The sequence below is a fragment of the Saccopteryx bilineata genome, chromosome 3, assembly GCF_036850765.1.
Source record: "Saccopteryx bilineata isolate mSacBil1 chromosome 3, mSacBil1_pri_phased_curated, whole genome shotgun sequence".
NCBI classification, from domain to species: domain Eukaryota; kingdom Metazoa; phylum Chordata; class Mammalia; order Chiroptera; family Emballonuridae; genus Saccopteryx; species Saccopteryx bilineata.
In genome coordinates this window covers 266,196,598-266,449,893 of record NC_089492.1, presented here as the reverse complement: position 1 = coordinate 266,449,893, position 253,296 = coordinate 266,196,598, and the positions used below count along the sequence as shown (strand labels likewise).

Below are 253,296 nucleotides of genomic sequence, written 5' to 3'. Positions count from 1 at the left end.
CTATGAGGATTTTACTTATTAGTGCCGACAATAACTGCCACCGGAGCAAAGACACAACCGACACACGTTATTTGCAATAATCACATAGGCAATTTATTTGCAAGAATCACATAGGAAATTTATTACTTATAAATAATTTTGGCGTGTCTGGGTACAGCTTAAGGGGGCCCCATCAGCGTGCTCCTCTCCGTTGTCTTTAGTCAGAGCTCAGATCCGCGTGGAGACAGTCCACGTTCACGTTAGAGTCTGGGCGACTGCCGCAGCAGGGGGAAGGCCTCAGGTTTAGTACCTTTTCTGGCCTACGCCTTCTAACAGGTTTCAATTTACAGGATTATCACCTCAAACCACTTTTTTGGGGAGTTCCTCACAGGGAGCCCTTTTTATGTTAATTTACTGAAACGTTACATCAAGCTACTTTTAAGATGTTCCTAGGGAAGCTTCTTGTTTATGTTAACTTACAGAGTTATGACATCAAGCTATTTCTTATTTATGTATAACTTCACACACACACTAACTGGGCCCTGCTCGAAAGTTACAGTCTATCACACCTGCATACATTATATTAATTCCTATCCAGACAACATAATTTTATTTAATTTCCTTAATTTTAATATTATATTTTAATTACTTTTATATATCTTCCATATATTTTATATTTCTATATATTTAATTACTATAACATTATATTACTACAATAATTTGGAACCTCATTGGAGTTCAGGTTTGTCTAGCACAGGGGTCCCCAAACTACGGCCCACGGGCCACATGCGGCCCCCTGAGGCCATTTATCCAGCCCCCGCCGCACTTCTGGAAGGGGCACCTCTTTCATTGGTGGTCAGTGAGAGGAGCATAGTTCCCATTGAAATACTGGTCAGTTTGTTGATTTAAATTTACTTGTTCTTTATTTTAAATATTGTATTTGTTCCTGTTTTGTTTTTTTTTTACTTTAAAATAAGATATGTGCAGTGTGCATAGGGATTTGTTCATAGTTTTTTTTATAGTCTGGCCCTCCAATGGTCTGAGGGACAGTGAACTGGCCCCCTGTGTAAAAAGTTTGGGGACCCCTGGTCTAGCAGATGTTTTTGTTGTTGTTGTTGTTTTGTATTTTTGCAAAGTCAGAATGGAGGAGGCAGTCAGGCTCCGGCATGCACCCCACCAGGATCCACCGGGCATGCCCACCAGGGGGCAATGCTTGGCCCATCTGGGGCGTTGCTTCCGTTGCAGCTGGAGCCATTCTAGCATCTGAGGGGAAGCCATGGAGCATGGTCCTCAGCGCCCAGGCCAACTTTGCTCTAATAGAGCCTTGGCTGTGAGAGGGGAAGAGAGAGATAGAGAGGAAGGAGATGGGGAAGGGAAGAGAAGCAGATGGGCACTTCTTCTGTGTGCCCTGACCAGGAATTAAACCTGGGACTTCCACACGCTGGGCCAACGCTCTACTGCTGAGCCAACCAGCCAGGACTGTCTAGCAATTTATACTGTCTTCGTAGTAGGCTTAAGTGAGTGCACTCTTTGTTCACAAAAAGAGTCCTTGATTTTGTGTGTGTGTGGCCTATGATGGTTTTCTTAATCCACTACCACTCAACACTTTATGGACAGATAAAGATACTTTAAAAATTGATACGTTAAAATGTCTATATGGAATCAACCAATGGGCAGTATTCTCTTTAAAGTCTTTAACATCCCTGAAGTACACTAGTCATATTTCTTTTTTTTTATAAATAAATTTTTATTTTAATGGGGTGACATCAATAAATCAGGGTACATATATTCAAAGAAAACATTTCCAGGTTATCTTGTCATTTAGTTCTGTTGCATACCCATTACCCAAAGAGAGATCGTCCTCCATCACCCTCTATCCAGTTTTCTTTGTACCCTTCCCCCTCCCCCTCCCCCTCTCCCTCCCCCCCCCCCCCCCCCGTAATCACCACACTCCATGTCTCTTAGTCTCGCTTTTATGTCCCGCCAATGTATGGAATTCTGCAGTTCTTGTTTTTTTCTGATTCGCTTATTTCACTCTGCATAATGTTATCAAGATTCCACCATTCTGCTGTAAGTGATCCGATGTCATCATTTCTTCTAGCTGAATAGTATACCATGGTGTATAAGTGCCCCATCTTCTTTATCCAGTCTTCTATTTTTTTTACAGTGATTAAAAGCCTTTAAGCAAACTCTTGGCCAATACAGCAAGAATCCATAAAAGAGTAGTGTCCTTAACATGTTCACCAAGTCCAAGTTGGCCCCATCACCATGCCAAATCCCTGAAAAATGCAACCTAACCACAGTTCAGTCTGTTAGGAGCTGTCACAGGGAGCAGGAGTCCAGGAAAAGTCCACATCCAGGAAAAGTCCGCATGGCACTGGAATTGTTGTCACCATTCTATACTTTGCAGCTCATGTCCAAGTCCCAGTGACCCCTGCTTCTAGCTAGTAATGATTCAGGTAGACTGGAAAAGCCATTTGCAGCATGCGTGGATATGGAGCTTCTGTTCTCCTCTGCCTGGAGAGATGAGAGCAGGTTGCTTTTCCCTGGAGCTCTGTGACTGTGGCATGGTAAAGAGAACCTTGGGATACACTAAGCAGTCTCGGTGTGGCTTCTTCAGTTTTCCTTGGTTGAAGAGTCCTCTTAGTTTAGTCTTTTTTTATTTTTTTTTTTATTTTATTTTTTATTTTTTCTTTTAGGAGAGAGAGAGGGATAGACAGGGACAGACAGACAGGAACGGAGAGAGACGAGAAGCATCAATCATTAGTTCTTCATTGATTGCCTTCTCACACGTGCCTTGACTGTGGGCCTTCAGCAGGCCGAATAACCCCTTGCTGGAGCCAGCAACCTTGGGTTCAAGCTGGTGGGCTTTTTTTTTTTTTTGCTCAAACCAGATGAGCCCGCGCTCAAACTGGCGACCTCGGGGTCTTGAACCTAGGTCCTCTACATCCCAGTCCAACGCTCTATCCACTGCGCCACCGCCTGGTCAGGTTTTTTTTTTATTTTTTAAAGCCATATTTCTTGCCTGACCTGTGGTGGCACAGTGGATAAAGCGTCGACCTGGAAATGCTGAGGTCGCCGGTTCAAAACCCTGGGCTTGCCTGGTCAAGGCACATATGGGAGTTGATGCTTCCAGCTCCTCCCCACCTTCTCTCTCTCTGTCTCTCTCTCTCTCTCCCTCTCTGTCTCTCTCTCTCCTCTCTAAAATGAATAAATAAAATTAAAAAAAAAAGAAATAAAAGAAATCATATTTCTTAATACCCTTCCTAGTTACTGTCATTTATTGACCTTTTGGTGGGTCATTCCTCCCTCAATACTAGCTCCTGGCTTATTGGTCTTCCTTTCCACCTCTATTTCTGTTTACCATCCAACATTTATGTGGATGACCACCCAATACTCTGTCAATTATTTACCTTCTCACCTCCAACAATCTTTCCTGCCAACCTGTATCAGCTGCTCCATCCCCAGGACTGCTTCACAGGTCATCCCTCTATTTGTTATTGCCAGTAAGTACTCCACCCCTAAAAATCTCTATTTCAAATATCCCAACTGTCTGATCAAAATAACTGGGGTTTTTTTTTAATTGATTTCAGTGAGAGAGGTAGGGAGAGAGAAACAGAGAGACAGGAACATCAGGTTGTTCTTGTACATGCCCTGATTGGAAATTGAACCAGCAACCTTTACACTTCCAGATGATGCTCCAACCAACCAAGCTATCTGGCCAGGGAAATACCTGATTCTTAGATTTCATCAAAACCTCCAAACCATTAAATGTATATGAAGCAATAAAATGTCCCCTAATTTCTGTGAGCAGTATATTACTTTTTCACTATCTCTCACATTCTTTTTTATTTTATTTTTTACAGAGACAGAGAGTGAGTCAGAGAGAGGGATAGACAGAGACAGACAGGAACGGAGAGAGATGAGAAGCATCAATCAGAAGCATCAATCATCAATCATTAGTTTTTCATTGTGCGTTGCAACACCTTAGTTGTTCATTGATTACTTTCTCATATGTGTCTTGACCGTGGGCCTTCAGCAGACCGAGTAACCCCTTGCTCAAGCCAGTGACCTTGAGTCCAAGCTGGTGAGCTTTGCTCAAAGCAGATGAGCCCGCGCTCAAGCTGGTGACCTCAGGGTCCCGAACCTGGGTCCTCTGCATCCCAGTCCAACGCTCTATCCACTGCGCCACCGCCCGATCAGGCTATCTCTCACATTCTTATACTCATAACTTGTGTCATGCTGTTTAAATGTTAAGATTGCCTACAAACACATACATCTCTTGTTTTCCTCCTCCATTATCCTTACCTGGTAAAACCCCATTCTAGTTGGACTCAACAATTTACCTTTGTTTACCAAGTGCTGAAACTTTCACTTTAAATTCTTGACCACACGCTTCAAAAGGGCATTTGACTTTTACTGGCAATTTTACTGAATTTCCCTAGTAAGTTCACTTTACCACTTCTAGAGATAGTGTGTATTTCATGCCTTCCCTGTTTAAACTCCTACACATTCTTCTCTTACTTCAACATAATTAAGGACTTCTCATATTTGAGAAAATAAAAATCATCAGAGAGGAACATTCTCATCCAATTAGAAAACCACAAGCCTACTTGATTTATACTGAGGGTGCAAAAAATAACGTTCTTCCCACCTTCTAAATTATTCTAGCTGAGCTAATAATCCAATTAACAGACAGATTAACAGAAGGAAATGTTCAAAATTTATTACAGTTGTACATTTTGGGGTGCCATAAGATATGAGACCCGAGGACGCATTGGGCAGTTGAGGTTTATATGCTATTTTGGACAAAGGAAAGGGGGCAGGCATCTGGGGTTTCAAAGTAAAAGTAGGTAGGTAGTTCACGGGTAGATAGGAAGATCAAACATGTAAAATTCACCCAGAAACAATGGGACACAAAAGGAAGTTCAACAAACAGGCTTTGCTAGACTTTTCCATGTCTGCCACATTTAGTTTATATTATGATGCTAAGATAATGCTTCCTTGCTTTAATCAGATTTTTTTATCTGAATTCCTTTAGGCAGGGCCGTGTCCTAAGGTCCTTCCCATTTCTGACACACTACCTGAGGAATACACACTCCTTAGGGAAGTCATAATGTGTGAAGTGTTTAATACTAAGTGCTCAATAAATACTAGTTATTGTTATGAAAAAATCGGAGACCTAAAGGCACTTGAGTGTTAGAGCCCAGAAAGACAAGGGGAGTTGAGTAACAAAAGTTTAGTTCGTAGGAAGATTATAATGCATTTTAGAAGAAAATCTATCCTTGAATTTAATAGATTTAAAAAATGATCCACTACAATGAAGTACATTTTTGGGTGTTTTTTTTTAATGAATACTGGGATATCTATAATAGTGAAGTTATTTACAATATTAGAAGAGAAGTATTAAACTAATACATCCCATCAATAAGCCAAATAAGGAAAAGCATATGGAAACTCAAAAGTCGTTTGATAAAATTCAACACTCATTGAGTTTAAATTTTTTTTAAAGTTTGGGACGCTCCCTAACTGGGTAGCTCAGTTGGTTAGAGCATCCTCCTGATGCACTAGTGGTGTGGGTTCTTTCTCTTTAAAATCAATATGTAGGTCCTGGCCAGTTGGCTCAGTGATAGAGCATCGGCCCGGTGTATGGCCATCAGGGTTCGATTCCCCGTCAAGGCACACAAGAGAAGCAACCATCTACTTCTCTCTCCCTTTACTCCCTCTCCCTCTCCCGCAGCCAGTGGCTCAATTGGTTCCAGCTGTAGGACCCAGTGCAGAAAATAGCTCAGTTGGTTGAATATCAGCCTCAGGTGCTTAAAAAATTAGCTCAGATTTGAGTATCAGCCCTAGATGGGTGTTGCCAGGTGGATCCCAGTAGGGACGCGTGTGAGAGTCTGTCTCACTATCTCCCCTCCTTTCACTTGAAAAAGAAAAAAAAAATCAATATATAGCCCTAGTCGGTTAGCTCAGTTGATTAGAGCGTCATCACAAAACACCAAAGTTGTGGGTTCAATCCCCAGTCAGGGCACATACAGGAAGCAACGAATGAGTGTACCACTAAGCGAAACAACAAATGAATGCTTCTCTTTCTCTCCTTCTCCCATTCTCTCTTAGTTTCTCTAAAATCAATCAATCAAAAAAACTTTAAAAATCAATCAATAAAAAAATTTTAATAAAAAGAAAATTTGGCCTGACCAGGCAGTAACGCAGTGGATAGAGCATTAGCCTGGGATGCTGAGGACCCAGGGTAGAATCCCTGACCAATTGGTGGCGAGTGGATAGAGTGTTGGACTGGGACATGGAGGACCCAGGTTGGAAACCCTGAGGTTGCCAGTTTAAACGTGGGTTCATCCGGCTTGAGTGTGGGCTCACCAGCTTGAGCGTGAGGTTGCCAACTTGAGCATGGGATCATAGACATGACCCCATAGTCACTGGCTTGAGCCCAAAGGTCACTGGCTTGAGCCCAAGGTCACTGGCTTGAGCAAGGGGTTACCCTGCTGGAGGCCCCTGGTCAAGGCACATAAGAGAAAGCAATCAATGAACAACCCAGGTGCCACAACTATGAGTTAATGCTTTTCATCTCTCTGTCTGTCTGTCTCTCTCGTTAAAAAAATAAAATAAAAAATAAAGTTCGGAACAGGAAGATAATTCTTCTAAAAAATTTTTATTATTTCGCTGGTTGAAAAAAATGTTCAGATAATACCAACCACATCTGGACATGGAAAATTGCTAATTTCTTTCATTCTACATAATGGGAACAACTGCCACTTAGTGACCATTTAGTACTTTGAAGTAGACATTCCATTACCTCAACTAATCATCACAACAAGGCTATGAACTGGATACTATGATTACTTCCATTTTACAGATGTGAAAACTGGCTTACAGAAGCTAATTAACTTTTCTAGTGTTATATAGTTAATGAATGATAGAGCTGGGATTTGAATCCAGATCTATCTTACTCTGAATTTAAACATCCTGCTATACCTTCCCTTTCATTCTAGATGTTAATGCATAGGTTCAGTTATAGGCTTAATTACTAATTTTTAAAAAATTACATGACTAGTACAGCCTGACCAATTGGTGGCGAGTGGATAGAGTGTTGGACTGGGACGTGGAGGACCCAGGTTGGAAATCCTGAGGTTGCCAGTGGGTTCATCCGGAGCATGGGGTGGCTGGCTTGAGCATGGGATCATAGACATGACCCCATGGTTGCTGGCTTGAGCTCAAAGGTTGCTGGCTTGAAGCCCAAAGTCACTGCCTTGAGCCCAGTTTCACTGGTTTGAGCAAGGGGTCACTACTCGGCTGGAGCCCCCTTGTTTAGGCACATATGAGAAAGTCAGTGAACAACTAAGGTGCCTCAATGAAGAATTGATACTTCTCATCTCTCCCTTCCTGTCTGTCTGCCCCTATCTGTCCCTCTTTCTGTCTGTCTGTCTGTCTCTCTCTCTGTCACACACACACACACACAAATAAATAAATAAATAAATAAATAAATAAATGATAAGAACTCCTTTAAAATAAATTACATGAGCCCTGGCCGGTTGGCTCAGTGGTAGAGCATCGGCCTGGCGTTCAGGAGTCCCGGGTTCAATTCCCGGCCAGGGCACACAGGAGAAGCACCCATCTGCTTCTCCACCCCTCCCCCTCTCCTTCCTCTCTGTCTCTCTCTTCCCCTCCCGCAGCCAAGGCTCCATTATAGCAAAGTTTGCCTGGGCGCTGAGGATGGCTCTGTGGCCTCTGCCTCAGGCGCTAGAATGGCTCTGATTGCGGCAGAGTGACGCCCCAGATGGGCAGAGCATCGCCCCCTGGTGGGCATGCTGGGTGGATCCCGGTCGGGCACATGCGGGAGTCTGTCTGACTGCCTCCCCGTTTCCAACTTCAGAAAAGTAAAAAATAAATAAATAAATAAATTATATGAGTAGTATACTGCATACCTGTTAACTATAAGAGTCAAGTAATGAATAAGTTTGTAGAGTTAAACCCAAGTCTCATTCATTCACTCCCACCCTATTATTAAAAGTTTGATACAAGTACCAAAAGGAAAGTCCTTTAATACAATAATAGCTGCCTCAAACAATAGTAAATATCATAACAATAGCCAAAGTTAATTGGTTGTTTACTATGTGCTCTATCATTACTATATGCTATAGTAAGTACTTTATATTGAATTCTCATTGCAACTCTGATATTGATATTTTTTTCTCCATTTTATAGATTAAAAAACTAGCACCATTGTAATCCAACCAACCTAACAAGGCAACATAATTTCTCATCTATACCTTTGCAAAAGCTTCCAAAATAGTGTCATAATTGCTCTCCTACTTTTTATTTTCTAAGCAGCAACCAAAATTATCTATTTTCTTTCTTTTTCTTCCCTCCTCCCTCCCTCCCTCCCTCCCTCCCTCGCTCCTTCCTTCCTTCCTTCCTTCCTTCCTTCCTTCCTTCCTTCCTTCCTTCCTTCCTTCTTTGAGTGAGAGAGAATCAAGGTGTTCCACTTACTTGTGCACCTACTGATTGCTTCCCATATGTGCCAGTCATCAGGGTGCAAACCGAGGACCTTGAAGTTGAGCCAGTACCCTCAGGATCTAGCTGATGACCGCAGGATCAAGTCAGCAAACCCCAGGATCAAACTGGCAACCTTAGTGCTCTGGGATGACACTTTACCCACCGTACCATTGGCCAGAGCCAAAATTATCCTTTTGTAGAGCAAATCTTTCTTTCTTCTTTCTTTCTTTCTTTCTTTCTTTCTTTCTTTCTTTCTTTCTTTCTTTCTTTCTTTCTTTCTTTCTTTCATTTATTTATTGTATCTTTCTGAAGCTGAAAACGGGGAGGCAGTCAGACAGACTCCTGCATGTGCCCGACCGGGATCCACCCGGCATGCCCACCAGGGGGCGATGCTCTGCCCATCTGGGGCGTTGTTCTGTTGTGACCAGAGCCACTCCAGCGCCTGGGGCAGAGGCCACAGAGCCATCCCCAGCGCCCGGGCCATCTTTGCTCCAATGGAGCCTTGGCTGCGGGAGGAGAAGAGAGAGACAGAGAGGAAGGAGAGGGGGAGGGGTGGAGAAGCAGATGGGCGCTTCTCCTGTGTGCCCTGGCCGGGAATCGAACCCAGGACTTCCACACGCCAGGCCGACGCTCTACCACTGAGCCAACCAGCCAGGGCTTAATCTCTTCTTTAAAACTGGTTATTGTCTTTACATTGCTCTTAGGAGAAAAATACAAAGATGGCCCTCCATTCACTGGCCATCACTTTACTCTCTAGTCATCTCTCCCTCTTGCATTCTTTGCTGCAAACACACTGACTGCCCCCCCCTTTTTTATTTATTTTACCCACACCTGAAATCATCTCTCACTGGCCACCCTCTTTCCTCTTTCCACTTTCTGCTTAGGTCCTATCCATCTTTCAGGACTTTACTTATTTATGCCTGCCATTCTCTGAAGGCCTTCCGTGATTCCCCCGAAGATCAAGTTGCTTCATTTGTTTGGCACCCTGTACTTTAATAATACTCATCTGACTCTATCAGAGAGACTTTCTAAATTGTACCCTCTAGACTGGAAGCTCATGAGGGCAATGACTGAAATTCTCTCTTTTTAAAATGTATTTATTTAATTCTATTTTAAATGTTTATTTTATTGATTTTAGAGAGAGGAAGGGCAATAGAGGGAAAGACAGTAACATCAATCTGTTTTTGTATGTTTTCTGACCAGAGATTGAACTGTGTTTCAGGACAATGCTCTAACTAACCGAGCTATCCAGCCAGGGCATATTTATTGATTTTTTTTAAATTTTTTATTTTATTTATTCATTTTAGAGAGGAGACAGAGAGGGACAGAGAGAGACAGAGAGAGAGGAGCTGGAAGCATCAACTCCCATATGTGCCTTGACCAGGCAAGCCCAGGGTTTCAAACCAGCGACCTCAGCATTTCCAGGTCGATGCTTTATCCACTGTGCTACCACAGGTCAGGCTATTTATCGATTTTAAAGAGAGAGAGAAACATTGATTTGTTTCATTTATGCATTTATTGTTCTTTAAAAGAATTTTTTTTCCTTCTTTTCCAAGCGAGAGGAAGGAAGATAGAGAGACAGACTCTTACATGTGCCCCAACCGGGATCCACCCAGCAACCCTTGTCTGGAGCCAATGTTCTGCCCATTTAGGGCCACACTTGCAACTGAGCTATTTTTAGTGCCTGAGGTAGAGGATCCATGGAGCCATCCTCAGCGCCTGGGCTGATGTACTTGAACCAATCAAGCCATGGCTGTGGGAGGGGAAGAAAGAGAGAGAGGAGAGGGAAGGGTAGAGAAGCACATGGTTGCTTCTCCATGTGCCCTGACTGGGAATTGAACCCAGGATATCCACACACCAGGCTGACACTCTACCACTGAGCCAACTGGCCACTTTCTAAAAATATTTTTTTAAATTTATTTTAGAGAGGAAGGGAGGGAGAGAGACAGAGGGAAACATCAATCCTCCCACTCATGCATTCATTAACTAATTCCTGTATCTAGGTCCGGGACCGAACTTGCAATCCTTGCATATGGGGACAATGTAATCAACTGAGCTATCTGGCCAGGGCCATTATTTGATTCTTGTATGTGTCCTGACTGGGGTTTGAACCTGCAACCTTGGCATATGGGATGATGCTCTAACCAACTGAGCTACCTGGCCAGGGTGAGATTCTCTCTCTCTCTCTCTCTCTCTCTCTCTTTTTAGCGAGAGATAGAGAGACAGACAGGAAGGGAGAGAGATGAGAAGCATTAATTTATAGTTGTGGCACCTTAGTTGTTCATTGATTGCTTTCTCATATGTGCCTTGACTGGGGATGGGGAAGCTCAAGCCGAACCAGTGATTTTAGGCTCAAGCCTAAAATCCAAAAAACCATGGACTCATGTCTAAGATCCCATGCTCAAGCTGTTGAGCCCACAGCTCAAGCCAGATGAGCCTGCGCTTAAGCTGGCTACCCCATGGTTTCAAACTTGGGTGCTCAGTATTCCAGATCGATGCTCTATCCACTGTGCCACCACCTGGTCAGGTGAAATTCTCTTTTAATCATCAAATCCTCAGAGCCTGGTGCTGGGATACTCAATATATATTTGAACAAATGAATAAATGAGTGAATGAATGAACCATTATCTTTCTTTTTCTGAACCACTGAAGAATGTATCTAGTCATTAATGACTAATTTCAGATATTAAACAACTCTATAGTTCAAATGAGTGGTAAATTATACTGGATGGTATGTAGAACAATCTTTACCTTGAATACTCTGAATGTGGATGAACTTATGATTTAAAGCTATAATTACAGTAAATAAAAAGTATAATTACCCTCTGGTTTGACTTTTTATGAGACCTAGAAAGGTAAAGAATGGAGGTAATATGCTTAATGAAACACATTGCTACTCCTCAATGACTATTAATTTTTTTATTAACTGTAATGAGTTTTTTTTGGTTTTTTGTTTTGTTTTTAGTGAGAGAGAGTGACAGACAGGTAAAGACCGGAAGGGAGAGAGATGAGAAGCATCAGTTCTTTGTTGCAACATCTTAGTTGTTCATTGATTTCTTTCTCATACGTGCCTTGAATGGGAGGCTCCAGTTGAACCAGTGACCCTTGCTCAAGTCAGCGACCTTGGGCTCAAGCTAGCAACCTTGGACTTTAAGCCAGTGACCTTTGGGCTCAAGCCAGCAACCTTGGACTTCAAGTCAGTGACCTTGGGCTCAAGCCAGCAAACTTGGACTTCAAGCCAGTGACCTTGGGCTCAAGCCAGCAAACTTAGACTTCAAGCCAGTGACATTGGGCTCAAGCCAGTGACCTTTAGGCTCAAGCCAGCAACCATGGGGTCATGTCTATGATCCCATGCTCAAACCAGTGGCTGGATGAGCCCATGCTCAAGCCTGCAACCTTGGGGTTTTGCACCTTGGTCCTTAGCATCCCAGGCTGATGCTCTATTCACTGTGCCACCACCTGGCCAGGCAGCTTTTGGGGTTTTATTGTGGGATTTTTTCTTTGTTTTGTTTTTTTTTTAAAAAAAGAGAGAGAAAGAAATAGGGATGAAGAGTGTGAAACATCAACTTGTAGTTACTTTCTTTAATGTGCATTGATTGTTTCTCAAACGTGCCTTGATCAGGGGTTGGACAGGCCGACCTTGAACTCAAATCATGCCATTGAACCCTTGCTCAAGCCTGTGACATTGGGCTCAAGCCAGCAACCTTGGGATCAGTTAGATCAGGGATCGGGAACCTATGGCTTGTGAGCCAGATGTGGCTCTTTTGATGGCTGCATCTGGCTCACAGACAAATCTTTAATAAAAAAAATAATGTTAAAAATATAAAACTTTCTTATGTATTACAATCCATTCATTTTCTACTGCTCATGTTCATGGTTGCGGGTGGCTGGAGCCAATCACAGCTGTCCTCTGGGACAACACCAAATTTTTATTGGATGAGTAACATACACGGGTCATTGTATGGCTCTCTGGAATTACATTTTAAAATATGTGGCGTTCATGGCTCTCTCAGCCAAAAAGGTTCCTGACCCCTGATGTAGATGCTCCTGTGCTCAAGCCTGAGAGCCTGTGCTCAAGCTCTTAAACTTGCACTCAAACAAGCAACCATGGTTTTGAACTGGTGACCTCATTGATCCTGGTTGGCACTCTATCCTCTGCCCCATCACTGGTCAGACGACTATTAATTGAATTGACTGAATTTACATCTTCAAGTGTATCCCGGGGCCTGCGAAACCATGTTGGTTCATTTAATTTGTGTTAATTTAGCTTCATAGTTCAACTTTGCAGAGGCTATTCAGTTTCCAGGTCTATCAGCACTCGTGTCTACAGCTTCATGCACACAATAGAGACCTCAGAGTATTTTGTTCTGGAGCAGAAAAGAGTGTACCTAAGTTCCCAACATGCACACTTGCCTGTAATAAGTGGTTCCTAGACCCACCCAACAGGCAAACTCTAATTGTGCAGTAAAGATCCATACCACTAGGTGTCTCAGTGGCCTTGCCACTTCCTCCATCTCCTTGGAAAACGGCTAGCTGCAAACACTCCATTACTCCATTGTTACTGAGCCTTCAAGCAGATAACCTTCACGAAGGGTGGATTTCAAAATTTCCATCAGATCTAATCAACAGCTAGATTGCCTCTCAATAACAGAAACATGGATTAACTTTAGTCTCTCTGTTATTGTTTCCTTTGTTTCCAGATAACATGTTGTGTTTGTAGTGCATTTATTTATTTAATGATTTCTATTTATTTATAGGAGAGGGGAGGAGTCTTAGCCTGACATGATTATGATGTTCTGCCTGATCTCGATCCCCTCTCATCCCCACAGTGAACTAAATGTCCTTCCAGGCTTTCTCCAAACAGGCACTATAATCTTTAAGGCATTTATCACCGTTTGCAGCTAAATTAACCACTTGGGCTTATTTTAAAAGGTCAGAAAGCTAGCCCTGGCCAGATGGCTCAGTTGTTAGAGCATCATCTGGAAGCACAGAGGTTGCGGGTTTGATTCCTGGTCAGGGCACATACAAAAGCACATCGATATGCCTGTCTCTCTCTCTTCCTCAAGTCAATAAATTTAAAAAAAAAGGGGGGGGGTGTCAAAAAGTTAGAACCTAAAGAATCACCAAATGGAAATCCTGGCCAGATAGCCCTGTTGGTTAGAGCTTCACAGTGAAGCATAGAGGTTGCTAGTTCAATCTCTGGTCAGGGCACATACAGGAACAGATCAATGTTCCTGTCTCTTTCTCTTTCTCTTTCTTCCTCTTTCTCTCTAAAATAAAAATTAAAAAAAATTTTTTTTTTAAGATTTTATTTTTAAAGAGAGAGAATCACCAAATAGAGAAAGACAGCTTCCATATATTTGAATTTTACCATGAGGGGACATTAGAAATCAATGAGATAGGAAACAAATAATCAACAAATGGTATAAGCATAACTAATTTACCAAAAAAAAATATCAAAGTAATTCCAGGAGGATTAAAAAGGTAAATATATTTAAGAATCAAATCCTGAAAGAACAAGAAAAAAAGAGTAAATATCAGATCTTTGTCAGAAAGAAATTTCTAAGATTTAACAAGATAAGTTACAAAACAAAATATCAATAAATTTTCCTGAATGAAGATTAGAAATGACCATGTGAAAAAAGACAATAAAAAGTTAAAAGACAAACAAAAAATAATTACAAAGAAAAATTATGAGTGGTTTATACCTTTAATATATAAAGAATTTTTTTTTTTTTAGCAAGAGACAGACTGGAAGGAAGAGAGGTGAGAAGCATCAACTTGTTTTTTTTTTGTTTTTTTTTTAAGATTTTTTTTAATTTTAATTTTATTTTATTTATTCATTTTAGAGAGGAGAGAGAGGGGGAGAGACAGAGAGAGAGGAGAGAGAGACAGGGGGGAGGAGCTGGAAGCATCAACTCCCATATGTGCCTTGACCAGGCAAGCCCAGGGTTTCAAACCGGCGACCTCAGCATTTCTAGGTCGAAGCTTTATCCACTGCGCCACCACAGGTCAGGCGAGAAGCATCAACTTGTAATTGCAACACTTTAGTTGTTCATTGTTGCTTCTCATTTATGCCTTGATTGGGAGGGGGGGTTTTTCCTGCCAAGCCAGTGACCCCTTGCTCAAGCCAGCGACATTTGGGCTCAAGCCCACAACCATGGGATCAAGTTGATGATCCCACGCTCAAGCTGGCAACCCCACACTCAGACTGACACTCAAACTGGTGAGCCTGCACTCAAGCTAGATGAGCCTGGCAACCTTGGAGTTTCAAACGTGGGACCTCAGTGTCCCAAGGTGACTCTCTATCCACTGTGCTAACACTGGTCAGGCAAGAATTTATACAATTAAAAAAAAAAACAAAAAAAAAAAACAGGCCCTGGCCGGTTGGCTCAATGGTAGAGCATTGGCCTGGCGTGCAGAAGTCCCGGGTTCGATTCCCAGCCAGGGCGCACAGGAGAGGCGCCCATCTGCTTCTCCACCCCTCCCCCTCTCCTTCCTCTCTGTCTCTCTCTTCCCCTCCCGCAGCAAGGCTCCATTGGAGCAAAGATGGCCCGGGCGCTGGGGATGGCTCTGTGGCCTCTGCCTCAGGCGCTAGAGTGGCTCTGGTCGCGACAGAGCGACGCCCCAGAGAGGCAGAGCATCGCCCCCTGGTGGGCAGAGCGTCGCCCCCTGGTGGGCGTGCCGGGTGGATCCCGGTCGGGCGCATGCGGGAGTCTGTCTGTCTCTCCCCGTTTCCAGCTTCAGAAAAATACAAAGAAAACCAAAACAAAAACAAAAAAAACCCAACAGCCAAAATAAATGAACATATGGAAAGGATTTGTCTTCATTGATAATTTCAGAAATGCAATATAAAATAAAATAGCCATTTTTCATCTAAGTTAACCCAAATTGAAACAACCACTACTGATATAACCCTTTTGGAAAATAATTTAGCATACCCTTTAGGAAATATATTTTCTCACTCTCTCCTCTCCCTCCTCAGTCACCCTCTCCCTTCAGTTTCCTCCCCCCATCTCTTTCATTCATTCATTTTTATTCAACAAATAGTCTCTGTGTACCTGCTAGATGCTGGAATCTAGCCTAAATTCTAAACACAAGAAAAAACTTTATGTACAAATTTGTTCATCTCAACATGATCAGTAATAGCCTCAAATTGAAACCCTCCTACTTTGCTATCCATAGACAATGTGACCAAATATCCTATTTGGCTCAAGACCATCATGGTTTATGCCTGATGTCCTAGTGCAGTGGTCCTCAACCTTTTTTGGGCCACGGACTGGTTTAATGTCAGAAAATATTTTCACGGACCGGCCTTTAAGGTGGGACGGATAAATGTATCATATGACCGAAACAAGCGTCAAGAGTGAGTCTTAGACGGATGTAACGGAATCTGGTCATTTTTTTTTTTTTTGGTCATTTTTAAAAAATAAAACATCATTCAGACTTAAATATAAATAAAACGAAAATAATGTAAGTTATTTATTCTTTCTCTGCGGACCAGTACCAAATGGCCCACAGACCGGTACCGGTCCACGGCCCAGGGGTTGGGGACCACTGTCCCAGTGTATTTATTAAAAGATGTCGGCCTGACCTGTGGTGGCGCAGTGGATAAAGCGTCGACCTGGAAATGCTGAGGTCGCCGGTTCAAAACCCTGGGCTTGCCTGGTCAAGGCACATATGGGAGTTGATGCTTCCAACTCCTCCCCCCTGTCTCTCTTCTCTCTCTCTCTGTCTCTCTCTCTCTCTCTCTCCCTCTCTCTCCTCTCTAAAATGAATAAATAAAAATAAAAATAAAAAAAAAAGGCCTGACCTGTGGTGGCGCAGTGGATAAAGCGTTGACCTGGAATGCTGAGGTCACCGGTTTGGAGCCCAGGGCTTGCCTGGTCAAGGCACATACGAGAAGCAATTACTATGAGTTGATGCTTCCTGCTTCTTTCTCCTTTCTCTCTCTCTCTCTCAAATCAATAAATAAAATCTAAAAAAAAAAAAAAAAAAAAAAAAAAAGATGTCCCTGTCTGACCAGGTGGTGGTGCTGTGGATAGAGCATCAGACTGGGACACAGAGGACTCAGGTTCGAAACCCCGATGTCACTGGCTTGAGCGCAGGCTTATCAGCTTGAGTGCGGGGACGCTGGCTTTAGCGTGGGATCATAGACATGATCCCATGGTCCCTGGCTTGAGACCAAAGATAACTGGCTGGAAGCCCAAGGTCGCTGGCTTGAGCAAAAGGTCACTAGCTCTGCTGCAGCCCCTGGTCAACACACATATGAGAAAGAAAGCAATCAATGAACAACTAAGGTGCCACAGCAATGACTTGATGTTTCTCATCTCTCTCCCTTCCTGTCTGTCTGTCCCTATCTGTCCCTCTCTCTGTTTCTTTCTCTCTGTCTCTGTCACAAAAATAAATAAATAAATCAACCAATTAAATAAAATGTGCTTCCATTAAGACAACATTCTGGCTGGTAGTAGTCAAGTGTCTTGAGGGAGGGCCAGGTTTTTCTTTTTTTTTTTTTAGGTGAGAGGATAGGAGATAGTGAGGCAGACCCCATCTATGGCTGATGCTTGAGTACCAAGCTAATTTTAGTGCCTGAGGCTGACATGCTCAGACCAATCCAGCTATCTTCAGTACCCACACTCAAACCAATGGAGCCACTAGCTGCTGGAGGGGAAAAGGGAGAGAGGAGGGAGTGGGAAGGGGAGAAAAACAGATGGTCACTTCTCAAGTGTGCCATGACAGGATCAAAACTGGGACATCCATATGCTGGGCTAACACTCCATTAAACCACTGGCTAGGGCCAGCTTTTCTAATTTGTACAAAAGCACCATTGGGATTAGCTACTGCCCATGGAGTTATTGAGGTTGGGTGATTTCTGGTTTTGTCTCTATTTTTTTATAATTTCCAGATTTTCTAAAATGGACTTTGTATGCATATGTGCTTTACATGGATTAACTAATTTAATTTTCATAACCCTATATTTATTTCTTTTCTTTTTTTTTTTTTTTTTTAAAGCAAGTGTATTTTTAATTTTTTTTTTTTTTCCATTTTTCTGAAGCTGGAAACAGGGAGAGACAGTCAGACAGACTCCCGCATGCGCCCGACCGGGATCCACCCGGCACGCCCACCATGGGGCGACGCTCTGCCCACCAGGGGGCAATGCTCTGCCCATCCTGGGCGTCGCCATGTTGCGACCAGAGCCACTCTAGCGCCTGAGGCAGAGGCCACAGAGCCATCCCCAGCGCCCGGGCCATCTTTGCTCCAATGGAGCCTCGGCTGCGGGAGGGGAAGAGAGAGACAGAGAGGAAGGTGCGGCGGAGGGGTGGAGAAGCAAATGGGCGCTTCTCCTGTGTGCCCTGGCCGGGAATCGAACCCGGGTCCTCCGCACGCTAGGCCGATGCTCTACCGCTGAGCCAACCGGCCAGGGCCTATATTTATTTCTTTTTTTTCCTTATTTTACTGTTTTGTAAAGATAAGGAAATCAAAGTACTGCTAGATTAGTTACCTAAAATCTACAGTTATTAAGTGATGGAACCAAGATTTATACCTAGGCAATCTATCTCCAGACCCTTAAATACTAAGATAGCTTCCCCATAGGGATTATAACCAATTGGGCTTGTTATTCATTTATGGTGAATAAATATACCTATGCTCATGAGTGTTATTTGAAAAGTGCTTACAAATAATAGCCGCAAAAGATTTTACTTTATTTTTTTATTATTATTATTATTTTCATTTTTCTGAAGCTGGAAACAGGGAGAGACAGTCAGACAGACTCCCGCATGCGCCCGACCGGGATCCACCCAGCACGCCCACCATGGGGTGACGCTCTGCCCACCAGGGGGCGATGCTCTGCCCATCCTGGGTGTCGCCATGTTGCGACCAGAGCCACTCTAGGCCTGAGGCAGAGGCCACAGAGCCATCCCCAGCGCCCGGGCCATCTTTGCTCCAATGGAGCCTCAGCTGCAGGAGGGGAAGAGAGAGACAGAGAGGAAAGCGCGGCGGAGGGGTGGAGAAGCAAATGGGTGCTTCTCCTGTGTGCCCTGGCCAGGAATCGAACCCGGGTCCTCCGCACGCTAGGCCGACGCTCTACCGCTGAGCCAACAGGCCAGGGCCTTTATTTTTTTATTTGTTAGTTTGTTTTAAGATTTTTATTTATTGAGTTTTAGAGGCAAGAGAAAGGGGACAGGGGAGGAGCCAGAAGCATCAACTCATAGTAGTAGTTGCTTCTCATATGTGCCATGACCGGGCAAGCCTAGGCATTTGAACCAGCAATCTCAGCATTCTAGGTCCATGCTTTATCCACTGTGCCACCACAGGTCAGGCTTTATTTCTTAAAAATAAAATCCTTTTTTTTTTTTTGTATTTTTCTTAAGTTGGAAACGGGGAGGCAGTCCAACAGACTCCCGCATGCGCCCGACTGGGATCCACCCGGCATGCCCACCAGGGGGCGATGCTCTGCCCACCTAGGGCGTCAATCTGCCACAATCAGAGCCATTCTACCACCTGAGGCAGAGGCCACAGAGCCATCCTCAGCGCCCGAGCAAACTTTGCTCCAATGGAGCCTTGGCTGCGGGAGGGGAAGAGAGAGACAGAGAGGAAGGAGAGGGGGAGGAGTGGAGAAGCAGATGGGCGCTTCTCCTGTGTGCCCTGGCCGGGAATTGAACCTGGGACTCCCGGACGCCAGGCCGACGCTCTACCACTGAGCCAACCGTCCAGCGCCAAAATCCAGGGCCAAAATCGTTTCTTATTTTTCCGAAGCTGGAAACGGGGAGAGACAGTCAGACAGAGTCCCGCATGTGCCCGACCGGGATCCACCCGGCACGCCCACCAGGGGCAACGCTCTGCCCACCAGGGGGCGATGATCTGCCGCAACCAGAGCCACTCTAGCGCCTGGGGCAGAGGCCAAGGAGCCATCCCCAGCGCCCAGGGCCATCTTTGCTCCAATGGAGCCTCGGCTGCGGGAGGGGAAGAGAGAGACAGAGAGGAAGGAGGGGGTGGGGGTGGAGAAGCAAATGGGCGCTTCTCCTGTGTGCCCTGGCCGGGAATTGAACCCAGGTCCCCGGCACGCCAGGCCGACGCTCTACCGCTGAGCCAACCGGCCAGGGCCCAAAATCCTTTCTTTTAAGTCCACTATTTAGAAACACATTAAAAATATAAATAATTGATTTTTTTTAAAACATAGATGCAAAAATTATAAACACATAAGTAAAAATCTTAGACATCAAGTAATAAATGTCCCTTCTTTTTTTTAGTGAGAGGAGGGGAGGCAGAAATGGACTCCCACATGTGCCCCTGACCAGGATCCACCAGGCAAGCCCACTAGAGGGCTATGCTCTGCCCAGCTGAGGCCCTAGCTTCCTTACTACCAGAGCCATTTTGGCCCTGGCCGGTTGGCTCAGTGGTAGAACGTCGGCCTGGTGTGCAGAAGTCCCGGGTTCGATTCCGGTCCAGGGCACACAGGAGAAGCACCTATCTGCTTCTCCACCCCTCCCCCTCTCCTTCCTCTCTGTCTCTCTCTTCCCCTCCTGCAGCCGAGGCTCCATTGGAGCAAAAGATGGCCCGGGCGTTGGGGATGGCTCTGTGGCCTCTGCCCCAGGCGCTAGAGTGGCTTTGGTCGCAACAGAGCGACACCCCAGAGGGGCAGAGCATCGCCCCCTGGTGGGCGTGCCGGGTGGATCCCAGTCGGGTGCATGCGGGAGTCTGTCTGACTGTCTCTCCCGTTTCTAGCTTCAGAAAAATTAAAAATTAAAAAAAATAATAATAACTTACAGAGCCATTTTTAGCACCTGAGGTGGAGGCCATGCAGCCATCCTCAGCACCCAGGGTCAACTGGCTCTAATTGAGCCTTGGCTACAGCAGGGGAAAAGAGAAAGAGAGAAGCAAGAGGGGGAGGGATGGAGAAGCAAATGTACACTTCTTTGTGTGCCCAGACTGGGAATCGAACACAGGACATTGTCACAAACCAGTGTGGCTAGTAATTCCAGGTCCTGAGTGGGAACGGCACAGAATTAAGAAAATACGCTTAAAGAAATAAAAGGATGGGTTCAGGAGGGGTCTGCAAAGCTTCTTGCCAGAACAGAGCATGCTCAAAAAGCCTCCTCCTCCTTTATTTATAAGGCAAAGTGGGCCATTAGTAAATCAATGAGATCTCTGATCATGTTTCCAAGGCAACCCAAGAATTTTACCAAGTGCAGAAAACCCCCACCATACATAACATCTTAACTTCACACAAAACAAAGTATAGAAGAAACTTGCCTCCAGTCTTTCCGGAGGACATGGGGGGTAGGATGAATATAAACAATTGAGCACCACATCTTTACAGCCTTTAGTAACTTCACAGAACAAGTGAGGCGGGGGTTGGGCAGACCGTCAGCTTACAGCCAGTTCCCCACACCTCTGTCCCCCAAAAATCTAAACTGCAAAAACCCTGTTGGCTTTTCGGTCCCCAACAAGACATCTACACACCAGGACTCTACCACCGAGCCAACTGGCCAGTGCCATAAATGTCCCTTTTTGATAGATGGTTATATTTCTATTTAAATTTCAATGTATATTAAATACACAATAAAAAATATCTTTTTTAAATGTGTTGGTGAACAAGTAATATTTTTACATGATTAATTGAAAGTAAGTTAGACAATATATATTACTATTTAAATGAGAGAACTAAAAACTTATGTATACTTTATAAGTGTTGTTAGATTTATAGAAAAAACTATAATGCTACCTTTAATTATGTTAATCTAAAATAAATTAACTTAAAATCACTTTTTTTTTTAGCGAGAGAGACAGAGACAGAGAGACAGATAGAGACAGACAGACAGGAAGGGAGAGAGATGAGAAGCATCAATTCTTAGTTGCGGCACCTTAGCTGTTATTGATTGCTTTCTCATATGTGCCTTGATGGTGGGGGAACTCTAACTGAGTCTGTGACACCTTGCTCTAGCCAGCAACCTTGGACTCAAGCCATCAATCTTGGGCTTCAAGCCAGCAATTTTTTGGGCTCAAGCCAGTGACCATAGAGTGTTGTCTATGATCCCACACTTAAGCCAGTGACCCCGTGCTCAAGCTGGCTCTCATTATCATCACATACCATGCCTAGAGGCTCCTAGAACAGAGTACCACAGGAATAAGGCACAACACAGGAGGCAGCATACCTTGAAATCCCCTTGCCATCTTTCTTTATTTGGTGACAGAGACAGAGAGAGGAAAAGACAGACAGGAAGGGAGAGAGATGAGAAGCATCAGTTCTTTGTTGTGGCACCTTAGTTGTTCATTGATTGCTTTCTCATATGTGCGTTGATAGGGTGTGTGTGGGGGGACTACAGCAGAGCAAGCGACCCCTTGCTCAAGCCAGTGACCTTTTTTTAAAAAAATTATTTTTATTTATTCATTTTAGAGAAGAGAGAGAGAGATAGAGAGAGAGAAAGAGAGAGAGAAGAGGGGAAGAGCAGGAAGCATCAACTCCCATATGTGCCTTGACCGGGCAAGCCCAGGGTTTTGAACCAGTGACCTCAGTGTTCCAAGTCGATGCTCTATCCACTGCACCACTACAGGTCAGGCAAGCCAGCGACCTTGAGCTCAAGCTAGCCACCTTGGGCTTCAAGCCAGTGACCATGGGGTCATGTCTAGTATCCTATGCTCAAGCCAGCGACCCCAGGTTTCAAGGTCACTCCAATGCTCCTCTGCGTCCCAGTTCAATGCTCTATCCACTGTGCTACTGCATGATCAGGTCCTTTGCCATCTTTCAAAGTTCAACTACAGATCAAGGCTATAAGAATTAAATCAGTTATACATATTTAATACATGGCCCACCACAAAATATCGGCTGTTACTCCCCTGTACCTCAATGTTTCACATAACCTAGAACGCAGTAAGCATCAGTTGATTAAAGGTTGTCTTCCCCAGGCTTTCTTAGGCAGGGCCTGTCATTTACTCCTTTGAGATCCTATTTCCCTGTGCTTGGTCTGCCATTGTACTTATCACAATGCTTTACGTTTCTACTGTCTGCTGACTTGCATGTTTCCTCCACAAGGCTGTGAGTTCTTTGAAGACAGAGAGCACACATCCTTTGTCTGAATTCATATCTTAGGTGCTAAATGAATGTTTCATGACTGTTAAATAAAGCAAAGCACATTTTAAAAAGTATGCATTTTGGAATCTTTATAGACCTGGATTTGAATCCCAAACTCAGCATGGAAGCTGTGTGTCCCGGTAAGTTACTTCACTGAAAACAGGGATGACAATGCCCTGGCTGGTTGGCTCAGTGGTAGAGTGTCGGCCTGGCGTGCAGGAGTCCCGAGTTCTATTCCCCGCCAGGGCTCACAGGAGAAGCGCCCATCTGCTTCTCCACCCCTCCCCCTCTCCTTCCTCTCTGTCTCTCTCTTCCCCTCCCACAGCCAAGGCTCCACTGGAGCAAAGTTTGCCCGGGTACTGAGGATGGCTCTGTGGCCTCTGCCTCAGGAGAGTGGCTCTGATTGCGGCAGAGCGATGCCCCAAGATGGGCAGAGCATCACCCCCTGGTGGGCGTGCCGGGTGGATCCCGTTCTGTCGGGCGCATGCGGGAGTCTGTCTGACTGCCTCCCCGTTTCCAACTTCAGAAAAATACAAAAAAAAAAAAAAAACCCCAAACCAAGGATGACAATAATTCCCTCCTAACATTTGTGAGGATTAAGTAGAGTAGTGTAGGAAAAGATGTAGCTCCTGGACTTTGCCAATTTGTTGCTTAATAAAAGAGTTCCCTACACCCTCAAGAAATTTATATCAATAATACAAGTCTCTTGGACTTTGAGTTTCTTTCATTTGTAAAATTCTCATGGAGTGAGAATACATGAGATAAATATAAAGTACGATGGTGTCATTGGCTATACAATGACTATGTTAGCTGAAGAAAAGTATAATGTGTTATTACCCAGCTTAATTAAGTCTTCTTTGATATTCTTCCCTACTGGAAGAAAATACATTTTCCTTGGGGTTAATTCAAGGAACACTACTCACAAGAGGGAAAGTCTGGGGCAGGGGTCATCAGGGAGGCCTCTGTCCACTCCCCCACTTCAAGCAGCAGCATTTCTTCCCAGCCCTCTCACAGATGCTAATAGATCCTGCTCTGTGCAGCCTCCTCCTCCCCTGGGGCTCCTTTGTGAAGCACCCTAAGCAGACCAAGGCTAGAAACAGGACTCGGATGCATCAGGCCTGGTGGATGGCTGACAGCAGGAACTGAGTCTGACAGAGAGGGTTGGATTTTAAATAAACACAAATCCGGCTAGACAGAGGGTAACAGAAGAGAAGAGGAGGTAAACCAAAAGGGTAAATGAAGAGATTTTCCTACCAATACCCATGTAAACCAGATTCCGAGGTTGTGTGGTAGCTCCTCCCACAAATCCTGATCACCCACCTCCATCCCTCCCCCACTGTCTTTTCAGTGCGTGCTGAATTTAGACCAGGAACCACGTGCCTGCTGCCGAGTCTACGGAGTCCTCCTGGGAATGAGAATCTGATGCCTCTGAAGCAGCCTGGTGACCCACCGCACTCAGTCAGGCGGCCCGCTCCTTCTGTGTTCCATCGCTGGCCTCAATTATTTGGGAGGAAAAGACGTAGTCACACAAGACATGACTCCAGGAGCCAATGGCCTAAAATTCTGAACAGCATATTCGTAGAACTGGATTAAATCCATCACACACACACACACCCCAGCCCATTTAAGTCATTTCAGCAGTCATCCACCACTGTCCACTGCCTCCTTTCCCCTTCCCTGAGCCTTCCAGCTGTGGCCCTTTCAGTGAAGAATGGCATCTTCTGCCCCCACTGTCTCCCCGGAGTTAAAACAATTTCCCCCCAAAAAAACTACTTCAGCTTCACAAGGCTGAAACCATGATTTTGAAAAAGCTCAAAATCCTTAATTCTAAAGCATTTAGCACCTCCAACCTCTTGTAACATTTTATCCAACTCCATATTAAATTCCTTTATGCTATGTTTCTCATCCTGTTAAACTTCTTAAGAAATTACCTATGTACAGCTAGATGTCTGAAATCAGTTTATTATTATTATTTTTTATTGAATTTATTGGGATGACTGGTTAATTAAATTATACAGATTTTAGGTTCATAATTCTAAAATACATCATCTATATATTGCATTGTGTTTAGCACCCCAAGTCAAGTCTCCCTCCATCACCATCTCTCCCCAATCAGTTTCTTTTTTATAAAAGAAAAGCAGTAACCATAAAATCAAAAATAGCGACCAACTCACTCTTGAAAGGCAATAAGTGTAGCTTTTAGTAGGGGCATAGACTCTAGAGCCAGAATGTCTGGTTTTGAATCCTGGGTCTACCACTTACTACTTATAAGGCTTTGTCTACTTCCTTATCCTCTCTGGATCCTGAGAAAGGTTTCTTCATTTGTAATTATGGAAATGATAATAACAGTACTTACTTTTAGCATTAATATATATTTTTATTTTTTTTTTTATTTATTCATTTTAGAGAGGAGAGGGAGACACAGAGAGAGAGAGAGAGAGAGAGAGAGAGAGAGACAGGGAGAAGGGGGGAGGAGCTGGAAGCATCAACTCCCATATGTGCCTTGACCAGGCAAGCCCAGGGTTTTGAACCGGCGACCTCAGCATTTCCAGGTCGACGCTTTATCCACTGCACCACCACAGGTCAGGCTCTTTTAGCATTAGAAAGATTAAATGAGTACTTAAAGCACATAGAACAGCACCTCTCACATGAGACATGCTATGAAACATATGCTAGAATGTAGATTTAAAATTTAATATAGAGATTGTAATTGGAACTATGTCCTAAGTCTTTAATTTAATTTTTTATTTTTTATTTATTCATTTTTTAGAGAGGAGAGGGAGAGAGAGAGAGAGAGAGAGAGAGAGAGAGAGAGAGAAGAGACAGAGAGAGAGAAGGGGGGGAGGAGCTGGAAGCATCAACTCCCATATGTGCAAGCCCAGGGTTTCGAACTGGCAACCTCAGCATTTCCAGGTTGACGCTTTGTCCACTGTGCCACCACAGGTCAGGCTATGTCCTAAGTCTTTAACAGCTCAGCCACCCTGGTACATTCTTTTTTTTTTTTTTTTTTTTAAAGATTTATTGACTTTATTTTATTTTTTAGTGGGAGTAGAGAGAGAGAGAGTGAGAGAGAGAGAAAGAGAAAGAGAGAGAGAAGTGGTGGCAAGGAGAGGGAAGCATCAACTCATAGTAGTTGCTTCTCATATGTGCCTTGACCAGGGAAGCATGGGTTTTGAACTGGCGACCTCAGCGTTCCAGGTCGACGCTTTATCCATTGCGCCACCACAGGTCAGGCCCTGGTACATTCTGACAAGCCATCATGCCTAGTCCATTCAAACTGCATTTCAACCTTATACTTTTCTCCCACTTGGCCTTTGACTGCTTAGTCTTACAGGAATAAAGTAGAGAAATGAACCCATCTAGTCAGAAATTCTGCTTTGATGGAACTACAGTGACTCAATTTCTAGGTCGAAGAGATTTCCAGTCATGGAAATGAGATTGTTTACAGAGTTGAATAGAGGGAGAGCAGCTCTTAAAAAGGACATCCAGGACTGACCTGTGAGTTAGAAGGGTCAGTATAGTCCATAATCATCAACAACAAAAGACCAGTTTCAATGTCTTGAAATTTAACTCCCGTCACAATCACACAACTGTAGTTGTACTTTGAAAGGTCACTGATGTCCCCTTTGAGCCAGTCCAGGCTTTATTCATCCCTCATTCCTCTGGAAACGTAATTTCTCCTTGGCTCTGTACCAAGGCCTTCTAGCTCCGTAAAGGAATATTCAGGGGACAGTGCAAGGGTACAGTCAGAAGGTTACAAGGAGACCCTTGCCAGCAGGCCCGGCCTGTGGAAGTCCTGGGTTGGATTCCCTGCCACGCACACAGGAGAAGCGCTCATCTGCTCCACCCTTCCCCCTCTCCTTTCCCTCTATCTCTCTCTTCCCCTCCCGCAGCCAAGGCTCTATTGGAGCAAAGTTGGCCTGGGCACTGAGGATGGCTCCATGGCCTCTGCCTCAGGTGCTAGAATGGCTCCGATTGCAATGGATCAACGCCCCAGATGGGCAGAGCATTGCCCCCTGGTGGGCATGCCAGGTGGATCCTGGTCAAGCGCATGTGGGAGTCTGTCTGTCTGCCTCCCCTCTTCTCACTTCAGAAAAATGCAAAAAAAAAAAAAAAAAAAGCAAAGAAAAAGGGTTAAAAGGAGCTGCCACTAAAAAACAGAACAGTGGAGAGAATACATAGAATACATAGGCTAGAAAAGATGGAGGAAAAGGAATACAACCATACCAAAAGCTGCTAGGACAGAGTTACTGCCTTCTTCCCTTTTCTCTTTTCTATTTGCTTTCCTAAGGCTAAGTATAAACTACATCACAATGAGGAGAGACCTTTCTTGGGAAGAGGTAACAGATTATAGCTATGTAGAAAAGTTAATAATGTTTTTGTTTCTTTCATGGCATTTATCTAATTTATTACTTTATTAATTGGTTTCTTGGCTTTTGTCTGTTACCGTACTATTCTATAAGCTCCAGGAGGGCGAGGAACAGATCCTCGGTCTTGCTTATCCTTGTATTCCTAGCAACCAATACAATGCCTGGCATATTGTTATAGATTTTAACACAGAAAACAAGCTATAGAAATACTAGAAAGATGGCCCTGACTGGTTAGCTCAGTCGGTAAAGAGCACCATATGAAACAACAAGGTTGCGAATTTGATCCCTGATCAGAGCACACACAAGAAGAAACCAATACATGCCCAACTGAGCCGAACAACAAATGAATGCTTCCACTCTCCCTCACTCCATTCCTCTCTCTGTCTCCCTAAAAATCAATCAATCAATAAAAAATTAAGCCCTGGCTATCTCGTTGGTTGGAGCATCATCTCACATAGAGGAGGTTGCTGGTTTGATTCCTGGTCAGAAAATCAAACATTTAGTGGCTATTAATCATTACCTTCATTACATTACCACCAAATATTTCAATGTGAACACCATATAGGAGCAGCTCAATGTTCCTGTCTCTTTGCCTCTCTCTCTAAAAAAATAAAACAAACAAAAAAACAAAAAACAAAAAAACTAGAAGGAGATACTTGAAAACGTTATTTTTATATTATTGGGATCCATAAAACCTTCCTGAACATGAGAGAAAATTAAGAAGTCGTGAAGGAAAAACAAAATGAAACTAGATCTGACCACATAAAAAAAATAATAAAACTTTCTGCCTGGGAAAAAAATAACCAGCATTTATTTGTCATTTTCTATGCGCCAGTTTCTGTTCTAAGCATTTTACATGTCTTAACTCATTTAACCATCGTAATAACGATTATGATGCAGGTACTGTTATTATCATCTCCTTTTTACAGATAAGGAAGCTGAGGCACAACAAGATTAAATACTTTACTCAAGTTCAAACAGTTATCAAGTGGTAGATTCTGGAATTGAATTAATGTAGTCTAGTTCTACATATCAATAAGAAACATAAGGCCTGACCTGTGGTGGTGCAGTGGATAAAGCATTGACCTGGAATGCCAAGGTTGCTGGTTTGAAGCCATGGGCTTGCCTGGTCAAGGCACATAGGAGAAGAAGCTGCTACGGGTTGATGCTTTGTACTCCTCCCCCTTTTCTCTCTCTCTCTTTTCTCTTAAAAAAAAATTAATAAAGAAACATAAGCCTGACTGGGTGGTGGCGCAGTGGATAGAGCGTCGCACTGGGATGCAGAGGACCCAGGTTCAAGACCCCGAGGTCGCCAGCTTGAGCATGGGCTCATCTGACTTGAGCAAGAGTCCACCAGCTTGAACCCAAGGTCACTGGCTCCAGCAAGGGGTTACTTGGTCTGCTGAAGGCCCGCGGTCAAGGCACATATGAGAAAGCAATCAATGAACAACTAATGTGTTGCAACGCGCAATGAAAAACTAATGATTGATGCTTCTCATCTCTCTCCATTCCTGTTCAAGCAATCAATGAACAACTAATGTGTTGCAACGCGCAATGAAAAACTAATGATTGATGCTTCTCATCTCTCTCCATTCCTGTCTGTCTGTCCCTGTCTATCCCTCTCTCTGACTCACTCTCTGTCTCTATAAAAAAATAATAATAAAAAAAGAAACATAAGACAGTAAGTTAAAATATTGGCAAAAACTATGAACCAAAAATTCACTGAAAAAATAGACACATAGTGTTAATAAACATCTCTTACAAGTAAGTAGTAATCTCTAAAACTATAACAATAATGAGCTACTACCTTTTACCCCTTAGGTTGGCAGAAAATGAAATAGTGCTAATATCCAGTGACGGCAAGGGTATGAGGAAATATGGTAAACCAGTAAAACCACTTTCTTGTTTTATTCAAGGAGTTATTTTATATTACTCTTACTAATAATTGACTAATATATGAATGTTGATTCTCAAATTGTCCCAGATATAACTAATGGGAGTCCCTTTAAGCTGGCTCATGTATCCTTTTGGCATGTCCCATCATTATTTAAGTACTACTTACTTTCTGGCACAAAAATGTGTTTATTTACAGGCTCATTCTGTCCCATCAGTCATTTCTCTAAGGGGCCCTGGTTCCTTGTGAAACCAAATATATTTAATGGTATCATATTGTCATTGCTTTTAGGTCTTCTTGAAAGGCTAGAAAATGAGTGTATGTAAAAATGCTTAATGATAAATGATAAGTAAAATAACCCAGGCAGAAAACTGTATAGTCCTGGCTGGATAGCTTGGTTGGTTGGAGTGTCGTCCTGATGTGCAGGTGTTGCAGGTTCGGTTCCTGGTGAGGGTACATGCAGGAACAGGTCAATGTTTCTGTCTCTCCCTCTCTCCCTTCCTTTCTCTCTAAAAAAAAATCAGTAAATAAATTCTTTAAAAAAGAAAATTGTGTATGCAGTATGGTAGTTTTTAGTAAATACATGCCATACACACAAACAGACAAAGCGGAGGGCTGAATTAGGGTGCTTGTGGTGATTTTTAACATTTCAATTTGTATTCTAAATTTTCTGAAATGAGGCATAATATTTTTATTTTTATTACTTTTTCAGTATTTTATTTTAGAGTAGATTTATTTATTTATTTATTCAGGCTGTTTGCAACTTTTTTGTAACTAAATCTACTGTAAGCTTGACCAGGTGGTAGTGCAGTGGATAGTGTCCACCTGGGATGCTGAGGACCCAGGTTCGAAACCCCAAGGTTGCTGGCTTGAACCCAAAGGTCGCTGGCTTGAGCAAGGGAACACTGGCTTAGCTGGAGCCCTCTGATCAAGGCACATATGAGAAAGCAATCAATGAACAACTAAGGTGCCACAACAACAAAATTGATGCTTCTAATCTCTCTTCCTTCCTGTCTGTCTGTTCCTGTCTGCCCCTCTCTCTCTCTCACTGAAAAAAAAAAAGTTATAAACATAGATCACAGAGATCTTTTCTACCTCCCAGTGTTTACCCCATTATTGACACCTTTCATCACAATTAATAAACAAATATTTTATACCCCCTACACAGTTTCCTTTATTATTAATGTCTTTTGTCATGATTTGTGGACCAATATTAAGATCCTGTATTATTATGAATGAAAGTCCATACTTTATTCAGATTTCTTTAGTTTTTGACTAATGTCTTTTTTTCTGTTCCAGGATCCCACCAATCTACCACAGACATTTGGTTATTATGTCTTTTTAGGCTCCTTTTATTTTATTTTATTTTTAATTAATTAATTTTTTTATAGAGGCAGAGAGTGAGTCAGAGAGAGGGATAGACAGGGACAGACAGACAGGAATGGAGAGAGATGAGAAGCATCAATCATTAGTTTTTCATTGCGCATTGCAATACCTTAGTTGTTCATTGATTGCTTTCTCATATGTGCCTTGACCATGGGCCTTCAGCAGACCAAGTAACCCCTTGCTCAAGCCAGCGGCCCTGGGCTCAAGCTGGTGGAATTTTTGCTCAAACCAGATGAGTCTGCACTCAAGCTGGTGACCTCGGGGTCTCGAATGTGGGTCCTTTGCATCCCAGTCCGACGCTCTATCCACTGCGCCACCGCCTGGTCAGGCTAGGCTCCTTTTTGTTGTGAGAGTTTCTCAGACTTTCTTTGTTTTTGATGAACTTGATAGTTTTGGGGAGCACTGGTCAAGTATTTTGTAGGATGCCCCTCAATTGAGATTTGTCAGATGTTTTTCTCATGATTGGCTGGGAATTACAGGTTTGTGGGAGGAAGACTAAAGCAGTAAAGTAACATTCTCATCACATCATTTCAAGGGGACTTACACCACTTGTTGGTATGTTAGTTTAATAATGAAAAATAAATGTGCTTTTTTTTTAAAAAAATGTGCTTTTTTAAAGTTCTGCTTAAGAATATACCTAATGCATTTTGCATTTTCTTATATGTTAATTTAAGATGTAAGTTTTATTGCTATACTAAAAAGAAACAAAATATTAAGATATGCTAGAAGTTCATTTCTTTTTCTTTTTTTTTATATTTTATTTATTGAATTTTAGAAAGAGAGGAGTAAGAGAGAAAGAGAGAGACAGAGAGAGAGAGAGACAGAGAGAGAGAAGGGGGAGGAGCAGGAAGCATCAACTCCCATATGTCCCTTGACCAGGCAAGTTCAAAGTTTCGAACTGACAACCTCAGTGTTCCAGGTCGATGCTTTATCCCACTGCGCCACCACAGGTCAGGACTCATTTCTTTTTCTTAAAAAGGTCTTCTAGACCGGTGTTTCCCAATGTGGGGCCCACGCCCCACAGGGGGGCAATTTGATAGTTAAGGGGGGCAATTTGAAAATGGACTCAACACGACTTTAACTCTTTCGCTCCGGGCCATTTAAATGCAATGCTAGATATCGGTGCCAAATTTAACAAAAAATGCAATTCTTAAATAATTGCGGTAAATAATTATTAAGTATAATTTCGTTTGACGTACCAAAATATCAACTGGGTGATTGGCATCGTCAAGTAAACTTTGTCCTGGGTTCACCGCGGAGCGTGCCGTTTACCACGGGGAACCCCGGACGTTTTAAAAACTCGCTAAACAACGCAGTTATTCTCACCTAATTGGCCCATTGCAACTTCTGTAGTGTTTCACATCATTCAGTTGGTGTTAATTTGAAATAAGTGTCAGTCAAAACTGTTGTAAAAGCTCATTGATTTAATAAATATACATATATATATTGTATAGATATAATTGGTAAGTATTTGATTTTATTTTTATCAATATTAAACTCTTTATTAAGTACTTCTTGCATCAGGGCTAGAAAGCAATAATATTTTATAAATATTATTGGGGCTATAATAGTGCCTGCACGACAGTTTTAATTTTAGAAGCATAACTTTCCAGAAAATTTTGTCAAGTGGAAAAAATATAGATACCTTTTGATTTGCAGTGGTAGTGTAGTAAATGTATTATATACATTTAAATAAAAATGAATTTTTAGTATATGTTTACTCTATGTCACATTGAATATATTTTAACACATATTTTAATATTAGTTTTTAATTGATCTTATTTTTATTTCTTATAGCCCATAGTAAAATGAGTGGTGCAAGCAAGAAAAAAACTCGTCAATATTTGGAGGAATATTTAAAATTTGGGTTCATACCCGCTGTTCACGATGAGCGGATTCCTTTTTGTCTTTTATGCCAGCAATGCTTGACCAACGAATCAATGAAACGAGGTCGTCTTGAGGTGCATTTGAAGGCGAAACATAGTGCTCATATTAATTCAGATTTGAGTTACTTTAAAACTTTAAAGAAAAATTTTGAAAAAAGAACAACATTAAAGTCTCTATTTACTGCTCATACTTCAACTAATAATCGTGTTCTTGAGGCTAGTTATCAAATTTCTTTATTCATCGCTAAAACTGGAGAAAATCACACTATAGGAGAGAATTTAATAAAACTGTCAATATCAGCATTTCTTAAAACGGTTCTTGAAAAAGATGACAAAGATGTAAAAGCTATGCCACTCAGTGACAATTCTGTTAGCAAAAGAATAGACGAAATGAGTGAGGATATTGAAAAACAACTTATTGAAAAGCTGAAAACAAGAAAATTCTCCTTGCAAATGGATGAATCAACTTTGAGAGACAGTGAGGCAGTATTGATAACTTACGTAAGATATATTGATAAAGGACATTTTGCTGAAGAAATGTTGTTCTGTAAAAGATTAGAAAGCACCACTACCTCCAAAGATATATATAATAAGCTAAAAAACTACTTACATGTCAATGATATACCAATGAAAAATATAACATTTTGTGCTGCAGGATGGTGCTCCCAATATGATGGGCAAGAAAAATGGCTGCTTAAAATTGATGAAAGATGCGAATCCAGAAATGATTCTTGTGCATTGTGTTATTCATAGGGAAAACTTGGTAGCTAAAAACATCTCGCCTGTTCTGAATGAAGTATTACATACAGTAATAAAGTGTGTTAATGCTATTAAAGCTAGTGCCAAATGTGAGCGTCTTTTCAAGCTATTTTGTGAAGAACAAAATGAAGACCATGTGAGACTTTTACTTCATACTGAAGTAAGATGGCTATCTAAAGGAAACTGTTTGAAAAGATTTATGGAACTGTTTGATACTCTTAGTGATTTTTTAAGCGACAAACCTGAAATGAAGTATCTGTTAACAATAGATGGTAAAGCATTTGTGAGTTATTTAGCCCATATCTTTGAAAAACTAAATATATTAAATAAGCAACTTCAAGGAACAAATAAAACTCTTGTCAATGCAAAAGCAAAGATATTTGGTTTCATTACCAATATTGAGTTATGTCAGAAACATATTAACAACAAAAACTTTAAACAGTTTCATTGGCTCCAAAAATGTGAAGTAACTGATACCGCTTTACTTGTTATTGTCAATCATTTGAATATTCTATCGGCTGATTTAAAAGAAAGATTTTCTGATTTAAAACAAATTGATTTCCCAACATGGATGATGCAGCCAATGTTAGTGGATTTGTCTGATATGTCAAATATGCAGTATCAAGAAGAACTCGCAGAATTGCAAAATGATGAATCAGTTAAAGCTTTATTTAATATCAAAGGAGCGATGGCATGGCTTTGTGAGGAAACAGAAATCAAATACCCAAATTCAACCAAATGTGCAAGAAAACTATTGCTACCATTTCCATCTTCATTTTTAGCTGAATGTGGATTTAGTGCTGTAAATGATTTACTGGTTAAAAAAAAGAAATCGGCTGGATATAATACAACGTGGAGACTTGAGACTAAAGCTAACCAAATTGGAACCTAATATAAAATCTCTGTGCAGCAAGCATCAAGCACAAGAATCACACTAAATTAAAATAATAAATTAATATAGAAAAATCTGTATTAAAATTATTTGGAATTTAAATTTCTGTTTTTCATTATATGTTTTGAAATTTTACTTACTGTGTTTTGTTAGCAATTTCATAGTGATTTCTTCCTAGAATCTATCATTTATGTTTATTAAGTGAACAAATCAATTTTTTAATGTTAAAAATTATGTATGTTACATAGAGGGGGATATAAAAATTTTAGAAAGGTTAAGGTGGGGCATGGCACAAAAAAGGTTGGGAAACACTGATCTAGACAAAGCAGTCCAGAGCTGGAGGGCAATGTGCTTCACAAAGTTGGTAAAAGACCCAGGTTCCTTCTGTCTTTCCTAACAAGTAGCTTTTTTGTGTGTGAGTGTGACAGAGACAGAGTTAGAGAGAGAGAGACAGACAGATAGGGACAGACAGACAGGAAGGGAGAGAGATGAGAAGCACCAATTCTTCATTGTGGCACCTTAGTTGTTCATTGATTGCTTTCTCATATGTGCCTTGACTAGGGGGCTACAGCAGACAGAGTGACCCTTTGCTTGAGCCAGCGACTTTGGGCTCAAACTGGTGAGCCTTGCTCATACCAGATGAGCCCATGCTCAAGCTGGTGACCTCGGCGTTTCAACCTTGGGTCCTCCGTGTCCCAGTCCGACGCTCTATCCACTGCGCCACCGCCTGGTCAGGCCCTAACAAGTAGCTTGATGGCTACAACAAAAGCTTCCATGGTTGCATGGCTAAGAATGGTACACTAGAGTCCACCACTGACTCTACATCCAGTGGAAAAGAGACAATATACTCTTTCCTTTGAAAGACACGCAGGAATGTTGTACATTTTATTCATTCTGCTCTTATTCCATTGGCCAGAAACTAGTCACATGGCCACACCTAGCTGCAAGGTAGGCTGGGAAGTGTAGGCAGCTCAGTGCTCAGCTAAAATTTCAATAAGAATTAAAAAAGAGGAGGCTGGAATTTAGAGAGACAATCAGCAATTTCTTCCAAAGCTGGAATGTTAGCTTCCTAGGGTGAAAGACACATATGGAAAATCCAGGGAAAGGGCATGGGGGGGGGGTTTAAAAAAGAAAATCAAACATTTAGTGGCTATTAATCATTACCTTCATTACATTACCACCAAATATTTGAATGTGGACACCATGTGTTTTTTAAAAAATTTCCCATTGATTTGAAAAAGGAAGGGGAGAGTGGGAGAAGAAATAGCTTGTTGTTCCATTTGGTTGTTCTGTTTAGCTGTGCACCGACCAGGAATCGAACAGTGACCTTGGGGCACTGAGACAGCACTCCATCCATTGAGCCACTCAGCTAGGGCATTTTTAATGAGAGAGAGAGAGAAAGAGAGAGAGAGAGAGAGAGAGAGAGAGAAATAGACAGGGAGAGAGATGGGAAACATCAACTCATAGTTGCATCACTTTAATTGTTCATTGATTGTTTCTCCTATATGCCTTGACTGTGGGTGGGGTTGAGGGTGGGGGTGGGAGAGCTCCAGCCGAGCCAGTGACTCCTTGTTCAAGCCAGTGATCTTGGGTTCAAGCTAGTGACCTTGGACTTCAAGCCAGCAACCTTTGGGCTCAAGCCAGTGACCATGGGGTCATGTCTATGATCCCACGCTCAAGCTGGTGACCCCCACTCAAACTGGCGAGCCTGCACTCAAGCCAGCGACCTCTGGGTTTTACACCTGAGTCCTCAGTGTCCCAGGCTGGCACTCTATCCACTGCACCACTGCCTGGTCAGGCTGGGGCCATACTTTTTATTCTGATGTCACTTGGCTACCCCATTACTAAAGGATTTACACCAACCACTTTCCTTCCACATAGTCCCCAAATGCATGCCATTCCACCTTTGTCTTATCACATTCTCCCTTCCTGTCCCTCTCAGGAGCAAAACCAACCTCCTCAATTCACTTGCAGTGGTTATTCAAGCCATAGTTATGCCCCTAGTGTTTTACCTTCTACTTAAGGATGACTATCAAGATAGTCTCCCAAAGCCTGACCTGTGCTGGTGCAGTGGATGAGCGTTGACCTGGAAATGCTGAGGTTGCTGGTTCGGGGTCCTGGGCTTGCCTGGTCAGGGCACATGTGGGAGTTGATGCTTCCTGCTCCCCCTGCCTTCTCTCTCTCTCTCTCTCTCTCTCTCTCTCTCTCTCCTTGTCTCCCTCCTCTCTAAAATGAAGAATTAAAAACAAATAAAAAACTTTAAAAAAATAAAAATAATTAAAAGAAAATTCTTTAAAAAAAAAAAGATAGTCTCCCAAAGACATATTTCCTTAAAAATTTTGTTAAAATGTTCAGCACTTTATTTTATTTTTTTGCATTTTTCCGAAGTTGGAAACGGCGTGGCAGTCAGACAGACTCCCGCATGCGCCTGACCAGGATCCACCGGCACGCCCACCAGGGGGCGATGCTCTGCCTATCCAGGCATCCCTCTGTTGCGACCAGAGCCACTCTAGCGCCTGAGGCAGAGGCCATCTGGATCCATCCCCAGCGCCCGGGCCATCTTTGCTCCAATGGAGCCTTGGCTGTGTGAGGGGAAGAGAGAGACAGAGAGGAAGGAGAGGGGGAGGGGTGGAGAAGCAAATGGGCACCTCTCCTGTGTGCCCTGGCCGGGAATCGAACTGGGGACTTCCGCACGCCAGGCCGATGCTCTACCACTGAGCCAACCGGCCAGGGCTGTTCAGCACTTTTTACACTAAGTACAACCTTCCCACCAACAGAGAAGTTAAAATTTTCTTGTGTCTGGCACTCCTCAAATATTTCTTTACATGAGAACCAGGAATATAAGCTGAAAACCATTGTTTTTTATTTTTATTTTTTATTGATTTTAGAAAGAGAGAGACGGGAAGGGAAAGAGTGAAGGAGGAAGAGATAAGAAGCATCACCTTGTAGTTGCTTCACTTTTCAGTTGCTCATTGATTGCTTCTCATATTTGCCCTGACTGGGGATCTCAAGCTGAGCCAGTGACACCTTGTTCAGGCCAGCAGCCCTGGGCTTCAAGCCAGCGACCTTGGGATCATGTCGATGATCTCACACTCAAGCCAATATGATGACTCTGCGTTCAAGCTGGCAAGCCCACGCTCAAGCTGGCGACCTCAAGGCTTTGAACCGGGACCTCAGAGTTCCGGATCGACATCCTATCCACTGTGCTACCACCAGTCAGGCTGAAAACCAGTGTTTACATCTGTCTCCTTGGACCCATGTAAGACAGTAACACTGGAAAAGTTTGTTCTCGGGGGTGCTTTTGGTTTTTCCCTACACTCTTCCTCTCTTCCTCAGCCTCTCTTCTTCTTCCTCTTCCTTCACTGGCACTCCTAAGCCATCCTCCTGCCTCTGCTTTCTCTAAATAATTCATGAACCACATTTGACTAAGGCATGAATAACAGTGGGACATCTAGACATCTTAACAGGTACTCAATGCTGAAAGTCCAAGAGGTGAATATCTAAATGGGAGAATTTCAGGTATCTCATCCTTCTCTGGGGAAACTTTTTATCTTCCATGCATTGTATACAACTCTTTCACATAAGTCAGTGTATGGAATCCTCACATTGATTAGAAGTGGCATTATAATCCTTATTTTATGATTATAATTATACTTTTTTAAAATTTTATTTATTCATTTTTAGAGAGGAGAGAGAGAGAGAAACAGAGAGAGAGAAGGGGGAGGAGCAGGAAGCATCAACTCCCATATGTGCCTTGACCAGGCAAGCCCAGGGTTTCAAACCGGCGACCTCAGCATTTCCAGGTCGACGCTTTATCCACTGCGCCACCACAGGTCAGGCCCTTATTTTATGATTAAATTAAGCTCAGAGAGATGTAACAGTTTGAATCCAGATCTGACTGGTTTCCCAAATCTGTACTGTTTCTACAATAGCAGCTGTGAATATTTGCCTGAAGAAAATAAATAAATAAATAAGAATTATCTCAATGGGACCAAATCTTCTCTGGAATTACCCCCAGACAGATCTTGGATGAGAATCAGCAACATAGGAAGTGGTTGCAAGAGAGGGGTAAATTCTGTACCCAGCCACTTTACAGTATTTCTCAAGAAGTGGTCTGTAGTTAAAATGATCAAAGGCCTCAATCAAAATGTGGTCTCCTGAATTCCTTCCCGAACTACTGATTGCAATCTCCAGGAACACAGTCCTGGACTCTGCATTTTAAACAAGACTCTCCAAAGCATACCAAGTTTGTAAATCACAGCTTTAATGAATAAACAGGAAAGAAAGAGCTGTCATCCTTTCTACAACTGCCCATATTGTTGTAATTTTATAGCTAGTTAGTGTTAATGTAGGTAGGTAGCTAAATATTAATAAGGAAGGAGAGTAAAGAGAATCAGACATTAAATTTAATAAAACCGGAAAACCTGTTGTTAGCAGTCTTGTCAATGGCTGGGAACCAGAAGGGCCAGGATTCGGTCTTCTTATTCATTTAACAATTATTTATTGCATGCTTTCAAATGTGCCAGGCATAGGAAAGCAAACACATCACTTTTGAAATGTGATAAAAGAGAGGGCAAAAAACTGGAGGCAGGGGGGTAGATTTGAAAGCAATGGTCAAGAAGAAATTGAGAATGTAATCTGAATGGCCAATCACTCACATAGACTCTCAGTGTCTTCAGAGAAGTAGCTGCAATAATCTGGGTCTGCACAGGAGTTGCTGGTTTACCTGTGTGCTCTCATGTTACAGAATTGCATCATGCATACCCAGATATGCTGGTCAAAGATGGAGAAGAGCAAGAACCATTTCTCCTCTGTTTCCAGGGGAGAAGGCAGATCTTGAGATTTTATCTTGCTAGGGAGTGCTCTATGTCTATATACTTAGCAAATCCAGGTTTTGTAAGACCTGGGCTCTTACTAAAAATTCTGGAGGCTCTCTCCAAGAAAAAGAATACAGAATTTTAAATACAGTATTAAGTATGAAAAATGGATATTTGTTTAGAAAGAGAAAAGAAATCAAGACAAATTATTGAAGACTCAGAGATTCAGATCTCTCTTTTCTAAGATCTTGAGACAGTTCTCTAGAAACGCTTACACAGAAATAGTTAATTGAAAACTGCTTCTCCTCATCTCCCAGACTACAACTCCCAGCAATTCCCATTTCTCACAGGGCCCCCTGCAAGTGAGGAGGCCCTGAAACATAAGCCTCATTAACTTCACAATAAATCCATACTTCTGCCCTGGCCAAATAGCTCAGTTGCTTAGAGCAGTGGTCCCCAACCCCCAGGCCGCAGACCGGTACTGGTCCTTTCTCTGCAGAGAAAGAATAAATAACTTACATTATTTCCGTTTTATTTATATTTAAGTCTGAATGATGTTTTATTTTTTAAAAATGACCAGATTCCCTCTGTTATATCCGTCTAAGACTCACTCTTGACGCTTGTCTCTTAAGTTCGACAATTATGTTTTAAAATACCACAGTTTTTATGCCAGTCGCATAATTTTATTTTGTGCGTTTATCCGTCCCACCCTAAAGGCTGGTCCGTGAAAATATTTTCTGACATTAAACCGGTCCGTGGCCCAAAAAAGGTTGGGGACCACTGGGTTAGAGCATCTTCCCAAAGTACACAGGTTGCTGGTTTGACCCCTGATCAGGACTCACACAGGAACAGATTGATGTTGCTGTCTCTCTCTCTCTTTTCCTCTTGCTAAAATCAATAAATAAAAAAAAATTTTAAATCCTTCCTTCCTTCTTTCCTCATAGCTCAAAGTACTAATCTTTGCTCCAGTGACCTTTGCTGTAACCTAGCTCCAGTAAATATGCACAAGTTCAGTTGTTAAACTGATCTAGCTGGGACACAGTCCTGACAGAATAATTTCTGATGATGGTCATGCCTAGGGGGAGAAAATGGATTTTGGGAGAGAGTTACCCCACCCCATTTGCCCTGGGGAATCTGGACACAGCAAGAGGCCTGGGAGGATTCCACTATAGCTCTCTATTTGCTTCAGCCTGGCAGTGCAAACTGGATAATAAACTTCTTTTGGCTTGAACTTATTAATTCAATTATTTTAAATTTTATTATCCTTAAAATGATCTCTCTCCTGCTATTCAGAAATTCTCACTGATTGTGACTTTGTGTAAGTAATACACATCAGGAAAGAGAATAAATAATTTCTTAGGAAATTCAATTTGTTTAGTAGATAAGCTGGTAGCCAAGGGAGGGGCCTTAGTAGTGAAAATGTTAAGACGTACTGGTCCGGTTCAAGCTTCTTACTTCACAGAGGCTAAACCTGAGGCCAGAGAAAGAGATGTGTTCAAAACCACATAGGCAGGCAGTAGCAGAGCCAAAATAGAACTTCTGGTTCAGGCTTTTTTTTTATCAAACAACCTTCCCATCTCCAAAATCTTGGTTTCTAATAGATGGCAGAGGAATGACTCAGGAAACAAACAACAATAACCTCTTGTAAAATTGGATTTGGAGCTGCTGCAACCTGGTGGGAAGATGATGAGCAAGGCTAGTTCTCTGCTGAGAAAAGTGAAAATCAGCCTACTACTGCTGGAGAGCTATTTAGCAGCCAGTATCAAAAACTTTGAATATATGTATACATCTGACCTTGAAATTTTACATTTTGGTATTTATTGTTAAGAATACTTAGAAATGATGCCTGACCAGGTGGTGGCGCAGTGGATAGAGCGTCGGACTGGGATGCGGAAGGACCCAGGTTCGAGACCCCGAGGTCGCCAGCTTGAGCGCGGGCTCATCTGGCTTGAGCAAAGAGCTCGCCAGCTTGGACCCAAGGTCGCTGGCTCCAGCAGGGGGTTACTTGGTCTGCTGAAGGCCCACGGTCAAGGCACATGTGAGAAAGCAATCAATGAACAACTAAGAAGTCGCAACGCGCACAACGAGAAACTGATGATTGATGCTTCTCATCTCTCTCCGTTCCTGTCTGTCTGTCCCTGTCTATCTCTGCCTCTGTAAAAAAAAAAAAAAAAAGAATACTTAGAAATGAGTACAAAGATATATTCATATATGTATAGATATGTGTATTCACAAACACACACATATTTATTGAGACATTATTTATTAACATAAAATTTTTATACATACAAGTAATTAAAAGGCCAGTATAGCAGGCTTATCATGAAACCTAGTGATCCTTTATCTACCAGTCCCCACCCACTAGTTTCACTCTCCAGATTGTCCTCTAAGTTACCTATATTTTTTTCTCATATCAAAAATCATATCTCAGCCCTGGCTGGTTGGCTCAGCAGTAGAGTGTCAGCCTGGCACGTGGAAGTCCCAGGTTTGATTCCCAGTCGGGGCACATAGGAGAAGTGACCATCTGCTTCTCCACCCCTCCCCTTTCTCTCTCTCTCACCTTCCTGCAGCCATGGCTCGAATGGTTTGAGCAAGTTGGCCCTGGGCACTGAAATAACTGGGTTGCTGTGCAAGAGAGCAGCAGCCCCAATAGGCAGAGCATAGCCCAGTAGGGGGCTTACTGTGTGGATTCTGGTTGGGATGCATGCAGGAGCCTGTCTGTCTGCCTCCCTGCCTCTCACTTAAAAAAAAAAAAAAGCATACCTCATTTTATTGTGCTTTCTTTATTGTGCTTTCCAGATGTTGCATTTTTTGAAAATTAAAGGTAAAACCCTCCAACAGCAAATAGATTACAACTTGCTTTATTGAGATACTTGCTTTATTGTGGTGATCTGAAACTGAACCCACAATATCTCCCAAGTATGCCTATATCTTCATGTGTCTTCTTTTTGGGTTTTTTGTTTGTTTGTTACAGGGACAGAGAGAGAGTCAGAGAGAAGGATAGATAGGGACAGACAGACAGGAACGGAGAGAGATGAGAAGCATCAATCATCAGTTTTTCGTTGCGACACCTTAGTTGTTCATTGATTGCTTCCTCATATGTGCCTTGACCATGGGCCTTCAGCAGACCAACTAACCCCTTGCTCGAGCCAGCAACCTTGAGCTCAAGCTGGTGAGCTGTTTTTTTGCTCAAGGCAGATGAGCCTGCGCTCAAACTGGCAACCTCGGGGTCTCGAACCTGGGTCCGCTGCAGCCCAGTCCAACGCTCTATCTACTGCGCCAATGCCTGGTCAAGCTCTTCATGTGTCTTAATCATATACTCATACTGCTATTTCTTGATTTTTTTTATATTCAGACATTATTCATTGATTTCCTATATGGTGAGGATTTAGATCCTTATACTCACTGTTTCCACTTCCTCTCTTCATTCTCCCAGTATTACAATCGTTTGTTAAATCAGTAATCTGTATTTGCATTATTATGATTTCATAAGCATTATTCACCTGTTACATGGTATATACTATGATTGCTTTGCTTTTGCATTTGCTTAATTTTCAATATTCATAAAATGAACTTACTTAGTGTGTTCCATGAGATATATTGAAAGACATCTATATGTCTTTCAATATTATTATTATTATTATTATTATTATTATTATTTTGTATTTTTTTCCTGAAGTTGGAAACGGGAGGCAGTCAGACAGACTCCCGCATGTGCCTGACCGGATCCACCCGGCATGCCCACCAGAGGGTGATGCTCTGCCCATCTGGGGTGCCGCTCTGTTGCAACCAGAGCCATTCCAGCACCTGGGGCAGAGGCCATAAAGCCATCCTCAGCGCCTGGGCCAACTTTGCTCCAATGGAGTCTTAGCTGTGGGAGGGGAAGAGAGAGACAGAGAGGAAGGAGAGGGGGAGGGGTGGAGAAGCAGATGGGCGCCTCTCCTGTGTGCCCTGGCTGGGAATAGAACCCGGGACTCCTGAACGCCAGGCCGACGCTCTACCACTGAGCCAACTGGCCAGGGCCTCAATATTATTTTTCAACTGGTCAAAGATATCAGATATTCAATCAATTTCATTTTTTCCCTTAGACCTTTCTGTTCCAGAACCTTCTGTTGCTCTGTTCTGGAGTAAGGGCTGGATTTCTAGATCTGACACAAGCTATTACCATAGAACATCTTTCTTTTTTTTTTAAACAAAGACAGCCATTTTCAATTTTTTTTATTTATTGCTTTTTTTATTTTTTGTTTTTAGTTAGAGAGAGAGAGAGAGGAAGACAGGACAGGAAGAGAGAGAGATGAGAAGTATCAATTCATTGAAGCATCGTAGTTGTTCATTGATTGCTTTCTCATATGTGCCTTGACCAGGGGGCTCCAGCTGAGCCAGTGATTCCTTGCTCAAGCCAGTGACCCCTTTCCTCAAGCTTGCAAATGTGGACTCAAGCCAGCAACTCCTTTCCTCAAGTTTGCGACTGTGGGCTCCAGCCAGCAAACTTGGGCTTCAAGTTAGCAACCATGGGGTCATGTCTATGATCCTGTACTCAAGGCTGTGAGCCTGTGCATAAACCGATGACTTCAGGGTTTTGAGCCTGGGTCGTCAGCATTCCAGGTCAATGCTCTATCTACTGCACCACCGCCTGTCAGGCTATTTATTGATTTTTTAGATAGAGGAACGAGGAGAGAGAGACATCGATTTGTTGTTCCATCCATTTATGCATTCATTGGTTGATTCTTGCATGTGCCCTGACCAGGGACAGAACCCACAACCTTGACATGTACAAATAACTCTGTAACCAACTGAGCTTCCCAGCCAGGGTGTCATAGGGCTTCTTTACATCATTTTTCTGTGTTGTGTCTTCTATTTCCTTTATCATATTTCATTCTCTTTCTAGATTTATTCCCTAATTTTACTGGAGCACAGGCTCCAGTAGTTTCTCTATTAAGAGGACATGTAAGATAAATCTACTAAGTCCTTCCAGATTGGAAATATCTTAATTTTATTCTAACACAATAATATGTCTGGGTGAAGAAAACTAGGTTGAAAACCCACTTTTTCCCCTCAGAATTTGGAAAGGCTCCATTGTCTTCTAGCTTCCAAAGTTACATTCCAATTTCAGGATGTCATTTGTTTTTCCCCCTCTCTGGAAACTTCCAGGAATTTCTTTTTATAGTTTGTAGTTTGAAATTTTAAGATGATGTGCCTTTGGGTGAACCTCCTTTCATTCATTGTGCTAGGAAATTTAGTAGGCTTTTCTAATCTGTAGAAAATTTCTCTTAACATAAAACATATATAAAATACCAGCTGTGAATGGATTCCTTCTTAACACAAAAATATTAATAATATAGTTTGATTCTCTTAAAATTTTCTCTATTAAATTATAAAACTTCCCAGAGTTACAAAATGTAGACCAGGAAGAGAAATATTTGATGAGATGATGAATAATCACAGAATATTGAACTTGTTTTAAATTACATCAATGACTCATTAACTTCAAGTAGAGTATAACACAGCCCATGTTAAATATACACATTTCTTAAATTTACTTTCTCACCTTCTACTCATGTTAATTAACTGATAAACTGAATTTCTTGGTTCTTGATATATGTTTATGTCATTTCTTCTTAGTTCTTTTTTTTTTAAGCAAGATAGAGAGAGAGAGGGAGGGAGGGATAGACAGGGACAGACAGACAGGAAGGGAGAGAGATGGGAAGCATCAATTCTTTCTTGTGGCGTATTAGCTGTTCATTGCTTGCTTTCTCATATGTGCCTTGACTGGGGGGCTCCAGCTGAGCCAGTGACTTCTTGCTTAAGCCAGTAACCTTGGGCTCAAGCCAGCAACCTTTGGGTTCATCCCATGCTCAAGCCAGCAAGCCCACGCTCAAGCCAGACAAATCCACACTCAAGCCGACAATCTCGGGGTTTTAAACCTGGGTTTTCTGCATCCCAGGTTGATGCCCTATCCACTGTGTCACCGCCTGGTCAAGCTTTAGTTCTTAAAACCATTGCATCTGATAGAATCCTAGGATATGTTAATAATGTCTCCCATTTAAAATTTTGAGTTTTAAAGACTTTAGAACTCGAAGAAATCTTAGAATCTTGCATTCTTATGTATTCCTAGAGCGAGGCAATTAATTTTTTGAATATTTTTAATGATATCTCATTTAATTTTGAATAATTCATAGATTTTGTCTGATTTGCAGCTATAGACTAAAAGATTACTCAATTCACTTTTGAGTGTCCAAGATTCTCTGGGAAAGCCTAAAAAGATTCGTGGGCCCAAACCTGCATGAGGAAAGTCAGAACACCATGGAAGAAGATTAGATTTCCCTTGGGACAAAGGATTTACTGTAGGTGTTCTAACAGTTAGGACATCATAATCCTAGTATTATTTATCAAAAACCATTACCAAGATCACAAATGTTTCTCTAAATTCCTTTGTTGTGGATTTTACTATACTTTCCTATTCAAATCTGTTGATTCATTTGTTAATTTAACACGCACTAAGGAAAGAAAGGGTCTTCCCAATTACTGAGGGCCTACACTGTGCCTAGCACTAGGCTAGCTATGCATAGACATGACCTTGTTGAATCTTCCCAGGAATTTGCAAGATGGGTGACATCATCCCTGTTTTACAGAAGTGGAAACTGAAGTTAGGACGGCAGCTTACGTGCCCAGATTCATCAAAGAAAGTACTATGCTAAGTATGCTGTGAAGAAAACATGCTCTTATTCTAGAAGTTTTACAATCTAATGGCAAGACAGATGCACAAATGACCATAATATGAACCAAATGAAATAAGTGGGGAGATAAAGGTATAAGCAAATTGTCTAGAGAGCACATATGAAGTGGAATTTTTGTTCTGACTTGGCAGGGTAGGTATTTGGGTTGAACCTTAAAACATGCATAGTATTTTAGCTCTGGCCGAATAGCTCAGTTGGTTACAGCATCATCCCGAAGCACCGAGATTGCTGGTTCAATATCTGGTCAGCTCACATACAGAACAGCTCAATGTTCCTGGCTCTCTTTCTTTCCCTTCCTCTCTCACTGAAATCAATAAATAAAAATTAAAAACAAAAGACATACATAGGATTTTAAATAGATTGAGAAGGGTCCCTAGAAAGTTGCTTGAGCTAAGACACAGAAGTATGAGAATGCATTTTGTGTTTGGGGAACATCAACTGTGTGTGTGATTGGATCACAAAAATGGTAGAGGCAGAACAGGAGAATGAAGCAAGATCGTAAATGGGTTTGAAGACCATACTGTGGAGCGTGTTCTCGGTTCTGAAGGCAATCAGAAGCCAACATATGGTTTATTGCAACAGTTCTCAAGTTTGTGGTCCATGAGAGTCCCTGAGACCTTTTCATCTTTTCAGAGGGCTTTTAAGGTCAAAAGTGTTGTTCTTATAATGATGATGATGATGATGATGATGATGATAAGTTATTTGTCTTTTAAAAATTGTGGTAAAATGCCCTACATGTGGTGGCACAGTGGATAAAGCATTGATCTGGAATGCTGAGGTCACCAGTTTGAAACCTTGGCTTCCCTGGTCAGGGCACATATGGGAGTTGATGCTTCCTCCTCCTCTCCCTTTCTCTCTCTCTCCTCTCTAAAATGAATAAATAAAATCTAAAAAAAAAGAAATTGTGGTAAAAATCACAACATAAAATCTACCCATCTTGGTAAGTTCAGTTGGTTAGAGCATCATTCCTGAAATATCAAGGTTACAGGTTTAATCCTGGGTCAGGGAACATACGAGAAGCAACCGACGAATCCACAACTAAGTGGAACAACAAATGAATGCTTCCCTCTCTCTTTCCCTTCCTCTCTCTGACTCTAAAATCAAATAATAAAAACATTTTTAATGTACCATCTTTACTATTTTAAAAGAACAATGTGAATTAATTTTTATTGATTGATTGATTTTTAGAGAAAGATCAATTTGCTGTCCTCCCAATTAAAAAAAAATTTATTGGTTGATTTTTAGAGACAGGAGAGAGAAAGAAAGAGGGTGGAGAAGAATAGGAAGCATCAATTCATAGTAGTTGTTTCCCATATGTGCCTTGACCAGGCAAGACTGGGGTTTCAAACCAGCAACCTCAGCGTTGCAGGTAGAATGTTTTACCCATTGTGTTACCATAGGTCAGGTACTGTCCCACCTATTTATACACTCATTGGTTGATTCCCATAGTACCCTGAGTGGGGATCAAAGCCACATCTTTGATACATTGAGATGTTGCTCCAACCAACTGAGCAACCTGGTCAGGCCTCATTTTAACTATTTTTAAGTGTGCAGTTTAATACTGTTAAGTAGTTCACATTGTTGTTCCACCATTGCTATTATCCAACTCCAGAACTTTTTCATCTTGCAAAGCTGAAACTCTATACCCATTAAAGAATAGTTCTCCATTTTCCCCTTCCACTAACTTCTAAAAACCATCCTTCTACATTCTGTTTCTGTGAATGGGATTTATTGATTGATTGATTGATAGAGTCAGAGAGAGGGACAGATAGGGACAGATAGACAGGAAGGGAGAGAGATGAGAAGCATCAATTCTTTATTGTGGCTCTTAAGTTGTTCAGTGATTGCTTTCTCATACATGCCTTGACCCAGGGTCTACAGCAGAGTGTGTAACCCCTTGTTCAAGCCAGCAACCTTGGGCTCAAGGCAGCGACCTTGGGCTTCAAGCCAGCAACCTTGGGGCTCAAGCTAGCAACCATAGGGTCATGTCTATGATCCCATGCTCAAGCTAGCTGCCCCGTGCTCAAGCTGGTGAGCCCGCTCTCAAGCTGACGACCTCAGGGTTTCAAACCTGGGTCCTCCACATCCCAGTCCAATATTCTATTCACTGTGCAACCACCTAGTCAGGCTGAACTGGATTTCTTTAGATATTTGTTATAAGTGGAATCATACAGTACTATATTTGTCATTTTGTTACTGGCCTATTTTACCTAGCGTAATTCTTTTTTTGTTTGTTTATTTTTATTGTTTTTAGAGAGAAAGGAAAGGAAAGAGAGAGAGACAGGAATGTTGATCTGTTCCTTTATGTGCACTGATCAAGGATCGAACCAGCAACCTCCGCACTTCGAGATGATGCTCCAACCAGCCAAGCTATTCGGCCAGGGCTAAAACAAATGTTCTTGATGAAGCAGTAAAATTTATTAATTTTATTTTTATTAAATCTTGACTGTTAAGTACATCTTTTTAATATTCAGTGTGAGGAAATGTGATGAAAGCGTAAAGCTTTTAAGCTGTGTATTTCCAACCATGAAGTTTGTTTCAAGGAACAGTAGTTATGAAATTGAGTTAAAAGCTGATCTAGTTGCCTTTTTCATAGAAGACCATTTTTACTTGAAAGAATGATTGACAGACAAACTATGGTTATACAGACTTGGGTATTTGTCAAATATCTTCTGAAAATGGAACAAAATGAGACTATTACTTCAAGGAAAAAATTGATAGTATTTCTTGTCAATAATAAAATTTAAGCTTTCATGCAAAATTAGAATTTTGGAAAACTTGTATCTGCCAATACAGTAGATCCCATTTATTTGTGGGGGATATGTTCCAAGACCCCCAGTGGATGCCTAAAATCTCAGATAGTTCCAAACCTTAGATATATTGTACTATGTTTTTTCATATATATATATGTGAGAAAGTTTAACTTATAAATTAGGCAGAGTAAGAGATTAGCAATAATAACTAATAATAAGATAGAACAGGCCTTAGCTGGTTGGCTCAGTGGTGAAGCATCAGCCCAGCATGTGGATGTCTTGGGTTTGATTCCCAGTCATGGCACATAAGAGAACCGATCATCTGCTTCTCCACCCCTCATCTTCTCCCTTCTTTCTCTCAATCTCTCTCTTCCCCTCCTGAAGCCATGGCTTGGTCAAAGCAAGTTGTCCCTGGGCACTAATGATGGTTCTATGGCTTTGCCTCAGGCACTAAAATAGCTCTGTTGCCAAGCAACAGAGCAATGCTCCAGATAGGCAGAGCATTACCAGGTAAGGGGCTTGCCTGGTGGATCCCGGTAGGGGTGCATGTGGGAGTCTGTCTTTCTGTCTGCCTGCTTCTCACTTAAGAAAATTTTTTGAAAAAAAGAAAGAAAAACTTTAACAATTTATAATAAAAGTTGTATGAATGTGGTCTCCATCTCTCACTCTAAATATATATATTCTTGTACTGTGCTCACCCTTCTTCCTGTGGTGATGTAATATATGATGCCTACATGATGAAGTGAAGTGAGCTGGACAAAGTGGCGAATCACATCTCAGGTGGGATAGTATAGAATTGCCTGAGATTTCATCACAATAGTCAGCATGACACATACTTTAAAACAGGGGTCTCCAAACTACAGCCCGCAGGCTGCATGCGGCCCCCTGAGGCCAATTATCCGGCCCCCACCAGATAAATCCAGTGGGCACCTCTTTTATTGGTGGTCAGTGAGAGGAGCATAGTTCCCATTGAAATAATGGTCAGTTTGTTGATTTAAATTTACTTGTTCTTTATTTTAAATATTGTATTTGTTCCCGTTTTGTTTTTTTACTTTAAAATAAGATATGTGTGGTGTGCATAGAGATTTGTTCTTTTTTTTTTTAATTTATTGATTTTTATTTTTTTACAGAGTCAGAGAGAGAGTCAGAGAGAGGGATAGATAGGGACAGCCAGACAGGAACGGAGAGAGATGAGAAGCATTAATTATTAGTTTTTCATTGCGACACCTTAGTTGTTCATTGATTGCTTTCTCATATGTGCCTTGACTGAGGGGCTACAGCAGACTGACTAACCCCTTGCTCAAGCCAGCGAACTTGGGTCCAAGCTGGTGAGCTTTACTCAAACCAGATGAGCCCGCGCTTAAGTTGGAGAGCTCAGGGTCTCGAACCTGGGTCCTCCACATCCCAGTCTGACACTCTATCCACTGCACAACAGCCTGGTCAGGCGGATTTGTTCATAGTTTTTTTTTATAGTCTGGCCCTCCAACAGTTTGAGAGACAGTGAACTGGCCCCCTGTGTAAAAAGTTTGGGGATGCTTGCTTTAAAACTTATGAATTGTATCAAACTAAAAAGCTTCTGCACAGCTAAAGACAATAAGAACAGAATAAAAAGACAAACTACACAATGGGAGAACATATTTGACGTTGCGTCTGATAAGGGGTTAATAACCAAAATTTATAAAGAACTTGTAAAACTTAATACCAGAAAGACAAACAATCCAATCCAAAAATGGGCAAAAGAAATGAATAGACACTTCTCTAAAGAGGACACACAGATGGCCAAAAGGCATATGAAAAAATGTTCAACATCACTAATGATTAGAGAAATGCAAATTAAAACCACAATGAGATACCATCTCACACCAGTCAGAATGGCGCTCATCAATAAAACAACACAGAATAAGTGCTGGCGAGGATGTGGAGAAAAGGGAACCCTCCTGCACTGCTGGTGGGAATGCAGACTGGTGCAGCCACTGTGGAAAACAGTATGGAGATTCCTCAAGAAATTAAAAATCGAACTGCCTTTTGACCCAGCTATACCGCTGTTAGGAATATACCCCAAGAACACCATAGCACTGTTTGAAAAGAAGAAATGCACCCCCATGTTTATGGCAGCATTGTTCACAATAGCAAAGATCTGGAAACAGCCCAAGTGTCCGTCAGAGGACGAGTGGATTAAAAAGCATTGGTATATATATATATACTATGGAATACTACTCAGCCATAAGAAATGATGACATAGGATCTTTTACAACAACATGGATGGGCCTTGATAACATTATACGGAGCGAAAGAAGTAAATCAGAAAAAACTAAGAACTATATGATTCCATACATAGGTGGGACATAAAGATGAGACTCAAGGACATGGACAACAGGGTTGGGGTTACAGGGTGCGGGGAGGAGAGGGAGAGGGTTGGGGGAGGGGAGGGGCACAAAGATCATGGCTTTTCAGCATTTGCCATATTCCCCCTTTAATCTATAGACAGACAGCAAATATTTACTTATGGTGTTTCCACTATAAAGATGTCTGTCTTAGGGACAAATGCTGATAAACTATTTCAGCAGTTCATCCTTCTCCAAAGACTTATATGTCAACATAGAGCTCCATGTTTCATAGGACATACTCAAGCTCACTCCATGCTCCCTGGAGCTTTAACACAAAGGAATGCCCTTTTTTTTTTTTACTCCTTTTTTTTTTGTTTTTTGTTGTATTTTTTCTTTTATTTATTTATTTTTTGTATTTTTCTGAAGATGGAAATGGGGTGGCGGTCGGACAGACTCCCGCATGCGCCTGACTGGGATCCACCTGGCATGCCTACCGGGGGGGAATGCTCTGCCCATCTGGGGTGTTGCTCTGTTGTGACCAGGGCCATTCTGGCAACTGAGGCAGAGGCCATGGGGCCATCCTTAGTGCCCGGGGTGGCTTTGCTCCGGTGGAGCCTTGGCTGTGGGAGGGGAGGAGAGAAGTGGAGAGGGGGGAGAGGTAGGTGGGCGCTTCTCCTGTGTGCTCTGGCCCAGGAATCCTGCACGCCAGGCCGATGCTCTGCCGCTGAGCCAACCGGCCAGGGCCTAGGAATGCCCTTGTTGATCAAGCTACCCAAAAGAAAATTATATGGAGCAACCATGACAGACTAAGCATGTCAGTCTCATATTATTCGTCACCAGAACGCTGCAGCCCAGTGTAAACAGTTTCAACTTTCTCGGGAAGCAGCACGGCAGATTGGGAAATCCTGACCAAAGGGTCCTATACTGCCCCCTCATTTGGAGTTAACCCTCAAGGACCCCTACCAGGACAACTTTGGCAGATGGATGTTACTCATATACCTTCATTTGGCAAACAGTCGTATGTCCACATTACAGTGGCTTCATATTCCAGATCTATAGTAACCTCTGTCAGAACAGGAGAGGCTGCTAAGCATGCTATAGCTCAGGGTCTGTATGCATTGTTCTATTATTGGATTTCCTAAACTGTCTTAACTGAAAATGCTCCTGCATATGGAGCAAAAGCATTTACTGTATTTTGTCATGCTTACAATCTTTAAAGTTAAGGTATTATTAAAGTGTACTCAGCAAACATTTTAAGGTCAATTAAAAAAAAACAATTTAAAAGGAGGTAGTCATATCCTGGAACTCCTATGGGTCTACCATATCATGCTTTTTACTTAAAAAAAAATTTTTTTTTTTTTTACATTTCTTTTGAAGGCTGATGAACAAGAGACACCAAATCTTTTTTTTTTTTAAACATTTTTTTTTAATTTTTTTTTTATTATTTATTTATTTTGGAGAGGAGAGGGAGAGACAGAGAGAGAGAGGAGAGACAGAGAGAGAGAGAGAAGGGGGGAGGAGCTAGAAGCATCAACTCCCATATGTGCCTTGACCAGGCAAGCCCAGGGTTTCGAACCGGCGACCTCAGCATTTCCAGGTCAACGCTTTATCCACTGCACCACCACAGGTCAGGCCGAGACACCAAATCTTTTTAGCCTGCAAACTACTACCTTCTTTATTAGATCCAGCTAATAACACTGTTTTGTCTTTTTCCAAATAGCTCCAGATATATGGAAAAGATTTATATAGGCGGATGGGGATCCTCAAACCCTTCAGCGAGATCTTCCGAGCATGGCTTTTAAGATACCTAGAGGCAGAAAAAGCCCAATAGAGATCAGGGGAACTACCAGCTTTTAGGATATGCCCTTAAAGGCTCCAACACCCCAAAGGGGTCTCCTAGGATGCCATCTGGGTCCTGCTTCAATAGTGGAAAGGAAGGTCATTGAGCTAAAGCCTGCCAGGCTTACATGCCTCTACTGTGAGGAAACAGGGATACTGGAAGGTAGGCTTCCCCCTCACTCCTCTAAGGGAGGGTTCAGTCTCTTCCAGCCCTGCTCCAGCCACCTATGACCTAACCTTGCCTAGAAAGCTGGGGTTTGCCACTGAAGGCTGAAGGTGCCCAGGGCCATCAGCCCCATCTACGACACTGTGGACGAGCCCAGGGTATTTCTTCCAAGAAGCAGGTAAACTGATCTCATTTGCACAAGGGCCACTTAACTATGTTTGGCCTGAATAGTCAGGTTTTTTATTCTTCCCTCAAAGATCTCTGTTGTGGGTGTTGATAGTCCTATCTTCTGCTGCTTTGCTTAATATATAGTGTTTCCTTTATCCCTCCTATCTCAATGCCCCACTCATATTTCAGGCTGAGACCTACTCCTAATTTAGAGCTCTCTTTCCCCCTTTTGCCAACTTCTATTATGAATCTACCTTTGCCACCCAGCTTAGTGTATCCCAAGGTTCTCTTTACCATGCCACAGTCGCAGAGCTCCAGGGAAAAGCTACCTGGTCTCATCTCTCTAGGCAGAGGAGAACAGAAGCTCCATATCCACGCATGCTGCAAATGGCTTCTCCAGTCTACCTGAATCATTACCAGCTAGAAGCAGCGGTCACTGGGACTTGGACATGAGCTGCAAAGTATAGAATGGTGACAACAATTCCAGTGCCATGCGGACTTTTCCTGGATGTGGACTTTTCCTGGACTCCTGCTCCCTGTGACAGATCCTACAGACTGAACTGTGGTTGGGTTGCATTTTTCAGGGATTTGACATGGTGATGGGCCAACTTGGACTTGGTGAACATGTTAAGGACACTACTCTTTTATGGATTCTTGCTGTATTGGCCAAGAGTTTGCTTAAAGGCTTTTAATCACTGTAAAAAAAAAAAATAAAGCACTGGATAAAGAAGATGGGGCACATATACACCATGGTATGCTAGTCAGCTAGAAGAAATGATGACATTGGATCACTTACAGCAGATTGGTGGAATCTTGATAACATTATGCGGAGCGAAATAAGCAAATCAGCAAAAAACAAGAACTGCAGGATTCCATACATTGGTGGGACATAAAAGTGAGACTAAGAGACATGGACAGGAGTGTGGTGGTTATGGGGGGTGGGGGGAGGGAAGGAGGGAGGGGGGGAGGGGTACAAGGAAAACCGGATAGAGGGTGACGGAGGACGATCTCTCTTTGGGTGATGGGTATGCAACAGAACTAAATGACAAAATAACCTGGAAATGTTTTCTTTGAATATATGTACCCTGATTTATTGATGTCACCCCATTTAAATAAAAATTTATTTATAAAAAAACCCCAACTTATGAATTGTTTATATCTGGTATTTTTTATTCAATATTTTCAGAACACAGTTGACCTCAGGTACCTGAAGACAAGGATAATAACTGTGATAATGGGGGAGACTACTGTACTTGAAGACTTTTATGATAAGATTAGTGGTTATATTAATACATGAGATTTTTGATATTTTATAATGAACCATGTCAGCATTTGGAAGATCAGCATAATGTAGTGAACCAATATTTTCCAAATGATCAATGCATGGTGCTATAAAATTAGTCAGAGAACATCCATTCAGGGTAGAAGACAGACAAATGTATTTTAATGTGACAGAATGCAGAATTCATTAAAATGGTTTCAGATTCATTGAAACTATCTTTTGTGAATGACTATTTGTTGCCTGGATCTGTGGTGGTCCAGTGGATAAAGTGTCAAACTGGAATGCTGAGGTGGTTGATTCGAAAACCCTGAGCTTGCCCATTCAAGGCATATATGAAAGGCATGTATGAGTCGATGCTTCACACTTATCCCCCCACCCTGCCTTTCTCTCTCTCTAAAATCAATAAATAAAAACCTTAAAAAATAAACTACTATGTGTTGATTATTAGTATAATACCAAAGAAAAATATTCATACCCAAAAGGCTTTCAAAATACTTTTTTTTCAATTATATAATCTGTATGAGGCCATGTTTTCTTCATAGACTTTGACCAAAGTAGCATATCACAATAGACTGAATGCAGAAGATACAAGAATCCAGTTGTTTTCTATTTAGCCCGACATAAAAAAGGTTCGCAAAAATGTAAAACATTCTACTTTTCTTGCAAATTTTTTTTTTACAGAGACAGAGAGAGGGATAGACAGTCAGGAATGGAGAGATGAGAAGCATCAGTCATTAGTTTTTCATTGCAAAGTGCAACACCTTAATTGTTCATTGATTGCTTTCTCATACGTGCCTTGACCGCGGACCGAGTAACCCCTTGCTCGAGCCAGCAACCTTGGGCTCAAGCTGGTGAGCTTTTGCTCAAACCAGATGAGCCCTCGCTCAAGCTGGCGACCTTGGGGTCTCAAACCTGGGTCTTCTGCATCCCAGTCCAACGCTTTATCCACTGCGCCACCGCCCAGTCAGACTTCTTGCTAAATTATTACTGGGCTTGCTTTAGCTTAGCAGTTTTTTTTTTTGGTCAAGTTTGCTTGCTTACTAAATATTTTGTTTTGGAATATATTTATTTATTATTATTTTCTTTAGTGACAGACAGAGAGAGGGACAGATAGGGTCAGACAGACAGAAAGGGAGAGAGATGAGAAGCATCAATTCTTCTTCATGGCACCTTAGTTATTCATTGATTGATTTTCATATGTGCCTTGACCAGGGGGCTACAGTAGAGTGAGTGACCCCTTGCTCAAGCCAGCGACCTTGGGCTCAAGCTGGTGAGCCTTGCTCAAACCAGATGAGACTGCTCTCAAGCCAGCGACCCTAGGATTTCAAACCTGGATCCTTTGCGTCCCTGTTTGATGCTGTATCCCTGTGATGGCGAATCTTTTTTTAAAAACCACCCACTTTTTCAGTGCTGGTCAACTTGGTCCCTCCCGTCCCACTAGTGGGCAGTCCAGCTTTCATGGTGGGCCAATGGTGGCACTGTTTGGTTGCTCTGCTACCGCCCACCATATATATATATATATATATAAAACACTGGGGAACAAAATTTTTGTTGCATCCACAAAAACACTTGTTCTTACCTAATTTGAGTGTGTTGATCTCAAATCTGACATTACTTTTTTCTCTGTAAGCTACAGTTTATCTGCAATTCAAGATTTTAGGTTTTCATCTTATTGTAAAATTTTCAACATTTAGTTTAACATAATGAAGTAGAATGTCTTCTTGGGCATCATCTTTGTGAAAATATAATAATTTATATAATGCAGTAAATACACTAACACACTAAAAGATATGATTGCATCAGAATTTGTCTACAATTTCAAAATAGAATATATTAAACACTTATTTTAATCATAAAATTTGTGCAAAACTTATTTAAATTCTATTCAGGCAAAAATTTGCGTTTGTAGCTCCTGCGTTTGTGTACTTGTTGAGGACAATCTCGTTTGATGCTCCAGCAGTAGTCTGCTCATTACTAACAGCTCCAAGATTTTCAGGAAACTTATCAAGGTGACTGTTCAGGAAGTGAATCTTAGTGCTCATGTTACATCCAATATCGCAGAAAGCCAACAGCATCCTTTGAACCAGAAGTTCATAGTTTTCTGCTTTTTTTGTTGCCAAGGAAATTCTTTGTAACTGACACAAAAGATTGCATTGCTGCTTTCTCCTCCTTATTCATCTTCCTGGCAAATTCTACGTCACATATGAGGGTTTGAATTTGAGGTCCATTGAATACACCTGCTTTTATCTTCTCAAAAGACAAGGCAGGAAAAGCAGAAATAATATGTTGAAAGCATTCACTTTCTTTATTCAAAGCCTGAACAAACTGCTTTATTAAGCCAAGTTTGATGTGAAGTGGGGGAAAAATGATCCTGTCTCGATTAACTACATGTTCATTCACAATATTTTGCATCCCTACTTCCAGAGCTTCACGTTTTAGCCACTCCTGTGTTCAGTGTTTCTCCTGAGCTTTGCTGTCCCACAAACACAGAAAGCAAGGATACTTCGTGAAGCCTCTCTGTTGTCCTAGCAGGAAATTTATCATTTTAAGATCCATACAAATGATTCAGGTATGCTCCTCATATTTCAGAAAGTCGAGGACAATTTTTATGTCATTATAATCTTCTCGCAGATGAGCTGAATAATCAATTGGTACCGCTGAAAATAGGTAATATATGCATATGTCACAAATGATGAAATATTGTGCATTTGACATTGAAGTGTATAAACAGCCACATATATAACAGAAGGTGTCAGGACTATTCTTATATTTATGCCTACTCAATGAAGCCATGATTTAATCTTAAAGCAAAATAAGAGGGTATTTTTATCAGTTAATAATTTTTTACATTTAAAAACAACTACAATTACGTAAAACTGATGTTTGTAAAACATTAATTGCCTTGTGGTTATGTTCAATCCAAGAGTCGTTGCCCTTTGACTCCAATTTAAAAACCAATGCATACCATTAACTGTAACAAAAAGAAATTAAAATTGCATAAAAACTAGAGCATGCACCAAAAAATGTATTTCAGATTTGGAATCAGTGATGCAGAAATATATAGAAATAGTTCTAAAACCTCATGCAAAAAAGAAAAAGAAAAAAAAATTGTTCCCCAGTGTAAAGCTCAATAACTTTTTTTTTTTTTTTTTTTTTTTAGAGAGGAGAGAGAGAGGGAGAGAGAGAAACAGAGAAAGAGAAGGGGGAGGAGCTGGAAGCATCAACTCCCATATGTGCCTTGACCAGGCAAGCCCAGGGTTTCAGGCCGGCGACCTCAGCATTTCCAGGTCGACACTTTATCCACTGCGCCACCACAGGACAGGCCAAAGCTCAATAACTTTTAAGATTGTAAAGGGGGTCCTGATGCAGAGAGCTTGAGAATTGGTGATTTAGAGACTGAGTGCAACACGATTAGAACTTTTGCTGTTGTTGTTTTGTTTAAGTGAGAGGAGGGGAGATAGTGAGACAGACTCCCACATGCACTCTGACTGGGATCCACCTGGCAACTTCCATCTGGGACTGATGCTTGAATCAATCGAGCTGTTTTTAGCACCTGAAGCTGATGCACTTGGACCAACTGTATCCTCAGCGCCAGAGACCAACACTTGAACCGACTGAGCCACTGGCTATAAGAAGAGAGGAGGGAAAGAAGTGGGAGAGGGAAGAAAGAGAAGCAGAAGATTGCTTCTTTTGTGTGCCCTGACTGGGAATTAAACTCAAGATGTCCATAGCTGGGCGGATGCTCTATCCATTTAGCAACAAACCAGGGCCTAGAACTGTTTTTAAGAATATAATGCTGAGGCCCTGGCCGATTGGCTCAGTGGTAGAGTGTTGGCCCAGCATGTGGATGTCCCGGGTATGATTCCCAGTCAGGGCACACAGGAGAAGCGCCCATCTGCTCTCTACCCCTTTCGCTTAATGTTCTCTCTCTTCTCCCTCCTGCAGCCAAGGCTCGGTTAGAGCGAGTTGGTCCCGGGTGCTGAGGGTGGCTCTATGGCCTCCTCCTTAGGTGCTAAAAAATGGTTCCGGTTGCAAACAAAGCATGGGCCCCAGATGGGCAGAGCATTGCCTCCTAGTGGGCTTGCCAAGTGGATCCCTATGAGGGCGCATGCGGAAGTCTGTCTCTGCCTTCCCTCCTCTCACTAAAAATTAAAAAAAAAAGGAATATAATGCTGATAGCTAGGTTGCTGAGCAATGGACTAGTGGCCCCAGATGGTCAGAGCATTGCCAGATAGGGGGCTTCTGGGGTGGATCCTGGTCAGGGTGCATGTAGGAGTCTATTTCTCTGCCTCCCTGCTACTCACTTAAGGAAAAAATAAAGATTTTATTTATTGATTTTTGAAAGAGAGAGAGAGGGCAGGAGGAGGAGCAGGAAATATTAACTTTCAGTAGTTGCTTCTCGTATGTGCCCTGACCGGGCAAACCTGGGGTTTCCAACCAGTAACCTCAGCATTCCAGGGTCAATACTTTATCCACTGAGCTACCACAGGTCAGGTATATTAGTGTTGTTTTAATCCTCTACATTTCTGGCAACTTGTTATGAAACAATAGAAAACTGGTACATATGTGTAAAAATTATTTATTGCCACAATAATTCTGTATAACAACTACCCCAAAACCCAGTGACTTAAAGGAACCACCATTTATTATTTTTTATGACTCTATGGATCACCTGGGCTGTTCTGGTGACCTGGGCTGGACTAGGTTAATCTCACTTGGACTTGTTCATGAATCCATAAACACCTGTTGGGTTGGCTAGTCTAGAGTGATCTCAGCTGGAATGACTTGGCTTCACTCCACTTGGTCTCTCATATTCCAGCAGCCTAGCCTGTGTTTATTCTTACGGTAGTGACAAGATTAGCAAGAGGAAGAGAAAACACATAAGGACTTTTTCATTTGCTTACATCAAGTTTGCTCTTGTTCTGTTGACGGAAGCAAGAAACGTGAGAAGGGAAATTAAAACATACCATAAAAAGACTTGTGAAAAAGTGTTTAGTTTTATTCATAAGAGCCGCCAACAGAAACAACCCAAATGTTCATGAGTAAGAGAAAAAAATCATCAAATTGTGGCATACTCACAAAATGGAATATTACTCAGCAATAAAAGAATGAACTACTGATATAAAAAATAATATGAATCAACACAGAGAAAAATTTTGTTGAGCCAAAGAGGTCGGACAAAAAATAGTACAACTGAATAATTCCACTTATATGACCTTGAAGAACATGTAAAACTGATCTATGGTGATAGATATCAGGATAGTGGTTGCCTAAAAGGTAATGGGGACTGAATGGAAGAGGGCATGAGGGTGTTTTCTAGAGTCATGGAAATTTGCTGTATCTTGATTGTAGTGGTGGCTAAAATGGGCATATAAATTTATCAAAACTCATTAAAATGTACACTTTAGATCCATGTATTTCACTATATGTAAATTTACCTTAAAAAACACACAAATAAACAAAAACTAATATAGTGAAAAGAACATAAGTGTTGGTGTTTAAAAGCTTTGGATTTGATGCCCTGACTGGATAGCTCAGTTGGTTAGAGTATCATTCTGAAACGCAAAGATTGCTGGTTCGGTTCCCAGTCAGGACACATATATGATGTTCCAGCCTCTCTCTCTCTCTCTTCCTCTCTCACTGAATAAATAAAAATTAAAAATAAAATAAAGCCTGACCAGGTGATGGTGCAGTGGATAGAACATTGGACTGGGATGCAGAGGACCCAGGTTCGAGACCCTGAGGTCTCCACCTTGAGCGCGGGCTCATCTGGTTTGAGCAAAGCTCACCAGCTCGGACCCAAGGTCGCTGGCTCGAGCAAGGGGTTACTCGGTTTGCTGAAGGCCCCCGGTCAAGGCACGTATGAGAAAGCAATCAATGAACAACTAAGGTGTCGCAACGAAAAACTAAAGAGATGAGATTGATGCTTTTCATCTCTCTTCATTCCTATCTGTCCCTATCTATCCCTTTCTCTGACTCTCTCTCTGTCTCTGTAAAAATAAATAAATAAAATAAATAAATAAAATAAAAAGATTTGTATTTGAGCCCTGGCTGGGTAGCTGACTTGGTTAGAGCATTGTCTGGATAGCCACGGTTGAAGGTTCAATCCCCATTCAGGGCACATACAAGAATCAACCAGTGAAATTAAAGGAAGAAAAAAAAAATCAACCAGTGAATACATAAATAAGGAAAACAACAACTTGATGTTTCTCTTTCACTCTCCTTTTCTTCATCTCCCCCTAAAATCAATGAATTGCCTGGCCTGTGGTGGCACAGTGGATAAAATGTCAACCTGGAATGCTGAGGTCACCAGTTCAAGACCCGGGGCTTGCCTGGTCAAGGCACATATGGGAGTTGATGCTTCCTGCTCCACTCTCCTCTTCTCTCTCTCTCTCTCCTATCTAAAATGAATAAATAAAATCTAAAAAATAAATTAATTAAAAAATTTTTAGATTTGAATACCATTTCTTCTTCCTAGTTGTGTAAAGTCATATAATTTTGATAGACATTAATTTTTAAAATTGATTTGAGAGAGAGGAAGGGAGAGAGAGAAACATTGATTTATTGTTTCACTTATTTATGTATTCATTAGTTGATTCTCGTATGTACCCTGACCCGAGATCAAACCCGCATATCAAGGCAACGCTCCATCTGAGCTACCTGGCCAGGGCACTAAACCTTAACATTGTTATTTATAAAATGGGGAAGTTTTTTACCTGGTTTATTTTATTGTGGTAAAATATGCATAACACAAATTTATTATTTTAACCATTTTTAAGTGTACAGTTCTATAGCATTAAGTACATTTATTGTCGTGCCACATCACCATCATCCATTTCTATAACTTTTTCACGTTACCAGCTGACACTTTATACCCATTAAACATTAAATCTCCATTCCTATTCCCCATCACCACCACCACCCCCGCCCAGCCCCTGACATCTAGATATGGTACTTCCTATACGTGGAATTGTACAAGATTTGTCTTTTTTGTGACTGGCTTATTTCACATAGCATAATTTTTCAGGATTCATCCATGCTGTACTGTGTGTCAAAATTCTCTTACTTTTTAAAGATTGAATAATATTCCATTGTATGGCCATACCTTATTTTCTTTCTCCATTCATCTGTTGACGGACCTTTTGGTGCATTCACCTTTTGGCTATTATGAATAATGCTGCTATACACATGTGTATACAAATATCTGTGCCAGTCTCTGTTTTCACTTGTTTTGAGTATATATTCAGAAGTAGAAATGCTGATTCATATAATAATTCTATGTTCAACTTTTTGAAGAATTGCCATACCCTTTTCCACAGTGGCTGCACCATTTATATTCCCACCAGCAGTGCACATGGGTTCCAATTTCTCCACATTCTCACCAACACTGGCTGTTTTGTTTTGTTTTGTTTTTAATAATAGCCATATTAACGTGTGTGAAATGGTATCTTATCTTGGCTTTGATTTGAATTTTCCCAATGACTAGTGATGTTGAACATCTTATGTTTATTGGCTATTTGAATGTTTTCATTGGAGAAATGTCTATTCTCATTTGCTCATTTTATAATTGTTTTGTTGTTGTTGAGTTGTACATATATTATGTACAACTTATATATTCTGGATATCAATTCCTTACTGGATACATAATTTTCAAGTATTTTATCCCTTTCTATGGGTTGTCTTTTCACTCTGTGATAGTAACTTTTGATGGACAAAATTTTTAATTTTGATGAAGTCCTGTTTCATTTTTTCTTTTGTTGCCTATGCTCTTGATGTCATATCCAAGGCATAGTTGTAAAATCCAATGTCATGAAGCTTTCCCTTATGTTTTCTTCTAAGAGTTTTAACTTTAGTCCTTATGTTTAGGTCTTTGAACCATTTTGACTTAATTTTTTTTTTCTGAAGCTGGAAACGGGGAGAGACAGTCAGACAGACTCCCGCATACGCCCGACCGGGATCCACCCGGTACGCCCACCAAGGGCAACGCTCTGCCCACCAGGGGACGATGCTCTGCCCCTCCGGGGCGTCGCTCTGCCGCGACCAGAGCCACTCTAGCGCCTGGGGCAGAGGCCAAGGAGCCATCCCCAGCGCCCGGGCCATCTTTGCTCCAATGGAGCCCTGGCTGCGGGAGGGGAAGAGAGAGACAGAGAGGAAGGAGGGTGGGGGGTGGAGAAGCAAATGGGCGCTTCTCCTATGTGCCCTGGCCGGGAATCGAACCCGGGTCCCCCGCACGCCAGGCCGATGCTCTACCACTGAGCCAACCGGCCAGGGCCTTGACTTAATTTTTGTATATGATATAAAGTAAGGTCCAACTTCATTCTTTTGCATGAGGATTTCCAGTTTTCCCAGCACCAGCTGTTGAAAAGATTACTCTTTTCCCATTAAATGGACTTGGCGCAGGTTTGTCAAAACCATTTAACCATATATGCAAAGGTTCTTTTCTGTATGCTGTATTCTATTTCATTGATTTGTATGTTTGTCTTAATGCTAGTACCACACTGTCTTTGATTACTCTAGCTTTGTAATAAAGTTTATAACCAGAAGTGTGAGTCCTTTAGGTTTGCTCTTCTTTTTCAGGAGTTTTGGCTAAGCAGGATCCCTTGAGTTTCTACATGAATTTTAGGATGAGTTATTCTAGTTCTGTAAAAAATACTCACTGGGATTTTAATAAGGATTGCATTGAATCTGCAGATTACTGAGGGTACTATTCACATCTTAACAATATTAATTCTTTCGATCTATAAACATGGGATGTGTTTCCATGTCTCAGACTATCTTGTAGTTTCTATTTACAACTGTTTCACCTCTTGATTAAATTAATTTCTGGGCATTTACTATCAATTTTTTGATGCTATTGTAAATACAGTGGTACCTTAGGTACGAACAGACCAATATACGATTTTTTTTTTTAATTTTTTTTTTTTTGTATTTTTCTGAAGCTGGAAATGGGGAGAGACAGTCAGATAGACTCCCGCATGCGCCCGACCGGGATCCACCCGGCACGCCCACCAGGGGCGATGCTCTGCCCACCAGGGGGCGTCGCTCTGCCGTGACCAGAGCCACTCTAGCGCCTGGGGCAGAGGCCAAGGAGCCATCCCCAGCGCCCGGGCCATCTTTGCTCCAATGGAGTCTTGGCTGCGGGAGGGGAAGAGAGAGACAGAGAAGAAGGAGGCGGTGGGGGTGGAGAAGCAAATGGGTGCTTCTCCTATGTGCCCTGGCCGGAAATCGAACCCGGGTCCCCCGCACGCCAGGCCGACGCTCTACCGCTGAGCCAATTGGCCAGGGCCACAAATTTTTTAAAGATACGAGCTGTGATCGGTCCGTATTTTTGTTTGAGAGCGGAGCGAAATTCTGAGATACACGTTGTGATTCGGGAAGCTGCCGCTAGTTGGCGCGTTGGCGCATGGGTCCAGTATTGGCAGTTTGATATATGAGGTGCCTGACTTACCAGCTAGGTTACAGAATGAATTAAATTCGTATCTCAAGGTACCACTGTAGAATTATTTTTAAAAATTTCCTTTCAGATTGTTCAGAGTGTAGAAATGCAACTGATTACTGATTTTTCTGTGTTGACACTGTATCCTGCTACTTTGCTGAGTTCATTTATAAAATTCTAAGAGTTTTAGGGTTTTCTACAGATATGATTATATCATCTATAAACAGAAATATTTTTACTACTTCTTTTCTAACATGGATGTATTTTCTTTTTCTTGACTGATTGCTCAGTCCAGAATTTTCATTAGTATATTGTAGATAAGTGGTGAAAGTGGATATCTTTGCCTTGTTCCTGATCTTAGAGAGAAAGTTTTTCGTCTTTTACTATTGAGTACAATGTTTGCTGTGAGTTTTTATGAGTGGCCTTTATTATGTTGATATAGTGTCATTCTATTCCTAGTTTGTTGGTTGTTTTTATTATGAAAAGGTATTATATTTTGTCAAATGTTTTTTTCTGCATCAATTGAGGTGATGAGCTGTGTTTTTTCCCTTAATTCTGTAAATATAATGATTTTTATATGTTGAACCATCCTTGCATTCCAGGAATAAATCCCATTTGGTCATATAAATAATCCTTTTAATATGTTGCTAAATTTGGTTTGCTAGTATTTTGTTGAGAATTTTTGCTTCCCTTTGAGAATGAGTTAAGAAGTATTCTCTCTTCAATTTTTGGGAAGAGTTTGAGCAGGATTGATGTTATTTCTTTTTTAAAAAAAGATTTTATTTATTCATTTTTAGGGAGAGAAGAGAGAGAGAGAGAGAGAAGGAGGGAAGAGCAGGAAGCATCAACTCCCTTATGTGCCTTGACCAGGCAAGCCTGGGGGATTGAACTGGCAACCTCAGCATTCCAGGTCGATGTTTTATTCACCGTGCCAAATCAGGCAGGATTGATGCTATTTCTGTAAATGTTTGGTAGAATTCACCATTGAATACATCTATCTGGTCCTGGGCTTTTCTTTGTTGGAAGGTTTTTATTTACTAGTTAGGTTTCTTCAGATTTTCTATTCTTCGTTATTGAGTGTTGGAAGGTTATGTGTCTTTAGGAATTTTTCCATTTCATCTAGGTTATTTAATTTATTGGGATATAACTTCATAGTAATCACTTATGATCCTTTTTATTTTTGTAGAATTGGGAGTACGGTCCTATCTTATTTCTGATTTTGCTTGAGTTCTTTTTTATTTTTTCTTTGGCAATCTAGTTAAAGTTTTGTCAATTATGTTGATCTTTTCAAAGAACCAACTCTTGGTTTTGTTGATTTTCTCTCACTGTGTTTTTGAGGGTTAAATAACATTTAACATTCCTAAAGAAGAAATGCAAATGGTCAAAAGTCATAGTTTAAAGTGTTCAGCCTCCTTAATTAATTCAAAGATGTAAGATACCATTATTTTATCAAATTGGTATTGCTATAAACAGAATACAGATGGAATTTATTCCCTTGTTTGTGGGTTTAGTTATTAATAATAGATACTTAAGGGAGCTTTAGGGAAGTTAGTAATATTTTATTTATTGATCTTGGAGCTGGTTTTATGTTTTAAAAATTTATCAAACAGCAGCAAGTTATCATTTACTTGGTACAGGATTATAGATTTTTATTTTTAATTTTTTTTGACAGAAATAAAGAGTCAGAGAGAGGGACAGATAGGGACAGACAGATAGGAAGGGAGAGAGATGTGAAGCATCAGTTCTTTGTTACATGGCTCCTTAGTTGTTCATTGATTGCATTCTCATATGCACCTTGAGCAGGGGAATACAGCAGAGCAACTGACCCCTTGCTCAAGTCAGAGACCTTGGGCTCAAGCCAGCGACCATGGGGTCATGTCATGTTTATGATCCTATGCTCAAGCCAGAGACCCTGTGCTCAAGCTGGCGAGCCTGTGCTTAAGCCAGATGAGCCCATGCTCAAGCCTGCAACCTTCAGGTTTCGAACCTGGGTTGTTTACATCCCAGTCCAACACATTATCCCCTGTGCCATTGCCTGGTCAGTCTTTTCTTTTCTTTTCTTTTTTTTAATGAGAGGAAAAGAGGCATAGAGACAGCTGGGGCACTGAGGATGGCTCCATGGCTTCTACCTCAGGTGCTAAAAAATGGCTCTGGTTCTAATGAAGCAAGGGCCCCAGATGGACAGAGAATTGCCCCCTACTGGGCTTGCTGGTGGATCCCAGGAGGGGAGCATGCAGTAGTCTGTCTCTGTCTCCCCTCTTTGCACTAAAAAAAAAAAGTAAAATAGTAAATTTTATATTATATATAATTCACAACGATTTTTAAAAGAAAACATTGAGCTATATACTTATAATTTATACATTTTCTGTCAGTTATATATATAAATATAACTTACATATATATACTTACATATATACACACATATGTAAGTATATATATATTTTTTTCTTCCTTTTCCAAGTGAGAGAAGCGGAGATAGACAGATTTCTGCATGCACCCCGACTGGGATCCACATGGCAACCTCTGTCTTGGGCTAATCCTCTGCCCATCTAGGGTCTTGCTTGAGGCAGAGACTTCATGGAGCCATCTTCAGTGCCTAGGGCTGCTGTGTTAGAACCAATTGAGCCATGGCTGCAGGAGGGGGAGAGAGAGAGAGAGAGAGAGAGAGAGAGAGAGAGAGAGAGAGAGATATGGGGAAGAGGAAGGGGTGGAGAAGCAGACGGTCACTTCTCCTGTGTGCCCTGACCAGGAATTGAACTTGGGACATCCACATATCCGGCTGACACTCTACAACTGAGCCAACTAGTCAGGTGCTGTAAGTTATATTTTAATTATTAAAAAAAGTATTACCAAAAAAAAAAAAAAGTAGTACCTAGGTTGAGAGCTTGTAGTAGGCTGTCACTGCTGATGCAAGTGTAACTGATATCTTTCCGGAAGGCAGTCTGGCAGCATGTATCAGAAACCATAACCTTTGAATCACCAATTTTTCATTTAAGAATTTATCCTAATACAATATTTAAAATGTTTGCCAAGTTGTGTGTAAAAGGACATTTATTATAATGTTGTTTATTATAATGTTGTTAACAGCAAAAAACCCCCTGGAAAACACCTAAATGTCCTATAAAAGGGGACCCAGGCTCTTTGACTTTTGGCTCAGACCAAGCCTAGGTGCAACTGTCTTCGGTTGTCTTCAGTTGGGTTCATCTGACACCAGTCACCTCCACCAAAGTTCGAGCCTAACAAGATCAAAGTCAATTACCTGAGGTGCACCTGTGAGGAAGTCAGTGCCATGTTTGCTTTGGCCCCCAAGCTCAGACTCCTGAGTCTGTCTCCCAAAAATATTGGTGATGACATTGCCAAAGCCACCAGTGATTGGAGAGATCTGAGGATTATGGTGAAACTGACTATTCTGAACAGACAAGCCCAGATTGAGGTCGTAGTGCCTCTGCCTCTGCCCTCACGGTCAAAGCCCTCAAAGAACTGCCACAAGACAGAAAGAAACAAGAAAACATACTTATAATTGGAAATATGGTGGAAATATCACTTTTTAAAAAAAAGTTTATTCATTTTGGGGGGAGGGAGAAAGAGAGAAAAAGGCAGGGGGAGCAGCAGGAAGCATCAACTCCCATTTGTGACTTGACGAGGGAAGCGTGGGTTTCAAACCAGTGACCTCAGCGTTCCAGGTCAATGCTTTATCCACTGCGCCACCACAGGTCAGGCCAGAAGTATCACCTTTTTTTTTTTGACAGAGACAGAGGGAGAATCAGAGAGAGGGACAGATAGGGAGAGACAGACAGGAAGAAGAGAGCTGAGAAGCATCCATTCATTGTTGTGGCATCTTAGTTGTTCATTGATTGCTTTCTTATACATGCCTTGACTGGGGGCTACAGTAGAGTGAGTGACCCTTTGCTCAAGCCAGCGACCTTGGGCTCAAGCCAGTGAACTTGGGCTTCAAGCCAGCAACTTGTGGGCTCAAGCCAGAGACCATGGGGTCATGCCTATGATTCCATGCTCAAGCCAGCAACCCTTTGCTCACGCTGGTGAGCCTCCGCTTGAGTGGATGAGCCCAGCTCAAGTCAGTGACCTCGGGGTTTTGAACCTGGGTCCACTGAGTCCTAGTCTGACGTTCTATCCAGAACACCACTGCCTGGTCAGTCTGGAAATATCACTTTTGATGAAATTGTTAATATTGCCTGATAGATGCAGCTACAGAACTCTATGGAACCACTGAGGAGATCTTGGGGACTGCCCAGTCTGCTAGTTGTAATGTTGATGGCTGCCACCCTCATGAGATCATAGACGATATCAACAGTGGTGTAGTGGAATGTCCAGCTAGTTAAGAACCACAAAGGAAAATATATGCTATAGCCACACACAGTGAAATATATGGAGACATAAAAAATGTTGGTTAATCTTTATCAGCATGGTAATATGTTTATGTTACATTAAGTGAAAAAAGTTATACATAAATATGAAAGATATAAAAAGCAACAAAAAATTGCCAATGATTACCTACTTTGGGCAATGCATTGGTTTTTAATTTTCTTCCTCTTTTGCTTGTCTGTGTTTTAATTTTTCTTTAAGGAACATGTTATTGCCTGCAAGTTATAGGCAACTAGAAAAAATAAAGTGTTTCACACATATAGTAGGTGCTTAAAATGATAGTGCCTGTTATTTCCTTTGGAAAAGTAATCAGAAGCTGCTTATTAGAGTTCTTCAGAGTAAGAGATCCAATAGAATGTTTGTATGTGTATGGAGAAAAATAATTTAAGAATTATGGACGCGGCCCTGGCCAGTTGGCTCAGCGGTAGAGCGTCGGCCTGGCATGCGGGGGACCCGGGTTCGATTCCTGGCCAGGGCACATAGGAGAGGTGCCCATTTGCTTCTCCACCCCCCCCTTCCTCTCTGTCTCTCTCTTCCCCTCCCGCAGCCAGGGCTCCATTGGAGCAGGGATGGCCCGGGCGGTGGGGATGGCTCCTTGGCCTCTGCCCCAGGCGCTAGAGTGGCTCTGGTTGAGGCAGAGCGACACCCCGGAGGGGGAGAGCATCGCCCCCTGGTGGGCAGAGCGTCGCCCCCTGGTGGGCGTGCCGGGTGGATCCCGGTCGGGCGCATGCGGGAGTCTGTCTGTCTCTCCCGGTTTCCAGCTTCAGAAAAATACAAAAAAAAAAAAAAAAAAAGAAAAAAAAAGAATTATGGACGCTTACAAGTCCAAAATCTTCAGGGTGGGTCAGCAGGTTGTACACCCACGGGAGAGCCAATGTTGTAGTTCAAGGCTGTTGCTGGCAAAATTTCTTCTTCCTTAAGGTAGGGTGAGAGAGTGTCAGTCTTTGTTGTATTAAGGCCTTCAATGGGTTGAATGAAGCCCACCCAAATTATGAAGGACAATCATTTTTATTTTAATTGATTTTTTTTTTTTTTTTTTTTTTTAGAGGGAGGAAGGAAGAGAGTGAGAGAGTGAAAGGGACATTGATCTGTTCTTGTATGTGCCCTGACTGGGGATTGAACTGACAACCTCTGTCCTTCAGGACAACGCTTCAACTAACTGAGCATCTAGTCAGGGCTTATCACTCTTTAAAAAAAATGTCTCAGTGGTTTTTCCTCATACATAGAATAAAATTAAGTGCACTTACCATGGCTTTACTTCTTTGACTTAATCTTCTGCCCTCCCAGTAAGGTCTAGTAACACTGGCACCTTGCTGTTCTTGAACACTTCAAGTTTGTTCCTGTTAAGGGACTTTACACTTGCTGATTACCCTGCTTGGAATGCTCTGCCCTGACATTTATTCACACACAGACAGCTCTTGCTCACTATTCAGTAACAGCTCAAATGTCACTTCCTCAGAAAAAAATATTTTTTGGCTTCCATATCTAAAGTAACCCTACTCCAATCACTTTTCATCCTAGTACTCTGAGTTACTTTCTTCTTGCTAACATTCTCTGAATTTGTTTAATATAGCTAAATATTCAATGAAAAAAGAACATATTTGAATCTATGGATATAATTTCTTTAGGTAATACCCTCTTCTGGGGAAGAAATGCTCTTTTATATAGCTATTCTCTACCTTCGCATCTGTCCCTTTGGTGTCTGAGTGTATGAGGCATTATGGTGTTTTAAAAGCCTGATACCTTGAATCTCTTTGATCTCCTTGTACTATTCTCTTACTTCTCTGGATGCTCAGCAACCTGTTGGTCAGCAAGTGGTGTATCTTGCAGCCTGGCCTCTCTAAGCTTTCTAATAACCTGGAGGCCACCCACAGGTTTTCCTGAGGTTGACTGTTACTACTTTTTGTTGCCTGCCCTGTGAAATCCTCAAAACTACTTCTCTTTATACCTGCCAGTCAGTTTTCTTGGTTACTTTCCTTATTCCTCTACATCAGGGGTAGTCAACCTTTTTATACCTACTGCCCACTTTTATATCTCTGTTAGTAGTAAAATTTTCTAAGCACCCACCAGTTCCACAGTAATGGGTGATTTATAAAGTAGGGAAGTAACTTTACTTTAAAAATTTATAAAGCAGAGTTACAGCAAGTTAAAGCATATAATAATAATTACTTACCAAGTACTTTATGTCGGATTTTTGCCAAGTTTTGCAGAATAAATCTTTATAAAATAACTTACTATAGGCCTGACCTGTGGTGGCGCAGTGGATAAAGCGTCGACCTGGAATGCTGAGGTCGCCGGTTCGAAACCCTGGGCTTGTCCAGTCAAGGCACATATGGGAGTTGAAGCTTCCTGCTCCTCCCCTCCCTCTCTCCCCCCTTCTCTAAAATAAATAATAAATAAAATCTAAAAAAAAAAAACTTACTATAGTTAAATCTATCTTTTTATTTATACTTTGGTTGCTCTGCTACCACCCACCATGAAAGCTGGAACGCTCACTGTGTACTGAACTTCACAGGTCAAATGGAATTAAGGAAATTGAGCAAATTCTGTTTTTCTCCACAAGTTCTATTTTATTCTGCCTTGATTAAGAAAATAAGTCTCAGAACTATACTTCAGGCAAGTGTCTATTATGAACATGATTTAAAGAAGAAAATTGAAATAAGCCAGTTTGATATTTGCAAAATATTATGCCATTATATTCTACTTTTAAAAGAGAAGTCAGCCTGACCTGTGTTGGCACAGTGGATAAAGCATCAACCTGGAAATGCTGAGGTTGCCGGTTCAAAACCCTGGGCTTGCCTGGTCAAGGCACATATGGGAGTTGATGCTTCCTGCTCTTCCCCCCCTCCCTTCTCTATAATAAATAAATAAAATCTTAAAAAAAAATAAAAGTAAAGAAAAAAAAAGGAAAAAATTAAAAAATATAAAAGAGAAGTCAGAAGATTATATTTGTATGTGAAATATCCCATTTTAAATGTTGGCATATAATTTGAAAAATTAAAAAAATATAAAGTAATATCTTAAAAAATTTTCCCATTGATAGAGAGAGAGAGAGAGAAAGAGAGAGAGAGAAGCATCAACTTGTTTCATATAATTGTTCCATTTAGTTGTGTACACATTGATTGCTTCTCGTATGTGCCCTGACTGGGGGTCAGCCAGGGCTTAAAACAATATACTCTTGATGGCACTAGGAACCAAAAATGGTGTAAGAGATTTAGAAATATTTTAAAATTCATTTTAGAGAGGGGAGGGAGAGAGAAATATAAAGAGAGAGAAAGGGAGGGAGAAAGAGGGAGGAGCAGAAAGCATAAACTCCCATTTGTGCCTTGACCAGGTAAGCCCAGGGTTTTGAACCAGCGACCTCAGCATTCCAGGTTGACACTTTATCCATTGCACCACCACAGGTCAGGCTAGAAATATTAACTAAGCCTCCCAACAACTTATTTTACAGATGAGGGAACTGAGGTACAGAGCAAGTAACTTGACCAAGATCACACAGCTATACTTGGTGCAAATCAAACATATGTCTGTGGGACAGATTTGTCTGCAAGGCCACCAATTTGCAACCTCCAATTTATGACATATTTGAATAAGCAGGAAGAAAAAGCCTTTGAATTCTGGCTTGGCTTCTCTTCTGAATGACCTTGGCCTAGTCAATCTATATAAATCCCTCTGTAAAATCAGGATAATATGATTAACTTTGCAATGTTCACCAATGTTGGTTTTCTCTTTTCTCCTTCCCCTAAGTGGATGATTGTATCAAACAGTCAGGGTACACTTTTATATGATCTGGAATGCACAATCTTGCCTATTCAAGTATCAATACTTCTCAGTACCTCTAGAAACAGTCTAAGAAAGCAGACAGCCTTAAGCAAGGTGTTGGGGGGAAGGAGTGCAGATACATGTTTTAGCCCTGAGGCTGTTACTAATCTTTTGGGTGATCTCAAGCAACTCACATCTTTCTATGTCTGTGTGACTCCATCTTTAAAATGGAGAGTTGGACAAACCCTGGCTTTAAACTGTGTTCTGAAAAAAAAAAAGCAACATTTCTCTAAGGTGGGGGGGGGTTGTCAAAAGGAAGAGAGAGGGCAAGGGGGAGGTATGGTGAGCAGGTTTATGGGTTCCTTATTTCCACTTCATATTTAGCAGCTTCATTTTAAGTCATCAGATTTTATTAGCAGGAAATACTCCACTACCAATAAAATAGATAGAAACTACCAGACCTTTCATGTACACACATTCCCTGGAACTATCTTATCTTGGTTTCTCTTTTTATTTCCTTCTTGTCCTGAACATGAAACTAAAGGGTCTGATGGGTTTGGAAAATTCTGGATGAAAAACACTTTTTTTTTTTCTTTTGGTACTTCTCTCCTTTTTCCTACACAGAAATGAAATAAAAAAATGAACAGGCCTAAGCAAGAACCAGCATGGAAACTTCCAGCAATTTCAGATAGTTTTCAGCAAAATGTGATGGATTAGGTGAGTTCTCATTTTCAAAAGAGCCACTAAGTGACACACAAAAGTTAAGGTGATATACAGAAGTTTAAATCTCATTATCCTGTGATTTTAGGAGTTGCTTTTGATTTTTTTCTTTTGTCATGAGGAATGATCTTCAGAGGCAACTTTTTTTATTTCTTACTTATATGATCCCCGTACGCTAGCATCATGAATCCCATTAGGACAATTTTTTCTACCTGAAGCTGGGGGACTGGCATGGATAAAGAGGAATGAATCAAGTCCTCATTCTCATCAGCTCTCCTTAGCTTAGGTTTCAGGACAAGATAGACCCAAATCTATTTCCCAGTTTTCTGCTTAGAGATTAAGCTGCTTATCCTTTAAGTCAAATTCTCAAAGCTGCTTCAATGAAGGTGAGTGAGGACATACAATATCTGCAAATCATCACACATCATAGAAGAATTACAATTTTATTAATGTATCATGGAATTTTAATCTTCTGGATTAAAACAAATTTATCTCTTGGTCTGAAGCTTTGAAGACATCTTGGTTCATTGAAAAGCCTGGATGAATGCAACTAAAATCTTGAGTTTAATTTCACACCAGCCTCTAGGTGCTTGGGATAAATTACTTCCCTTGACCAGGCTGCAATTTTACCATTGGGAATAAATGGTTCCTAAAATCCTCTTGATTTAGATATTCTAAGGACAAATTATTATTGAGGAAATGATCTCCAGTTGTTTGTTCAGTCTTCAAAGGATCTGATTTTGAGGTTAGGCAATGAGAGTTGGCCCTTAGTTTTCTATGCTCTGTGCTTCGGTCCAGCTGTCTAAAGTCAGGAAAGCTGTGTCTCCTTGAAATGACTGGCTGTTGTCCCATTGGTTGAGATTCTTCGGGTTCAGAGGTCCACTGAGAACTTCAGTTCACCATCATTTTCTCTTTACACTGGTACCTCTGCAGTCAGGTGTGAGATGATGATCTGGACACCTCAACAATATTTCACCCAATTCTCCAGACAGTCCTTTCACTAATATTTCTCATTCTTCCTTCATCACTGCGTCATGGTCCCTTTAAGGCAGCGGCCATAGTTGAGTGGTGGGAGTAGCTGCTGGCAGCAAAGAGACTTGCAGGATTTGGCCTACCCTGGGCCACTCACCGCGCAGGCTCAAGACCAGGGGCTTGGTGGGAAAGGGAGGAGGGGCTTAAGGTGCGCCTGCGCATCAGGGGCGCGCGCAAGGGGCTGGTTTTAGTGATCCCTTTAAGAAACCGCAGGCGGAGGAATTTCTCTGAGAAAAAATAATCCTACTCACGGGGCCCCTCGGAGGCCATTAACCCCCCGAGTCCCAATCCCCCTCCCCTTTCCTGGGCAGGCCATACCGCCCACGCGAGTACCCGTGGGATCTCAAGATCTCCGACCCAGCGCGCGGCATCCGCCCCCTCCCCACTTTCAGCGTCAGGTTCGGTCGGGTCCCGGGAAGCTGCCGCGAGGCGGCCGTGCCTGCAGTGTGGGCGGGGGCCGGGGGCCGAGAGGTTTCACCGCCACCGCACCGGGAGCCGCAGCGGTTCCAAGCGGGGCACAACATGGCGGAGAGAGAGGTGGAGTCCGGCCCCCGAAAGAGGGTAGGTGAGGTGAGGCAGAACTCGGGCGGCGGGTGGCGGGGGGGCGGGGCGGGAGCTGCGTCCCGGGGCCAGGGCCGGGAATGGCCAAGCGCAAGCTCGTGGAGGGGTCGCCGAGTCCCGGCTGGGGAAAGGTTGCGGGCAGGACTGGGGCTACCGTGGGTCTGGAGTGCGCTGGAGAGTGGTCCTTCGGCAGGTGGGACAAAGATTTGCCGCTGGTTGGGAGGGGGAGGGGGAGGGGCGGGGGCTGTTGTTTGCTTTTAAAAATTTTCCAGCATTGGGGGTCGGCTACTTGGGCTAGGGAAGGGAAGGTGTCATATTCTTAAGTGTATGTTTGGTAAGTCAGAGTCTGGAAGTTTAACTGGGGAGAGGTCCTGTGGGGGTGGTGGTGGCGGGAATAAGTCCTGAGGGGGGGTCTCATGAGGGATAACCGGAGGGTTCTGAAGTAATACCTTCTCGAATTCATTTTCCTGCCTCCTTTACCTCCTCCCCCCCATAACCGTTATCTAGACCAAGGTGGAGGTGGTGCTCTTACATGTGAAGAAGTGGGGTCGTTTACATGTCCTGATATAGGAGAAGGATTTTGGCAACTATAAATGTCATGTTCTAGTCTAGTCTCTTTACCAACAATTAAGAACCTGGACGTGTATAAGTTTGTCATCCCCAGGATGTACCCAGCCATCCTGCAAAGGTGACGCCAATTCTGTATACTGTAGTTGTTTAGTGCCTTTTAGAGTGCTTTTTAAAGTTTGTCTTGAAACTTTTAAAATTGAATTGTGAGTGACCTTTTTTTTAGATGGAGAACAATACTGTATTATTGATTTGTGCAATATTTTTCGGACTTTTTACTTCCTTCCCCCCATAGCATGTTAAGCAGTGCGTTTCGTATCTGGAATCTTCCTTTTGGGAATGTGTAATGCTGAACGTGGAAAAATATTACTACTTAATCTTTATTGAGACTACCCTTTGGATTTAGCACAAAATTAGGAATCTCATACGGTATTACAAGTAACTTTCTGAGTGGGTGCTTCTTATATGCCTGATATTGGGCTTTCTAGGAAGAATTTAACTTCGCATTAACTGTGTAAAACCCATTTTGCAGATTAAGGAAATGTATACTGTAGAGGGGTTAAGTAATTAAGATCAGATAGCTAGTTAAGACATTGAGGTGGGGTTTGAACCCAGGTTTGGTCAACTACTAGTGCTTGTTGTTGGACACCACATAGGAGTTTTTTTTATGATTCTCTTCGTAAAAGCTTGAATTATAAATAATCAAAGAAGTGTGCCTGACTTGTAGTGGCGCAGTGGATAAAACGTTGACCTGGAAATGCTGAGGTCGCCGGTTCCAAACCCTGGGTTTGCCTGGTCAAGGCACATATGGGAGTTGATGCTTCCAGCTCCTCCCCCCTTCTCTCTCTCTCTCTCTTCTCTCTCTCTCTCTCTCTCTCTGTGTCTCTCCCTCTCCTCTCTAAAATGAATAAATAAATAAAAAATAGAAAAAAAGGAGTGTAAAGTATTTTTTCAACAACTTATTAGGAAAATATTTTCAATTACACAGCAAAATCGAAAAGTTCACAGTGAACATCAATACTCCCACGACCTAGATTTGCCACTAACATTTTATTATACTTGTTTTATCACGTGTTCATCTATATAGCTATCTCTTTATCCATTTATCGGTTATTAATGCATTTCACTGTATTTTGAGCAATTAAATTTTAATGTTTATAGCCTTAGGTTCCCAAACCTTTAGATCCTCCTGATTTAATATTAGTCATAGATAGAACAGGTTAAGTTGTATGATGGTATGTTCAAATAGTTGATTTAATATAAATACTGAATGTGAAATGCACGTGGTTTGAAATTTAAAATTTTTCTTCAAGCTGTGAGTTTTAAACCAGATTCTTTAGTATGGTTGAGTGAAAGCATATGGCATATGCTCACCGGTTAAAGTATATAGGGTAAATTACTTTAGATGTGTAATATTCATTTAAGGAGATGCTGAATTTACTAATGTTGTTATCATTTCCCTCGTACGATAGAATGTTCTAGAAACAGCTATGCACTTTGGTAACAGATTCATCTATATTTTAAATATGCTTTTTTCTAATGCACACTTCTAATAAGTTGGTAATTGTCTAAACTTTTAACTTTGTCATGTAGTACACTGAGCATTTACTTGTACAGGTTTTCCTGTTATTTTACTGGTTCCATTGTGGTGGAAGGTTACATTCAGTAAGTTTTGGGATCCATCATCCATTTGGTTAGAATGTTAAGTAGGGTTCTACGTGGTACATGTGTGCTTTGTGTGTGTGTATGTATGTTTACATGTATGTATGAATGTATGTATATGTGCTTGTGCATGTGCGATGACTTCCATTTGGATTCCATCTTGTGTGTGCCCGCGTGCGCGATCAACACTATGTAGATCCGCCTGACCAGGAGGTGGCGCAGTGGATAGAGCGTCGGACTGGGATGTGGAAGGACCCAGGTTCGAGACCCCGAGGTCGCCAGCTTGAGTGCAGACTCATCTGGTTTGAGCAAAGCTCACCAACTTGGACCCAAGGTCGCTGGCTCAAGCAAGGGGTTACTCGGTCTGCTGAAGGTCCACGGTCAAGGCACATATGAGAAAGCAATCCATGAACAACTCAGGTGTTGCAACGTGCAATGAAAAACTAATGATTGATGCTTCTCATCTCTCTCCATTCCTGTCTGTCTGTTCCTGTCTATCCCTCTCTCTGACTCACTCTCTGTCTCTGTAAAAAATAAATAAATAAAAATTAAAAATTAAAAAAATTTAAAAATTAAAACACTATGTAGATCCCATTGTGCGCGTGCACAGTAAGCTGTTTAAATTCCACGTGGATTCCATGGTGTGCGTGTCTGTGAGCAATAACTCCATGTGGAATCCGTACGTATACTCCAAGAAGATTAGTGAGTACTGTGCGGTACAATAGCTTTTAAAATAACTTGACTGTTTTTATTGAGGTAAATTAAACCAATTAGGCCTAAGTAATGACTTAAAGTTATTTAATCCACCCTGGCTGGATAGCTCTGATGGTTAGAACCTCGTCCGGAAGCACAGAGGCCGTGGGTTCAATCCCCCGTCAGAGCACAAAGAGGAACAGCTTGATATTCCTGTCTCTCTCTCCCTTTCTCTCACTATAAAATGAATTTTTAAAAATGTTATTTAATCTGAAACTGCATTGTTGACATAGTATTGTATTTATGATGCTTGCTACCTTTGCCCTTTATAATCATAAGACATAAGTAGTTGAGCACATGTTAGTTGATGAGCTATATGCTAGGTATTGTGCTATGGTATTTGTGATCATCTTGCTTGCCTACTAAATTGTGAACTCCTTTACTGTACAGCTCATTTCATTGCTTTTTGCATCTCTAACATGTATGACATCACATAATAGGAACTCAAAAGATATACTGATTTTTGGTTAAAAAAGAAAATCTGTTATATAATAGAGGCTCAGTGGTTTGGGTACCAAGTTAGCTGCTTTGTATTTTTGGGAGCTTCTGTGAATCTTTCTTATCCTCTGTATCCCAAAGTTCTCTTCTATGGATCCAGATTTACGGCTCTTCTGATTTTTCTGGATCATGGTTAGGTGGGAGTATTTGAAGACCACTGGGTTAACAATCTTAAAGTTCTTTGTAGGCCTGACAGAAGCCTTATTTTCATGCTGTGGGCAATTGGAACAATAGGTATTAATTACACAAGATTAATATGATTATATTCAGACTGTATTTAAATGCCAGTATCAATTTGTGAACTTGAGGAAGCAGAATATGTGTGTGAATCATACTATTTCCATCTATCATCTTAGCTGTAGAAAGAATCAAGTTCATATGAAGACCAGTATTAAACACACATACCCTTGCTCTTAAAGTCAGGATATTTTTGAGGTATCATGAATTTTTTTGAGACTGTAAAATTTCATTTTCTAAAATAAGTTTTAAAATAGGCTATTTCTAAGTAGCGAAATTGTTTGATGCTTCATATTATTATAAACTGATAAAGCATGGGATCTAAATAAATCTAGTGGCCATGTTTTTGTGAAATCCCTATGTCTTTTCAAAGTTTACATAGAAAAATAACTTGTAAACTATGTGTTATTACCTGGTCTAGTAAGTTGTGTTCATTTTTGTATTTGAAATTCTCTGTATATTAAATTTGATATGCTTAAAAGAAAGAGAGGCATATTTATAAGTAATATGCTTCCATTTTTGTAAAAAGTCCTTTCTCCTATCCCCATATATATTTATATAGTATATGTATGATATAAACTTGGAAAAAATTGTGTAGGATAAAAGTTAGGCTGTTATCATAGATCACCTTCAGGGAGTGTGGATGAAACAAATGGGGGATAAGGGGGAAAATTTTGATGAAGGAAAAATATTGGTGGTATAATAGCAAAAATGTAGATTAGAAATGGTATCTAGGTCCTGGCTGGTTGGCTCAGTGGTAGAGCGTCGGCCTGGTGTGCAGAAGTCCCGGGTTCGATTCCCGGCCAGGGCAAACAGGGGAAGCACCCATCTGCTTCTCCACCTCTCCCCCTCTCCTTCCTCTCTGTCTCTCTCTTCCCCTCCCGCAGCCGAGGCTCCATTGGAGCAAAGATGGCCCGGGCGCTGGGGATGGCTCCTTGGCCTCTGCCCCAGGCGCTAGAGTGTCTCTGGTTGCAACAGAGCGATGCCCCGGAGGGGCAGAGCATCGCCCCCTGGTGGGCAGAGCATCGCCCCCTGGTGGGCGTGCTGGGTGGATCCCAGTGGGGCGCTTGTGGAGTCTGTCTGACTGTCTCTCCCCGTTTCTAGCTTCAGAAAAGTACAAAAAAAAAAAAAGAAAAGAAAGAAATGGTATCTATGTTATCGTAAATAAGTAAACATTAAATATGCATGTAAATAAGCAATAGAAAATAATATGAAAAAAATTAAAGCATTGATTTTATTATGTGATGGGATTAATGGAGTAGTTTTGTTTTGGATTTCTGTTATTTAATATTTTATAATAAATAATTGTAAAAGTTGATCCCTGTTAAATCCTTAATGAATTTTCAATTTTTTATCTTTTTGCTAAATGTGTTACTTAAAAACATGGGGGTACCTATAAAAATATTTTCAGGTCACCTGTATACAATGTTATATCATCCGCTTTAAGAATGCATTGGCCCTGCTACTTGAACCTGACTCAGCTTCTAGCCTTCTTCCCTAAACAACATCTTCAGCACCTCCTCCAGCTTCTTCATGAACTACTAGACCCTGGGCTCCGTGCAACTGCCAGGCCTGGCCCGCCATCAGTGCTGCCAGCATCTGCAGGTGCTGGGGGCTTGGGATCCCAAATTTTCGTGTTCCACTCCACCAGTGTGCTGGGTGGCTAAGGGTCTGGGGGCCTGGCTGCAGGGATGGCCAGGGGTCTGGAGGGCATAGGGGGCATCCAGAGCAAGAAGGAGACTATACAATGCCTAAATGACTGCCTGGCCTCCTACCTGGAGAGGGTGAGAAGCCTGGAGGCTGATAATTGAAGACTTGAGAGCAAAATCAAGGAACGCCTGGTGAAGAAGGGACCCCAGGTCAGAGAGTGGGGGTATTAATTCAAGACCATCAAGGACCTGAGAACTCAGATCTTGGCAAGTTCTGTGGACAATGCCCGCATTGTTCTACAGATTGACAGTGCCCATCTTGCTGCTGATTGCAGAGTCAAGTATGAGATGGGGCTGTCCATGCACCAGTCTCTGCAGAGTGACATAAGTGGTCTCCTAAAGGTCATTGATAACACCAGTATCACTCAGCTGCCACTGGAGACAGAGATTGAGACTCTCAAGGAGGAGCTGCTCTTCATGAAGAAGAACCACAAAGAGGAAGTAAATAGTCTATAAAGCTAGATTGCTGACTGTGGGTTGACTCTGGAGTTGGATGCCTCCAAATCTCAGGACCTCAGCAAGATCATAGCGGATATCCTGGCCCAGTAATACGAGGTGACTCAAAAGAACCGACAGGATCCAGGCAAATACTGGTCCCAGAAGATTGAGGACAGCACCTTGAGGAGAGAACCACAGTGGTCACTTTGCAGACTGCTGAGGTAGGAGCTGCTAAGATGACACTTATGGAGCTGAGACGTATGGTCCAGTCCTTGGAGATCGACCTGGGCTTGAGAAATCTGAACGCCAGTTTGGAGAACAGCCCAAGGGAAATGGAGGCACATTATGCCATGCAGGTGGAACAATGCAGTGAGATCCTGCTGCACCTGGAGTCAGAGCTGGCCCTGCTGAACATCAATCAAGGTCAAGCTGGAGGCTGAGATCGCTAGCTACCATGGCCTGCTGAAAGAAGGGGAGGACTTCAGTCTTAGTGACACCCTAGACAACAGCAACTCCATACAATCCATCAAAAAGTCCCAATCTGCGGGCAGCGAGGAGGCCGCACGATGCCTGGCGTTACTGTAAAAGACGTGAACCAGCAAGAGTTTGTTCGAGCTCTGGCAGCCTTTCTCAAAAAGTCCGGAAAGCTGAAAGTCCCTGAATGGGTAGACACTGTCAAGCTGGCCAAGCATAAAGAGCTTGCTCCCTACGATGAGAACTGGTTCTACACACGAGCTGCTTCCACAGCACGGCACCTATATCTCCGGGGTGGCGCTGGGGTTGGCTCCATGACCAAGATCTATGGAGGACGGCAGAGAAATGGTGTCATGCCCAGCCACTTTAGCAGAGGCTCCAAGAGCGTGGCCCGTCGGGTCCTTCAAGCCCTGGAGGGGCTGAAAATGGTGGAAAAGGACCAAGATGGGGGTCACAAACTGACACCTCAGGGACAGAGAGATCTGGACAGGATCTCTGGAGAGGTGGCAGCTGCCAACAAGAAACATTAGAACAAATGATGCTGGTTTAATAAATTGCCTCATTTCTAAAAAAAAAAAAAAAAAAAAGTCCCAATCTGCAGTATTGTAAATGGCAAAGTGGTGTCTGAGGTCAATGAAACTGAAAGTTATGATACATGTAAGGCAGCAGAAGTGGGGCATCCCTTGGTGAGGGAGGGGACAAGAGGCTGAAGGCTAATAAAAAGTTCAGAGGTCATTGAACATTAAAAAAAAAAGAATGCGTTGGCTCTTTGTATAGAGAGCATTTGAAAAGACCGTTCTGGTGTTATAGTGATTCTGCATTGTTCTCACAGTACTCATCTTTTTTTTTTTTTTTTTTTTTAGAGAGGGGAGTGAAAGAGATAAAGAAGCATCAACTCATAGTTGCTCGTGACACTTTAGTTGTTCATTGATTGCTTCTTGCACATGACTTGATGGATGGATGGGAGGGCCTCAAGCTGAGCCAATCACCCCTTGCTCAAGCCAGGACCTTGGGGTTTCCTGCTGGGATCTCAGTGTCCCATGTTGATGATGCTCTGTCCATTGTGCCACCACTGGTCAGGCTACAGAGCTCATCTTGTAACTGGCAGAGGCTTCTGTAAATAATGATAGTTGGTATTTGCAAACATTTATGTTGCAGTCATTATTTTAAGTATTTTTTTATGTGATATATCCTTCAGACTTCATTAATTCTATGAATAATAGTCACTATCACTGTCCCATTTTATAAATGAAGAAACTGAGGCACAGATTCCCCCCCCTTAAGGTCATAGAATAATAGGATAAACCAGCATCAAGTAGTATTTGAAAAACTTACTGTTTGATAACCAGTATGGATTGGAGTTCATTATAATAATATGTAATACAGTAACTAATATATAATTCATTATGTATACCATAGTTCATTGGTTCTCAAAGTGTGCGCCAGGGCACACTGGTGCGCCCTAGAAGATTTCCAGGTGCGCCCTATGGTGTTCCAGAGAAATATGTGCCTATTGGGGACCAGAAAACCAATAGGGATTTTGGAGTTTAGATTTTTGGACAAAGGTGTGGGGAATTGGCTGTAAGCTGATTGTCTGCCCAACCCCTACCTCACTTGCCTGATTAGGTTGCAAAAGGCTGTTAAGCTGTGGAGCTAGATTGTTTACACTACCCTCCATGTTCCCCGGAAAGACTAGAGGCAAGTTTCTTCTATCCTTTGTTTAGTGTAAAGTTAAGATGATATGTATGGTGGGGGTTTTCTGCACTCAATACAATTAAGAGTAAAAAGAGAGGATTCTTCAATGTATTGACAAGGAAATGAGAGTTTGCCTGTCAAATATATGCCCAAACATTGAAGAAATCGCTAAGACACATCAGGCTCATGTTTCTCATAAACACAAGAATGAAAAAACACATTCACGCCAGGACCTGCTGAATTTACTATATCTTACTAAGAGTGTATCTATATATATATAAAAAGATAACTTTTTGTCATTTTTTTATTTTTTAGCCCCTCTTTTTTATGAATTCTAAAAAGCATAACTCAAAAACTAACAAAAATGTTTTTTAATGTCAATAAATTTAATTTTGTTGTATTTATTTCATTTAATTACCATAAAAGTACGCTTGGACTCTTACATATTTTTTCTTTAATATTTGACTTAATTATTATAACATTTCTCAGAAATTTGTATATAGTGTGCCTACAATTATTTGTAGGATTTTAAATGCGCCCCAACTTCAAAAAGTTTGGGAACCACTGCCATACAGTGTTTACACACCATGTATTAAGATACAATTGTTATATAATTATATGCAATATATAATTACATAATAACTATACATATAGTAGGTAAAACATAATAGTATAGGTCCAGAATTCATTATCTAGATTTTTGGTTTTTAAAATAAATTGAATTACATTTGAGTCAACTAGATGTAAATAAATTACTTCTCAGGAAGCATTAATTTAAGTTTTTGTCCAAGAGATCTTTTTTTTGTGTGTGTGTATGTGACAGAGACAGAATCAGAGAGAGGGACAGATAGGAATAGGAAGGGAGAGAGATGAGAAGCATCAATTTTTTATTGTGACACCTTAGTTGTTCATTGATTGCTTTCTCATATGTGCCTTAACCAGGGTCTACAGCAGATTGAGTGACCTCTTGCTCAAGCCAGCGACCTAGGGCTTAAGCTGGTGAGCTTTGCTCATATCAGATGAGCCTGTGCTCAAGCTAGCGACCTCGGGGTCTTGAACCTGGGTCCTCTTGTGTCCCAGTCTGATGCTCTATTTACTGCGCCACCGCCAGGTCAGGCCCAAGAGATCTATTCTTGTTTGAGATAATCTTTTTCTAATTTTTAATTAAACATTTTTTTTAGATAATTTTTTTAAATGAATGCTTTTTTTTTTTTTTTTTGTATTTTTTCTGAAGCTGGAAACGTGGAAGCAGTCAGACAGACTCTGGCATGTGCCCAACCGGGATCCACCCAGCATGCCCACCAGGGGCATCGCTTGTGACCAGAGCCAGTCTAGCGCCTGAGGCAGAGGCCATGGAGCCATCCCCAGCTCCCAGGCCATCTTTGCTCCAATGGAGCCTTGGCTGCAGGAGGGGAAGAGAGAGACAGAGAGGAAGGAGAGGGGGAGGGGTGGAGAAGCAGATGGGCGCTTCTCCTGTGTGCCCTGGCTGGGAATCGAACCCGGGACTTCTGCACGCCAGGCCGACGCTCTACCACTGAGCCAACCGGCCAGGGCCTAAATGAATGCTTTTTTAATTTAAAGATATTATTTATTGATTTTAGAGAGGAGAGAGAGAAAGAAAAAACGAAAGAAAGAAAGAAAGAGGAGAGGGAAGCATCAACTTATAGTAGTTTTTTGTATGTACCTTGACCAGGTAAGCCTGGGGTTTTGAACTGGTGACCTCAGCATTCCAGGTCGACACTATCCAGTGCGCCACCATAGGCCAGGCTGTTTGAGATAATCTTAAAACATCTTCACAACTCAGGTTTATTTTAAAGAAAATATACACTAAATATTTTAAAACTATGATTGATTTTTAAAGATAAAGTTTGTGCTTCTTAAAAGTTAAATGTAAAATTTCAATTTCTATGGATATTTAGAAGATACTTTTCAACTTAAAGTTAAAAATGTTCCCAAAATTTATATTTTATTGGATATAAATAATTATAAATGAACTCACACTACCATCTATATCTAATTGTTTAGATGCCTCTAACTTCTACACACTCTATTAGTTTTCTATAACGTCCCAAGTTTTATTTGTGAACCATTTGCAGATGCTTTACCCATGCCCAGAGAAGCTTGGCAGTGCTGCTGCTGTTGTTACCTTATCTGGTATGTTGGATATTAGGGAACCAACCTCTCTTTAATGAAGACTAACATTTCCTTTAAATAGTCTGATTATTTTATTGTGAGTTAACTGTATGTAATTATTTTAGCAAAGGGAAGAGAAAGGAAAAACACTATAGCATAGTGTTAGGTTGAACCATGTGGAATTGCTAATATTTGACCATTTGATGTATAAAAATGCATTTTTATATGGCTCAAGATGAAAGTTAGGGCCTGGGCTTTTCCAAGTCAGGTTATGATATAATCTTAGTTATTTAGAAATAATTGGGATAGTAACACCCTCACCTACTTTCTTATACTTAGTGAATACTTAATATTTTAATTTCATTTGTATTGTTTTTCTGGCTTCCTTGAAGCTTAAACTAGCTGTCTTCCTGCCCTTGCCCAAAATAGTACCTAAGAAACCTTTTCTATCCAACATGTACACCACCCACTAATATAACTTCTTTGAGGTCAAAGATCATATGTGTTCTTTTCTTACATCTCTCAACATGTTATCTTATATACTTGAATGTTACATGTATACACTCACATATATACATTTATAGGCAAAAATTATCTCAATTTCATATCAATATAGAATATTAAATATAGATTGGTATGATAAAACCCTATGTTTCTATTACTGACCTTTGACAACTAAACAGTTATCAACTTTTTGTCAACTTCTTGTCTATTCTTACTCTTTCTTACTCTTCCTTTGTTTTGTTTTTTGTTAAAATCTCAGGCATCACATTGTTTAATCTGTAAATATTTCTGTGTATTTCTAACAGAAGAATTTTTAGAAAATGCAATCACAATATTATTACACCTAACAATATTAATAGTTCTTTAGTCCAGTCTCTGTTCAGAATTACCTGATTTTTTAAAATGTCTTTTCACATGTCTTGTTAAATCATAATCCAGATAAGATTTACCATTTCATTTGGGTTATATGTTTAAGTTTCTAACTAACCATTCTCTTCCCTGTCCTATACCTCCTGCACTTTTTTCCTCTGCTATTTATTTGTTGAATAAATGAGCTCAATTTTTATATTCTGGATTGATTGGTTGAATCCTTGTGGTATTTAACATATTCATTTATCCTTCATATTTCTCACAAATTAGTAAGATATATGGCAGTAGTTCTCAACTTTTGCTGAAACTTTAGATTTGTCTTGGGAACTTTTAAATATCCTGATTGTCAGATCAATTAAATAAGAATTCATGGAATGGATTGTAGATATCAATAGTTAAAAAATAATTTCCCAAGTAGTTTCAGTCTGCAGCCAAGTTGAGGACGTGAATTGGTAGAGCTTGATGAGATTTAGATTCAGTTTCTTTAGAAAGAGAAATGCATAGAGTGATTATATATAATTTATTTCCAATCAGAGAAGACAACTTTAAGAATAAAAGAGGCCCTGGCCGGTTGGCTCAGTGGTAGAGTGTTGGCCTGGCATGTGGATGTCCTGGGGTTTATTCCCAGTCAGGGGACACAGGAGAAGCGCCCATCTGCTTCTCCCCCAACCCCCCTTCCCCTCCTGCAGCCATGGCTCAATTGATTTGAGGGTATTGGCCCTGAGCACTGAGGATGGCTAGGTAGGTAGAGTCTTTGCCTTAGGTGCTAAAAATAGCTTAGTTACAAGTATGGGCCCAGATGGGCAAAGCATTGGCCCTAGATGGGGTTGCTGGGTGAATTCAGGTCAGGGTGCATATGAGAGTCTGTATCTCCCTTCCTCTCACTTGGAGAAGAAAAAAAAAAAGTAAAAGGATGTATTATTTAATAATTACAGTAGGACAATGGCTATAAACTACCTTTGTTCTGGACAAATTAGAATGAATATTAGGACAAATATTCATCCTATTAGATGATGCTATGAATTTTTTTTTTAAGTGAGATGAGGGGCTGACACTTGAACCAGTTGAGCCACTGGCTGTAACAGAGGGGAAGAGGCAAGGGAAGAGAAGCAGATGGTCGCTTCTCATGTGTGCCCTGGTGGACCCTCCATCCATTAAGCAAACCAACCAGGGCTATGCTGTGAATTTGTGTTGCATTATCCTAGGAGGCACATACGTGGTTGTTGCACTTTTAGTGATACTAAGATTGACAATTTTAGGTTCTGTCTGTGGGATCCAAATATTATAGTTTCTTAACGTTTTTGTTTTTTTTTGGTGGATGATGCGGGAATCGATTCTTAACTTTTTACCTAATGAATTTATCAGCCACTGATGATTGTTGCATAGATTCATTATTTCATTAGAAGAGTGATTTTTCTATCCTATATTTATTCCCTGAAATTGTTCCATAAAGAATCCCTTTGGGCCCTGGCCGGTTGGCTCAGCGGTAGAGTGTCGGCCTGGCGTGCGGGGGGACCCGGGTTCGATTCCCAGCCAGGGCACATAGGAGAAGCACCCATTTGCTTCTCCACCCCCTCCCCTCCTTCCCCTCTGTCTCTCTCTTCCCCTCCCGCAGCGGAGGCTCCATTGGAGCAAAGATGGCCCAGGCGCTGGGGATGGCTCCTTGGCCTCTGCCCCAGGTGCTAGAGTGGCTCTGGTCGCAGCAGAGCGATGCCCTGGAGGGGCAGAGCATCGCCCCTGGTGGGCGTGCCGGGTGGATCCTGGTTGGGCGCATGCAGGAGTCTGTCTGACTGTCTCTCCCCGTTTCCAGCTTCAGAAAGAAAAAAAAAAAAAAAAAGAATTCTTTTGTCGCCTGACCAGGCAGTGGCGCAGTGGATAGAGTGTTGGGCTGGGACACAGAGGACCCAAGTTCAAAACCCCAAGGTCACTGGCTTGAGCATGGGCTCATCCAGCATGAGCACGGGGTTGCTGGCTTGAGTGTGGGATCATAGACATGACCTCATGGTTGCTACTTGAGCCCAAAGGTCACTGGCTTGGAGCCCAAGGTCTCTGGCTTTAGCAAGGGGTCACTCACTCTGCTGGAGCCCCCTGGTCAAAGCACATATGAGAAAGCAGTCAATGAACAACTAAGGAGCCACAATGAAGAATTGATGCTTCTCATCTCTCTTCCTTCCTGTCTCCCTGTCTCTCCCTCTCTGTCACCCACACACACACACACACACACACACACACACACATTTCTTAGTTATTTGTTTACCCTATAATATTATGTGTATAGAAAAAGCAGAGTGTTAATTTTTCCCTCTTTATTTACCAATTTTTAATTGAATGGATTGATGCATTACCAAATCCCAAAGGAAATGTTTGGGAGGGGGTGTAATTATGAGCTCATGGGCTTTAATACATTTGTTTAAATTTAAATTTGTCAGGTTTTTTTAATGTTTAAATTTGTCACATTTTTGACCAGTGGCTCTCTATTAGTTTTCTAAGGCTGCCATAAGAAATCACTACAAACTTGGTGGTTTAAAACAACAAAACTTTATTTGCTTACAGTTCTGGAGGCTAGAAGTCTGAAAACAAGGTGTGGGGAGGGCCATACTGTCTCTGAAAAATCAAGGGGAAGAACCTTTGTCTCTTCCAACCTTTGGTGGCTTCAGGTGTTACTTGATTTGTGTTACATAACTTCAGTCTGCTTTTGTTCACATGACCTTTTCTCTGTCTTTGTCTTTTTCTGTCTCTTCTAAAGAAGGACAGCCATCATTGGATTTAGGGCCCATCATAATCCAGAGTGATCTCATCTCAAGATCCTTACTTTAATTACATCTGCAAAGAAGTTTATTCCAAAAAAGCCACATTCTGAGATTCTAGGTGGACATACTCTTTGGGGGCCACAATTCAGCCTACAATAGGATCTTTAAAGTTAGCAGCTGAATCCTTCCAAAAAATAACCATTATTATTTAAAAGAAATATTGATTGATTTTTAGCGAGAGAGGATACAGATAGATAGAGAGACAGGAACGTAAAACTGTTTCTGTAGGTGTCCTAACGGGATTGAACCGCAACCTCTGCTTTGGGATGATGAACCAACCGAGCTATCCTGCTAGGACTAAAAATTATTTTATGCGTAAACAGTTACCTTAAGTTTTTTATGTGTAACAGAATTTATCATTTTAACCATTTAAAGTGTATATAATTCAATGGCATTAAGAATGTTGTGCAACTGTCACTATTTCACCCCAAACAGAAACTACTCATTAAGGAGTAACTCCCCATTGCCTTCTCTCTAGTCCCTGGTATGCTTTAATCTGCTTTCTGCCTCAATGAATTTGTCTATTCAAATATTTCGTATAAGTGGAATTATAATATTTGATGTTTGGCTCTTTCACCTAGCATGTTTTCAAGATTCATTCATGTTGTAGCATGTTCTAGAACATCATTCTTTTTAAATGTCTGAATAAATAGTCTATGTTAATACTACATTTTGTTTATTTATTCATCTGTGGATGGACACTTGGGTTGTTTTCTACCTTCTGGCTATTGTGAAAAATTCTGCTCTAAACCTATTATACAAGTATTTGAGTTCCTTCCTTAGGTTTTTTTTTGGGTATATACCTAGAAATGAATCTGTCTAGTCATATGGGAGCTCTAAGTTAATCTTTTTTTTTTTTTAAAAAGATTTTATTTATTCATTATAGAGAGGGAAGAGAGAAAGAGAGAGAGAGAAGGGGGGAGGAGCAGGAAGCATCAACTCCCACATGTGCCTTGACCAGGCAAACCCAGGGTTTTGAACCAGCAACCTCAGCATTTCCAGGTTGACGCTTTATCCACTGTGCCACCACAGGTCAGGCTCTAAGTTAATCTTTTTGAGGAATGCTCAAACTTTTCCACAGAGGCTGTACTAGCAGTGTAGGAGGGTTCTGATTTCTCGACATCCTCTCTAGCACTGTTTTTTAAATTTTTAAATCTTATTTATTTGTATTGAAAGAAAGGGAGGGGGACAGAAATGTTGATATGTTTCTGTGTATTCCTTGACCAGGGATTAAACCCTCAACCTTTGTGTGTCGGGAGAATGCTCCATCCACCTGAACTATCCCACCAGGGCTTTCTTTTTTTTTGATAATAGCTATCCTAGTGGGTGTGAAAGTGTCTATTGGTTTTGATTTATATATTTTTTAATGACTTACGATGTTGAGTGTGTTTTCTTATACTTATTGGCCATTTGTGTATCTTCCTTGGAGAAATGTCTATTTAAATTCTTTGCCCATTTTTAATTGGATAGTTTGTCCTTTTGTTGTAGGAACTCTATATTCTGGATTTAAATTATCAGCTATATGATTTGCAAATATTTTCTTCTATTCTGTGGATTGTCTTTTTCCTTTTTTTTTTTTTTTAGCGATAGAGACAAAGAGGGACGGATAGGGACAGACAGGCAGGAAGGGGGAGAGATTAGAAACATTGATTTTTTTGTTGCTGCTCCTTAGTTGTTCATTGTTTGCTTTCTCATATGTGCCTTGATGGGGGGGGGGCTCCAGTGGAGCAAGTGACCCTTTGCTCAAGCCAGCGTCCTTGGGCTTCAAGCCAGCGACCTTTGGGTTCAAGCCAGCAACCATGGGGTCATGTCTGTGATCCCATACTCAAGCCAGATGAGCCTACACTCAAGCTGGCAACCTCAGGGTTTCAAACCTGAGTCTTCCATGTCCCAATCTGATGCTCTATCCACTGCGCCACCTCCTGGTCAGGCTGTTTTTACTTTTTTTAATTTTTAAAAATTAATATTGGCCCTGGCCGGTTGGCTCAGCGGTAGAGTGTCGGCCTAGCGTGCGGAGGACCCGGGTTCGATTCCCAGCCAGGGCACATAGGAGAAGCGCCCATTTGCTTCTCCACCCCTCCGCCGTGCCTTCCTCTCTGTCTCTCTCTTCCCCTCCCGCAGCCAAGGCTCCATTGGAGCAAAAAGATGGCCCGGGCGCTGGGGATGGCTCTGTGGCCTCTGCCCCAGGCGCTAGAGTGGCTCTGGTCGCAATATGGCGACACCCAGGAGGGTCACAACATGGTGACGCCCAGGATGGGCAGAGCATCGCCCCCTGGTGGGCAGAGCGTCACCCCCTGGTGGGCGTGCCGGGTGGATCCCGGTCGGGCGCATGCGGGAGTCTGTCTGACTGTCTCTCCCTGTTTCCAGCTTCAGAAAAATGAAAAAAAAAAAAAATTAATATTAATTTATTGTGTTTACATGGATTCAAGTGTCCCACTGAATAAAACTCTTTTTATTCTTGGTAGTGCTCTCTAATACACAGTTTTCAATTTTGATGAAGTCCAATTTATTTGTTTTCCTTTTGCAGCTTGTGCTTTTGTTGTCATATTTAAGAAACCATTGGCAGATCCAGGATCAGTAGTTTATCCCGTATGCTTACCTCCAAGAAGTTTATAGTTTAGCTCTTTAAGTTGGGTCTTTTATCCACTTTAATTTTTGTTTATGGTATAAAGTAATTGTATAATTTTTTTCTTTTGTATGTGGATGCACAGGTTTTCCAGCACCATGGGTTGAAGTCTGTTTTTCACCTATTGAGTGATCTTGGCACCTTTACCAAAAATCAGTTGACTATATCAATCAACTTGGGCTGCCATAACAGAATACCATAGATTCAGTTATTGAAACCACAGAAGTTGATTTCTCACAGTTTTGGAGACTGAGAAGTCTTAAGATCAAGGTACTAGCAAGGTACAGGTTTTATTCTGAGGCTGCTTCTCTTGCCTTGTTGGCAGCCCCCGTCTTTGTGCTCTCATGATCTTTTTCTGTGTGCTTAGAGGTTGAGCAAGCTTTTTTATATGGGCACTGATCTTATCGTGAGGATCCTATCCTTATGACTTAATCGAACACTAATTACTTAGCAAAGATCCCTTCTCCAAATATTGGAGTTTTCAAGCCTCCATATACGAATTTTGGGATACAAACAGTCATTTCATAGCAAACATACATGTATGGCTTGTTTCTGGACTCTCAGTTCTGTTTCATTGGACTATATGTCTCCTTATGCAGGACCACACTATTTTGATTACTAGGCTTTGTAAGAAGTTTGAAATTGGGTAATATGAACTTTTCAAGTTTGTTATTCTTTTTCAGATTATTCTGAGTATTTGGGGTCTTTTTTTTTTTTTTTTTTTTTTTTTAACAGAGCCAGAGAGAGGGATAGACAGGGACAGACAGATAGGAATAGAGAGATGAGAAGCATCAATCATCAGTTTTTCGTTGCGCATTGCGACACCTTAGTTGTTCATTGATTGCTTTCTCATATGTGCCTTGACCGCGGGCCTTCAGCAGGCCGAGAGTAACCCCTTGCATGAGCCAGAGGCTGGTGAGCTTTTTGCTCAAACCAGATGAGCCCGCGCTCAAGCTGGCAACCTCGGAGTCTCGAACCTGGGTCCTTCCGCATCCCAGTCCGACGCTCTATCCACTGCGCCACCGCCTGGTCAGGCTATTTGGGGTCTTTTATAATTCCATGTGAAATTTAAGATTTTTTTTCCTTTTCTGCAAAAAAATGCCTTTGGGATTTTGGTAGGGATTGAATTGAGTTTGTAAATCTCTGAGGTCATGCTGTCATCCAAACATTATAAATTATTTCAATTAGTGAACATGGGATGTCTTCATTTATTTAGGTCTTTAATTTTTTTTAGCAGTGTTTTGTATAAGTCTCTCAGTCTCTAAGTCTTGGACTTCCTTGGTTAAATTTTCCTAAGTATCAATTAATGTAATATACCACATTAATAGAATGAAAACCCCCCCACATGATTATCTCAGTTAATGTAGAAAAAGTATTTGAAAAATCCAACAATCTTTTGTTATAAAAGTACTGAAACTAGGAAAAGAAGGGAATTTCCTCAGCAGATAAAGGTTATGTATGAATAGACATAGCTAGCATTATATTTGGTGGGGAAAGACTGAAAGCTTTTCCTCTTAGCTCAGGAATAAGACAAGGATGCCATTTTTGGCACTGGTATATAATGTATTTAAAGTTCTAGTCAGAGCAGTTAGTCAAGAAAGAAATAAAAGGCATTCACATAGGAAAGAAAGAAGTAAAACTATATTTATGGATGACATGATCACATATGTAGAAAATCCTATATAGAAATCCAACCAGAAGAAAACAAAAACCCAAACCCTGTGAGAGTTAATAGCAAATTCAGTAAAGTTCAAGATAAAAATAGCAACACAAATATCAGTTGTATTTCTATACACTAGCAATGAATAATCCCTAAAAGAAACCAGGATATGGTTTCATTATTATTAGCATCAAAAAGAATAAAATGCTTCTGTACTTGTATCCTTTTGACTTAACTCTCTAATAGTGCTAGGAAGTTTCTACCCTTTTTGTCTCATACTACTATATATACATTACTATTTCAGACTTGGATTTAATGCCAAGAAGCCTTGGTACCTTTCAGTGGGAAATGGTACAAACTATAGTCTAAATTCATGCAAGCTCTTTGAAGTTAGTGTTTTTGAGATGATATCAGTTGTATGTTTCTCATTTTTTCCCTCAGCTCACATTTGCCTTTTCCTCCTGGTTTGCCACTGAAATTCTCTTTCTGGTCACCTATATTACGTAATAATCACCAAGTCTAATAGATGCTTTCCAGAACTTTTCCTTTATTTATTTATTTATTTTTTAGTGCGAGAGAAACACAGGAAGGGAGATGAGAAGCACCAACTCATAGTTGTATCACTTTAGTTGTTAATTGCTTCTCACACATGCCTTGACTCCGGGGCTCCAGCTGAGCCAGTGACCTTTGGGCTCAAGCCAGATACTATGATCATGTATTTGATTCCACACTCAAACTGGTTAGCCTGTACACAAGCCAGATAAGCCCTCGCTCAAGCCAGTGAACCTGGAGTTTCAAACCTGGAACCTCAGTGTCCCAGGCTGATGCTCTATCCACTGTCCCACTACCGGTCAGGCTCCAGAACTTTTCTTTTTTTTTAATTGATTTAAATTTATTGTGTTTACATAGATTCAAATGTCCCACCGAATATATCCCCCCCAACCCTGTGTTCCCCTCAACATCCCCCTTGCTTCCTCCCCCAACGCCCTCCCCCCTTCCCTCAGGATTTGCTTTTCTGCTCTTTATAATGCTGTTATGTATATATAATTTCACCAATCTTTTTCCCCTCTCTGATCCCATCCTCTCATCCCCTTTTCCTCTGGTCCCTTTAATCCCACCTCTGCCTCTGTTCCATTGCTCAGTTCACATTGTTCATTGGATTCCTCAAATGAGTGAGGTCATTTGATATTTTTTTTTTATTTTTATTTTTTTATTTTTTTTATTTTTTTTTTTTCTGAAGCTGGAAACAGGGAGAGACAGTCAGACAGACTCCCGCATGCGCCCGACCGGGATCCACCCGGCACGCCCACCAGGGGCGGTGCTCTGCCCCCCAGGGGGCGATGCTCTGCCCATCCTGGGCGTCGCCATATTGCGACCAGAGCCACTCTAGCGCCTGAGGCAGAGGCCACAGAGCCATGCCCAGCGCCCGGGCCATCTCTGCTCCAATGGAGCCTTGGCTGCGGGAGGGGAAGAGAGAGACAGAGAGGAAAGCGCGGCGGAGGGGTGGAGAAGCAAATGGGCGCTTCTCCTGTGTGCCCTGGCCGGGAATCGAACCCGGGTCCTCCGCACGCTAGGCCGACGCTCTACCGCTGAGCCAACCGGCCAGGGCCATTTGATATTTTTTTTTCTCTGCTTGGCTTATTTCACTTAACATAATAGTTTCCCGGTCCATCCAGGTTGTCGCAAAAGGTAAGATTTTCTTCTTTTTCATGGCTCCATAGTATTCCATTGTGTATACGTACCACAGCTTTTTAATCCACTCGTCCACTGACGGACACTTGGGCTGTTTCCAGATCTTGGCTATTGTAAACAATGCTGCCATAAACATGGGGGTGCATTTCTTCTTTTGAATCAGTGATTTGGTGTTCTTAGAATATATTCCTAAAAGTGGAATGGCTAGGTCAAAAGGCAGTTCGATTTTTAATTTCTTGAGGAATCTCCATACTGTTTTCCACTGGCTGCACCAGTCTGCATTCCCACCAGCAGTGCAGGAGGGTTCCCTTTTCTCCACATCCTCTTCAGCACTTATTCTGTGTTGTTTTGTTCATGAGCGCCATTCTGACTGGTGTAAGGTGATATCTGATTGTGATTTTAATTTGCATTTCTCTAATGATTAGTGATGTTGAACATTTTTTCATATGCCTATTGGCCATCTGTATGTCCTCTTTGGAGAAGTGTCTATTCATTTCTTTTCCCAGTTTTTGATTGGATTGTTTATCTTCCTGGTGTTGAGTTTTACAAGTTCTTTATAAATTTTGGTAATTAACCCCTTATCAGATGTATTGTCGAAAACGTTCTTCCATTGTGTAGTTTGTCTTTTTATTTAGTTCATATTGTTTTAGCTATCAAAAGCTTTTTAATTTGATATAGTCCCATTTGTTCATACTGTCCTTTATTTTACTTGCCTGTGGAGATAAATCAGCAAATATATTGCTGCGAGAGATGTTGGAGCCTGTTTTCTTTTTTTTTTTTTAGTGAATTTTTTTTTTATTTTTTTTAAATTTTATTTTATTCATTTTAGAGAGGAGAGAGAGGGGGAGAGAGAGAGACAGAGAGAGAGGAGAGAGAGACAGGGTGGAGGAGCAGGAAGCATCAACTCCCATATGTGCCTTTACCAGGCAAGCCCAGGGTTTTGAACCGGCGACCTCAGCATTTCCAGGTCGATGCTTTATCCACTGCGCCACCACAGGTCAGGCGGAGCCTGTTTTCTTCTAAGATGCTTATGGTTTCACGACTTACATTTAAATCTTTTATCCATTTTGAGTTTATTTTTGTGACTGGTGTAAGTTGGTCTAGTTTTATGTTTTTGCAGGTAGCTGTCCAATTTCTCAACACCATTTGTTAAAGAGACTGTCTTGACTCCATTGTATGCTCTTACCTCCATTGTCAAATATCAATTGTCCATAAAGATGTGGGTTTATTTCTGGGTCTCTGTTCTGTTCCATTGATCCATATACCTGTTCTATGCCAGTACCAAACTGTTTTGAGTACAGTGGCCTTATATATAGTATAACTTGATATCAGGAAGTGTGATACCATCCACTTTATTCTTCTGGGGCTATTCGTGTTCTTTTTTGGTTCCATACAGAGTTTTGGAATATTTGTTCTATATTTTTGAAGTATGTCATTGGTATTTTAATTGTAATTCCATTGAGTTTGTAAATTGCTTTGGGTAATATAGACATTTTAATGATGTTTATTCTTCCTATCCATGAACATAGTATATGTTTCCACTTGTTTGTATCTTCCTTAATTCTTTTATCAATGTTTTTTTTTAAACCATTTGTTTATTTTAGAGAAGAGAGACAGAGAGAGAGAAAGAGAGAGAGAGAAAGAAGGGGGGAGGAGCAGGAAGCATCAACTCCCATTTGTGCCTTGACTGGGCAATCCCAGGTTTTGTTGTGTTATTTTTTGAACCAGCATCCTCAGTGTTCCAGGTCAACACTTTAACGACTGTACCACCACAGGTCAGGCTTATCAATGTTTTATAATTGTCCAAGTACAAGTTTTTAACCTCCTTGGTTAAATTTACACCTAGGTACTTTATTTTTCTTGTTGCAATAGTGAAGGGGATTGTTCTCTAATTTGATCTTTCTTAGGTATCTGACCCCATTACCCATTCCATCCTTGAAACGTCTTCCTTATTTATAAGATGGTATTCTCATAGTTATTCTCTTGAATTGCTTCTTTTAGCATCTTTGCTAAAAGAAGGACCATCTTTGACTCTTTGCATGCTCTGTAAGTATTGTTCCTTCAGCCTGTATTTTTCTTGGGTTAATCTCTTCTACAGTAGTAGTTTTAAACACTAACCAGTAAGTACATTATAAGATTTCCTTTCTACTTCTTTGCTTCTTTTCTGTCTCTAAAACTCAAAATATGTATTTCCAGATGTATGCTTTACCTTGTATTTTGATATCTTACAAGTATTGCTAATTCAATATGCCTAAAACAAAATTTCATTTTTTAAAATGAAAACATTTTTATTGGCCTGACCAGGTACAGCAGATAGAGTGTTGACCTTGGACTCTGAGAACCCAGATTTGAAAATCTGAGGTTGCTGGCTTGAGTGTGGGCTCACCAGCTTGAGCAGCGAGCGAGTCACTGGCTTGAGCCCAAGGTTGCTGGATTGAGCAAGGGGTCACTGGCTCAGCTAGAGCCCCTTGGTCAAGGCACATATGAGAAAGCAGTCAGTGAACAACTAAGATGCCGCAGCTAAGAGTTGATGCTTCTCATCTCTCTGCCTTCCTGTCTGTCTGTCTCTTGCTAAAGAAAAAATAAAATTAAATAATTGATTGATTTTAGAGAGAGAGGAAGGGAGAGAGAGGGAAACATGGTTTGTTTTCCCACTTATGTCTTCATTGGTTGGCTCATGCATATACTTCGACCAGGGATTGAATCCACAACCTTAGCACATTTAGACAGTGCTCCAACCAACTGAACTATAGTATTTGGCTAGGACTCCATTTTTCTTTTTAACTGAACTCTTTATTCTCCTGGAAAGTACTTGCTCTCCCAAATAGTACCTCACTCCTTCTCTACCTATTTTTCTTCCTGTAGTCTTTTACTTAGTATCTTCTAGTCACCCAAGTTAGAAACCTGAGTCATTTTGCTTCTTCCCTTTTCCTTGTTAATTTAGTTGTAATTGTTAAGTCTTTTGGAGATTACTTCAGGTATGATTTTAAAAACTTTATTTCTACTGCCACCAACCACCCTAGTTGTAGTACTCATTTTGCTTGCTTTGTCGTCTTAACTTTTTGTGCCTTTACAGCTCTTCTTTTCCCTCTTCCTTCTTTATTGTTTCTTCTACCTCATTTATTTTATGCACTTGGAGACTGCTTTATATTTGAGAATAAAAATCTGTTTATCTATATATAAGGTAACAAAGTTGGCTCCGGTAATACTATTGCAATTCCCCAAAATAAGTACTGTTTGTATTCTTTCCCTGTGGCAAGAGGCAGGTTGCCTTCCAGCTCTCATTCTCTTCCTAGAAATTCACTTTTCCTTCTGGGAGGGTTTTTGATTTCTCTGCTACTATCTTGCTAGCCTCAGTAGGCTTTTCTACTTTGGCCCTACAGCCCAAATGTGGAGACAGAATCTTTGCTTAGTTCCACCCAGCGCAGCTTAGACTAGACTGTGACTTTGAAACAAGGCTTTATTAGAAGTTTAGTAGGAAGGAACTATAAAAAAAATTTTTTTTTAAATTTGCTCTTCTATATGGCTGATTAAGGAGAAATGGGCAGTATTAACCTGCTGAGCCCAGAGGCCATCTTTTATTTGGAACCAAGAAGCAGGTTTGAAATCTGGGGGAAAGAACTGACCCCCCCCCTTTCTTCTAATGACCTGTATTTTGTTGTTTTTTGTCTAACAGTGGGAAAATTAGTTCACTTCATGAGATCATCTCCTTCTTTCAGGGTTGTATTGTTACTCTTTGGCCCCAGTAAAGCAAATAGACTAACCTCAATATAAGAGATTTGTTCATTCAACAGATATTTAGGACATGTATCAGGCATAGTTTTAGGTGCTGGAGAATAGTAATGAACAAGAAATATAAGATTTGTGCTAGTGGTGGGGCAAGATAGAAAATAAACAAGATAAAATGATTTCAGGTAGTGAAAAAATAATGTAACATAGGATAATATGATAATGATTGGAATAGGAAGAAACAATATTAGGTACTTCTCTGAGAAGCCAGTATGTGGTGTTAAAATATTATTTATTTATTTTTAAGTGAGAGATGGGGAGGCAGAGACAGATAGATTCCCACATGTGCCCTGGCCGAGATCCACCAGGCAAGCTCCTACCAGGTGATGCTCTGCCTGGCTGGGCCATAGCTCCGTGCAACCGATCTATTTTAGTGCCTGAGGCTGAGGCCATGGAGCCATCCTCAGCAGTCTAGGCCAAGTTTGCTAGAACCATTCAAGCCATAGCTGCAAGAGGGGGAGGGGTGGGTGGGAAAGGGGTGGAGAAACAGTTGGTTGCTTCTCCTTGTGTGCCCTGATTGGCAGTTGAACCCAGGACATCCACACACCAGGCCAACTCTCTTCCACTGAGCCAACCAGCCAGTGCCGAAGTATGATTTATTTAAAGACTTTTATTATATCCCATTGACAGGATGAGCATCAGGAAGCAAGTTGGGAAACAGGATCATTTAGACTGTTGGTGTAATCCCCACTTTTACTGTGTGAAAATAATCATAGTTTAGAGTAGGTGGAGATGATGAGAATTGGTTGTGATATATTTCGGAGGTGGAGTTGATAGGACTTGTTAAGGACTGTAGGGAAATAAAGGACACTGCTCACCCCTAGGTTTTCACCTTGAAAAACTAGATAGGGCCCTGGCTGGTAACTAAATTAGTGAAAGCATTGTCTGGATACAGCAGGGTTGTGAGTTTGATCCCTGGTTAGGGCACAAACAAGACTCAACTAAGGAATGCATAAATAAGTGGAACAACAAATTGATGTTTCTCTCTCCCTTTCTCTCTCTAAAATCAATAATAATAATAATAATAATAAAACTAGATAGTCAATGGCACCGTAAACCGAGATGGGAAAACTGAGAAAGAATACACATGGTAATAGAGATGAAAGGGGAAACTATTATTTCCTAACTTTAGATTACTCTCTTAATCTAATTTACTGGTGATTATATAACGGTGTCCGTGTAATGTCTAGATCGGAGTTTCTCAGTCTTAGTACTGTTGACATTTTGGACTGGATAATTCTTTGTTGAGGGATTGGGGGAGTTGTCCTGTGCATTGTGGATGTTTAGCAGTGTGCTTAGCCTCTATCAACTACTACATGGCAGTAGCACTGACTTCCTATTTGTGACAACTAAAACTATTTCCAAACATTGCCAAATGTTTCTGGACGGGGAGACGGGGATGGGGCAAAGTTGCCCTGGTTTGAGTAACACTGGCCTAAATATTTTTACCACATATCCTATCTATCATACAGATATAATAAAGTTTTGACAAATGGTTATAGTTTGGTAACTACCACTATAATAAAGATACAGAACAGTTCCATCACCCCCCAAATTCCTTCATGCCCCTTTATAGCTAGTCTTTCCCTTCTAGACTCTGATTTAAAAAAAAAAAATTAATTGAATTTATTGGGGAAACATTGATTAATAAAAATTATATAGGTTTCAGGCCTGCCCTGTGGTGGCACAGTGATAGAGTGTCAACCTGGAACACTGAGGTTGCTGGTTCGAGGCCCTGAGCTTGCTCGGTGAAGGCACGTATAACAAGCAAGCAATGAATAACTAAAGTGAAGGAATTAATAAGTTGATAATTCTTGCTCCACTCAACCAGTTCTCACCATCAATAAATAAAATCTTTTTTTTTTTTTTTTGGCAAGACAGATAGGAAGGGAGAGAGATGAGAAGCATCAGCTCATAGTTGCATCACTTTAGTTGTTCATTAATTACTTTTTTTTGACACAGAGAGAGTCAGATAGGGACAGACAGGAATGGAGAGAGATGAGAATCATCAATTCTTTGTTGCGACACCTGAGTTGTTCATTGATTGCTTTCTCATATGTGTCTTGACCAGGGGGCTACAGCAGAACAAGTGATCCCTTGCTCAAGTCAGTGACCTTGGGCTCTAGCCAGCGACCTTGGACTTTAAGCCAGCGACCGTGGAGGGTCATGTCTAGGATCCCATGCTCAAGCCAGCAACCCCACACTCAAGCTGGTGAGCCTGTGCTCAAGCCAGCGACCTCGGAGCTTTGAACCTGGGTCCTCCACATCCGATGCTCCATCCACTGTGCCACTGCCTGATCAGGCCATCGATTACTTCCTATACATGCTTGATGGGGTTGGGGGGGAGCTTCTAGGCAAGCCAGTGACCCCCCTTGCTCAAGACAGTGACCTCGGGCTCAAGCCAGCAACCTTGGGCTTCAAGCCAGCAACCTGTGAGCTCAAACCGTAGACTATGGAATCATGTCCATGATCCCACAGTCAAGCTAGCAACCCCGTCTGCTCAAGCTGGTGAGCCTGTGCTCAAGTTAGACGAGCCCGCTCTCTCAAGCTGGTGACCTCGGGTTTTTGAACCTGGGTCCTCAGCATTCTAGGTCAGTGCTCTATTTACTATGTCACCACTGTCAGGCTCAGTAAATAAAATCTTTTAAAAACATTAGGTTTCAGGCCCTGGCCGGTTGGCTCAGTGGTAGAGCATCAGCCTGGTGTGCAGAGGTCCCGGGTTTGATTCCTGGCCAGGGCACACAGGAGAAGTGCCCATCTGCTTCTCCACCCCTCCCCCTCTCCTTCCTCTCTGTCTCTCTCTTCCCCTCCCGCAGCCAGGGCTCCATTGGAGCAAAGATGGCCCGGGCACTGGGGATGGCTCCTTGGCCTCTGCCCCAGGCGCTGGAGTGGCTCTGGTCACTACGGAGCGATGCCCCGGAGGGGCAGAGCATCGCCCCTTGGTGGACGTGCCGGGTGGATCCTGGTCGGGCGCATGCGGGAGTCTGTCTGACTGTCTCTCCCCGTTTCCAGCTTCAGAGAAATACAAAAAAAAACCCAAAAACAAAAACATTAGGTTTCAGGTGTATAGTTCTATAATACATCATCTGTATAATGGTAGTGTGTGTTCACCACCCCACGTCAAGTCTCCTTCCATCACCATTTATCCCCCCCTTTACTCTCTTCTATCTTCCCCTGCCTTTTCCCTCTTGCAATTACTGTACTGTTGTCTGTGTCTATGACCTTTTTCTTAATCCTTCACCTTTTTCACCGAGCCTCCAACCCCCATCCTTTATGATTGCTTTCAATGTATGAATCTGTTTCTGCTTTGTTGATTTTGTTCGTTCGAGTCCACAGATAAGGGAAATCATATGGCCTGATTTATTTTCTATTCTATAATTTTTCCTTTTCAGAAAATTACCTAAATGATATCATAAAGTATGCAGCCCTTTTTTTTTAAAGATTTTATTTATTGATTTAAGAGAGAGAAAGGCAGGGGGTGGGGAGAGTGGGAAGCATCAACTTATAGTTGCTTCTCATATGTGCCTGACAGGGCATGCCTGAGGTTTTGAACCAGTGACCTCAGTGCTTCAGGTCAAGGCCCTATTCACTGTGCCACCACAGGTCAGTCTCCAGCCTTTTGAACTTTGCTACTTTTACTTAGCATAACATGTTTGAGAATCATCAGTGTCATTGCATTTATTGGTGACTAATATTCCATTTTATGGATGTACCATAATTTATTTATCCATCTGCCAGTTTAAAGACAATTGTATTGTTTTTAGTTTTGGGTGATTATGAATAAAGTCATTACAAATATTTATTTGCCTTAGGGTATTTTTAAAAAACATGCTGTATTTATTTTAACGAGAACATACTACCTTCAACAATTTTCTCTTTCAGAAATTAAAGTATACAAAAGAAAATAAAACCCTTCATTCCCAAGAGGAAATTAAAAGGAAAACACATATATCCTGGGCATAATTTTTTTTATATATAGTTCAAATTTGACTCTTTCCGTAATAAATTTGAGGCAGTTTACAAAAAGATATTTAAAAAGATGAAAAGAAGTAAGGGTCATGGTAAAGGAAATTACAGATATGATAATTTTAATATGATTGATCAGATAATATGATTAGTTAAGTATGCGCCATTATCAAAATGGAGCAAACATGTCTACATCTGTGAAGAAAGTTTTGCATTTTATAGCACTGATTCTAAAAGTAATTTCAGATGTGAATCTTCAGTAGGAAACACCAAGTAATGTAATAAAGTGTCTTCAGTAATGTTTTCTTTTTAACAGAAAAAAAGCAGTCTGAATTTCTTGCTTACAGGTTTTTGCATAAACATATGTTTTCATTTCCTTTGGGTGAGATTATTGGGTCATATAAGTATATATATGTGTGTGTATATATATATATATATATATTTGTATTTTTCTGAAGTTGGAAATGGGGAGGCAGTCAGACAGACTCCCCAATGCGCCGACCGGATCCACCCGGAATGCCCACCAGGGGGCGATGCTCTGCCCATCTGGGGCATTGCTCTGTTGCATCCAGAGCCATTCTAGCACCTGAGGCAGAGGCCCTAGAGCCATCCTCAGCACCCGGGCCAGCTTTGCTCCAATGGAGTCTTGGCTGCGGGAGGGGAAGAGAGAGAGAGGAAGGAGAGGGGGAGGGGTGGAGAAGCAGATGGGCGCTTCTGTGTGCCCTGGCCGGGAATCAAACCCGGGACTCCTGCATGTCAGGCCGATGCTCTACCACTGAGCCAACCGGCCAGGGCCTAGTATATATTTTCTTATATTTCATTTTGGGTGTTAATATATTTTGGATACAAATCCTTTATTAGAAATGTGTTTTGCAAATATTTTCTCCTAGTCTGTGGCTTACCTTCATTTTTTTTCCTTTTTTTTATGACTTTATTCATTTTGGTGAGGGGAGAGAGAGAAAGAAAGAAAGAAAGAAAGAAAGAAGGGGGGGAGGAGCAGGAAGTATCAACTCCATTATGTGCCTTGACCGAGGAAGCCCAGGGTTTTGAACCAGCGACTTCAGCATTCCAGGTCTACGCTTTATCCACTGTGCCACCACACATCAGGCCACCTTCATTTTCTTAACAGTGTTTTTGAAAGAGCAGAAATTGAGATTAAGGCTGGTGAGTACGCACACATACACAGCAAATTTAATTTTGTGGGAATCAGCAGGTAGATAACATCAGTTGGGCCCAGGGAAAGCCTCACCATGGTGTATTTGTTTTTAATTGGCAGTATGCTTCAGAACACCCTCCCCCACTTCCTGACAATACACGAGTGTCCAGGCCGTATCTGTGCCATACCTCCTGAAATAGACTATATGTGGGAGAAGGTGGAGAATTGCAGACTAAGAACTACTGTCCATAGAATTTGGTCTTGGTTCTTGCTAGTAACATGGTTTTTGTTTCCTAATTGATAAAGTGGAAGTGAAGATACTATCTCTTTGTCAGTTTCAGTAGGGTAGTACACATGAAATACCTTTTGTATACTAGGTGGAATTTCTAGAAGGAAAGGGAAAGAGCCCAAGGAAAGTGTCATGGAGGCCTTGGAAGTCATTGCCTGGAAGTGGGAGTGAGAGTGAATATTATTACTCTTACCCTCTTTTCTATGTGACACTTGGATTCTTTAAGAAGAAAATGTTTGCTCCAGTTATTCTTGCATTAATCCCCTTGTTTTTCTGAAATTGACTATGAAGTTTTTATTTATTTATTTATTGCTATTTTGTGATTTATTTATTTAAAAAAATTTTTTTTTATTTTTCTGAAGTTGGAAACGGGGAGGCAGTCAGACAGACTCCCGCATGCACCCGACTGGGATCCACCTGGCATGCCCACCAAGGGGCAATGCTCTGCCCATCTGGGGTGTTGCTCTGTTGCAACCAGGGCCATTCTAGCGCCTGAGGCAGAGGCCATGGAGCCATCCTCAGCGCCCGGGCCAACTTTGCTCCAATGGAGCCTTGGCTGTGGGAGGGGAAGAGAGAGACAGAGAGGAAAGAGAGAGGGAGGGGTGGAGAAGCAGATGGGTGCTTCTCCTGTGTGCCCTGGCCGGGAATCAGACCTGGGACTCCTGCACGCCAGGCCAACCCTCTACCACTGAGCCAATTGGCAGGGCTGAGACAATTAATTTTTTGAATATTTTAAATGATACCTCATTTAATTTTGAATAATTCATAGATTTGTCTGATTTGCAGCTATAGACTAAAAGATTACTCAATTCACTTTTGAGTGTCCAAGATTCTCTGAACCAACCAGCCAGGGCCTATTTATTTATTTTTTGAGACAGAGACAGAGAGAGGGACAGATAGGAACAGACAGACAGGAAGGGAGAGAGATGAGAAGCATCAATTCTTTGTTGCGACACCTTAGTTGTTCATTGATTGCTTTCTCATATGTACCTTGACAGGGAGGGGGGGCTACAGCAGACCGAGTGACCCCTTGCTCAAGCTGAAACCAGATGAGCCCAAGCTGGCAACTTTGGGGTTTTGAACCTGGGTCCTCTGCATCCCAGTTCTATGCTTTATCCTCTGCGTCACTGCCTGGTCAGGCTGACAATGAAGTTCTTAGAAGTTCTTGAATTCGATATACAGTGTGTCTGTAAAGTCATGGTGCACTTTTGACTGGTCACAGGAAAGCAGCAAAAGAAAATAGAGGCCCTGGCCGGTTGGCTCAGCAGTAGAGCGTGGACCTGGCGTGTGGGGGATCTGGGTTCAATTTCCGGCCAGGGCACATAGGAGAAGCGCCCATTTGCTTCTCCACCCCCCCCTCCTTCCTCTCTGTCTCTCTCTTCCCCTCCCGCAGCCAAGGCTCCATTGGAGCAAAGATGGCCGGGGCGCTGGGGATGACTCCTTTGCCTCTGCCCCAGGCGCTAGAGTGGCTCTCGTCGCGGCAGAGCGATGCCCCGGAGGGGCAGAGCATCGCCCCCTGGTGGGCATGCTGGGTGGATCCTGGTTGGGCGCATGTGGGAGTCTGTCTGACTGTCTCTCCCTGTTTCCAGCTTCAGAAAAATACAAAAAAGGAAAAAAAAAAAGACAATAGAAATGTGAAATCTGCACCAAATAAAAGGAAAACTCTCCCAGTTTCATACCTATTTAGTGCAGTTCGATGTGGGCTCACGCACAGATTTTTTAGGGCTCCTTAGGTAGCTATCCCGGATAGCCTCTACAGACTCGTCACTGACTGATGGCCTACCAGAACGGGGTTTCTCCACCAAACTGCTGGTTTCCTTCAACTGCTTATCCCACCGAGTAATGTTATTCCTATGTGGTGGCGCTTCGTTATAAACACGCGATATTCATGTTGCACTTTGGTCACAGATTTGAATTTAGCGAGCCACAGAACACACTGAACTTTCCTCTGTACTGTCCACATCTCCACTGGCATGGCCGTGGGCTGCTCCACTGTATACACGGTGTTACATCATCTGCGCATGCGCACATGCTGCCACCTCATCCTACAGAAACTGGGAGGGTTTTCCTTTTATTTGGTGCAGATTTCACATTTCTATTGTCTTTTGTTGCTTTCCTGTGACGGTCAAAAGTGCACCATGACTTTATGAACACACTGTATTGTAGTAACTTCCTTGCATCTTTCTTTGAATTTTCATAGAATGTCAGAATTGAAATGTTTCTCCAAAGATAGTTATAGAAAATATATGTTTACTGTTCTTGTTTGTTTTTTTTGTCTTTGGTGTCTTAGCATATATATTAGAGAAGTAAATAGTTTCCTTAATATAATTTTATACATGGAAAATAATTTTACTTTTAAGTGAAGCAGTATATGATTATAATGAACAGGAAAAACCAGTACTGTTCTAGTAACAAAGAAGGATTTGCTTTATTTGTTTAGTTGTTATTTGTTGGAAGAAAAGAATACAGGAACTAATCCCAAATAGTGAGTTATTTTTAGGGTTGTAAGAAGTTTTATTCATAAAAAAGCTGTTTGTTTAGTATGAGGAATACAGTTCTACATATAAGAGGTTTCTCTGTTGATTACTACTTTTTTTTTTTTTTTTGCATTTTTCTGAAGCTGAAAACGGGGAGGCAGTCAGACTCCCGCATGCGTCCGACCGGGATCCACCGGCATGCGCACAAAGGGGCGATGCTCTGCCCCTCTGGGGCATCACTCTGTTGCATCCAGAGCCATTCTAATGCCTGAGGCAGAGGCCACAGAGCCATCCCCAGTGCCCTGGCCATCTTTGCTCCAATGGAGCCTTGGCTGCGGGAGGGGAAGAGAGAGACAGAGAGGAAGGAGAAGGGAAAGGGTGGAGAAGCAGATGGGCGCTTCTCCTGTGTGCCCTGGCCAGGAATCGAACCCGGTACTCCTGCACGCCAGGTCGACGCTCTACCACTGAGCCAACTGGCCAGGGCCTTGATTACTACTTTTTAAAACAATCTTTGTTATGGAAATTTTAAAACATATATAGAGCAAATAGTTCAACTAACATTAAAATATTTATCTTTCTGCCTCTTGTTTTATCTATTCCTTCCACATTTCTTTCCCTGTAATATTTTAAAGCAAATTCTAGACATGTTTTATTTCACCTATCAAGACATAAAGTATGTCTTTTTAACAGATAATTAAAAAAATAGCTGTAAACTATTATCACACTAAACAAAATCAGCATTAATTTATTAATATCACGTAATACTTTATCTGTTTAACTTTCTTATTTGTTTCAAAAAGCTAAAACAAGGTTTGTGTGTTGTTACAACAAGGATTGTGGGCTGTGCTGACCTTTGGTGGCGCATTGGTTAAAGCATAGACCTGGAATGCTGAGGTTGCTGGTTCGAAACCCTGGGTTTGCACGGTGGTCATGGCACAAATGAGAAGCAGCTACTGAGAGTTGATGCTTCCTGGTTTTCCACTCACCTTTTCTCTCTTGTCTCTAAAAATCAATAAAATTTTTTTATTTTATTTTATTATTATTAATTTTAATGGGGTGACATTGATAAATCAGGGTACATATGTTCAGAGAAAACATCTCCAGGTTATTTTGACATTTGATTATGTTGCATACCCATCACCCAAAGTCAAATTGTCTTCTCTCACCTACTATCTGGTTTTCTTTGTGCCCCCCTCCCCCCCCGTAACCACCACCCTCTTTGTCCATGTCTCTGAGTCTTATTTTTATGTCCCACCTATGTATGGAATCATATAGTTCTTAGTTTTTTCTGATTTACTTATTTCATTCAGTGTAATGTTATCAAGGTCCATCCATGTTGTAAATGATCCGATGTCATTATTTCTTATGGCTGAGTAGTATACCATAGTATATATGTACCAAAGCTTTTTAATCTCCTCGTCCAACTGACGGACACTTGGGCTGTTTCCAGATCTTCGCTATTGTGAACAATGCTGTCATAAACATGGGGGTGCATTTCTCCTTTTGAAATGTGCTACGATGTTCTTGGATATATTCCTAAAAGTGGGATAGCTGGGTCAAAAGGCAGTTCAATTTTTAATTTTTTGAGGAATCTCCATACTGTTTTCCACAGTGGCTGTACCAGTCTGCATTCCCACCAGCAGTGCAGGAGGGTTCCCTTTTCTCCACATCCTTGCCAGCACTTATTCTGTGTTGTTTTGTTGATGAGCACCATTCTGACTGGTGTGAGGTGTGGTATCTGATTGTGGTTTTAATTTTCTTTTCTCTAATGATTAGTGATGTTGAGCATTTTTTCATATGCCTATTGGCCATCTGTATGTCCTCTTTGGAGACGTGTCTATTCATTTCTTTTGCCCATTTTTTTTATTGTATTGTTTGTCTCTTCCTGATGTTGAGTTTTACAAGTTCTTTATAAATTTTGGTAATGAACCCCTTATCAGAGACGTATTGTCGAAAAGGTTCTCACATTGTGTGGTTTGTCTTTTCATTTAGTTCATATTGTCTTTAGCTATCAAAAGTTTTTTAGTTTGATATAGTCCCATTAAAAAAAAAGGTTGTGAATTGCTATTCTTAATCAGTAAATTTCCCCATCTAAAAAATTGCCATTCATTTTTAGAAGATACTGGATGATTTGTTGTGCAGCATTCCCCATATTCTGGGTTTTGCTGATTGAATTTTGGTTTCATTAAACGTGTTCCTCTATAATGCATATTTCTTATAAACTGTTAAAAGTGTGATTAGATTCAGGTTCAGTTTTGTTTTCTTTGAAGAATTCTTCATTACCTTCTCTGTTCTTCCCGACACCACTAGTGGAATCATGTCACTTGTGATTGATGTTTATTCCAGTGTAGGTGATCAGTCAGCCTAATTCATATATTTAAAGTTCCCCTTTCGATTTTGACCTAATGGTTAGAGTATTCACTGGTAAATATTATAAACATGCAAAATTAATCTTCATTCACTATTTCATTGGGGGTTATAAAATGTTTTCTGTTTATTTTTCTAGCATCTATTAGTTTTGATTATTTTATAGAGAAGAACTTTTTCATATGAACTATTTTCCTTATTACCTTGAAATATGTTAATGCAGAAAGACAAGATAAATGTCATTTTAAAGAATGAGTTGAAGGAGGGCAAAGGGGGTGAAGGAAGGTGGAAAAGGGTAAGGGCGGATAGATTGTAATGGAGGAAGACTTTGGGTGGTGAACACACAATACAATATACAGATGATGTATTGTAAAGTTGTGCACCTGAAACATATATAATTTTATTAACCAATGTCACCTCAGTGAATTTAATTAAAAAAAAATGAGTTGATGTCCTGACAGCCTCTACAAATGATAGTTAAGGTTTTTTGGGAGTGGGGTGGGAGGAATGAGAGGGGAGTATCATAATAAATAAATCATTATAAGTGGATTTAGGTATATTTATTTTGTGTCAGTTTATTATACCATCTTTGATCAGTAAAAATCTCTTCAGGTTAACTCGAGTCATTTGTTGACTCTTGTAATCTTTGATAACTTTCTTGCTTTCTGGTACAAGATGGCTTAGGCTCATCTGTATATTCCCTGTTTTAGACCTGAAATCTGGAGCCCTGGTTTCTGTTAGTGGGAAATGGTATTTAGATACCATAACACTTGATCATTTTTTAAAGTTATATGATCTTAAGTTTTATATTTAGATGGGTTCTTTGACATTTCTATCCAGTGTGGGCATCTTTATCCTAAGAATTTTGCATGTTTGTAATTGGACTCATTTGAAGACTGTTTACAAAGATTAAGTGACAGAGATTCTCAGATTGAATATATAACCTATACTGGTTGTATCTAAAATAAAAAATTAAAGGAAACTAATAAAAATATGTATAAAGCAAGTATAGCAAAAATTGGAATTTCAATATTAAAACAAAACTATTCATGGCAAAAGTAATTAACTGACACAAACAAATATCTGACTTTATGTTTCTCAAATACATTCTACATTTAGGTTGTAACTGCTGTGAATCATTATGTATCAAAAAACCCTTGCATTTTTTGTATATAAAAGTATATAAAACAAAAATTTAATAGTTTAGGAACTGAAGTTTAATTGAATTTGCTACACTATGGGGGAAAAGCATTACCTTCTTATAGTCCATTAAATATTTACAGAAATTAATCATATTTACACTTAATTTTAAAACCTTAGCATTTAGAGATTGCATTCTTTGACCAAAGAGCAGTAAAGCTGAAAGAATCAAGTGTCAATTAAAATGACCCATTTGGAAATTTTAAAACTTCTAAGCAGCTCTTGGGTTGAACCAGTTGAAACTTTAATTACAAACTCTTAGGAATATAACAATGAGTTATATGTCATTAAAAAAAAGAGTATAACAATGACAATGTGCTATATCACAACTTGAGATATGAGCAGAGCTATATTCTAAAGAAAATATTTAGCATTAAATGTTTTTAGTATAAAAATAATTTTATATTCAACTTTATATGTTAGAACAGTGAAATAAACTTGAGGAAAACACCAGGAAGAATTAATAAAAAAATAAAAATGAAAATAATGTTAGAAATATGAATTAACAAGTAAAAAAATCTGTGGAGTGATAAAAGTAGCTGAATTTTTGTGATAAGAATAAAGTAAACAAGTTTCGGACAATTCTGAGGAAAAAAGAGGAAAATAGAGATAGTATTAAGGAGAAGAAAAAGCTATTCCCATAAATAGTTTGGGATAATATATTGAACTACTTAACTCAGTGCTGATACAGATATGTTAGATGAAATGGAAGATTTTCTAAAATAAGTTACCAAAATGATTCAAGAAGTAGAAAACTTGAATAGGCCAATAATGTTTAAGAAATGGTAAATAATGTCAACAAACAAACCCCCAAGTTCTTTGTAACCTTTTTATTTATTTTATTTATTTATTTATTTATTTATTTATTTATTTATTTGTATTTTTCTGAAGCTGGAAACGGGGAGAGACAGTCTGACAGACTCCCGCATGCACCCCGACCGGGATCCACCTGGCAAGCCCACCAGGGGCTACATTCTGCCCACCAGGGGGCGATGCTCTGCCCCTCCGGGGGGTTGCTCTGCCCGACCAGAGGCACTCTAGCGCCTGGGGCAGCAGCCAAGGAGCCATCCCCAGCGCCCAGGCCATCTTTGCTCCAATGGAGCCTCGGCTGCGGGAGGGGAAGAGAGAGACAGAGAGGAAGGAGAGGGGGGTGGAGAAGCAAATGGGCGCTTCTCCTATGTGCCCTGTCCGGGAATCGAACCCAGGTCCTCCGCACGCCAGGCCAACGCTCTACCGCTGAGCCAACCGGCCAGGGCCTGTAACCTTTGAGGAACAGTTTATTTTCGTATTTTAAAATATATTTGCCTAAATAGAAAAAAAATCTTCAAGATGCCAAAAAGACTTGGTATATTTAGTTTTTATTTCGGGTAAGTCCTGTTTTATAAAAGTAAGAATGGAGGGTTATTTACTTCATCTGCATTAAAATCCAGGAGCCATTTCGGGAAATTTGGAGGGATGCTTGCTGTTAACCATAGTTACTTATTACTGTTCTTGAAGTTTTAGGGTGGGGAGGGGGGAACCTTTTTGGCTGAGAGAGCCATGAACGCCACATATTTTAAAATGTAATTCCGGGAGAGCCATACAATATGTTTAACACTAAATACCAGTAAATGTGTGCATTTTATGTAATACCAACACTTTAAAGTACCATAAGTCTCTGAATTCTTTTTAATAACATTGTTATGCTGTTGCTAACCAATGATGAATAAAGTACTTCTTACCATTAATGTGACTTTTGGTGCTGCATGGTTTTTTGTTGTTGTTGTTGTCTCCATCCCCCCCCCCCCCCCGAAGCTGGGAACAGGGAGGCAGTCAGACAAGACTCCCACATGTGCCCGACCAGGGAGTGATGCTCTGCCCATCCGGGGCGTCGCTCTGTTGTGACCAGAGCCACTCTATCGCCTGAGGCAGAGGCCAAGGAGCCATCCCCAGCGCCCGGGCCATCTTTTGCTCCAATGGAGCCTTGGCTGCGGGAGGGGAAGAGAGAGACAGAGAGGAAGGAGAGGGGGAGGGGTGGAGAAGCAGATGGGTGCTTCTCCTGTGTGCCCTGGCTGGGAATCGAACCCGGGACTTCCGCATGCCAGGCTGACGCTCTACCACTGAGCCAACCGGCCAGGGCCTGCTGCATGGTTTTTTGCTGATGGCTTTGTAGTCTGGTTGATACGTGGTAAGGTTAAGATTCATGCAGACATTGAGACTTCGTTAAACGTGATCGTATGTTGGTCTTAACGTTCTTTAGATGTGAGAAAGACTGCTCACATGCATACGTAGAGCCAGACATTGTCAGTACAGCAGTACTCACATGCTGCAGTGTGTGGTATGTGACGGGAAGTGCATTCCAAGTTTTGACAATCAGCTGGTCTGCAGGTTGAAGGTTTTTCATTTCTCCCCACTTGTGTTTGCTTGCTAACTCTGCTTGTTGTTGTGCAAGTCTTTCCAAATCTTCATTCAGTGACTTGAACTTATTCACCCACATGTCTGAGGCCTTCAGGTCAGCAATTTGTAGTTCAGAATCTCTGACGGAGACACCGGGGATGTAACTCAGGTTGGCGCTGTGCACTGCACACTCGTGTGGATGGGAGATGAACTTAAAATGATGAGTGCGCTCACGAAATTCTCCAACGTGCACTTTGAATGACTGCAGAAGATTAGATGTGAAGCCCGCTAGCTGCTGGAGATCAAGATGTTGAGCAGGGTCACTTGCTGTGCATGCATCTTTAAACTCTCCCAGTTTTTCAAAGTGTAGTAAATGACCTGTTTTAATGTCGTCGATGAAGAGTTCCAGCTTGTTTTCAAATGCAAACACTGCTTGTTGAAGGGATAAGACTGTATTTCCAACGCCTTGCATTTTCACATTGAGCTGGTTCAGATGTTCAGTCATGTCCACGAGATAGTAGAACTTCAGGAGCCACTCAGTGTTAGCTAACTCAGGGTGCTCGACGTTTTTCATTTCAAGAAAAGTCTGATTTCACTCAGACAAGCCGCGAAACGGCTGAGCACCTTCCCTCTTGACAACCAACACACATTGCTGTGCAGAAGCAGACCAGGATAATTATTCCCAACTTCATCCAGCAGTGTTTTAAACTGGCAATCATTTAAAGCTCGGGCAACAATAAAGTTGACCACCCGAATGAGCAGTGACATCACCAAGCTTCTTGCCACACATCTGAGCACAAAGCGCCTCCTGATGTAGATGCAGTGAAAACTTAGGATGGGTCTCTTTTCATGTTCATGAAGAAGTGCTATGAATCTTTTGTTTTTCCCCACCATGGATGGAGCACCATCAGCACACACCGAAATAAGTTTATCCATCAATAGATTTTTTTCTTTCACGAACTCAGTGAAAGACTTGAGTAAATCCTCCCCTCTTGTTGTCTCTTTCATAGGCAAAACAGCAAGACTTTCCTCAGGTAGTGTGTCACTGACAGCATACCTTGCAATCACGCTGAACTGGGATGAGTGACTTACATCTGTTGACTCATCCAAAGCGAGAGAAAAGAATGGTGCTGCATTATGTCCTTTACTTGTGTTGCTTCAATTTGATTTGCCATCGTGATGGTACGATTGAATAGTTGTTTGCCAACAGAGGCATGTCTTTTATTCATTTGATTATCTTGTCTTTATCCGAAAGGTCGTCAAAAAGTTCATTGGCAACATCAAGCATGAATGTTTTGGCATACTCCCCGTCTGTGAATGGCTTTCTGTTTCTCACAATTGCTAAAGCACCAGCAAAGCTAGCCGAATTCCAGTCACCTTGTTGGGTCCAAACACGGAGTTGCTGCTGACTAGCTTGCACTCTGCACAGTAGCTCTTGACATGCTTTCTTCCTGCTGTCCCCTGCTGGATATTTTGATGCAAATGTAGTATGGCATGTGTCGAAGTGCCGCTTTATATTTGACTGTTTCATCAATGCAATTTTATCATTGCATATTAGACACACTGCAGAATATGCTCTCTCCACAAAGGCAAATTCCTCTGTTCATTCCTGCTGAAAAGTAGGATACTCCTCATCTTTTTTTCTTTTAGCCATCTTCTTCATCAAAAGGGTTTCTGCAATTAGCTAGCTGACTAGATTAAAAGGAGGGAAGTTTACTTCCTGAATTCACAACGACCTGTGTAAGTACGCATTATCCAATAAAAATTTGGTGTTGTGCCTGACCAGGCGGTGGCGCAGTGGATAGAGCGTTGGACTGGGATGCTGAGGACCCAGGTTCGAGACCCCGAGGTCGCCAACTTGAGCGCGGGCTCATCTGGTTTGAGCAAAAGCCCACCAGCTTGAACCCAAGGTCGCTGGCTCCAGCAAGGGGTTACTCAGTATGCTGAAGGCCTGCAGTCAAGGCACATATGAGAAAGCAATCAATGAACAACTAAGGTGTTGTAATGCCCAATGAAAAACTAATGATTGATGCTTCTCATCTCTCTTCATTCCTGTCTGTCCCTGTCTATCCCTCTCTCTGACTTTCTCTCTTTGTAAAAAAATAATAATAATAAAATAAAATTTAAAAAACAAACAAACAAAAAAATTGGTGTTGTCCTGGATGACAGCTGTGATTAGCTCTAGCCACTCGCAACCGTGAACATGACCGGTAGGAAATGAATGGATTGTAATACATGAGAATGTTTTATATTTTTAACATTATTTTTTTTATTAAAGATTTGTCTGCGAGCCAGATGCAGCCATCAAAAGAGCCACATCTGGCTCGTGAGCCATAAGTTCCTGACCCATGTTCTAGGCCAGGAGTCCCCAAACTTTTTACACAGGGGGCCAGTTCACTGTCCCTCAGACCGTTGGAGGGCCGGACTATAAAAAAAAACTATGAACAAATCCCTGTGCACACTGCACATATCTTATTTTAAAGTAAAAAAACAAAACGGGAACAAATACAATATTTAAAATAAAAAACAAGTAAATTTAAATCAAGAAACTGACCAATATTTCAATGGGAACTATGGGCCTGCTTTTGGCTAATGAGATGATCAATGTGCTACTTTCATTGACCATCAATGAAAGAAGTCCCCCTTCCGGAAGTGCAGCGGGGGCCGGATAAATGGCCTCAGGGGGCCGCATGTGGCCCGCGGGCCGTAGTTTGGGGACCTCTGTTCTAGGCAATAGTTATATGAGGAAAAATTGGGGAACAACATCATTATTTTCAATGATATAGTTATTTACCTATAAATCTCAAGAGTATCAGTAAAAAATGTTTTATGACCAGGAAGTAAAACTACAAAAATAAAACCAATCTGGAAGAAAAGAAAATGTATTAGGATTATAACAGGGAACAGTGAAACACCTAGTTACAAAATAAAAATATTTTTAAAAACCCCACAAAACCTAATAACTTTGTTGTAAGTAGTTGGAAAATATGTTTTTAAAAGAGTCATACTTGACCAGTTGGAAGCACAGTGGATAGAATGTCAACCTGGGATGCTGAGGTTCCAGGTTTGAAACCCTGAGGTCACTGACTTGAGCATGGGCTCATCCAACTTGGGTGCAGACTCACCAGTTTGAGCGTGGGATCATAGACATGACTCCATGATTGCTGGCTTGAGCTCAAAGGTTGCTGGCTTGAGCAAGTGATCACCGGCTTCCTCAAGTCAAAGCACATGTGAGAGAGCAATCAATGAACAACTAAGTGTGCAAGTATAAGTTGTTTTTTTTTTTTTGTATTTTTCTGAAGGTGGAAACGGGGAGAGACAGTCAGACAGACTCCTGCATGCGCCCGACCGGGATCCACCCGGCACGCCCACGCTTTGCCCACCAGGGAGTGATGCTCTGCCCCTCCGGGGCATCGCTGTTGTGACCATAGCCACTCTAGCGCCTGGGGCAGAGGCCAAGGAGCCATCCCCAGCGCCAGGGCCATCTTTGCTCCAGTGGAGCCTCGGCAACGGAAGGGGAAGAGAGAGACAGAGAGGAAGGAGAGGGGGAGGGGCGGAGAAGCAGATGGGCGCTTCTCCTGTGTGCCCTGGCCGGGAATCGAACCCGGGACTTCTGCACGCCAGGCCGACGCTCTACCACTGAGCCAACCAGCCAGGGCTGCAAGTATAAGTTGATTCTTCTCATCTCTCTTCTTTTCTTGTGTGTCCCCGGCCTCAAAATAAATAAATAAATAAATAAAATTAGGGAAAAAAGAAGAATGGGAGAGTTAGAACAAGTAGGAGAATGGGAGAGTTACCCACAGAATCTTGAATATTATACTGGTATAGAAATGTTCAGACAAGATTACCACAATTTAACAGATTCATGTCTAAAAATAAGAATATAGCTGATACTTATTAAACTGTGTTTGGACAGTCTGCCAGTCATATGGGCAAAAGTGAAGTTAGATATTTTTTTTCTTACTCTATATGCCAAAACATTCTAAAAGTACTGAATATATATAATTCTAAGAAAACGAAACTACATATTAAAGTACCCAAAGAAAATGTAGATAAATACTAGATCTTGATATATGGGGGTGCCTTTCTAAGCATAAATCAAAATAATAAGTTCAAAAATACAGTCATTTCTCACCATATTGCGGTTCACTTTTCTAGGTTTTATTGTGTTGTGGATTTTTAAATTGTATATATATAATTTTGTATCGCGGGATTTTGCCGTATATAGGTATTGTTACATTATTTTAATTATTTTTGTGGTAAAATAAGCATTTTCTAGCCTAAAAAATTGAAAAGATTTATAAGTGTGGGGAGAGTTTATAAAGCCTTAAAATATGTATAAATAATAAAATATAAGATGGCTACTTCACAGATTTTTGCCTATTGGGAGGGGGCCTCTGGAACCTAATCCCTGCGATAGACAAGGGACTACTGTAATAGATTTGACTACATTGAAAAATTACAGTTTCTTTTTTCTTTTAAAGATTTTAATGATTTTAGAGAAAGAGAAAAGAGATAGGATGGGGATGGGGAGGAGTGGGCAGCATCAACTCATAGTTGCTTCTTGTATGTGCCTTGACCGGGCAAGCCTGAGGTTTCAAACTGGTGACTTCAGTATTCCAGGTCATTGCTCTATCCTCTGTACCAACACAGGTCAGGTGAAAAAATTACCACATTTTTTAAAAGGAAAATGTGTTTGAAATACCTGACAAACCAAAAGGGACTATTTTCAGAAGAACTGGGTACTGGGCAGATAAAAGCAGGTAACCACTTTAGGACTCATCTTAGAGTTCCTCAGTGCTCCACATCTAGTCACCATTCGTGCTTTTATTCAATTGTTGGAGTGATTATATGAGGAACCATTGTAGGTACTGAGAATATAGTAGTGAATAATACAGTGGAACACAGTACATTACAGTCATGGCAGAGGAAAATGCTAGTTAAATAATGTAGAGGATGTGCCTGATCTGTGTGGCGCAGTGGATAAAGCATCGACCTGGAAATGCTGAGGTCGCTGGTTTGAAACCCTGGGCTTGCCTGGTCAAGGCACATATGGGAGTTGATGCTTCCAGCTCCTCCCCCCTTCTCTCTCTCTGTCTCTCCTCTCTCTCTCTCTCTCTCTCTGTCTCTCTCCTCTCTAAAAATGAATAAAAAAAAAATAATGTAGAGGATGTAAAATGGAGCATTTCTGTAGAGAAACAAAACAGATAAAGGAGATACAGTATGCTGTGGTGGAAAGGACATTGCAATTTTATTTATTTTTATTTTAAGAGATTTTGATTTTGTGTGTGTGTGTGTGTGTGTGGCAGAGACATAGTCAGAGGGAGGGACAGACAGACAGCAAGGGAGAGAGATGAGAAGCATCAATTCTTCGTTGCAGCTCCTTAGTTGTTCATTGATTGATTTTTCATATGTGCCTTGACCGGGAGGCTACAGCAGACAGAGTGACCCTTTGCTTGAGCCAGCAACCTTGGCCTCAAGCTGGTGAGCCTTGCTCAAACCAGATGAGCCCGTGCTCAAGCTGGTGACCTTCGGGTCTTGAACCTGGGTCCTCTGCATCCCAGTCCGATGCTATGTCCACTGCGCCACTGCCTGGTCAGGCTATTTATTGATTTTAGAGAGAGAGAAAGGCAGTAAGGGAGGAGCAGGAAGCATCAACTTGAAATTTTTGCTTCTCTGTATGTGCCTTGACCTGGCAGGCCTGGGGTTTGGACCAGTGACTTCAGTGTTCCAGGTCAATGCTTTTATCTACTGCGCAACCACAGGTCAGGTGGGCATTGTAATTTTATTTTATTTGTTTGTTTATTTATTTAATTATTATTAAGAGAGAGGCAGGGAGGCAGAGAGACAGACTCCCACATGGGCCCCGACTGGAATCCACCTGGCATGCCCACCCGGGGGCGATTCTGTGCCCGTCTGGGAGGCCACTGTTCAGTGCCTAAGGTGAGGCTATGGAGCCATCCTCAGCGCCCGGGCCAAATTGCTTATACCATTTGAGCCATGGCTTAGTAGGGGAGAGGAGAGAGAGAGAAAGAGAGAAGAGGGTGAGGGTGAGGGGGCAACTCAGAGGGGTGGAGAAGCAGATGGGTGCTTCTCCTGTGTGCCCTGATGGGTAATTGAACCTGGGGACTTGCACACACCTGGCTGACGCTCTACTGCTGAGCCAAATGGCTAGGACCGGCATTGTAATTTTAAATAGTGACATTTAAGCAAAAATCTGAAGATGAGAAAGTAAGCCATGTAGGCATCCGAGAGGAAGAACATTCCAGGTAGAGGGAACAAGGGCAAAGGCTGTGAGGCATGGAAGTTCTGTGCATGTTTTATTAGCAGCAAAGACGTGCTGGCTGATGGTAAGTAAGACGGTGGGGAGTACTAGGAGAGGAGGCAGGGGGTAACTGTAGATCCTATGGGGCATTTAAGTCAGGATGATTCTTTGTTGTGGTGGCTGTTGCGTACATTGTCAGGTGTTTCACAGCATCCCTGCTGTACCCACAGGATATCAGAACTCCCCAGTTGTGGTAACCGAAGATGATTCTAGACATTGTTAAATTTTCTAGGTTTGGGGAGCAAAGTTGCCTCTGATTGAAAAGCATTGCTGTTCTAAATGACTGTTAGTCTCTTTGGGGAAGATTTATGGTATGTACTTATGTTAACAGAGTGACCTAGTCTCTCCTCAATCAAGAGGCTGTGGGTCGCCCTGGCTGGTTGGTTCAGTGGTAGAGCGTCGGCCTGGCGTGCAAGGGGTCCCGGGTTCGATTCCCGGCCAGGGCACACAGGAGAAGCACCCATCTGCTTCTCCACCCCTCCCCTTCTCCTTCCTCTCTGTCTCTCTCTTCCCCTCCCGCAGCGAGGCTCCATTGGAGCAAAGATGGCCCGGTCGCTGGGGATGGCTCCTTGGCCTCTGCCCCAGGCGCTAGAGTGGCCCTGGTCGCAACAGAGCGATGCCCCCGAGGGGCAGAGCATCGCCCCCTCGTGGGCAGAGCGTCGCCCCCTGGTGGGCGTGCCGGGTGGATCCTGGTCGGGCGCATGCGGGAGTCAGTCTGTCTCTCCCCGTTTCCAGCTTCGGAAAAATACAAAAAAAAAAAAAAAAAGAGAGTGTGGGTCTTGTGAATTGACTAGGTTGGAAACTGGACAAATGTATGACTTCCTCTGTGATGACTCAAGTTGGTTTTTGGCCACCAGATTTAGGCATTTTCATGTTATACAGATTAAAATGCCCATCTATTTCATTGTTAGGACCTTCATGATCAGTTAACCGCTGCTAAGGATCTGTAGATCAAAGCATTTTGATTACCAGCAGTTCCTTGCTGCCCTTATCTTTGGGGTCAGGCGCTGCCACTTGACCTTTACTACTTTGGGATCCCATCATCCTCAGTGAAATCAGAGAGCCCATCTCATCGGTGACATTCTCCATAGTCATACCTACCTGATGTACAAAAAAGAGCAGCCAAACAATTTTTTAAGTATGCAGCGTTCCCCTAATACAGTGTCTCATGGGCTTTCTCAGAGAATGTAGTTGATTAGTTGGTGTTCAGGTTGCAGAGGATAAATCCACTCCAATACTGTATTCCTGTCTCCCTAAGCCTTTGGATTTTCTCTTTTAATGCCAATGAAACTCAAGTGTCTCAACCTCATTAAACCTCATTAAACGTTCATTGCTAGTATAGTTTTGTTTTGTATTTCCCTAGTGATTATCAGCTATTGTTGAGTGTAAGTTTCAATGAACATTTTTTTTTTTTTTTGCAAGATAGGCAGACAGGAAGGGAGAGAGATGAGCAGCACAGTTACAGCACCTTAGTTGTTCATTAATTGCTTTCTTGTATGTGCCTTGACCCGGGGCGGGTGGGGGGGGCTCCAGACGAGCCAGTGACCCCTTGCTTAAGTCAGTGACCTTGGGCTCAAGCCAGTGACCATGGGTCATGTCTGTGATTCCATGCTGAAGCCGGCAACCTGTGCTCAATCTGGTGAGCTTGCACTCAAGCCGGTGACCCTGGGGTTTCGAACCTAGGTCCTCTGCATCCTGGTCCGACGCTCTATCCACTGTGCCACTGCCTGGTCAGGCCGGGCTAGAGCTACTTTGAACTGAGCAAGATAACACATTACATTCAGAATCTGTAGTAAGCTCACCTATATTAAGGAATCTAACCTCCTTGTTCTAAAATAGTCTTAGCATCTATTTTTACACATATCCCCCAGATTTTTGCCTTTATATATTAGCAATATCCTAGTTTGTTTTTTTTAACTGTATTATGTATTTCCTCTTGGGTCATGGTTGTACCTGTCTCTAAACATGCTGAGATTTGAACTTAGTTAGGGATCTAGTGGCAACAGGGTTGGTGTGGTTGGTCATAAGGAGAGTGAATATCCTCCTGCAAGTCATTTGTTGCACGTAAGCACATAAAAGTATCACAGGGTTTTCAAACTAAGGAAGGCCACTCTCCTTAGCTACAGAAGGGTAAGTTACTTCCATTAGAGGTTTGAAATTGTCACTTTCATTCTTGTTCACCACATATTCTAAGTTTCAGAGTCCTATTTTCTCCCCAGTCATTGCTCTTTCACATGAGAAACTTGGTGAGGCTACAAATCCATCTAATGATGTAATTCAGCTATTTATCCAATTAAATTTTTTTTTTTTTTTTTTTTTGCATTTTTCTGAAGCTGGAAACAGGGAGAGACAGTCAGACAGACTCCCGCATGCGCCCGACCGGGATCCACCCGGCACGCCCACCAGGGGGCGATGCTCTGCCCACCAGGGGGGGGTGCTCTGCCCATCCTGGGCGTCGCCATGTTGCGACCCTCCTGGGTGTCGCCATGTTGCGACCAGAGCCACTCTAGCGCCTGGGGCAGAGGCCACAGAGCCATGCCCAGCGCCCGGGCCATCTTTGCTCCAATGGAGCCTTGGCTGCGGGAGGGGAAGAGAGAGACAGAGAGGAAGGCGCGGCGGAGGGGTGGAGAAGCAAATGGGCGCTTCTCCTATGTGCCCTGGCTGGGAATCGAACCCGGGTCCAATTAAATTTTATTTGGATTTTCATCAATAACAACCTGTGGTTACAAGAATTAAGAATTTTTTAATACTGTCATAATGGTACTGTTTCTCAGACTGTGAGTTGATCTCAAAGTTAATGGATCTGAACTTACTTTTTTTTCTGTAACTGTTCAAGAGCACTTAGAGAATCCATCTCACATAACAGACCTTGTCATCATCATCACTGCTTTAGCAGTCAAATGTTGCAGCCATTTGGGTTCTCAAGGCACTTGCTTCAGTTGGTAGTTCATCACAGTCAACCACAGGTGATAGTTTGATTAACTCTGATGCCACTGCATGTCAGAGATTATTAGCATCCTGTTTTCCGTTTGAGCCCTATGCTTAAGCCCAAGGACACAACCAAGCAGTCTTCTTTGTGAATAGCTCTTGTAACCCCTGCCAGTAACCACTCTTTGTTAGTCAGAGGTCAAAAACCTCACAGTAATTTGAATAGGATAAGTTTAAAGAATTATTAACCAGTTGCAGATAATTAACCCTGTGGAAGAAAAGGAACTTTTTTTTTTTTCTTTACAGGGATAGAGAGAGAGAGAGAGTCAGAGAGAGGTATAGATAGGGACAGACAGACAAGGATAGAGAGAGATGAGAAGCATCAATCATCAGTTTTTTGTTGTGACGTTAGTTGTTCATTGATTGCTTTCTCATATGTGCCTTGACCGTCGGTCTTCAGCAGACCGAGTAACCCCTTGCTTGAGCCAGCGACCTTGGGTCTAAGCTGGTGAGCATTTTTTATTTTGCTCAAGCCAGATGAGCCCGCGCTCAAATTGGCGAGCTCGGGGTCTCGAACCTGGGTCCTCCGCATCCCAGTCCAATGCTCTATCCACTGTGCCAACGCATGGTCAGGCGAGGAAAGGGATCTTTAAAGTATACAGAGTAGAAGGTAGAGGGAGCAGCCACTAACTCTAGGGCTGAGGCAGAGTCTCAGGGATGGAACAAATATGGAAGATGCCCCTTCTCAGCTTGAAGGCTGAGATTCAGACCTTGTGGAGAGGTTGTGTCCACTGGATGCTGGACAAGTTCGAAATGCTGCAGATTGTTGTTGGCAAGCAGGAAACCTCCCTCTCGGGTTGCTGACAAAAGTCTCTAGGAAAACTCTTGCTGAACCTGGCTAAGAAGATAGCCAGGGCTCTGGCATAATTTCCTGGGAAGTCTGTCCTCTGGGGTGCTGACGAAACTTTCTAGGAAACCAGTCATAGCGGGTGTGTGTGTTTGTCATTGGAGACTTGGGAAGTTGGCCCTTGGGGAGAGGGTTATTGGATGTGCTATATACCACTAGCCTCTGCTGGAGCAAGCAGTTTAGAGCAGTGGTCCCCAACCCCCGGTACTGGTCCGTGGGCCATTTGGTTCCGGTTCGCGGGCCATTTGGTACCGGTCCGCAGAGAAAGGATAAATAACTTACATTATTTCCATTTTATTTATATTTAAGTCTGAACGATGTTTTATTTTTTTTAAATGACCAGATTCCCTCTGTTACATCTGTCTAAGACTCACTCTTGACGCTTGTCTCGGTCACGTAATACATTTATCCATCCCACTCCAAAGGCTGGTCCGTGAAAATATTAATATTTTCTGACATTAAACCGGTCCGTGGCCCAAAAAAGGTTGGGGGCCACTGGTTTAGAGCACAGTTTAATGAGAAGAGAACTCCCTTCTAGAGTACTCCTTTAGTGCCATCTGCTGACAAAGGTTGTTATAACATTGTGCTAGCTGGCAGAGGAGAAATCTTTATGGATACCAGCTTCATTATCACAAAAGTAAGGCAGAGAAGAGTAGATTTGGAGTTGAAAGGCAATACCTTTATAATTGGTACACCCTAAGACTCTTCATTTCTTTTGAGTAAACCCTGATTTCTCTGTGGTATCATTTTTCTTCCTGAATGACTTACCTTTAATATTTCTTGTCTTGCTGGTGTACTGCTGCTGCCGTATTTTTCCATCCTTTGTACATCTGAAATATCCTTTATTTTGTTTATTAAAAAAATAATAATGGTAAAAGACACAGAACAAAATTTATCATCTTACCAATTTTTAAGTGTACATTCAGTGGTATTAAATGCATTTATTTATAATGTGCAACCATCACCACCATTTATCTGAATTCTTTTTTCATCCTGTAAAACTGAAACTATACCCATTAAACAATAATCCCAATTCCTTTCTATTCCCAACCTATGGCAAATATCATTGTTTTCTTTCTTAATTTCTCTTAGTGTAAGTTTTTTTGTTTCTTTTTTTAAATTAAATTTAATGCAGTAACATTGATAAATCAGGGTACATATGTTGAGAGAAAACATCTCCAGATTATTTTGACATTTGATTGTGCGGTATACCCCTCCCCCAAAGTCATATTGTCTTCTGTCACCTTCTATCGGTTTTTCTTTGTGCCCCTCCCTCTCCCAACCCCTTCTCTCCCTTTCTTCCCCCTATCCCCCTCCCCCATCTCCCCCCATCCCTGTTTCCATCACATTCTTGTTCATCTCTCTGAGTCACATTTTTATGTCCCATCTATGTATGGATTCATATAGCTCTTAATTTTTTCTGATTTACTTATTTCACTCCGTATAATGTTATCAAGGTCCATCCATGTTATTGTAAATGATCCGATGTCATCATTTCTTATGGCTGAGTAGTATTCCATAGTATATATGTACCAAAGCCTTTTAATCCACTCGTCCACTGACGGACACTTGGGCTGTTTCCAGATCTTCGCTATTGTGAACAATGCTGCCACAAACATGGGGGTGCATTTCTCCTTTTGGAGCTGTTCTATGGTGTTCTTGGGGTATATTCCTAAAAGTGGGATACCTGGGTCAAAAGGCAGTTCGGTTTTCAGTTTTTTGAGGAATCTCCATACTGTTTTCCACAGTGGCTGCACCAGTCTGCATTCCCACCAGCAGTGCAGGAGGGTTCCCTTTTCTCCACATCCTCGCCAGCACTTATTCTGTGTTGTTTTGTTGATGAGCGCCATTCTGGCTGGTGTGAGGTGATATCTCATTTTGGTTTTAATTTGCATTTCTCTAATGATTAGTGATGTTGAGCATTTTTTTAAATTTTATTTAATTATTATTATTATTATTTTTTTTTACAGAGACAGAGAGAGTCAGAGAGAGGGATAGATAGGGACAGACAGATAGGAATGGAGAGAAATGGGAAGCATCAATCATCAGTTTTTTTTGTTTGTTTGTTTTTTCTGTATTTTCTGAAGCTGGAAACGGGGAGAGACAGTCAGACTCCCGCATGCGCCCGACTGGGATCCACCCGGCATGCCCACCAGGGGCGATGCTCTGCCCACCAGGGGGCAATGCTCTGCCCCTCTGGGGCGTGGCACTGTTGCGACCAGAGCCACTCTAGAACCTGGGGCAGAGGCCAAGGAGCCATCCCCAGCGCCTGGGCCATCTTTGCTCCAATGGAGCCTTGCTGCGGGAGGGGAAGAGAGAGACAGAGAGGAAGGAGGGGGTAGGGGTGGAGAAGCAAATGGGCGCTTCTCCTATGTGCCCTGGCCGGGAATCGAACCCCGGTCCCCCGCATGCCAGGCCGATGCTCTACCGCTGAGCCAACCGGCCAGGGCTGAGCATTTTTTCATATGCCTATTGGCCATCTGTATGACCTCTTTGGAAAAGTGTCTCTTCATTTCTTTTCCCATTTTTTGATTGGATTGTTTTTCTTCCTGGTGTTGAGATTTACAACTTCTTTATAAATTTTGGTTATTAACCCCCTATCAGAGACGTATTGTCAAATATGTTCTCCCATTGTGTAGTTTGTCTTTTTATTCTGTTCTTATTGTCTTTAGCTGTGCAAAACCTTTTTAGTTTGATATAGTCCCATTTGTTTATCCTGTCTTTTATTTCACTTCCCCGTGGAGATAAATCAGCAAATATATTGCTCTGAGAGATGTTGGAGAGCTTACAAGCCTATGTTTTCTTCTAAGATGCTTATGGTTTCACGGCCTACATTTAAGTCTTTTATCCATTTTGAGTTTATTTTTGTGAGTGGTGTAAGCTGATGATGTAGTTTCATTTTTTTGCAGGTAGCTGTCCAATTTTCCCAACACCATTTGTTAAAGAGGCTGTCTTTACTTCATTGTATTTCCTTACCTCCTTTCTCAAATATCAGTTGTCCATAGAGCTGTGGGTTTATTTCTGGGTTCTCTGTTCTGTTCCATTGATCTATATGCCTGTTCTTATGCCAGTACTAGGCTGTTTTGAGTACAATGGTCTTGTAGTATAACTTGATATCGGGAGTGTGATACCTCCCACTTTATTCTTCTTTTTTAAGATTGCTGAGGCTATTTGTGTTCTTTTTTGGTTCCATATAAATTTTTGGAATATGTGATTTTTATCTTTGAAGTATGTCATTGGTATTTTAATTGGTATTGCATTGAATTTATAGATTGCTTTGGGTAATATAGACATTTTAATGATGTTTATTCTTCCTAACCATGAGCACGGTATATGCTTCCACTTGTTTGTATCTTCCTTGATTTCTTTTATCAATGTTTTGTAATTTTCCGAGTACAAGTCTTTAGTCTCCTTGGTTAAGTTTACTCCTAGGTACTTTATTTTTTTGGTTGTAATAGTGAAGGGGATTGTTTCCTTAATTTCTCTTTCTGACTGTTTATAGTTGGCGTATAAAAATGCCTCTGATTTCTGAGTATTGATTTTATATCCTGCTACTTTGCTGAATTCATTTATCAGGTCCAGTAGTTTTTTGACTAAGACTTTAGGGTTTTCTATATACAGTATCATATCATCTGCAAATAATGATAGTTTTACTTCTTCTTTTCCAACTTGAATGCCTTTTATTTCTTCTTCTTGTCTGATTGCTGTGGGTAGGATTTCCAGGACTATGTTAAATAAGAGTGGTGAAAGGGGGCACCCCTGCCTTGTTCCTGATCTTGAGGGTATTGCTTTTAATTTTTGCCCATTGAGTATGATGTTGGCTGTGGGTTTCTCATAGATGGCTTTTATTATGTTGAGGTATATTCCCTGTATTCCCACTTTGCTGAGAGTTTTGATCATGAATGGGTGCTGGATTTTATCAAATGCTTTTTCTGCATCTATTGAAATTATCATATGGTTTTTCTCCTTCTGTTTGTTTATGTGATGAATCACATTGATTGATTTACGAATATTGTACCAGCCTTGCCTCCCCAGAATAAATCCCACTTGATCATGGTGTATGATTTTTTCCATATATTGTTGGATCCGGTTTGCTAATATTTTGTTGAGGATTTTAGCATCTATATTCATCAGAGATATTGGCCTATAATTTTCTTTCTTTGTGTTGTCTTTGCCTGGTTTTGGAATCAGAATTATGCTTGCCTCATAAAAGGAGCTTGGAAGTCTTCCTTCCTCTTGAATTTTTTGAAATAGTTTGAGAAGGATAGGAGTTAGTTCTTCTTTGAATATTTGGTAGAATTCAGTTGTGAAGCCATCAGGCCCTGGACTTTTCTTTGTTGGGAGTTTTTTGATAACTCTTTTGATCTCATTTGGCCTTTACTTGCTCTTCTTTTTCTAGTTCTTTTAGATGCAGGATTAAGTTGTTTATTTGAGCTTTTTCTAGCTTCTTAAAGTGTGTCTGTAGTGCTATGAACTTCCCTCTCAGTACTGCTTTTGCTGTATCCCATAAATTTTGAGTTGTTGTATGCTCATTGTCATTCGTTTCTAGGAATTTTTTTATTTCTTCTTTGATCTCATTCTTAATCCATTCATTATTTAACAACCTGCTATTTAGTTTCCATGTGTTTGAGAATTTTTGAGCTTTTCTGTTGTGATTCATTTCTAGTTTCATGCCATTGTGATTGGAGAAAGTGCTTGATAGGATTTCAATCTTCTTAAATTTTTTTTTTCAATCTTCTTAAATTTGTTGAGACTACTTTTGTGTCCTAACATGTGGTCTGTCCTAGAGAATGTACCATGAGCACTTGAAAAGAATGTATATTCTGCTGCTTTAGGGTGAAAGGTTCTGAAGATATCTATTAAATCGAGTTGATCTAGTGTGTCCAATAAGTCTGCTGTTTCTTTGTTATTTTCTTTCTTGAGGATCTATCTAGTGATGTTAGTGGGGTATTGAAATCCCCTACTATTATAGTATTGCTGTTGATCTTGCCCTTTAAATCCATCAAAGTCTGCTTTATATATTTAGGTGCTTCTATATTAGGTGCATAGATATTTATAATAGTTATATCTTCCTGTTGGAAGATCTTCCCTTTATCATTATGTAGTGGCCTTCTTTATCTCTTACTATATCCTTTGTTTTAAAGTCCAATTTGTCTGATATAAATATTGCTACCCCAGCTTTTTTTTTCATTTCCATTTGCATGAAATGTTTTTTCCATCCTTTTACCCTCAATCCATGTGTATCTTTTGTTCTAAGGTGTGTCTCTTGTAGACAGCATATGTATGGGTCCTGTTTTCTTATCCACACAGCTACCCTATGTCTTTTGATTGGATTATTTAATCCATTTACATTTAAGGTTATTATTGATATGTAGTTGTTTATTGCCATTTCATTCTTTAAAGCTGTATTCCTTTTTTGCTATATTCTTTTCCCACTTTGATCTGTTTACAACCGGCCCCTTAACATTTCCTGCAGCATTGGTTTGGTTGTAATGAATTCCTTGAGTTGCTTTTTGTCTGGGAAGCTTTTTATTTCTCCTTCAATTTTAAACGATAGCCTTGCTGGATAAAGTAGTCTAGGTTGTAGGTTCTTGTTCTGCATTACTTTGAATATTTCTTGCCATTCCCTTCTGGCCTCAAGTGTTTTTGTTGAGAAGTCGGATGTCATCCTTACGGGGGCTTCTCTGTAGGTGATAGCTTTTTTTTCTCTTGCAGCTTTTAATATTTTCTTTATCTCTTAGCTTTGGTATTTTAATTATGATGTGTCTTGGTGTAGGTTTCTTTGAGTTTCTCTTTAATGGAGTCCTCTGTGCTTCTTGAACTTGTGAGAGTTTCTCCTGCATTAATTTAGGGAAGTTTTCAGCTATGATATGATTGAACAAAGTCTCTATCCCTTGTTCTTTTTCTTCTTCTTCAGGAACCCCTATGATGCAGATGTTATTTCTCTTCATGTTGTCCCAGAGCTCTCTAAGAGTTTCCTCAGACTTTTTGAGTCTCTTTTCTTTTTTCTTCTCTGCTTTCATGTCTTCATTCCAATTCTCCTCCAATTCGCTGATTCGATCCTCAGCTCTATCTATCCTGTTTTTAATTCCTTCCATTGTGGTCTTTATTTCTGGTATTGTATTTGTCATCTCTGACTGATTCTTTTTTATACTTGCTATTTCTTTATTTAGGTGTTCATAATGACCATCCATTGTTGTTCTAAGATCCCTAAGCATCCTTACAATCATTATTTTGAACTCCACATCTGGAAGTTTGATTATTTCCATATCACTCAGTTCATCTCCTCAAGATTTCCCTTGAGGTTTCATTTGGATTGCACTTTTTTGTTTTCTCATTGTCTGTGTTTGGGTGTTTTGTTTGTAGAGTTGGTTGAGTCTAGGCTTGGTGTTGTCTGCCTCCAGTTTTCAGTTGTGTTATTTCTAGGTCTTCTTGGGTTGGTATCAGCTATTATTTGTAATCCACTTTTGGATTTGGGCAGCTTTGAAGTCTTGATTTGTTTGTTTTCTTAACAGGTGATAGTCTTGTTGACTGATCTCAGCAGGGGGCTTCCTTGAAACTGTATCCAGGAATGCTGTGGGTGTAACCTGAGACTTTGAAGGCCTTTTCCACCAACTAATCTCTCTGGGGGCAGGGTATTTTCTCAGTTTCAGTAGGGGGAGGTGTATCTCAGATCTCAATGGAGACCTGAGTTACTTCCCCTTCTCCCTACTTCTTGTTTTCAGCTGTGACTTGTTGCGCTGATTGGAGCTGCAGAGATGTCTGGAGATCTCTGATTCGGAAGCAATTCAGTAATGTTTTGTGGGGAAGGATCAGTCCCTCCCCCAGCTATGGCTGCCTCCAGCACGGATGAGTCAGCTTTTTTTAGGTTGTCTCCTGCATTCCTTAGCCCCTCACAGTCTGTTCCTCTCTCTTTCCTTTCCACTTGGGAGATAAGCTGGTCTTTTCAACACACCTCACTCCCTGGTTGCTAGGCAAGTGGCTGTGAGCAGTATTTTCTGCTCTTTTCTCTGGAGTGAGATCCCCTCTGGGCTCTCAGCCTCCTCCCACCCCCATTCCTGTAAGCAGGGTAGATTCAGGCGCTTACTACCATGTTTGTTGTGGCTTCTTCTTTGCTCCTTGGTTTTTGAGAGCTGTTCTTGTAGTCCAGAGTTGGTTTTTCACGCTGATTTTTCCTAAATTGATTTGTATTCCAGTTTGGTAGTGAGAGCTGGGCGTCTGTGCGTCCGCCTACTCTGCTGCCATCTTCAGATCCCCCTAGTATAATTTTCTTAAGTTTTTTCCATGTTGTACTTTGTGTCAAAATTTTTTTCCTGTTAAGGGCTGTATATTTCACTGTATGTATATACCACATTTTTTCTATTTATTCATCTTCAGTGGACATTTGGCCATTGTGAAAATATTGCTATGAACATAGGTATACAGTTATCTCTTCAAGACTCTGTTTTTAGTTATTTTGAGTACATACCCAGAGGTAGAATTACTGGATCAGATAGTAACTCTATTTTTAATTTTTTGAGGAATCACCATGCTGTTTTCCACAGAAGCTGTACCTTTTTACATTCTCATCACCAATGCCTAAGAGTTTTAAAATTTCTTCATATCCTTGTCAACACTTGTTTTCTGTTGTTTTTTAATAATAACTATCCTAATGAATATGAAGTGGTATGTCCTTGTTTTAATTTGTGTTTCCTGAATGATTAGTGCTATTGAGCATCTTTTCATATTCTTATTGGCCATCTGTGTATTTTTGGAGAAATATATCTTTGCCCATTTTTGAATTGGGGTAATTTTTGTTGTTGTTGAGTTTTAGGAGTTCTCTATATATTTTGGATATTAGTCCCTTATTAGATATAAGGTTTACAACTATTTTTTTTTTTCATTTTTTATGAAGCTGGAAACAGGGAGAGACAGCCAGACAGACTCCCGCATGCGCCCGACCGGGATCCACCCGGCACGCCCACCAGGGGCGACGCTCTGCCCACCAGGGGACGATGCTCTGCCCATCCTGGGCGTCGCCATGTTGTGACCAGAGCCACTCTAGCGCCTGAGGCAGAGGCCACAGAGCCATCCCCAGCGCCCGGGCCATCTTTGCTCCAATGGAGCCTTGGCTGCAGGAGGGGAAGAGAGAGACAGAGAGGAAAGCACAGCGGAGGGGCGGAGAAGCAAATAGGTGCTTCTCCTGTGTGCCCTGGTCGGGAATCGAACCCGGGTCCTCCGCACGCTAGGCCGATGCTCTACCACTGAGCCAACCGGCCAGGGCTAACCTATTCTGTGAGTTGCCTTTTTACTCTGTTGATACTGTCTTTTGATGCACAAAACTTAAAAAAAAATGTAAAGGTCTTGTCTGTTTTTTTATTGCCTGTGCATTTGGTGTATTCATGAAGTCATTTCCAAGTCTTATTGTCATGAAACTTCTGCCCTATGTTTATTTCTAAGAATTTTATAGTTTAAAAATTTACATTTAGGTCTTTGATCCTTTTTAAGTTTTTTGCACACTGCTCACAAAAATTAGGGGATCAAGGAAGGTGCAGATACTCCAGTACTTTCAGCCTTTTGTATGGTGTATTTTCACCAATGAAATAAAAGTTGGTTTTGCATCTCATTTGTATAATCAAACAACTGTCTTTGACTTGTCGTTTGCTTTTCTGATTTTCTTGTTTAATAAAAAAAAATCAAGTGCTTTTTTTTATTGCTTCATACTTATTTTGAAATATACCCTAATTTTTGTGAGCAGTATATATGGTGTGAGGTAAGGGTCTAACATCATTCCTTTGAAAGCAGATGTCCAGTTTTCCCAACATTGTTGAAAAGATTGTCCTTTCCCGGTTGAATGGTCTTGGCACACCCTTTTCATAACCATTTGACCACAGATGTGAGGGTTTCTTTTTGAGCTCTCTATTCCAGTGCTCTCTATGTCTGTCTTTATGCCAGTACTACACTGTTTTGTTACTGTAGTTTTATAGTAAGTTTTAAAATAAGGAACTTGAGTTCCTCCAGCTTTATTCTTTTTTTCCAGGACTTTTGGCTAGTCAGGGTCTCTTTTAAAAAAAAAATTTTTTTTGGAGACTATTTATTTTAAAGAGGAGTAATAAGAGGAAGAAAGAGAGAGAGAAGGGGGAGAGCAGGAAGTATCAACTCCCATATGTGCCTTGACTAGGGAAGCCCAGGGTTTCTAACCAGTGACCTCAGCATTCTAGGTCAACACTGTATCCACTGTGCCACCACAGGTCAGGCTATTCAGGATATCTTGAGATTCTGTTTTAATTTTAGGATGGGTTCTAGTTCTGCCAAAAAAAGTTATTGGGATTTGGATAGGGATTACATTGAATGTGTAGATCACTTTGGGTGGCACTGACATCCTAACAGTATTGTCTTCCAATCCATTAATGTGGGATGTGTTTCCATTTATATGTCTTTAATTTCTTTCAGAAATGTTTTGTAGTTTTCACTGTACAAGTGTTTTACCTCCTTGGTTAAATTAATTTCTAGGTATTGTATTCTTTTTGATGCTGTTGTAAGTGGAATTGTTTATGTAATATCCTTTTCAGATTTGTTCATTGCTAGTGTGTAGAAATGCAACTGATTACTTATTTTTCTGTGTTGACTTTGTATCCTGCTACTTTGCTGAATTCGTATATTAGCTCTATTATTATTTTTTGGGGGGTGGGATCTGTAGGTTTTCTATATTTAAGATTGTATCATCTGCAAACAGAAGATTTTGCTTTTTTAATTTGGATGCCTTTGTTGTAGGATTTTTATAGATTCCATCTCTCAGGTTGAGATAGTCCCTTTTATTATTAGTTTGCTGAGAGGTCTTTTTATTTTAACATAATGGAGTTAAATTTTATTAAATGGTTTTTCTGCGTGTCTTGTGAAGATTGTACAGTCTTTTTCTGTCTATTCATTTGTTTTTGAATGTTAAACCAACTTGCATTTCTGTAGTAAGTTCCATATGATTATGATGAATAATATTTTTCATGTTCTTGGGTTAAGTTTATAATGTTTTAATAAGAATTTTTATATTGGCCCTGGCTGGTTGGCTCAGTGGTAGAGCATCAGCCTGGCGTATGGAAGTCTCGAGTTCGATTTCCTATCGGAGTACACAAGAGAAGCAACCATCTGCTTCTCTACTCCTCCTCCCACCCCCAGCCATGGTTTGATTGTTTTGAAGATATCAGCCCCAGGCACTGAGGATGGCCTTGTGGAACCTCTGCGTCAGGTGCTAAAAATAGCTCGGTTACAAGCATGACCACAGATGGGAGAGCATTGGCCCCAGATGGGATTGCTGTGTGGATTCAGTTCAGGGTGCATGCGGGAATCTGTCCCTCTGTCTCCCCACCTCTCACTTAAAAAAAAAAATTTTTTTATATCTGTTCATGTGTAATATTGATTAGAAATCTTATTTTCTTTTACTGTCTTTGTTTAGTTTTGGTATCAGGGTAATGCTAGCCTTATAAATTGAGTTTGTAGACATTTCTTCCTACTAATTTCTTAATAAGTTTGGGTAAGTTTACTGTTATATCTTTCTTAAGTTTTTTTTTTTCCTTCTTCTTAAGTTTTTGATATGTTTGTCAGTAAACCCATCTAGGTGTGGAATTTTCTTTGTGAGAGGTTCAGTTAATCATTTGAGTTTTAAAATAGAGACAGGAATTTTAATCTTTTCTTATTTTATTTTTGGTGATTTGTGTCCTTTGAGGCATTCATCCATTTAGACTTAAGTAGTTGAAGAATTTATTGGCCAAATTATTTATAATATTCTCTTATCCTTCTAATATCTGTAGGTGTATACTTATGTCCTTTCTTTGATTCCTGATATTGATAGTTTGTGTCTTTATTTTTTTCTTTGATCAGTTTAACTGGAGGCTTTTCTTTCTTTTTTTAATATTAATAAATCATGTATTTAAAAAAATTTATTTTAGTGAGAGAAGATGGGAGAAAGAGAGAGAGAGACAGGAGTCGATGTTTCTGTATGTTCCCTGGCTGGGGATTAAAATGGCAACCTTTGTGCTTTGGGATGATGTTTTAACCAACTGAGCCATCTTGTCAGAGCAGGCTTTTCAATTATATTGAAATTTGAAAGAATCAACTTTTGATTTTGCTGAATTTTTAATTGTTTTTCATTGTTTAATTGATTTTAAAAAATACCTTTATTGTTTCTTTCTCGCTTCTTTTAGGATTTGTTGTCTTTTCCTAGCTTCTTGATTTGACAACCTTTTAAAAATATAAATCTTTAAAAGCTATAAACGTCTCTAATCACTGTTTGTAATGCATTTTAAAACTCTTGGTAAGTTTTGTTTTCATTATCATTTGTTCAGACTATTTTCTTCTGAGATTTTTTAATTTTTATTTTTGAGATAAAGAGAGAGAGAGACAGGAAGGGAGTGAGAAGGTGAGAAGCATCAACTCGTAGTTGCTTTCACTTCAGTTGTGCATTGATTGTTTCTTGTATGTGTCTTGACTGGGACTGAGCCAGTGTCCTCTTGCTGTCAGAACATACATTTTTTCTGTTAAGGATATAATATAAATTTAACACTTTAGTGATATATTCTGTGAATTTTTAATAATACATATTTTCCTTTCTTTCTTTTTTTTAAGTGAGAGGAGAGGAGATAGACTCTTTCATGCACCCCAAACAGGATCCACCTGGCAACCCCTGTCTGGGACGTATGCACAAATCAACTGAGTTATTTTTAGCACCTGACGCTGATACTCCTACCAACGAGCTAGTCTCAATGTGCAGGGCCAATGCTTGAACCAGTGAAGCCACTGAAGCAGATGGTTGCTTCACCTGTGTTCCCTGACTGGAAATCGAACCTGGGACATCCTTATGTCAAGCCCATGCTGTATCTACTGAGCCAAATGGCCATGGCCTAACAATACATTTCTAATGGCTGAGTTGTTCATTATACTTCTGAACTTAAAATGAATGAAGTTGCTTCATTTTATAGAATTATGGATTTATAAAATCCACTTATCTCAATTGCTTCTAATTAGAACTTTGGTTTTTATTCTACATAGCAATGAAAAAATACTGCTAATAAAGTATGGTGATAGCACATGAAATATGAATTAGAAATGCTAAGTATACCTACAGTAATATGATGCATAGTCAGTTTTGATGGAGAAATCAAGCTTATTAAAGTTTTAGTTTATCTCAGTAATTTTAGTGGAAATTATTACTTTCTTTAACTAACTATATAAATTTTGAAATTGAAAAATGAAAAAAAAAGATTTGATTCCATTTAAAGAAGAGTTGTTAATGTGTTAAAAAGTCATTTTGCACTGGTCCCATGATAGAGTTGTGAAGTCCTCAATTCTTGTCTTCTCAAAAGAAGGACTTCATATGACAGACCAGTCAGCAAAGCAGGCAGAGGAAAAAGTACTGGCAAAAGGAAAAGTACACTTGGAAGGTTTTCAGATGGGTAACTCAGACCAAACTGAGTGCCCTGCTTGGTTATATAGTCAGATTTTATGCTTTCTTGGGCTCCCCCCCACCTCCTGGATCTTGCTCTGGGCTTGTTCCTTCCTGTCCATCGCATGGGCACATCTCTGTCAGTAGTGGGGGGTCATATGCCTGTGCTGTTAATATTTCGAGGTCATGCGCATGCTCATTTACATCTTTTACCTTTCTATGTCTAGCGTCCCCAGTGGAAGGTAATGTAGTAGTCGTTGCCCAATTTATTAGTCTGTTTGTGCATGCTTCTTTTAGTGTGTAACTGCCATAGGCTTTGTCAGGAATTTGAAAATAGCAGTCAACCTGGTTATCAGCTGATGGATATGTTTAAAGTTGATATTTCCTTTCCTTCTCTATAACCCTAACCTGGCTCTTGTCTGATTAACTACCTACTCTAATGATCTAATTGGGGGAAAAAGCTCTTATGAAGACTGAATGAAATCTACGTTTATTGTGTCCTTATCAAGATTTCAGTTTCAAAAAAAAAAAAGATTTCAGTTTCAGTTAAACCAATTTGAGTTCTTAGTGTATGTATAGATTGAAGTGAATTGTGAGCATCAAGTTTGAGAGTTTAGGGAGAAGTTTAAGAATTTTGTATACCAACATTATCAATTTTATTTGAGCCCCCAAGGAGTTAATATTCTTGCCTAGGGTCTTTTAGTGAATTAGTAGCAGAACAGTGACTAGAATGTAACAGTATTGATGTGATCAGTCTTTCTTGAGATTTGACAGCAAACATTTTCCACATACTGTTTTTCTAATTACAGTCAGTTCTCACTTTGCAGGCTTCTGATATATTTGAATTTCAGTTGCCACAGTTTAGTTAAATAACACGAGTCCCCTAACAACAAAATCTAGATGTCATTTACCATGATGTGTTAACTGTAATTGTGTAATGTATAAACTTTTTTTTTTTTTTAAAGGTTATAAATCTTTTTATTTATTTATTTTTATTTTTATTTTATTTATTCATTTTTAGAGAGGAGAGAGAGAGGGATAGAGAGAGAGACAGAGGAGAGAGAGAGAGAAGGGGGGAGGAGCTGGAAGCATCAACTCCCATATGTGCCTTGACCAGGCAAGCCCAGGGTTTCGAACCGGCAACCTCAGCATTTCCAGGTCAAAGCTTTATCCACTGCGCCACCACAGGTCAGGCGTAATGTATAAACTTTGATGCTACCTGTTCAGTTTGTAAGTCTTATAATTCACAGATAGCTATCATGATTAGTGACAAATTACTTTACATCTCTCAAAGTCTGTTGGAAATTGGTCACTGTGTGTCTGTTATGCATTTCTTGCACAGAGAGCAAACTGTGTAGTTGTGTTACCTCCTTGTGTGCCACTGGTAAATCCATGTGATGTTTTACAACAGTGGGTAATCAAAGGAGAGAGTTGACCAACAAAGAAGTGAAAAGTGGTAACACTATATCTGAAAAATGGAATGTCAGAAGATTTGAAAATAACTACAGATAAATGAAAATAGGATTTGAACTGGGCTTGCCTCAGGTAAATGAAAATAGGACTTGAACTGGGCTTGCCTAAATGAAGGTAGAATATGAACTATACTGAAAAAGTCAGAGCCTGACCCATGGTGGTACAGTGGATAGAGTGTCTACCTGGGACGCTAAAGTCCCAGGTTCAAAACCCTGAGGTCACCAGCTTGAGCATGGGATCATCCGGCTTGAGCTCAGGGTCTCCATCTTCAGTGTGGGATCATTGACATGATTCCATGATCACTGGCTTGAAGCCCAGGTTTGCTTGGCTTGAGCAAGGGGTCACTCGGCTGAAGTCCCCTGGTCAAGGCATGTATGAGATGCAATCAGTGAACAACTAAAGTGCTGCAACTACAAGTTGATGCTTCTCATCTCTCTCCCTTCTTGTCGCTTTCTCTCTCTTGCTCTCTCTCTCACAGCCTGGAAAGTCAGATGAATATAAAAAAGAAGGTAAAATCTTTTAAACATCATTTATTTTAAATTGTAGTAGGAATAGATCTAGTTTGGCTAGCATTTCATGCCAAAGCATTGAAGTTAAGTTGCTACATTGAAAAATAAGGAATTACAAAGAGAATGAAGAATTTATATTGCCAGTCAAGACTGGTTTCCTTTCAGAATCAGCATGGATTAAGCTATTAGAGCAGAGAGGGATGCTATGACATTGCATCCAGATTTGAAAGATTAATTGAGCAAGTAATTAAGATTATCAACTAATTAATGTAGGATAGGCCTGTTTTGGAAGGTAATCTTGTCAATAACCTGTGTGATGAAAGGCAGGATCCTGGAGAGATCCAAGGTGGTGGTGGACTTAAATGGATGTTATGCTCACTTCCTCCCAGGACCAAACTGGAATAACAGCTAAAATATAGAATAATCAACCCGAATTACCAACTGAAGACCAGCTGAATGTAAGTCTTATAACCAAGGATTTACAGAAGAAGCCACATTGAGACTGGTAGAAAGGACGGAAACATTAAAAGGGCTGACACGAGTCCCATCAGAGGCAGCTGAGATTATGGAGGGATATCTGAACTGCAAAGGTTCCTAAGAAGCTTGTGGTCTAAACCCCATGCTGGCTTCTCCAGCCTAGAGCACCAGAGCCAGGAAGAGGCACTTATATGACATCTAGCTGTAAAAATCAACTGGGATTCCTATCTGCCAGGGAGAGATGGGAGTCTGCTGGTGACACAGGCACCCTCCTAAAGGGCCAGTGTACAAAATCTTGTTTGCAGCCACTTACCCTGGGATCCTATGGAGGGAGGACAGAATGGACTGGAGTCATGTGAGGAGAGACTGGAATTTGTGCTTCTGGGGAGAGAGCTGAGAGGATTGTCGCTAGGACCCCTGTTTTAGGGGGGGGGGGTTGTTTTTGTTTTTTTTTCAGAGACAGGGAGTCAGATAGAGGGATAAATAGGGACAGACAGGAACCGGAGAGAGATGAGAAACATCAATCATTAGTTTTTCGTTGCGACACTTTAGTTGTTCATTGATTGCTTTCTCATATGTGCCTTTGACCGTGGGGCTACAGCAGACCGAGTAACCCCTTGCTCGAGCCAGCGACCTTGGGTCCAAGCTGGTGAGCTTTGCTCAAACCAAATGAGCCCGCGCTCAAGCTGGCAGCCTTGGGATCTCGAACGTGGGTCTTTCGCATCCCAGTTTGATGCTCTATCCACTGCGCCACCACCTGGTCAGGCTAGGACCCTTGTTTTGAGTCACTCTGTGCACCACAAACATTATCTTTCTTGGGTGGAGCACTGCTTTCCTTAGGACATCAGCCTGGTGGAATAGAGTAACCCTACTCTGCATAACTTGTACTGTGCTGAGGAGTCTGCTGTGTGTGCTGGAGTACAGAGATCTGGGCAGACTCGGGGTGTCAGTGACTCAGTGGTGTGGCTTTGGGGTGGGGGCTATTTTCTCCACTTTGCCAATGAACGTGACTGGCATCTCCTCCTCTTGGGAGATGATCTATCTCTACCCTCTTGATTCCTGATGCCCCCACCGTACTGAGTTCTGGGAAGAATCTGGGACAGAACTGAGTTGTGTGGCTCTGGGAAAGGGGCCACTCCTACCACCTTCCCCTGTCTGACTGGAACTTCCCTCTCATGGGAGAGCTAGCCCCACTCTCCTGACTCCTGGCAGCCCTACCTTATTGAGCTCAGCCTCCTGGCAGAATCTTGGACAGACTGAGTTTGTGTGGCTCTAGGACAGAAACCATTTTTACCTTGCATTCCAAACCAGTACAGAGCCCTCCTTTCACGTGGCCAAATCATGGTCTTTTGGGGCCTGATCAACTCTGCTGGCCTTACCCTGACAGCTCCCTGAGACTCCTTGAGACCCAACTCCACTGCAAATGTCTTCAGACCATTGGTGGGTGCCAACTAAACTTTGTGTACTCTAGGACATTTGATGAGCGGCCTCAGACTCAGCACTGGCACTGAGTTTTAACTTGTACCAATCTGGTGAACCCCACTCGCCCCTATGTGGTGACTCACTAAGAACCTACATCTTGCAACTTGAGTACCACCAGAGGCTCTTTCAGTGACTAAGCCTAACAGGCAGCCGGCAGGTGAAGACTGGTGAGGGTGGATCTCAAGGTATCTTGAGACTTTTGCTGACCTGCCCCTGGGTCTGGTGCTGGTAAAAGCCAGCCTTGGTGTGCAGCTTGATCCTTCTGCTCACACAAAGGCCTAGCAGAGGCAGTGACAAACTACAGATTGCTTTGTAACTCCAAACAGGTTGCCTAGGCGCAGTCCCAGACAGTGTCTTGACATTGACTTGCACCAGAACCCCTCCCAAGAGGCCCTAGAACCAACATACTCAGTGGCCAGGTTCAGACATCACAGCAGGATCCAAAAAGTTTCATAAGTGGCATAGCTAAAGGGAGATCTTGGCAGGCACCAACCCTGCTGAGGCGAATTCTACTTTGTGAGCTTAGCACCAGCACAGCAACATGTATACTGTGGTTGGGGTTGATCCTTACAGTGAGCCAGCCTGAGGGTTGACCCTACACAATAATTGGCCAATGGCAATTAAGATACAGTAACAACAGGAAGACCCACATAACCTACACAAGGGACATTGAAACACTGAGATCAGGTGATCAAGGAGACTGTGCCACTGGGTTCCTTTGGACACTACTATATAAGGCTACCCTATCAATACTGGAAGTCCTAGCAGATCTATCTAATACATGAAAGAAACAGAAAGAGGCAGCCATATTGGGGAGACAAATAAACATGCCCCAATGAAAAAACAAGGGAAAACTCCAGAAAAAAGTGCTAAATGAAATGGAGGCAAGCAATTTACCAGATCTAGTGTTAAAAAATCTCATGGAACTTAGAAGAACAAAGAGATAGCAAGCATAAAAAAGACACCATAAATAGGAACCATTTAGCCTGACCTGTGGTGGCGCAGTGGATAAAGCGTCGACCTGGAAATGCTGAGGTCGCTGGTTCGAAACCCTGGGCTTGCCTGGTCAAGGCACATATGGGAGTTGATGCTTCCAGCTCCTCCCCCCTATCTCTCTCTCCTCTCTGTCTCTCTCTGTCTCTCTCTCTCTCCTCTCTAAAATGAATAAATAAATAAAGAATAAAAAAAATGAATAAATAAATAAAAATAAAAAAATAAAAAAAAAGATATTTAAAAAAAAATAGGAACCATTTAGAAATGAAGAATATAATATTTGAAATGGTGAATACACTAGAAAGAATAAACTGTAGGTTGGATGAGACAAAGGATTGAATTTGTGATTTGGACAACAGTAGCAGAAAACACATAATCTGAGCCTGACTGGTGGTGGTGCATTAAGTGTTGGCCCGAGATTCTTATAGTCCTGGTTTGAAACCCCAAGGTTGCCAGCTAGAGCATGGGATCATTGACATGATCCCAGGGTCACTGTCCTGAGCCTAAAGGTCACTGGCTTGAAGCCCAAGGTCATTGGCTTGAGCCCAAAGTTGCTGGCTTGCTGCCCAAGGTTACTGGTTTGAGCAAGGGGTCACTGGCTTGACTTCAGACCCTGTCAAGGTACATATGAGAAGCAGTCAATGCATAACTAAAGTGAAACAACTCTGAGGTGATGCTTTTCTTCCTCCCATCCCTTTTTCTTGTCTCTCAAAAAAAAAAAAATTAAATGAGGATAGTTCAAGGGACTCTTGGGATAACATGAAGTGTAACAACATCTTCATCATAGTGGTACCAGAAGGAGAAGAGAGAGAGAGAGCAAAGGATCAAGAACCTTTTTGAAGAAGTAATTTCTGAAAATTTCTCTAAACTGATGAAAGGCAAGAATACAAAGTTCAAGAATCACCAAGAATGCTAAACAAGATGAACCCAAAGAGGCCCAGACTGAGACACATCATAATTAAAATGGCAAAGTTTAAGGACAAAGAGAATTTTAAAAGCAGCAAGAGAAAGAGCTAGTTACCTATAAGAGAGTTTCCATAAGGCTGTCAGCTGATTTCTCAGTATTAACTTTCAGCAGATGGGATTGACATGGAATATCCAAAATGATGAAAGCATGGACCTATAACCAATACTACTCTACCCAGCAAGGCTAGTATTTAAAATTGAGGGAAAAATAAAGAGCTTCCCAGACCAGAAAATGTTAAAGGAGTTCATTACCACCAAGTTAATATTACGTGAAATGTTAAAAGGTCTTTAAAAAGAAGAAGAATATGTATTAAAAATATGAACAATAAAATGGCAATAAATATATACCTCTCAAATCACTTTAAATGGCTAAATCTTTCAATCAAAAGTTATAGGGTAGCAAAAGGGATAAGAAAACGTGAGCGGCCCTGGCCGGTTGGCTCAGTGGTAGAGCGTCGGCCTGGCATGCGGGGGACCCGGGTTCGATTCCCGGCCAGGGCACATAGGAGAAGCGCCCATTTGCTTCTCCACCCCCACCCCCTCCTTCCTCTGTCTCTCTCTTCCCCTCCCGCATCCGAGGCTCCATTGGAGCAAAGATGGCCCGGGCGCTGGGGATGGCTCTTTGGCCTCCGCCCCAGGCGCTGGAATGGCTCTGGTCTAGGCAGAGCATCGCCCCCTGGTGGGCAGAGCGTCGCCCCCTGGTGGGCGTGCCGGGTGGATCCCGGTCGGGCACATGCGGGAGTCTGTCTGACTGTCTCTCCCCGTTTCCAGCTTCAGAAAAATACAAAAATACAAAAAAAAAAAAAAAAAAAAAAAAGAAAACATGAGCCATATATATGCTGTCTGCTAGAGACCCGCCTCAGAATGAAAGATACACAGAGCAAAAGTCCAGGGATGGAAAAAGATATTTCATGAAAATGAAAATGAAAAATGAAAAGCTTGGGTAGCAATACTTATATCTGACAAAATAGACTTCAAAACAGAGAGCATAAGAAGAGACAAAAAAGGACATTATATAATGCTAAAGGGGTCAATCCATCAAGAGAATATAATTCTTGTAAACATTTATGCATCCCGCATAGGAGCACCTAAATATACTGCTCACAAAAATTAGGGGATATTTCTAAATGAATATAAAGCAGTAAAATATCCCCTAATTTTTGTGAGCAGTGTGTATAAAGCAAATCTTGATGGACATAGAAGGAGAGTTTGACAGTAGTACAGTCGAAATAGGGGATTTTAACACCCCCTTGATATCAACAGATCTTTCAGACAGAAAATCAGCAAGAAAACAGACTTAAGTGATATGCTAGATCAGATGGATTTAATATCTTCAGAGCATTTCACCCCAAAGCAGCAGAATATGCATTCTTTTGAAGTATACATGGAACGTTTTCTAGGATGGACCACATTTTAGGACACAAAACATGTCTTATTAAATTTAAGAATATTGAAAATTGGCCCTGGCCGGTTGGCTCAGCGGTAGAGCATCAGCCTGGCATGCAGGAGTCCCGGGTTCGATTTCCGGCCAGGGCACACAGGAGAGGCGCCCATTTGCTTCTCCACCCCTCCCCCTCTCCTTCCTTTCTGTCTCTCTCTCCCACTCCCGCAGCGAGGCTCCATTGGAGCAAAGATGGTCCAGGCACTGGGGATGGCTCTGTGGCCTCTGCCTCAGGCGCTAGAATGGCTCTGGACGCAACAGAGTGACGCCCCAGAGGGGCAGAGCATCGCCCCTTGGTGGGCATGCCGGGTGGATCCCGGTCGGGCGCATGCGTGAGTTTGTCTGACTGCCTCCCCTTTTCCAGCTTCGGAAAAAATGAAAAAAAAAAAAAAAAGAGTATTGAAATCACCAAGCGTCCTTTCTGACCATAATAGTTTGAAACTAGAAATCAATCACCAGAAAAAACTGAAAAACACACAAAGATATGGAGGCTAAATAACATTTTATGAAACAATGAATGCATTAACAATGAGATCGTGGAAGAAATCAAAAGATATCTTGAAATAAATGAAAATGAACACAACATAAAATGTCTGGGACACATGCATAGCGTTACAGCTCTACCTCAAAAAACAAGAAAAATCACAAAGAAACAATCTAACTTTACACTTAACAGAACTAGAAAAAAACAACAAAGAAACCCAGAGCCAGTAGAAGAAAGGAACTAAAAAAGATCAGAGCAGAAATAGATGAAATAGAGTCTAAAAAATAACACAAAAGATCAGTGAAACCAAGAGCTGGTGCTTTGAAAAGATAAACAAGATTGACAGACCCTTAACCAGACTCATCAGGAGTAAAAGAGGACCCAAATAAAATCAGAAATGAAAGAGAATTAACAACTGACACCAAAGAAATACAAAGGATTGTAAGAAAACATTATGAACAACTATATGCCAACAAATTAGATAATCTGGACTAAATGGATAGATTTCTAGAAACATACACATTCTTCCAAAACAATCAGGAAAAATCAGAGAATATCAGTAGAGATTACAACTAGTGAAATTGAGGCAGTAATTAAAAAACACAACTCCCAACAATGGAAAGTCCTGGACTGTATGGCTTCACAGGTGAATTTTACCAAACATTCAAAGATGAATTCCCTTAAGGTTGGGTACAAATATAGGGATGTTTGCTTATACCACTCTTACTCAGTATAGTGCTGTAAGTCTTAGCTACAGCAATTAGACAGGAAGAAGACATCAAAAGCATCCAACTTGGAAGGGAAGAAGTAAAACTGTCATTATTTGTAGATGAGATGATAGAGAACCCTAAAGATTCCACCAAGAAACTACTAGAACTGGTAAGCAAATTCAGTGAAGTAGCAGGATACAAAATAAATATCCAGAAATCAGTGGCATTTTCATACACTGATAATGAACTATTAGAAAGGGAAAGTAAGAAAAGAGTCCCATTCATAGTTGCTTCAGAAAGAATAAAATCCTTTGGAATAAATTTAGCAAAGAATGTAAAAGACCTCTACTTGGAGTATGATAAGACACTGAGGAAAAATTGAAGAAGATACAAATAAGTGGAAGTATATATTGTGTTCATGGATAGAAAGTATTAGCATCATTAAAATGTCCATATTACCCAAAGCAGCAATTTTTGTCAGGGTACAGCCAACATTGTTCACAGAACTAGAACAAATATTCTAAAATTTTTATGGAGCCATAAATACCTTGAATAGTCACAGCAATCTTGAGAAAGAATGGGCTGGAAGAATCATGCTACTTGATATCAAACTATACTACAAGGTCATAGTAATCAAACATCATGGTACTGGCATATAAAACAGACGCAGATCAATGGAATAGAGTAGAGATCCCAGAGATAAACCCACTTTCTGGTTAATTAATATTTGACAAAAGAGGTAAAAATATATACTGGGGTAATGACAGTCTATTTAATAAATGGTGTTAGGAAAATTGGACAGATAATGTGAAAAAAATGAAATTAGACCACCTTATTACTACACACAAGAAAAAACTCAAAATGGGCCCTGGCTGGTTGGCCCGGTGTGTGGAAGTCCCAGGTTTGATTCCTGGTCAGGGCATATAAGAGAAGCGTCCATCTGCTTCTCCAACCACCCTTCCCTCCCCTCCCTGTTTCTTCTATCTCTTTCTGTTCCCCCCTCCTCCCTTTCTCTCTCTCGCTCTCTCCCACACACACAACCATGGCTTGATTTGAGCAAGTTGGCCCGGGCACTGAGGATGGCTCCATGGCCTTGCCTCAAGGTGCTAAAATAGCTGGTTGCAATGGAACAGTGGCCCCAGATGGGCAGAACATCAGCTCCAGATAGGGGTTGCTGTGTGGATCCCAATTGGGATGCATGCGGGAGTCTGTCTCTCCACCACCCTGCCTCTCACTTGATAAACAAAACAAAATGGATTAAAGATTTAAATGTTAGACTCGGCCCTGGCCGGTTGGCTCAGCGGTAGAGCGTCGGCCTGGCGTGCGGGGGACCCGGGTTCGATTTCCGGCCAGGGCACATAGGAGAAGCGCCCATTTGCTTCTCCACCCCCCCCCCCTTCCTCTCTGTCTCTCTATTCCCCTCCCGCAGCTAAGGCTTCATTAGAGCAAAGATGGCCCGGGCGCTGGGGATGGCTCCTTGGCCTCTGCCCCAGGCGCTAGAGTGGCTCTGGTCGCGGCAGAGCGACACCCCGGAGGGGCAGAGCATCGCCCCCTGGTGGGCAGAGTGTCGCCCCTGGTGGGCGTGCCGGGTGGATCCCAGTCGGGCGCATGCGGGAGTCTGTCTGACTGTCTCTCCCATTTCCAGCTTCAGAAAAATACAAAAAAAAAAAAAAAAAGTTAGACTCGAAACCATAAAACTCCTAGAAACATAGACAATAAAATGTTGGACATTTCTTTTTTTTAAGATTTTTATTTATTGATTTTATAGAGAGATGAGGCAGGTTATGAGAAGTGTCAAGTCATAGTTGCTTCACTTTAATTGTTCATTGGTTTATCCTATGTGCCTTGACTGGGCAAGACCAAGGTTTTGAACTGTTGACCCCAGCATTACAGGACAGCGCTCTCTCTATCCACTGTGCCACCACAGGCCAGGCTTGGACATTTCATGTAGCAATATTTTTTCTAATACCTTTTCTCAGGCTAGGAAAACAAAAGAAAAAACAAATGGAACTATATCAAACTACAAAGTTTTTGTACACTTTTTTACAATAGCCAAGATTTGGAAGCAGGCCAAGTGTGCATCAGTAGATGAGTAGATGAAAAAAAGTGTGGTATATTTCACTATAAAAAAAGAAGGAAATCTTATTTTTGTGATACTGTAGGTGGACTTGGAGAATATTATGCTAAGTGAAGTAAGCCAGTCACAAAAATTCTAATACCCTATGATTTCACTTATATGTGGTATCCAATGAATAAAATAAACAAAATAGGAACAGACTGATAGATACAGAAAACAGACTGATAGCTGTTAGAGGGGAGGGGGATTAGGGGCCTGGGTGAAAAAGGTGAAGAGATTAAACAAAAGAAGACAAAGAAACCTCGTAAACTCAAAATATGATTGATTTCCAGAGAGAAAGGGTGGTGGTAAGAAGTAGAAGAGGGTAAAGGGGGGTTATAAATGGCAGAGGGAGACTTGACTTTGGGTGGTGAACACACAATACAATATATAGCTGATGGATTATAGAATTGTACACCTGAATCCTATATAATTTTATTAACCATTTTCACCCCAATTAATTCAATAAAAATATATTTTTAAAAGACATAGGATCCTGAAGTGGTCGTAAATGAGAGACTATATAGGTAAGAAGCCTGAGGAACTTAGTAAAGGTAAATTTATAAATATACATTTGGAAAGTGGTTGTGACAAAAAAGGTGAAGATGTTTTAGAGAAGGTGACTCCTGGCAAAAATTTTCTGTTAAACGAACTCTTGGAAGTAGATCAAAAGGCAAAGAGTGACGACATGTTGGAGGCTGAACCAACCTGGGATAGAATTAAGATAGTTCGCAAAGGCATAGTGAATGAAGATGCTTATTCTCTACCAGAGTTATCTGAGGAAAAGAAGGTGTCAAGCACTGTGTGTTTTTAAAGTATTTTACAAAGAAATAAAACACTTTCATTCTCAGTTTCTTATGCTTTAAATTATAAAATAGTGAATATTAGTTACACAGTACTTTTTCATTTATATATTTACAACTGATAGCTAGTTTTAAAATGTTTTGACAAAAATGTGAAAGATCACAGAACAATTGTATTTTCCTTTGAGTATTAAGATTGCTTTGCTCTGTCACTTTCAGCTTTCAAGTTGATTTTTATGACCCTGCTTTATAGTGCAAAGTGAGTACTGCATGTATAAGAAATATATTTTTTTCCATAACAACTTATTATATTTTCCAACTTGATAAATGATTATAAAGCTCATTAGTATGAATAAATTTGAAAGTATTGTATAAGAAGGAGATGTTCAAATGGGAGTAGCAATAAGTAAAGACTGGCATTACCATCGTGGGGGTAAGGAAGAGGATTAGGTATTTAATTTGAAGTGATCTGTTGTAGGCATTAAAACTGAAGCTACTGACCTGACCAGGTGGTAGCACAGTGGATAGACCATCAACTTGGGACATTGAAGACCCACACTCAAAACTCCAAGGTTTTCGGCTTGAGCACAGGCTCATCCAGCTTGAGCCTGGGTTCACCGGCTTGATCATGCTATTCATAGACGTGACCCCAAGGTCACTAGTTCGAGCCCAAGGTCACTGGCTCAACTGGAGCCCCCCAGCCAAGGCACATGTGAGAAAGCAGTCAATGAACAACTAAGGTACTGCAGCTGTGAGTTGATGCTTTTCCTCTCCCTTCCTATCTGTTCGTCCTTGTCTGTCCATCTCTCTCTCCTAAAAAAAAAAAATTGAAGCTTCTGCATAATATGTATTTGAGATTCTTATAATTTAAAAGTACACTGAAGGATGTTTTAAGTTTTTAATATAGACAAGTTTTGAATTGTAACTAACAATAGTAATCCGTCTATTCAGCAAACATTTATTGACTTCTGTTACGTGTGAGCATTGTTGTAGGTGCTAGGCTTATAGCAATAAGGAGCAATCAGAAGTCTATCTAGCCTGACCAGGAGGTGGCGCAATGGATAGAGCGTCGGACTGGGATGTGGAGGACCCAGGTTTGAGTCCCCGAGGTTGCCAGCTTGAGTGTGGACTCATCTGGTTTGAGCAAAGCTCACTAGCTTGGACCCAAGGTCACTGGTTTGAGCAAAGGGTTACTCAGTCTGCGTGGCCCCGCGGTCAAGGCACATATGAGAAAGCAATCAATAAACAACTAAGGTGTTCACGACGAAAAACTAATGATTGATGTTTCTCATCTCTCTCCATTTCTGTCTGTCTGTCCCTATCTCTCTCTCTCTCTGACTCTGTAAAAAAAAAAAAAAAAAGTCTGTCTAAACTGGGATACCCTTTAACTTGTCTTCTGTTTTGAGATATGTTGAATCTCTAGTCCTTTACAGAGTCTGGATTTCATTAGAGTTCTTTTGAAAGAAGCTAGATTATTTAAATTTTATTTTATAACTCTAAAAGATTTTTTATAGAAACTTTACTTTTTATTGATTTCTTTTGTGGATAGTCTCCAAAATAGTGTTAAAACTCCATGTTTGTATAACCCCAGTTATTTGTCAGTAGATAGATCTACCAAAAGAATGGAATATTTCATGGTACAGCTTCAGAAATGTGTATGGGTACTTGATTCCTTATAGCATTTTCCACTTTGGAGTAAAATTTCTATAGTGGCTGTCATAGACACATCTGCTGTAGTAGTTCTAGGAAAGAGTTGTGAATTCTTCCTTGTTTAGGAAGTTGAGTATGTGTGGGTTGTGTGAGATGGCATCATTAAAGAATTGTACATTTAGCTCAGTCACGAAATCTGAGTAGGTGTTTACTCTGCATTAACATTGGAAACGCTTTGAGCACTCTGCACAATGGTCCAGAGGCATGAAACTACCTAAGAGACTGGGTGAGCTGCAGGTCATTTATAATAGCTAGGTCATTTGCTTTGTAAATGGAGATGCAGTGGGAACATAAAGGCAGGAAATGATGAAGCAGTAATATATAAGCTAGATTTTTGAGTCAGAAGTTTAGGCTTTTTTCTGGGGTACCTGTTTCAGAGGGGTGTGTGTGTGTGTGTGTGTGTCCTCTCAACCTCTCAATACCTCTGTTTCTTCATTTATAAAATAGAGGTGTTAACAGTACTTATTTGATGAGACTCTAGGGAGGCTAAATTGAATTAAATCAATTTAAAAATGAAAACAGTACCAGGTACAGGGTGAGATTTCTGGTGTTAATTAATCACTAATTATAATGGTTTGGGAATTGTTGCCTCACATCACCTAAAATATTCCATAGTCAGGCAGTTGATAAAAATAAGAATCATAGATGGTTAATAACTACATGGAAAGATTCTTGGTCTGTGATGACATTGTGTACCTCAAATGTCCGTTCTGGACTCTTGTTCTACAGCGGTGTTTAAAATGGGCTGTGCACCTTACAAAGGCATCCCAAAGGCTATCCTGGAGTAGCTTTTGAATAAAAGTCCTGCCTGTCTATCCATCCATCATCCATGGTTCTGTCCATAGAGCTAAAGTGATTAAATTCTATATAGTAGGAGGTCAGGCAGGCATATCTTGGCATGAGCTGATTTGTCCTGAGTTAAAGGTGCCCACAAAAGGATTGTATGTGTAAAACTGAAGCTGCATGTGGAACAGAGCATGGAGTAGGAGGTAGCATAGGGAGAAAAAGTACTATATATCTCTTCATGGTTTCTTTTGTTTGTCTAGGAATCATCAATAAGCATTTATTGAGTGTGTATAATATGCTAGGCACCGTTCTAGGCACTTTGGAAGTATCAAAGGACTGCTCTAAATTAGTTTACAGTTTTCTGATGAGACATTGATATGTATGTATATATATCACAGGAGGAGGAAAATTGGAATGGGAGAAGATGGACTTATAGTTAGGAGGAGTAGAATCTTCATAGTAATCTGTGTCTCCTCACTTTTGGAATTTTAATATAATTGTGGATTTTTTTATGGGGGCCTGTATTTTTGTGACCTTTTAGTGGTTCACTTGGACTTCTCTGCTCCTTCCTGTATCCCACTGAAAGAGCACTGAAATAGCACTGAAATGGGACAATATCCAGAACATTACTTGGACCACTCTAGGTTCAGTTTTTTTGGCATTCCCCTCTTTTCTCCTTTCCAAAGGCTACTGCAAAATAGACCTTGGAGTATCTTACATGAAGCGTAGGTGCTTTTCCACACTGCAAAGGCTAAATTAGCTCTGATCTGTTTTGTCTTAACCTGAGTTTCCTTGCACTGAGCTAGCCTGTCTATAAGACCATTTATATCAGGGGTCTCCAAACTTTTTTACACAGGGGGCCAGTTCACTGTCTCTCAGACCGTTGGAGGGCCGGACTATAAAAAAAACTATGAGCACTGCACATATCTTATTTTAAAGTAAAAAAACAAAATGGGAACAAATACAATATTTAAAATAAAGAACAAGTAAATTTAAATCAACAAACTGACCAGTATTTCAATGGGAACTATGCTCCTCTCACTGACCACCAGTGAAAGAGGTGCCCCTTCCGGAAGTGCGGTGGGGGCCGGATAAATGGCCTCAGGGCTGCATGCGGCCCGCTGGCTGTAGTTTGGGGACCCTGATTTATATACTAAAGATTTAGCCAAATACATTTGTAGAGAAATGGGTGTAGACTTAGGAAAAATAAACCTAAAAATTCCTCAGCTTGGTATCTTTTGCTGTTTTAATCCACTTAGACATGTCACCATCCAGGAAACTATCAGTTCACTGGACTGTATGTTGGTTGGTTCCCCAACATTTGTTACTCTTTTTTCCCATTGTATAGATCACCTTTTTCATTTCATGGCACACATAGTAATTACTAAAATTCTGCAGCATGCCAAAAAATTTATTTTTTGCCGATTTGACAGCAAAATAGGAATAATTTTTTTTTTTCATTTTTTCTGAAGCTGGAAACAGGGAGAGACAGTCAGACAGACTCCCGCATGCGCCCGACCAGGATCCACCCGGCACGCCCACCAGGGGCGACGCTCTGCCCACCAGGGGGCGATGCTCTGCCCATCCTGGGTGTCGCCATATTGCGACCAGAGCCACTCTAGCGCCTGAGGCAGAGGCCACAGAGCCATCCCCAGCGCCCGGGCCATCTTTTGCTCCAATGGAGCCTCGGCTGCGGGAGGGGAAGAGAGAGATAGAGAGGAAAGTGCGGCGGAGGGGTGGAGAAGCAAATGGGCGCTTCTTCTGTGTACCCTGGCCGGGAATTGAACCCGGGTCCTCTGCACGCTAGGCCGACGCTCAACCGCTGAGCCAACCGGCCAGGGCAAGAATAATTTTGATGTAGTCATACAGGACGGCTATTGTGTTGGCTGTTACCATTTAAAATTTTTTTTAAATTTGAAAATCTAAGGTCAGTATCCCTGACTGGATAGTCAGGTATTGCATGTTTGTTTTTTCTATGACAGATCAGCAGGACAGAGGGACAGATAGGAACAGACAGGAAGGGAGAGAGATGAGAAGCATCAGTTCTTCGTTGTGGCACCTTAGTTGCTCATTGACGGCTTTCTCATATGTGCCTTGACTGGGGTGCTACAGCAGACCAAGTAACCCCTTGCTCAAGCCAGCGACCTTGGACTCAAGCCAGTGACCTTTGGGCTCAAGCCAGCAATTGTGGGGTCATGTCTATGATCACACGCTCAAGCTGGTGAGTCCGTGCTCAGGCCAGTGACCCTGCGCCAAGCTGTATGAGCCCGTGCTCAAACTGGCAACCTTGGAGTTTCGAACTTAGGTCCTCCACGTCCCAGTTTGATGCTCTGTCCACTGCACCACCTCCTCGTCAGGCAGGTATTGCATGTTTTTGAAAAAAAATTTTTGTAGTATGCTAGTTGAAAGTTGCTAGTTGAAACCCTGGCCGGTTGGCTCAGCAATAGAACGTGGCCCAGCGTGTAAATGTCCTGGGTTCAATTCCCAGTCAGGACACACAGGAGAAGTGCCCATCTGCATCTGCACCTATCCCCCTCTTCTTTCTCTTTCTCTTTTTTTTTTTTCCCTTCTCTGAAGCTGGAAACGGGGAGAGACAGTCAGACTCCCGCATGCGCCGGACCGGGATCCACCCGGCACACCCACCAGGGGCGAAGCTCTGCCCACCAGGGGGCGACGCTCTGCCCCCCCCCCCCCCAGGGCGCTGCTCTGCCGCGACCAGAGCCACTCCAGCGCCTGGGGCAGAGGCCAAGGAGCCATCCCCAGCGCCCGGGCCATCTTTGCTCCAATGGAGCCTTGGCTGCGGGAGGGGAAAAGAGAGACAGAGAGGAAGGAGGGGGTGGGGGTGGAGAAGCAAATGGGCGCCTCTCCTATGTGCCCTGGCCAGGAACCGAACCCGGGTCCCCTGCGCGCCAGGCTGACGCTGCACCGCTGAGCCAACCAGCCAGGGCCTTCTTTCTCTTTCTCTTCTCTCTCTTTCTCTTTCTCTCTCTCTGTCTCTTCTCCTCTCCTGCAGCCATAGCTCAATTAGAGCAAGCTGGCCATGGGCACTGAGGATGGCTTCATGGCCTCTGCCTCAGGCACTAAAAAATGGCAATGGGAGTCTGTCTCTGCCTTCCTACCTCTCACTGAATAAAAAAAGAAAAAAGAAAATTGCTGGTTATAGAATGCCTGAGTGGGCTTAGTTAGACTTTGTGAATGCTCTAACCAGTGGTCGGCAAACTCATTAGTCAACAAGAGCCAAATATCAACAGTGCAACAATTGAAATTTCTTTTGAGAGCCGAATTTTTTAAACTTAAACTATATAGGTTTAAGTAGGTACATTCCTTATCGAGGTAGCGCCCGCAGGTGGTATTATTTTGTGGAAGAGCCACACTCAAGGGACCAAAGAGCCACGTGTGGCTCGTGAGCCGCAGTTTGCCGACCAGGGCAGGCCAAAGAAGGTAATGTCATCCTCTCTGATGGAGTACTTGGTTCAGGAAATAAAGCCTAGGTCAATCATTGACTGGATATGATGTGGTCCAGTCCCTTAAATGCTCAGGAAAATTGCTAGGAATTACAGGATATCAGTATATATTTTGTAGATGGTGTGGTACACGGATACAGCTGAAACTTAGAGATGGTCAGAGTTGAGATGCATAAAGAAGGGGAGCTAGAACACTGATGAAAGTACCTGAAGCTTACAGAATTTTCAGACTCTGCTTTCATAAGGCAGTACATTTCTTGTGATATTTGAGCTAGTTTAAACTACAGTTGACTCTTAATGCAGGGGTTAGGAGCACCTATTCCCCCCATACACAGTAAAAAATCTGAGCAAAATTGAATCCCCCCAGAACTTCACTAGTAGCCAAGTATTGACCTGACCACATGCCTTACAGATAACATAGTCAGTTAAAACATTTTTTGTATCTTATATATATTATCTACTGTGTTAGAATTAAGTAAACCAGAGAAAAAAATGTTACTAACAAAATCATAAGGAAGAGAAACTACATTTACAGTTTTTATTGAAAAAAAATCCATGTATAAGTGTGCCCAGGTAGTTCAAACCTGCATTGTTTGAGAGTCAACTGTATTTTTCTGTGTTTTTAAACAGCACTATTATAGAGTTATAATTTATATGCCATACAGTTTACTCACTTAAAGTGCATAATTCAGTAGGTTTCAGTATATTCACAGTTGTGCAACTACAATCAATTTTAGAACATTTTTGTCACTCAGAAGAAACCCTGTACCCATTTAGCATTTTCTATTTCTCCCTCACACCTGAGCAGTTGGCAGCCACTTAATTTATTTTATGTCTGTGGTTTTGAAATGTTTATCCTGTGTGGACAAAAGAGATTTGCGGGATGATAATTGTATCTATTTGTAAACAAGCATATAAATGATTTGGCATCAAGATGCAATGTTTTAGTGTTTGTTTCCTGTTTTAGAGGGAGGGTGGGTGAGGTAGGAAAAGAGTTTGGGTTTAAACCAGAGAAGAAAATTTAATCCTGTAATTTTTGCCACTCAAAAGATTGTCTACTGAAGTATTAACACCTGATGTTCTTCTCATCTAGGTTTCTTAATTTCTTCTGAGTCATAATCAGTTGCTACTATTTGTTGTATTGAGTATAATTTTAATTAATATTTTATTTTCTTAAATATTATTCATAATAAAATTTGAGTGGTCTAAATTTCAAATCTTTTTTTCCTTTTAGAACATGGAAATCATTGATCTTTTATGTTCCAGATTGCAGAGAAGTGTGATATTCTGATTTTTGTTCCTTATAGGACATAGTCTTATCTTTGTTAGGAGATAATCAGCTCACAAGATGAAATGGTACATAGTCCAGATAACCTAAGAAAATCCCTTTAAGTCACACCTGTATAGACATACCACCCTTAGTAATATCAATACTGTTTATTTTCTTATAACATTAAGATTGTAGGGGTTTTTTTGTTTTGTTTTTTGTATTTTGAAGTGAGAAGCAGGGAGATAGAGAGACAGGCTCCCACATGCCAGGATTCACCTGGCAAACCCACTAGGGGGTGTTGCTCTACTTGTCTGGGGTATTGCTCCGTTGCAACTGGAGCCATTCTAGCGCCTGAGACGGAGGCCATGGAGCCATCCTCAGCACCCGGGCCAACTTTGCTCCAATGGAGCCTTGGCTGCGGGAGGGGAAGAGAGAGATAAAAAGGAGAGGGTGGAGGGTGGAGAAGCAGATGGGCACTTCTCTTGTGTGCCCTGGCCAGGAATTGAACCTGGGACTTCCACACGCCGGGCTGATGCTCTACCGCTAAGCCAACTGGCCAGGGCCTGTAGTTACTTTGATTGAGCACCATGTAAAGTGTCTAGGGGCAGTATTATACAAAAACCACATTGTACTATACATATATTTAAACACTTTTATCCTTCTCAGTATTAACAGGAGCTTTTATTATTTGTCTTGCAGAGTTACATCTCCCATATTCCTTTTGTTCTGGAGCATAACTCATTGAATAGTCTTTACTATTTCTTTTTCTCTCCTTTTTAGTGTTTATATAGTGTTGAATCCAGTTACATTAAATGTATTTTATGGTTTACCTGCACTACAGTTTTATTTATTCCTCCTGTTTTCTTTTAGAATTCTGAAATCTCACCAGAAGGTCTCTCTCTTTCTCTTTTTTCCCCATTTTCTCTGGTGTGTCCATTCAGTCTCAAATATTCTTATGTATTTTTAGATTAGGAAAATTTTCTTTTATTAGGGAATCAATTGTTCTTTCTTTAGGGAATACCTCTGAAATTGTTAGACTGTTTCAGTTTCTCATGTCATAGGAAATAGCTTTTCCAACTCTTTTTGTTTTATTTTTGAAACTGATTGAACTTTGTCAGTAGCCTGTTCAATAAAATTTTTATCTTTGTAGTCATTTATTTGTTTCCAAATATTTTCTCATGTCTCCTTATGGTCATCTTTGTTTGGTTATTAACATCTGTAGCCTCTTGTACATTCTCATACCACTTAAAGTACTTTTTAGAAGTTCTTTCTTTGTAATTTTTTTTTCTTCTGGAGTGCTTGTTCTGTTTATTCACCTTGAAATTTCTTTTTCACAAGTTAATTTCTTTCAGAAGCCTGAGATCCTTGGTTGTTTGTCACATTTGTGAGCATCAGAAACTATTGATTACTATAGCTAGTTGTGTGTTTCCTCTGCATGTGTGCGGGTAGCTAGATTGTTCTTTTTCCCTTAGATGTTTCTCCCTTGAATGGAGAGACACACTCTGGGTTACAATAGGCAGATTTATCAAGAATCAGCCTTCCTGTGTTCTTGCTTCATTGATGAGCCGTAGGCAGGGAAGCAGAAAGTGGAATGCTTACACTTGCTGAAGTGAAGAGACCTTTAAAAACCAGGAATGGAACATGCTAGTGTGTTTAGCTCCGGGGTGGAGTTGCCTCTACTTTACTGTTTTCCCCCTCTGTTTGTTATAAAGGTCTGAAATTAGCTCACACTTGGCTTTAATGCGTCTTAGGCCCTAGCGTATTCATGTAGCAACATCTCTGTAACATGGCTCACTTTAAAGAGCAGCAGGTTTCTGGCTTTAACCTAAGACTGAATCTATGGATGCTGGTTGTTCTGTTTCATGTTGATTTGGAGTTTTGCATAGTTCTCAAGAAGTGTTAGTAAGTTCTCAGTAACTGTTTATTGACAACACTTATTGGCTAAATTTATTATTCTTACAAATATATATGATCCTCTGTATTTTGTAACATAAAAATAAGTTGTGGGTTTTTTTGTTTGTTTGTTTGTTTTGTATTTTTCTGAAGCTGGAAACGGGGAGAGACAGTCAGACAGACTCCTGCATGCACCCGGCACGCCCACCAGGGGGCGATGCTCTGCCCCTCCGGGGCATCGCTCTGTTGCGACCAGAGCCACTCTAGCGCCTGGGGCAGAGGCCAAGGAGCCATCCCCAGCGCCTGGGCCATCTTTGCTCCAATGGAGCCTCGGCTGGGGGAGGGGAAGAGAGAGATAGAGAGGAAGGAGAGGGGGAGGGGTGGAGAAGCAGATGGGCGCTTCCCCTGTGTGCCCTGGCCAGGAATTGAACCTGGGACTTCTGCACGCTAGGCCAACGCTCTACCACTGAGCCAACCGGCCAGGGCCAGTTGTGAGTTTTTTTTAATAGTGAGGGCATGTATTTATCTCTGTTTTTGGTTTATGATTATGGCCTGAGAACTTTTGTTCATTCTAAATCTTATTTTACTCTGTTCAGCAGTGTTTAAGTTGTTACATATTTGTATACTTTGGGTTGAAAATTATAACGCATCACTTGGCTGGATAGCTCAGTTGGCTGGAGCATCATCTCAATATTCCAGTGTTGCATATCAACCAATAAAAAAGTGGAATAACAAATAAGTGCTTCTCTCTCTCTTTTTTTTTCTTCTTGCTGTAATCAATAAAATAAAAAAAATAAAATTATAGCTCTTGAGGGAGTTGGGAGGGAAACCAAAAATATGCTCAAAAATATGATAATGTTATTTTTCTTTTTTTCAGTTTGAGCAGAAAACTGGTGCAGTTTTTGATGAGATTGTAGAGAACTGTAAGTACATTTAAGAAAATAAACCAATTATATGTTTAGATGGATAACATACTGTATGTCTAGATAGACCATTTATGACAGAGCTGATTAATGCAATGATGCTATTTGATTTAGTTTTAACCTGACACCTTTTTAATATTTTTAGCAAGTTAATCTGAATTGTAAGTCCTACTCTTTTTTTAAGTAAATATTTTATTCTCACAGTTACTAAGGTTGAAATATAGTCACACTTTGTGTATATATTATATGTAGTACTGTATACCACTTAAAAGGTTTCTACTTTGTTTATAAGGTCCCTTAATTTTCTCTATATTTTACGTGCTGTATGATTTTCTTTCAAAATAAAGTCTTGTTTCTTATAAAAGTAATACATTTAAATTTACAATACAAAAACAGATAAAACTGGAAACAAAAGCCTTTGCCTTTGCTGTTTTCCAAAGTCAACCCTTTTAAAAAGTTTAAAAATACATTTTCCAAGTTTTTTTGTGAATGTATGTATATCTGTGTATGGTAGGTGTGGTTTATGTATGTGTGTAGGGAATTATATGAACTCCCTTTTTACTTTTTTCATTAAACTACTGATACATTATTTTATGTCAGTGGGTTTGGACCTATTGCATCCATTCTAGTGGCTACTCAGTATTTTATTATATGGCTGTATTATAATTTAACAACTTCTTTTATACATGTTTATATTACTTAAGTTTTTTCACTGTTACAAGCAAAAGAAAGTATGTATTTCTATATACAACTTTGTCTACTTGTCAAAATATTTCTGTATGATAAAGTCTAAGAATAGAATTAATGAATCATCATGGGATATTTGTGCATTTGTTTATGAAGGGTAAATTTTGTTATATAGAGTTCCTATATCAAGAAATGTGCATTTCTTTTGTTTTTTAAGTTTCTTTTCTCTAATAGGATATGTGAGTACCATTATTTTCTTTGGAATTAGTTAATATTGTTGAGTATTGTTGAATGATAACAACATTCTGTTTATTTGTTTGTTTGTTTTTTAGACTGCATATTGAAAGGTAACAAGCTCTTCTGATCCATAGTGGATTTAGTTGTCCTTTTTCTTGCATCCAAGAAAGTAAATTAAGTTCCAGCTAGCTTATCCAGAAGAAACTTTAGAAGTATATTGAAGTATTTTATAGAATTAGGGAGGAGGAGAAGAACAGATTTCCTCTGGGGAAGTCAGTGAGAGGAGATCACGGACCTGCACTATCTATGTTGCCAGAAAGCAGTTATGCTCCAGTGACTTACTCTTTCTTTATATTTATTTAAAATTTTAAGTTTCTAGGAAAAAGATTATGATTGTGCTAGCTTAGATCTCATATTTATCTTTTTTTTTTTTTAATGAGAGGAGGAGAGCTAGAGAGACAGACTCTCACATATGCCCCGATGGGGATCCACCTGACAACCCCCATCTGGGGCCAGTGCTCGGACCAGCCGAGCTATTCTCAGTGTCTGGGGCCAACACTCAAACCAGTCTAGCTATCCTCATAGCCTGGGGCCAAAACTTGAACCAATCAAGCTACTGGCTGTAAGAGGAGAAGAGAGAGAGAAGCAGGAGAGGGAAGAAAAGAGAAGCAGCAGATGGTCATTTCTCCTGTGTGCCCTAACCAGGAACTGGACCCAGGATGTCTGCACGCCGGGCCAATGTTCTCTGCACTGAGCCAACCAGCCAGGGCCTGATATTTTATCTTTGAATCAATCATCTGTTATCAGGGAAAATAGGGTTAGAAAGTAAAGCAAGGCTATTAGGAGGTATCCCTTAGCCTTTATTACTCACTTTCATCAAATAATTTTTTATTATATTCTTCTGGACATGCCTTTGCTTAAGTCTTTATACTGGTAAAAGAAAATCAAATAGCTTTTTAATGAAGTTTTTAATTTGGATGCTTTGTTTGTTAAAGATTTTGAATAACAACTAAGAGTGGTAGCAGGAATCTTAAAGCAGAAACCAAATTGCTTTACTTGGGCCCTGGTACCTAACATTGGGGGTTTATGTTTCTGGTGTTGGTGCTTTTCTGCTCCAACCCTGCAAACATTTTTAGGCTGGAGGGTTACAAGTAGGGGATTTGGTACCAAATGTTGAATGCAAATGGTATGGTAAAGATTACCTTATATTTCATAAAGGCTCTGGAGGCAGAGAAGTGACCAGCTTGGAAGAGAAAACTGGCCTCTCTTCTGTGAAGGAGATTCAAGAACATAGGTACCTATCTAGGAGATATGAAGGCAGACTGCTACATAGATGGTATTCAGGAAGTGTCTGATTTCAGAAGTGGTCATTCAAGACCTACCGTTTTGTCTTGAGGTCCAGATCCAGAAAATAAGAGATTTGCTGTTTCTTAGGCAAATAGTGTATTAAAATATTTACTATAATACAAGACCTACCATGTATTCATTGCCCAAGACCACCAGGACATGAGGCTTCAGATATTTGTTTTATAGGTCAAATTTAGCCCTCCTAGGGTATATCCCTCCTGAAACTTTGAGCAAAATATAGTATCTGCTCATAATGTTGGTACACATAAACTGACAGAGCTTAACGCAATCAGTGAGGAATTTGGAAAGTTTGGTTTAAACAAGAAGAAATTGAGTTGGCATTCCTAAGATGTCGTGTTTTCAGTAAAGGGGTTTAAAGAAAAAAAAGTCTTCAACATTTCATGCAAATCAGGAGAAAATAGGGTTGTCCAGCTTCTAGTCAATCATTTGTCAGGAGAATTTGTGCTGTGGAACTTATAAAGATTTTTGGTGATAGAGGAAGTGACTGATACTGTGAATTACCCTAACTCATGTTCCCTTAACCATTGCCAGTTAATGTGAAGTTTGAAAGAACTTTTGACAGAGTAAGGAAATTTAAAAAAATTCATTCAGATAATTGCTTTCTTATATCAAGGACTTTTTATTTATTTAGTGGCTCTAAAATAACTACTTGATCATTCACTTGTGGTTTTGTTACTGGTAGAATAAGTTCATTGACCATACAGGCTTGACAACTTCAGGGCAAAAATGATAGCATTGCTGATTTATTGAAATATAGTTTTTTTAATTCAAAAAATTATGTTATTTTGATTATTTGCAATTATGAGTTTGTGGAAAACCTTACATGTATTATCTTTTTAAAATCCTAGTAATGATTATATTAACTAGTAGATTAGGTTCAACTACATATAATAGAAACACAGCGGCATTTTTTCATATAAAAGAAGCAAAGATGATGAGATGGCTTTGGTTATCAGGAATCCAGGGACCTTCTGGCTTTCTGTGTCACATCATTAGCACATGGCTTCCATCACCTAGTGTTCTGAGATGGCTGCTGTATCTTCAGCTTGCTCTAGGCCTGCGAGGAAGGCAAAAAGGGCCACTTCTCAGCCTCTTGAAGAATTTTCCTAGAAATTCTACCTGTGTACTTAGTTTTACATCTTAAACTACCCTAACTTCAAAGAAAACTGGGATTGCCCTTTAGCTGTGCCCATTGCTGCCAAGAGTAGCATCAAGCATCCTTTAGTAAAAAAAAAGGGGGGGGGATATTACTAGGTGTTCAGTCTCTTCTATAAGAACCCTCTAGACAAAGGTAATACAACTGTTTATCTTTTACAAAGGAGAAAAGTAAGGCCTAGATACATCGTTTAACTTTAAGTGGTGCAGTCAAGATGTTAATACAGGTTTACGTAACTTCAGAGCTCCTCCTTTTAAATCTTTCCTTACCTTTTTCAGACCTGCCTCCTACTTCACTGGAATCACGTTTTTAAGAATAATTATTTGCTAGAAATAAAGGAATAATTTGTAAAGTAACTTAGAAATATTTTAATGAGTAGTAACCATGACTAGTTTTTGTGACTGAGCAATATCAACAGCAGTTTGTGTTTTAATTATAATATATGCATGCAGCCAATTTTGAAAAGAACTGGTAATTTGAGCAGTAATTTTGTTTTAACCCCAGCACTACTTAAATATTTCTGTATACATGTCTATTCCTGAGTAGTATTCTGGTCCTTCCAACATTGTGAAGGAATATCTTTATTAAAATGTTGAAACCAACAGAATTTTTAAAAATTATATAAAGTCTTGAATGAATAAAATGAACTAAACTAATTTTTGCTCTATCTCTATATTGCTAAAAGGCATATAGTTATGCTAACATTTTGCAGCTATATTTTAAGATTAATATCTTTAAAATTGAGTGGTTGCAGAGAAATTTTGACACTGAAAAGAAGATGTAAGTTGTATGTGTATATTAGTTTAGGTTGATCAGTAGTATGAGAGACTGGTAAAGAGTGAAAATACATTGTGAATGTTTAAATATAAAGTGATTCCAAATACAAAGTACTCACCCATTTACAATGAAAAGATCTAAAAACTAAAATTTTGCCATCTAGAATACATATTCTCTAAGATATAGGGATGAAATTCAGATGTGTGCCGATCATTAGTTAATTTAGTTAATAGGCATAATTAAACCTAATTATACGAAATAATATTAACTCAGAAAATACTGCTTCTAGTTATTTTGTGAAAGAATTTTAAGTACCTAACATGAAATTTGACTTTGTCATCTCTGTTGTCACTTTTCTATTTTTCGAAAGTTGGAAACGGAGGCAGTCAAACAGACTCCCGCATGTGCCCGACCGGGACCCACCCGGCATGCCCACCAGGGGGCGATGCTCTGCCCAACTGGGACGTTGCTCTGTAGCAACCAGAGCCATTCTAGCGCCAGAGGCAGAGGCCATGGAGCCATCCTCAGCGCCCGGGCTAACTTTGCTCCAATGGAGCCTTAGCTGCGGGAGGGGAAGAGAGAGACAGAGAGGAAGGAGCGGGGGAGGGGTGGAGAAGCAGATGGGCGCTTCTCCTGTGTGCCCTGGCCGGGAATCAAACCTGGGACTCCTGCACGCCAGGCCGACGCTCTACCACTGAGCCAACCGGCCAGGGCTCATCTGTTGTCACTTTTAAAGTCAGTTAACAATAGTTTTCTAAAGCCTACTGTATAAATTATTTAAGGTAAAACATAGTTTGAATTTGAATTATGGTTACTAGTATGTGCTGTTTAACCACCTGAAACGTAGTGGTGTAAAACAATTTTATTATGCTCTTGGATTCTATGACTCACATATTCAGAAAGGGTTTGTTAGAGATACCTTATTATTACCTCACAATATTTTGAGTCTTGGCAGAGAAGATTTGAAAAGCTCAATGGCTTGTTTAGATAATCTGGAAGTTTGTTCGTTCATGTCTAGCCTGGCCTAGGAGACAAGGTTTCCCCTATTACCTTGCCTTGTTTATAACATGGTGTACTCAAAGTAATCAGAATGGTGGCTCAGGACTCCAAAAGCAAAAGAATAATTCAGTGAGTAAGATAGAAGCTGCATCTCTTCTGACCAGCTTCAGAAGCCACACAGCATCACTTCCACCACATTCTTTTGGCTACAAGCAAGTCCTAAGTTTGCACAGATTCAGGAGAAGATACAGACCTCAGGGTCACATTGTAGAAAAGCATGTGATGGGAGGTACATATTTGGAAAATGCAATTGGCTATTACAGCATATAATCCTGTCATAGGATATTTTATTCTAAACCAGAAGATGGTTTAAAGAAAATCATCCTATAAGTCTGTATTTGGATCTTTACATTAACTGCTTCCTATGTTTATGATATACATAAACATAGCTCCATGAATTTGATCATGTATGCCTTTTTTAAGAGTAACATTTTGACTTCTTTGGCTTAGCTTCTCATTTTCATTTCATTGGCCCCATCTATCCCCTCTTAAAATCCATGTCAGCAGCTTTGTAGATAGCCTTCCACGTTTTTCTCCAGTGCTCATAAAATACAAGTGTGTATGTTAGGATTTTGAGGGTCTTTATTTTTCATTTGTTGAACAAATGGGATTATCATATATATACATTTTTCTACCTCTCATCTCTCACTAAAGAGTACTAGATAGCCCTCTACTTCAACTGGGATAGCTCGTTCTTACAGTGTAACATTCCATGATTGCAATATAATGAGTCATTTTTTGCCTCGCTTTTAAGCATACATGTTGTTTTTTTCCCATGATAAACAATGATGCATTAAAAATTCTTTAATGTATGTTTTTACATATTAGTGGTTTTATATTTGTGAATGGATAGATTACAAAAAGTGAAGATCGTGGAGTAAAGGGTATATGTAATTTTTACGTGTTGCTAGCCTACTTTTCAGAAAATCTCGAATGCCTCACATTTCCACCAGAACTGCATAAGGACAGTTATACTCATTAGTATATAGTATATCATAGCTCTTTATATTTGGCAATCTGATGGATGTGAAATATCAGTCTTCATTTTAACTGGCATTTCCTATTGAATTTAAGCAGCTTTTAATAAGTTTAACATTTGTACTCGGTCCTGTATTGTGCAGCTATATAAAGGATAATTCTGAAAGAAGATTCAGGTATACATTTTAAAAGATAGACAGTCACTTGTTCATTCAGAAAATCTAACTTTTAGAATATATCACCTAAAGTTCTTTTGATAATACAGTGTAGAGAGTTTGTTTTTTTTTTTTAAGATTTTATTTATTCATTTTAGAGAGGAGAGAGAGAGACAGACGGGGGGGGGGGGGGGGGGGGCGGGGAGCAGGAAGCATCAACTCCCATATGTGTCTTGACCGGGCAAGCCCAGGGTTTTGAACCAGCGACCTTAGCGTTCCAGGTCAATGCTTTAGCCACTGTGCCACCACAGGACAGGCAGTGTAGAGAGTTTTGAGTTCTTCTTTGTTTTCTTTGTGTCATCTTTGCCTAAACAAATGTTTTGAACATAAAAATTTGATATTTTACATCAGATTTTTCAGTCTTGGTTAAAAATGTTTTTCGTACACCTTGATTATATGCTTATTTCTGGAGTTTCATGGAGTATTTAGAAAACTTTTCATAAAGTATTAAATAAACACAGTATTTTTAACATGTGAGATATTTAAAAAATAATAACAAACCTTGGCTAAAAATAAAAACAAAAACTTTTACACTACCTAGCTGTATAAAAATGTCCATTATCATCATGCCTTTGATGCCAGTTCCTCACAGTCCAATTTTGTTTTCCTCTCCAAATAGCCATTATCTTGAATTTTGCTTACTTCTTTGCTTTTCTTTATAGTTTTTGCGACATTTACATGAATATATTGTTCAGTTTTGCTTGTTTATGATTTTGCATTTTTTTGAATCATATTCTCTGTTAACCACTTTTATTTTTCTCATATATTTTTGATATTTGACTGTATTGATGCATGTAGCTCTTATCAATTGCTGACATATAGTAATTTATTATACAAATACACTACAATTTTTTTTTGTGTGACAGAGACAGAGAGAAGGACAGGTGAGGACAGACAAGACAGGAAAGGAGATGAGAAGCATTAGTTCTTCCTTGCAGCTCCTTAGTTGTTCATTGACTGCTTTCTCATATGTGCCTTGATGGGGGTTGGGGGTATGGCTACAGCAGAGCTAGTGACCCCTTGTTCAAGCCAGTGACCTTGTGCTTCAAGCTAGCGATTATGGGGTCATGTCTGTGATCCCACGCCCAAGCCAGCGACCTTGCGCTCAAGCTGGATGAGGCTACCACTCTCAAGCCGGCAACCTCGGGGTTTTGAACCTGGGTCCTCTGTGTCCCAGTCCAACACTCGATCCACTGTGCCCCTGCCTGATCAAGCCAGTTTTTATTTACTTAATTTTAAATAGTGGTAAATGCACATAATATAAATTTATCACTTAACCATTTTTTAGTGTACAGTTCAGTAGTGTTGTTTAACAGATCTCTAGAACATTTTCATTTTTTGAGGAAGTACCATGTTTCAGTAGTGTTTATCATTTTACCTCATACCGGCAGTGCTCAAGGATACCAGTTTCTCCACCCATCCTTGCTAACACTTGTTACTTTGTGGTTTGATAATAGCCATTCTAGTGAGTGTGAGGTGGTATCTCATTATACATAGTTTTGGTTTGTGTTTTTATAATGATGACTAGTGTTGAACATCTTTTCACATGCTTGTTGACCATTTGTAGCTTCTTTGGGGAAATATATATTCAAATCTTTTGCCTATTTTTGAATTGGGTTGTTTTTTTGTTCTTGTCCCCGATGTGCGATGTGTAGGATTTTCATTTATATACTTTGGATATTAACCCCTTATCCAATGTATGATTTGCAGATATTTTCTCCATTTTCTATGTTGCCTTGTCATTATGTTGATGATTTCTTTTGATGTACAGAAGTTTTAAAAATGTGCTATAGTCCCATTTGTTTATTTTTGCTTTTGTTTCCTGTAGTTTTTAATGTTATAATGAAGAAATCATTGTCAAATCCAATGTCATGAAAGTTTCCTGGTTTCCTTTTATGAGTTTTATAGTTTTTAGGTATTTTTTTTCAATATCACAATTTAAAATTATACTTCCTGATGTTTCTAGTTTCTCTATTACTAATCTTTCTTCTAGGAATGTTCTTGTTTATACTAATACAAACAAGAAAGTACCATGTATGGAATTCAGTGTAAAATCTATTTCTTATGGTGGGTCTCTGTCAAAAATAAGTTTAAAGTCTATTGCTTTAGGACAGGGATCGACAAACTTTTTCTGGCCAGATAGTAAATATTTTTGGCTTTATAGATCATGCTGTCTCTTGGAGCAACTCAACTCTGCTTTGTAGCGTGAAAGCAGCCGTAGACAAAACATAAAGGAACTAACATGTTTGTTTCTAATAAAACTTGTCAGAGGCCAAAATTAGAATTTAACATAATTTTCATGGGTCAGGAAATATTTTTATTTTATTTTTAAACACTTTAAAATGTGAAAATCATTCTTTGCTTATGGGTTATAAAAAAATAACAGATGGCTTCTAGATTTGGTGTGCAGGCATAGTTTACCTATCCTTGCTCTAGGGTATATAGGAGATGATTGCCCTGGCCAAGGTTGTGTACATTCTCAACTTTGCAGGATATACAAAACTTATTTTCCTAAATAGTTTTATCCATTTATACGTCTGCTATTAATTAAAGTTTTGGTCACTGTGCATCTTAGCAACTCTTGATATTATCGGCCTTTTAAACTTTGTGATTGTGGCTGGTATAACATGGAATTAATTCATTTTTAAAAACTGGATTTCCTTGACAATTTAGTTGACTACATTTTCATATTTGTTGGCCATTACAGATTTCTCTTTGGCAAAATGACTGTTCATTTAAATCTATTGCCCACTTTCCATTGTGTTGTTGGTCTTAATTGTACGAATTCTCTAAATATTTTGAAGAATAAAGTTGTCAGTTGTAGATATCGCAAATAACTTCTCCTAATTCATGATTGTCTTTGTAAAGTTTTTGCCTAATCAGAAAATAATTTGAATGTAATTGAATGGTAACAAATACATTACTCTTTTTCTTTGTGGTTTGCCTTTTTTTTTTTTTTTTTTTTCATTGGAATATTTAAGGAAAATCTTTCCTAGACTGAGGTTGGTCAGAAAGATCTCTGATATTATTTCCTAAAATGTTCACTGGTTTTACCTTTTACTTGTAGCTCTTGAGTTACCCTAGATTAGTCTTGGGTTATGTAACTAACTATTTCTTTTCATGATGCTAACATTATTTCACCAACCATTTTTCAAATACTAATTCCTTTTCCAGTGATGTACAAAGTTATTCTATAATGAATATATGTGGGTTTTTCCCCCATGTTCTCAGTTAATGTTCCGTTGAGCTATTTGTTTATCTTTGTGCCAGTACCATATTGTCTTAGTTAATTTAGTTATTTGATAATCTGATGGTCACATCCCTGAAGATTGTTCTTCAGGAATGTTTTGCCTATTCTTGCCATTTATTTTAGAACTAACACGTTGGCCCTGGCTGGTTAGCTCAGTGGTAGAGCATTGACCTGGTGTATGGAAGTCCCGGGTTCCATTCCCAGTCAGGCCACATAGGAGAAGTGACCATCTGTTTTTCCTCCCTTCTTACTCTCCCTCTCTCTTTCTTTCTCTCTATTTCCCTCCTACAGCCATCACTCAATTGATTCGCGTGCATCAACCCCGGCCGCTGAGGGTAACTCAGTAGAGCCTTGCCTCAGGAGCTAAAAATAGCTCGGTTGCAAGCGTGGGCCCCAGATGGGGGTTGCCAGGTGGATCCTGGTTGGGGTACATGCGAGAGTGACTCTCTCTCTATCTCTTCTCCTTTAACTTAAAAATAAAATAAAAACTAAAAAAAAAAAAAAAAAACTTGCCAAGTCCCTAACAAAACAAAATCAAGTAATAACAAAATCTTGTTATTTTGAATCTATAAATGGAGAGAGAATTAGCATCTTTATGATATTGAGTCTTCTTATCTATGAACTTGGTATGTCTTCTCATACATTTAAATCTTTAATGCCTTTTAATAAAATTTTATAATCGCTCTAAAGCTTTTTATCGAGAGAGACAGACAGACAGATAGACACAGGACAGAAAGACAGGAAGGGGGAGAGATGAGAAGCATCAATTCTTCATTGCATCACCTTAGTTGTTCATTGATTGCTTTCTCATATGTGCCTTTATATGGGGGCTTCAGCCAAGCCAGTTACCCCTTGCTCAAGCCAACAACCTTGGGCTTCAAGCCAGTGACCTTGGGTTCCAAGCCAGCGATGTTGGGCTTCAAGCCAGCGATCCCTGGGCTCAAACAAGTAACCGTGGGGTCATGTCTATGATCCCGCATTCAAGCCAGCAATCCTAAGCTTAAGCCAGCAACCTCGGAATTTCGAACCTGGGTCCTCATCATATCAGACTAACGCTGTATTTACTGTGCCACCACTTGGCCAGGTTCTCTAAAGCTTTTTATTTCATATTTTAGCATTTATGTCTTAATTAATTTGAAATATATTTTTAGAGTTAGGGTAAATTTGGGTTCTACTTTAAAAAATTTTTTTAATGAGCAGCTGACTGTGCTACCACTTCTGAATAAATGTTTTTTTCATCTTAATAATTGATGCTTTCATTACTGAGTTGGCACCACTGAGATATATTTAAGTTCTGTATATGTGGGGATCTCTGGGATTTCTATTACATTTTGTTAATCTATATATTAATACTAAATATTAATATTTATTTCTATATCAGTGTCATGGGGTTTTTTGTTTGTTTGTTTTTTACAGAGGCAGAGATAGACAGGGACAGACAGACAGACAGGAACGGAGAGAGATGAGAAGCATCAATCATCAGTTTCTCGTTGCGTGTTGCGACACCTTAGTTGTTCATTGATTGCTTTCTCACATGTGCCTTGACCGCGGGCCTTCAGCAAACCGAGTAACCCCCTGCTTGAGCCAGGGACCTTGGGTCTAAGCTGGTGAGCTCTTTGCTCAAGCCAGATGAGCCTGTGCTCAAGCTGGTGACCTCGGTGTCTCGAACCTGGGTCCTTCAGCATCCCAGTCCGACGCTCTATCCACTGCGCCACCACCTGGTCAGGCAGTGTCATGGGTTTTATTTGTATAGGTTATTACTAGAAATGTCTTTCAGTTTATTTATGTCTTTTCTCTCAGTAATGTTTTGTAGTTTTCAGAATACAGTGGTACCTTGAAATACGAGTTTAATTCGTTCTGTAACTGAGCTCGTAAGTCAGTCAACTCGTATATGAAACAAATTTCTCCCATTTAAAATAACTGAAATAGATTTAATCTGTTCCAGCCCTCTGAAACATCCTCAAACCATCCTAAATTATGAAAAAAAAAACATGTTTTTAATTAAGAAACACACACATATATATACTTTACCAATGCATAACAAAATATATGAAATAAAAGAAAAAGGTGTTATTTAGTATTGTATTCTTACCTTGGAGACAGATGAGTGTGGCTAACAGAGGTGAATGGTGGAGGAGGAGGGAGGGAGGAAGGGATGCAGGCACGAAAACTAAAACTGTACTTTCTTAACACTAAGTGTAAACTAAAACTGCATTTTCTTTACTTTAAACAAAACTTAACACTGCACTTTCTTTACTTAAAATGAAACCACCAAAACTTAATTATTAAAAAATGCACTTTCTTAACTTTAAACTTAACCTAAGCTTAATATTACGTATTTTTCATTTAATCATCACCTGTTTTTACCATTTTGGCTGCACTTTCGGCATTTCCACTTGGCAGGACTTTTGAATAAAAATCCATCCAAAGAGGTTTGCTTTTGCCTGCCTTTTAAAATGTTATGGAAATGTGACAAACAAGTGTCATTAAAAAGTGCTGAAGCATGACCAGTTGAAACTTTTTCTGGGTGTTTCTTTTCAATGAAACTTGAAAGCTTCTCCCACATTGCCAGCATGTCTTTAATTTCACTTGTAGAAATCACTTCCTCCACCTCTACCTCCTCCTCACTACTAATCTCTTGCAGAAGCTCCATATGTTGCATCATCTGTAGCTCCTTCAACTCCTCAGTTGAGAGTTCCTCCTCATGTTCCTCGACAAGCTTGTTTATGTCACACTCATCTACCTCCAGACCCATCGACTTTCCGAGGGACACAGTCTCCTCCAACGCTTCTACCTTGGTCTCGGTCTCTGGTTCGAATCCTTTGAAGTCCCTGTCTGCAACAACATCAGGCCATAACTTTTTCCATGCCGAGTTCAAGGTTCTTCTTGTAACCTCTTGCCATGCCAAGTCAGTAATGTGTAAACATACCACAATGTTGATCTTTCCAAAACTCTTGGGTTAGATTTGTATTCTTAGTCGCCTCAAAGCAACGGTGGAACAAATGCTTTGTGCAAAGATTTTAAAAGTTTGAAATGACCTGCTGATCCATAGATTGCAAGATTGAAGTCTGTTGGGTGGGAGGTAGAGGACTTTCACGAATTTGAACTCATCAAGAATGTCATCTTCAAGACCAGGTGGGTGGGCTGGAGCATTTTCAAGGATTAGGAATGCTTTGATCGGGAGTTTATTTTCTTCAAGATATTTTTTCACTGCAGGACCAAAGACTAGATTTACCCATGCAATAAAAAACTGCCGTGTAACCCATGCCCTAGCATTGGCGCGCCACATAACCTGCAGTTTTTCTTTAAGAATCTTGTGAGTCTTAAAGGCTCAAGGATTTTCGGAATGATATATTAGCAGTGGCTTTACTTTATAGTCACCGCTAGCATTTGCACACAATGCAAGGGTCAGATGGTCCTTCATGGGTTTATGGCAGGGATCGGGAACCTTTTTAGCCGAGAGAGCCATGAATGCCACATATTTTAAAATGTAATTCCGTGAGAGCCATACAACAACCCGTGTATGTTACACATTATCCAATAAAAATTTGGTGTTGTCCCGGAGGATAGCTATGATTGGTTTCAGCCACCTGCAACCATGAACATGAGGGTTAGGAAATGAATGGATTATAATACATGAGAATGTTTTATATTTTTAACATTTTTTTAATTAAAAATTTGTCTGCTAGCCAGATGCAGCCATCAAAAGAGCCACATCTGGCTTGCGAGCCATAGGTTCCTGACTCTTGGTTTATGGCCTGGCAGCTTCTTCTCCTCTGCGGTGACGAAAGTGCTACGGGGCATTTTTTTTCTAAAAACAATCCTGTTTCCTCACAGTTGAACACTTGTTGGGGGATGTAGTCTGCCTTTGTGATAAGCGCAGCAAAACGTGCGATGTACTCCTCAGCTGCCTTAAAGTTGGTACTCGCAGCTTTACTATGCCTCACCACTGAGTGGATGCCAGATCTCTTCTTGAAATTTTCAAACCAGCCATGACTTGCCTTAAACATATTTTCTGCTGTCTCTTTTGAGGTTGATGGTTCTTTCTTCTTCAAGTCGCAGTAAATAACATGTGTCTTTTTGCATATTACAGTCTCAGTTACTGTATCTCCTGCCAGGTCTTTCTCTTTCACCCACACCAGCAGAAGCTTCTCCATTTCTTCATGGATATTTGTCCTTAATTGGGACAGAATTATAGTTCCTTTCGCTGGATTTTTGCTTTTGATGGCATCCTTTTGTTTAAGGATGGTACAAATTGTAGATGTATTGCAGTTGTACAGCCTTGCCAGTTCAATCATTCGTACACTATGCTCATGTTTTTCTATTATTTCTTGCTTTACTTCTATTGACATCATTCTCTTCTTCTCTCTACTGTTCTTTATACTCACTTTCTTCGCCCCATGATAGCACACAAAAAAGTTAGTAAAGAATGCAAAAATGATGCAAGAACGAGTACAGCGCACGAGATTCGACTTGATTCTGCAGGTAACACGTGAGAAAGAATGAGATGCTGGTGTTATGCTGCCGATACTGGATCCGTGTGCCAATGCACCAACTAGCGGCAGCTTTCCGAATCATGACTCATATCTTGGAATTTTGCTTGGATCTTGAACAAAAACACGAACCTTGTCGCAGCTTGTATCTTAAAAAATTCGTATGTTGGTCTGCTTGTATCTCAAGTTACCACTGTATAGGTCTTGCACATATTTGGTTAACCCTATATTATGCTATTAGAAATGTAATTTTATTTATTTATTTATTTTTATTTTTATTTTTTATTTTTTGTATTTTTCTAAAGCTGGAAACGGGGAGAGACAGACAGACTCTCACATGTGCCCGACCGGGATCCACCCGGCACGCCCACCAGGGGCGACGCTCTGCCCACCAGGGGGCGATGCTCTGCCCTTCCAGGGCGTCGCTCTGCTGTGACCAGAGCCACTCTAGCACCTGGGGCAGAGGCCAAGGAGCCATCCCCAACGCCCGGGCCATCTTTGCTCCAATGGAGCCTTGGCTGCGGGAGGGGAAGAGAGAGAAAGAGAGGAAGGAGGGGGGGTGGAGAAGCAAATGGGCGCTTCTCCTATGCGGGAATCGAGCCCGGGTCCCCCGTACGCCAGGCCGATGCTCTACCGCTGAGCCAACCGGCCAGGGACAGAAATGTAATTTTAAAAACAAGAGTTTGTTGTGGTATAATGTGTAGATAAAAAATTTATCAATTTTTAAAAAGATTTTATTCATTTTAGAGAAAGGGAGGAGAGAGAGAGACGTGGAGGGGAAGAGCAGAAAGCATCAACGCTCATGTACCTCCAGGCAAACCCGGAGTTTCAAACCAGTGACCTCAGCATTCTAGGTCGACTCTTTATCCACAGGATAGGCTAAAATTTATCATTTTTAAAAATCATTTTTATTTTTAGTAAATGTTGCAAATACAACTAGATATTCATACAAAAAAATTATTTATTTTGCCTTCTTATACTACATCACATACGAAGATTTACTTGAAATGCATGATAATCATAAAAGTAATGTGAAGGCTAAAATTATAAAGTTTCTAAGAAAAAAAAATGAAAACACTCATTGTTTTGGGATAAGTTTCATAGAACACAAAGAACAAATACTACAAAAACAATATAATAAAATGGAACTTCATCAAAATTAAAAACTTGTGCTTTTCAAAGAAGATCAATGAAATAATGAAAAGATAACATACAGAATAGATAAACAGATGGATAGATAGATGTTTGAATAGATGAATGGGTGGATGCATAGATATGGAAAGAGAAATATAGAGATATATAGTGAAAATATAGCAATACCCTATATATATATATATTTTTTGATCTGTTGATATATACAACAGAAGACTTGTATCCAGAATATATAGTATAAAGAATCCTTACAACTGCATAAAAAGACAAACAACAAAATGGTTGCTGGCTTGAAGCCCAGTGTCACTGGCTTGAGTTAAGGGGTCATTGGCTCAGCTGGACCCCCTGGTCAAGGCACAAATGAGAAACAACTGAAGTGCTGTAACCGCAAGTTGATGCTTCTCATCTCTCTCCCTTCCTATTTGTTTCTCTGTTTCCCTGTCTCTTTCTGTCTCTCTCTTGCTGAAAAAAGAAAAAAGAAAAATCATGACCAATATACACAATATACAATAAATTGATTTAAAATCATTAGTCAGCAGGAAAATACAAGTTAAAACCACAATGAAATGCCACTACCCTTCCCACTAAAATAAATTTAAAAGACAAAAGACCACTTAAATAAAAGGGGAAATTCCTTGAAAAATACAAACTTACTACATGAGCTTAGTGTAAGTCATTCAAAACTATTATTTCTTTTTTTTTTTTTTAAGTGAGACAGACTCCTGCGTGCATCCCAATGGGGATCCACCTGGTGACACCCATCTAGGGCAGATGCTTGAATCAACTGAGCTATTTTTTATACCTGAAGCTGACACACTTAGACCAACTGAGCCATTCTCGGTGCCTGGGGTCAATGCTCAAACCAGTCAAGCCACTGGCTATGGGAGGGGAAGAAGGAGAGAAGAGGCAGAGGGAGGGAAATAGGGAGAAAAGGGGGAGAGGGAGGGGAAGAGAAGCAGATGGTGCCCTAACCAGGAATCGAAGCTGGGAGGTCTATATGCAGTGTTGATGTTCTAGCCACTGTGCCAACAGACAAGGGCCTATTCCTTTTTAAAATGTTTCCATTGATTTGAAGGGGCGAGGGGGAGAGAGAGAGAAACAGCATCTTATTGTGTCACTTAGTAGTTTCATTTAGTTGTGTACTCATTGATTGCTTCTTATATGTGCTCTGACCAGGGGCTTTGAACCCATAACCTTTGCTGCACTGTGTTAAAACTTTATCTACTGAACCATCTGGCCGGGGCCACTATTCTTCTTTTTTTTTTTTAATTGATTTTAGAGAGAGAGGGGAAAGGATGGAGGGAAGGAGGGAGAGAGAGAGAAACAATGTTTTATTGTTCTACTTATTTATGTATTCATTGGTTGATTTTTAAAAATGTATTTATTGATTTTAGATAGAGTAAGGGGGAAGAGAGAGAGACTTTGATTTGTTGTTCCACTTATTTATGCATCCATTGGTTGATTTTTAAATGTACTCCAGCCAGGGATCAAACCCGTGACCTTAGTGTGTTGGGATGACACTCTAACCAGCTGAGTTTTCTGGCCAGGGCCTACATATACAATTCAGAATCAGCATGTAAATTATACAACTACACCACTGGGACTTTGATTGGAATTGATTAAATCTGTATATCAATATTGGCAGAGCATTAACATCTTAAATATATTGAGTCTTTATATCCATGAACATGGTATATACTTTTAAATTTAGTTTTGTTTGGGTTTTTCAGAAAGAGGCAGGGGTAGAGAGAGAGAGAGAGGGAGAGATATCAAGCTGTTCTATTATGTGCCCTGATTGGGAAATCGAACCAGCAACCTTCACGCTCTGGGATGACATTCCAGTCAACTGAGCTCTCTGGCCAGGGCTTACCTTTAATTAATTTTTAGAAAGACAGGGAGAGCGGGAGGGGAAAGGAAACATTTGTTCTACTCATGTCGTGCATTTTTTTGTTTGTTTGTTTTTCTGAAGTGAGAAGTGGGGGAGGGAAGAGGCAGATAGACTCCCGCATGTGCCCAACTGGGATCCACCCGGCATGCCCACCAGGGGGCAATGCTCTGCTGCAGTCAGAGCCATTCTAGTGCCTGAGGCGGAGGCCATGGAACCATCCTTAGCACCCAGGCCAACTTTGCTCCAATGGAGCCTTGGCTGCAGGAAGGGAAGAGAGAGACAGAGAGAAAGTAGAGGGGGGAGGGGGGAGAAGCAGATGGGCACTTCTCCTGTGTGTCTTGGCTGGGAATTGAACTTGGGACTTCCACACACCAGGCCGACACTCTGCCGCTGAACCAGTCGGCCAGGGCTTAGTTGTGCATTTTTATAGTTGCTTCCCATGTGTGCCCTGACCAGGCATTGAACCCACAATCTTGTTTTGATATGATACTCTTCACCAACTGAGCTAACTAGCCAGGGCTTAGTTCTTGACATCTCTAAATAGTTTCTAAATTATTGTTAAATTTCTAAATGACGCCCTGGCCGGTTGGCTCAGCGGTAGAGCGTCGGCCTAGCATGCGGAGGACCCGGGTTCGATTCCCGGCCAGGGCACACAGGAGAAGCGCCCATTTGCTTCTCTACCCCTCCACCGCGCTTTCCTCTCTGTCTCTCTCTTCCCCTCCCGCAGCCGAGGCTCCATTGGAGCAAAAATGGCCCGGGCGCTGGGGATGGCTCTGTGGCCTTTGCCTCAGGCGCTAGAGTGGCTCTGGTTGCAACATGGCGATGCCCAGGATGGGCAGTGCATCACCTCCTGGTGGGCAGAGCCTTGCCCTCTGGTGGGCGTGCCGGGTGGATCCCGGTCGGGCGCATGCAGGAGTCTGTCTGACTGTCTCTCCCTGTTTCCAGCTTCAGAAAAATGAAGAAAAAAAAATTTCTAAATGACATTTTGTAGATATCAGTTCTCCTTAAACTTATATGGATATATCAACACAGTCCCATTCAAAACCCCAGCAAGCTTTTTAATTGAAATTGACAAGCTCCTTCTAAGAAATTGCAAATGCAAAAGATCTAGAATAGCAAAACAACTTTGAAAGTGATGACTTAGAGTGTATCTGATGTAGTATAAACTAAAGTAATCATGACAGTGGTTCACTGATACATACAGGTTTATGTAACAGAGTGCATCTAGAGATAGACCCAGAAATACAGATTGATTTTCAAGGTAAATCAGTTAGGAAAATCAATCTTGCATTTGTGAGATAAATTGTTCTTTGTATTGATATATATAATTTTTTTTTGTATTTTTCTGAAGTGAGAGGTGGGGAGACAGACAGACTCCCATGTGGGCCCGACTGGGATACACCCAGCAAGCCCACCAGGGGGCGATGCTCTGCCCCTCTGGTATGTTGCTCCATTGCAGCTGGAGCCATTCTAGCACCTGAGGCGGAGGCTATGTAGCCATCCTCAGTGCCCAGGCGAACTTCACTCCAGTGGAACCTTGGCTGTGGGAGGGGAAGAGATAGAGAGGAAAAGAGGGGGAAGGGTGGAGAAACAGATGGGCATTTCTCCTGTGTGCCCTGGCCGGGAATCAAACCCAGGACTTTGACATGTCGGGCCGACGCTTACCACTGAGCCAGCTGGCCAGGACATGATATATTATTTGTTTCATATTTTAATTTTAATTTTTTTAAATTACAAAAGTATAGCCTGACCAGGCGGTGGCACAGTGGATAGAGCGTCAGACTGGGATGCAGAGGACCCGGGTTCGAGACCCTGAGGTCGCCAGCTTGAGTGCAGGCTCATCTGGTTTGAGCAAAAGCCCACCAGCTTGAACCAAGGTCGCTGGCTCCAGTAAGGGGTTACTTGGTCTGCTGAAGGCCCACGGTCAAGGCACATATGAGAAAGCAATCAATGAACAACTAAGGTATTGCAACGCGCAATGAAAAACTAATGATTGATGCTTCTCATCTCTCTCCGTTCCTGTCTGTCCCTGTCTATCCCTCTCTCTGACTCACTCTCTGTCTCTGTAAAAAATAAATAAATAAAAATTTTAAAAAAAAATTACAAAAGTATATTTATTAATTTTTTTAGAGAGGAGAGAGAGAGAGAAAGGGTAGAGGAGCGGGAAGCATCAGCTCTTAGTAGTTGTTTTTCCTGTGTGCTTTGAGTGGGCAAGTCCAGGTTGCAAACTGGTGACTTTGGCTTTCCAGGCCAACATTTTATGCACTGTGCCATCACAAATCAGGCACAAAAGTACATTTTAAGTTGATTGGCCCTGTGTGTTTACTTAAATGATTTAAAATTAAAATATTTGAATTTTCTTTTTATTAGTATACGCTTTATTTTTCATTTTTTAGATTAAAAGTAGGGAAGTGGTGCTCGTTTCGGCAGCACATATACTAAAATTGGAACGATACAGAGAAGATTAGCATGGCCCCTGCGCAAGGATGACACGCAAATTCGTGAAGCGTTCCATAAAAAAAAAAAAAAAAAGTAGGGAAGTGGCAGTACATGAAAATCACATATTATGTATTTTGTTACTTTGTTTGTCTTTGCACTTTATGTACCCAGATATATTTTTCTATTTTTAGTAGTTTAACATTCAGTTTTAAATTTTGATACTTGAAGTAGCCTAATTTTATTCAGCAAACACATATTGAGTGCCTACAGTATGCCAGACATTGTACTATGTGATAGGAATACAGAGATGAGATGTTTCTGTTCTGAGTAAGTAGTTGTGAAATCAAAAACATTCAACTCTAAACATTGATTTTTTTCTTTGTTGTATAAACAGTAGGATTTCACATCAGTTAAACTTTCTGAAGAACAATTAATATTTTATATTTTGTTTTATTTTTTTGTTCTGCCTTTTTCTTATTCTCATCCTTCCATCTCCTCCCCTTGCCTTGTTCTCTGTTTCTGTGTATATGTTAGTATTTTGTTTTATTTGTTTGTTTTATTGTTTTAGATTCCACATTTTTTTTTTTTTTTGCATTTTTCTGAAGCTGGAAACAGGGAGAGACAGTCAGACAGACTCCCGCATGCGCCCGACCGGGATCCACCCGGCACGCCCACCAGGGGGTGACGCTCTGCCCATCCTGGGCGTCGCCATGTTGCGACCCTCCTGGGTGTCGCCATGTTGCGACCAGAGCCACTCTAGCGCCTGGGGCAGAGGCCACAGAGCCATCCCCAGCGCCCGGGCCATCTTTGCTCCAATGGAGCCTTGGCTGCGGGAGGGGAAGAGAGAGACAGAGAGGAAGGCGCGGCGGAGGGGTGGAGAAGCAAATGGGCGCTTCTCCTATGTGCCCTGGCCGGGAATCGAACCCGGGTCCTCCGCACGCTAGGCCGACGCTCTACCGCTGAGCCAACCTGCCAGGGCCTAGATTCCACATTTAAGTGAAATTATAAATTTGTCTTTTCCTTTCTGACTTGTTTCACTTAGGTAATATCCTCTAGGTCCACCCATGTTGTTGCACATGGTAAGATTCCTTTTTGTGTGTGTGTGACAGAAACAGAGAGAGAGGGACAGATAGGGATAGACAGACAGGAAGGGAGAGGGATGAGAAGCATCAATTCTTCGTTACGGCACCTCAGTTGTTCATCGATTGCTTTCTCATATGTGCCTTGACTGGGGGCCTACAGCAGACCAAGTGACCCCTTGCTCGAGCCAGTGACCTTGTGTTCAAGCTGGTGACCTTGGGGTTTTGAACCTGGGTCTTCCGTGTCCCAGTCTGATGCTCTATCCACTGCGCCACTTGCCTGGTCAGGCACATTTTTTCTTATTATTGCTGAATAATATTCCATTGTATATGTGTATACCACTTCTTGTTTATCCATTCATGTATTGATGGACATCTAGATTGGTTTCATATCTTAGCTATTACTAGCAAAGCTGCAATGAACATAAGGGTGTGTATATCTTTTTTAGTTAGTGTTTGTTTTTCTTTGAATAAATATTCAGAAGTATAATTGCTGTATTTATGGTAGCTCTATTTTTAATTGTTTGAGGAATCTCCATACTGTTTTTCACAGTGGCTGTACAAATTTATGATCCCACCAACAATATATGAGGGTTCCCTTTCCTCCATATTCTCACCAGCACTTGCTATTTGTTAATTTATTGATTATACCATTCTGACAGGAATGAGGTAATATCTCATTATGGTTTTAATTTGCATTTCCCTGATAATTAGTGATATTGCGCATCTTTTCATGTATCTGTTGGCCATCTCTATGTCTTCCCTGGAAAAATATCTACTCATTTCCTCTGCCCATTTTGTATTGTATTATTTGGGATTTGTTGATGTGAAGTTCCTTATATATGTATAAACTCCTCTTGGATGTATTATTTGTGAATATCTTCTTCTATACAGTAGGTTATCTTTTTGTTCTGTTGATGGTTTCTTTTGCTCTGTAAAATTTTTTAGTTTGATGTAGTCCTATTTGTTTTTTTGTGTGTGTTCTTTACCTGAAGAGACATGTCCAAAAAGATATTGCTGAGAGTTGTCAAAGAGTTCATTGCCTCATTGTGCCCTATACTTCTCACTAAGTGGCCCCAGGCCATGCACTTGCAGTAGCCAGACTTCATTCACACCTTGGCCTCACCTGGGCACTTCTAAGCCTAGCACAGTAGCAGCCATCTGCAGATCGCTTTGTACCTCATGCCACCAGGTGTCCCCAGGCAGAACCCAGGTGGTGGCTAACCTTGGTCTGCACCTCTCAGGAGGCCTCAGAGCCAGTACACCCAGTGGGCAGCTTGAGACCAATTTGAAGAATCACCACTTAACCACCTCCACAAGTGGCACACTCTAGGGGCAGACTCAGCAGCACCAGGATCCTACTGATGTAAGTTCTACACAGCTGATCCTCTGTGATGGTCAGAGGTTGGTGGTTGCAGGCAGTTCTTGCAGTTGATTGGCTTGGGGATAAATCTCTTCCACTGATGTGCCAAGAGCAGTCAGGGCTCAACTACAAGAGGAGGGGCACAGCCCAGTTGGAGGGATGCACCTTTAGTACTCAGCTTGAGTGATCAGGGAGGCTGTTCCACTGGACCCTGCAGAAAACTTACTATAAGAGGACACTCTGCCAAGCCTGGGAGACATCTGATCTACCTAATACATAGAAACAAACACAGGAAGGCTGCCAAAATGAGGAGACATAGAAACATGTCTCAAATGAAAGAACAGAAAAAACTCCATTAAAAAAAACACTAAATAAAATGGAGTCAAGCAATCGACTAGATGCAAAGTTCAAAATACTGGTTATAAGGATGCTCAGTGAACTTAGAATTTCAAAAGCATAGAAAAGGTCCAGTCAGAAATGAAAGATAAACTAACTGAAATAAATAATTTACAGGGAATCAACAGTAGAGTAGATGAAGGCAAGAAGCAAATTGGTAATTTGGAATATAAGGAAACAAAAACCATCCAATCAGAACATCAAAAAGAAAAAAGAATTTAAAAAAGTGAGGATCGTGGAAGGAGCCTCTGGGACAACTTCAGACATACCAACATTTGCATCGTGGGGGTACTGGAAGAAGAGAAAGCAAGAATTGAAAACTGTTTGAAAAATGATGGAAAACTTCCCTAACCTGATGAAAGAAATAGACATACAAGTCCAGAAAGTACAGAGTCTCAAACAAGATGAGCTCAAAGAGGCCCACACCAAAGCACATCATGATTAAAATGCAAAAATTTAAAGACAAAGAGAAAATCTTAAAGGCAGTTAGAGGAAAGTACTTAGTTTCCTATAGGGGAGCACACATAAGACAGCTTATTTCTGAACACAAACTTTGCTGGCTAGCAGCAAGTGGCAAGAAATACTCATCTTACAACCAAGATTACTTTGTCCAGCAAAGCTATCATTTAGAATGGAAGGACAGCCTGACCTGTGGTGGTGCAGAGGCTAAAACGTCAACCTGGAATGCTAAGATTGCCAGTTTTGGTGCTCTATGCATGCCCAGTCAAGGCACATACAAGAAGCAACTACTACGGGTTGATGCTTCCTGCCTCCCCCCCACATTCTCTCCTCTCCTCTCCTCTCTAATAAATCAATAAATAAAATTCTTTTTAAAAAAGAAGTGAAGGACATATAAAGAGCTTCTCAGACAAGAAAAAAACAAAGGAGTTTATCATCACCAAACCAGTATTACATGAAGTGTTAAAGGGTCTTTAAGAAGAAGGAAACTGGTAAAAAGACTATGAACAGAATACAGTATGGCAGTAAATACTAATCTTTCAACAACTGAATCTAAAAAACAAAATAAATGAATAAGTAGAACAGAAACAGACTCGTAGACATGGAGAACATTTTTATGGTTCCCAAATGGGGGGGGGGTTTAGGCTTGGGTGAAAAAGGTGAAGGGATTAAGAAGTACAGATTGGTAGGTACAGAACAATTATGGGGATGTCAAGTACAGCACAGGGAATATAGTATTTAATATTCTAAGAACCATGTATGGTGTCAGATAGGTGCAAGATTTATTAGGATGATCAATCACTTGGTAAGTTATATAATATCTAATCACTGGGTTGTACACCCAAAGCTAATAAAATTGTTTGTCAGCTGTAATTGAAAAGTAAGAAAATGATTTTAAAATAATAAAGGAACACCTCGTACTTCAGCTGCCCTCTTTCTTCCTCAGTCACAATCCCCACTGGTTTTTTCAGCCAGAATTGATTGGGATTTCTTTTTTTGTCACTGGACAGTGGACTGGTGTGGGGCTGGGACTTCTCACCTTTCAGGGGGGACCTCTGCAACAGATATTCCTGCCATTTTTTTTTTCTCCATGTGGGTGTGGGACCAGCCTGTTCCACAACTCCTCCTACTAGTCTTGATGGGGCTTCATCGTTATATTCTTAGTTGTAGGACTTCTGTTTCACTAGATTTCAGGTGGTTCTGAATGATGGTTGTTCTGTAGTTTATTTGTAATTTTGATATGGTTGTGGGAGGATGTGAATACTGTGTTTACACCACCATTTTGACCAGAACCTGTGTTTTTCATTAAGTACTTATCATAAGTTTGCAAGTCCTGTGTGTTACTTCTAGTTGCATCATTATTATTTCTGGCCCCATTTCTTTTTTTTTTTAACTATTGAATTGTACACTTCATATTTTTTTTTATTGATTTTAGAGAGAGATAGAAGAAGGAGAAAGATGAGAAGCATCTGCTCGTGGTTATGTCACTTTAGTTGTTCATTGATTGCTTCTCATACGTGCTTTACCAGGTATCTCCAGCTAAATCAGTGACCCTTTGCTTAAGCCAGCAACCTTGGGATCAGTCCCATCAGTGATCCTGAGCTCAAGTTGGCAAGCATGCACTCAAGTTGGTGAGTCCACGCTCAAGCCTGTGACTCAGGTTTTAAACCTGGGACCTTGGTGTCCCAGGTCGACACTTTATCCACTTCACCACCACTCGTCAGGCTGGCCCCATTTCTCTCTCTTTTTTTTTTACAGAGACAGAGAGTGAGTCAGAGAGAGGGATAGACAGGGACAGACAGACAGGAATGGAGAGAGATGAGAAGCATCAATCATCAGTTTTTCATTGTGCGTTACAACACCTTAGTTGTTCATTTTGATTGCCCTCTCATATGTGCCCTGACCGTGAGCCCTCAGCAGACCGAGTAGCCCCTTGCTGGAGCCAGCGACCTTGGGTTCAAGCTGGTGGGCTTTTTGCTCAAACCAGATGAGCCCGCGCTCAAGCTGGTGACCTCGGGGTCTCGAACCTGGGTCCTCTGCATCCCAGTTCGACACTCCATCTACTGCGCCACCGCCTGGTCAGGCTGGCCCCATTTCTTTTGGCTGATTTTTCTTTAGTTACAGCTCTCATGATCTGCTATTTAAAAATGTGTGATAATTTTTGGCCCTGGCCTATTGGCTCAGCGGTAGAGCGTTGGCCTGGCTTGTGGAAGTCCCAGGTTAGATTCCCGGCCAGGGCACACAGGAGAAGCGCCCATCTGCTTCTCTACCCTTCCCCCTCTACTTCCTCTATATCTCTCTCTTGCCTTCCCGCAGCCAAGTGTTCATTGGAGCAAAGTTGGCCTTGGTGTTGAGGACAGCTCCATGGCCTCCACCTTAGGTGCTAGAATGGCTCTGGTGGAAATTGAGCAACGTCCCAGATGGACAGAGCATCACCCCCTGGTTGGCAAGCCGGGTGGATCCCGGTTGGGCACATGTGGGCAACTGTCTCAGCCTTCCTGCTGCTCACTTTAGGAAAATTAAAAAAAAAAAAAAGAAAGAAAGAAAGGATAATATGTGTGATAATTTTTTTATTGGATTCTGGATATTGTTAATGTTACATTGTTGAGCATCAAGTTATATGATATATTTATATTTTCCTTTAAGGAATGTTGAATTTTATTCTGACATACAGTTAGTTTGCTTTGGTTCAGATTGATCTTTTTTTTTTTTACTTACTTTAAAGCATTGTTAGGCAGCTCTAGGATTGAGTTTACTTTGGAGTTAGTTTAGCCCTCTTTTTTTTTGTATTTTTCTGAAGCTGGAAATGGGGAGGCAGTCAGACAGACTCCCGCATGCGCCCAACCAGGATCCACCCGGCACGCCCACCAGGGGGCGATACTCTGCCCATCCGGGGCGTCACTCTGTCACGACCAGAGCCACTCTAGCGCCTGGGGCAGAGGCCAAGGAGCCATCCCCAGCGCCCGGGCCATCTTTTGCTCCAATGGAGCCTTGGCTGCAGGGGGCGGGGGGGGGGGGAGACAGAGAGGAAGGAGAGGGGGAGGGGTGGAGAAGCAGATGGGCGCCTCTCCTGTATGCCCTGGCCGGGAATCGAACCCGGGACTTCCGCACGCCAGGCCGACGCTCTACCACCGAGCCAACCGGCCAGGGCCATTCGTTTTTTGTTTTTTTTTACAGAGACAGAGAGTTAGAGAGAGGGATAGACAGGGACAGACAGACAGGAATGCAGAGAGATGAGAAGCATCAATCATCAGTTTTTCATTGTGACACCTTAGTTGTTCATTGATTGCTTTCTCATATGTGCCTTGACCATGGGCCTTCAGCAGACCAAGTTACCCCTTGCTCAAGCCAGCGACGTTGGATCCAAGCTGGTGAGCTTTTTGCTCAAACCAGATGATCCCGCGCTCAAGCTGGTTACCTTGGGGTCTCGAACCTGGGTCCTCTGCATCCTAGTCCGACGCTCTATTTACTGCGCCACCGCCTGGTCAGGCTTTTTTTTTCTTTATTAAGTGAGAGGAAGGAAGATAGTAAGACAGACTCCTGTATGCGTCACGACCAGAATCCACCTGGCAACCTGTGTGTTGGACCAATGCTCAAATTAAGGCTATATAACCTGAGGCTGATGCTGGGACCAACCGAGGTATCCTCAGTGCCTAAGGTTAACATTGGGGCCATCTGAGCTATCCTCAGCTCCCAGGGCTGTTGCTCAAACCACTCGAGCCACTGGCTATGAGAGGAGGAGAGAAGGAAGGGGGATGAGAAGCAAATGGTTGCTGCTTATGTATGTCCTGATGGGGATTGAACCCAGGATGTCCGTCCACATGCTGGGCTGACACTCTATCTCCACTGAGCCAACCAGCCAAGGCCTAGTCCTACTTTTTATGTGTGACTTTTCAGAGGCCTTTACTGATTTTTCCAGGTGTAACACAGCTTTCTTACTTTTTCTTTTTCCTCTCTTTCTTTCTGTCTCTTTCTCTTTCTCTTTCTTTTTTATATAGGCTTTAATTTTTTAGAGCATCTTGAGGTTTATAGCAAAATTGAGCAGAATGTACATGTTTCCCATTATCTCACTCACACAAACATAATCTCTTCTATGAATGGCTATTGTTCAACTAAAGAATTTCTAGTGCTGTTGCTTTGGTAATCTGTCCTGCAAATTCCAGCTGCTTCAGCTTTCTCAATATCTGTCTCCGCAATTCATTGAGAATGGTGTGCTCTACTTGACGTTTCCGTCTCTGTACTGGGGTTTGCTAAATGTTCCCAGGCAGAAAGCCAAGGTTAGCAATGTCATTTTGTTTCTTCTTTCTCAAAAATCAGTTTTGTATTGCTTGTTGTCCATACTCTGAATACATTTATTTAATATACTTTGTCCAGTTTTTTAATTATTCACAAGACGATGGTTATTCGGTACCAGTATTCTGCCACACCTACAAGTGGGGTTTTATGATTAGTGGATTGTAGCTAATGTCTAATTCAGACATGGCCAACATACAGCCCGCGGGCTGAATCTGGCCTGCGTAATGAGTTTATGCGGCCTGCAATTAAATTTTTATTATTCTCCACATGATGCACTGTGGAAATGAAATAAGTGGTACTTTTAAACCGTTATACATAACTATGATATCTAACCATTGTACAACAATGAAAGTTAAAATCTCAGCTACTCAGAACTGGAAGCATCTTTGATTTTTGGAAATCGAGATATTTAAGAAGAGAGTGATAACGCGGAAAAGAATTCTACGTGTGACTTATCTAGGGTTAACTTCCAATAGTTGGTTGAATGGATTCACGATACTTCTTTATTTTTTTTTTTAAATTCCATTATAAAGATTTGCAACTTTTGTACTCATCTGTGTAATTTTTATAAGCAGTTGAATAATGGAAAATATGGAAATTTTTAAAAACTTGTCAAGGAATATTTAGTAATCTTCAGCTCAACTTATATTTGTGAGCAAACTTTTTCTTTAATGAATCTAAATAAAAGTACTACAAGATGAAGATTGAATGATTTACATTTGGAGCTGTGTTAAGAATAGCTACTACTTCGGCCTGACCTGTGGTGGCGCAGTGGGATAAAGCATCAACCTGGAAACTCTGAGGTCGCTGGTTCGAAACCCTGAGCTTGCCTGGTCAAGGCACATATGGGAGTTGATGCTTTCTGCTCCTCCCCCCTTCTCTCTCTCCTCTCTATAATGAATAAAAAAAAAAAAAAAAAAAAAAAAAAAAAAAAAAAAAAAAAAGAATAGCTACTACTGGCCCTGGCTGGTTGGCTCCGTGGTAGAGCATCAGCCTGGCATGCAGAAGTCCCGGGTTCGATTCCCGGCCAGGGCACACAGGAGAAGTGCCCATCTGCTTCTCCACCCTTCCCCCTCCCCTTCCTCTCTGTCTCTCTCTTCCCCTCCCGCAGCCGAGGCTCCATTGGAGCAAAGATGGCCCGGGCACTGGGGATGGCTCCTTGGCCTCTGCCCCAGGCGCTAGAGTGGCTCTGGTTGCAACAGAGCGATGCCCCAGAGGGGCAGAGCGTCGCCCCCTGGTGGGCATGCCAGATGGATCCCGGTCGGGCGCATGCGGGAGTCTGTCTGACTGTCTCTCCCCATTTCCAGCTTCAGAAAAATACAAAAAAAAAAAAAAAAAAAAAAAAGAATAGCTACTACAAGTATAGAGCCAGATATTAAAAAAAATAATAGGCGATGCAAAGCGCCTCAACATGTCACCTTAGTTTTTTTTGTTAATTTGTTGTACTAAATTACTTACATTTATTCATAAAAAATTACATAATAAAGTTTTGTTTACTTAAATGAATTGTTTTTTTATTTAACATTTTTTAATTTTAATATTTCGTCCGGCCCATGAAAAAAGTTTTCTTTCTAATCTGTCCTGGGGGCAAAAACTGTTGGCCACGCCTGGTCTAATTTATAGTCTCTGTGTCATAAATTATTTTGGATTTAACTCAGAAATAGTTCTAAGAAAAATAATTATGCTAAGGAGTTTTCTAGGTCTGTTTAGCTCTGTGTTTTTGGTGTATAATGCTAATTGTACTGAGTCCACTACAATCAGTAATAATATTCCTGTGGGTCAGATTTCAGCAAATGTTTTCTGTAAAGGGCCTAATAGTAAAGTTTTAGGTTCTGTTGGGTGTGGCCAACACATATGGCCTCTTATATATTCTTCTCTTTTTCCCTCCTCCTTTTGTCTTCTGTTCTTTTAAAACTGTAAAAAGTATTCTTAGCTCAGAGGCCATCTGTTGGACAAGAGCTATAGTTTACCAACCCCTGATGTAGATCTAAGTAAATGGTTCATCACTATTAGGGTAGAGCATTCAATGGTTCATCTCTTTTTGTTAGAACATTCAAGGAACCGGTTGACTTTTTGGTAGGGTTTTTTTGTGGAAGGAATTCAACTATCTAAGGACAGTTTGGAATTGATGAGTCTGAAGATTGTGTTCAGCCACTGCAGGGGTCCCCAAACTACGGGCCCCTGGGCCGCATGCGGCCCCCTGAGGCCATTTATCTGGCCCCCGCCGCACTTCTGGAAGGGGCACCTCTTTCATTGGTGGTCAGTGAGAGGAGCATAGTTCCCATTGAAATACTGGTCAGTTTGTTGATTTAAATTTACTTGTTCTTTATTTTAAATATTATATTTGTTCCCATTTTGTTTTCTTACTTTAAGATATGTGCAGTGTGCATAGAGATTTGTTCATAGTTTTTTTTATAGTCCAGCCCTCCAACGGTCTGAGGGACAGTGAACTAACCCCCTGTGTAAAAAGTTTGGGGACCCCTGAGCCACTGTTTTGAGCAAGGGGTCACTGGCTTGGCTGGAGCACCCTCACCCTAGTTGAAGACATGTATGAGAGTTAATCAGTGAGCAAACTAAAGTGATGCAACTACTATTTGATGCTTATTTCTCTCTCTTTGCCTGTCTCTTTCACTAGAAAAAACCCTCACACAACTATATATTATTCCATTGTAAGTATGTAGTATGGTTAATTTAGCCTTATTGATAAACAGGCTGTTACTAGTCTTCTGCTGTCAGAAATGTTCTTTTTTGTAGATCTCTTATGAGATTATATCTATAGGATAATTTCTAGACGTTGAATTGCTGGCTGAAGAGGTATGTGTATTTAAAATATTATAAATTGCTTGGTTGCTCTTTATTTGGATTGTATCACTTTACACTTCCTTTCTGTTAAGGGCCAAATGGTAAATATTTCAGGTTTTGCAGCTCACATTATGGTCTTTTTTTTTTTTTTTTTTTAATTATTTTGGAGAAAGAGGAAGGGGGTAGGGAGAGAGAAGCATTGGTTTGTATTCCAATCATTTATACATTCATTGGTTGATTGTTGTATGTGTCCTAACCAAGAATTGAACCTACAGCCTTGGTGGATCTGGACAGTGCTATAACTAAGTGATCTACCTGGCCAGGGCCATGTAGGGTCTTTGTCACAAACTTTTCTTTATATATTTTTTGTCCTTGGGCTATAGTTTGGCAGCTTTGACCTATAGCATAGATGCCAGGCTGTTTTCAAAGAAAAGGTTTTGTCATTACCAACCTGCTATGTAAACATGGTATCTCATTGAATTATAATTATTTTTATTTTTTGGTGATGGAGACAGAAAGAGAGACAGAGAGGGACAGATAGGGACTGACAGGAAAGGAGAGAGATGAGAAGCATCAGTTCTTGATTGCGGCACCTTAGTTGTTCACTGACAGCTTTCTCATATGTGCCCTGATCAGGGGGCTACAGCGACCCCATGCTCAAGCTGGTAAGCCCACGCTCAAGCCAGAGACCTTGGGGTTTCGAACCTGGGTCTTCTGTTACCCAGTTCAACGCTCTATCCACTGTGCCACCACCTGGTCAGGTTGATCTTTTATTTTTTTATTCAGTAAATTTATTCTGGATTTTGTGTAATCTTAAGAAAGGACTTTCCCTACTATAAGACTTAAAAATAATGTTTCTTGGTTTTCTAACATTTAATTTTTATGTCTAAACCTTAAATACATCTGGCAATTGTTTGGTAAGAGTTAGGGATCCAGTTTTTCTAGGTGGCTACCCTTTTTTCCCAATATTATATATATATATATATTTTTTTTTCTCTGAAGCTGGAAACGGGGAGAGACAGACAGACTCCCGCATGCCCCCGACCGGGATCCACCCGGCACGCCCACCAGGGGTGACGCTCTGCCCACCAGGGGGCGATGCTCTGCCCCTCCGGGGCGTCGCTCTGCCGCAACCAGAGCCACTCTAGCTCCTGGGGCAGAGGCCAAGGAGCCATCCCCAGCGCCCGGGCCATCTTTGCTCCAGTGGAGCCTTGGCTGCGGGAGGGGAAGAGAGAGACAGAGAGGAAGGAGGGGGGGGTGGAGAAGCAAATGGGCGCTTCTCCTCTGTGCCCTGGCCGGGAATCGAACCCGGGTCCCCCGCACGCCAGGCCGACGCTCTACCACTGAGCCAACCGGCCAGGGCCCCAATATTATATTTTTAATTTAAATGTAGGCTCTGGCCGGTTGGCTCAGTGGTAGAGTGTTGGCTCAACATGTGGCTGTCCTGGGTTCAATTCCTGGTCAGGGCACACAGGAGAAGTGACTGCTTCTTTACCCCTCTCCCCTCTCCCTTTTTTTTCTCTCTCTCTTTGTCTCTGTCTCTCTCTCTATCTCTTTATTCCCCTCTTGCAGCCATTGCTTGGTTGGAGCAAGTTGATCCTGGGCACTGAGGATAGATCCGTGGCCTTGCCTCAGGCGCTAAAGTAGTTCATTTGCTGAGCAACAGAGCAATGAGCCCAGATGGGCAGAACATTGCTCAATAGGGGGCTTGCCTGGTGGATCCTAGTCAGGGTGCTTGTGGGAGTCTGTCTCTCTGCCTTTCCTCTTCTCACTTAAGAAAAATAAAATAATAAGAAGAATTTAAGAAATAATTTAAATGTAGAAATTTTGAGCCTGACCAGGCGTGACGCAGTGGATAGAGCGTCGGACTGGGATGCGGAGGGACCCAGGTTTGAGATCCCGAGGTCGCCAGCTTGAATGCGGGCTCATCTGGTTTGAGCAAAAGCTCACCAGCTTGGACCCAACGTTGCTGACTCCAGCAACAGGTTACTCGGTCTGCTATAGCCCCATGGTCAAGGCACATATGAGAAAGCAATCAATGAACAACTAAGGTGTCGCCATGAAAAACTGATGATTGATGCTTCTCATCTCTCTCTCTGTTCCTGTCTGTCTGTCCCTATCTATCCCTCTCTCTGACTCTCTCTCTGTCTCTGTTAAAAAAAAAAAAGAATAAAAAAATGTAGAAATTTTGAAAGTTTCTTACAAAATTACTTTTTAGTATTTTCTCATTTGCTATGTAACTTAGATTAAACTGCTGACTTCCATTCATTTAGCAGTTACTGAGCTCATGCTGTGTGATCAGGTATTAAGGATAAACTTGTATAGAGATGGCTCTATCCCTGACCTTTTGTTGCTTATAGTCTGGTAGATACATCACACTCTTAAGTGTATGTGTTAACATCCTGCTTTTTAATTTATATTTTCTTCCTAATGTCTATTATTATGAGAATTTAAAAAATAAATAGAACAATGGCAAGAATAATCCAATGAATATCTGTAACACCGTGTATGCTGTCATCCCTTCTTGCTTCTCTCCGTGTGACATACTTGTGAAAATAAGCTATTGACAGGCGTAAGATTTTATCTGTTGTTTGAATTGATTACTATTTAGTTAAGTAAAAATGATGATTATTTTGTTTTTGTTTTTTATTTTTTATTTTTTTTATTTTTCTGAAGCTGGAAACGGGGATAGACAGTCAGACAGACTCCCGCATGCACCGGACCGGGATCCACCCGGCACGCCCACCAAGGGGCAACGCTCTGCCCCTCCAGGGCGTCGCTCTGTCGCGATCAGAGCCACTCCAGCGCCTGGGGCAGAGGCCAAGGAGCCATCCCCAGTGCCCGGGCTATCTTTGCTCCAATGGAGCCTCGCTGCAGGAGGGGAAGAGAGAGACAGAGAGGAAGGAGAGGGGGAGAAGTAGAGAAGCAGATGGGCGCCTCTCCTATGTGCCCTGGCTGGGAATCGAACCCAGGACTTCTGCAAACCAGGCCAACGCTCTACCACTGAGCCAACCGGCCAGGGCCTATTTTGTCTGTTTTTGTAGTTCTGTGAGGAGGAGGGATTGTCATAGTACTTTCCATATAGTAGTTTCCTAATAAATACAGGTTGGGCAAAAAGTAAGTTTACAGTTGTATGTATACAAAACAGTTTATTCTTGTATTATTATTTATTAATGTATTATTTTTCATATGAACAACTTTAAACCTACTATTGCCCTACACTGTATGTACTGAATGAATGAGTACTTTAGGCAGTCAGAGCTGTTGAAGGATTTCAAGGGATAGTATTACATGAAATGATTTATGGTTTATTTATTTTTAAATTTTTATTGATTTTTTTTTTTTTACAGAGGGGGCTGGGGGAGGCGCAAGAAGCATCAACTCTTAGTTGTTTCTCATATGTGCCTTGACCGAGGTAGCCCAGGTTTTGAACCAGTGACCTCAGCATTCCAGATCAATGCTTCATCCACTGGTCAGGCTTGATTTATGGCTTAGATAATTCTGTTGTTTTTATGGAAGAAGGCAACTTGAAGAAAGCTTTAATTTGGACCCTGTATCAATTAGGACTTGATTGTAAGTAGTAATCTAACTCAAATAAACTTTAACAGAAAGAGGGATTTATCCTGGATCATTGAACTGAGGGAATTATTTGAAGAACCAACCACATTGATCTGGACTTCAGGGACAAATAAAAGCAAGGCTGTTGATAGTACCACTAATATTTTTAGTGTTTGCCTCAGTGTGTGGTTTTATCAATTCCAGTTTGATTGCTCCTGGACCAATTAAATGTGGTTCAGGGTTAGGGTTTTCTAAGAATATAGTTGCTTCTTAGATAACTGGATTGGAGAATTAGTTCAGGGGTAAGGAGAATTGGAGTGCTTTTCTATCTTGAGCAGACTGCAGGTGTGGTTAATCAAATGAGGGAAATACAAGAAAAATATGCTTGGAAAAGGAACATGATGAATTTGGTTTTAGAGATAGGTACTAAGTTGGATGTCACAGGGGGACCTGTAAGGATATAGACATCTGACTCTTAGGCCTAAGCTAAAGTGCTTAGGAGGTTAACAACAAAAGTCAAGACTATGGTGGTGAATAAAATAGTCTTAACTGTACCAAATGAGAAAAGAACTGGAATCTTGGAGGAAAGCTGATGTTGAATGCAATAGAGGAGGAATATGAAATGAATTAATAGACCAATTAGAAAGGTAGGAAGAAATACAGTGTCAAAGAAATCAAAGGGATTTTATCCAGGAGAAGTATTGCCACATAACGGATATGCCACACAAATCCTAATGAATTTGGCCATTAGGAAATCATTGATAATCTTTTTTTTGTTTGTTTTTGTTTTGTGTGTATGTGTATGTGTGTGTGAGATACATACACACACGTACAGGAAGGGAGAGAGATGAGAAGCATCAACTCAGAGTTGCTGCACTTTAGTTCATTGATTGCTTCTCATACGTGCCTTTACTAGGGGGCTTCAGTAGTGACCCCTTGTTCAATTCAGCGACCTTGGGCTCAAGCCAGCAACCTTTGGGCTCAAGCTGGCGACCCTGTGCTCAAGCTGGTGAACTTGTGCTCAAGCCAGTGACCTTGGGATTTTGAACCTGGGACCTTAGTGTCCCAGGTAGATGCTCTATATACTGCGCTACTACCTGCCAGGCTCATTGATTATCTTAATGAGAGCATTTCCCATGCAAAATAGGGAATCAGGTTGCATTCATCTAAAGGATTATGATGAAGTAGAAATCAACCAATGAAGATTTTTTTTCTAGAAATTTGACTGTGAAGGAAAGGTGAATGAGGGCAGGAGAAATACAAGACCAGAAGGGTTTATTTTTGCTGTTTTATTTTGGAATGAGAGAGACTTGAGCATATAGTTTAAATAGTAAACAGTTTTTAAATATATTCTAGCTTGGATAATTTTTTTTTTTTTTTTTTTACAGAGAGTCAGAGAGAGGGATAGACAGGGACAGACAGACAGGAACGGAGAGAGATGAGAAGCATCAATCATTAGTTTTTCGTTGCATGTTGCAACACCTTAGTTCAGGGGTCCCCAAACTTTTTACACAGGGGGGCCAGTTCACTGTCCCTCAGAGCGTTGGAGGGCCGGACTATAAAAAAAACTATGAACAAATCCCTATGCACACTGCACATATCTTATTTTAAAGTAAAAAAACAAAACGGGAACAAATACAATATTTAAAATAAAGAACAAGTAAATTTAAATCAACAAACTGACCAGTATTTCAATGGGAACTATGCTCCTCTCACTGACCACCAATGAAAGAGGTGCCCCTTCCAGAAGTGCGGCGGGGGCCAGATAAATGGCCTCAGGGGGCCGCATGCTAGTTGTAGTAGTTTGGGGACCCCTGCTAGTTGTTCATTGATTGCTTTCTCATATGTGCCTTGACCGCGGGTCTTAGCAGACTGAGTAACCCCTTGCTCGAGCTAGCGACCTTGGGTTAAAGTTGGTGAGCTTTTGCTCAAACCAGATGAGCGCTCAAGCTGGCGACCTCGGGGTCTCGAACCTGGGTGGTCCTCTGCATCCCAGTCTGACGCTCTATCCACTGCGCCACCGCCTGGTCAGGCTAGCTTGGATAAATTTTATGTTTAAATGTTTATTATTGTAAGCATTACTGCTGTGTTTATTAGAGTTAATGCAGAAAAATTGGGACTCTGAGATCAGAGGCCTAGGTTCTAATATCAGGTCCCCAGACTAATCATAATACTAATTATAATGACCACTTTTATATTCCCTTTTACATGTCAGTCACTCTGTTAGTAGGTCCTTTATACTATCATTAATCCCCCCCAAATTAATTTCCACTGTCAGTGTTATATTGTTTTATAAATAAAGAAACCTGAGAGTTTATTTCTCAGGATCACATAGATTTTCAGTGATCATGCTGTGATTCCAACACAGGTATGTCTGGTATGTCTGACTCTGAAGTTGGTACTTTTTTCTATATCACGTTGCCTTTCTTCACTAACTAAAAATAGTTTCTCAAGTTTTAGGTCTGTTTCTTTGCTTGTCAAATAGGGATAATCTTGTCTGTCACACTTATATCAAAGTGTTAATTGAATACTGCAAAATTATCTAAATTTTTTTGGAAAGAAAAATATAACTATTTGATTAAATACCAGACAGACCTTATAAATTTGGTCAACGTTAGCATTATCATTTGTCTAAACAGTATTTTACTTTTTAAGGTGGTGGTATCATGGATACAGAAATGTCTGAAGATATAGACCACAACTTAACTCCTACCCTTGACAGCATGTCTTATGGAATGCCGAATCAAACAGGATCTGAAAATTCATTGCTGGATGAAGATGATTATTTTTTGAACTCTGGGGATCTTGCAGGAATTCCAGTCGTTGGTAGTGACAATGAGGATGAACAGGATTTTAGTTCAAAGGACAATCTTGTTTCTTCAATTCATACTGATGATAGCTTGGAAGTAGAGAGAAGAGTCACACAGCATGAATCAGATAATGAAACTGAAATACAGATTCAAAATAAATTTAAAAAAGACTTTCCTAAACAGTTTGATCAGGTTTCTGTCTTTAAATCCATACGGAAAGATTTTAGTCTAGTAAGAGAAAACAGCAAAGAGACATTTTCTGGAAAGGAGAAAAATAGAGACCTAACTTATGAACGTGAAAAACAGTTGGACAAACCCCATAAAGAGTTGGATTCAAGGTTGAAAAGCAGTTTTTTTGATAAAGCAGGTAATAATTGTTGGAATAGAGCCATAAACCACAATAAATAACAACATACATATAATATAGCTTTTATTACTTCTAATGCTGAGCGAAATATGAAGTTATATTCATTGTAAGCTTGTCATTTTTCTTTTATCCTTGTCCTTTGCAGAATGATTGAAATTCTCCCTGTAACTTTTGGTAATGGTATAATGGGTGAAACATAGCTCTAAACCTCATTTCTCCCTTCCCTGGTTGCAATATTTTGATGAGAAGGCAAGATACTTGAGTTACCTGTTTATTTTCTTTGGTTGAACATTGGAACCTGAAGTTGGATTTAACTTCTTTGTGCTATAAGCACTAATTCAGACTGCTGTCCCACCAAATTAGGGAGCTTTTTTTTAAATAACATTTCAATTTTATGTTTTAGAAGTTTTTTGAGGCTCTTTTTTACCCTCTTTGCTTAGTGTACCCTGTACTTTAGCTCTAGTTGTGTTCTTGAATATATCATATATTTTTCTCATGCCTTCTTTTTCTCTTACTGTTCCATTTGCCTGCATGTCATTTTATCTCTTTGCATATATGCCTGTAAAAGTACTTTTTATCTAACAATGCTTAATTCATAAGTTTCTTCTACTCTGTGGTCATTCCTAATCTTTCTACACAAGAATGAATTATTTCCTTATCTATATTTTCATAGCATTTTGCTCATGCCTCATTATTTATAGTCCTTATACCACAGTAGTATAGCTCTGTATTCATTTTTGCCTTACATACTAGTGTGGGAGCTTATTATAGAGGGTCAGATTGCATCTTACTTGTCTTTGTATTCTTGGGTATAGTGAAAATATTAATGTTTCAATAACTGTTAAGTAGATGTGAGAGAAAGTAAGATATAATTTACTGACCCTTAAATTTCTTCTTATGATTCTAGGAAAAATACGGTAGAAAACATAAATCAGTATTTTTTAAAAGAACAATTAATTTAAGTATCTATTATGTAGAAGGCTGTGCAAGGATATACTATATTATTCAGTATGTATTTTCAGTATCCCTTACAGCAGTGGTCCCCAACCCCCGGGCTGCGGAGTGGTACCGGTCCGTGGGCCATTTGGTACTGGTCCGCAGAGAAAGAATAAATAACTTACATTATTTCCATTTTATTTATATTTAAGTCTGAACGATGTTTTGTTTTTAAAAATGACCAGATTTCCTCTGTTACATCTGTCTAAGACTCACTCTTGATGCTTGTCTCGGTCACGTGATACATTTATCTGTCCCACCCTAAAGGCCAGTCCGTGAAAATATTTTCTGACATTAAACCTGTCCGTGGCCCAAAAAAGGTTGGGGACCACTGCCTTATAGGGATATTGAAAATTATGAGAGTACTTATTATCAAGGATCATAATGTCTAGTAGTAGAAGGGACAAGAAAAGTTAAGTATTAGAAGTGTCAGTGACCGGTTGAACAGCGTAAGATTTAATTTATAAGTAAAGACAGTGGTAGAAGAGTTTGTCATAAGGCAGTACATGAAGATTTCTTTCAAATACCTGGAAGTGTTCTGAGTTTTCTTAGAGATGATTTTTAACTTATTGGCCAGGAAAGGTTTTACAGAGGAGAGGTGAATTCTGAATTGAGCTGAGTCTGGAAGACTGTAAAGGTTAGGTTAGAGGGGACTTGGAATGCTATACGCAGAAATGGGGAAGAACAAACAAGTAATTTTCAGTGCGTAGTGAACAAAAGTGGCCATTTTATTTAGGTTTGAGCAAGGGAAAGTGTGAGGTAAGGCCAAAAGTTAGATGGGAACAGATTGTTTACTTTGAATGAAACTACCTTTTGGATGTTTTTGGGGACCCACCTCATGCTAACAAGCATCTTTGTTGGAAAAGAGAGGTGATTATCAAATTTTTCGTCACTCTTTATAAGATTTGTTATTCATATACATATGTTTGTTTTGTTTTGTTTTTCTTTCAGTAGCTAATCAAGTTGAAGAAACATTACATACTCATTTACCACAAACCCCAGAAACAAACTTTAGGGTAAGTTTTCAGTGTGTATGTAGAATGCTGTAACTGTGGCAAGTGTCAAAGTTTTCTTTATGTCACTTTCTAAACTGTAACTATATGTAGTAGGTAGAGTGCTGATTTTTTCTTTTTAATTTGCTTTATTATTTGGGAAAGGACATCTTTGGAGACGTTCTAAAAAGACTCAGCGCTTAGATTCTTTATTTGCATTTGCTATTTAGACATATGTCCCATTTACTTTTAGCTATAGGGACTCTAATGAATGTCCATAGAGTTCTTCCTTTCCAATGAGTTTTTCTTTGGGTGTTGAACCTGAAGAGGAATAATTCTAAATCTGAATATTTATTAATCCTTTATATTGTGTTTTAGGATTCCAGCTATCCATTTGCCAATAAAGAATCCATTGGTTCGGAACTGGGGAATTCCTTTGCATCAAATATTAGAATTAAAGAAGAACCTTTGGATGATGAGTATGACAAAGCAATGGCACCACAGCAGGGACTACTAGACAAAATTAAAGATGAACCTGACAATTCTCAAGTAAACATTTCACCTTTATTTTTCCCCTTCTTTTTGCTCCACACATGAGTTATTCATTTGAGAATGGAAGTTCTTGTTTAAGAAGTGAAGCAGTTTGTTGACAGCCTGAGACTCTTAATGAAAGTTGAAGCGGTTGGAATTATCTTGTGAGAATAATAGTAAGGAATCAACAGGAGTTACATGAAACATTTCCTGGGTAGTAATTAAAGGCTTTTAACCCACTTTATTCCGAAATACCACTGTTCTCTGATCTTTACAATTTTAGTGCAGAATTAGGGAAAGTGTGAGTCTTCAAGGATTAGAGATTGATGTAGAAGGTTTGACTGAAGGTTTATAGTAGCTTTTTAGTTTATATAAGGGCATATAAGGTAATAAGCCTTTGCAGTTACTGCTAATGGAGTATAGGCTACATATGTATTTAAGTGTTTTTCCAGAGGGAGTAATGGACAGGTTGTCTTTGGAAGGGTTAATTGAAGGGAACCAGTGCATTGGATCGGTGGGTAGAAGGTAAAGAAGACTTTGATGGATGATAAGGAATATCAAATTTGAGATGTTGGAATAAAAGGAGTAAGGATGGAGCTCTGTTATTTCAGTGTAGCTCTGGAGGTAAAAGTCATAGAGATCCTGTAAGTCAGTGAAGTTATTTGTGCAGTTAATGACATTGCAGTGGTTTGATGAAAGAAAGAAGTTATATCAGGTACTGGAATGTAAGAAGGGGAACAAGGGAATACACAGTAGCAGCATTTATTTCAGAATGGTCTCTGTTTCACACAAATCGTATTCAGAGGCTGAGGAAGTAAAGATGTTATCATTTAGCTATTTTTCTGAAATGACAGTTGATCTGGAGAAAGCTTGCCTTATAGCGGGGGTTTGAGAATGTGAGGCTTCTGTGTAAGAGATTTTTTTTATTCAGGTGTCTTTGAGCAGGATTTCTTAACCTCAGCACTGTTGACATTTTGGGCCAGATAATTCTTTGTCGTGAGGGGCTGTCCTGTGCATTGTGGAATGTTTTTGGCTTTCTAGAAGCCTGTGGCAGCCCTCACCTCTGCTTCCACCAGTGCCTCCCACATGTTTCCACGTGGCCCCTGGGGGGCAAAATTGTCTGTTACGAGAACACTGTTTCAGAGTAAGGAGATAAAGAGTAGATGATTTATAGTGGAGGTGATTGGTAGGGTCTGACAGTTCCTCAGTTACAGGAAGTTCATGGTGCGTGCCCAGAGGAAGGTAACTGTGGAGTAGTGATGGTAGAGCTGTAAGAGTTGGGTGGGAATGAGTGTAGTGGCCACAAAGATGGTAGAGAAGGAACGTGAAAATATTTGAGAAGAAGGTAGATTGAAAGTATATTTAATAGAAGCAGGCAAAATGGAGATCTTGGATATCTGAATTAGGGATAAAGAAATGCTCTGACCTAGGGAAAATTCATGTGGCAGTGTATACCTCAGAAAACTACAACCATGTATGTATACAGGGCACATCTGTCTTTACACACCCCAGTGTGGACATGGGAAATCCGTAAGAAATCATAATGATTTCTTGGGTGTCCAAAGGCATCCCGTTCTCACTGTACATGACCCAGTGACACTTTTCTTGGGATGAAAAGGCAGTTAATGCTAAGACCAAATACGTATTTTGGGGAAGAGAGAATCAGGAATGATTTTTTGTACTACTGTTCAGAAAATAATCAGAGGTTCTAGTGGCTGGAAAATATTGTAAGACGGAATTATCAGAATAAACACCTACATTTTTATACTCTATTCAAAGTGTAATATTGTGTTATAAAATGCTGAATATGAAGTTTCATCATGATTATGGGGAAGAACTTTCCCAAAGACTCACCACCAGATTGATTGAAGTCTTGGGAACCAAGCAGGAATGTGTGTAAGTCCTGGGCTTCAGGTCCAGAAGCATTCTTTACCGTGATTCTACAATAAGGCGTTCCAGCGTGCAAGTGGGTAAAGCTACTTTTTCTGAAAAGTCCTCTGTTATCAGCTACACCAATCCTGTGGGAGCAGACCTTTGATAATTCTTTTAGAAATCCCTTAGGGTACCTCATGTTCAACTAAGGTTCTTTTCCTTTTCCTACTGTCCTCTTCCCACTTACTTTTCTCTTCCTCTCCCTTTCCCTCCCTTTTCCTGTCCTCTATGTCACCTCCACTCCACCCCTCCTCCCCACCTCCCTCCTACTGTCCTCCTCACCTTCACTCTTCCCCTCCTCCCCCCTTCCTTTCTACACTGACCTGTTCTTTTAGGGGTCTCTTCCCCAATGACCATTGGAAATCTGTATTCCTTGCTCTTCAGTACTGCCTAATGCTTTATCACTCTTCTTCGTTTCCCATAGACTGGAAAAGGGGGTTCCAATGTATTATTTTCTTATAACTGAAACAGTGTACTATATTAACCTAAGGCTGGCTCAAAAAATACTGATAGATTTTACTTTTGATCATTAATTATTAGTAGTAGCTCTTTTCATGGTTTAATAAGATTATATCTTTAGCTCATGGCACCGTGTCAAAACCTCCAGCGGTCTTTCTCTGCCTAAATTGTAGTTTTGTTTTCAGCTTGCTCCTGATTCTTCTTATGCGATCCGTTTTGGTTTTAATTTCTTTGCTTTCCCATATAAAACACTCAATGTGTATATATAAATTTCAATACTTCTACTTATTTGCTCTTGATTATTTCTTCTGTTACGATTTTCTGGGTGTGTCAGTTGTTACCCTGCTGTTTCTGTTACTGGCCTCCCGATTTCATGTCTTCATGCAAATCCCATTCCATGTCACAATAAAATTTTCTGTGGTATCTTTACAATTACAAATGCTTTTATATTTACTGTGTTGTTCCATCTTCTTATTTTGGAAGGCCAAAGTAGATGACACTAATTCCATTTGTGGATGAGGCAGCTGAGGTTTGTAGAGGTTGTTAGTTACTCAAGGAGCCAATCTGGGGCCATAATCAAGGTCTTATTATTATTAGTCTACCAATATTTTTATATATGAGTTGTTTAATAATAATTTAAAAGAAAACCTGAAATTGAAATTTTAAAGAGCCAGAGAACTCATTTTTCCTTCTCCTTTTTTCAAATATATAATTCTAAAAACTGGAAATTCAATAAGTGTTAAACATTAAAATCATGATTTTTTCCCCCCTTTTGCTCATAAAAAAAAAGAACTAATATACGCTCATAAAAAAAAGAACTAATATACACTCTTTCATTGAAATAAGTAGATTAGAATGGGAAAGCAAATGTCACAAAAGTGAGTCATGTAGTCTTGGAAATAATACAATAATTAAATGTTGGGGATTTTTTTAGTCATATCAAGTTAACTTGGTTATAGCAATTGGGTTCTTTATTCATAATAAGTTTTTTGGGATATGGACATGGATCTTCTGTTCTGGTAAACAAAGGAAAGTTAAAGATATTGGTAAAGGATTTTGTTTTATTTTGACACCTGTTTTTCTGCGTTTGAAAGAAAGCTTTTGGGTCATTAGATTTTTATTTAAGTTATTAGACATTGATTTGTTATTAGATATTTATAGATTTAGTCATCATTAGGGAATTCTTATGTAAACATGATTCTGCCTTGAAGGCATTGTGGGTTGTATACACAGAGTACTTAAATATATGCTTATTTTACTATATTACATAAGTAACGCATACTTGAGGCTTATGGAATGTATCCGAAGTTTGGAATAATTGTCACTGACAGAGAGCTGATGGAAGACCATTAAAAAATATGCCAATGAGTTTTAATTTTTTTTCTGAAATTTGCATTATAGTATATTAACATTGTACTGTCAGGATTGGTCAATATTAGATAATCTTTTAACTGCACCAACAGGTCACATAAGACTATATAAATAGATATATAGATGCCAGAAGACATCTCATGTAATTCACTATGCATTTCTTATAATAGATACTCTCTTGATCATGGTAAGGAAATACCTACTTCAGATCAATAACAGTCATTGAATTTAAAACTAAAATGATGGAAACCTACTGTTAATAATTACTAAAAGAACACAAATTACTGATTCAGCATTATTATTTAACTCTTGTTGGATTTCGACCTAATACATGTTAAAGAAATTAGAAGAAGTAATGGAAAAGGGGAGAGAAAATTATCATCATTTGCTGGTAAGAATCTTTATTAGAGAATTAGTAGATTTCATGGAAGTTTAGTGAAATAGCCAGTTGAATGGTAATAAAAGATAGCGATATTATATAAACTAGTTGTTTCCCAGTTAGATAATATGATGAGAAGATACACTGTTTTTTACAGCAAAGCAACTAAAATGTATGATGTCAGATAAAAGACAATTTGAATGAATGGTGAGACTTTTTAAAAAAATAAGATATCAATTATTGCTAATTAAGGTATAGTTTTAATATAATTCTGATGAAAATATCAATAGGTTATGATGTTTTGGAGAAGAACAAATAGACGTGCACACATGTTACATTTAACGTTCTAAAAAACGAGGAGTTTGATAGTGGCAAACTCTATTAATTGGTTAAATATCCCACAATTGTTTTCATTAGGATAGTGTGATTTCATAAGGTTAGTCAGGCTAATAATGATACAGACTAGATTGCCACAAAAGAGGTATTTTTAAAGAAACTGGCTATGTTAATGGTGAATGGAAGAAATTCACCAGCTATTCACAGAAAGTAAAAGAAAAATGTCTGTTATACACTGATGTAAATAAACCCCAGATGGATTTAAAATGGGGATTGGCAAAGTTGTCAGTAATGGACCAAATCCAGACTGCCCTCTGTTTGTGTGTGTTTGTTTTTTGCACAGTTTTTGTGAATAAAGTTTTAGTGCAGCGTTGCCACATTCATTCATTTGCATATTGTCTCTGGAGTTGAGTGATTCTTATAGTATGGCCTACATCACTGAAAATATTTAGTATCTGGCCCTTCGCAGATAAAATTTGTTGACCTCTGGATTAAAGTACTATACTATAAACAATGAAACCATGTTCTTAGTGTTTTATTACAGAAGAATAGAAAGTCTCAGCTTTTTGGCATAACTAAATAGAAACTTCAGGACATGAAATTTTAACTCAAAGTACATATGGAGAAAATGTTGATAACAGATGTTTAGAGGACTAAAGTTACATTATAATACATTATTTTGTAAATGGATATTTAAAAAGATTTGCAAATTGAAAAAACAGGAGAAACCTTCTAAATGATTTTTTTCACAAATTACTATAATAATAAATATGATTAAGTTTTAAAAATAGTCTGTCATTATGTATGAAAAACCTTTACTATGTACCTGTTTTCCTAGTAATTCCCCTGTAAGGATTCTTTCTTTAGGAGTTAACCTTAAAAATACAAATATAAAAATTCAGAAAGATGTCCTTCATGGAATTACTGATTATAGCAAATGTGTGGAAACAAATGGACCGACATTGGATTGGGGGTTATGTAATCTTGATGCTATGCAGGGCCATCAAGTTGGAGCCTGAGTACAGAGGAAAAATTAGAAATACTGATGCTCTGTTTATTTACTGAAAGTTTTGGTATTATGCTCATCATGGATAATTTTTTATTTAAAAAAATATTGCATTGACTTTTTTTTATCCTGATTACTGAGATTTTTGGTGCTTTAATTTTATGCCTGAAGCAAGTGCCTCATTCACCTCACCCCAATCTCTCTCCTGTGTAATCTGCTATGTCTATTAAAATATATCAGTATTTCTCAAACTTGAGTAACATACAGACACCTCTCACCACAAAGAAAGGGAGTATGTTGAAGTTACCTGGGAATTCCAAGAATAAGAAGTCTTGTGAGGTTTTGCAGGTTTCAGTGTGAAAATGAATTAATTTACCACTTTGTGGTTTTACAATGCAATAATATAATTGTAAAAGCAAACTACAGCACTTAAAACTTGTAGTAAACTAAGTGATATGTAATATTTATGACAAAATGTTTACATTCTCTAAAAATGCCATTGAAATAAAGACAGTTTTAAAAAATATTCTTTTACAATTCTCAGACTCCCTAGAGTATATCTGTAGACCTCAAGGACTGTTAAGACTCCAACTTAAAAAACACTGATATTTAGCCACCAGTAGTTATTTTGGAGCAATATTTAATAATATGGAAATGCTCAGCTGGTTATAGTGATCAAAAAGTCATTTTATAAGAATGGTATATTCAGTATAATTACATCTATGTAAAGAAATAAAGCCTCCGAATGCATGAGGTGTAATGACAAGAAAGAAATATACTAAAAGAATAACAGTAGCTGTTTTGGGGTGATAGAAATGTGATTAGAATGTTTTTCTTATTTCTACTTGTCTAAATTTTGCATAGTGAGAGTATATTACTTTTATAATAGGTAAACAGTAACTTAAAATACTGTAATAACATTAAAAATAAAATTACTAGATAGCTACTTTCATATTTGGCCTTTTACTCTCTCAGCATATATAAACTTATTCCCTTACTGTATTTTGCTGCTGTCATTTTTATTAATGTTAATGTAGTAAATAAACATTTTCTATCCCTATATATCTATAGTAAAATGTCTTCAATGTCTGGATTTTTTTAGGTACATTGTATTTTTATTCTTTCCTGTATGTATTTATTTATTTTCTTTCTGTTTTTAAAGGAGTTTAGTCATGGCCAACAGCAAAAAACTCAAGAGGGGGAACTGAAAATTAGTGCTGTGTTTTCAGTCAGTGGCAGTCCTCTTGGTAAGAAACAGTACTGAATGAATTATATTTATTCTGACCGGTATGAGTGAGAAGAAGTGTCTACTTGTATTAGTAAACTAGGCAGTTCTCCCTACCCGATTAGAATGGCTGTGCATTGAATAATTAGCATTGGCTTTCAAGACCAGTTCTAGAAGAGAAAGAAAGATGCATACTTAAAATTCATGGTAGTAAAAGTAAAACATTTTTCTTGCAATTTTTTTTTAAGCTCCACAGTTGACTACTGGCTTTCAGCCTCCTCTGGCGTCATCTGGCATGAATAAAATGCTTCCTTCAGTTCCAGCCACAGCTGTTCGAGTTTCCTGTTCTGGTTGTAAAAAAATCCTCCAGAAGGGACAAACTGCTTATCAGAGAAAAGGGTCTACACAGCTTTTCTGCTCCACACTGTGCCTCACTGGATATACAGTTCCGCCTGCCCGCCCACCACCTCCTCCCACCAAGAAAACTTGTTCAAGTTGCTCTAAGTATAGCAGAATTCTAAATTATCTTGTTTGTTTCCTTTTATCTGTGCATTGTTTGATTTTCTACATTTCCATTTTTTTTGAGAAATGCCACATTAGTTAGTATTAATAAACAAGTTGTTGCTTTCATTCTTTCTATATGCTAGGTGCTTAGCTTTCTTTTAACTTAAATAATGTGCCTTTTATATATTAGAGATGTTTTTTAAACCAATCTTTTCATCCTTGTTGAGACACTTTATAAAACAAAAACTATATCATTTTAGAGGTATTATGTGGCTACGATACTTTGGTTGTAACTGTCGGTAACAGATACTTAAATCTAACAAATATTTAAAGTTATATTTCCTATTATGTAACTGGAATTTATTTAATACTTTTCTTCTTTAAGTGGACTCAAGTATGTGTGTGTTATATATCTATATCTGTATGCACACACATACACACACACACACACACACACACACCGATAGATAGGTAGATAGATAGATCTTCTTTGTATCTCTAAACTACCTCAGAAGTTCCATTTCGGTGTTTAACAATGAAAAATTATGTATGACCTTGGACCTTTTAAGGCCATCCTGATATATTTGAATAATATGAACTAATTTTGGATAATTTGTAAGGTGATTGATAGAAACTAAGTCAGAAAAATATGAATAATGCTTCTTCTGAAACATGTTGGCTTCTATTACACGACACAAACCATGATTTATTTTTTAAATATTTGTCTTTATACTTCTTCACATGGATGCTGCCCTTTGTCTGGAAAGGGAAAAAGATGCTCCCTCTTGTGGTTCAACTGGAAAAAGGCACATAAATAAGTGACAAATTTGAATATGGTTAGGTCTTTTTCTAGAAGTTAGTCATAAGCACATCTCTTTATGTTTATAGTTTAAATTAGCAAAAATAGACTTCTTTCTTTATACTGTTTGAATTGTGAAACAGACTTTTTAAATTGAGTACTTATACTTAATATACCACGTTTAATGTCTATACATACTTGGGTATATTAATTATCAGATTCTAAGACTAAATCAACTTGAAAATGATAATTTTTATAATTCTTTTCTGTTTCTTATTTTGCAATGAAATAATTTCACATAATAACTTTCTTAGGTTTTTCTTTAATTGTTTAGGGATCAGCACTTTCTAAAATTTTAGCAATTTTTAAAAATATTAATAGTCATAGATACTTCTTTCAAAGATTTATGAATGAATTTCAAAATGGTCGTAGGAAACGCAGAGAAATTTGAAACTGTATCCTCTTTCTGTGTTTTTAATTGTCTACATACAGGGTATGGCAAAAATAGGTTTACAGTTGTTCATATGGAAAATACAATAATTAATACATAATTACACAAGAATAAACTGTTTCTCATGCAACTGTAAACCTACTTTTGCCCCTCCCGTAAGTTATTATTTTCGTCTAAATTTATTATATCTCTTTGTTGTGTAGTGTTTGCCTTGTGATATCTGGAGACAGGCCATTTTTACCTGCATGTCTTATCTGTCTTGCTCTTACATAATTTAATAATTCTTTAAGGTGACTTATTTTTAGTTGTTAAATCTTGTCTGTACATTTTTTATTTTTTTCAACCTGTCATTCCTTGACTCTTAACTGTTCTTTCTCTTCATTCATTTGTTAGGTTTTCCTTATCCCTTCTCTTTTTCCATTTGCCCCTTTCAGTTCACTTTCAGGTGTTCTTTACCTGTCACCTTAACATTCTTCATTTTCTCTTCCTTACTTATCCCCCTTCTTATGTCACAGAATGCCTTTTTTTAAGGCTCACTCCTCAACCACTGAGCAGTCTTGTTTTTCTTTATATTTCATTTCAGTCCCTGAACTACCCCTCTTTCATCTCCTTTGCTTGCACTACTTTTCCTTTTTTACCCTCTTATTTACATAGTCATTACTACAGTTTGGGATAATCTGGTTATCTGATTGTAAAATTGTTGAATTGAAATGTATCTTAAAAATAAGGAAAAAGAAGTTTAAAGATCTGCTCAGTGTCACGTAGCTGGTTAATTTGGCGCATGCACTGCTCCCCACCCCCCACTAATCCATATAGTCGGTCAGGTTTGATTTGTAAGTCAGTCCCCAAGATGGATTTTAGTTTAATTTGAATAGGTGGAGATAGAGAAAAGACTTTCTTCCTGGTACTTACTGCCGTTTTTATAGCAGTAGCACATAGGTTGAAAGAAACCCATTAGTCATTTGGACTAACAATTTTATTTTTCTTAATCTTTTATTAACCATATCTCTTAGCATCTTGGATTTAGTTTAAATTGAATATATTTTAGCTAATCATTTAATTTTTAGGTTTTCTTAGTCATAGGAACCTAATGATTTGTTTATTTTAACATATATTTCATGCCCTGGCCGGATAGCTTTGTTAGAGTATTGTCCCAAAGCTCAGAGGTTGCTGGTTCAATCCCTGGTCAGGGCACACACTGGAAAACGGTGGCATTACTGTCTCTTTGTCTCTCTCCCGCCCTCTCTATCTCTAAAAATCAATTAATATATATATTTTTAGATTCTACATAAAAGAGGTAATTTGTAGGATAGTTTTGTTAATACTATAAGAAAGATTGGATTTATTGATAGAATGGCACTCAAATAACTTGTAGATTGTACCATTGTCTGAATTTTTACTATCTGAATAAGATTGCTCTTCATCCTAGCATAAGATATAATCTACTACAATAAGGCCCTGGCCGGTTGGCTCAGTGGTAGAGCGTCGGCCTGGCGTGCAGAGGTCCTGGGTTCGATTCCCGGCTAGGGCACACAGGAGAAGTGCCCATCTGCTTCTCCACCCCTCCCTCTCTCTGTCTCTCTCTTCCCCTCCCGCAGCCAAGGCTCCATGGGAGCAAAGTTTGCCCGGGCACTGAGGATGGCTCTGTGGCCTCTGCCTCAGGCATTAGAATAGCTCTGGATGCAACAGAGTGATACCCCAGAGGGGCAAAGCATTGCCCCCTGGTGGGCGTGCCGGGTGGATCCCGGTCGGGCACATGCGGGAGTCTGTCTGACTGCCTCCCCGTTTCCAACTTCAGAAAAAAATTAAATAAATTAATTTAAAAGAAAAGATATAATGGCCTGACCTGTGGTGGCGCAGTGGGTAAAGCGTCGACCTGGAAATGCTGAGGTCGCCAGTTCGAAACCCTGAGCTTGCCTGGTCAAGGCACATATGGGAGTTGATGCTTCCAGCTCCTCCCCCCATCTCTCTCTCCTCTCTCTCTCGCTCTCGCTCTCTTCTCTAAAAATGAATAAATAAAATAATTAAAAAATAAAAAATAAAAAAAAAAGATATAATGTAATTGGAGAGCAATGAGAAATACGTTATTTTATTTTTAATACTTTCATTGCCTTGATTTATACTGTTTTCCCAAATCTTATCCCCTTAGCCTTTTAGAAACTTCCTATCTGAGGTTCAGCTCAAGTTATCTTTTGGGTAACATTCCATGACACTGACTGACATAATTGTTTCTTCATTTCTCTTTTTATGTAGTACATTGTCATATCTTTTTCAAAATTATTGCACTATTTTATATTTTAAGACGCTTCTTGGCCTGACCTGTGGTGGCACAGTGGGATAAAGCGTCGACCTGGAACACTGAGGTTGCTGGTTTGAAAACTTAGGCTTGCCTGGTCAAGGCACATATGGGAGTTGATGCTTCCTGCTCCTCCCTTCTCTCTCTCTCTCTCCCCTCTCTAAAAAAAATAAAATAAATAAACAAAAAGGCTTTTTTAATGATATTTTATATATAATTTGTCTATTTGTCCCCATATGTAGGAGCTCCTTGAGTGCATACTTGTACCATGTCTTGAAACAGGGTTTAGCTAGTGCAGGGCTCAATACAACTGTTCAATGAAATACAGTATAACCTAATTTTAAAAAATTGTAAGGGCAAAAAATTGCAGAGTAGTCTGGAGTTGTTAAGTATGGAAGATGAGGTATGAAGTTGTGTATTGCAGCATAGTGCAGTATCAGGTGTTCCTTGTGACTATTCCCATTATGTTTACCATTATATTTTATTGAAACAGATATTTGTAATCTTTTCTAAAAAGTACTTCATTAGTATAATTTGTTTGAGATGGAGGAAAGAATTGAACACAGTTTATTTACTGTTATATGAGTATGTACTTATGGGAAGGAGACAACTGTTTAGCAGATTTCACCAAGGTATTTTTTAAAATTGGTTTTTAAAATGCTTTATACTTAAACTTTGATAACTTACTATGTAGGAAGACTGATTTGGAGTAGGTAGGATAAGGGATGGAGTGGTAGGGAGTCTTAATCACTTGAATTTTAATCTTTGTTGTTTTTTTTAAATTCAGCGAGAGGAGAGGAGGCAGAGACACAGACTCCTGCATGTGCCCCTACCAACTGAGAGGGATCCATTCAGCCAGCCCACTAGGGGGTGATGCTGTGCCCGTCTGGGACGTTGCTCTATTGCTCAGCAACCAAGCTCTTCTTTTTTGTGTGTGTATGACAGAGACAGAAAGGGACAGATAGGGACAGATAGGAAGGGAGAGAGCGATGAGAAGCATCAATTCTTTGTTGCAGTGCCTCGATTGTTCATTGATTGCTTTCTTATATGTGCTTTGAACAGGGGGCTACAGAAGAGCAAGTGACCCCTTGCTCAAACCAGTGACCTTGGGCCCAAGCCAGCGACCTTGGGCTTCAAGCCAGCGACCTTTGGGCTCAAGCCAGCTCCAAGGGCCAAGAAGTGATAAAGAGTATGGGGTCATGTCTATGATCCTACACTCAAGCTGGTGACCTTGGGCTTTTGAACTTGGGTCTTCTGTGTCCCTGTCTGATGCTCTATCCACTGTGCCATTGCCTGGTCAGACTTGAGCTCTTCTTAGTGCCTGAGGCAGAGGCCATGGAGCCATGGATGTAGGAGGGGGAGGGATGGAGAAGCAAATGGGTGCTTCTCCAGTATGCCCTGACTGGGAATCAAACCCAGGACATCCACTCACTGGACTGATACTTTACCACTGAGCCAACCGGCCAGGGCCAATCTCAAACTTTATTGCTGTTGCTACTGGTGACTACAAACTAAATTATTTAGATATGAAAATGCTCAATTTTACATAATCATGTTGCAATATACACTGTAGTTTAAAATGTGTTTTTACTTTTAAAAGATAGCGGTTTTCAAATTTTTCCAAAGTAAGAAGTTGGGGGGAGGGGAGGCAGACAGACAGACTCCAGCATGCACAGGACCAGGATCCACCCGCATGCCCACCAGGGGGCGATGCTCTGTCCATCTGGGGCGTTGCTCTGCTGCAGTTGGAGCCATTCTAGCACGTAAGATGGAGGCCATGGAGCCATCCTCAGTGCCCCAGCCAACTTTGCTCCAATGGAGCCTTGGCTGTGGGAGGGGAAGAGAGAGAGAGAAAGGAGAGGGGGAAGGGTGGAGAAGCAGATGGGTGCTTCTCTTGTGTGTCCTGGTCAGGAATCGAACCCGGGACTTCCACACGCTGGACCAATGCTCTATTGCTGAGCCAACCGGCCAGGGCCTCAAATTTTTCAAGTAAATTAGTTTTAAAGAATATTTTGAAAATACAGAAGAGGCTAAAGAAAATGAAAAATTTTATGTAATTTTACCTACTAGAGATCATTGAATGATAACTGATGTATATATCCTTTTTAATCTGGAAACATAGTATACTAATTTTCTTAACAGTTCTTTGAAGTTAAGTCTGTATTATGTCCATTTTATAGAACAGAAAAAAGCACTTTATCAGTTTATCCAAGAAAACCCAGGTTTTCTGGTTTAAATATCATTGAACTTTTCTTATATTGTAATTACCTCTATTTTGTTTTATTTAGCTCACAAAAAGGAGAAATATGAATTATACTGTGGCTTATTTATCTTTATCACTTTTAGAGACATTTTAAATCCAAAGGATGTAATCAGTGCCCAGTTTGAAAATACCACCGTTAGTAAAGATTTTTGCAGCCAGTCATGTTTGTCAACATATGAACTGAAAAGAAAACCTGTTGTTACCATAAATACGAATAGCATTTCAACCAAATGCAGCATGTGTCAGAAGAATGCTGTTGTAAGTTGTCTTTTTCCTTTATTTGGGGGAGGAGGAGTGTAATGTTTGTGCTTAAAAAACAACTTTCACACTTGGTCTTAGTCTAAGGGCCAAGAAGCGATAAAGAGCAGCTTTTGATGGTTTCTGCTTGTTTGTATGTTATTTTTTAATTTCTAGATTCGACATGAAGTGAATTACCAAAATGTGGTGCATAAACTTTGCAGTGATGCCTGCTTCTCTAAATTTCGCTCTGCTAACAACCTCACCATGAACTGTTGTGAGAACTGTGGGGGTTACTGTTACAGTGGCTCTGGACAGTGCCACATGCTTCAGATAGAGGGACAGTCTAAGAAGTTTTGTAGTTCAGCGTGTGTCACAGCATATAAGCAGGTACATGACCATATTTAATTATGATTTTGTTAACTTCAGGGGCCTCTAAATTTTTGATGGAAATTACTTATGAAAAAGTCACAAAAATATTAAGTTCTAATTATTAAGTTAATTAGTATTTTTACATGTAAATAGTAGTTGAATGAATATCTGTTAAAAACTTTATAAAAAGAATTTTGTAAGTAAAATTAACTTTTGCTCAGTGGTGAGCAAAAGTAGGTTTACAGTTGCTTGTAAGTTGAGGTTTCTAGAGGGTAAATTGGATATCTTTTTTTTTTTTTAATTGGATATCTTGGATGACAAATGTCTAATGCAGTTTTGTACTCAATTTATTATTATTTTTTTCTTTTCCATTTTTCTGAAGCTGGAAACAGGGAGAGACAGTCAGACAGACTCCCGCATGCGCCCGACCGGGATCCACCCGGCACGCCCACCAGGGGCGACGTTCTGCCCACCAGGGGGCAATGCTCTGCCCATCCTGGGTGTCGCCATGTTGTGACCAGAGCCACTCTAGCGCCTGAGGCAGAGGCCACAGAGCCATCCCCAGCGCCCGGGCCATCTTTGCTCCAATGGAGCCTTGGCTGCGGGAGGGGAAGAGAGAGACAGAGAGGAAAGCGCGGCGGAGGGATGGAGAAGCAAATGGGCGCTTCTCCTGTGTGCCCTGGCCGGGAATCGAACCCGGGTCCTCCACACGCTAGGCCGACGCTCTACCACTGAGCCAACCGGCCAGGGCCTCAATTTATTTTTTGTTAGTGAATTTTGATCAAAAAATAGATTTTAAAATTGAGAAACCCACAGTAATTGTAAGAACTTTTTACATTTAAAATTTTACATTGGCTTCCTGTTTCAATGCTTTTGCTGATCATTTTTTTTCTTAAAAATAGTGAATTTTTCTACAGTCAACCAAATTTGTGAATTTAATGATGTTAATTGAGAAATTTATTTAAATTGTTCTTAAAACTTTGCAGTGATTCTAGAATTTTAAACATTTTACAGTGGTTCCATTTATTTCTGATTAATATACAAACTCATTTAAAAGGCTTAGCTTCTTTTAGGAGCAACTTGTTTTTGCTCTCATGGGAGAAACACCCAATTGCTATCGTCATGTGTTTTATCTTTGTCCAAATGTTTTTTTGGTATTGTATGAAGTACAAAAAGTTACTTGGAGTCAGTCAATTGAAAGATGGTGCATATTCCACAGGAGAAGGAGCAATAGGTTGAAATGTCTTAATTTTAAATTATTTTATTACTTCATATTTAGCCAACACCTGTAAAATAAAGAACTTAGATTAGAAGTAAATCAAATCTTGGTTTGATTCCCAGACTTTCTATTTAAATAGAATTTTACTTTGGGGAAAGCAGTAAAACTCCTTGAATCCATTTACTTGCTTATAAATAGAGTATCATTCAGCCTATATCACTGAGGTGTTTTTAGGTGTGTATGAAGTAAGAATGAGAAAGCACCTAGTATGTATAGGACGTGACACATTATATAAAATAATACAAAATCTTAGGAATATGTTTGCACTGGGCCTCTTTATAAAGTTTATTTGTTACTGAGTATTGTAATCATAAAAGTTTGAAAGCAACAGTGTTTAGTATAAACATTTTAAAGAGTTAAGCTTTTACTTGTAATTTGGTAAAAATGAATGTTATTTTATTTTCTTAATAGAAATCAGCCAAAATCACACCATGTGCACTTTGCAAATCATTGAGGTCTTCAGCAGAGATGATTGAAAACACCAATAGCTTGGGAAAGACAGAGCTTTTCTGTTCTGTTAATTGCTTATCTGCTTACAGAGTGAAAATGGTTACTTCTGCAGGTAATACTGGTTTTGTAAACTATATAAATATAACCATTTAAAAAATGGTTATTGCTTTGTTTTTAGAGTACAGATTTTTATCCAAATATGGTTGACTTTTAAGGCAAATTCAGAGTATTCAGATCTGTGTTGTAAAACATCACCTGATTACTTATTTTATGTTTATTTGCTTGCTTATTAGTGCATTCATCCTTGCCCAAAGAATTTCCTATGGCTTCTTTAATACATTTTCTTTATCCACACCTGATTTATTATAAGATTTACTAGTCTTAGATTTTCTGGATAGACTGACAACTTTAAAAGAAATATTTTTATATTCTTTTTTTTTTTTTTGATGACAGAGATAGAGGGACAGATAGGGACAGACGGAAGGGCAAGAGATGAGAAGCATCAATTCTTCATTGTGGCACCTTAGTTGTTCATTAATTGCTTTATCAAATATGCCTTGACTGGGGGGCTACAGCAGAGTGAGCGACCCCTTGCTCAAGCCAGCGATCTCGGGGTCTCAAACCTAGGTTCTCTGCATCGCAGTCCGACGCTCTGTCCACTGTACCACCGCCTGATCAGGCTTAAAGAAATATTTTTAATGTTAAGTTACTGTATTTTTCACTGCATAAGATGCACCTAACCATAAGACACACCTATGGGTTTAAGGAGGAAAATAAGGAAAAATTATTCTGAACCAAATGGTGTGTTAAAATATTTAATAAGATGCCGTATTTTTTGCTCTATAAGATGCATGGGTATTTTCCCCTCCACTTTGGGGGGGTGCGTCTTATGGAGTGAAAAATACGGTAGTTACTTTCTATATGTAATGTGATTTAGTTTCAGTTCCTACAACTAGACCTGTCCCTTGATTGTTTGTATCTTGTATAGTACTTATTTATCTTCTCATACATTTGTGTATATTTATATATATATATATATATTACTCATTAGTTTTTATTTTGATTTGCTAAGGTGTACAAGTTCAGTGTAACAGTTGTAAAACTTCAGCAATCCCTCAGTATCACCTAGCCATGTCTGATGGAAGTATACGCAACTTCTGCAGCTACAGTTGTGTGGTAGCTTTCCAGGTACGGCTTCAGGGATCTTTGTCGTCTCCAGGTAGCGAGTCGCCTTCTATAGTAATGTGCAATTGTTAGCTGTTTGCTTATGCCTGGATCACTATAATTTCTATTTCAGTCCTATGAAACTTGGGGTTTTTTTGGTTCATCCTATATTTGGGGCATGCCACGTAACTGCCTTCTATAAAATTAAATGGTACTATTATCACCTTTATTATCTATGGGAAGAATATTATTTTTTTTTAATTTACTGTTCTTTATTATTATTTTTTAAATAAATTTTTATTAATGGTAATGGGATGACATTAATAAATCAGGGTACATATATTCAAAGAAAACATGTCTAGGTTATTTTGTCATTAAATTATGTTGCATACCCCTAAGAATATTATTTTTTAAGATTATCACTTAAATTATATTATTTTTTGGTTATAAATGACACTCCCTCCATTAAAGTTTAAGCTGTTCAAAGTCAGGGATTTTTGTTCACAAATGTATGTGAAGTGCCTGTAGCTGTGTTTGGTATGCTTGCAGTCAGTACTTTCGTGTTTGATCTTTTTTTTTTTCTCCCTCCAGAATTTATTTAACAAACCGACAGGAATGAATTCTTCAGTAGTGCCCTTGTCTCAGGGCCAAGTAATCGTAAGCATCCCTAGAGGTTCAACGGTGTCAGCAGGAGGAAGCAGCACTTCTGCTGTTTCTCCCACCTCCATCAATAGCTCTGCTGCAGCTGGTCTCCAGCGTCTTGCTGCTCAATCTCAACATGTTGGGTTTGCACGAAGTGTTATAAAACTTAAGTGTCAGCACTGTAACCGTCTTTTTGGTACAAAACCAGAACTTCTTGACTATAAGGTAAAGTATAGGATTATGATCAAGTGTTTGAGAATAAACTGGCCTATCTATAAAATTGTTTTGGGCTTTTTATCTCTCAAAATTACACTATTTATTCTGAGTAAGAAGGATAAAGATTTCCAAAATATAAAGCAAATGTTTAATTAGTATTTAATGATTATTTCTTTGCAGGGGAAAATGTTTCAGTTCTGTGGCAAGAATTGTTCTGATGAATATAAGAAAATAAACCACGTAATGGCAATGTGTGAATATTGTAAAATTGAGAAAATTGTAAAGGAAACTGTGAGATTCTCAGGTGCTGACAAGTCATTCTGTAGTGAAGGTAAAGACAGAAGGTTATCTTACTACTGAGTATGTTGGTGGTTTTAAAAGTACTTGAGCCTGGCCTGTGGTGGCGCAGTGGATAAAGCGTCGACCTGGATATGCTGAGGTCGCCGGTTCGAAACCCTGGGCTTGCCTGGTCAAGGCACATATGGGAGTTGATGCTTCCAGCTCCTCCCCCTCTCCTCTCTCTCTCTCTCTCTCTCTCTCTCTCTCTCCCCTCTCTAAAATGAATAAATAAATAAAAAAAAAGTTAAAAAAAAAACCTTTAAAAAAAAATAAAAGTACTTGATGATTTAAGTTGTTACTATTTTATCCTCTGTGTATAATACACAAAACCTTTTGTTTGGTTTATGCTTGGTTCGACCTTTTCTGATCTAACCCTTCATATTATATAAATGTTAAAATGAAGGAAACGATCCTCAAAGTATATTGCAGAAGGTGACAGTAATGTGAAAAAACATTTAATGATATTAGGTTGACAGGGATTTTTTTTAGTACTAGAGCTTCTAAAGGGAGCTTCTTAAACTTAGAGCAACCTAAGATTCTACTTTTATTGTTTTGAACAGCCATTATGTTTCTGAATATAAGTAATCTGATTTTGCACATCAGTATGAGGTAGATTTTCTTCTTTATTTAAATGACTGTCTTATATGTTTAGCATGTTTTGTTTTATTCTAAAACTGCATAAGAACCTGACCTGTGGTGGTGCAGTGGATAGAGCATTGACCTGCAACACTGAGATGTTCAAAATCCCAGACTTGCAATGGTCAAGGCACATACCACAATCAATCAGTGAACAATTTAATTGAAGCAACTATGAGTTGATGCTTCTTGCTTTTTCTCTCTCTTCCTCTCCCTCCCTCCTTCTTTCTCTTTCCCTCCTTCTTCCTTCCTTTTTCTTTCTTCCTCCCTGTCTCCCTTTTTCTCCCTTCCTTCCTCACTCTCTAAAAATCAATAAATAAATCTTCAAAAAAAAGAACTGCACAAGATTAGCCTACTAGACTAGTGGATTTCAAACCTTTTGAACCCAACACAAAAAAGGAAATATATTTTACATTGTGATATCACATAACCAAATAAAACAAGTTTCATTAAACAAATAGATTTTTACTATATGTGATATACTATGATATTTTGTAAGTGATAGTATCAGTCCTCTATTGATCCCTTGATTGAATTGGTGAGGACTCAGGTTTGGTGAGGACTCAGGTTTGGTGAGGAAACTTGGTTGTAGGATATTTAAATTAAAGATGAAGATACTTAGTATTTCTTCCTGATGTTAATTTTATCTTTTCTGGTTCTATTTTTAGGTTGCAAATTGCTTTATAAACATGACTTGGCAAAACTTTGGGGAAGTCACTGTAAAATGTGCAGTTATTGTTTACAGACATCTCCCAAATTAGTAAAGAATAATTTGGGGGGGAAGATGGAAGAGTTCTGTTGTGAAGAATGCATGTCCAAATATACAGTTCTGTTCTATCAGGTAAATGTAATTCACGTCCGTGGGTTTTTAAGTTAGAGCATAAATTATTCCCTTTTTAAATTCTTTATTGAAGTATGAAGGACAATTTAATTATTTAAACTTTTAAGATTAAATGTATTATATTCTCTTCCAGGATTAAAATGAGATTTTGGAAGACTTTTATGTCCTTGAAATTATATATTTTTTGTTTTTAAGTTTCTTGGAGAAAACATAACAATCTTAAGACTTTAAAATAAGGCCCTAACCAAGTAGCTCAGTTGGTTGGTGCATCATCTTGATATGCCAAGGTCGTGGGTGTGATCCCTGGTCAAGGCACACACAGGAATCACCCAATGAATACATGAATGGGTGAAGCAACTGATCAGTGTTTCTCTCTCCTTCCCTTCCCCTCTCTCTAAAGTCAATAAATAAATTTTTTAAAAGACATTAAAATATTTAAGATTATAATTGTTTGTTTATTACTTAGCTAAAATGAATTTATCTTCTGAAATCTTTGAGGAAAATGGGTCTTATTTCATTATATTTATTACTGTTTATTGGCATTTCTATATAATACTACTTTAATTTTTAGTATAAAATCATTGATAGATAAGTATCATTTTAGGATACTTAATTTTCATTTTTGTGACTTATTTTCTAAGTTAATTTTTTTACTTGTAATATGTATCCTTATTATATTCTATCAGACCACAGATAATTTGTTTCTTACTCCTTCACTATCTTCTGTTTCTTTTACAGATGGCCAAATGTGATGGTTGTAAGCGACAGGGTAAACTCTGCGAGTCTTTGAAATGGCGAGGAGAAATGAAACATTTTTGTAACCTGCTTTGTATTTTGATGTTCTGTAATCAGCAAAGTATGTGTGACCCACCTTCACAAAATAATGCAGGTAAAATTAAATTTAAATCAAAATTTAGTCTTTGGTTAGTGTGGTGGACTAACTATGTACTTATACAGATTGGGAACATTAAAATAATTGTCAGTAATGTCATGAAACAAATTTCATTCTATTGCTGTGACATTAACATTTAAGTCCCTTTTTTGTTTAATCACCTGAGTTTTGTTTTGGATTTTTTTTACTTTTCTCTGAGCATATTGAATTAAATAAACTCTTTAAGGACTTTATGGGAAAGAACGGCAATTAATGTGTTGTAATTGGATATATACACCTTGACTCCCTTACAAAAGGATTTGACACTGTAAAAAGGATGTACAGTTTAAGTCTCATGACCTCCTAAATATATTCTCTGCATAGTACTGCAAGATAAAGTACACAGAATACTTTTAATTTTCACTAAATTAAAAAACAACAACTCAGACCTGAAGTGACTCTGCTTCAACAGAATTTACTTAAACTTAGCATTGTTTAACCTCCTTGAGATGGTGGCTTTTATGTATGTGCATATAAATTACAAGAGGTTTTAAAATTTTTGTTTATTTTAATCAGCAAGTATTTCCATGGTGTCAGCTGCTTCAGCAGGGCCCCCATCGCTAAGAAAAGATTCAACTCCAGTTATAGCAAATGTAGTCTCATTAGCAAGTGCTCCTGCTGCTCAGCCCACAGTGAATTCTAACAGCGTGTTACAAGGTATGACTTCATTTGAAAGCATTTATCGAACCTTTTTGAGGTCATTCTAGTAGTTTTCTATATATATTTTTTTACCATCAATCATTTTCTTACATTTGATGCATCCATGTTAAGAGTGGTGGCTCACTGTGGGCTGCTAGGGCATTAGTGTTTTCATAATTCCCATGTCTTTTTTCGTCATACTATACTTTAAATGCTAGTCTTTTCTTGAAATAAACTAAGATAATACATGTTTTTAATATGAGAGACTTTAGGTTTATTGCCCAATAATCAGCTTTTAATTTATGCTAATTGTATAAGATCCTAAATATATTTTTTAATTTATATCAGGTGCAGTTCCAACAGTAACAGCAAAAATCATTGGGGATGTAAGTTTTATTTTTATTGGTATTACCACTGGTTTTCCATTTTTATGTCATGTGAATATATCTGAGCTACTTTCTTCTTTATTATATAAATAAATTTCATGGCCTCATTTATCTTTGTTCAGGATCAGCATTTTCTAGTTGCTTAATTAATTTTATATACTTTAATTTTTTTTGAATGCTTGCTATCTACGTAGTTACTGAAGTTTTTTTTAATTGTAGATTTAGTTAATTGTATAGAATTCAAGCATAAAAGGTATTTTTTTATTGTCTATTAGAGTGACATTGGTTTATAAAATTATTTACCACCCTAACTCAAATCTCCCTCCATTACCATCTATTACCCCTGTACCCTCCTCCACTCAGGCGCATACAAGTTTTTGAGGCATTTGTAATATAGTCAGATTGTAAGTGTGATAATTTATAAAATGTAGTTTGTTTTCTACCCAGTACAGATTATGCTGTAGATAAGCATTCCTCTTTTTCACCCAATTTTTCTTTCTTTCTTTATTTATTTATTTTGCTTTTTCTCTTAAAATAAGAAAAAATACATAATGAGAATAACTTCTGACTAACACAATGGCATTTCTAAAGTGTTTCCTGGTCTCTGGGATAACATTTGTATGACCTTTTTTTCAGGTCACTGAATTGATTATAACTGATTGTTATTTCTAGTTTTCTTGAAACTAATGCATCTAAAACTTAGTCAGGAAGAAACAGTTCTCATTCTAAACTTAGCCAACTTTGTTCTTTATCACCAATGACTTAAAATAGAAATAGCATTTTTTTTGGTAAACAGAAATGGTAATTAGATATATTTCTAATTGATATCTTATCAAAATATTGCAATTTCAAGAATACTGTATTCCTTAAATATTTAATTGAATATTTATGTTCTGTGTCTTCCATGTAATTTCAATATAATATTTCTTTAAAATATAATTTCTATAACTAATAATAAGCTTTTGAAAATGTTTTTGGTTTCTTTGATTTATTTTTAATTTCTTTTGATTTTTGTTTTTAACTAGGCAAGTACACAAACAGATGCTCTGAAACTGCCACCTTCCCAGCCTCCAAGAATTTTGAAGAATAAAGCTTTATTGTGCAAACCCATCACACAGACTAAAGCCACCTCCTGCAAACCACATACCCAAAACAAAGAATGCCAGACAGGTATGTTTCTTGCACTTTCTTCTTTTAATTTTCTAAGGGAAAGGAATGTGGGATCTGCCTATATTAATTGTGTATTTTTCCTGGGTAATGTGCTTGGTTGCTTATATACATTATAAGTTAGATATTTTCACCATCTGAGATTTAACAAGTTATAGCAAAGAGTGGGTAGTTAATTGATCATACCATACTATGAACACTTCATTTAATTTCCTTATTAATGATAGTGTAATATGGACTAAGTATAGACTTTGGAATTATATGGACAGGGTCTTAATTAAGAGGAACTGTTCTTTTACCCTTAGGTTTGAAGTTTTTGATTTGTTTTAAATAGAGTCAATTTCTTTGTGGAAAGCTTCAGGGCTTCTTTTTTTTACGAATTTACTCTCCCCCAGGCATAATCTCTGAGCCACTTCTCTGAGTGCTGGGTGGGGTGCTAGACTCTGATCTCTCAGCTGCCTCTTCTGACATGGAATCTCTGTTGTACAAGTGAGGGGTGAGGGTGATTTGGACCCCACCATTCTTAGCCTGCCATTTCTGTAGGAGGGCTTTTTTTTTTTTTTTTTTTTGTATTTTTCTGAAGCCAGAAACGGGGAGAGACAGTCAGACTCCCGCATGCGCCCGACCAGGATCCACCCGGCATGCCCACCAGGGGGCGATGCTCTAATGGAGCCTCGGCTGCGGGAGGGGAAGAGAGAGACAGAGAGGAAGGAGAGGGGGAGGGGTGGAGAAGCAGATGGGTGCTTCTCCTGTGTGCCCTGGCCGGGAATCGAACCCGGGACTTCTGCACGCCAGGCCGACGCTCTACCACTGAGCCAACCGGCCAGGGCTGTAGTAGGGCTTTGATCCTGTGGGAGGAAGCTGGTAGAGGAAGGGAGCCCTAGCCTGTTGTCCGTACTGACCAGTGAACTTGTAGTTGGAGGGGTTGGTGACCTGCCCCTCCTGGTGAGATACTTCAATCTTTGATTGGGAGCTGACAGAAGAGAAGCCAGTGTAGCTTGTCACTTGAACTGCTGAGCTGGGGATATGAAGCAGATGGTGAGTCAACTGTCATAGACTCCCATTGTTCTTATTGCAGTTTAGTAGATTTTCCTGAATCACTGTTTTTTCATTTGCTGTCCATAAGGCAAAGGACAATTTCCAAATAATATAAATGGTTGTTTTTAAGTTTTCACCAGCTTTGCTTATTTCTCTAGAGAATGGGTTTGTGGAACTCCTCTTGCTGCCAAATACAAGCCCCAGAAATTTTAAACTAGAAAGGAATCCTAGATTCCTAGATGTGGAAGGTTATCCTATAGGCCAGTGTTTCTCAAACATTAATATACCTATGAATTACTTGGGGATTTTATTATGTAGATTCAGATTCAGTAGGTTCTAAGGCTTTACATTTCTCACAAGCTCCTGGGTAATGTCAGTGCTACTTGTCCATACCACTTGGATGGCAAGGCTGTAAGTGACTTATTCTCTATTTGTATTGCATCAAGTGACTTATTTTGTTTCATGTTGTTTGATTATCAGACATCTCTATTCTGGTAACTTTTTTTTACATCCACTGTACTATGATAAAATTGATACTGTAGGCCTGACCTGTGGTGGCGCAGTGGATAAAGCGTCGACCTGGAAATGCTGAGGTCGCCGGTTCGAAACCCTGGGCTTGCCTGGTCAGGCACATATGGGAGTTGATGCTTCCAGCTCCTCCCCCCTGTCTCTCTCTCCTCTCTCTCTCTCTCTCCTCTCTAAAATGAATAAATAAAATAAAATAAAAATAAAAAAATAAAAGAAAATTGATACTGTATTATTTCCTACCTCTAACTCTAGTCATACTGTAAGCTTTTCACTTTTTGTGACTAGCATTACCTTTCTCCTACATTAATAATTTTAGAGCTGTCTAGGACTATCTAGCACTATGTTTTTCTGACACATAGGACTCTGTAGATACACATAGGATGGAGTGAATCCTATCTTTCCCACTTTTTCTTTACTTATATTTAAGTTAGTTTCTATGTTCTATCTTTTTTAACACCTTAGCGTGTCAGCTATACATATTCTTTTTTGTGTAGGTATCATAATCACCCTATTCTAGGCCCTCTTCATAATTAGCTCTACATATTGTAATTACCTCCTACTTTTGTACTTTATATACTTTTTGTTTTGACAGAGACAGAATCAGAGAGGGGGACAGGACAGATAGGGACATCCAGACAGGAAGGGAGAGAGATGAGAAGCATCAATTATTCGTTGTGGCACCTTAGTTGCTTTCTCATATGTGCCTTGACCAGGGGGTGGGGGTCTACAGCAGAGTGAGTGACTCCTTGCTCAAGCCATTGACCTTGGGCTCAAGCCAGCGACCTTTGGGCCATGTCTATGATTCCACGCTCAAGCCAGCGACCCTTGCTCAAGCTGGATGAGCCCGCACTCAAGCTGCGACCTCGGGGTTTTGAACCTGGGCCCTCCACTCCCTAGTCTGATGATGCTCTATCCACTGCACCACCAGCTGGTCAGGTGCACCTTATATAGTTTTATTCTGTGCTAGGATGGCAGCCAAATTAACCTTTTTAAATGCTATTTACATCACATTACTCTGTTAAAGGATCTGTAGTAGCTCCCCACTATCTACTAGATATGTTTTAGCTTCACAAAAATGGCCCTTCTGCCTGCTCTGTCTGCTCTTTAACATAACCTACTTCTTCATGTTAACAGCTTTCCATACCCCTCATCTAAGATCACTGTTCCAGTTCTTTCCTTCATTCGTCCAGGTTATATCTTTTATCATTTTTATTCTCATATCAATAATCATTGTGTTGCCCACTTTTTTTTTTTTTTAGCAGAGACAGAGAGAGAGTCAGAGAGAGGGATAGACAGGGACAGACAGACAGGAATGGAGAGATGAGAAGCACCATTCATTAGCTTTTCGTTGTGCTTTGCGACACCTTAGTTGTTCATTGATTGCTTTCTCATATGTGCCTTGATCGGGGGCCTTCAGCAGACCGAGTAACCCCTTGCTCGAGCCAGTGACCTTGGGTCCAAGCCGGTGAGCCTTTGCTCAAACCAGATGAACCCACGCTCAAGCTGGAGACCTCGAGGTCTCGAACCTGGGTCCTTCCGCATCCCAGTCTGACGCTCTATCCACTGCGCCACTGCCTGGTCAGGCTTGCCCACTTTTTTTAGTGCTGTAGCCAAACCTTTCTTTGCTGCTTCATTTACTTCTCTTTTTTAATGTAATAGATTACACTTTTTGAACTACAAATCTCTGTATGCTTTTTAAAAAATGTTTTTTATTAAAATATTGTTTCTAACTCTGTTTTGTGATTTTGTCATTAGACGACACGCTCAGCCTGCCCCAGATCGTAGTGGTGCCGGTTCCTGTACCAGTGTTTGTGCCCATACCTCTTCACCTGTTTACTCAGTATACACCAGTCCCGTTTGGACTTCCAGTTCCAGTGAGTAATCATGTAGAGGCAGATAAATTTAGTACACAAGAGTCCTGAAGTAAAATTTTACACTTTCATGAAAAACTTTCTCTCTCTTTTTTTTTTTTTTTTAAGAGAGGGTTGCGTGACTTTAGTTGTTAGTTGTTCATTGATTGCTTTCTCACATGTGCCTTGCCTGGGGGCTCCAGCTGTGCCAGTGACCCTTTGCTTAAGCCAGCAGCCTAGGGCTCAAGCCAGCAACCTTGAGCTTCAAGCCATCAAACACTGGGCTCAAGCCAGCGACCTCAGGATCATGTTGATGATCCCAGGCTCAAGCTGGTGACTTCAGGGTTTTGAACCTGAGAACTCAGTAGTGTCCTAGGTTAACACTTCATCCACTGTGCCACCACTGGTCAGGAGAAAAACTTTTTACTTGTTGGTAAAATACGTCTGACTCTGGTTGGCTATTATCATATTATTATATTACTTAATATGGTGTTTATAAAGAACTGCTTCTGTTTGTACCCTGTATTCTGAGAGAAGGCTATGATGTGACTTTTTTTTTTTGTATTTTTCTGAAGTTGGAAACGGGGAGGCAGTCAGACAGACTCTCGCATGCGCTCGACCAGGATCCACCCAGCACGCCCACCGGGGAGCAATGCTCTCCCCATCTGGGGCGTTGCTCTGTTGCATCCAGAGCCATTCTAGCGCCTGAAGCAGAGGCCATAGAGCAGGGGTCCCCAAACTATGGCCCGCGGGCCACATACGGCCCCCTGAGGCCATCTATCTGGCCCCCGCCGCACTTCTGGAATGGGCACCTCTTTCATTGGTGGTCAGTGAGAGGAGCCTAGTTCCTATTGAAATACTGGTCAGTTTGTTGATTTAAATTTACTTGGTCTTTATTTTAAATATTGTATTTGTTCTCGTTTTTTTTTTTTTTTTACTTTAAAATAAGATATGTGCAGTGTGCATAGGGATTTATTCATAGTTTTATTTTTATAGTCCAGCCCTCTAACGGTTTGAGGGACAATGAACTGGCCCCCTGTGTAAAAAGTTTGGGGACCCCTGCCATAGAGCCATCCTCAGCGCCCGGGCCAACTTTGCTCCAGTAGAGCCTCGGCTGCGGGAGGGGAAGAGAGAGACAGAGAGGAAGGAGAGGGGGAGGGGTGGAGAAGCAGATGGGCGCTTCTCCTATGTGCCCTGGCCGGGAATCGAACCCGGGACTCCTGCACACCAGGCCGACGCTCTACCACTGAGCCAACCGGCCAGGGCCATGACTTTTTTTTTTTTTTTGTATTTTTCTGAAGCTGGAAACGGGGAGAGACAGTCAGACAGACTCCTTCATGCGCCCGACCGGGATCCACCCGGCACGCCCACCAGGGGCGATGCTCTGCCCACCAGGGGGTGACGCTCTGCCCCCCCCCCCCCCCCCGGCACTGCCCCGCTGCGACCAGAGCCACTCTAGTGCCCGGGGCAGAGGCCAAGGAGCCATCCCCAGAGCCCGGGCCATCTCTGCTCCAATGGAGCCTTGCTGCAGGAGGGGAAGAGAGAGAGAGGAAGGAGAGGGGAAGGGGTGGAGAAGCAGATGGGTGCCTCTCCTGTGTGCCCTGGCCAGGAATCAAACCCAGGACTCCTGCACGCCAGGCCGACGGTCTACCACTGAGCCAACCGGCCAGGGCCATGACTTTTTTTTAATAACATTTCATACATAGTAAGATCACTCATTTAGAAAATATCAGAAATGTGTGTGTGTGTTAGAACACTAGGTTCCAGAAAGGTAAAAAGATGAATACCGTGATTTACATTAGTGGTTTTCACCCTTTTTACACTTGGAGAGCAGTGAAAATAGTCAAGACCGCTAGGGCAGAAGTCACCCTTGAGCAAAGCGAATTTGACTAAGATCATTGGGTCTGTAATCCTTATACAACATGAGGGTTCTTAACTTTTTCACAGACCAGCAGTTGAAAAACACTGATATACATGATTCTTTTTTATTGAAGAAAAATGTATAGGGTTTTTTTTTCCAAATATATTTTTTCTCAGTACAGAAGTCTTAATGAAAACATTGTGTAAAAATGTCAAGCAAGGAAGGAATATAATCAAAAGGAGAACAAAGAAGTGTCAAATAAGTATCATTTTGGGGAATTCAGAGATGCATTTTGTTTAGTTTGCAGAAAAGCTCTTACGAATCTTTATTTAAACAGCTGTCTTCTTATAAAAATAAACTAGTATGACTTTTATTTTTTAAAACTTTTTATTGATTTTTAGGAAGAGAAACACTGATATCTTTGTTGTTGTTGATGTTTGACTTAGTTATGTATTCATTGGTTGTTGATTATGCCCTGGCCAGAGATTGAACCTGTAACTTTGGCATTTTGGAATGATGCTCTAACCAACTGAGTTATCTGTCCAAGGCCTAGCAAGACTATTAATTATTAGCAATAGAAATATCTTAGATTTATTTATCATTCAGTACTTAAATAGTCTCACAAATAATACTTTTGATGATGAATCTCCCATGAGACTCCTCAGTCCGTCCTTTGTCTTTCAGATTCCTGTCCCAATGCTTGTTCCGTCCTCAGAGGATAACGAAGATAAAGCCACCGAGAGTATTGAAGACATTAAGGAAAAGCTTTCTTCACATCCATTTGAAGCTGATCTCCTTGAGATGGCAGAGATGATTGCAGAAGATGAAGAGAAGGAGAAGACTCTATCCCAGGGAGGTTGGTATAAATTTAAAGTAAAGAAAGAAAAAACACCCCTACAAATTTTCAGGTAACTCAAGTAATTTTAAGTATCGGGCAGTCAGAGTGTTTCTAAACACTTTATTGTGTTTAAAATACCAAGTCTATGGGTTTGTTAAACTTGTTGATATCTCTGATAGCTCTGTCTTTTTAATGAAGGAAACTAATAAGCACTGATATTTAATATAGTTTTTAATGTTAATGATTTCAGAATAACCTATAAATCCAAGTTTCATGATCATTTTTAAATTTTATTTCTTTATTCAAAGCTGTGATCCCCAGGTGAGAATTCCTGTTGTGTAATAACCAGCATGTTTTTTAAAAGATGGAAAACTATTTGGTACAAAGTAACCTATAGATAAATCCCATTCTATGAGTGTAGAATAATAACAACAATAGTTAACACTTATTTGCTTATCATATTCTAGGCATTGTCCCAGATACCTTGTGTGCATTGCCTATTTAATCATCACAACAACCCTATTAGGGATTATAGCAGGGGTCCCCAAACTACGGCCCCCGCGGGCCACATGCAGCTCCCTGAGGCCATTTATCCGGCCCCTGCTGCACTTCCAGAAGGGGCACCTCTTTCATTGGTGGTCAGTGACAGGAGCATAGTTCCCATTGAAATACTGGTCAGCGTGTTGATTTAAATTTACTTGTTCTTTATTTTAAATATTGTATTTGTTCCCATTTTGTTTTCTTACTTTAAAATAAGATATGTGCAGTGTGCATAAAGATTTGTTCATAGTTTTTTTATAGTCTGGCCCTCCAATGGTCTGAGGGACAGTGAACTGGCCCGGCCTGTGTAAAAAGTTTGGGGACCCCTGGGTTATAGTTTACTTCAGGTTCCTTATTTGGAAAATAGGATATACCGTAATCTTTGCCCAGGTTATGCAATCAGGAGGTGAGTGGGTCAGAAGTTGAATTGAGTCGGTCTGTCTGACTCCAAAGCAAATGATATATATTTATCAGAACTCAGCAATATATATTCCTGAAGTTTTCTAGCCTTAATAAGCTGCTTCTTGACTTTTGGTTATAAGAAAAGATATAAAGATAAGAAGAGATATTAAGATAAGAAGAGAGAGAAAATGGTGTTAAAGATAGTTGAAATACAACAATGAATTTTCACAAAGACCTTTTCACATATCACTGACAAGCCAAGAAATTACTCTTTTCTGACAGTTTTTTCTTTTTTTCAGTGACAGTCTTAACAAAAGTAAATACTGGGATTTGATTTTGCATAATAAATGCTAGATGATTTTTTGAGCACTGTAGCATTTGAAAAACTATTGTCAACTTTTCTGTTGTGTTGCCAGTAAGTTTTTACATTATATATAGTATATGTTTTGAGTGATGGGTAAAACACTTATTATTCCAGTGTTTCTAGTCTTATTTTGCTCTTTAGTATATAGTATCGTAATTCTGATCCATTTATATGTGGATTGTAATATATTAGAATATTGTTCCTATGCTTGACCGTCTAACTCTCTGATAATATATATGTTTTTCTTTTTCTGGGGAGAGGGGAGAGAGAGACATCAACTCATTCCACTTAGTTGTGCCGTTGATTGCTTCTCATATGTGCCCTGATCGGGGCTTGAACTGGCACTGCTGGGATCAAGCCCTAACCAGAGCTTTAGCTGGCGACCCCTGTGCTGTGGGATGACACTCCTAACTACTGTACCACCAGCCAAGGCCTAACTTTCTGATACTATATTTAGTTTATAAGTTCAAACAATTGCTGATGATAAATCTCATTTTAAATAGGCCTCTACATTCACATTAATAGTGAATGTTTATCAAGTGCTTCTTTTGTACAAATACTGTGATTTTTGCCTTACCGACAACTGAGTCAGAAAAACTTTAAAAACTAAGCTTCAAGACAGATAGTTATAATCACTGTAGTATAAGTAAAATCAAATAGTTTAAAAACATATAGGAGGGAAAAATGAATTTCAGTTGAAAGGATCCAGCTAACTTATCTTTGATTTCAAGAAAAGAAGCGATTTTTCTGGGTTTTTTAAAAAGTTGTTTAATAGCTTAAAACCTTAAGCTTCTTACTTTTAAAGTAGTTTATAATTTATGGAACTGTGTTCTGTTTAGTTCCATATGTAGGTTGCTCGTGTAACTTACGTTCGAAGTCTATTGGCTTTCCAACATAGTGCTAAAGCATACTATATTTTATGAGGTAGAAAACAATTTAAAATATATTTGTCAGTCTAAATAAGTGTGTGTGTGTGTGTGTATCTATCATGGGAAAAACAATTTCAGGTAGCAAATGTGTGCAAAATTCAAAATAAAGATGTCTCTTGCCATGACTTTTTTTATACTGCTACCTAGAAATGTAACCACCACTGTTGTAAGTTATACTTTGTCTTAACTGTATTTACTGCTAATGCCTCCTTTATTAATGAAACATTCTTTCTGCATATGAAGGCTATTTACTTACAATTCCCTTGTGAAATTCATGTATGTAGCACATTCATTTTATATCTGATGCAGCTTGCTTTGTGTATACATATAAATTGTTTTATTATGTGCTTTTTTTTTTTCTTTAGGATCCCAAACTTCTGAACAGGAGCTCTTTCTAGACACCAAGATATTTGAAAAAGGTTTGTGATTGTTAAATATATTTTAGATCTTAGAAGTACACACTGTCCTCTGTAAGTAATACAAACACATCAAGTATTAGCGTCCTTGAATTAAATATTTGCAACTTTAGCTATTTGTAGGGGCACTGGATGTTTATGATTGTGTGCTAATTTGTAATAAGAATAATAAAGGCTGCCTCAAGTATTGGTTTTAAGAATTAAGGTAATGCTTTAAAATGTATACCAAGGCTTTGATCCCGGGTCTGTAAGACTTGTAATAAACAGCTTACTTCATTCTTAAATGTACTTAGGCATTTGTCCAGCAGCCATATCTGTTTTTGTTTTTTAGGGGTTTCAGGAAGTTTTCTGGCCATGTCAAGGAGTCTCTCTTGTGTTGAGGCTGTGTTTTCTGTCTATTTCAGACCAAGGAAGCACATACAGTGGTGATCTTGAATCAGAGGCAGTGTCTACTCCACATAGCTGGGAGGAAGAGTTGAATCATTATGCCTTAAAGTCAAATGCTGTGCAAGAGGCGGATTCCGAATTGAAGCAGTTCTCAAAGGGGGAAACTGAACAGGATTTGGAAGCAGATTTCCCATCAGGTTTGTTTGGCATAACCTGTCCACTGGATGTCCTTCATTTTAGAAGATTGATACAACTCTCAGTTGACATTATGAAGCAGTTCTAATGTGTGATAATAAGGCAGTCCCTGGGCTACAAACAAGATGGTTTCTATAGGTTTGCTCTTGAGTTGAATTTTTATGTAAATTGGAACAGGTACATTTACCTATTAAATGCAATTTAGACAGATGTTTGTCTTAGCAGGATTTCTTTTTATCTTTCTATGCATATAAATACTTAATTACGAAGGACTGTAACTTAGGGTACAAATGGTCACTGCTTTTGGAGGTGTTAATTTGTACCATATTCTTATAAGTAGTTAATTTGTTTTGTTGGTTTCTCTTAAGCTTTGCCATAGGAACCATAAAGGAGGTTTTCTTTATTTGTGAATGAACTCTTTAATTTAAATGCAATATCCTTTATTTCTCTTAATTATATTAAGTAAAATTCTTAGGTTATCAAAACAAAATAATAGAGTGATTATTATCTGGAATTTTCTTTCTCAATCTTAGTCTCTAAGTTTTTGAGTTATCTTACATTACACTTTCTGCTGATTTTTATAGAATCCTTTGACCCATTGAATAAAGGGCAGGGAATCCAGGCACGTTCCCGAACAAGGCGGCGACACAGAGATGGCTTCCCCCAGCCCAGACGAAGAGTAAGTAGCAGCTTAATTTTTCTATTCTTTTTTTTCCTTCATTGTGTGTTGATGAGTTCCTGCAATTAACAAAACTCTGTATACGCCAGAACCAGGGACTTCCATATACATTGTTTTACAACCTCATGGGGTTTTGTGTGTGTGCGCTTTTGTCTTTTTTTGTCCCCCTCCCCCTCCCCCTTCCCCTTCCCCTTCCTACCCCTTCCCCTTTTCCTTCCCTTTCCCCTTCCCCTTCCCCTTTTCCTTCCCTTTCCCCTTCCCCTTCCCCTTCCCCTTCCCCTTCCCCTTCCCCTTCCTACCCCTTCCCCTTCCCCTTCCTACCCCTTCCCCTTCACCTTCCTACCCCTTCCCCTTCCCCTTCCCCTTCCCTTCCTTCCTCCTTCCCTCTTTCCCTCTCTCCTTCTCTCTCCCTCCATCCCTCCCTCCTTTCCTCTTTAGATTTTATTGATTGATCTTTAGAGAGAGAGAGAGAGAAAGGAAGCATCAACTAGTGTAGGTGCTTCTCATTCTGTGCCTTGACCAGGTAAGGCCAGGGCCTCGAACCAGTGACCTCAGCATTCCAGGTCAACGTTTCATCTACTAGCACCACCACAGGTCAAGATATTTTTGTTTCTTAAAGTCAAGAATCATATCTTGTACTTTATATTGCTTTCAGCAGGGACCTTTTATTTTGTTTCTAAATTTAGGGTTTAGTTTTGTTTAAAAAGCTTTTTATAAACCTCTGTTACAGATTTTTTTATTTCATTTTTTTTAGTGAAAGAGAAGGACTGACAGGGACAAACAGGAAGGGAGAGAGATAAGAAGAATCAACTCATAGTTGTGGCATCTTAGTTATTCATTGATTGCTTTCTCATATGTGCCTTGATCAGGGGGCTCCAGCCAAGCCAGCAACCATGTCTGTGATCCCACACGCAAACCGGCAACCTCGGAGCTTCGAACCTGGGTCCTCAGTGTCCCGGGCCGATGCTCTATCCACTGTGCCAATGCCTGGTCAGGCTGTTAAAAAAATTTTTTTTAAATCTAAGTTTAACTTTTTAAAAATATGATAATGAAGCTCACTAGTTTATATAATGTAGTGAAGTAGTTAAGTCCACAGGGATTGTTTTTTATATTGACATGGCTTTCCCATACCAAAATTAAAAGAATAACAGCCTTATTTCTCTTTAGTTTATTGAGTTTTAACTTAAAATTTTATAAAATCTAAATCTACCATTTGATGGGCTTTGAATGTGTTCAGTATTTACTACCATCACAATTACATTGCCCCAGAAGGTTCCCTTGTGACTTTTTGTAGTCAGTCATCACCTCTCACTCCTGCTAACCACCAGTCTGCTTTGCAGATCTATGCAAATGGTGCTGCTTTGCCTTTTCTGAAATTTCATATAAATGGAACCATATCATTTATAGTCTTTGTTTGGCTTCCTTCATGTAGCAGAATGGTTTTGAGATCCATCCATGTGTTTTTCATCTATCAGCAGTTCATTCCTTTTGATATCTGAATAGTAATTCATTGTATGGACAAACAACAACTGTAAGATAGAAATTTGGGTTGTTTCCAGTTTGTGGCTATTCTCAAAAAAGCTGCTGTGAACATTCTCCTAGAAATCCCTGTGTTAACATGTTTTCTTTTGAGGAAAAATATCTAGGAGTGGGATAGCTTGGTCTTATGGTATGTGCATTTTTAATTTTCCAAACTGTTTTCCAAAGCGGATGTACCATTTTTAATTTCCACCACCACGTGTAAGTTCCATTTGCTTCATGACCTTGTCAACACTGGTATTGTTGGTTTTTAATTTTAGCGATTCTAAAATAAATAGTGAATGTGTAAGTGGTATCTTGTGGTTATAATTTGCATTTTCCTAAATGACTAATGATGTTGGGCATCTTTTCATATGCCTGTTTGCCGTTTCTTTATCTTCTTTGGTAAAGTGTCTATTCAAAATTATTGAACATTTTTCAATTGGGTTGTCATCCTCTTACTAAGTTGGTAAGTGTTCTTTATTATGGATATAATTCTTTTATCAAAGATTCTCCTTTCCCTATTGAATTAGATTGGCACCTTTGTTAAAAGTCAGTTGACTATATATGTGTCAGTCTATTTCTGAAACTGTTTTGTTCCATTGATTTATATAAATATATGTCTATTTTTATATCAGAACTGTCTTCGTTATTATAGCTTTACAAAGAGTCTTGAAATCAGGGAGTGTTAAGTTCTCTAATTTTCTTTATCAAAATTGTTGTTTGCATTTTCATATAAATTTTAGAATCAGCTTGTAATTTTTACCAAAGGACCTACTGATATTTTGTTTTAGGCTGCTCTGTATCGCTAGGTCAATTTGCAGAGAATTGACATCTTAACAACTTTGAGCAATCCAATCCATGAAGGTTCTTTCTTCTTTAATTTCTCTCAGCAGTTTTTTATATTTTTATTGTACAGGTCTTATATTATGTTAAATTTATTTAATAAGTAGTTAAACTGTTTTTGATCCTGTTGTGATGAAGGCTATTTTTAAATATTATTTTCAGCCCTGGCCAGTTAGTTCAGTGGATAGAGCTTTGGCCCAGTGTGGACATCCCAGTTCAATCCCCATCAGGGCACACATGAGAAGCAAAAATCTGCTTCTCTTTCCTCTCCCTGTTTTCTTCTTTCTCTCTTCCCCTCTTGCAGCCAGTGGTTTGATTGGTTCAAGCATTGGCCTCAGGCGCTGAAGAAAGCTTGGTTGGTTTAAGCATCAGCCCGGGTGGGGGTTGCCGGGTAGATCCCGGTCAGGGTGCATGCAGGAGTCTGTTTCTGTATCTCTCCCCCTTACTTTAAAAAATTTTGTTTTCTAGTGTATCTTATTGGCATAAAGAAATGGAGATGATTTTTGCATAGTGATGTTATGCAGTGATTTTGTGCGACTAAAATTATTAGGATTTTTTGCTTAGACAATCAGATTATCTGAATAAAGACAGATAATCTCTGACTCACTCCCTGTCTCTGTAAAAAATAAAATTAAAAAGAAAATTTTTTTCTTAAAAAAATTTTTACTTTTTCTTTCTAAATTCAATACATTTCTTTATTTTGCTTGTTTTGTTGTAGTAACTAGGCTCTTCAATACAATATTGAATATTATTGAGAGCAGACCTTCATGCCAGTTTTCAGTCTTAGCTCAAGTGTTCAGTCTTGCAACATATTAAGTATGATGTTACCTGTAGGTTTCTTATAGATGGCCTCAATCAGGTTGAAGAAGTTCTCTTTTACTGCTAATTTGCTGGAAGTTTTTCATCATAATGTGTAAAACTTTACCAGGTGGATCTCTTGCATCTATTAGCATGGTTATCTCTTTTAAAATATATATATATTAAATGGGTAAAAATGCATTAAAAGAAACAACTAACCTTGCAATCAACCCACCTTCCCACGTTTTTTTCCTTTTTTTTTTTTTAGAGGAGGGGAAATAGACAGACTCCTGCATGCACCCTGACCGGGATCTACCTGGCAGCTCGGTCTGGGGCCAGTGCTCAAGTACCAAGCTATTTTTAGCATGTGAGGCTGACTCATTCAGACCAACCAAGTGTCAGCACCCAGGGTGATGCTCATACCATTCGAGCCACTGGCTACATTTGGGAAAGAAGGAGAGAAAGGGGAGAGTAAGGAGAGAGAAGCAGATGGTTCCTTCTCTTGTTTGCCCTGACCAGTGATTGATCCTGGGACATTTATGCTGGGCTGACGCTCTATCCACTGAGCAAACCGACCAGGGCCAAACCCTTATGATGTATTTATTCTTTTATATAGGGTGGGGCAAAAATAGGTTTGCAGTTGTTCGTACAGAAAATAATACCATAATTAATAATATAAGAGTAAACTGTTTTTGTATACTCAAAACTGTAAACCTACTTTTGCCATACCCTGTGTGTTGCTGAATTCAGTTTTCAAATATTTTGATATTGTTTTAAGTGTCTCTATTTGAGAGAGATATTGATCTTTAGTTTTCTTGTAATAACTTTTTGGCTTTGCTATCAGGGTAATCGTGTCATCATAAGGTGAGTTGCTGTTTCCTGGTCTCTTTCCTGAAGTAAAGTTTATATAATTACTTTTAACTTTTAACTGTTGGGCAGAATTCAGAAGCAAAGCCTGGGTTTGGATTTTTATTTTTTTTGTAGAAACATTTTAAGCTATTAATTTAATTTCTGTGGCTTTTTAGGTTTTATCTATTTGTAGAGCATGCTTTGTTAGTCTGTGTCTGTCACTTGATCTTAGGCAAAAGGCCAGCAAATGGTTTGTGTCATCTAATATGTTAAATCTTATCGCTAAAACAATGTTCACAATATTCTCTTACTTTTCCTTTTAATGTCTATAAGATTAAGTATTAGTAATTTGTGTTTTCTCTTTTATTTAATATTTCTAGCTAGATATTTATCAATTTTTGTATCTTTTAAAAGAACCCAATTTTGGTATTATTAATTTTTTAAAATTATTTTTTTGCTCTTATGTTTTTTTTATGTTCTTCGTTTCCTTACTTTGAGTTTCAGAATGGCTTCTTTTTCTAGTTTCTTAAGCTAGAAGCTTAGATTATTGACTTTAGACTCTTCATTTCTCATAAATCATTTTAATACTGTAACTGGCCCTGTAAGCAGTGCTTTAGCACTATCGCCAAAATTTTCTTTTCTTTTTAATTTTATTTTTTACAGAGACAGGGAGTGAGTCAGAGAGAGGGATAGACAGGGACAGACAGACAGGAACGGAGAGAGATGAGAAGCATCAATCATTAGTTTTCCATTGCGCATTGCAACACCTTAGTTGTTCATTGGTTGCTTTCTCATATGTGCCTTGACCACGGGCCTTCAGCAGACCGAGTAACCCCTTGCTGGAACCAGCGACATTGGGTTCAAGCTGGTGGGCTTTTGCTCAAACCAGATGAGCCCCCACTCAAGCTGGCGACCTCGGGGCCTCGAACCTGGGTCTTCTGCATCCCAGTCCAACGCTCTATCCACTGCACCACCGCCTGGTCAGACGAATCATTAGTTTTTCATTGCACGTTGCAACACCTTAGTTGTTCATTGATTGCTTTCTCATATGTGCCTTGACCGTGAACCTTCAGCAGACCGAGTAGCCCCTTGCTGGAGCCAGCAACCTTGGGTTTAAGCTGGTGGGTTTTTGCTCAAACCAGATGAGCCCGTGCTCAAGCTGGCGACCTTGGGGTCTCGAACCTGGGTCCTCTGAATCCCAGTCTGACGCTCTATCCATTGCGCCACCGCCTTGTCAGGCAAAATTTTCTTTTCTTTTACTTTAAAAAAAAAATTTTTTTTTTCTGAAGTGAGAAGCGAGGAGTCAGAGACAGACTCTTGCATATGCCTGACCAGTATCCACCCCACATGTCCACTAGGGGGTGACGCTTTGCCCATCTGGGGCATTGCTCTATTGTAGCCGGAGCCATTCTAGCGCCTGAGGCGGAGGCCATGGAGCTATCCTCAGCACCTGGGCCAATTTTGCTGCAGCGGAACTTTGGCTGCGGGAGGGGAAGAGAGAGACAGAAAGGAGAGGGGGAGGGGTGGAGAAGCAGATGGGCACTTCTCCTGTGTGCCCTGGCCGGAAATCGAACCCAGGACTTCCAAACGCCGGGCCAGTGCTCTACCACTGAGCCAACTCACCAGGACCTAAAAATTTTCATCTTTTGCTTACATTTTTATTTAAGTTCAAAATATTTCCTAATTGCATGGGTATGCAACAGAACTAAATGACAAGATAACCTGGAAATGTTTTCTTTGAATGTATGTACCCTGATTTATTGATGTCACCCCATTAAAATAAAAATTTATTTATAAAAAATATATATATATATATTTCCTAATTGCATTGTTTGGGTCCAGATACTGGATCATAGTAAATATTCAAATGTGAGTAAATTATCATTTATGATCTACGTTTCTACCGTTTTTCTTTTCTTGTATGGATTGGACTGAATAATCTGAAGATGTTTATAGATCTAAGAACTGTGAATCTTTTAGCTCTAAATACTAACACTTATATTCTGTAAACTTATGCCCTTTCTAGCTTTGAAAGCCCCAATTCTCAAAGATCCAAAACTAAATTTTATATTACGTATTTTTGGAATTCTAACAGGGACGGAAGAAGTCAATAGTGACCATGGAGCCCAGGAGTCTTATTCAAGGAGCCTTTCAGGGCTGCTCAGTGTCCGGGATGACATTGAAGTACATGTATGGGGTAAATGCCTGGAAGAACTGGGTCCAGTGGAAGAATGCCAAGGAAGAGCAGGGGGATCTGAAATGTGGCGGTAAATACACAGCATGAATTTTTCTTTTGACTTGGGGGTTAGGGAATATAAATAAATAGAGTCAGAATCTACTTTAAAAAGGTAAATTACTAGGTCATATTCCTGTAAAACTTTAGTTTGGGGCTTTAATTTTTCCCCATTTTTATTTAAACTTCTTGTTTATTTTTTTCCTTTCAGGAATTGAACATGCCTCATCTAGCCCATGTTCTGACCCCTTAGGAAATGCTCAAGACCAGGTCCTCTCCCAAGAATCCTCGGAGTCAAGCTGTAGAGGTAAAACTCACTTTTCTCCTGTGGTCACTCTGTCATTGTCAATTTCAAATTATAAATGTAATATTTAAAATTATTTAAAAATGGAAGTCTTGTTAAAAAGAAAAATTGATAGGCCCTGGCCGGTTGGCTCGGCGGTAGAGCGTCAGTCTGGCGTGCAGAAGTCCCGGGTTCGATGCCTGGCCAGGGCACACAGGAGAAGCGCCCATCTGCTTCTCCACCCCTCCCCCTCTCCTTCCTCTCTGTCTCTCTCTTCCCCTCCCGCAGCGAGGCTTCATTGGAGCAAAGAGGGCCCGGGCACTGGGGATGGCTCCTTGGCCTCTGCCCCAGGTGCTAGAGTGGCTCTGGTCGCAGCAGAGCGACACCCCGGAGGGACAGAGCATCGCCCCCTGGTGGGCAGAGCGTCGCCCCCTGGTGGGCGTGCCGGGTGGATCTCGGTCTGGCGCATGCGGGAGTCTGTCTGACTGTCGTCTCTCCCCGTTTCCAGCTTCTGAAAAATACAAAAAAAAAAAAAAAGAAAAATTGATATACTCCCAATTTTTTTTTTTTCATTTTTCTGAAGCTGGAAACAGGGAGAGACAGTCAGACAGACTCCCGCATGTGCCCGACCAGGATCTACCTGGCACGCCCACCATGGGGCGACGCTCTGCCCACCAGGGGGCAATGCTCTGCCCATCCTGGGCGTCGCCATGTTGCGACCAGAGCCACTCTAGCGCCTGGGGCAGAGGCCACAGAGCCATCCCCAGCGCCCGGGCCATCTTTGCTCCAAAGGAGCCTTGGCTGCGGGAGGGGAAGAGAGAGACAGAGAGGAAAGCGCGGGGAGGGGTGGAGAAGCAAATGGGCGCTTCTCCTGTGTGCCCTGGCTGGGAATCGAACCCGGGTCCTCCGCACGCTAGGCCAACGCTCTACCGCTGAGCCAACCGGCCAGGGTGATATACTCCCAATTTTAAAGATGTTTTATAAAGGTAAGGTTGTATCTTCTGAACATGTGTTTACTATGCCAGTGTAAGGGATTTTGTTTCCTTTTCTTGCACTTTATAAGTGGCACAAATTCTTTGTTTATCTGTTTACCTCTTCTTCACCTTTCAAGGCTGGCATTGGTGTCACATCCTCCAGAATATGACCTGACCATTCTCTGTTTATTAGACATTCTTCAATTGCTTTCCTGGAGTCCTGATTAAATCTCTGTCTTAACACCTCTTCTACCATATGTACTGCATTGTCTTTATTTCTTTAACTAAAAAATCCTTGTGATCAGCATCTGTCTTTAATCCGTGTATCCACCAGTGTACACCAGAGCACCTGGGCACAGCCCTCAGTGATTATTCAGCGAATCAAGGAAATGCTATTGTATTTTTTTTTTCTTTTTTTTCTGAAATGAGAAGCAGGGAGGCAGAGAGACAGACTACCACATGCACCTGACTGGATTCCACCGGGCATGCCTACCAGGGGATGGTGCTTGGCCCCTCTGGGGCATTGCTTCACTCCAACCAGAGCCATTCTAGTGCCTGAGGTGGAGGCCATGGTGCCATCCTCAGCGCCCGGGCCAACTCTGCTCCAATGGAGCCTTGGCTGCGGGAGGGGAAGAGAGAGAGAGGAAGGAGAGGGGGAGGGGTGGAGAAGCAGATGGGCGCTTCTGTGTGCCCTGGCTGGGAATCGAACCCAGGACTCCTGCACGCCAGGCCAATGCTCTACCACTGAACCAACCAGCCAGGGCCTGTATTTCTTTTTTTAAAGTGTACTTTTAATTTTATTTGAGAGAGAGAGAAAGATGAGATAGTAGTTGTGTCACTTTAGTTGTTTATTGATTGCTTCTCATACATGCCTTCACCAGGGGGCTCTGACCAAGCCAGTGATCTCTTTCTCAAGCCAGCGAACTTAGGCTTCAAGCCAGTGACCTTTGGGCTCCAGCCAGTGACCATGGGATCATTTTGATGGTGTCATGCTCAAGCCAGTGACCCTGTGCTTAAGCCAAGCTAACGAGGCTGTACTCAAACGTGATCTTGGGAGTTTTGAGCTAGGACCTCAGAGTCCCAGGTTGATGACACTATATCCACTGTGCCACCACCAAACTATATATTTTTTAAGTTAATATTTCAGATGTTTTCTGCTTTTCTACAGTCCGCCCTATCAAACTGAAGGAAGATATTCTGTCCTGCACTTTTGCTGAGTTGAGTTTGGGCTTATGCCAATTTATCCAAGAGGTGCGGAGACCAAATGGTGAAAAATATGATCCAGACAGTATCTTATACTTGTGCCTTGGAATTCAGCAGGTATCATGTTCAATAATTGTTTTTAAAAATACTGCATTTTTAATAATTCTTATAGAATTTGTGAATTAAGTTGAAAAATTATAGTGTATGTTGGTTGTTTGGTATTGTTCCTATACACTCTTTTCTCTCTTTTTTTACATCAAAAAATTTCTTTTCAATTCCAGTTTACATTTAGTATTATTTTGTATTGGTTTCAGGTATACAGTATAGTGGTTAGGCAACCATATATTTTACAGAGTGAGTGTTCCCCTTATAATTTTCTATATTTGCTTTTTAAAGAACCACTTACTTGATTTAAAACCTTGATCAGATAGCCTTTGTAAGCTAAATTGAACGTCAGTAGAATAACAGGAATTGAGGACTGCATTTTCTTGTTAAATGGACATAAAAGACATAAATAACAATTCACAAAAGAAGTGACAGGACACTGTGTATATATGTATGTATGTATATAAATTATGTCATTTTAATTTTTAAAATGCTAATTAAAATAATAGTTGAACTGTTATTTATCACATTTTCAAAAAGAAAATTATAGCAGTCATTGTTGATTGGCATTCTGTGAGTCTTCATAGCTGGTGGTAGTTTGTAAATACTTTCTAGAAAGCAGTTTGGAGCATATATATCAGGAATATGTTTGAATGTTCCTGTTCTTTTTGCGAGTAATTCACTTTAGGAAGTCTGTCAGAGCTGATGCTCTGATATCATTGCACAAAATTATAAATAACCTCAGTGTCCACCAAAGTGTAATAGTTAAGTAAATTACAGTATATTTATAAAGTATGTTATGTAGCCAGTAACAATTGTTGAAAAAGTGACTTCTAGTAACTGTAAAAATATGAATATTAAAGCATTCAAATGAACAAGAGTACAAACTTTGTATATCAACAAATTTTACCGAGCGCCAGGCGTGTGCCATCCATACATTTGCTTAGGTAAAAGTTGTGAAGATTCTCGGCAGGCTTCTGCAGTCTTGAAATTTGTATTTTGGATCTAAAGAATATTTTGTACTTTTACTAATTCACATGTCAAGAAATAACATGTTTTGCGGCAGTTAATAATTTTCTGATACTTCAAATATAATCAGAACATGTGGTCATTGCTATGATTTCATGCAAAAATTTTTGCACACTTTACACTTCAGATGCACTTCTGTTGTATATAAAATAATTTATGAGACAGATCTTAAACCTATGAAAGTTTTTCTCTACAATATCATGTCTATGACTCCACGCTCAAGCCAGCAACCCCACACTCAAGCCAGTGACCTCGGGGTTTCGAACCTGGGTCCTTCGCATCCCAGTCCGATGCTATATCCACTGCGCTACCGCCTGGTCAGGCATGTCTAGGGTCTTAAAGTTAGTAAACAGTGGGGCCAGAATGTAAACCCAGGTAGTTCACCTTCAGGGTGTATGCTTATGAACACTGTGTTACACTGCTTCTCTAATTTAAAAAGTTGCTCAGGTATAATTAGGGGAAATTTTCATCTATCAGATGGATTAAAAATTTTAAAGATTGAGAAATCAGTAATACCAACTATTAGTGAAGATACTATTTACACTGTTGGAGGAACTTTTCAGGTGATAAGTTAACAATGGCTGTTAAATCTTTTTTGTTTTTTTATTTCTTCGCTGTTAAATCTTTAAATGAGTATATATTCTTCAATCTAGCAAACCCATTTCATTGATCATTGCCTCTCCCCAAAGAAAAGCATACACATACCAGTAATTTCCGTGTAACGCTGATTTTAACAGAAAAATGGAAACCCTCTAAGTGTTCATCAAAAGAATACTGTTTCAATCAATAATATGTCTATACTATTGAATACCATACAATAGTTTAAAAAGGAATGAATTGCTTATATCGATAATGACATGGAAAATGCTTATAGGCATACATTTTAAAAAGTAAAAAAGTAACTTGTAAAACTACATTTGTAGTGCAATATTTGTATTGTTATGGAAAAATACCCATAACATAAAATGTACAATTCAGTGGCATTAAGTGCATTCATAATGTGCAACTGTCACCACTATCTGGTTCTAGAACTTCAATCACCCCATATGTAATCCCTCTACCCATTAAGCAGTTACGTTTTTTATTACCCTTCCATCCTGTCGCTATTTTTATGGATTTGCCTATTGGGGGTTATTTCATATAAGTAGAATTAATTATACAGTATGTGGCCTTTTGTGTCTGGCTATTTTCACTGAGCATAGTGTTTTCAAGGTTTATCAGTGTTGTGGCATGAATCAGTACTTTTTCCCTTTTTTGACCGAATAGTATTTCATTGTTGGATATGCCACATTTTGCTTATCCATTTCATCTGTTGTTGAACATTTGAGTTGTTTACACCTTTTGATTATTATGAATAGTGAGTGCTATTATGAACATTCATATACCAGTTTTTGTTTGAACAACTGTTTTCAGTTTTTTGGGGATATGCCTAGGGGTCGAATTGTAGGGTCATGTGGTAACTATGATTAGCTTGTTGAGAAACCACTAAGCTGTTTTCCAGAATGGCTGCACCATTGTATGTTGCCAACAACAATGTATGAGGGCTTCATTATCTCTACTTCCTTGCCAACACTTAATTTTTGTTTGTTTTGTCGGTGGATATGAGGTGGTATCTATCTTACTGTATTTTTGCATTTCCCTAATGACTGATAACATCAAGCATCTCTTTCTGTACTTGTTGACCATTTGTATATATTCTTTGGAGAAATGTTTATTTAAGTCCTTTGCCTGTTTTTTAATTGGATTTTTTATCTTGTTGTTTAGTTGTAGGATTGCTTTAGGTGTTTTGGATATTCAACTCTTATTAGGCAGTTTGCAAATACATATTTTCTCCCATTCTTTGGGTTTTCTTTTCACTCCCTTGATAGTGTACAAACATTTTTAATTTTGATGAAGTTCAATTTATTTTTTTCTTCTGTTGCTTGTGCTTTTGGTATTATATCTAAGAATCCATTGCCAAATTCAAGTTCATAACGAGTTACCCCTGTGTTTTTATATTGTGTGAGTTAAGGATAATGGGGTATGTGGATATCCAGGTCTCCTAGTACCATTTGTAAGACTTCTTTCTGACATCTGAATTGAAAATCATGTGGCTAAATATCTACATGTGTTTATTTTGGACTCTCAATTCTAATACTATATGTCTATCTATATGACTATTCTTTTAAATTTTTTAAATTGATTTTAGAGAGAGAAGAAGGGGGAGAGGGAGAGATAGAAACATCATTGTGTTGGTACACCTTATTTATACACTCATTGGGCTGGTTTTGTATGTGCCCTGACTGGGCATTTAACCTGAAAACTTGATGTATTGAGTCAACACTCTAACCAGCTGAGCTACCCACCCAGGACTAATATGGTTATTCTAAGGCAGCACACACTGTTTTATTACTGTAGCGTTGTTAGTAAGTTTTGAAATCAGGAAGTGTGATTCCTTAAGATTCTTTTGGCTATTCGAGGTTTCTAGCAATTCCGTGTGAATTTTAGGATTGGATTTTACATTTCTGCAAAAAAAAAAAAAAAGCCATTGGGATTTTGATAGAGTTGCATTGAATTTGTAGATTGTTTTGGGGAATATTGCCATCTTAACAGCATTCTCTTCAGATCCATGAATACAAGATATTTTTCTTAGATCCTTAATTTTTCTCAGCATTTTTTTGTAGTTTTAGGTATCATGTACATATCAAGTACATGTCAAGGTACATGTAAGTCACGTACCTCCTTGGTTTTATTCTTAAAATCTTGTTCTTTTTGGAACTGGTGTAAATGCAGTTGTTTTCTTAATTTGCTATTTGGATTGTTCATTGCCACTGATTTTCATGTTGCTTGTATCCTGCCACCTTACTGAATTCATTGACTAGCTCAGATAACTAGGTGTTTGTTTATTCTACTATATATATAGGATTGTGTCATATTAAATACAGATAGTTTTACTTTTTCCTTTCCTATTTGGATGTTTCTTTTTTCTTCTTACTTGCCTGATCATTTTGGTTAGAATTTTCAGTACAATTTGGAATAGAAGTGGTATAAGAATAGGTATTTTTGACTTGTTCCTGTTGTAAGGGGAAGTGATTTTAAGAAGACATATATTTTACGTGTACTCATATATTTGAGTAAATGTACAAAATTCAACTCTGTATTTAAAAAGTAATTATAATTTTTTTATTGAATTTATTGGGATGATACTGGTTAACAAATGATACAGGTTTCAAGTACACAAGTCTACAACACAAAGGAATTTTTTTTAAGATTGAAATACTCCTAAATGACAATAATAGTTGTCTTTGTGTGGTGAGTTTCAGTTTGTCTTTCTTCCACTTTCCTGTATTTTAAACTTTGTTTTCCACAATGAGGATATATTTTTAAGTTGGGAAAATAACTTCATTAAAAGAAGAAAAAGAAGAATACTTTCCAGCAACAAAATGGTTAATCTGGCAATGTGATCATCAGTTGCCTTTCCAGAGACCTATAAGAATGCACATTGAAATGGTGTTCAATTTGTAGTAGCTAGAATAAATTTAAGTAGAAAAATTTTTCTCCGAGTCATATGTTCTTAGAAAAGCAGGAAACCAAGATAGTCATAGAAATATAAATTTAAAATACCAAATCTTAAAAACATTAAAATATTTTTAGCATCTAATCATATGCTGCCTTGTATTGCTCTGTAAATGCTCATTGTGTGTCCTGATTTCTATCTGACCTGACCTGTACCCCCAAAATGTTTTTATTAATTTTAATTTATTGTGTTAGCATGATTTCAAGAGTCCCTCTCAGTATAACACCCTAACCCCCAACCACGTGCTCCCATTACACACACCCCCAATGTTTTTAACGATACCCAGCTGTTGCTTGTTTCCCATCCTGTGATGCGGCTCTTGCTGGCTATAATTAGCGTAGTTTTACGTCCCACAGTTAGACTTGAACTTATTGAAGGCTGTGTTGTGAGGCAGAGAATTGAGAGCTATGATTAGAAGGCTCCAAATAGGTCTTGAATTTGGGCATCCTCAGGTCAACTAGCTCACTGTATTGTTTCAGGAGGTGATTTTGTAATTAAGCTGGAAAACAAAAACTTCTGGGAGATCTGCACATACATACTGTGAATTAGAAAAATGATTCGGGAAATACAAATTAGGACCCATTTTTATTATATCAGTTTCATAAACTGAGTAGAAGTAATAATTTATTACAAATTTTCTGTATCATTTATGCTTTACAAAGGAAATAGAAAACTTGACCTTGCAAGCTCAGTGTTCCAGATGAGGTCAGTCTATGTGAAAGGAATCTTTAGCTTGTATCCTTAAAATGGTTCACAATATTATAAGGGTAAAAATGAAGGGTAAGCTGTATTCCAAAATAAATTTATTGGTGTGACATCGGTTAATAACATTTTATGATTCACTTAAAATAATCTTTAGAAAACTTGTGTTCTTTTTTTATCAACATGTGTTTTCATTTTTTTTCTCTTGTAGTACCTGTTTGAAAATGGTAGAATAGATAACATTTTTACAGAGCCCTATTCCAGATTTATGATTGAACTTACCAAACTCTTGAAAATATGGGAACCTACAATACTTCCTAATGGTAGGCTGATTGCTTTTTATGTTGATTCTTTTCATGCTCTGCCCTCTGAGATTGTCTTAAGTGTTAAGGTTATCTTTTTATAAATTGTTAATATTTTATTTCTGTCCTGACTTATCATGTATTTGGACTTCAGAGGAGAAAGTCTTTGGTTTATTATTATTTTAGTAAAACTCTAACTTTCAAACAGTACGTGTACATGTACTGACTGTTGAAAATAAAGGTTCCAGTTACATTTTCCAAAACTGGTTAATCTGGTCGTGTTGGTAAAGTTGCTCACTGTAGCAGTAAGTGTTGCGTATTCCACTTCTAAACTCTGTTAGCCATGGACCTTTTTCAATTGTTTATTAAACTTGAACTGGTTGTTGAGAGTTAAGTCTTCGTCTTCGAACTGTCTCTGAGCATACATCGTTGGACAGATCCCTAGTTCGCTCCTGGGCTTAGGCTCCTTGACTGTGTGTGACTGGGGAGGTTGAATGTGGTGCTCTGGAGTTGGCGCCCCTTTCTCTTGGGCTGCAGGGCACCATTGAGGCATTCTGGGCAGCGAGGTGGCGGGATGCACAGAGCATGCAGAGAGGAGGCCAGGGGCATAGATCTGGCAGTAATACATGTTTGTGGGTGGTCGGTCTCCCACAAACAATGCAGAATATGCAACAAAGAGGATTGGGGAGAGATGAGGAAAGACCTCCATTTAAGGGGTTTCCTGGAGAAGGTGCATTTAAAATTATACTTATTTTAATTATTTTGCAGGACCTCTGCTTTTCAAGAAAAATCCCAAATAAATCATTATGAATTTATCAATCAATAGAAATTTAAAATAGAGGGCATTATCTGCCTTCTAATGATCTTAGCTAAAAAAACTGAACCAGTTAACAGTAAGTGTATTGATCTCAAACAGGAGCCTGAAACTGGCCCGTGGGCCAGATTTTCCTGCCTGTTAGTCCATGAGCTATAAAAATGATTTTTACCTCTTAAATGGTTTGGGGGGGGGGGGGAATAACCAAAGAAAGAATGATATTCCGTGGCATGTGAGAATTACGTGAAATTCAAAATTGTGTCTATAAATAAACTTTATTGCTTATTATATCCATATCTATTTGTTTATATATTGTCTACAGCTTCTTATCTTCTGTAACAACAAAGTCATTCAGAGCTTACATGGCCCACAGTGCTTAAAACATTCACCATCTGGCTCATTACAGAAAACGTTTGCCAGGCCCTGGTCTGAAATAACAACAGAGTAACACTAGCTCAGGGGGCTGCTGCCCGAGCCTGCTTCCGTGGGGTCGTCTGGGCCTTTTCTGCTTTTCTGTGTGAGGAGGAGGGGGAAGGAAAGGAGCAACCAGTCTTTTTCCCCCTCATATCTTCCTATCTGAGAAGTTGAGAAATCAGTCTTATTTATCAGGAGCTTAACACTGTTTCTTCTCCCCTTCGGTGCAGGGTACATGTTCTCTCGCATTGAAGAAGAGCATTTGTGGGAGTGTAAACAGCTGGGCGCTTACTCACCAATTGTCCTCTTGAACACCCTCCTTTTCTTCAATACCAAATACTTTCAACTAAAGAATGTTACTGAGCACTTGAAGCTTTCCTTTGCCCACGTGATGAGACGGACCAGAATTTTGAAGTACAGTACCAAGATGACGTATCTGAGGTTCTTCCCACCCTTACAAAAGCCAGAGTCGGAACCAGGTTTGTGGTGGGAGTTCGTAAGATTTCTGTTGAAGTCTCATTAGTATTCAAATAGGAAGTGATTGCAGAGGGGTGATTAAATTCTAGACATGGCAAAGTGTAGCTTTAGTTTAACATTTAAATACTTTTATGTCATGGTTAGGTTGATGGCTTCTCTCAGAATGAGAGGAATCACTTGTGTCAGTGTCAGTATACTTTTTTTGGCTTTGAGATTAGAAATTCTGATTTCATTGGTAGGACCCAAATAACCCTCATTTTAAAAGTTCCCAGGGAATTTTAAATATATAGCCAAGTTGAGAATCACTGAGTTAGAGGCAACAGATGGATGGGTTCATTGCTACTTAAAAGGAATCTGTTTAACTTTTAAATCTATTGTTTCTAAATCTTTTTTTTTTTTTTTACTGGAACACCTCTTTTTAGTTAACATAAATTGTCCAATTCTGAAGGAACTTAAAAAGCTGGCCTAGAGTATACTTTAATTTATTGATTTTGAACAAAATTGTAAGTTCTAAAATTCCCAATGTCAAGTTGTTAACTTTCTTTGGATAAGAGTGAAATTTAGTATTTTGAATGTGATAATTTTAAATTACCAAAAGAAAAATCTTAAAGAATAAATGCGGTTGATCATTGTGTTAACTGTTTTCTCAACTGCACCTTTACTTTAGAAAATACTAAAGTTATCTTATTTCACCCCATGTCTGTTCTCTTTCTTTTGATTTGTCGTATATAGTCGATTTTGTGCTCTTAATTGATATTAATTGGGGGAGGGAGAACCAACCAGGTACCATTTCCCTGTTTTCTGATTTTAGGTGCTTTACAAGATTCATAATAAGTTCAGCTTCTTTTCTGAATGAGTAACTAGCACAGTCTTTCTATTTAGGTAGCCTCTCCATAGAAAAGTGGGTGAATTGTGTTTTAGTAATAACAAATCCAGGAAGCTGGGGAAAGTTTTGTGCCCACTGTTAAGAGCAGCTGCAAGAAGAGAAGAAAACCTTCTTCCCCAGGTTCTCAGCTCCACCCACTGTTCTCTTGAAGATTGAATGTACGAGTGGGAAAGAAAGAGCCCACTTTCCACTCTTGACCTTTGGCTTCTGCATAATTCTGTTGGTGGAAAAGGCTTTGCTGTTTTCTTACTAAATTCTCACTTTACTGAGAATTTCTTTTCCCAACAAAGATTCCGTTTCTCATAATACTGTGACAAATAAAAGAAACCTTGACAAATGCCCAGTGGCCACTGATGCACCACACTAGGAATATTTTTAGGTAAAGAGGTGACAGCTTCTGTGTCGATGTGTACAATAGGAGAAAAGCAGGTGAAACCCTTAAGAATCTCATGCCTAATAAGATCTCTTAGTCTGGCTCGGAATTGAGACACTGTAGCACCGTGCTTTTTGCTGTGTGCCCCACTCTGGTGAGCAGAGAAACACTGTAGGGCAGGGCCTGGTTTTGTTCAGGGCTATTAACCCTGCACTGAGAGTACTGTAGCCCCTTGTCAGGGCTGAGGAAGTACTAGCTGAAGGAGCAAGTGACAGCACGGGGGAGGGAGCGACAGTTCTGACGGGAAGCAAAGCTAGTTGAGTGTCTTGAGACTTGAAAAAAATAATCTAACGATGATTATTTTCTACCTCAAGATAAACTGACCGTTGGCAAGAGGAAACGAAATGAAGATGACGAGGTTCCAGTAGGGGTGGAGATGGCTGAGAACACAGACAACCCGCTTAGGTGCCCCGTCCGGCTTTACGAGTTCTACCTGTCCAAATGGTGAGCGACCATCCTCAGACCGACAGCGCCGCTTCGCAGAGCAGCTAACCTATTTTGGATTTTGGTTGCTTGAATATTAGGACTGTAGCTTGCTTGTGACTGAAGTCAAAGCCTGAAGACAAGGATTTATCTCACATTTCATTATTTCCTCATTCTACTATCTGCTTGGGTTTTTTTTGGTTTTTTTAGTGAGAGGAGGGGAGACAGAGAGACTCCTGCATGCGCCCGACCAGGATCCACCCAGCATGCCCACTAGGGGGCGATGCTCTTCCCATCTGAGGCCCTAGCTCCATTGCAACCAGAGCCTGAGGCAGAGGTCATGGAGCCATCCTCAGTGCCCGGGGCCAACTCGCTCTAATCAAGCTATGGCTGCAGGAAAGGAGGAGAGAGTGGGAGAGAGAGAGAAGTGAACAGGGGAGGGGTAGAAAAACAGATGGGCACTTTTCCTGTGTGCCCTGACCAGGAATCGAACCTGGGACATCCACACTCTGGGCTGACGCTCTACCACTGAGCCAGCCTGCCAGGACTTCTGCCTGGATTTTGAACCAAGAAACAAATTGTTTTATCTTGATAATCTTTTTCCCATAAGTCTCTTCAAAACCAAGAATAAGAATCCCTGCCATTGCTTGATCTTTACAACTGTTACTCAACCTTTATGTAATATCTAAACTACTGTGATTTTATTATTTTATATAGGAAAGATATTTTGTGTGTGTGTGTGTGAAAGACACAGAGAGAGAGACAGATAGGAAGGGAGAGCGATGGAAAGCATCAGTTCTTTGTTGCGACACCTTAGTTGTTCATTGAGTGCCTTCTCATATGTCCCTTGACCGGGGGCTACAGCAGACCGAGTAACCCCTTGCTCAAGCCAGCGACCTTCGGCTTCAAGCCAGCAACCTTTGGGCTCAAGCCAGCAACCATGGGGTCATGTCTATGATCCCACGCTCAAGCCAGCAACCCTGCACTGAAGGGGGAGCTGACTGAGCCCGCATTCAAGCCAGTGACCTCTGGGTTTTGAACCTGGGTCCTCAGCATCACAGGCTGACGCTCTATCCACTGCATCACTGCTTGGTCAGGCTAGACAAGATGTTTAAAGAATAGGTTATATTTCTTACCTATAAATACAAAAACTATTTTTTAAGGAATTAAATTTTTGAGTGGTCTTTTTCTTATGGAAATTTTAAAGCTTTTTTTTCTCCAAGAAATACAGTTGGCTGGGTTTGCCCTTGGCTAATGTGCAGTGAGGGCCCGGGGTTCATCCCAGGGTAGCGGGTGCTGAGGAAATGTGGTTTCCAGCCATAGTGTTAAAAGTGAGTTGAATTTTGGTTGCTCCTAAAGTACAAGTACTAAAGTTTGTGAAGGATTTACACTTTGTTCTCTACTAACACTATCCTCACTTTCAAGCCAGCACGCACGCTTCACTGAGTGGGGGAAGACGGTCACAGCTGCTCCGGGGGAGGCTCACGGGGCGGTGTGTGTCTGCGGGGCCGCTGCTTGTCTGCGATGCTAGTTTCGTAGTAGAGTGAAGTCGCGGGCCATTACGTTAAAGAGTTCTGTATTTTCACTGCTCTGATCCCCAACTTTCTTTCTTTTTGCTGTGGCCAGTTCTGAAAGTGTGAAGCAGAGGAATGATGTGTTTTACCTTCAGCCTGAGCGCTCCTGTGTTCCGAACAGCCCCATGTGGTACTCCACATTCCCGATAGACCCCGGGACCCTGGACACCATGCTAACACGTATCCTCATGGTGAGAGAGGTACATGAAGAACTTGCCAAAGCCAAATCTGAAGACTCTGACGTGGAATTATCAGATTAAAGCAGAAGTGGGTTCTTATTTTCATACACATCGGTATGCACCAAACTGTGAATGCATCCAGCTTTGGAAAACGATGTATACGCCCAAGTCCTCTTGACTTGATGATAAGATAATGGAAAACAGATGACTCGTGAACCACAGTGTGGGTGTACAAATGAAAACTGAAGGAAAGATTATGAACTGAGAAATGTTGTTCTTTGGCAGTGATATAGTTCTTAGACATCTTCAGAATGACTAACCAGTTTCTCTGAGTGGTGCATAGTCTTATTTTGTTTGGGAATAACAAATTGTGGAATATTTTTAAGGAAAACTGTTATATAAAACTCAACCATAGTAACCTTAGACCTTAGAGAGGTAGCTTTGGAGTGAAACCTTGGCTGCAATAGGCTACTCGGGCAAGCTCTATGTGAGAGTGGGGTCAGCACAGAGCTAAGAGTGACATCAGATGAGGACTGTGGGACCCAGACTTGAAGACCCAATAAAAATACTCAGCTTTTCTTAAAAGGTAGAGAGTGAAGTGGTCTTGATTTTGTTTTTCACTGCCAGTCCAGTTCTGTGAAGGACAGAGCCTCTGGTGCTCCTGCCAGTGGCCCCTCACATCAGGGAAAAGGGCCTTCCCTGCTCTTCACACAGGCCTGTGTCCCTTCTGCTTGCTGGGTGTAGCCTTCTCAGCTGTGGGTCGGATGTGGGTGAATTAAGGGAACGGGTGAAACTCTGCAGACCAGTTCGCTATACACAGACCATCTGTGGAGCCCGTTAGACCCAAGTGTCCTGCCGTGTTCTTAGAAACCCACTCAGATGCCCACCTCTCTGGTGTCGGCCGTGCTGCTGTCTCGTGTGAGCCGTGGTCCACAGACACGGGGCTCTCCTTTGTTTCCATTTATCCCCAAATGGCAGCTTTTCTTTCATTGTTTTATCTTTCTATTTCCTGAGTAATTCTTTTTGTTTTGTTGTTTGCACCAGTTTCTGGAGGCCCTTGTCATTTCAAAAAAGATAGTCTCAGCTCTGGCAAACCTGTGGATGATTCCACAAAGACACAGTATTACTTAGGTACCATGATTCTGGTAGAAGAGACCCTAGTGTGTTTCTGTAGAAAGCATTTGGAGATGACCTTGTTGTCCTAAGAAACTTGAAAATGGGGCTCCTGGGGTTAGGATGCAAAGACATGGACTGTCTTGCATTTTCACAAGCAGGTCTTAGAGCATATTCCAGACTAGCTGTTTTAGTGGTTTACTGAGGATTGCAAGTCATAGGTGTGTTTGACATATCGATCCATCTCCCCCATCTCCATTCTCAGTTTCTTCCCCACAAAATTTTGAATCAAAGCTTTTATAATGTTGGCTAATCAAAGAACTCCTTTAGCAGAGGTTAATTTGACCCTATCATAGAAATGAGAGAAGCCCAAAAGTCCCTTAGAAATTTTAACCTTGAAAGACTTTTCAGTACGCCCCATTTTTTAGATGGGAGTGGCAGGTGTGTGTTTTTTTTTTAAGTACATTTAACTACAGTAAAAATTTAAAAGTAGGCCTTTTGACATTGTGTACTTGCTGGTTCTGTCCCTCTGCCTGTAACAAATTTCATTTTTGTTACTGAGAATTGTGTGAAAGAATTAAATCTGCCCCAGTTCTGTATGATTTAATTCCGTCTGTGTTCGTCATTTCTGAGTAGGAAACTTCCTTCCAGACCGTGCTCAGTACGGAGGAGGAACAGTTAAACTGTCTAAGTCTGCCAAGAAACTGTCCGGAAACTTCAGGTGGAACAGTCCCCACTATACTCACTTTATGTTTTGTATGTAAAACAAATATTCTTGGCACAGTAGGTAAATTGTTATAAAACACCGAAGAGAAAAAAATAATTTGTATATTGTAACTGAGAACAGCCAACACCGCAGGTAAATGACTGTATGTGATTTAAATTGCATGTTAGCCCGCAGACTTGTCCAGACCCTAAATTACTTCTTATGAGAAAATATTGGTCAGACCTCATAGCTGTTATGTTTCCAATTATTTGCTTTTTAAAAAGTCTATTAAAATTATGTTAAATTACATTTTTTCTCCAGGGGAGGAAAAAAAACATCAAACACACAAAAACATCTAAGTTATCCTTTCTGTTCTTTTAATTTTTTTTAAACCACTTTTGGGTTTTCATCTGCAGAAACCACAGAAATATTCCCTTAGAATAAAATAGTATATTTGTATTTGATGGGTGAGTTACTCTTTTTCTTTATGTCTTGAAAGAATTAAATTTTTTTTCTGTGTGACCATGTTGATACGACCCAACAGATGGTACATAACAAGAAAGCAGTTTTCAGAAAATAAATTATTTGGTATTTACTCAGTCCAGTGAACATACTGTTTCATTGCTGTCTTTGGTTGTTTTCTTCCATCAAAAATCTTGTTCCCATTTTTAGTTAATCTGTTAACCTATATTCAAAGCCTTAAAAGCTAAAAATATCAGGTATACTTATATATTTTTTTGAGATTTACAAAGCTTGCTTCCATTCAACTTATACAATTTAGAAATTATGGGATTAGAATAAAGGATATGTTTATTTTTAGGATAGATACATTTTTTGGGAATATGAAACTAAATGGCATTTTCCTTAGATTCTAGAGTTATCTTTATATTGTACAAATATACCTTCAAATTTTATATAAACTTTCAATCTGCCTGCCCTGTGGCATTCCTAATTTGTAAAACAGGAGTTTTCCCAAAAGTCTAAAGTAAAATGAATTTTTATAAATGAATCCCAGTTTTCTGTAAAATTCAGGATTTAATTTTCCATGTGAATAAGAAGGTTTCCTATGATACTGAGTTGAAATTTTAGGACAGAATTAAGCAGTAATACCCCCCTGCCTCTCGTCTGTCATCATCATATGGTCCTACAATCAGAGAGGTAATCAGCATTGTTACAGAGAGGGAAGGCGAGATTTGGGAGCCTAGTCTTTTCACTTAACTGGTTTTATAGGTTACTTAACCTGTCTGTGCCTCAGTTTTCTCATAAAGTGGAATAAAATAGTCTTTTATAGTTTGTGCTCAGCACATAGGAGGCTTTCAGATGTCAAGCAAAGATGTGGGCACCCGTATGTTCATTGCAGCATTATTCACAAAAGCCAAGACATGGAACAGCGCGGTTGTCTTTTGACAGATCCTTGGATAAAGATGTCCATGTATACAATGGAATACTACTCAGCCACATAAAAAGTAAAGGTAGAATGTGTTACCTTTTAAACAGGCGGAAGGGAATCGTCCGTTGCTACTCTGTGGAAAGTGGGGTTGGGGGGCAGTACAGTAAGTAGAAATTGTGCAATAGCAGAAATAAGTTCTGAGTTACAATGAATGAAAACATCTTAAATGTAACTGGAGGCCGATTCTCACCCTTTGCATAGAGACATTAGTGTCTGGGGAATGAAAGCATGGAGGAGTTGTTTGCCTGGAGCCCGGGGAAGCTGCTGGTGAGAGGTGCCCCAGTGAAGCAGCCCAGAGCGGCCATTGAGGCCGCGGGTGCCGGCACGCTTAGGAGACTGACTGCACTGTGCAAACAGCTCAGTGATTGAGAAATGAGTCCATATCATTGAGAATGGGAGCCGAATTACTCACTGTCTGAGAAAGGATTAGTGAACATGGAAAGGGAGAAAGCTGGAAAGAACCCTGAAGTGTTGAATTGAAATTGGAAGAATTATTATGAACTCCTAGGTTTAGACAGATACAGTTGTATATATACAGCTCACAAACATTAGGGGATATTTCAAAATGAATATGAAGCGATAAAAGAAACATCTGATTTTTTTTTATTGAACAAGAACATCAGAAAAGCAAATGACAAATCAAAGAAAGTTGTTCAATTATTCAAATGAGATGCAAAACCAACTTTTATTTCATTGGCGAAAATGCGCTACACAAAAGGCTGAAAGGACTGGAGTGTCTGCGCGTTCCCTGACCCCCCGATTTTTGTGAGCAGTGCAGTTATATGAATATGTGTATGTTTTTTTATGGATTAATTGATTCTATTCCCTGACAGGATATAAAACAATTTTACCTTGGTAGCAATGAGCATATCAAGAGCTAAGGCATTAGGGCTCAATGGCTGATTCCAAGACAAAATCCTGAAACTTTTGAGTATATAAATGCAAAAAAAGAAAAAGGAAAGATGGGGATGTGCCAGAAGGAAATAGGAGGCAGCTGGAAGAAGCTTCCATTGGTCAAATCTAGGACAATTTGTGTATCAAAATAAACGAGACTATCTTATAACCTAATGAATAAAATAGGAATTTGAGTTGATATTGGTATAAATGAGTAAAAATTTTAAAGGCTTAGTATGAATTTAAAAACTTAACAAAGAAATGAAGCCTGACCTGTGGTGGCGCAGTTGATAAAGCGTCTACCTGAAAATGCTGAGGTCGCCAGTTCGAAACCCTGGGCTTGCCTGGTCAAGGCACATATGGGAGTTGATGCTTCCAGCTCCTTCCCCCTTCTCTCTCTCTGTCTCTCTCTCCAACCTCTCTCTCTCTCTCTCTCTCTCTCTCGCTCTCGCTCTCGCTCTCTCTCTCCTCTCTAAAAATGAATGAATAAATAATAAAATTTTTAAAAAATGCAAAAACACAAATATTAAGAGAAAGCTGGGGAAGCAATATTTATAGTATGATGCAGAAGAGAAAAGGTGGATTACATATTGGTAGCATTAATAAAAAATGTAAATGTGGATATTACTGTACCCCATAAACAGCCTGAAAACTGACAAATTTTGGGGCAAAAGGGAGGATTTATAACCCTTGGGTTTATAAAAGGAAATGAGCCTGACCAGGTGGTGGTGCAGTGGATAGAGCGTCGGACTGGGATGCGGAGGACCCAGGTTCAAGACCCCGAGGTCGCCAGTTTGAGCGCGGGCTCAGCTGGTTTGAGCAAAGCTCACCAGCTTGGACCCAAAGTCGCTGGCTCAAGCAAGGGGTTCCTCGCTCTGTTGAAGGCCTGCGGTCAAGGCACATATGAGAGAAAGCAATCAATGAACAGCTAAGGTGTCACAACGAAAAACTAATGATTGATGCTTCTCATTTCTCTCCGTTCCTGCCTGTCCCTGTCTATCCCTCTCTCTGACTCTGTGTCTCTGTAAAAAAAAAAAAAAAAAAAGAAAGGAAGGAAATGAGAACATACCTACAGTGGTACATTCATTATGTCTGAATCTGGGAACAGCTAAAGCAGAACTGACTGGGAAAATTAGATTAGAAATCATGTTTCCTTTTCATGAAATCATTTTCAGGAAACAGATTAAAGCATCATTCAATTCAACAATTTAAAAAATGAACAACAGGAAAAAGAAGAAAGATAGTAGTAAAATCAAATAAATGGAAAAGAGAAGATTATCAGATATGGCCTTTGTTATGTTGAGGTACTTGCCTTCTCTTCCCATTTTATTAAATGTTTTTTATCCTAAATGGCTATGTTTTTCCAAGTGCTTTTTCTGCATCTATGGATGTGATTGCATGATTTTGATTTTTTATTTTGTCAATGTGGTGTGTATCACATTGATTTGTGGGTGATCCTTGGTTTGAGCCCCAGTTAACCGTGACATATGATCTTTTCAATATATTGTATTCAACTTGCTAGTATTTTGTCTCAGATTTTTGCCTCTTGTTCATTGGAGATACTGGACTGTAACTTCTTTGGGGGATGGGTATTGTATTGCCTGGTTTTATAAAGTATCGATCGGGTCATGTTGGCCTTGTAAAATGAGTTAGAGGAAGGAAGTTATTCCTCCTCTTCAAAGATTGAAGAGGTTGAGGAAGACTGGTAGTAAATCTTTGAATGTTTGATAGAATTCACCAGTGAAGCCATGTGGTCCTGGATTTTTGTTTTGGGGGATGTTTTTGATTACTATTTCCATTTCCTTACTCTCATTGTGATTGGTGTATTTAGGTTTTTGCAGTTCCTTGTGATTCAATCTAGAAAGGTTGTATGTTTCTAAGAAGTTTCCATTTCTTCTAGGTTATTGAATTTGGTGGCGTACAGCCTTTCATAGTATTCTTGAACAATCCTTTGTATTTTCTGTGGTGCCTTGTTGTAGCTTCTCTTTCATTTGAGTCTTTTTTTAAAAAAAATTTATTGATTGATTTTACAGGTAGAGGAGGGTGGAGGGAGCAAGAAGTATCAACTCATAGTTGCTTCACTTTAGATGTTCATTGCTTGCTTGTTGTATGTGCCTTGACCGGGCAAGCCCAGGGTTTCGAAACGGTGACCTCAACATTCCAGGTCGACACTTGATCCACTGCGCCACCACAGGCCAGGCTGAATCTTCTTTTTTTTTCCTTAGTGAATCTAGCCAGAGGTTTGTCTATTTACTTCTTGAGGTATGCCTATAATGCTATGAACTTCCAAAAATTTTGGTATGTTGTATTTTTATTTTCATTTGTCTCTGTGTATCTTTTTTTTTAATTCTTTGAACCAGTAGTTCAGTAGCATGATGTTTAATCTCCACATATTAGAGGTTTTTCTGGCTTGCTGCTTCTGATTTCCAGTTTTATACCATTGTAGTCAGAAAATATGCTTGATACGATTTCAGTCATCTTAAATTTATTGAGACTAGTTTTGTGCCCCAACAGTTAATCTGTTCTTGAGAATGTTACATGTGCACCTGAGAATGTATCTTCTGTCGTTTGGGGGGGGGAATAT

The 253,296-nt window shown here is 40.2% G+C and overlaps 1 protein-coding gene, 1 non-coding gene and 2 pseudogenes across 7 annotated transcripts; all 4 read left to right on the top strand.

The window, feature by feature from the left end:
* The first annotated feature begins 45,173 nt into the window (after positions 1-45,173).
* On the top strand, positions 45,174-67,616 carry LOC136330060 (large ribosomal subunit protein uL11-like; annotated as a pseudogene).
* Positions 67,617-72,665: 5,049 nt separating this feature from the next.
* On the top strand, positions 72,666-248,977 carry ZMYM4 (zinc finger MYM-type containing 4). 6 transcript variants are annotated; one of them, XM_066269693.1, is made up of 30 exons: positions 72,667-73,734; positions 155,211-155,256; positions 191,564-192,085; positions 194,033-194,097; positions 194,452-194,622; positions 201,250-201,334; positions 201,561-201,816; positions 207,709-207,883; positions 208,040-208,252; positions 209,925-210,075; positions 211,036-211,151; positions 211,719-211,994; positions 212,166-212,316; positions 213,629-213,801; positions 214,540-214,690; positions 215,249-215,389; positions 215,720-215,757; positions 216,783-216,927; positions 220,246-220,364; positions 222,886-223,057; positions 225,640-225,693; positions 226,095-226,274; positions 226,857-226,951; positions 233,058-233,229; positions 233,407-233,502; positions 235,621-235,772; positions 241,259-241,370; positions 242,808-243,056; positions 244,688-244,817; positions 246,423-248,977. In XM_066269693.1, exons 1-30 carry the CDS (start codon positions 73,696-73,698, stop codon positions 246,628-246,630), a joined length of 4,653 nt encoding a protein of 1,550 aa, XP_066125790.1. In that variant the 5' UTR covers positions 72,667-73,695; the 3' UTR covers positions 246,631-248,977. The 6 variants fall into 6 exon arrangements, with proteins under 6 accessions (XP_066125792.1, XP_066125790.1, XP_066125789.1 ...); XM_066269692.1 differs by having other exon boundaries at positions 72,667-73,743; XM_066269697.1 differs by lacking the exon at positions 72,667-73,734 and adding an exon at positions 73,814-73,927.
* Positions 80,125-80,617, top strand: LOC136329146 (small ribosomal subunit protein eS19 pseudogene; annotated as a pseudogene).
* Positions 174,931-175,037, top strand: LOC136332658 (U6 spliceosomal RNA). The gene has a single exon (XR_010730824.1). It is a non-coding gene; the product is annotated as a U6 spliceosomal RNA (small nuclear RNA).
* Positions 248,978-253,296: the final 4,319 nt, after the last annotated feature.

Coding starts and splice junctions, on each gene's coding strand:
- ZMYM4 (XM_066269692.1), top strand. CDS start 73,696: ATGGCGGAGAGAGAGGTGGAGTCCGGCCCCCGAAAGAGGGTAGGTGAG. Junction 211,995..212,165: donor CAGAACTTCTTGACTATAAG/GTAAAGTATAGG, acceptor ATTTCTTTGCAG/GGGAAAATGTTTCAGTTCTG. Junction 216,928..220,245: donor AAACAAAGAATGCCAGACAG/GTATGTTTCTTG, acceptor TTTTGTCATTAG/ACGACACGCTCAGCCTGCCC.